Source organism: Molossus molossus, unplaced genomic scaffold (assembly GCF_014108415.1).
Source record: "Molossus molossus isolate mMolMol1 unplaced genomic scaffold, mMolMol1.p scaffold_m16_p_3, whole genome shotgun sequence".
In the NCBI taxonomy this organism is placed as follows: domain Eukaryota; kingdom Metazoa; phylum Chordata; class Mammalia; order Chiroptera; family Molossidae; genus Molossus; species Molossus molossus.
This window is the reverse complement of record NW_023425366.1, coordinates 93,237,849-93,526,206: the sequence shown is the minus strand read 5'-3', so window position 1 is coordinate 93,526,206 and position 288,358 is coordinate 93,237,849. Positions and strand designations below refer to the sequence as shown.

At 41.5% G+C, this 288,358-nt stretch overlaps 2 protein-coding genes and 1 pseudogene across 2 annotated transcripts; 1 reads left to right on the top strand and 2 right to left on the bottom strand.

The window, feature by feature from the left end:
• Positions 1–8,825: 8,825 nt before the first annotated feature.
• On the bottom strand, positions 8,826–40,510 carry PRRC1 (proline rich coiled-coil 1). Its single transcript, XM_036279486.1, has 9 exons — positions 40,401–40,510; positions 36,109–36,228; positions 34,921–35,310; positions 33,108–33,268; positions 24,418–24,520; positions 20,839–21,002; positions 17,821–17,924; positions 14,843–14,945; positions 8,826–9,417 (listed from the first exon to the last, which is right to left on the bottom strand). The coding sequence occupies exons 2-9, from the start codon at positions 36,206–36,208 to the stop codon at positions 9,208–9,210; spliced, it is 1,335 nt and encodes a 444-aa protein (XP_036135379.1). The 5' UTR covers positions 36,209–36,228; positions 40,401–40,510; the 3' UTR covers positions 8,826–9,207.
• A 24,927-nt stretch (positions 40,511–65,437) lies between these two features.
• LOC118642083 lies at positions 65,438–92,754 on the top strand (annotated as a pseudogene).
• Positions 92,755–95,588: 2,834 nt separating this feature from the next.
• On the bottom strand, positions 95,589–253,921 carry MEGF10 (multiple EGF like domains 10). The gene is made up of 25 exons (XM_036279239.1): positions 253,894–253,921; positions 217,591–217,721; positions 209,641–209,742; positions 208,092–208,192; positions 179,450–179,542; positions 155,428–155,674; positions 153,174–153,294; positions 149,384–149,520; positions 143,073–143,285; positions 136,161–136,335; positions 134,484–134,604; positions 133,576–133,739; positions 131,381–131,483; positions 117,893–118,039; positions 116,608–116,742; positions 115,961–116,089; positions 113,698–113,826; positions 111,493–111,621; positions 108,842–108,970; positions 106,513–106,749; positions 105,377–105,504; positions 103,891–104,014; positions 99,576–99,620; positions 98,303–98,509; positions 95,589–96,921 (listed from the first exon to the last, which is right to left on the bottom strand). Exons 2-25 carry the CDS (start codon positions 217,701–217,703, stop codon positions 96,743–96,745), a joined length of 3,408 nt encoding a protein of 1,135 aa, XP_036135132.1. The 5' UTR covers positions 217,704–217,721; positions 253,894–253,921; the 3' UTR covers positions 95,589–96,742.
• Between the last annotated feature and the right edge of the window lie 34,437 nt (positions 253,922–288,358).

Here is a 288,358-nt window from a genome sequence, read left to right as displayed (position 1 = left end):
ATGTCTGAGTCACAATCCCTGCTGATATTCACAGCCTGAAGTTATGAGGACTTCTCTGATACTGGAACCCTGGGTTGGGTGTGAGGCTGGGACCCTCGTTCCTCAGCAGCCAAGAAAACCCTCCCTATTTTAACCACCACATAAGCATGTGGATCTAGCTCATTACATGTCTCCACCCTTCCTATCAGTCTCAGTGTGACTTGTTTTCTTTTCTTTTTTTATTTATTTTATTTTTGTTACAGATGTTTCTCCTTTTTTCCCCTCATTGACATCCTCCTCCCCATCCCCCCCCACCCAGCTTTGTTGTCCATGTCCATTGGTTATGCGTACATGCATATAAGTTCTGTGGTTTATCTCATCCTCCCCCTACCACCCCCTCTTTTGAGGATTGTCAGTCTGTACCCTACTTCCATGTCTCTGGGTCTACCCTATTCCTAAGACTGTTATGTTCATTATATTTCACAAAAAAGTGAGATCATGTGGTATTTGTCTTTTTCTGCTTGATTTGCTTCGCTTAGGATAATACTTTCCAGGTCCCTCCATGTCGTCTCAAAGGATAAGAGATCTTTCTTTCTTACAGCTGCATAGTACTCCATTGTGTTTATGTACCACTGCTTTTTTATCCATTTGCCTACTGATGGACACTTGGGCTGTTTCCAGATCTTAGCTATTGTAAATAGTGCTGCTATGAACATGGGGGTACATATATTCTTTCTGATTGGTGTTTCAGGCTTCTTAGGGTATATTCCTAGAAATGGGATCACTGGGTCAAATGGCAGTTCAATTTTTAATTTTTGAGGTAACATCATAGTGTTTTCCATAGTGGCTGCACCAGTCTGCATTCCCACTAGCAGTGTACTAGAGTCTCCTTTTTTCCACACCCTCGCCAACACTTGTTGTTTGATGATTTGTTGATGGCGGCCATTCTGACAGGTGTGAGGTGATTCCTCATTGTTTTTGAATTTGCATCTCTCTGATGAATAGTGATGTTGAGCATTTCTTCATATGTCTCTTGGCCATTTGTATGTCCTGTTTGGAGAGGTGTCTATTTAGATCCTCTGCCCATTTTTTAATTAGGTTCTTTGTGTTCCTTTTGTTGAGTTGTATGAGTACTCTATATATTTTGGAAATTAACCCCTTATCTGATGTATCATTGGCAATGATGCTCTCTCATACAGTGGGTTGCCTTTCCATTTTCTTCTGCTGTGCAGAAGCTTTTAGTTTGATGTAGTCCCATGTGTTCATTTTTTCCCTTTGTTTCTGTTGCCTTAGGTGATCTATCAGTGAAAATCAGTGTGTATGATGTCCAAAATTTTGTTGCCTACATTTTCTTCTAGGATTTTTATGGATTCATGGGTCACATTTAAGTCTTTCATCCATTTTGAGTTTATTTTTGTGTATGGTGTAAGTTGATATTATACATAGAAAACCCCAAAGACTCCATCAAAAATCTACTAGACTTAATAAATAAATTTGGAAAAGTAGCAGGATACAAAATTAATGTCAAGAAATCAACGGCATTCTTATACACCAATGATGAATTCACAGAAAGAGAAACTAAAAAACAATCCCATTTACCATTGCAGCAAAAAAATTAAGATACCTAGGAATAAACTTAACCAAAGAAGTAAAGGATCTATTTGCAAAAAACTACAGGACACTGAAAAAAGAAATAGAGGAAGATATAAAAAAGTGGAAGTACATACCTTGTTCATGGATTGGAAGAATTAACATAATTAAAATGTCTATATTACCCAACGCAATCTATAGATTCAATGTAATACCCATCAAAATACCAAAAACATATTTCACAGAACTACAACAAATACTTCAAAAGTTCATATGGAACCAAAAAAGACCTCGAATAGCCACAGCAATCTTGAAAAAGGACAAAGTAGGTGGGATCACAATACTAGGTATCAGGTTATACTACAAAGCTACTGTAATCAAAACAGCCTGGTACTGGCACAAGAACAGGCATATAGACCAGTGGAACGGAACAGAAAACCCAGAAATGGACTCAAGACAGTATGCTCAATTAATATTTGACAAAGGAGGCAAGAGCATACAATGGAGTAAAGACAGCCTCTTTAATAAATAGTGTTGGGAAAATTGGACAGCTACATGCAAAAAATATCAGCGTGACTTCTTTACATCCTTAGTTATGATATCTGTTCAGCTAGGTTTCGGGTAGTTCTAATTGATGGTTGTGTTGTTTAGTTGTAATTTTGATGTGACTACCACATATACCTACTCCGCCACCTTGACAGGAAGCTCCCATTAAAAATTTTTTTAACTAGAGTTGTAAGTGCATTATGACCACCATTACCATTTACAGAATCTAATTTTGACTATATATTTACTATTATTACCAGTGAATTTTACCCTGCTTTCTATTTTTATGGTTAGTTAGTGTCCTTTTTACTTTTACTCAAAGAACTGCTTTTAGCATTTTTCACAAGGCAGGTCTAGTGGTGACAAACTCCCTCAACTTTTTTTCTCCAAGAAAGTCTCTCTTTCCTTCATTTCTTAAGAATGGCTTTGTTGAGCATAGAATTCTTGGTTCAGTTTTTCTCTTTCAATATGTTGACTATATCATCCCAGTCTATCCTGGCCTGAAACATTTCTGTGTAGAAAACATCAATAGTCTCATGGGGATTTCCTTGTAACTTTTTTCTTGCTTTCAAAATTATTTCTTAGTCTTGATGTTTCATAATTTAATAATGTGTCTTAGTTTATTCCTATTAAGCTCAATCTATTTGGGGTCCTCTGGGCCTCATGGATATCTATTTCTCTCTCCTGGTGAGGAAAGTTTTCATCCATGGTTGCTTTAAATATACTTTCTCTCTTCTGGAATTTCTACATTGCAGGTATTGGTTCTTTTGATGGTGTCCCATTATTTCCACAGATTTTCTTCATTCTGTCTCATTTTTAGTTGAACTTTTGTTCACGCATTGCTTTCCTAATTCACTTGGTTTTCTGTGTTCTTGCAGTTCATTAAACATCTTTAAGAAAATTACTCTGAATTTTTGTCTGATAGTTCACAGATTTCCATTTCTTTAGGGTCAATTATTGAAGTTTTATTCCTTTGGTGGTGTCATATTACCTGATTTTTTAAATGATTCTTAGTTCCTTAATTTGGTACCTGCACATTTGAGTAATTTCTTCTCCCAGACTTTGTGAGTTTGCTTTGGCAGAGATAGTTCTTCACCAGTAAGCGCAGTTGAGGGTTTCCAGATATGTCTACTGGTTATGTCCTCGGGGTGGTAGGGCTTATCAGTCTATTTATGAGTAAGCTCTAAGCTAGGGGTGGGATGGAGGTGCCACTGTCTGAGAACACTTGGATAAGGCTACTGGGTTGGTTCCACAAATTGCCTTGGTTCTCTGGTCAGGCTTACTAGATGTTCGGGACTGACTACTATACTCAGTAGTAGATGGGGCTATAAATTAGCTTCCATGCCCTGCTGGGGCAGTAGGATGGGACCCAAAGTATGTACAGCTTGTTGACTTGGAATCTGATCAGGCAAGGGTGGCCAGACAAGGCCAACAGTTTTGCTCTGCAAATGTGGAAAGCCACTGGCTATGCTCTCTGTTCAAATTCTACTGTAAGTAGGACTGTTGGATGGGCTTCACAGTTTTCCATGTGCTCTGGTTAAGTTCCCTGGTTGGGTGGGCTGAAAGTTGTATTCAGCAATGAGTGAGGTTACAAATTAGTTACCCTGTCCAGGCTGTGGGAGAACCAGCTCCAAAGTCAGCAAGGCTTTCTTTATGGTCTGGACTCCAGCTGACCCATCATCAAGTTCCCTGACCAAACAGGACCCCTGGATTTGCTCTGCAGACTGTCAGCTCTGCCTGCTGGAGTCTCTGCTCACATGTTGATGGGCTACTTAGCTTCCCAGGTGTCCAGCCGGTCTTTCTGGTTGGGCAGGCCTGGGAGCTTCACTAGATAGAAGGTGGTGATATACTCAGCTCCCCTGAGGGGAGGGACAGCTCCTAGCAGCCTCCCAGGTTTTTCCCAATCAGACTTTCTGGTGGGAAGTGAATTAGCTCCCCTGCCTGGGAAGGTAGGGGGTGGAAGGAAGCCCTCCACACCCAGCACTGGCTTTGTTCTGTGCATAATCAGCTGAGCATTCTATATTCTGTTTAAGCACTGCCAGGCTACACAGCTTCCAGGTACTCTTGCCTGCGTTTCTGTTCAAATGGAGCCAGGAGCTGCACTCAGCAATGGGCTGCACTGAGACTCAGCTCCCCTGCCTGGGTGGGCTCCAGGGCTGGTGAGGCTATTTACCTGGGGATCCAATTTAGGCATATCTGCACCCTGCCAAGTTCAGACTGTCCACCAACTGGTGGACACAGATGACCAAAGCCACTGGTTTGGATAACTATTGGGTGCAGAATGTAGGAACTAGATATGCCAAGATCTGAATGCTGGTGGTTACAAGCCCCTCCCCACTTCTGTCACGGGTTCCCAGTGGTTAAGCTCTGTAGATTTCTGTGCAATCTCCATGAGGTGAGACTGAAATGGGGGCACCTAAGTAATCCCCAACACAGGAGGAGCTAGATATCCACCCCAAGCTCTCTTTTCCCACAGAAGAGAATTGTAGGTCCAAGGGGTACTTCTTGGTACAGTGCTATGCTGGCCTGGGGGTGGGGCAACGCGGTCAACATATACCCTTTCTCTTACCCTGCTCCTTCAGTCTGCCTTGGTCTCCGGTGCAGGAAGATGCTTCAGCCTCACCCCCATGTTTCAGGATACGCTCAGTGATGTCTTGTAATTGACTAGTTGGTGGCCCTTCTTGTGAGGGGTTACAAAGTCAGGAATGACCGACGTCACCATCTTGGTGACATCACTCTAAAATATCTCAGGACATGCCGAATGCGTCAGGAGTCGTATTATAAAACACAATTCTCAAATGTGTGGTTACTGGAGATGCCTCAAAATATTTTAGAAGGTATGTATTTTACAAGTACCCTGTTTGAAGACTGGTTAAACAATTAGAAGATTTCTGGCTTTAATCTTATAAATAATACTCCAAGGTAAACCTAGTTTGTGGTTTCCCAAATTTAGAATATTCAAATATCACAAATATATTCTCATATTAGTAGCAAAGCCAAAACATCACTTTCAAAAACAAAAAAATAGGGAGTAAAAATAGTTTTGCTTAAATAAAATGTAAAATTAAAAGTATAATAGAGCAAAGTCCTCATGCTATTATGTGAATTAAGTTAAAAATTCAACAATCATTTAAAGGATTAATTATGTACCCATAACTTCCTAAAGCAAATATTTAGGATGTTTTAGAAAGGAATGGTTTAGAGCAGTGATTTTCAACCTTTTTCATCTCATACATAAACTACTAAATTACTAAAATTCTGTGGCACACCAAAAAGTACACTTTTTGCTTATCTGACAAAAATATGTAGGTATAATTTTCACACCAGACTGCTATTGTTGTGTGGCTATGGTCATTTTTTAATTTGACAATGTAAAGGAAAAAGAGTACTCTGCATAGTCAGGTACTGCATGTTTTAAAAATTCTTGTGGCACACCACTGGACTTCTATCTCTGATTCAGTTGTCGTGATGGTCGCCTAATCTGTTTCAGTTATATAACCTATAAAAATAAGTTCCTACTCCAATGCCTAACCAACCAAGGGAACTAACTATTAGTTCCCTTTTCTTTTCTTACTGCTGAAGTTCTCAATAATTTAGATTTCCTCCATTTAGTAAATTTTTTAAATTGCCTTCATATCAGCCTTGCCAACTGTCTTTCCAAAACTATTTTTTTCTCCTCTAGTTAATTCTGAAAAATGGTACAGATTTAACAAGGCCTTTCCTGGGCTCTCAACTGGAGTTTTTCTAGTCCTTTGACATTGTTTTTTGGGCAAACAAAAAACAAAAACAAAATCCAAATCAATATTTAATAGTCTTTTACCCTACCCCTCCCTTCCTGTGCCAAAACAAAAATCTCTCCTGCTGGGATGGTAGACCTTGAATAACAATATGCTAACAACTAAAACTTTTCCCCTAAAGATGACACCTGTGGGGGTCAAGGGTAAATTGAATTCAGCAATCAAGAGGTCTTCTCATGAACACAAGCCTTAACTTCTTGCCTATTTATTCTATCTCCAGTGCACCTTCTCCCCTAAATATCTGAGTTCTCTGACCTTAAAGTTAGCAACTCTGGTATACCTGAATGTTCTAGTTTCCACTTGAAAGATGGTGTTTGAAGTTTTGAAGTTGCTGTTCTATAAGAATTCTTGGTAGCCAGTTTAAACAAAAAAGGGAATATGGGTTCCTCTAATATAATATTAATATGCATAAGCATTTAAAAAATCACTAGTACACCTCTGGAAAATAAGTAGAGGTATCATTTATTTATGTCATATTTACATACTTATAATAAAATTGGTATAACTCAATACATCATCCTGCATAGTACCTTAAAAATGAACACCATATTCTGGGAGTAAAAATCTAAGTTTCTTAATTTATGCATAACCCAACATCTTCTAATCTAGAACATAGAAAGTTTGGATTCATAGAACACGAATTCCTGTTAAGAATTTTTTCTAGCCAAGGAACAAAATTAATCCAACAACATATTAATTTGGTTGACCCTGAGTATAATACTAATTTGCATAATTTTAAAGATGTACATAATACATGTTCATCTGTACTCTTACCTACTTGCACTTATGATCATACTACCATTTTGTCAATATTCATTCATCTCAATTTCTTGCCTCATTAATCCTTGAGAAAGAGGAACAAAGACTGGGAAGCAATACTGACAAGACACTCAGAAGAGAATGACCAGCACTGCCTAGAGCTCCCAACTTCGGTTCCACGCACAGTTCTCGGTGCAGGTGAGGGGACAACTTAGTAACGGGGAGACCCTGACCGGAATAATCGGAGTACCTCTGTCAGCTGAGACTGATGTTAAATTAGTCTTCCTGCATTTTTTCCTGTTTTCTTTCACACTACGTAATAAGTGGTTACTGGAGCACTTCAGAAAAAAAATCATCAACTTGACCAAAACAACAGTAGTGAAGGACTGTGTTAAAGGCAGGTTTTCTTTCCTAAGAAGCTTGAGGGAGAAAAAGAGCACCTAGCCCCCAGACCACGCCCGAGACATGCTCGAGTGGGAACTGTAAGGAGAGGCGCAGAAAGGAGAGAACAAGGGGCAGCTGGACAATGCGGAAAGGAACTGTGATCTTAGACAGATACAGATAGTCTAAGATCACAAAATAGCAACACCAAGGCTGCTCGGCTATCGCTGCTGCGGTGAGAGAGATGAGCTACTTTTAGGATCGGTAACATTTCCCAGTAGCAGGAGGAAAGTAGCAACAATATTTTAATTAGGAATACTTTCCTTCATCCACACTCATAATTAGTCATCAGGCTGTGCCATGATAAAATACTGTTAGAAAAGGGTAGCTTTTGAAAATAAAGGATAAACACCAATGAGAGAAAGGCTCCTCTTAAAGATGGAGAAAACACAGATGCGCTGTTCCATAAACACCAGTGAAGGGGAAAAGTAGTCTCTCCCTATTATGCCACAACTGGTTTCATATCTTTTCTTTCATTACTTTTAATGACACAGAATTTCACTGAACAATCATACAGTGCTTGAAAATTAACATATTCCATAGTTGCAAAATTAATACTTACTCATCTCATCCCCAGGTAAAAACTGCAAAGATACAAAGCAAACCTTACATGTAATAACAGTGCAGGATAAGAACTTTAACACCCTTCATAGGATTGTGCTAATTCTTTTCAATCTAAAGAACTGCATAGAAGAGTAAATAAATTAAATCACATTTATATAAGAAAACTATCTTAAGAGTTACTTGAACTTGCATATATAGAGTTCAAAGTGTAAGACAAACTATTTAATTTTGACTTATATAAATCCAAAAATGGTAAATATATTTGGGAGAAAAAGAAGCTTTCACTAGGTAAATCAGATTGACTATAAAAGAGTTTCTTTGAAAACTTCCATAAAAAGTAAAGGCAGAATGCCACAAAGTTAGAAAAGCAGTGTTTAAGGCAAACTTAGTAAGAAGTAACCTTAATTAAAATAAGAGGCATACAATCCCATTAACAACAAAGTAATTCCCTCTCAAAATTCCTCTGTTAACAGTCAGGAAATATCAGTGGAAGCAGAAATAATGGCTGTTGTTGGAAATACTGAACAGCATTATTAAAAAATAACCCAAATGCTTCTGATTTAAAATCATTTGCCATTTAGTTGTCATATAGCAATCAAAAAGTAAAATGTATTACCCTAATGTTCAGAGTGTAAATCTGTAAAATGCCAGAACTTACTTTAAAAAAAAAAAAAAAAAGGCCCTGGCCGGTTTGGCTCAGCGGTTAGAGCGTCGGCCTGCGGTCCAGAGAGACCCGGGTTCAGTTCCCACTAAGGGCACGTACCTCGGTTGCAGTTTGTCCCTGGCCCTGGTTGGTCGTGTGGGTGGCAGCCACTCAATGTGTCCCTTTCACGTCGATGTTTCTCTCTCTCTATCTTCCTCTCACTCTACCTGAACAAAAAAGTGGAAAAATGTCCTCAGGTGAGGATTAAAAAAAAAAACATGAAGAATTACACTATGTGTGTACATGATAACCAAAGAGAAAGTGATCAATTATTATTTTGGCCCATGTTAAAAATATGCATACAGAATGTACACCATCTCCCTACAAGTAGCTGTTTTAGGGTAAATTGTTGAGCATATGGTTCAGCATCAGACCTGAGATCATGTACACACAACAAAGCCTTCAAGGACTGACAAAAGAGATTAATCTTGAATTAAAAGAAACAATGCTTTTAAGAAATAATCAATGAACATGTTCATTAACTATGTTATGAAAAACAAAATAATCAAGTACATATCATTAAGTTAATTTTCTTAACACATGAATTTGCACCTTATAAATTTGGTATATCAAGTTATCCTATAAAAATATTTATACATTTCTTTGAGAACTATAGTACATGTAATTATATGATCAAAAAAGGATCTGTTTATTTTCATGACACCATGCTTTTTTAAAGTGGAAAAAAAAAACCAGAAACACTTCAGCCTGCAGGAAAATTACCCAGACTGCTGGATCATTGAAGCTATCCAATTTAAGAAGGTATAAATATCTTCTGTACCACCAAGCCCAAAGTGAGGATGTCTCAGAATCCCAGGTTAAGTCTTCTCACATGGTCCTGGGTGGCAGGCGCTTTTTATACATGCCCGCGACTGCTTTGGCTGCGCTGTAGATCATTTGCCGCCGCGACATGCCAGTGAAAGTCAGGTGCCAATCAGTCCGGCTGACATTTACTAAACTCTTTTCCAGAACTTCGCCCACTGTCACCAAAAGGCCTGACCACCTCAGATTGTAGTCCTGGGGAGTGAGACTTTGAGCCTATGGAAAATGAAACTGGTATTATTTATAATACATTCAAAATATCACTGGAAATAGCTGTAAGTGACATTTCAAAGTCTCTCAGGTTCCTTTTAAGACAGGTGATGACAAACCCTGAGAAAGAGCTCATGCTGCCACGTGTATAAAGTTACAAGGCCATGAAAGAATCAACACGATACTGCCCACACTTAATTTGTTTAAAATGTCCACGTTAAGCTCCTTTTATTGTTCAAATATAATCTAAGTCTTAAATGTAGTGTCAGAGGGCTAAGTTCTACATTCATTGTCACGTCAGGTTCATCATAAGATTAGTACTAAAATAGAAATATTGTATCTTTTTACAGTCATGACATTCCTATCAGGAATGTCATTTTCCATTCAGAAAAGAATGATTCACAATTAATTTGTAGAGGAGTTTCCCCAGAAACTTCATTTTCATGTGAATAAGTTAATGCCTGTGAGATAATATCCAGTCCAGGACAACATCATTACATCAGTCATACCACACCCACCAACATCTGCTTCCGCTCAAACCAGTTATTCACCGCCACACAGGAGTAAGAAGAGAACAGACTCATTGCTTGATATGTCAGAACGACGCAGTTTTCTGTTCTAGGTACCAGAGGAGCACGGCCACATGTAGGCTGGATCTACAGTGTTCTGTATTACAACTGCCTGAGATGCCACCCTTGTTTTTTAAATTTTAGAAAACCAGAGATTTTTTTATGCCCCACCTAAGACCACTGAATTGAAACACCACAGCAGGTTCCAAGAGAGAGGGTACAATACTTATGAAACTGTTTCTGAGTCAGTTTGTGCCAACAGCCCAGCAGCTGGGGAGCCTGCTCTAAGGCCTCTCTTCCCCGCACACACCGCAGTCGGTACTTCCCAGGCGTCAGAGAAGGGCGGGTTAATCCTGAGCCTCGAGACCTGACCACGCTGTGCTTCTCAAATGTGACGTGCATGCGAAGTGCCTGTGGACCTGGGGATGTTGCAGATCCTAACTCAGTCCCTCCGGGTTAGGGCCCAAGCATCTGCATTTTCAACAAGTTCCCGGAAGGTGATACCTAGGATGCTAGGTCTAAAGTAACACTTCCGAGGAACAAGGTATTCGACACTATCAGCAAAAATCTAGCATAAGTGAGTGTTTAATTGGGGGGGAGTGTGTCATTTATATGTTTAACAAATATAAGTTGTGTAAACTTTTTCTACATTTTTATTAATACACATGCTGATTACGATTATAACTCCCTGAAGGGCTGACTTCTGGTCCCTTAAATAAAAAACTCCAACAATAAGGAAGCACAGAATTAAAAGCTCAAAATGGATAAAAAAGAAAGGGGGGGCAGCTGAATAGCAGGAATAAAAGGGAGGCATCTCAATACACACTTTAGTATTTTAATTTTGAACCTCATGACAAAAAAAAAAAGAAACAATGACAGGAAAAAAAGGCAAAGAAAAGAGCAAGTGGCACCCGACTCCCTCTGAATACCACTCATCAGCTAACCACATTAACAGTTTTCTATTCACTTATATACATTTTAAAGTATATATGTGAATATGTATACATAATTAGCAATATGTCATAAATTTCTATATTAGTATATACAGTTTTGATGCTTTGTTCTTCGAACATTATATCTTTTTCCAATATATATTCCTAAAAATAAAATCTAAAAACTGTCCTTTTGCAGTGGTCAGACATCTAGCACAGGGGTCAGCAAACTTTTCTGAAAAGGGCCATATGGTCTCTGCTGTAAACTATTCAATTCTACTGCAGTACAAAAGCAGCCATAAACAATATGTAAATATATGGGCAGGACTGTGTTCCATAACTTTTTCACAAAAACAGGCAGGCATGACGTCTTTACTGCTGACCCTTTACTGAAGCACCTCTATAGTTACAGTTTCTAATTTTTATTATTGCAGAGCCTTTTGCCCCAATACTGGGTAAGATGGCCATGGGGGGTCTGGAGAGAAGAGAAGTTTCCAGGACTCCCTGAGGACTGCTACAGTTAGATGGAAAGACGATAAATACAGTGGCTGATAGAATCATGAAAGCTCAATGTTTAAGCATGTATATGTAAAGCAGTGTCTCCTTTACCTGGATGTTTTACGGGAATAGATATTATATCTGCTAGAGAACACTCCCCTTACCTACTATTATAAAACCAAACCCTGTTAATAAAGTCCTAAGAACTGATGGAATTACTGTGCAAATTTGTAGGGAAATTGGTATGTCTGATGGGCTTTATGTGACATGGTCGTGCTTCCTTTACCTCAGATTTGGGGGACTAACACTGTGTCTCACTGGGGAATGTTTCCCCTATCTAGGATTATTGCAAAATAGAAGGCATATGAATCTGCCCTACAGGCATTGTTAATAAAGCTGGAGTGCCAGCAGGGGCAAAAATCCCTGTGCCATACCCCTATGGGGAGTGCAGATGGGCCTACGGCACAAACCTGTGAGTGCCTCCCAGCAATGACTCCTGGGACGTTGGACTAGAGACGTCCCATTTGAGGGGCATTTACTACCTTGTTATTGGATGTTATTAATTGACACTACTATCAGTGAAGGACCTACACTGATCTTGAAACCTGAAATATACCCATACATGTCTAGGTAATGTTGAAGAAATGCCCTAATGGGGAGGCAGTGACCAGACGAGTTCTACAATGGTATGGACACGGTTTACACAGGCTCGTGCTCCTAGGGAAGCAAGGAGATACGAGCATGCAGTCTCTCTGCTTGCAGGACCGATTCTGGAGCCACCTGAGGAGCTGCTGGAAACAACCACTTGCACGGAGAGTGCCCTACGGATGGCAGTTCCAGGGTGAATGGACAACATCCACTGGGAAGGCCACCATTCTGACTTAAGGTAAAATCAAATCAGCCGGGTGGGCTGAAGTGCATACTGTTTTCCTAGCAGTGATGAAAAAACTGAACAGTGGTACAGTACTCCAAATTTCATTCTTTCCTGATTCATGGGCAGGCAGGAGGGCAATGGGAACCTAGCCTATTAAAAGGATGCCCGTATGGGCTGAGGGAAAGCACTTGCTAGAGTCGTATTGCTGCCTGCTCTCTAGACCAGCACAGTGGCCAAACCTAATGTCTCTTCCAAAGGTAGGAAAGTTTGGGTATAAATGGAGAGAAAGAAAAATAGTAGCTATGGGTAAGAGAATGAACAAATGATCTATGTAATGGGGAAAATCAGATATTACACTAACAACTCAAAAGGCTTAGTGTAAGAGATGATACTGTCTCTTAGCTCGATTATACAGGCATACCTCATTTTATTTCACTTCACATTTCACATTTTGCTTTGCAGATACTGCTTTTTTTTTTTACAAACCAAAGGTTTGTGGTAACCCTGCATCAAGAAAGTTTATTAACAGCCTTTTTTCCAACAGGCTAAGATAATGGTTAGCATTTTTATTTTTATTTTTTTTATCCTCACCTGAGGACATTTTTTCCATTTTTTGTTCCGATAGAGCGGGAAGGAGAGAGAGAAACATCGACATGAAAGGGACACATCGAGTGGCTGCCACCTGCATGACCCAACCAGGGCCGGGGATAAACTGCAACCGAGGTACATGCCCTTAGTGGGAACTGAACCCGGGTCTCTCTGGACCACAAGCCGACGCTCTAACCGCTGAGCCAAACCGGCCAGGGCTGGTTGGCATTTTTAAATTAAGGTACGTGTACTGCTTTTTATAGACATAATGCTATTATTGCACACTTATTAGCCTTCTGTATTGTGTAAACATAACATACATGCACTGGGAAACAGCAATTCGTGACTTTATTGAGATACCACTGTATCGTGATGGTCTGGAGCCAAACCTGCAGTATTTGTGAGGTGTGCTCTACCAGACGCCTGAAGGAGTGAAGCCACACACTGCTGACACCAATTCTGCTCTAGGAACCTGAACAGATCAGATGGAAGCCTGCCATCCTGAGCAGCCTCACCCTGGCGACTTTTTCATACGCTGTGATGGACTAGACAGTTATAACAACTGAATGGGATTGTAGTAATCTGCCAATATCTGTTGACCTTCAGGACTGTTTCACAATGAGGGATCTGTGTTTGAAGAGTAGGGGGTGGACTCTAAGAAGAAATACGTAGTTGGTCTTCATTCCAATTTCTGGCAGCTCCTAAAACTCTGATAATTTCCTAAGTGATAAGAGCTAAAAAGATGCCTTATGTTAATGAGATGACCTTTGGAAAGCTTCACTGAGGTTGAATCATATGAAAGTGCCAATATTTGACATTCATTTTTAATCCTCACCTGAGGATTTTTTTTCCATTTATCTTCAGATAGAGTGGGAGGGAGGGAGAGAAACATCAATTGGTTGTCTCCTGCACGACCCTGACCAGGGCTGAGGACCAAACTGAGGTATGTGCCCTTGACCAGAATCAAACCTGCAACTCTTTGGTCCATAGGCTGACGCTCTAACTGCTGAGCCAAACCGGCCATGGCTACTGTTTTTTATTTAAAAAGACAGCAATTTCACTTGTTTCAACTTAATACTAATTCATAAATCAACTGTGGCAATTTACTTTTCCCTAGAAAAACCAACCATTTTGTCCAATTTTTCTAATTTATTGGTATAACACAATATGCATAATATTTGCTTACAAACTTATAATCACCTTCATAATGAAGTTGAATGTTAACATCTATAAAAATGCTTACTTGTACTTCTGAAAAGAAATTATGGTATAAGTAAAAGGTTCAAGAGGGCCACAAGCTGCTTTCAGGGGTTCTAAGGACACATGCCAAATTTATATGTGAGCACATATGTGTATTTTCTTGGGAAAGAATTCAATAGCTTTGTCAGGATCTCAAACTCCCAAATAACTTAAGAGAAAGTTTTGAGATGACATTTGACAATGTGCATGAGTACAAATGTGATGAAAATTTTATAAAACGAAGGAAAAAGTCAACAAAAATGCCATTTAGGAGTACAAATATTCCAATGTAAATAGGTATTTACATTCCATTTTGTTCAAGAAAGAATTAAGGTAACAAAAATATAGAAAGAGTCATTATATGCTTATAGTCTAGAAATGATGTGCACAGGTAAACGTGTGTCTTTCACTAAGGTTTCTACTTACCACCGAAGAGGAAGATTAAGGGGAACCAAAGGAAAGGTGAACATAAAACCAGCAGAAGAAGGTAAATTTTTCATCTTAGGGTAAGGAGCACAATCATAAAAATGAGGAAAATAGTGAACAATCATGTAATATGACCTTTTCAAAGACAGTTGGAAAACAAAAGTAAGGAGGTACTGAAACATAGCTTTTTTTGGTATTTCTTCTAACAGGCTATTTCCAACAAAAACATCTGCCCACATTTTATTTTGAAGACAACATCAGAAGTTTCCCTGGAGCAAAATAAACAAGAAAAGGAGAAAACAAACCTGCTGTACGAATTCCAAAGGCAGTGGGGTAGCTTGTGTGAATGCTTCTAGGTGAATGCCATGGGCAGGGTCTTCAACTATCAAACAGCCAATATCAAACCATCTGCAACACAATGAGTTTCAAGTTATGTGCTAAATAAGTTATAATAAAAAGACAAAATGAAAAGAAACAAGTATTATCATTCAGATAAAATGAGATTTCAAAAAGGAAATGTTTTTCTAATCAAATTTTCAAGAGGACAATCCATAAAATATATATAATTCCCCTGTTGTCTTAATTCCAAGAGGAGAAAAAGAATGGGAAACAATAATAAAAAAATAACTGAAAGTTCCTCATCCTGGAAAGTTCTCGTGTAGTCACTGTGGTGCTAGTGAACGCACATTAGAAAAGCTCCGCCCTGGCTGGTTTGGCTCAGCAGTTGGAGTCGGCCTGCGGTACAGAGACCCAGGTTCGGTTCCCGCTAAGGGCATGTACCTCGGTTGCAGTTTGTCCCCGGCCCTGGTCGGTCGTGAGGGTGGCAGCCACTCGATGTGTCCCTTCACATCGATGTTTCTCTCTCTCTCTCTCTCTCTCCTTCTCTCTCCCTCCCGCTCTATCTGAACAAAAAATGGAGGGATGTCCTCGGGTGAGAATAAAAAAAAAAGAAAAGAAAAGCTCCGAGGTCCCCTCTGTTCTCTAAATACTGTCATGCTCTTAACCATGTCAACCGGACATCCCGTCTCTTCGACTCAATAAATCTAAAACTGCAATACTATAACAGAATATGCAGCCAGAAAATGTTCAGTGTCCTTATTTTTAAAACTATGTCAATCTAATAAAGTATAATACAATATAAAATATATTAGAAGACATATATTCAAAGACACAACAAAGTATAAATAACAAAAGCAACTTTGCTGAATATTGAAATGTATCCTAAAACTGTTTCAAATTAACATTAAATACTTTTATTTGGAAATTGACTAACAAAATAGAAACAGAGGCATGGACACAAGGAACAGACTGGGAGCTATCAGAGGGAGAGGGGAAGGGGCTGGGGGACTGGATGAAAGAAGGTGAAGGGTTAGAAGGGGGAGAGTGGGGGGACATCTGTACATATAACACAGACAACAGAATGGTGATAACAGAGGGAAAGAGGGGTAGGGGGATGAAAACGGGGACAGAGACTCTGCTTGGGGCGACATGGTGTGTAGATGATATTTTGAGTTGTAAACTTGAAACCTGCATGGTTTTGTGATCCAATGTCACCCCAATGAATTCAATAAAAAATATTTATTTGGTATACTAATCAATATTTTATTTTGCATGATTTGTGTATAATACAGATAGAAGAGAACCGCTGTAACTCAGCTGTTAGGTGTGGGCATGGACTTCCTGAAAAGTAGAGTCACTGAAGGCAGAAGTAGAGAGACTTCTGTGGCGCCAGTGAACACACACCAGAACTCCAAAGTCCACTTTGTTCTCTAAATACTGCCATGCTCCTGAACCTGTCAAGCCAGATATCCCCTCACAATAAATCCAAAATTGCAATACCGACCATACCACCAACCCCCTTCTCTCTCTCATTACTGGAGCTGCTGGCTGAGGAACCTTGCAGTCTCCGCCCTCTTCTTTCTACTCTTCCAGCTGCACTCACTCCCTGCCCGGGGAGAGGAGAATGGCAATCTGCACTGGTCAAGTACTGGAGATTTACTCACCCGAGCATGCAAACAGTTTGTCATGCGAAACATTTTGTAAATGTCACTTGAGAAAATAGGGACAATTCTACATTACCACCTCTATCATTAATATATTGTCAACTGGAAAAGTTATTAGCAAATTACAAAATAAGCTCAGAGGGACTAACATCCTTCCTCATTCCCGATAAATCCTTCCAATGACATTTTCTAAATTGTTCAGTCTTTGAAAACAGCTTCATGAAATCAAAACACTTTTTACATTTAAGATGCTTACATCAACTGTAACACCACCAGCATTTTAACTAACCAGAATCATAAAACCATCAGATGCCCTGAAAAAATGCTCTATCATTAATCATCAGGAAAATACAAACCCAAACCACATGAGCTATCACCTCACACCTGTTAGAATGGCTATCCTCAAAAAAGCAAGAAATAGCAAGTGTTGGCAAGGATGTGGAGAAAAGGGGGAAACTTATACACTTGGTGGAAATGTAAATTGGTGCAGCCACTATGGAAAACAGTATGGCGGTGCCTCAAAAAATTAAAAAATAGAAATACCATGTGATCCAGCAATCCACATCTGAGAAGTTATAAAACACTCACTAAAAGATATATGCACCTCCATGTTCACTGCAGTATTAAGTGTCCACTGAAAGATGAATGGATAAATAAAATGTGGCACACACACACAATGGAATATTATTCAGCTATAAAAAAATAAGCAAATCTTGTCATTTATGACAACATGCATGGACCCTGAGGGCACTATGCTAAGGTCAGAGAAAGACAAATATTGTATGATCTGTCTTATGTATGGAATCTAAAAACAAATTTAAAAAACAGAACTCACATACAGCAAACAGACTGGTGATTGATTGCCAGAGGCTGGAGGTGGGGGCTCAGTAAAGGTCAAAAGGTACAAGCTTCAAGTTATAAAGTAAGTCCTGGGAATGTAATGTACAGCATGGTGACTAAAGTTAATAATACTGTATTGTATATCTGAAAGTTGCTAAGAAAGATCCAGAGTTCTCATTACAGGAAAAAACCTTGTAACTATGGGTTTTTTTCCTTATTGATTTTGAGAGAGAGAGGAAGGGAGAGAGAGAAGCATTGATTGGCCGCTTCCTGCATGCCCCTCACTGGGGATTGGACCCACAACCTGGGCATGTGCCCTGACTGGGAATTGAACCGGCAACCTCTTGGTGCATGAGAAGACCCTCAACCACTGAGCCACAACGGCCGGGCAAAAATTGTAACTATTTAAAGAAGAAGAAAAGAAAAAGCAAGCCTCTTACTTGTCAGGAAGCAATTCTGCAATAAAGTTTTCTACCGACACAGCAATCTGTTTCTCATGGATCACTCCAGTTCGACGCAAGGTATCTATCCGTTCCTGGGCACCCTGAATAACCACAGTGTAGGTTAGAAACCATTCAAAGTATTCATTATTAAATATACTAATTTATGATTATATAAGCAATGTGTGCATACATTTATGAAAATACATATATACTTGTAAACATTCAAACAATACAGAGGACAAAAAGTAAAAAGTCCAATCATGTTCCTCTCAGTACTCTCAGCTTGAAGTATACCTTCCAAATTATTCCAATTTGCATTATTGTTTTGGTTGCTACTGTGAAATAAATTATTTCTGTATTCTATGTTCTAAATGGTTATTAATATAAATAAACTGTTTTTTAATGTTAATCTGCCAAGGGGCCCTCTTAGTGAATAAAAATCTTTTCTCAATCCCAGTAGTTTTTTAGTCAATTCTCTCAAATTTTCTAAGTAGGCAAAATATCAATAGTAAATTTATTCTTTCTGATTCCCTTTAAATATAACCTTAATATATGAACCAAAAATGACAGTTTTTTAAAACTGGAAATGCATACATTTACACCAAAGCTTATTCAGGAATATTATTACCATTAATGAAACAAAATTGAAGGGCTGCAAACACTATACAGATGAATCAAAATCATGAATTAAATATATCTTTTTGTAGAAAACTAAAAACTAGACTAATGAAAACAAGGTTGCCACTTATTACTTTTAACTGAATCACTTCAGAATCACTGATCATGAGTGATATGTGAAAATGTGTTCAAAAAGCAAGATAAAAATCTATTTCTAAATAAAATTAGCCATGGATAAATACCTATTTTTATTATGAACAACAGAGCTTAATAGTATATGAGATTAAGGGGTCAATTTTTATTCAAATAAAAATTGAAGATTAAGCTAAAACACTTCTAGAGACAACTGAATTTACTTCAGACATAACTGAAAGAACAGAAAGTGAAAACTGGATGAGAACAGGTACAGCAATTCGAGACATTAGCTTATAAAGATGAAGGATGAAAGAAGATATTTACAATAAAATCACGACTGTGTGTTTGCTCACTCTTACATCCCTCCTATCTAGCACATGTCTAACCTAATAGGCATTCAGTAACAATTTACTACATGAAAAACTAAAGGGCTTCTGAAGGCCTATATCGCTAATGTTAAGAATCTAAATAGTATAAATATGTTTTCACCAAATCTAATAATACTGAATGAGGAGGCAGGTATTGAGTTGGAAAAAAAATATAATGAATGATACACTTAATTCTTTATACTGGATATTATAAATTTACCTTATTCATTCCTCCAAAGAGGTAGTAGTTATGGCTGAATTTTAATGATAATGTTTAAATAAATGTTAACTCAGTAAAAACTATTAGGGAGTTAGTGGTATGTTTAGAGATTCATCCCTAACTCTTTGAAGGTGGTTATCTCAGCTACGCACTACAACAGAATATTCCTAGATTTTATGCTTCCAGGGAACAGAGACTAAGTTTGTTGATTTCTTAGTATACTACAGCACTGGACTTTATACTTCATAAAGGTCACAAAATATTTCATTGAAATTAATTAGCACCTGTAAGAGATATAGAAGCGAGCTAGGTAGACAAGTCTAATTCTTTGTTTTGTTTACAGAATCCAGAAGAGAAAATGAGGAGGGGGTTATATTGACCATTATTCTCCTCTTCTATCCACATTAATTAAATGTGGTATCTTTAAGAGTCACAATTAGAGAAATTTTAATATCACTCCCTACCAATGTTTTGAGAATGGAATTTTACCTTTCTTTTCCAAAAGTATAGGGGATAAAAAATTAGGCAGTATAGAGGCCACATTGAAGTAATTACCTCAGAACTGAAGTGAGATACCCAAAGGCCCCTAGAGCTTACCCTGTACTGTAAGGACTTATACCACAAGTCTTGGTTTACAGAATTAAAATTTCATGGCTTTATTTTATTTTTTAAATATTTTTTTCTTTATTAATTTTAGAGAGGAAGGGAGAGGGAGAGAGAAATAGAAACACTGATGAGAGAAAAAACACTGACTGGTTACCTCCTGCATGCGCCTCTCTGGGGATCGGGCCCACAACCTGGGCATGTGCCCTGACCGGGAATCGAACGGGTGACCTCTTGGCGCATGGTCGACACTCAACCACTGAGCCACATCGGCTGGGCAAAATTTCATGGTTTTAAATAAATGCTTATAGGTATTAACTACATCTGTGTTTATAATCTAGAAACTATTCAACAATGGTCATAACTATGACTGGCTTTTCAATAAAATTATTTAGTGCTATATTTTTCAGCTGTGCTTTTTCTTGGTGATTTTGCTATTTTAAAATGGCTCCAAGTATAGTGCTGTCTAATGTTCCTAAGCAAAGAAGACTGTGTTGTACCATATGGAGAACATATACGTGTTAGATAAGCCTCATTTAGGCATGAATTACAGTGTTGTTGGCTGTGAGAGTTTAATGTCAATGAATCAAATATATAGACATTAAAGTGGATTTAAACAGAAGTAGACATAAATCAAAATCATATATTGATTGGTTGGCAAAAATGCTATGATTAGAGTTTCATGGGACTCTAACCCTGAAGAAATTGGTTAGTGTAAAGTGTTATTAATAGTGACAGTAATAAAAAGCTTATGGGACTCTAGTTACGTCTTTAGTAATTGATTTGAATGTTAACAGTGGGTTAAGAGTATCTTTTAGGACTACTTACTTTCTTTCTATGCTCTGTGTATGTGTTTCCTCCCCTTCCCCAATAATCAAAACCCACCTTAGGTTTCTTTAAATTAAGACTCCACTTATATCTTCATAACACTACAGAGTTGTTTAATTAAAACCAAGCTGATCATTTCATTATGTAAAAACCAATTAGCTCTGTACTGACCACAGGATTATTAGCAGAATTATGAAGAGATTACTGCCAGTTTTTATGTCCTGAAGGTCTTCTACTACTCACTTTTAATCCAGCTGCATAGCCCACTGGTTGTGGGGCAATATTGGACTGAACAGCTTCCCCCATGACCACAGCTAAGCCAAAGACCTCCTGGAAGGCATCTCGGACAGCAGCAACTTTCACTTCTTTATTTGAGGTCACTACAATATCCAGTTCACCTCCCGATTCTACAAACACCAGAAGAAAATTTAAATTCCAAATTAAAATAATGAAATTCTCATAATTACTACCATAAGCTGACATTTTATTTGCATAATTATTACTAAGCCCACAGAATGATTCAATATAGGCATCCTATTCCAACAAAAGCTTAGCCCAGGACTACCAAATTTTCCTTCGTTTTAAAAATGAAAATTAAATGTATTATCTGAGGTAGTCTATTTGCAAGCAGAAGATGACACATATCTTCTAATAGTTCTGATTATGACATCTGCCGCAAATATACCATCGCCCTGTTCTGTATTCTATGAAATACTGTTAAGTGGCTCTCCCTGAAAATAGCGTGCTATGGTCAGACAAGCTTGGGAGATGCTGTACACCATATTTATTTCTTGGAATTTATTTATATGGTACAATAGCGTAAAGATTCTGAGAAATCCAACAATGAAAAATCATAACTTTTACCCAGTACATTCCATACTTAATCTGTTCATGGAACACACTTTATTTAGCATCCAATAACAGCTCCCAAAAAGTATTCCATACGATCAATTTGAGAAATGAATTTAGGGCCACTATGAAAACAGTTTTTCTATTATATTGCTCTATTAATTTAGCCAAGATTCATTTTCTGATTAGTTTAAATTTTAGATAAGCACATGCATTTTTAAGGTTGTAAATCAAAATTTTTTTCCTGCTAGTTAATAGGGACAGACATCTATTATATACAAAATTCTAACACCATATGGATGCCATAGTTGACCATCCTTCAGCAATCATAGAGATTAAATATCTGGCTTGTGAAATATAAATTACACATCTGGGATACTCTGTTTACAGACAATGACTGTTACTGATATGATAATTTGTCAGAGTTGCACAGAAGTTCTACACTAAACAAGAACTACCATGAAATATGCTTCTTATCTAGAGAATAGTTTAAAATATGGAGTTGAAATTTTATTATACACTCCATCACTGAAAAAAAAGAACATATATCACAAATAAATGGATATTTATAAATTATACATCTATTGACCTAACATAAATATGCAAACATTAAAGAAATGAAATATCAACTTTTATAAAACTTGAAACTTAAAATCTAAGCGCAAATATTAAAGTATTTTAAACGTTTTAATATTGCAATTAATTATTTTTAAAAACCTGTGTACTAGAGTAATTTGATCAAATATGCCTGATTACTTTTAAATCTGGATCTAACCTCTTGTGATACACTGAATTCAAGGCTGGGTTCTTAGCAAAGGACAATTTGCTACTTGGCATGAGGCTATCACTGGTAAAAGAGATTTCTCAAGAAACTGTATTATAAAACATTCTGACCCAGAAACAATGCTATGTTTTTGCTAATAAATACCTTGTGGAATAGCTGAAAATATTTTCCAAATATTTGGGTTTTTTATTATGGATCCCTTTTCCCGATTTGACATAATGTTCCACAGATCCCATCTTTACTAGAATTTCAGAAGTTACTAAAACCTAAAAGCAATAGTTCACATAGGAGAGAAGAGGAAAAGTATACTTTTTTTCTCATTTTGTTCTTCCACTTGTGCGTACCTCGACTCCAGCTGAGTACTACTCCACTAAGCTTTCACAGCGCTGCCTTTCATGGCAGAGGGAGAACTAATTAAAAGGATGTAGAAAGTTAAACGGAGTTAAAATCATTTCTAATAGCTCTCGTGCCTTTCTGATACATTTAAAATGATTAAATCAAGTGACTTCTAGAATATTTGGGTAGAAAGATCATGTTTCATTCTGAGTTTTATAAGAATGGTCTTGCTTTTGCAGCCTGCAAGAAAGTGTCACCTGTTCCACACTCAGTATACTTTTTAAAACTAACTGATTAAGATGATATGTATGACACTAATAATAGAAACTTCACTTTGTATCTCTCTCCCTTACCCCTTGGTTTTTGACTGTTTCTTGATGTCATGTAGGCTGCTGCCTTGAGAAATGGTCTTGGATTATAGTTATAACTATCATTTTCTAGCTTTGTTGAACTGGGGGAGTCACTGAACTTGTTTCATAGGAAAATACCTATCACCTCACAGGACTTGCTCCAAGAATAAATGAAATAATTGCTTTCACAGTCTAACACAGTACCGATTAAAACAGCAAGAGCTCCAAAAATACTTTCTCTCATTCAAAATAGGAGCTTGTGAAGAATGTATATGATGCATTCACGGTCAAACTTGATTATTATGAATATATAAAATCAATATATATGATAGAGGCTGACTTCTAAGTCTTTTGGCAGTTACAAACACTAAGAATAATTCAGCTGATTTAATTCCTGATTCCATTTTCTACTTCAGGGGAAGCAAAGTGGCTAGGTGTAAAAAAACTAAACATGGGTTCAATCTAGTTCCATCAAGCTGTGTGACCTAGAATAACTTAAATCTCTCTGAACCCAGGTTCCTCATCTAAAACTTGAGGAAAAGAACAGCCACCTTGCAGAGCTCTTGTGAGAATCAGTGCCTGGCAGAGAAAGCATTTAATAAATGGTACTTGTCATTGTTAGATCTTGTCCTATGACTTATTTATTCATTCATTTATTTTTGGTACGTGCCCTTAGCGGGAACAGAACCCAGCACTCTCTGGTCTGCAGGCCGACGGCCAACGTTCCAACTGCTGAGCCAAACCGGCCAGGGCTCCTCTGACAATTAGAGAGAGTAAACTACCAACATAGTCAAGACTCATTAAAGCTATTGGTTTTTCATTGCCACTGAAAATCTATATTCAGATCCCTGGTATACAGGTTTGGCTTGTAAGTTATCTTCAACAGGACTACTAATAATTGGTCACTGATACTACCAAACAATTATATTTTTTCACATACTGGATATGTATATTAGAAATTAAAGGGTAGACGGTGTGACTATGTCAAGTGTCTGTAGGATTCTTGGTAATGAAGATTCAAAAGTGTTAGTTAAAACAGCGTTCACAACAAACCTAGTAGTCAGATGTTAACAAATAGGTTAACTTCCTCTAAATATATTACTGAGTTAAGTATAAACATACTTATTTAAAATATATAACTAGAGAAATGTCAAAACCAAATATGAACAAAGCATCAATTCAAATATCAGCAGTAAATAAAGTAAAAGTTATATAAAGCAACACTAACCACACTTACACTAAAAATCACTAAGTAGTATACTAATAATTCATATTGTTATTACTCCTCCAAAGTTCATTCTGAATAGTTTGAAAAATGCATATAATGGTGACTAAGATAAAGATGAATTCAAAATACCAAGACTAAGATTTGACAATCAACTTCATATAAGAATATAAGAGGATTTTCACTGACTACAAGACCTGCAGAATTACAATTAGTGGCTGACACTGGCATATACTTAAAAAATATATGGCAGGTGTTGGTCTGTCTTAAGTACATACTGATGTATGGAGCCATGCCAGGGTCCAGCGTTGTAATCATGCTTTCTACAGAATGTTTTGTTTTATCAAGCACAGACTTCACCACAGGATTCCCAGCTACACCCTGCATAAAACAAATTAACATATAAATACCTGTTCTAAGCAAAGACCACCATGATCAACTAATAATGAAAGAAATTATTTTTTTTTAGGTTTTCAATGTATCACAGACCAGTACTTTTGCAAAACATAAGAAAAACAAGGTTGGATTCCAAAATGGCGGCAGAGTGAATGGAAGCTACACAGACCATCTCCCAGGACCAAACTGGAATTACAACTAAAATAAAGACAAATCGTTGAGAAAAAAACAAGAGAAAAGAAGTTTGCAAGGAACATATAACAAGGGACACTGAATCATTCCTGGTAGGATTGCAGAGGCATGAGAGGGGGGCTGGAAGCCCACGGACAGCAGCAGTCTTAGCTGTGAACAGCACCCTCGGGGTTAAAATCCCAAGCCTGCTCCACAGTGCAGAGCTGGGACAGAGCACTAAATTAGCCACAGCCACTCACCTTGGGCTCCAGCAGAGGGAGGGCAGACTGAACTGGAACTATGTGGGGACACTTTGGACTTGGAGGGTGCTCAGAGCTTTTGCTGAGTTCTGGCCATCGACAATGGTGGCCATATTGCTCCATGGCACTCTGGGGAGAGGTGGCAGCCCCTCCCTCAGAGATTCAACCCCACCCAGGTAGGCCATTAAAATGAAAATTGAGGCTCATTCACAACCAGCATCTGCCCCACCCTCGGGAAATCTTATGCTGAACAGCTGAGGGAGTTTTTCATTCAACTGAGAACCCAAGGCTCTTCAAGTAATCATGACTAATAGCCTCCTGGCAAAAAGCTAGAGGATAACTGAACCTTTCGTGGGCTTCCAAATCTACCCAGGAAAGTAAGCCCTGAAACGGCTTTAACGTGGGTCCTTCCTCGCTCATCCAAACCCAGTAGAGGGAGCCAAAAACAGCAGAACACCAAGACCCACAGGGAAAATTTGGCAGGCTCCAAAACCCACTTAGATAGCCAAAATGGTGAAACAAAGAAAAAAATCCCAAATGAAAGAACAAGAGACCTCTACCGAAGATGAGATCAATGAAATGCACTTAAGCAAGTTATCAGAGGTAGAGTTCAGAGCCATGATCATGAGGAAGCTCAACAGCATGAGTAAGGACATCAACAACATGAGTAAAGACATAGGAACATTGAAAATCAACCAACTGGAAATGAAACACCACCAAGAAGATATGAAAATGATATAGCAAAAATAAAGAACACATTGAAAGGACTAAGCAGCAGACTAGAGGAAGCTGAGGACTGGATCAGTGAATCAGAAGACCAAAAGGAAAAACCAAAAAACAGGAAGACAGCTTAGGAGAACTGTGTGACAACTGGAAACGTAGTAATATTCGCATCATAGGAGTCCCTGAAGAAGAAAATGAGCAAGGGTTAGAGAATATATTTGAAGAAATAGTGACAGAAAACTTCCCTAATTTGGTAAGGGAAAAGGCATTCAAGTTCAAGAAGCACTGAGAGCCCCAAGTAAGAGAATCCAAACAGGCCCACACCAAGACACATAGTAATTAAAATGCCAAAAATTAAAGACAAAGAGAGAATCCTAAAGGAAGCACTAGATAAGCAACAGGTTACCTACAAAGGAACCCCCATAAGGCTATCAGATGACTTCTCAACAAAACACTACAGGCCAGAAGGAAATGGCATGAAGTAATCAAGGTCATGAAAAACAAGGATCTGAATCCAAGACTACTTATCCAGCAAAGCTATCATTCAAAATAAAAGGTCAAATAAAGAGTTCCCAGACGAAAAAAAGGCTAAGAGAATACATTAGCACGAAATCAGCTGCAAGAAATGTTAAAAGGACTGCTATAATTAGAAAAAATAGGAAGAAAAATATAACCACGCTAAACAAAAATGGCAATAAATAAGTACATATCAATAATCACCTTAAATGTAAATTGATTGAATGCTCCTATAAAAAGACACAGAGTAGCTGATTGGATAAGAAAGCATGACTCGCATATATGTTGTTTTGAAGAGACCCACCTCACAACAAAAGACTCACATAGGTAGAAAGTAAAGGGATAGAAAAAAATCTTCCAAGCAAATGGAAAGGAAAAAAAGCTGTGGTAGCAATACTCATATCTGATAAAATAGATTTCAAAATGAAGGCCATAACTAGAGACAAAGAAGGCCATTATATAATATTGAAAGAATCTATCCAATAGGAAGATATAACATATATGCACCCAATATAAGAGCACCAAAATATATTAAAAATCTTCTGGAGGACTTCAAAGGAGAAATTGACAGCAATACAATCATAGCAGGGGACTTCAACACCACGCTGAAATCACTGGATAAATCCTCTAGACAAAAAATTAACAAGGAAACAGAGACTCTAAATGAAGCACTAGGCCAAATGCATTTAGTAGATATCTACAGAGAATTACACCCCAAAACTACAAAATTCACATTCTTCTCAAGTGCACATGGGACATTCTCAAAGACAGACCACATGTTAGGGCACAAACTAAGTCTCTACAAGATCAAGAAGATTGAAATCATATCAAGCATCTTCTCAGATCACAATTCCATGAAACTAGAAATCAATTGCAACAAGAACATGCAAAGACATTTGAACACATGGAGGCTCAATAGCATGTTATTAAACAATGAATGGGTTACCGAGGAGATTAATGAAAATGAACACACAACACAAAATTTATGGGATGCAGCAAAAGCAGTTCTGAGAGAAAAGTTCATAGCACTACAGGCCTACCTCAAGAAACAAGAAAAATTTCTAATAGACAATCTAACCTTACAACTTACAGAACTAGAAAGCAAACAAAAGAAAACTCCAGGGCAAGTAGAAGGAAGAAAATAGTAAATATCAGATCAGAAATAAATGACATGGAGACAAAAAAAAAAAAAACAATTCAAAGGATCAATGAAACAAAGAGCTGGTTTTTCGAAAAGATAAATAAGATTGATGGATGGACCCTTAGCTAGACTCACCAAGAAACAAAGAGAGAGAACCCGAATACACAAAATCAGAAATGAAAGAGAAGTAACAACTGACACCACAGAAATACAAAGGATTGTTAGCAAATACTATGAACAATTATATGGCAACAAATTCGACAATCTAAGCAAAATGGACAAATTTCTAGAAACGCAGAGTCTCCCAAAACTAAACCGGGAAGAGATAGAAAATTTGAACAGACCAAAAACAACTAAGGAAATTGAAGATGTAATCAAGACTCGCCCAGCAAACAAATGCCCAGGCCCAAACGGCTTCACGGGGGAGTTTTACCAAACATTCAAAGAAGAACTAACAACCATTCTCCTCAAACTATTTCAAAAAATTCAAGAACAAGGAAGACTTCCAAACACGTTTTATGAGGCCAGCATAATTCTAATTCCAAAACCTGAAAAAGACACTACAAAAGAAGAAAACGATAGGCCAATATCCCTGATGAACATAGATGGCAAAATCCTTAACAAAACACTAGCAAATTATTCACCATGACCAAGTGGGTTTCATCCCAGGGATGCAAGGCTGGTATAATATTCACAAATCAATAAATGTGATACAGCACATAAACAAAATGAAAGATAAGAACCACATGATCATATTAATAGATGCTGAAAAAGCATTCGACAAAATCCAGCATCCATTTCTGATAAAAATGCTCAGCAATGTGGGAATAGAGGGATCATATCTCGACATAATAAGTGCCATGTATGAAAGGCCTACAGCCAACATCACAATCAATGGACAAAAACTAAAAGCATTTCCCTTAAGAACAGGAACAAGACAGGGATGCCCACTTTTGCCACTCTTATTTAATATAGTACTGGAAGTCTTAGCCACAACAATCAGACAGGAAGAAAAAATAAAAGGGATCCAAACTGGAAAGGAGGAAGTGAAAGTGTCATTATTCGCAGATGACATGATACTATACATAGAAAACCTCAAAGACTCCATCAAAAATTTACTAGACTTAATAAATGAATTTGGCAAAGTAGCAGGATACAAAATGAACATCAAGAAATCGATGGCATTCTTATACAACAATGATGAACTCACAGAAAGAGAAACTAAAAAACAATGCCATTTACCATCGCAGCAAAAAAAATTAAGATACCTAGGAATAAACTTAACCAAAGAAATAAAGGACCTATTCGCAGAAAACTACTGGTCATTGAAGAAAGAAATAGAGGAAGATATAAAAACGTGGAAGCACATACCTTGTTCATGGATTGGAAAAATTAACATCATTAAAATGTCCATATTACCCAAAGCAATCTGTAGATTCAATGCAATCCCTAACAAAATATCAATGACATATTTCACAAAACTAGAACAAATACTTCAAAAGTTTATATGGAACCAAAAGAGAGCCCAAATAGCCAGAGCAATCTTGAAAAAAAGAGAACAAAGTAGGAGGGATCACATTATCAGACATCAGGTTATATTACAAAGCTACTGTAATCAAAACAGCCTGGTACTGGCACAAGAACAGGCATATAGAGCAGTGGAACAGAACGGAGAACCCAGAAATGGACCCAAGACATTATGCTCAATTAATATTTGACTAAGGTGGAAAGAACATACAATACAATGAAGACAGCCTCTTCAATACATGGTGTTGGGAAAATTGAACAGCGATATGCAAAAAAATGAAACTAGATCATCAACTTATACCATACATAAGAATAGACTCAAAATGGATAGAAGACTTAAATGTGACTCATGAATCCATAAATATCCTAGAAGAAAATGTAGGCAACAAAATTTCAGACATCACGCACGGCACAATTTTCACTGATACATCACTTAAGGCAACAGAAACAAAGGACAAAATGAACACGTGGGACTACATCAAACTGAAAAGCTTCCACACAGCAAAAGAAACAACCATCAAAATGGAATGGGCACCCAGTGTATGGGAAAGCATAACTGCCAATGATATATCAGATAGGGGGTTAATTTCCAAAATATATAGAGTGCTCATACAACTCAACAAAAAGAAGACAAAGAACCCAATGAAAAAATGGGCAGAGGAACTAAATAGACACCTCTCCAAACAGGACATACAAATGGCTGAGACAAATGAAGAAATGCTCAACATCACTAATCATCACAGATGCAAATTAAAGCAACAATGAGGTATCACCTTACACTTTTCAGAAAGGCCACCATCAACAAATCATCAAACAAGTGTTGGGGAGGTTGTGGAAAAAGGGGGACTCTAGTACACTGCTGGTGGGAATGCAGACTGGTGCAGCCACTATGGAAAACAATATGGTGTTACCTCAAAAAATTAAAAATTGAATTGCCATTTGACCCAGTGATCCCACTTCTAGGAATATACAATAAGAAGCCTAAAACACAAATCAGAAAGAATATAAGTATCCCCATGTTCATAGCAGCACTATTTACAATAGCTAAGATGTGTTAACAGCCCAAGTGTCCATCAGTAGACGAATGGATAAAAAAGCAGTGGTACATATACACAATGGAGTACTATGCAGCCATAAGAAAGATCTCGTATCCTTTGAGACGACATGGGAAGACCTGAAGAGTATTATCCTAAGCGAAACAAGCCAAGCAGAGAAAGACAAGTATCACATGATCTCACTTATTTGTGGAATATAATGAACATAACAGTCTGAGGAATAGGGTAGACCCAGATACATGGAAGTAGGGTACAGACTGACAATCCTCAGAAGAGGGAGTGGCAGGGGAAGGAATAGATAAACCATAGACCTTATATGCATGTATGCAAAACTGATGGACATGGACAACAAATCTGGGGACGGGCTGGGGGGAATGGGGAGGAGGGTATCAATGGGGAAAAAGGAGAAACATCTGTAACAAAAATAAATTAATAAAAAAAAAGAAAAAGAAGATTATGGCAATGTTAAATTGCTATTAAGTTTCAAAATGCTTACCCCTCAATTTCTCCTCTTCTCTATCACAGACTCACAACAGACTGCAGACTACATTTTGAGTAGCACTGGTCTTATGTATATTGCATATAGATATAGGTGCTTATGTATATATATTTACTTCATTTCTATGTCAATATTACTTCATTTCATTTCTTTATATAAAAGACTATGCAAAACTTGCCCATCAAGGTCCCAAATATTGTAATCAGATGTCTCCATAGACCCATACTTTGTTCCCTAATAAAAATAAAAATAGTGAAAATAGTTCTCATGTTTATTCCCCAAAACAGTTACCTATTACCTTAATATAAAATATTCTTCTATGTTCTACCAAAGTTTCTTCTGTTTCCTAGTTCCCGTTTCTTGTTTTGTTCATACCCAAATTCTCCCTTTTAAGCCAGACCTATTCCTCTGGCTTCCTTTTTTTTTTCCCAATTAAGAGTTAACATTTAATATTGTATTAGTTTCATCTACAGCACAGTGAATAGACATATATATAACTTACAAAGTGACCCCTCGATAGGCCTTGCACTCACCTCATTCTTTTTTTTTTTTTTTTTTTTCTTAATTGGTTTTAAAGAGAAGAAGGGAAAGAGAGAGAGAGAAACATTGATGAGAGAGAACATCGATTGGCCACCTCCTGGATGCCCCCCACTGGGGACCAGGCCCACAACCTGGGCATGTGCCCTGACCAGGAATTGAACCGGTGACCTCTTGGTGCATGGCTAGACACTCAACCACTGAGCCACACCGGCCAGGCGCACCCACCTCATTCTTAAAAACCACACATTAGACCAAAGGAACGAGGTCTGAGTACTTTCTTTGCTATACTTCTCCCATCGTAAAAGATACTAGAGAGAGCAATGACTCAAGATGGCATCTGGCTAACAATCATGATTCCATCTCTTCCAACCTACCATTAAACTAAGGTGATTTAGAAAAAAAGATGAGTTCATTAACACTGATATTGAAGACTGTCAACCAACCTTATACTAAATATCATAAGTTATTCACAAGACTTGTGGAGTTGAACTAGGTATTTCAACTGGTAACTGACACAATGACATGAGTTTAACAAGAAAAGGAAGTGGTCTTTATATAAAGGAAACCTTTAAAAAAATACAGCTTAGAAGAATGCCATCTTCATGAAACACTAAAAATGTTTCCAATTAACCACCTACTAATCTAAAAATGTTTAATACACAATTAAAGTGCAGCCAAACAAACCACCAGCAGAATACTGGGGGGTACTTGACGAAGCAATTCCAAATTTCATTGAGAAAAATAAATGGTAAAAACTAGTAAAGGAAAAAAGAAGAAGAAATCAGCAAATTTATACAACCAAATACTGGTGTGTCTTTATAAATGCAAAGACTTGGAACTGACCTAGCTTACTCATCATCAATGAACACTCCCCTGTCCCTACCTCAGCACATAGTAGGCTTTCAATAAATATTAATATAATAGTTACAATAATTAAAATAGTGTGGTACTATTGCAAGGACAGGCAGAACAGTGCAATAGAATACACAGCCTAGAAATTGATATTAACCAACCATTCAGTAACTACGATAAAGGTGACATATCAAATCACTGAGATATTATGTTGGAATATCAATTAAGTGGTTGAAAAAAAATTAAAGTTGACTTCTACTTCATAGTAAAGTAAATATCAGCTGCATTAAGTGTAAAAAGAATTAGAAGAAATCAAAGAAAAATATATATTGTGGTGGAAAAGGGTCATTTTATCATGAAAAAAAATGGAAAAGAAAAGACTGACAGAAATGAATCCTGGAAATTTAGAAACTTTCATGTCAAAAAGCATAATAAAATTAACATGCAAGATTAAAATGGATAAAACTGCCACATATAATAAATATTAATAAAATATAGTAAAATATTCTTAATACACCATCAGCTCCTATGAATTCATTAAGAAAATCATCCTAATTCAAAACTGAGCAAAGAACATAGAGACTTCACAAAAGAAAACTACAAACAGCAAATAAATCATATGAAAAAATGTCCAAATTCAGTAATGAAGAAATGCAAATTAAAGCAAGGTATTATGTTTTGCCTATTAAATTAGAAAATATTGTACTTCAAGTTAATCAATCAGCGCTGGCAAAGTGAAAAATGCTGTAACAGCCTATTCTGGTATATAAGACCTTCCTTGACAGCAATACGTGTAAGTTATTTTAAAATGTTCACTCTGACATTCATCAGGAATTAATCCTGATAAGAGCTGAACACAAACACCTGCATATAAGAATATTCTTTAGTTTATTGAAAAGAATTACAATTAGAAAATGCCAAAGCACATTAGCAAAATAAAATAGGGGAAATAAATCCATAGGGCAAGGCAGCCAAAAAGAAAAATATTTCTGAAGATATTTTATGGCTAAGAAGATATCCCTGATACATGATAGGTAATGACAAACAAAAGAGAAAATAGTGTGTGTCCACATGTCACTGCCCCAGTGTGATTTTTAGTTTAAAAGAGATATATCTACATGAATATGCACATACAAAATTCTGAGGGGAACTATAGAAAACTGGTAAAGAGAATAAAAAGAATTTTTTTCCTTATGCTATTTTGTATTTTTAAAATTCGCTCTAATGAACATCTATTAGTTTCATAATTTAAAAATTAAACATGGTTTTAAAAGTAAATACGGCTTACCTTAATAAAACCCCAGAGTCCACCAGCAGATGCTTCATCCTGATCTCTAACAATTCTAGGATCTTCTTGTTCCTCTGGAAAAGTAATGGCTGATGTGGTTTCAGTTCCCTGGGCCAGAGATGTCAAACTGGCTTGCTGAGTAATGGGGGTTGGCACAATACCTAGTTAATGGCAAAAATGTTTGGTATATATAATTCAGTCTACAAATTATTTCCTATAAAAAGATATGAGATGAACAGTTTAAAACAGCTTAAATAATGTAACTATATACCCATGCATTTCAAGTTCGAGTTATGAACTCAATCACCTAAACCTATTTTATAAAATACAAATGAAACAAACCTCTAAAAAAAATTTTTTTCTTTTTCATAGACTTACACCAACTGGCCTAAAAATGGACCAAAAAATAACAATCAAAAAGTACTTTATGTTTACTCTATTTAGCACTTGGACATGGACAGCTATAGTTCTAATTTATTTAACGCATAAAAATCGACATAAACACCCAGGCCTATCATATAATAGCATAAAACAATTGGTACACATACTCTACCTACCATATTTTAACTCAAAAAGAAAATTCACATATATATAAACATAGGTACAATATATGTACTCTGCAAAAAATTTTATTTGTAAATATGAATACAAAAAGTTGGATAATAAAAATTACAACAAAGTTGCTTACTTTCCTAAAATAAAACAACAGGCAGAAAATGACGAGGATGAAGTTTTGATATTGCTTTCCAACAACCATTCCAGAGAGGCCAGCAGAAGGTATAGCTGACCCAGAAGAGTAAATGGCCCAATACTACCAACTTATAGCACACAGGAGCTTTTATCTGGCTTTGAATTTTTCCAGGCTGAATAAAACTATTCCTTAGACCACTCAGTCCTGATCATTTTTTAAGTAACGCTTTAAGAAACTCTCAAATTTCACCTTGATGTTTCTCTATAAGTGCATAAAATGTTAGGACAACATTTTAGAATTTTGTCTGACATTCCATATACTAATCATGTACTACTAAGTTTTACAACACATAAAAATCATATACTAAGTTACATCAGCTTTAGTTTAATAATTTAAATAGCAAAAACATGAGAATAGGAAACTCTGTAAGTCAAAGAAATGCGTTTAAAACATTCATGCAGAGAAGAAACTGGGAACCTTATGCACTGCTGGTGAGAGAGGTGCTTTGGAAAAGAGTCTGCTGGTTTTTCAAGTCAGCAATTTCATGCCTTCATACATACCCAAGAATGAAAATATGTCCACACAAAAACTTGTACACAAATATTCATAAAAGTGGTATTCATAACAGTCAAGAAGTGGAAACAATCCAGTGATGAAATGACTAAACAAAATATGGTATATCCATTCAATGGCATATTATCCAGTCATAAAAAGGAATGAAGTGCTGATACATGCTACATGGACGAACCTTGAAAATATGCTAAGTAAAGAAGCCAGTTACAAAAGACCACATATTATAAGATTCCATTTACATGAAATGTCCAAAATAGGCAAATTCAGACAGAAAATAAATTAGTGGTTGATTAGGGCTGTGAGGATCTAGGAGGAAGTACGGAATGACTGCAAGTAGTTATGCAGTTTCTTTCTGGGTGACGGTTCTAAATTTAATTGTGACGGTTGTATAGCTCTGTAAATACATTAACAACTAATGAATTATACCCTTTAATGTGAGAACTATATGGTATGCAAACTATATCTGCATAAAGCTATTATTTAAAAAAAAACAAAAACAAAACATTAGCTACAAACATTTATTTCAGAGCATCAGTAAGAGAGGATTACCTGTTACTGGAGGTGCAGAAAATGATGGCATCAAGGGTGTCTGGGGAGCTCTTCCTGCATGTCCCCTCGTAATGTCATACGCTGAACCAACAGAAAATCCTGATGTAGGAGGACCCAAAGGGGGCGCAGATGGAAGAGCACTTGGGGCAGAAGTTGAAGCTGGGAGGTGGGGTAAAGGAGGATTACTAAAGGCAGCAGCAGCGGGTGGAGAAACAGGAGGTGGTATAGCAGTGACAAGTGGTGGAACAGAAGGAACTGGTGAAGGGGGCACAAAAGGCAATGATGCTGAAGGCCTCGCAGGAGGAAGGGACGGCTGAGGGGAAGAGGATGCATGCGGTGGCAAGGACTGCACAGAAGATACATTTGGAGAAGAAAAAGAACTGGTTGCAGCTAGGAAAAAGGAAAGAGGAAAAAAAACCCACAAAATTAGAAATGCTTTTCACTTAGTTTTCATGACTTTCTTCTTGCAAAACATTTAAATATAGCCGACCACCTCCCAAGATTCTAAAAAATGTGTAACTTAAAATATACAACAAATATGACATTCAATTCCCATAAATAAAAGCAGCTATATACAATTATGGTATTGAACTTGTGTTTTGTTTGTTTTGATGTCTTTTATTTTTTTATTTTTTTCTTTATTGATATTAAAGAATGAGAGACAGAAACATCCATGAGAGAGAACACTGATTGACCGCCTCTTACATGCTCTTAACTGGGGATCAAGCCTGCAGACTGGGCATGTGCCCTGCCTGACTAGGAATCAAACCTGCGACCTCTTGGTACATGGGTCGATGCTCAGCCACTGAGCACACTGGCCGGGCTGCTTTGATGTCTTTTAATAAAATAAAGCTGATATGAGCATAAAAACCTACATACTGAAGGCTCAAAAACTTTTTCAGTAGATTAATCACCACAAAGTCACATAACATGAGACACAGCTTTTTGGAATATTTGTGTCATAAGAAAGATGATTTATAGTCAATATGAATGTAAAGAAAAAAAGTTCACCTCTATACAGCAAAATACATGTTTTCTGTCTTTGGGCTTAAATTAAAAGGCTATCTCCCTTCATCTTGGCAAGATCGGAGAAGTTTTAAGATACACATTCTTTTTTTAGATTGACTCAGAAAAGACAGTCTCTTCAGTATCCTCAAAACACTCTAGACGCTGGACAACTCCACGTACCTAAAGGGATGGGGGTGGAAGACATGGCAGCCGCCAGCCCCGCAGGATTTGGTGGAGGAGTTCCAGGTGGTGTTGTCTCTATCCCACTCTCTTCCATCATTTTTCTTCAATTATGATATACTGTAAAAATATAAAAATGTAATAAATATTACACAGTAGTCAAAAGCATATTTTAAAGTGTATATAGAGAATAAATTTAAAGAATAATCATTAAGAGACAGATTAGTCTTTATATTTATAATGCCACTTATTTACAGATGAAGGGTCAGTCAAAATTCCTTAAAAAACTTGCCAGGGAGAATGTCAAATGTGCAAACAATCTGTGACATTTTCATACACATATTTATTATTGGGAAATAATTTTATGTTAACTATATAATTAATCATGATTTTATGTTAACTATATAACTAATTATCCAATATATTTCAAATAATAAACTACTAATCTACTTTCTGCCACATGAATGCATATTAAATTTATATCTAGGTTCCAGTCACTATTACAATTTAATAAAAATCAGTATTTTTGAAACACTTCTTTTCTCCCCATAAAGCATTGTATGTGGGCTACTCCTGTTAACAGTAAAAAATAATAAAATTTGCTCAATTCTCAGTTTTCCTCACATTCTAAAGCATACCCAATAATGGCTAAAGGATATGTGTCAAGATTTAGAGAAGTTAACTACAGCAAAAATGCCACTAGATACCAGGGTTCTAACAATGATTATAAAATATGGAAAAATTCCTTTAAAAATTACAAATTTTCAAGCCTGTCTCCAGCATAAACTCAAAACTTCTAAATATACCAAATTTGTTTTTGATGTCTTTACTCATTTATCATTCAGTGAAGGTCGGCTCCTTGCCAAGCACTGTACTGGTACCTCTGCAAATACAATGGATGAAAAAACAGGGAACTTACAGTCCAGTCCAGGACTCAAAGAATAATACTGGTGTACAATGAATTGTAGCCTGAATTGTGTGCTCTCAGTATAAGAACAGTTCTGTTTGACAGGAATATAGTTTTGACCTGAAGGTCAGGTAAGGGTCCCCCAAGGATCTGAAGAATGTACAGGATTTAACTAGACAAAAAAAGTAAATGTATAGGAAGTATAAAGACCCTAACAAGGTAGAGAGAACAAGGCACAGTCAAGAAAACCCATGTGGCACAGAACAGAAAAGAAGAATGAGGACTGGAAACATAGGCAGGAGCCCAGGCCGTGTTGAGCCTTATAAGCCAGGTTAAGGAATTGGGCTTTTTAAGGACAGAAAGTCACTATAGGGCATTTAAGCTGGCAGTAACATTTTTTGTCTTTTGTTTTAACACTTTGAAGAAATTTTAGATTCACAAGAAGATGCAGAAATAAAATAGCTTCATTAGTACCTCTAACCCAGCTCCTCCCAATAATAGCATCTTATATAACTATAGTACAATGATCAAACCTAGGAAATTAACATTTGTGCAATACTAGTAAGTAAACTATAGACCTTATTTGGATTTCACCTGTTTTTATATTTGTGCAGGTGTGTGAGTGTGTTTGCATAGATCAATGAAATTTGCGTTATATGCACTGACTCATGTAACCACCATCACAATCAGGATACAGAACTGTTCTGTCACCCCCAAGAAACCCCTTACACACTTCTGTCACACTCTTCCACCACAATTAGCCCTGGCAACCAAATGTTCTCTAACATTTTCTCATTTAGTGAATGTTACATAAATAGAATCACACAGCATATGACCTTTTCAGATTGGATTTTTTTCACTCAGCATACTGCCCTTGAAATCCATTGAGTTGCTGGATGTATCAATAATTAGTCCCTTTTTACTGCTGATTAGTACTCCATTTTATAGATGTACCAGTTTTCTCCATTTATCTGTTGAAAAACATTTAGACTGATTCCAGCTTTTGACAATTCATAGTTGTGACTAAAAGACTCTTTTGATGAGAGTATGCATACTGGGGCCACAGGGCAGTCAGAGTAAATGAAGCAAGACCATTAAGAAGGATACAGAGGTAGTTCAAATAGGAAGTAATAACACCCTAGACACCTAGGGAGTTGGGGAAGAGGATGATTCTGCCCCTCATCCCACGGTCATTTGGCAATGTCTGGAGACACTTTTGGTTGTCAGAACTAGAGAGGTACTCTTGGAATCTAACAGATAAAGGCGGGGATACTGCTAAAAATCCTACAACATACAGGGCAGCCCCCACAAGAAAAAATTATCCGACCCCAAATATCAATATTGCCAAAGTTGAAAAACTTTGGCCTAGACTAAGGTGGTGATAGTGGAGATGGAGAAGAGTGGATTCAAGAAATGTTTACGTGGTAAGACTCAGCCCTAGGCTGGATATGGGGCAATGATGGGGCGATGATTGACTTGCACAACTGGACAGAGATGGTGGTGTCACTCACTTAGGAACAATGGAAGAGGGTCAAGGTATTTGCTATCTTTGGGGGGTGGGTTATATAGTGTTTATACTGGACATGCTGAATTTAAGCTCCTTGAAACATCCAAGGAAAGACAACTGGTCTGCAGCTTAGAAACCACGTAAGTGTGGGTTCCTTCATTTTACTCAGTCTCTAAAGCCACATTCTAAGATGAGATTAAGAAGAGGATACAGAGTGAAATGAGAAGATGACTCAATCAATCCTTAAAGAGGAGCCGGGCAGAAGACAAGCATACAGAGAAGAACAAAAGATGACCAGAAAGATAAGGAGAAAACCATGAAGACTGTGGTATAGAAAAAGCCAGTGTGTTCCCAGGTAGAAATAGGCAACAGTATCAAAATCTGCAGACAACAAAGAGGATGATATCTAAAAAATTCAATTGATTTGTTAAACTGGAGATGAATGTAGTGAGAGCTGTTTCCATGGAAGAAGTGGGGATAGAAGTCAGTCTGAATTGGAGTGAGGAGTGGAAGGCAAACATGCACAATGCCTTCTCAAAGCTCTCTCTTCATCTTCCCATTTTTCTAGTAGTCATTCTTTCCTATCACAGATACTACCAAATCCATAGAGTGGCTAATGGAAGGCATATTTAAGGATGACCCTCCATCCCAAACATTAACAAATGTGTTGGCAAAAGAACTTGCACAATGAATACAACCATAACATGGAATAACTGGTCAATTTATTTCAGCCTTTAAAAGCTTTACTATTTGAGAACTGGTTTAATGACAACATCAGGTAAATTTTGTACACATAAATGGAGTACCTTCTACTACAGAAAAGCTATTGTTAATAAAATAACAGTCAAGTGTCAGAGTGGGTAAAGGTTTTAGTGCTCAAATCTGGGCACAGAGAGTAATATTTATGCATCAACATTAAAGTAGATGACCACTTATACGGATACAAGAAAAGTAACTGAACAATGTAGCGCTGATAACCGTAAAAGCAATTATTGTTAAAAGCAATTATTGTTAACGTATCAGTGGTGCAAAAGGTAGTTTCTATTACCAGAGAGTGAGCATCAGTGCAAGGTCTGAGTGTTTTGTCTTTGCATTCTCAGCTCTGATCCCCAAATAAACTTCCACAAATGTTCACTGAATTAAATAGTGGCTTACAGAAGAAAGACCGTAATGCCCAAATGTGTCATGTTCACAGAAATGTACATGGTGTCTCTGAAGACTACTTTGAATGACAAAAACTCTCTTGGATGTAAATTCTGCAAATCTAGGGTATGAGTTACCCTGTAAGTTTGCCTGAAGTAGGGCCTAGAAACTAACAAAAGGCAGAGCACAAAAGCCCCCCTGGAGCAGCGGTAGGCACTGTGCCAGGAACCTACTGGAAAATAAACTACTTCCTTCCCACTGCCAGGGCTGGTTTATTGACCTAGACAAGGCGGGAGCGGTCGAAATTCCTGTACAAGGCGATAGCGGCCTCCCCACAGGCCCTGCCACGTCTCCAGGCCCAGCAGGGCTGGGCTAAGGTCAGCGGGCACCAGCCCCCGGTGTCTCCCCTGCGGCCAGAGCGCTGGAAGGTGGAGCCAAATGGCCAGGGGCGCCGGCCTCGGTCCCTGGACAAGAGCAAAGTGCCGAAACAAGAAGCCCAAAAAGGCACCCACCGCACAACTCCCTGGCTTGCACCGCGCCCCGGCTGCACCCGGCAAGCTCCCCAAGCCCGCGCCGGAGATGAACCACCGCGGGGCTCCACAAAGCTTGACCCTCGCCTACCGTGGCGCCCGCCCACCTTGCAGGGGCTGCGCCCGTTGACGCCCGGCTCCAGCGCCCGCACCCCGTGCCCCCGCCGCCCGCATGCACCCACGTTGCTCCCAGGCTGATGCTCACCTGGGGGCCTGAGAGAGTGTCTGTGTGGCAGCTGAAAAGTGGGGGACAGGGAGATCAGGGGAGCAACACTACTGGAGAAGACGAGGAAGATGCACACAGCACCTTCCTCCGCGCATCCCCGCCTCCAAGATGGCCACCGGCTGCGCACGCCCCTGCGGCTGCCACGTCGCTGCTCCCCGCCCCGCCCCGCGCCTCGCCCCGCCCCCGCCCCTCGCCCCGCCCCTGCCCCGCGCCTCGCCCCGCCCCGGCTCTCTCACTCAGGGCCCCGCCCCCAGGCCACAGGTCAAACCTGCGGGAGAACCTTGTTCCCAAGGTCCTGCTGGCCCCAGGCTTGGCCCTGGGTTTCTCCAGAAGCATTTTCCAGTAGAACTGCTCTCCTTTCCCCTCCGCAAGCCCAACACCCTTATTACCAGGAGTAGCTCATTTATCCTGTGTCGTGGCCGTCCTCGGGGATGGAGATGGCCAGCCAAGGTCATCTAGTGCAGTCCCCACCTCCAGGAAGGACCTTATCCAGAAATGGGAGACTCCTGCCATGTATTTTCAAAGATTTCTAGATAACAGCAGTTGCATCAGGAGTGGGGACAAGGTAACAGCTACTGTACTACTTCCCCCCCAAGTACATGTAGTACATTTGTTTAAAGATGAGAAACCAAAGACAAAGATTATCAACTTTCATTTTTAATATTTTTTTCTTTATTGATTTTAGAGAGACAGGAAGGGAGAGAGAGAGAGAGAGAGAGAGAGAGAGAGAGAGAGATTGAAACAGAAACATCATGAGAGAAAACATCAATTAGCTGCTTCCTGCATGCCCCCCACTGGGGATTGGGCCCACCACCTGGGCTTGTGCCCTAACTGGGAATCGAACAGGCAACCTCTTGGTGCATGGGTCGATGCTCAGCCACTGAGCCACACCAGCTGGGCCAGATTATCAACTTTCTTAACCTCATATGTTCCATTTAAAACAGTACCTGAAACAACCGGTGTTCAATAATATAGCACAGTCATCCCTCATTTATCGCAGTTAATCCATTCCAGACTCTAGCGGTTGCACCTGGCTGTTGAAGGATTCCTGGGGTGCTCGAATACATAGGCCTACAGTCCATACATACAGTAATTTTAATTGTAACACAGGGGTGTACAATTGACTCAGACAACCGAGTGTGCACTGTATCATTTTCACTGTCTCGATCAACTTTTTAATGAATATATTTGAAAATAACACAATAGAGTGAAGCCACAAAAGTCAAAGTGTGAAGTGGCGAGGGACTACTGTAGATTAAATAAATCAATGGCCTGGCCAGTGTGGCTCAGTAGTTGAGCATCGATCCATGCACCAAGAGGTTGCCTGTTCGATTCCCGGTTAGGAAGGGCACATGCCCAGGTGGTGGGCCCAATCTCCAGTGAGGGGCATGCAGGAAGCAGCCAATTGATATTCTCTCTCATCAATGTTTCTCTCTCTCTCTCCCTCCCTTCCTTTCTCTCTATAATTAATAAAGAAAAAATATTTAAATAAATTGATGAATGGAATGCAATGAAGAAAAATAAGGAATTTGAAGTTGGAAGTCCCGGTTTGGGTCTGGGACTACACTAATGCCAGTTGTGCAGTTGCATGACCTTGCATAGGTCACTTAGTCTCCATTCCCATCTGTAAGATGGGAATAATATCTGCCATCTCTCACTCAGGCAGGTAAGAATCAAATAAAATAAGGCATATGAAAGCACTTTTTAAATTGCCGAGTGTTAAACACATGAAAAATTGTCATTGTTCCCAAATTCCTTCAGGAACCCATTCGTAGATTTAACATTAATTTGTCTCTTGGATTTGAGAGTTTTAAGCATTTTGAAATACCTCACAGAAAAAGTTAGTACTGTTTAACTATGTCCCGACTTCAGATCTCACTTTGTGACCACAGTGGGTTGTTCCCTTTGGTGGTGACTCTTATCCCATCCACTGAGAATGTGTGTAGGTGGCTGTCTAAGTTACTTTCCACAGAATGCTGTTTGGGTGGTGCTGAAAATAGTTATCATCTCCATCCTCTTCGGTTAACACCCTTAATAGCTCAAAGGTCTGAGGGTTCTTCATTCATTCAACAAGTATTTATTAGTGGCTGCGGTGTGCTGAGCACTGGGTACCAGAAATGTAGCAATGAACAAGACAGACAAGGTCCTAACACTTAGGGAGATCTCATTCTCATAAGAGAGGGAGAAGCTATGAACTGGAGAATAAACAAAGCAAGTACGGTTGGAGATGAGCACTTTGAAGAATTGTTGGGTGATGTGATATACAGTAATTGGGGTAGGCCACTTTGCATAAGATGAATGCGAATGGCTTCTCTGAGGAGGTGGGATCTGAGCAGACCCGCAAGGAAGCAGGCTGGAGGTTACTTGGACAGAAGGAAGAGCACTCCAAGCTCAGAGGGAGGGCGCTTGACACATCTGCGGAACCATGCGGAAACTGGAAGTGAGACAGGGGTAAGAAGTGAGGTCGGAGAGATAGCAGGGCCAGGTCATAGCCAACCTTGTGGGCCGTGGTGAGGTCTTTGGGTTATATTCTGAGAGAAATGAAAAGCAGGTGGAAGGTTTTGAGCACAGGACTGACAAGATTTGACTTCAGTGTTAAATCACACTCTGCAATGTGACTTTAAGGGGTCCAAGGACTAAAGCGGGAGGGCCAGGAATGACACAATGGTGACTTCGAGTAGCTAATCGGTGGGGGGGGAGGGGGGGGGAGAAGGTGGTGCATGGCCTTGGACATATTTTGAAGGTTGAGCTGTCATGATTTACTGATGGATTGGATGTGGACTGTATTAGTCTCCTAACACTGCCTAAACAAGTACCATAACTGCATGGCTAAAAACAACAGAAATTTCTCTCACAGTTTTAGTGGATAAAAGTCCAAAATCAAGGGTCACGAGGGCCTCTCTGAAGGCTCTAAAGCAGCAGTTCTGAACCTGTGGGTCGCGACCCCTTTGGGGGTCGAACAACCCTTTCACAGGGGTCACCTAAGACATAACAGTAGCAAAATTACAGTTATGAAGTAGCAATGAAAATAATTTTATGGTCGGGTGCTCACCACAACATGAGTAACTGGATTAAAGGGTCGCGGCACTAAGAGGGTTGAGAACCACTGCAGTCTAAAGGGAATCTTTTCTTATCAATTCCAGCGTCTGGTAGATCCAAATGTTCCTTGGCTTGTGCCACCGTAACTCTAATTGCTGCCTCTGTCTTCAGGTGACGCTGTGTCTCTGGTCTCATATATCCCTGTGCCTTTCTCTTCTAAGAATACCTGTCACTGCATTTAGGGCCAACCCTAAATCCAAAATAATCTCAGCTCAAGATCCTTGAGGAGCGAGGCCCTATTTCCAAATAAGGTCACATTCACAAGTTCCAGGGAGAAATATTTTTGGGGGGTGGGGGGGTGGCTATTCTACCCACCAAATGGGCCATGAGAGACAGGAATCAACTAAATAAAAAGGTGGTTTTGAAGTTGCTAACCTTGAATTCCATTTATAATATTCTGTGTTTTATAGACCCTTTCTCATTTCAATTTCAGAATAATTTTATATGGCAGGTATTATTATTATTCCAGTATCAGAAATTATTTTCCCAGCGTTATTCCAAAGGAAAGTATGGCTCTGAAAATTCTGTGTAAATCTAGAATTGGAACTCAGAATTCTTTAGCTGTACCCCAACTTCTTGCCTGCTTTGGGAGTATAAGTAAGAAAATGTGTTAGATGGAGGGCAGGAAAGTTACAGCTTAATGACAGAAGAACACTTGTTTTTTTTCAGTTGTTGCTAATAGAATTCATCAAACTTTTCCTTACAAGAAGTTTCTGATACATAATAGAGTTCATTTTTGAGCTATAATGAGAGATACAGTATGATAGTGGAATTTTGCTATTACTGCACACAGGCAAACAAAACTATTTTCCACTTGAGCTGAAGGGTTTTTCTAGCTCACTTCAGAGTTAATAGACCTATTCTTAAATGCTCCTACACAGTCCATAATGCCTGTAATATCCATGTTCATGTTTTTGGACAGAGAGGAGCGAGGCTGAGACTTGAGCATCTGCAGCATAGCCAGGAGTAAGGGCAAAGCCGAATCTGGTCAGTGAGTTGTACAACCACAAGGACACTTCAGCAGATGTGTCAAGGGTGCGGTCCAAGATAGACATCAGGGCCCATCCCTACACCCAACCCATGCAAAGAGGACATTTAAGTTCATTCAGCAACAAGCAAAGGGGTGGAGGGTTGTCCCAAACATTGCATGGGGCACACTTATACTAAAGAATTCATCATTGTTTACCTGGAATTCAAATGTAGGAGCCAACAAGTCATGACTTAAGAGTCTGAGAGGCAATGTAGGAATGATTAGGACACAGATATTGGTACCAGGCAACCTGCATTTGAATCGTGGGTCTAGCACCTGCTAAGTCAATAGCTCACCTTGGGCATGTCAATTAAACTCCCCGTGTCTTGATTTCTTTACTTATACAATGAGAATTTATATTAATATGTACCTCATAGTATTTTCCTTGAGGATTAAATGACTTAATATGTGCAAAGGGCCTGCACCAGAGCTCACGTCGTGTTCTTCATGTAAGCGTGAGCTCTTGTTCTTTGACTTTTAATCTTGCTAAATATTTGTCTAGCCATGAATGGTGTAAACCAAAGACTTTTATTTATGTGAGTCGGAGTTTTAGTTTCTGAATCAAGATTTTATTTGCCTGCTTATTTTCAACCAAAGAAAATTTAGTTTCATGATAAATAGGTGACTCCGACTTCTAATTTGCACAGGACACTCCCAACGTAGGGCTGATGTCTCAGAATAATTATTAAAAGTACCCACCTTTTATTCTCAAACATGTTTCAGTTTGGACAATAAATCTGTCCAAAAAATTTGGACTAGGTCATTCTAGTTACAGAGATGTTAACAAGTTTTTCTTTTTGTGCGTGTGAGTTATAGTGTGAAAATGTCAATACCTGCCCCTTGCCTGTATACACATAATCATTATAACCAGAATCCAGTTCAATTTGCTTTAAAGACTGACTCATCTTTCTAAAATATTTATTTATAAAAACATTCTATGGCTCCTCATTGCCTACATGGTAAAATCTTACCCTTACTTTCTAGACTCGTCTTCTCTTCTTGCACCTCCCTCTGCCCCAACCCACCCCCCGGCCCCAGCTGCAATGTTGAAACCATGTGCCTTTGCTCCTCTCAGTCCATCCCCTTCTGCTGATAGGTCCTCATTTTTCAAGGACCAGATCAAAGTTTTCTTCCATCGTAAAACCGTTCACATTGCATTTTTGTCGGTTGCACATGTCTATATTCCCTATTTGTTTACTAGCTCGTTGGTAGTAAAACTTTATTTTCTGAATCCCAATACATTCCAATTTTTACATATGAGTACTCTATAAGTATTTTTAAATTGACAGGAATTTCCTAAGAAGCTTCATGTGTAGTACACACATTGCAAAAAGTCCTTATAATCATCCTTTTCTCTGCTACACAATGATTCTACTAAAAACAGCCCTGTAGAAGACAGAACAAATACACTTCTTTTGGAAATTTTGAAATTTTACTTTGAATAAGGGAGCATGCAACTAAAATGAATTCTGCAGCCAAGGAAATACTGTTAATATACAATAGGATTACAAAGGATTCTAAATGTTTTTTAGACTTTTGTGCTTTTACAAAGTTAAAAGTTCACATAACTTCAACCAATAGCTCCCAATGCATCGTAACTTCTAAATTATTTATATCTGTTGTAGTATTCCTCAACCTTTTGAATTCACAGAATTTCCCAATAGATTTTACATTGTAGTTTAGAAAAGTAAAGGAAACATAACACAAGTGTTCTTACAAGCACCTTCATTTTCAAGCAATGTTTAAAGTTGTATTCGTTCTTTCGGTGGTTCAGCATTTCTCTAACACTCAGAGTAAAATTTTGCGAAGACAGCCTAGGAGATGAATGGGTCCAATTCATATAATCACACGTCAACCTGATTGCACGTGAACAGCCATTTGGTGTTCCCCACTTGTCCTCTCTAGAATACCACTGAGCAGGTCATCAGGGTAAGGTGGGCCACACCGGATTAGAAATCTAGTACTACCACTACTGATTAACATTGCAGCCCTAGGGTTGCCCTCTCTGAGCTTCAGTTTCCTCCCCCAACAAGTGAAGAAGAGCTAAGTGATTTCTGTGGTGGGCGTTAATTATGGTTAGTTTCCTACCAAGACACAAAAAGAAGCTAATAAGTAGTTATCAACACCGATGAGAAGTCCTAGGTGAAATGTTAGAAGATGGAATTGATGAGTTGATGAGGGTGAGGTGATGATTTACATTGTGATCAAGTGGGTTTTTTCCCCCACAGATATAAGGGTGGTTCCATTTCAGAAAAATCTGTTCATGATTTAATACATTTCAAATTTGGCACTACCAATAAAAAAGGCGCAGGAAAAAGCATCTGATGAAGTTCAACTCTTATTTCTGATAACTTTTGGTAAATTAGAAATAGAAGGAATCTTTAACCTGATAAAGAACCTCTATGAAATAATATAGCAAATACAATATTTAATTATGAGATATTAGAAGCATTTCACTTAAAATTATAACAATGTAAAAAGAGAGAAAAGTTTTTACATAGAAAGGAGAAGCAAAACTGTTGTTCTTTGCGGTAAAAGTTCTTGTTTTTATCTCCCATACATAGTCCTTGCATCTCTTGTCCCAAGCTTCTAATAATCTCCCCCAGTCCATGACTTTAAACAACATCTTTATCCTGGTGATTCCCACATTTATATGTCCAACCATACTTCTCTCCTAAACTCCACAGTTATTCAATAGCTTTACTCTGATGTCTAATTAGGGAGCTAATGAAGAATCTTCATATTAAAAAAAAAACACCACCACCATCCTGCTCGCCTATCACAGTTTCCACCCAGTCAATGGCAACTCTGCATCTCCAGTTGCTCTTACAAGTGCTAGATCTGGTAACAGCCCAAATGTCCATCAGTAGACGAATGGATAAAAAAGCTGTGGTACATATACACAATGGAGTACTATGCAGCTGTAAGAAAGAAAGATCTCTTATCCTTTGAGACGACATGGAGAGACCTGGAAAGTATTATCCTAAGTGAAACAAGCCAAACCGAGAAAGACAAGTATCACATGATCTCACTTATTTGTGGAATATGATGAACATAACAGTCTGAAGAATGGGGTAGTCCCCGAGACGTGGAAGTGGGGTACAGACTGACAATCCCCAGAGGAGGGGTTGGTGGGGAAGCGATAAACCACAGAACTTATATGCATGTATGCATGAACAAAGGTCATGGACAAAAAAGCTGGGGACAGAGTGGGGAGGGAGAGGGAGGGGGGAATCAGTGGGGGGAAAAGGGGAAACGTCTGTAACAAAAATAAATAAATTAATAAAAAAAAAACTTGGATCAAAGTCAACATCAATAGTGACGACTCATGTTGATAAAATCTGCCCTTGAGATGACGCAATGAAGTGACATTTTACCTCTGTGGTCTTCCTCCCCCAAGCCCATAACCCTGATGTAATCATGAAAATCGAGCTATCTATGACACATCTGGACCAGTATTCCTCCAAACTGCCCGGAGGAAGGAAGGGCTGTCTCAGCCAAGGGGAGCCGAAGGTGACCATCACAACTCAATGTGAAGTGTTGTGGAAATGAAGGCCAGCCCACTGAGGAGGGAAAGGCTCCCCAGTCAGAGCCTGCAGGGGACTCAACCTCCGTCCCCTGGCTTGGCAGACTCACGGGGCGACAGAGGACTGGCAGAGCTTGAGAGTGGACCGAGGTTTCAGGTGTGCCTGACTAGAGCTGCGGGCAGGAGAAGCTGGAGATGGACTAACTAGAAGTGGGGCACTCTACATGATTGCTTAGGGTGCATAACTGGGTTTCTCTCGTTGGCCCTGAGTTGGAAGTGGGGGCTAACACTAGGGAAGCTGTTCGCTAGTAATGAAGTCCCGGTCTCTTGGGAATGATCGCTACAGGGGTTGCTGTCTGAGCTCCTGGGCAGGTTGCTGTCTATTCTAAGTCAGAGTTCTGAATTAAAATATGGACTTTAGTTAATAATATAACAATATTGGTTTATTAATTGTAGCAAAGGTACCACTGTGAATGTAAGATGTTAATAATAGAGGAAACTAGGTATAGGATATGAGGAAATTCTCTATACCATCTTCTCGAGTTTTCTGTGAACCCAAAATGTCTAAAAAATAAAGTTTATTTGGAAAAAACAAACACCTTTGAGATATCCTCAACTCCTTGCTTTCTCTAATGTCCACCCCCAATCCTTCAGCAAGTCCTTAGTCAGTACCTGACCACGCGCCCTCCGCTCTAATGTCACCCTCTCAGCCCCGACTTGACCATCTCTGCTTGGAAGTCTTCGCCAGCTTCCCAGGGCCCGCCTGCTTCCACCCCGCCTCTAACGTCCTTACCCACAGAGCCCTTCCGTGGCCGACCCAGTGCACAGGACCCTGCCCCTGCAGCCCCTCTGCCCGCCTCCCAACACCCTACCCCACGCACTCTGTTCCCCACGTCGGCCCCCTCGCTGCTGCTCAGGGGGACCCAGCTCACGCTCACGTGCACCCTTCGTACTGGCTCCCTCTTCCTGAAGCTGGTTTGCGTCCTCATGTCATTTCACTCCCGGGGAGTCTTTCCCCAAACACCCTGCTTTATGTTTCTTTTTAAAAAATATTTTTCAATACTTCTTCGCAGCACTTAGCACTTCTTAACATTACCATGTATCTATTTATTGGCACAGTGTTCGCCTCGCACGAATGTAAGTGTTCATGAGCTCAAGGCCAATTTTTGTTTTGTTCACCACTGTGTCCCCGGTGTTAGTCCCAAGTACTTGGTAGGCACTCAGCCAACAAGTGAATGAATAAATAAAGGACTGTGTGGAGGTTCATAAAGCTAATGCTTTAGAGTGTGCTCAACATTCTTTTCAAAAGGCTCATAATTTCAGTTTTATCAAATCAAAAATATTTTCGCAGAGACAATGTGGTTCTTCATTTCCTTCATACATACCAAATGTATTTGACTTAGTGTGGGTCCATTTGACATGGCTCAGAAGTATGATCTGAAATGGAAGTTAAGATTCCTTACATAATTTGCAAGCATAGGCACGCACATTGTGTGTGGCTTAAATTTCGACAGGTCACAATTCCTGAAGACAGTTTGAAATATGCACTCAACCGATGTTTACTGACCAACACACTGTGCTAGGAGCCACGGACCAGAAATAACATGAATGAATTCCTGCCCTAAAAATGATCCCAGCCAAAAGGACAGCTATGCACCCAAAACACAAAAATCCAAGAGGGAAAATTTGACAAGTACACACGAAATGAGAGGGGGAGAACACAAACCATGTGGCATAACTACACAGAGCTGTGAAAAACACCTTTCCTTTTAAAGACAGCTTTTGGGGTGGGAGTAATTGCAGCTGGCGATCAGGAAATGGATCTGAGTATATCTGTTCATGCCCCATTGCTTTCATGGAACAGGCCACCCCCTTTTGAGACTCTCTCTTCCCTCGAATCCATGATGCTGAACTAATCTTTTCTCCTACTCTTTTCTGACTACTGCTATCTTACAACATTCATTTCTTTATTTATTTTTAGGTCCTCCGGTCTTCTTATTTGAATATTACCTATTTCACATGGAGACCATACACTGGAGCATTTAACAAGGGTTTAGATACTGTCTCTGTCTGATTGTTTTCCTGCTATGCCCAGATACAATATGAGAGCCAATGCCGGGACTCATTTCACATTCCTTCTATTCAGAAAGACAGGAGCCAGCATATAAGGGACAAATCGTTACCTTCTGGTTTGTAAGAGTCACTGTGTGTCCCCTGCCATTGCCCTCATGGCCTCCATTTTTCTGCACAGTCCTCCTCCCCTGCTACATTAGATGAAAAGGGTTCAGACTCTTGGTGCATTGCTTTTAAAGACTGCCAATCCCGCCCTGGCTGGTTTGGCTCAGCAGTTAGAGCATCGGCCTGCGGTCCAGAGAGACCCAGGTTCGGTTTCCGCTAAGGGCACATACCTCGGTTGCAGTTTGTCCCTGGTCCTGGTTGGTCGTGTGGGTGGCAGCCACTCAATGTGTCCCTTTCACGCTGATGTTTCTCTCTCTCTCTCTTCCTCTGTCTCCCTCCCACTCTATCTGAACAAAAAATGAAAAAATGTCCTCGGGTGAGGATAAAAAAAAAAAAAAAAAGACTGCCAATCCCATTTGTATATTCCCTACTTGTAGACAAGAGAAAGAATCTACCCTCTGAGCTTTAATAGAAACCCTCAATTCTGCATGCCTCTCTGTAATCTTTCTCCAAAACGTGAGTTCCAATTTCTAACAACCTAGAAAGCTCATCAGTTTCTCAATTTCAATTAAGAGATACATTCATCACCTTATCCATAAAACGATTTTCATATTTTTCCTTTTTAATTCATTAATACTATCATGTTTATCCAGTAATAAGAAAAGTATTTGACAGCTCTTCTTCCTTCACCAGTCATATTCATCGAGACCTAAATTAAAGCTTTTGATAGTTTTGTAGACCACAAATCTCTGTGAAAAGTACCTTAGAGGCAGGAGGGGAAGCAGGTTGCCCCTTAGGGAGATTTCCTAGTGAGAGATGATCAAGCCTGGCTAAGGCTGTAGCAGCCATGCAGAGGAGACCATGTGTAAGTCAAATAGGGACCATGTAAGTCAGTAGTGTGCTCTCTCCGGAGCCTGGATTCCACAAGCACTGCTCCCTCTTGCTTAGCGAGCACAGATTCTGATTTTTATTTCAGATGCTCTACTTTTTAAATGTTTGACATGATTTTTTCCCCCCAAAAGTAATATATGGACCAGCACAAAACTGAAAGGTACAGAAAAGTGTGAAATGACAACTTTTTCTCATAAGCCTGGTCCCTCCTCAGAGACAGTCACAAGTATGACTGTGTATCTCACAAGCATATGTCCATGTTCTTTCCTTGTGTTTTTACACAACTAGAAATACACCAGATATAGTACATCATAATTTAGTTCTTGGTGTGTGTGTAAAAAACTGCATGCATACAACACACACTCACACACACACACACACACACACACACACTGGAGCTCGTCCCATATCGCTATATTTACACCACTTCATTTATGAAGAGCTACATATGCTCCCATTGAATGGATTGGATTGCCAATAATTTCTTTAACTTGTACCAATTCCTGAACATTTAGTTCATTCCAACCTTTTGCTAATACCAGCAATGCTATCATGATTCTACTTAGATAAATGCCATTTTACACCCAACAAGCATATCTTTAGACTAAATCCCCAAAGTAGAGTTACTTGATCAAATGGTATGTCTTTGGAATTTTAATAGATAATGCAAAATTGCTCTCCAATGAGGATGCATCAAATTTTACTCTCAGCAGTGAAGTATGAAGCCTGCTTCTCTACTTTTTTCCAATATAGTTTCTTACCAAATATTTGAATCTTTGCTGATTTATAGGCTGGATAGATATCTTTGCATTTATATTATGAAGATTGAGATTGAACATTTTATGTAAAAGCCATTTGTATTTGTTTTGATGCAATCTCTATTTTACATTATATTATTGATTTTTAAACAGTGTATAGGAGGTCTTTAATACAATAAAGAAATAGACCTATACATGTAACACATATTGTAAATATTTTGCCTGCAATGTAATTTTGATTGTGTGTGTGTATGTGTGTGTGTGTGTGTGTGATTTGCCATGCGGAAGGTAAAGTTTTTACCTTTCTAGAGACACATTTATTAGTTTTTTACAATCATTTCTTCTATATTAAAATAAAACTCAGCTGGCATTTTTATTGAGGTCCTATTAAATAAATAGATTGCATTAGAGAGAACTGGCATCTTTATAATACTACGCTGCTTATCCAAAACTCTTCTTATATGCTGGGCCTAACTGCACTTGATTATTTTAAAATACAGACCTTAATTATTTATTCATAAGTTTTTCTTAGGTATTTTATTTTTTTCTTACCATTGTCAATAGAGTCTTCTATTGCTTTTTGTAATTTATTATTGCTTGTATATAGAAAGACTGTTTATTTCACAATATTAATTTTATAACCAGTCACCTTACTGAACTGGCTTGTTGCCAATAGCCAATACATTCATTGACTTTTATTTTCTTATCCTTTACAATATTTATACTTATTTATTTTTATCATATAATTTTCTTAAATTGAGTAAGGTTTTATTTGTGTTCTAAAGTATGGCCAGTTAGCTCCAATGTTTTATGGGTATGTGAAATGAATGTTAAATCATGGAACTTAATTTCATGCAAAGCAATTATACCTACCTATTACTCACATTGTTTATGTATTCCATTGACAAATATTTCTTATTCTGTTGCTATGCCATGAACTGAGATATGGAGCTAAAATATCCCATAACTGATGTGTCTTATTTACCCTTGTGTTTCCTGTAATTTTTGCTTTAGTTATGCAGATACAAGGTTATTTGATTCATTGGGATCCATAATGATGAGATCATCAAAGTGGATCGTACCCTTCATCATGTACTTCACATTTGCCTGACATGCCTTTGCTCATCCTCTCATTTTTATGAGTTATTTTTATCTTCGATATACCTCTTGAATTTGAAAATATAATTAAACTTTACTTTATGATTCACTTTGAGATTTTTTTCCTCCACTGAGGAGTTATCAACTTACCATTATTTATATGACACATGTTTAGTTTTCATCTGATATAGTTTTTATTATGTTTCCTGTTATATTGATTTTTTCTTTTGCTACATTGTTTATAATGTTGCGTGTGTGTGTGTGTGTGTGTGTGTGTGTATACACACTCTCTGATAATCTAGGGAGTTTATGCTTTTGCTCTAATGATTACCTTTATAATTATTACCTTATGAAATATATTTGACCTTCTATGTAGCATTTATTGACTCCCTATTGTAAGTGAGGATGAAACTATATATACTTATGGCCTTTCCCATTTTAGTTGATTATATATTTTTGGTAGTAGCTACCTTTATATGTTTAAATCATACACCTGTGTTACTTGATTTATTGGCTTAATACAGTTCCCAAGAGCCTTCCTCGTCTTCTACTCTGTCTTCAAACTCAAACTCTTACATCTAAGCTGAGAGACAAAATCAGTGTCTAGAAAAAGCCAGAAACCAAGTCCCTGCAGCAGGAAATCTGAGGAGAACAAGCGCAAAAATTAGTGGCCACTGGACCTTCTGAGATCTTATCGTTTCAGAAGTCTGGGGACAGATGCACAAGGAGGCATCATAGGAATGCAGTGCTTTTCCACTGAATTTGGAGAGACAACATAAGATGGACTTTTATTTTGAGAAGAGTCATGAAAGTGAGGTATTCTGTGGAGTTTGTAAAGTCGGTCCTGTGAAGGGGGTCAGGAAAGCAAAGCTCATGTTCTGAACGTGGGGTTTTGACTCCTATTATCTAAAAAAGAGAGGTCGCTTCTTGTTGCAAAGCTCAATACTTTGTACTGGAAGATGAAGAGGTAATGTGGGGTTTGCTCCTTTGCAATGCCAAAGGTTGCTCTCCTTGTTAAGATCATCGCCTGCACCTTCAACTATGCTTTTGATTCTGTACTGCTTCTGGCAATTTCTTGCTCCATTCTGTTCTGCAACATTTAGTTAATATCAAGTACTAGTGTCCACACACAAAAGGAAAGGTGGAAGAGTTAATAAATACCTACTGTGTACCAGGTTCTCGCTGGAGCTTTTCGTGTGTTGACTCACTTAAGTGCCAAATAATTCTAGGAGTGAAAAAGTATCTTAATTTTCTGATGAGAAAAATGAATCTCTAAAATATAAGGGCTAAAAAATCCAGACAAATTGTAAGTGGTGGGGTGTGAATCCTTGTCAGAGTCCAAAAATAAACTAAATCTCTCAGCTCTCTCTCTCTCTCTCTCTCTCTCTCTCTCTTTTTCCTTTTTTAAGTAATAGGCTCTTTTTTTTTTTTTTTTTTTTTTTTTACAGTAGTTTAGGTTTATAGAAACACTGAGTGGAAATTACAGAGTTCCCATGTACTTCTTCCTAACCAGAGATTCCCCCACTGTTAACATCTGGCATTAGTGTTCGTTACAACTGATGAACCAATATTGTTGATATGATTTCACTGATCCCAAATTCTCCAGTGCTCCACCTATTCACCCTCCCATCCTTCCCCTGAAACCACTGATCTTTATAGGTTTGCTTTTTCCAGAATGTCATATGGAAATCACAAAGCATATAGCATTTTCAGACTGGGTTCTTTTACTTAGCAATACGCATTTAAGTTCCTCAGGTCTTTTCATGACTTGATGGCTTATTCTTTTTATCACTGTGTAATAATCCATTGCATGAATGTACCACAATGTGCTTATCCATTCACCTATTGAAGGATATCTTGGCTGCTTCTAGGTTTTGACAATCATGAATAATGCTGTTATAAACATTGATTTTTGTGTGGACATATGTTTTCAACTCATTTAGGCAAACACCAAGGAGCATGATTGGTAGATTTTAAGGTAAGAGCATGTTTAGCTTTGTTAAAAAAACAAACGACTGAACTGTCTTCCAATGTGGCTGTGCCATTGTGCATTGTCACCAGCAATGAGTGAGAGTTCCTGTTCCTCCACATGCTCACCAGCATTTGGTATTGTCAGTATTGTGAACTTCAGCCGTTCCAACAGGGGGATAGCTAATTGTTGTTTTAATTTGCAATTCCCTAATAACATATAATGTTAAGCATCTTCTTACATGCTTATTTTCTATTTGTATGTTTTCTTTGGTGATGTGTCTGTTCAAATCTTTTGGCAATTTTTAAATCAGGTTGTTTTCTCCTTCTTGAATATTAGAAGTTAAATTTTGAAGATGTAGATTCTGAATTTCAAAGAATTGTTCCATTCATCTGGTTTATCAAGTTTGAGGGCATAGAGTTGTTCCTAGTATTCTTTTATCATCCTACTATTTATGCAGTTGTGGTGATGGTCCCATTTTATTTCTTATATTAGTAATTTGTGTCTTCTCTCTTTAATTCTTAGTTGGCCTTGGTAGAAGTTTATAATTTTATTGCACTTTTCAAAGAACCAAATTTTGGTGTTATTGATTTCCTCTATTAATTTCTTGTTTCCAATTTCATTGATTTCTGTTCTTATTTTTATTATTTTCATTTTCATTTAGTTCACAATACTTGAATTTATCTCTTAAGATTTCTTTGGTCCTTATGTTACATACAAGTGTGTTGATTAATCTCAAGCATTTGGAATTTTCCAGCTTTTTTCTGTTGATTTCTACTTTAATTTCGCTGTGATCTGAGAGTATACTTTTTATGATTTGTATTCTCTTAAATTTGTCAAGGTGTGTTTAATGGCCCACAGTGTGGTCTATCTTGGTAAATGTCCCAGGTGAACTTGAGAAAAATATGTATTCTGCTATTGTTGAAGTATTCTATAAATGTCAATTAGATTCAGTTGATTGATGGTGCTGTTCAGTTGAACTAGGTCTTTATTGATTTTCTGCCTGCTGGATCTACCAATTACTAATAGAGAGATGTTGAAGTTCTAATTATGATACTAGACTCATTTCTTTCTCCTTGCACTTTTATCCGTTTTTGCCTTACTTATTTTGACATTTTATTGTTAGTTGCATATACAATATGGATTGTTATGTCTCCTTGGAGAAGTGACTCGTTTATAATTATGTAATGTCCCACTATATCTCTGATCATTTTCCTGGCTCTGAAGTCTGCTTTTTATAAAATTAATATAGTTACTCCCACTTTCTCTTGATTAGTGTTAGCATAGTATATCTCTCTTTATCCATTTACATCTTTATCTAGTACATAGTGGTTTCCATCTATGTGCCTTTACATACATATATATATAATTATCTAATTATATATTTATATATATAATATGTTTTTATTGATTTTTTTAGAGAGAGAGGAAGGGAGAAAGAGATAGAAACATCTATGTGAGAGAGGAACCTCGATTGGCTGCCTCCTGCATGTCTCCTACTGGGGATCCAGCAAACAACCCAGGCATGTGCCCTGACCAGGAATCAAACCAGGACCTCTCAGTCCATGGGACCACGCTCAATCCACTGAGCCCCATTGGCCACTCTAGGTGTCTTTATATTTATAGTAAGTTTCGTGTAGACAACATGTAGTTGGCTCTTTTTTTTTTTTCCATCAACTCTGATAGTCTGTCTTTTAAGTGGTACATCTAGACACTGAGAGTTAAAGTAATTATTGATATAGTTGAATTAATATCTACTTTTACTTTTTTTTACTGCTTTCTATTTATTGCCCTGTACTTTGTTTCTTTTTTTGACTTCCACTCTTTTTCTGCCTTCTGTGACTTAAAAAATTTTTATTTATTGATTGATTTTTTTAAAGAGAAGAAGGGAGGGAGAAAGGTAGGGGGGAGAGAAGGACATTTTTCATTCATTGATTGATTCTTGTATGTGCCCTGACCAGGGAATTGAACCCATAACCTTGGTGTATTGGGATGATGCTCTAACCAGCTGAGCTACCCAGCCAGGGCCCTGCCTTCTGTGATTTTAATTGACCATCTATATAATTCCATTTTCTATACACTTTTAGTATATAAATTACACTTAAAATGTTTTGTCATGTTTGCCCTAGCATTAAAAATTTACATTTGCAATTCAATTTCACATTTAAATAACACTATACCACTTCACAAATAATACAAGTTCCTTATAACAAAGTATTCTCAATTCCTCCATCCCTTACAACATTACTCTTATTCGTTTCATTTATTTATAAGCTATAGTCACTGCATACATTGTTGTTATTATTTTGGACAAACCACTGTCTATAAGATAAATTAAGAATAAGAAAAATAAAATATTTTATTTTACCTTCACTTATTCCTTTTCTAATGCTCTTCCTTTCTTCATGTAGACCTGTGCTTCTAACCTATATCATTTTCTTTCTGAAGAACTTTTAACATTTCTTGCTAGGCTATTCCACTGGTAGCAAATTTTCTTGTTTTTTGTTTCCTATGACAGTCTTGACTTGTCCTTCACTTTTTTTTCTTTATTGATTTTAGAGAGAGAGGAAGAGAGAGAGAGAGAAAGAGATAAAAACATCGATGAGAGAGAACATCGACTGGCCGCCTCCTGCATGCCCCCAGTGGGGATTTGGCCTACAACCTGGGCATGTGCCCTGACCCGGAAGCGAACTGGTGACCTCTCAGTGCAGGGGTCAATGCTCAACCACTGAGCCACACCAGCCAGGCCTGCCCTTCACTTTTAAAGGATAATTTTGCTGAGTACAGAATTCCACATTGGTGGGTTTTTTCTTTCAATACTTCAACTATTTCCCACCAGTCCCTTATTACACATGATATCAGGCTATCTTGAATTTGTGCAGTTCTTATTTTTCTATCCTGATTCTGACTACTAATATAGATTTTGTGAACTAACATGATTTCACGAGCATTCTACTTCATAATTTAATCATAAGTACAACTCACATTTGTTGTACATTTATTATTTCCTAGGTACTGATCCAAGCATTTTACCTGGATTATATTCTTGTCACAACAACCCTCTGGGGTAGGTATTATTATTGTCCCCACTTGACAGTAGCGGTACCTGAGGCACAAAGAGTAAGCCTCCCAGGTTACAGAGCATGTACTGCTGGCATCAGGCTTCAACCAAGCCTTCTGAATCCAGAGTGCTCTCATGATCTCTTTTTAAAAACTATGTTTTTATTGATTATTTTAGAGACAGAGAGGCAGGGAGAGGGGGAGAGGAGAGAGGGAGAGAGAGAAGCGTCTATTGGTTGGCTCCTGCAAGCACCCTGACTAGGATCAAACCCGAAACCTGGGTATCTGTCCTGACTGGTAATCAAAACGGTGACCCTTGGGCGCACTGGATGACACTCATCCAACTGAGCCACAATGGTCAGGGCTCTCCTCGTCTCTTGGCAAGCCTAAATTATTGATAAAAGAAGCATTGCTGGCCACAAGATTACTCACTATGAAATATCATTTTTCTCTCCCCTCTTGGTTACATAGAATTTATTAAAGTTGATGTCTCTCTCTACTAGGCTATAAACCCCACAAGCATAGACACTTTGCTTTATTTATTGTTGCAGCTCAAGGGTCTGGGTCTGGGAACTCAATAAATACATATTGATTTGAACTAAATAAGAGCATGATAGTTTACCAACAATTGCACACTTTACAAGAACATCAAAAGAAAATTTGAACTCATTGGTTAATAAAATGTATTCAAAGTAAAGAAATAGTCTAAAAGAACTTCAAAACAGAAAGGTGTTGTTTAATAACAAATATTCATCAATATATACACATTGAGAAAACATTCTCCTCTTGTCATAAGTAGGTTTGTTACATTTTCTCAAACACAAAATGACAGATTGGACTAAATAATATCTAGAGGTTCATCCACTACTATCTAAATTTTAAGAATAAAACCATAAAACTCCAAGAACACATAGGCAGTAAACTCTGACATCACTCTTAGCAATTTTTTATGTCTTCTCAGCCAAGGGAAACAAACAAAATAAACAAATGGGACAGTGTCAAACTAAAGTTTTTGCACAGCAAAGAAAACCATAAACAAAACAAGAAGGCAAGCTACTAATGGGAGAAGATATTCATCAACAATACATCTGATATGGGGTTAATATCCAAAATATATAAGGGACTCATACAACTTAACACCAAAAAAAAATTTGATTAAAAATGGGCAGAGGACATGAATAGACATTTCTCCAAAGAGGGTGGACAGATGGGCAACAGACATATAAAAAGATGATCAACATGACTAATCATCGGAGAAATGATAATCAAAACCACAATGAGATATTGCTTCACACCTGTCAGAATGGCTATCATCAGTAAATTCACAAATTATGGAGAGGATGTGAAGAAAAGGAACTCTTGTGCACTGTTGGTGGGTAAATTGATGTAGCACCTATGGTAAACAGTATGGAGGTTTCTAAAAAAATTAAAAATATAACTACCACCTGGCCCAGCAATTTCACTTCTGGGATTTATCTGAAGAACTCCAAAACTCTAAATCAAAAAGACATCAGCCGGTTTGGCTCAGTGGTTGGAGTGTTAGCCTATGGACCAGAGAGTCCCAGGTTCAGTTCCCGCTAGGGGCATGTACCAAAAAAAAAGACATATGCACGTCTATGTTTTTTGCAGCATTTTATACAGCAGCCAAGGTATAGCAGCAAAGTAAGTGTCAATGAATAGATGCATGGATAAAGAAGATGTAGTTCATGTATGGGATGGAATATTACTCAGCCATAAAAAAGAATAAAATCTTACCATTTGCCACAACATGGATAGACCTATAGGGTATTATGCTAAGTGAAATAAGTTAGAGAAAGACAAAAACTATGTGATTTAACTCTTATGTGGAATTTAAAAAACAAACTAAACATATAAATATAGAGAACAAACTGATGGTTGTCAGAGGAATGGCAAAGGGAGGGTGATAAGTATAAAGGTGAATGGATTATGAAGTACAAATTGCCAGTTTTAAAAATAGTCTTGGGGATGTAAAGTACAGCATAGGGAATGTAGTCAATATGCATGGTATGTATGGGTACTAGACTTATTGGGGTGATCACTTAGTAAGTTTTTTAAATGTGTAACCAATGTTGTACATCTGAAACTAATATAATATTGTGTGTTAACTGTGATTGCAAAAGATTTTTTAACTAAATAAAAATAAATCTTAAGAATGTAGTAATTTAAACTCTTAATTTGAAAGTACTGTATCTTTATGTCATTTTTGCAAATACCCACTAGGGGGCGAGACAATGTATCCTCATCAGCTGCTAGGTGAGAAGGACAGACTACTGGGGCAGCAACATCTGAGTATGGCAGCTCTTCATCACTGCGGATGCTCCTCTTAAAGTGAAACAGCAATCGGAATAGTTTCAAGAGTTTTTCAATATCTTTGTGTGAGATTTATCACCTAATTGAAGCTGTCTAATTATTTTGGGGAACTGTTTCTAAGATTTTTCTCTTTGGGCCGATAGAGGGAGCTGAAAGCTTATTTTTTTCCCTCTTTCCAAGCTTTCAGAACTTGATTGCCATTGCTGACTCATTTTTCAGACCCTGAATTTTCCTAGATCTTTTCTTTAAAGACCAATAGAAATGCCAGCAATTTGCCTTCATGTGTCTACCTGGTTAAAGAAAATAAATTGCTTTTAAGGAATTATTTATTGTAATAATATGAAAATATTGTATCAATAAACAGTATTTAGAGAATAATTTGTGTGATTTCCTTTTAACCATGAAAAGGATAAGAAATTACTTTAGAGAGCCTCAAAAATTAAAATAAAAAATAATAAAGTGTTTTTCTAAAAAGGCACAAAGTATACATGATCTAATACAACATAAAATCTATAAGCAACATCCTATTGTCATCTATTAAAGGTTGTATTTTTTTCCTAGTATAAACATTGAAATTTCCCTTGAAATTAGATTTTAGATGCACAAAATTTTATAGAGATTTTCTTTGTAATCATGTTCTAATTATTTTCTAATTTCATTATTCTTCTTTGACCCATGACTCACTTAGAATTCTGTTTTAATTTTGCAGTATATGAAGACTTTATCTTTTTATTGATTGATTTCTAATTTTGTTGCAAGATAAAATAAAAAAGAACACGGTCTGTATCATGTCAGTTTGTTGATAATGTGTGGAGACTTGCATTGTGTCTTCTTTCCTTTATGGGCTTCAGTTGTGTGTCTAGGGTGGTGTATGTGTGTGTGAAACCATGTTAACTGATTTTTCTGTTGTTTCAGTGTTTCAGCGGAAATCACATAGCTTGTCGATGTGCCGCTTTGCTAGCCATTCTAAGAGAATGAGAGGCGGGTTTTACAACCCTTAGATCCTCACTCACGTCAAGGTTGTGTGAGACCAGCCTAGGGATAGGTTATGTGATGAAGAAGAGGTCAGAAAGGAAAGTTTTTTGGAGAGCCAGTTGGAGAGCCAGGGTCTTTCTCCTCTCCACCCCGGTGTGGTGCTAACGCTGCTCTCATTTAATTAAGGAGCACTTTTCCAAAGAACCAATCAGAGAGCTAGACAGTGCTCCCTAGAATTTGGGGACCCAATAAGCGGTACCTGACTCATAAATAAATATTCTAAAGGTAAAATCCTGGCTGAGCAGTCTTCCTAGAAATGGACTGCACTTTCAGAGTTCCTTGGGGCAAATGTGGATGCATAGTTGTCTCAAGATGTTATGGATGGTTGGGAGGGAGACACCCCCAAGAGCATGACATAGGAGGGTTGGGGTGACTACAACAGAAGGGTGGATGCCAGAAACTAGTGGCCAAGCTGGGGATTTAAAAAGCGCCAATGGCCCTGGCCAGTTTGGCTCAGTGGTTAAAATGTTAGCCTACGACAGACCAGAGAGTCCTGGGTTTGGTTCCCATTAAGGGCACGTACCTCAGTTGCAGTTTGTCCCCGCTCTGGTTGGGGGTCGTATGGGTGGCAACCACTCGATGTGTCTCTCTCACATCGATGTTTCTCTCTCTCTCTTCCCCCCCTCTCCCTTCTGCTCTATCTGTAGATGCAAAAAATGTCCTCGGATGAGAATAATAAAAAAAAAAAGTGCCAATAATAAAGGGGAGGGGGTCTCTACAAAAAAATTTACTAAAGTGTCTCCTTAAAGACAGAGCCAGATTTGGAGTGGCATACAAAGCAAAGCTTCATAACAGTGGTGTGTGTGTGTGTGTGTATAATTTAACTCCTAAAATCCAATATATATATATTGGACTAGAATAGATTTTTATTACCTAAAAGTGACTGGAAGAGCTGAACTTGTCAAGATTACATTCAGGAGCAAAGCCCTTAGGGATTCAAGGTGGAGCTTCATGCTACTAGGTAATATTTTTAATTATTTTTTATTTTTGTTAATCCTTACCCAAGGATATTTTTCTATTGATTATTTATTTATTCATTCATTCATTTTTTATCATCGATGTGAGAGAGACCCTTCGACTGGTTGCCTCCTGCACAATTCGGACCAGGGCCGGGGAACGAACTGCAGCCAAGATATGTGCCCTTGACCGGAGTCGAACCTGCGACTCTTTGGTTTGTGGGCCGAGGTTCTAACCACTTAGAAAAACTGTCCTATTCTTGAATCCCACTCCTGAGAAGCAACTTTTAAAAACATTTTCAACTCTTTCTTCCAAAAATTATCTTCATATTTCTAAATAATCTTTATTTGAATTTTTTTATTTTAGACACTGTCTATTGATTTACTACTATGACTATTTTCCCGGTTTTTTTTCCTCTACAATTATCATGGTATTTCTCTATTGGCTCTCCAGACCCCGTGATTTATTGTTTCGTAGCTCACCAGCTTGTTTTAAGAGAATGCATCCTTCTGAAGATTACTGGAAGTGGGGTGCCTGGGAGGCAAATTTTCCTCACAACTTGCAAGTCGAAAAACACAAGGCGGGGAAGAGTAGGTCACAGTTGTGAGCCTGTGAGACAGAGTTCATTCTTATATTATTATTTATTGCTTATTGTCTTATTTTCCATTCGAACAACTGTGAACCTGCTTTATCCCATCCTGTGTATTTCCTGTACTCTCGCACTTGGTTATCAGGTCGGGTATGTAGGCATGAAATTCTAAGTTGAAAATAATTACCCCTTAGACTCTCAAAAGCATTTTCCCTTTGCCTTGTACCATCCAGTATTTCTGTTGATAAGTGCGTTGTCTTTCTCTGTCTGATTCTGTGATTTTTCCTGGAAGCTTTCAATCTTTTCTCTTAATCACTCATGTTCTGATAGTTCACAGTGATGTGCTTTGGCACGAGAGTTGTTTTGTTTTTCCATTCTGATGTGGTGAGCAGGACGCTTCAGGCTAGACCCGCGGCGCACACTGTTCCCTAGCGTGTCCTTGACACTCCCCATTCCCAGGTTTTCTGTTTTCTTTTCACTAAAATCCCATTATTTGGAGGTGAGAGCTTTTGAACGGGTCCTCTAATTTCTTATCATTTCTCTCCTGCTGCTGATCTGTTAGTATTTTGCTCTACTTCCTGGAATCTTTTCTGAACTTTGTACTTCCATTAAAATTTTGTCTCTGAAATCATGTTTTTTTCTAAAGCTTTGTACTCTCTAATTTTCTGATATTATTTCATGAATGTAATACGCTTTATCTTTCATAGACTATTAATCATGGTTATATTGAAATTATTTCCTCTTTTTCTTTTTTTCCAATTATTTGTATTGTTTCCTTTCATGTTGGAAGTTCTCCTTTAATGTCTCGTGATCATTGGCCAGCTGCCAATTCGTAAAGCTAACTGGAATTTGTAACTCTCGTTGACAACCCAAATGTTAGAGGATCCACAGTTGTGTTTCGGGTTTCAGTTTTATTCTCTTGAGCGGTCAGCCTGGCTTCAGCCAGGATCCCAGAGACAGGGAGTTAGGAAGGGCCTAACTCCCTGTCGCGTAGCCCCTCACCACGTGGCCGTGTCCAGCATCCATCACACTAGACCTCTAGGTTCGGTTTCTTCAGAGAATAAACTTACTATTTTTTTATGTGATGAGGGAAAAACAGTCACTTTGTTTGCAGCATGGAGGTGGTTCGAGGTTCAAACTGTTTTTACCCTTTCTTTTTTTAAAATATTTTTAATTGATTTTTTAGAGAGAGGGAGGGAGGGAAATTGAGAGAAACATCAGCGTGAAAGAGAAACATCGGTCGGCTGCCTCCTGCACGCCCCCTACTGGAGGTCAAGCCCGTGGCCCAGGCATGTGCCCTGCCTAGGAATCCAAGTGAGACCTGTCAGTCAATGGGACCATGCTCAATCCGCTGAGCCACACCGGCTGCGCTATGCTGTCTTTCAAACAATCCTATTTTATTCAACCCACCCTCCAATGTCAACTTGAGCAGTATCTGTTGCCTCCAGTTCTTTAGCCTTTTCTGATTCAGTGGAATGAATCAGATTCTTATTGGCTTCACCCATGAGCTCTTGGAATTCATTCTTTTCTGTTCTAAGATAGTTTCTAGTTCACATACTTCATGTTGCCTTTTTTTTTTTTTTTTTTAACACATGCTGTCTGCTGTCATCTTCTCTACTGTTTTATTTCTCCTAGTGGGCTTTTTTTTTTTTCTTATTCATTTACTGCTAGTTTAATGGCATCTGGGCCATAAGGGGATCAGCACACATGTTCAATCTGGCACGTTTATAAGAAATACTACCTTTACTTTTTATGCCTACCTGACTAAAAAAAAAGATACATTTATTCAAATATATCTACTCTTTTTTGAAAAATGGGAAGTCCATAGAATGATTTAACTCTATGTACTATTCCATCTTTTATGTTATTATAACCCAGTATCTTGGGTTGTCAAAAACCAACCATTTTTTGTAGTTTTTTTATATTTACGTCTCATTGTAGAATATCCTCATATTTATCATGATTGCTTCTAGGACTCATTCCTTTATTTTGGGCTCAATGGTCTTATTCCTGAACAACATTAGCAAGGGTCTATGAGTAAACTGTTTTGTTTCTCCTTTTTTAAAACTAAAATGTTTTCTTTTTGACCCCACTTCTATTTATTTTTATTTTTATAATAACTGCTAATGTTTTTATATGATTTATTTATTTTTATTGATTGATTTGAGAGAGAGAGAAAGGGATGGAGGAAGGGAGAGGGGGAAGGAGGAAGGGAGGGAGAGAGAGAGAGAGAGAGAGAGAGTCAATTTGTTGTTGCACTTATTTATGCAGTCATTGGTTAACTGTCGTATGTGCCCTCACTGGGGATTGAACCTACAACCTTGGCATATTGGAACAATATGCTCTAACCGATTAAGCTACTTGGCCAGGACTGCCCTCACTTTTAGATGGATATAGTTTATATCGTACTTTTGCCTTCTAGATAATTTTTCTCAAATCTGTATTTCACATCTTGTTCTGCATTTGTTTGCGTCCCTTGAGAAGCAGCCATTACGATGAGGTTAGACTGTAAGAGATTTACTGAGGGCAATGATGGTGGGAGCCGGAGGAGGTAAGGGGCTGAAGTCGCTCTGACTCCCATGAAGAAAGGAGGAGTGGAAGGCGGGTTGGGTAAGCAGTGTCTTGAACTCCCCGAGAAAGTTCCAGCCAGGCCAATGGAAAGTCTTGGGAGAAAGTTACTCATGGGGAGAGTCCTGAGTCTCAGGACTGGGTCTGCCTTAGTGCCCCTCGCACTCAGCCTTGTCTGGGGCCAGGCTGCTGGAAGCACGGCCTCGGGGTGAAACTGGTATAGATTTAGAGCAAAGCACCTGGGGCCATCCGTCAATTCTGGTCCCCACAACAGAGCTAAGGGCGCAATTTCATGGCTGACACAGATTCTTTATTCATCTGTGTAGGATCTGTTGTTTGAACCTGACAGTTTCAATGACTACGTATTTCATTTCTAGAGATACCTTTTTTTTTTCTTTCTCAAATCTGCTTGTTCTTTTGTATTGTCTTGATTTTCTCATGGATTCTGTTCCTTCTTTTATTCCTCTATTTAATATAAGCATACTTATTTTGTTTTCTCATTCATATTGCTTTCTTATCTCAAATTCCTGGAGGTGTTACTCCTCTGTTTACTGAGTTTGCCGATTTTTTACCATGGTGTATCATTTCCTTATATGTTTTATAATGATTATTATGAGCTCATCTTTAGTAGGAATTATTTTATCTTTGATAATCCTATGTGGTTTGGCTTGTGGAAGTGACACTCCAGAATAATATTGACTTTTGTAGTATCTGGTACCCTACGTCTATCACTAGCCTCTGAATTATTTTTTATGTCAAATTTGAATATTGATGTTTGTTTTACCAAATGAATTATATACTTTTTGGGGGGTAATTTCCCCCCCCATGTATTGCCCTAGACCAGTGGTTCTAAACCCGTGAGTCACAACCCCTTTGGGGGTTGAACGACCCTTTCACAGGGGTCGCCTAAGACCATTGGTCTTAGGAACCAAGACATGGCTTCTCTATCCATCTCCAGGCGGGTCTGCCCACATGCAGATACGCCCACATACAACATGAGGAACTGTATTAAAGGGTCACGGCATTAGGAAGGTTGAGAACCACTGGTCTAGACATTCTTTACCATCCATGGTCCTGAATATGTAGTTTTTCTAGCTTCTTTCCATGGAGCAAGTGACCTTTCCTAGCTTTATGGCTCCAGCTCATATTTTCATGGGGAGCAAAAGCATTGACTCTTGTTCCCATGTGAACACTAAGTCTTTAACTTCTAGGACTGTAAAACCTAATTGTGGGTCTAATATCCCACCTGTTGATCCAACATATTAGCTTCTACTTCTGTTCTGGCTTTCAAGCCCCCCCCCCCCCCAATATCAGAAGGATTGCCTCTCCCACTTGCAACATCAGTCATGTATTTACATTATTTTTTCTTATATATTTTTCCAGACTCTTCTGGTATTCCAGGTTAGGTGAGTCTACTGTGTTTTGGGAACCAGAGAACTTTTACTCTGGTTAGTCCCACCTGAAATAGTCTTCTGCATCTTTTTTGTAAGTCATTCTTCAAGAACTATCTTGGGAGATGTTCTTCTGGGTCTTTCTTTTCACACCTTACTCCATCAGTTAGAAATAATCACTCCCTTCTCAAAACATTACTTAGTATCTGCCTTATGGCATAACACAGCCCCCTGGCCCCCTTTATCATAGCTATTGGATCCCTTAGAATTTTGAGGAAAAGGACATGTATCCATAGCCAAGCACCCAACACTGTATTATCTATATACACATGGCATAAGGGGGAAGCTCCTTAATTAAGTGTAACACACCTGTTAAGTGTCTTAACTTCTTTCTTGAATTATCTATAAAATGAATGTCACACCCACCCTTACCTTGCAGCATTGTCGGGGGATAGAATAAAAACTGTTTATATAGAAGAGCCTTATTTATTTCAGTGAATTATACAAATCGGAGATAGTTTTTATACCAATTGTTTGTTGAATCAATGGAAAACGTGAACGGTTATACTTTTATGATTTCATGGAAATGCAGTGAAGAACACTTGAAGAGGACGTGATCTGCATGTTAATTAAAGGGAATTTTACATTTAAAGGGAAATAGACTTAACGATGAAAATAGCAAATCTAAATTGCATATGATCTCTGAGAGAACTTAGAAACTGTCAGTATTTCACCACATACAAAAGAAACATTTCTTTGGTATTTAAGTTGAAGTAGCACAACATAAGGTAGGTCTGTGAGAACATAATCCAGCTGCCACTTGAGTTATCATGTCTCATCGGCCAAGCAAGTTTCCTCCCTCTTTCAGCATTTCAGTCCAGGCACCTGTGAAAGTGCAATCAGCCAGTTCTGCGACGTTAACACTGCTTGAGCATGTACATCTCCGTGGTTGCGGACACAGGACTTAGAGACAGACTGCCTCCGTTTCAAGGCTGGCTCCTCCACTCTCTCATCATATAACCCTGCACAAGGAATTTAACCTCCCTGTTTTATTACCTGTAAAATGGGGAGAATAATAGTTCTTACCATTAATACTCCTTGCTGTGAGTATTAAATGAGTTAGTACACAGAGTTTGGAATAACGTCTGGCACGTGTGCTGGTTGCTACAAAGATACAGATCTACTGCTGGCCAGGTACTGGGGTAAGGACAGGGGATATGAAACTAAACCGAGTTCCTATAACAAGAAAATAGGAAACTGATCTTGAGCTGTTTGTCAGAGAGTATGGATTAATGATTGGATAGAAACAGAAATGAAAGAAACTTGGCAAAACTCTTGATGTCAACCATCAGGTTACCTTTGATACATTTAGAGAAGGATGTTTAGCTCTTACACCTGTAGTGAGTAACAGAAGGAAATAACAGGGATGCCGATGATTGCAAACAGACGATGATCCGAGATTCATTTCTATTTGACTTTGAAGAGCACGATATAATCTTTAGGGGGCCAGTTTGTCTTAGTGTAACTTACTGAAGTCAATATTGACATAATTTTTCATTTTATGAAGAAAACCGTCCATCACAGAGAGAATCAGCACATTGCTTGGCAAGGGGAAACCAATCTGAATCATTAATCGATTTCAGAAACTTTACAAAGTATACAATACAGAGGAAAATCAGCATTTTTATAGAAAGGGGGGGTTAAAATTTAAAAACCTGTTCTATTATTGTATTAAAATAAATTCTCAACGTGAAGGAAGTTAAAGTTTATTTTCATTTAGCACAGCTTAGGTCACATTATTTGTGCTATTATATATGCTCTTAGTATGTAGTTGAAATGATGCTCAAATAATGTTACAATAACTTGGTTTTTTAACATCATCTAAATTCTCTCTGTTATGAAATACAGAAAGCTGTAGCTTCATATTGAAATGGAAGTTTTCTAATATTAGAAATAGTAATATCAATGACACTTGTTTCTAATATTAGAAAACTTCCATTTCAATATGAAGCAACAGCTCTTTCTGTAATATTAGAAACAAGTAATATCAATGACAAGACTAAAGTACAGAATAATGAATAATTCTAAGTTGTGTTTGTCATTTTTTTTTTTTTAATCCTCACCTGAGGATATTTTTCCGTTTATCTTCAGATAGAGTGTGAGGGAGGGAGGAAGAGAGAGAGAAAAAAACATCTATGTGAGAGAGACACAATGACTGGTTGCCTTCCACATGACCCAGACCAGGGCCGGGGACCGAACCACAACCGAGGTATGTGCCCTTGACTGGAATCAAACCCATGGCGCTATGGTCTGTGGGCCAACACGCTAACTGCTGAACAAAACTGACCCATATGTTTGTCATTTTTATAACCTTTATTTTGAGTGAAAAAACAATCTTTTTGGAAATGTAGAATATAATGTTGATATAATTCTGATCTTCAAAATATTTGTAAATCCCTAGTTACTTTATTTCCATGTTTGCTTTGGCTTTGGTTGCAAACTGGCTATTATATAATAATAGTGAAACATTGTATGAATTTCCTGCTACAGGTATTTTTCACTTTTACCAACAAGAAAGCTCATAGGAGTCCTGGGAGAACTCACCAGACAGACAGTTGGATATTTTTCCTATTAATTTTGACTATGTTAACTAATGAAATAATTTTAGTTAGTTTGGTATAAACTCTAAATATAGAGAATACATTCATTTTCAAAGATTTCTTGAACTGCAAGGGGGGCATCGAGCCACGAGACGCAGAGAGACAGTCAAACCAACCAGGCGTCTTTTTGTGACGGTGCCGAAAGGCAGTAGCTTTGGGGTTAAGAACAGCGCAGAATGAAAGGAATCAAAGTTGAACATAAGATTTCTGAAACTTTCAAAGGAAATCTGTCACATGGGGCCTACACACACAGGACTTTCACCCATCTAACAGACTATAGTTTCACACACTTAAACATTCCATTTTTTTTTTTTTCTTTTAGAAGCACAGGATTCTGAACTCGAGCAGACAATGAAGAGAAACCCAAAGATCAATGCGTTTCTCAAGGATTGTATTGCTGCCGATGCTTCCCAGACTATTTATTTATTGTGAGAAACTTAACTCCTCCAGGCTTTTCAGTAACTCACCCCTTTTGTCCACGTCAAGATGAAGCAGCCCCTTGTTTCCAACAATGGGTCGCGGCATCAAAGACCCCGGCGTGCACAAAGCGGGGAGGCATGTCACACTGTGCAGAGGGCCTTCAGGGGGACTGCCAGGGCGCCGTCACCACCGAGTCCCATCCGGCAGAGCCAGTGCCACAGACGACACAGCCATCGGGCTAGGCCGTAGCTCGGGATGGGAGAATTCACTTAAAATAGAAACACCGTCTGTGCCCACTCATGGGACATACTTTACTTATAAACTTCCTGAGAGCAGCAAACTGTGAACATGATTCTCAACCCTGCCTGGAGGACAACTAGAAATAAAAGGAGTGAGAGAGAAAACTAGTCGGAGAAGACCGCAGCAAAGAACGATCCTTCCCCACGGAGAGCATGGCCTGTTCTATTGAGAAACCATTCCTCTTGGGTTTTTGCTCCCTTTGTTCGCGGGTACAACAGAACTCCATGTTTCAACTTGGTAAATGGGGCCTATTCTCCAAGAAAGCTGAGATGCTCACAGGATAAGAAGAAAAGAAGTGGGGGAGGTACCACCAGGCCGTACTTTCTCCTACTTTTGTAAGAGAATTGCTTCTGCAGTTCGGCACTCCCTCCACACTCCATCTGCACAAACACAGTCGATCATTTCTCACCTCGCGTTGCAATTTCCAGGTGTGTCTCCTCCGTTAGCCTATAGGCTCCTCAGGGGCACCCGTCTCTCTCATTCATCATGTTCTTCTCTTTTGTAAAATTTGCAAACCTAATACTTATTTATTTTTTCATCACAGAAATGCAGATTATTTTTATTTATTTAATTAATTAAGTTTTTCCCCATTGACCCCCCTCCTCCCTGCTCCCACCCGCTCCTGCCTTCCCCAGCCTAGTGTCCCTGTCGATTGGTTGTGCGTACATGGATGTAAGTTCTTTGATTTATCTCTTCCCCCCACTCCCACCCCCTGTCCCTCTGAGGTTTGTCAGTCTGTCCCTACTTCCATGACTCTGGATCTCTTTTGCTCGACAGCTTATTTTGTTCATTATGTTTAGACATCAAAAATCAGTACAGAGGTCTGGTCAATGAAAAACTACCTTCCTGCCTGGCTCAGTGGACTGAGCATCTTCCCATGGACTGAGAGTTCCCGGTTTGATTCCTAGTCAGGGCACATGCCCAGGGTACGGCTCGATCCCCAGTAGGGGGCGTGCAGGAGGTAGCCAATTGATGTTTCTCTCTCACATGGATATTTCTATCTCTCTCTCCCTTCCTCTCTCTCTAAATAATCAATAAAACATTTTTTTAAAAAAGGAAAAAAAATAAAACAACAAATTTCCCTTTTGCTCCAGAACAACTATCTTTTCACCAGAAGCAACCCCATCAGTTTCTGTGTGCGTGTCCTTCAAGAAGTTTCATGGGCGCATACAAATGTCTATAACATGATGGTGCAGGGGTTCAGAACGAGCCACCCTAAGGTGTGCCTCAGGTGTGAAGATTATTTTGAACTAAAAGCAAGTAAGACCCTGTGGGCTCAAGAGAAACTACTGCCCTCTCCTCCTGAACTATCTAGAAGAATTTAAGTTAGGGCTCTGGCCATGATAAGAGCATCACCAGATATAACTTTTGACCTATCCGTACAGCAAAGTAAACTAATAATTCCTGAACATGTGCTCGCCCTGAAATTACCTTTGGAAGCCCCCAGGGGCCTCACCATATCCATATATACATATATGTCATATATACATTCTGTCTTTGAACCTCTCATATACGTGGGGTTCCCATATGTAATTAAATCCAGTTATTTTCTCTTGCTAGTCTGTCTCATGCTTGAGGGTAGAGGAAAGTTTCTTCCTCCCCCACATTGGCATGTTACAAAACCTATTCAGAACATTATTTTCCTTTAACATATTTTTAGAGTTTTTCCCATGAGCCTGTGATGGACCTTTTCTCTGCATAACAGCATGTCATTCCTTTGAGCACATATCTGAGTATAACTATGTTAAATTTCTAACATACAATTCTTTTCTTTTATCCTGACCCAAGGACTTTTTTTTTTTTTTTCATTTATCTTCAGATAAAGTGGGAGAAAAATAAGGAGGAAGAGAGAGAGAAACATCAACGTAAAAGAGACACATAGAGTGGCTGTCATTCACATGACCCCCACCGGGGCCAGAGACAAACTGCAACTGAGGTACGTGCCCTCAGCAGGAACCGAACCCAGGACTCTCTGGTCTGTGGGCCAACGCTCTAACTGCTGAGCCAAACCAGCCAGGGCTCTAACATACAATTCTTAAAGGTGGCTTACTAAATTTCGCTTCTGTCAACAGTGTATGAGCTTCTTTTTGTCCCTGTCTTTGACAATTCCGTGTATTATGGAACACGATCATCTTTTCCAATCTGCCAAAATGAAACATAGCATCTTGCCTAAATTTGTGTTTTTAAAAATTATGCATAATTTGAGCATTTAAAAGCATATGTTAGTCAGCTTGGGCTGCTAGAACAGAGGTGCCATAGAATGGCTGGCTCAAACAACATAAGCACAGTTCTGGAGGCTGGAAGTTCAGAATCAAGGTGAACACAGGCAGGTCCCTGGCGACGGCCCTCCGTCTGGTTTGCAGATGCCACCTCTTGCGGTGTCTTTACGTAGAAAAGAGAGATCATCTCTCTTGTGTCTCTTTTTATAAGGGCACTAATTGTATTCATGGGGGCTCCACTCTCATGATCTAATTATCTCCCAAAGGCCCCACTTCCAAATACTGTCCTATTGGGGATTAGAGCTTCAATATATGCATTTTGGGGGCACAGACATTCAATTCATAGCCTCTGTATATATACCACTTGCATTTGTAGCATAATTGTGAACAATTCCATAAAATGTTACAGGGTGAATTTAAAGTGTATTCTGTGCTTTCAGAGGATAGAATTAAACGTATCTTGTTATTCATTACATTCTTTAGGTCCCTTCTATCCTTACCTATTTGTCTGTTTGGTCTATCATGGACTAACTGGAAAAATTAAAGTCTCCCACTACTATTGTGTTTCTCCCCATTGCGTTTTGTATTTCTTAGCATGTGTCCTGACCGGGAGTTGAACTGGTGACCTCTTGGTGCATGGGTTGACGCTCAACCACTGAGCTACACCAGCTGGGCAACTCCTTCTATTTTTAATATACCTTTAGATTTTAACCTTTTGCTCTATTGAATGTATTTTGTTTATCTATGTTTTCCTTCTAAAAATTTGGAAATTTGCTTTTTCTTCCAATGAATTGTAGCTTTTATTACTTGATATAATTCACTTAAGTCCTTACTCCTTGATTTATTTCATTTAAGCAGCACCTAATAACTTTCTACTATAAAAATGATTAATATATTGTCCCCTCCCACTGAGATGGGGCATTTCCCCAACTGCACCATCTGATTATTTGCTTATTATATTATTTTTAGTTCCTCGGTTATTTCTTTAACAAACCTATTATACTTTTCTTGAACTATCACCTGGAGACAGTATCTTTTTAACACTCCTGTACTGTGAAAAATGTGTCAATCAATATACTTAAGTTCATTATATCTCCCCTTTTCCCTCTCATTCTGCCAATCTGTGAGTCACATTCCTACTTCTGTGTTGTTGCAGTTTATAATATTTGTATTCTTGTCAAAAACGTTAATTCCAACTTTTATTTAGCCTTTATTTTATCCCAAAGTGATAGTAGTAGTCAACTATTTTTTCCTCTGTTCATATTGAGTGACCTTCTTTCTTTCCTCAATTTATCTTTTTTTTTTTATCCTCACCCGAGGATATTTTTTCCATTTTTTGTACAGATAGAATGGGAGGGAGAGAGAGGAAGGGAGAGAGAGTGAGAAACATCGACGTGAAGGGACACATCGAGTGGCTGCCACCCGCACGACCAACCAGGGCCGGGGTCAAACTGCAACCGAAGTACGCGCCCTTAGCGGGAACCGAACCCAGGTCTCTCCGGACCGCAGGCTGACGCTCTAACCGCTGAGCCAAACTGGCCAGGGCTCAATTTATCTTTTTAAAAGAGTTTTAGGTATAGAAAAACATCTCCACAGTACCTCCCTAAATCACTGCATATTTGAACATGTTTTTCATTTTCTCACTCTGTCCTGTGACTGTGCCTCTTTCCTGAAGAAGGAGAAGTCTAGTGGGTAGGAGAGCTCCGAACGTTCAGATTTCCACGTGATTAGGTGATCTCAACTGTCCCCTTCAGAGCTGGCTGGTCCTCCGCTTTTTGCAAAGGTAGCTTCTCTCAATGTGGCACCTACCAACCCTTCAGTGGTGTGTCTGGGATCCAGGAGACTTGGGCAGCTCCCTCACAGGTTCAAATTAATTGTATTTTTCTAAGCAAGAGGTTGTTAGAGTTCTTAGGAAGTTCAAACAATTTTTTTGGAGCACTCATTGCCTGGGGTGATCAAAATAAAAAATGCATCCTTTCTTGGCTTCCTCACTGGGCCATGCCAAGTTTCATGCTCTCAGTAGCATTCCTCCATAGCTGGAGAAATGGCGTGGCTGTTGTCCAAGTTCATCAAGTAGAGCGCAGGTAGCAGAAATAGCTCGCCATGCCATATTTTAACTGACGTCTATTTATTTTTCTATTCTTGATATCTAGCACAATGTCTGGCACAAAATTAATTCTTAGTCAACATTTGTTAAATTAAGGGCAAAGGGCTATGTAACAATTCTGGGGCATAGCCATACTGTAAGATCTAGTTTGCAAATAAGCAATTAGAACTGTTCAAGAAAAAATACCCGCGGACCTAAAATGGCATCACTTGTAGTAAAAGTCCATGATACCAAACCTGGATTTAATACCTGATCTAATTGCAGTTTCAACCTCTTCCAGAAACATAATCTTAATTAGCCAGTCTAGAATTTTCTGGTCAAGCACCAGTAAGGTAACCAGTCACACAGTCTCTCCCAACCCCTTGTGGAAAGAATAGGCAATCTGTCTACATGATACAAACCCTCCCCCTTGCCTTTCCCCAAAGAAAAGATATCCTGGCCCCAAAATAAAATTAAAATTAAAAATAATCTTTTTTTTTTCTTTCACTAACAGCTCCCTTACCCCACCTTGCTTCCTATCAAAACCGTCCATTGTATACAACCCCTCAGGCTGTCCTTCTAGTTGTGAGATGGGACCAAGCTCCAGTCATGAAATCGCTTAATAAAGCCAATTAGGTCTTCAAATTTATTCTGTTGAGTTTGTTTTTTTAACACGACACTTGCTGCTGTTACAGTCAGTGTCAATTACCTCGTCCCTGGGAGTCACAATGTGGTTTGCGAAATTGTATACTTTTAGATCTTTAAGTTCAGAGTCAAAATCCATGAGAAGTGAAATAACATAGATGGTAAAGAGGAGGCCTGCTCCCTGGTTATGGAAGGAATAAATGCAAGGAAGTAATATTTTAGGAAATAACGCATCTTTCACATTTGACTTTAGTCATTGACTGATAGTGTGATTTATGACATCACACTAATAATTGTTAAAGAAGATTCACTTAGAAAATTGCGATAACCCGGGGAATATTTTTTGTTCGCCTTCTTGCTTGTGTTTGCAATCTAAAGCCCCATTTCCTCACATCTGCCTTGTACAACCTCCCCCCGCCCCCCATTTCCCTCTCGCTGCTCTCCTTGGCGCATCCAGTCCCTTATACACGTGGCCTTGACAGAATGGGCAGAGAGTCTTTTAAGTCCGAAGGGCCCCTTGGAAGTCTGACCCTCTTGGCTTTCCCCAGTAATTTTTTTTTTACCACAAGTGTAACTAACAATGAGAGGAATCAGAGGTAAGGAAGGTAGCCTACTTTTAAGTCCCTGGCTCAAACGTGGACCATTCTTCCTGATCAAAGGTCTGCGTCTCAGACAACACGCAGCCTCTCTGATGTCCCTTTCCTCAACCTCTTACCGAGCGCTTTTATTTTTATCTATTTCTACTATTCTTCAGATAGAGTAGGAGGGAGAGAAGGGTGAAAGAGAAACATCGATGTGAGAGAGACACATCGACTGGTTGCCTCCCGCACGACCCAGACCTGGGCAGGGATGAACTGAAACTGAGGTACCTGCCCTTGGCTGGAATCAAACCCCCCGTCTCATTGGTCCATGGCCATGGCTCTACCACTGAGCCAAACCAGCCAGGGCTAAAAGCTTTCATTGTTTTTCCTTTTGCTGCTAATTATCCCCTCCCTGTTAATTTCTTATGCTCCCAGGCACCAGCAACAGGCTTTGTAGTGATTTTGCCTTAGGTGTCTGTCTTTCTAGGGAAACCTGGCTCACTGGGGAGAGAGAGGAGGAAAGAGAGAAACTGGTACCTTCCATTAAATGCATGGCCTACAAGTTGACATCTATCAACAGACAGGAATCTAAACTCTGCTCAGTCTTCTATCAACCGCTGACATTTTCAAGTAAGAAAACGGGTCATTTGCTCACTGTGGAACGGGAAGTTACCAGCCACTTGCTCCCCTCCAGCCCACTCCTTTAAAAGGTTAAAACATACTGATACTACATCTTCCAGAGAAAAATAGGTAACAGGCATTAGATGCTTCAGACATTTTTATATCCTTTGACCCAGAACTTCCACTTTTAAACATTTTTGTAAGTTTGATGGTTAGACTAAAGGGATGTGTCACAGTGCTGCCCTATAAACTCTACTGGGCTTTCGGAAACAACACACATCCAAAGGCAAGTGATGACGTGGACCACACGGTGAATAAATAGAACGGACTAGCAAGAACTATTATGCATGCGAAACAGTGCATACAGAATGATTCTTTGGGTTGTGCATTTAAGAACAAAACGTTCTTATGGCTGTCTCTGGAAGGTGACTTTGCTTTACTTTTGTCTGGTCTAAAACAATTCACAACAAGCAAGTACTGAATCAATAAGTAAAAATAAAATACCTAGCCATAAAAATAACAAACAAGATGAACAGGTTGGGTTTAAAATATATTGTAAGACAAGGTAAATTGTTTTCTTGGATTTTTTTTTTTACCAGTTTATCACCCCCAACACATGTTTACTGATCTAACAATTGATTTGAGTATGTATGCGCTAAGTTAGCACTTCTATGAGACAGTGTCAGTTGTAAATGTCATGGAAATACAGAATCAGTTTCATATAAGCTCTTAGAATCCCTCTTTAAGGTCTCCTCTTCATTTCTGACCCTTAATTGTCTTTTCAACAACTGAATTAAATTCTTTGTCAAGTCCATGAAATGAGCATCTCTGAGTCCTTTTTAGAGAATCTCTTTTCAGGACTATAGGGTTATTTCTGTCATGATGACAACAGATTAGCAGGTTCAGAGATGAATATCAGCTTCTATTCCCAATGACATACCACAAGACAGTTGCTGCAACATCCAACCTTTGTTCTAAAAAGTGTTAGAGGGATCATATCTCAACATAATAAAAGCCATATATGAAAAACCTACAGCCAACATCATACTCAATGGGCAAAAACTAAAAGTATTCCCCTTAAGAAAGAGAACAAGACAGGAATGCCCACTTTCACCACTCTTATTCAACTACTGGAAGTCTTAGCCACAGCAATCAGACAGGAAGAAAAAATACAAGGGATCCAAATTGGAAAGGAGGAAGTGAAACTGTCATTATTTGTAAATGATATGATATTGTACATAGAAAATCCTAAAGACTCCATCAAAAATCTACTAGACTTAATAAATGAATTTGGCAAAGTAGCAGGATACAAAATTAACATCAAGAAATTGACAGCATTCTTATACACCAATGATGAACTCACAGAAAGAGAAATTGAAAAAACAATCCCATTTACCATTGCAGCAAAAAAATTAAGATACCTAGGAATAAACTTAACCAAAGAAGTAAAGGACCTATTTGCAGAAAACTACAGGACACTAAAAACAGAAATAGAAAAATATATTTAAAAAGTAGAAGCACATACCTTGTTCATAAATAGGAAGAATTAACATCATTAAAATATCCATACTACCCAAAGCAATCTATAGATTCAATGCAATCCCCACCAAAATACCAATGACATACTTCACAGAACTAGAACAAACACTTCAAAAGTTTATATGGAACCAAAAAGACTCCAAACAGCCACAGCAATCTTGAACAAAGAGAAAAAGTAGGAGGGATCACATTACTAGATATCAGGTTATACTACAAAGCCACTATAATCAAAACAGCCTGGTACTGGCACAAGAACAAGCAGATAGATCAATGGAACAGAATATAGAACCCAGAAATTGACCCAAGACAATATGTTCAATTAATATTTGACAAAGGTGGCAAGAGCATACAGTGGAGTCATGACAGTCTCTTCAATAAATGGTGCTGGGAAAATTGAAAAGCTACTTGCAAAAAAATGAAGCTAGACCATCAACTTACACCATACACCAGAATAAACTCAAAATAGATAAAAGACTTAAATGTGACTCATGAATCCATAAAAATCCTAAAAGAAACCGTAGGCAACAAAATTTCAGACATCATACGCAGAGGAATTTTCACTGATACATCACCTAAGGCAACAGAAACAAAGGAAAAAATGAACACATGGGACTACATCAAACTAAAAAGCTTCTGCACAGCAAAAGAAACAAGAATCAAAATGGAAAGGAAACCCACCATATGGGAGACCATAATTGCCAATGATGCATCAGATTAGGGATTAATTTCCAAAATATATAGAGTGCTCATACAACTCAACAAAAGGAAGACAAAGAATCCAATTGAAAAATGGTCAGAGGACCTAAATAGACACCTCTTCAAACAGGACATACAAATGGCTAAGAGACATATGAAAAAATGCTCAACGTCACTAATCATCAGAGAGATGCAAATTAGAACAACTATGAGGTATCACCTCACACCTGTCAGAATGGCCACCATCAACAAATCATCAAACAAGTGTTGACGAGGGTGTGGAGAAAAGGGGACTCTAATACACTGCTGGTGGGAAAGCAGACTGGTGCAGCCACTATGGAAAACAATATGGTGTTACCTCAAAAAGTTAAAAATTGAACTGCCATTTGACCTAGTGATCCCACTTCTAGGAATATACTCTAACAAGCCTGAAACACCAATCAGAAAGAATATATGTACCTCTATGTTCATAGCAGCACTATTTACAATAGCTAAGATCTGGAAACAACCCAAGTGTCCATCAGTAGACGAATGGATAAAAAAGCAGTGGTACATATACACAATGGAATACTATGCAGCTGTAAGAAAGAAAGATCTCTTATCATTTCAGATGACATGGAGAGACCTGGAGAGTATTATGCTAAGCAAAACAAGCCAAGCAGAAGACAAATATCACATGATCTCACTTATTTGTGGAATATAATGAACTAAACAAACTGATGAACAAAATTTACCCAGAGATATAGAGGTGGGGTACAGACTGACAAACCCCAAAAGAGGGGGCCTTGGGGGGGAGGAGATAAACCACAGAACTTATATGCATGTATATGCATAGACATAGACAACAAAGCTGGGGAAGGGCTGGGGGTGGGGTGGGGAGGAGGGAGTCAATAGGGGAAAAGAGAGAAACATCTGTAACAAAAACAAATTGATAAAAATAAAATAAATATCAAATAAAAAAATAAAAAGGGTTAGAACCTTTCAAATTTGTTGCCTTTTATTAAAGACTTGCACCTACCTCAAGGCCAGGCATCTAAGAAACTCTTTAGATCCAGCCAAACACATCTTCATAGCCCGTTCCAGGTCAGCGTACATGCTTGCACTGAGCCAGGACTGAAGCGAGCTGAGGGAAGGCTCAAGGCAATTGCCGTTTACCTAAGTCTCCCCTGACCTGGGTGCCCACACGTCTGAATGTTTTCTAGGTTAGAAAGCACGCAGCAGATGTTTCTCTCTCACGTCGATGTCTCTCTCTCTCTCCCATCTTCCCACTAAGCATGTCCTTGGAGGAGGATTAAGCATCTCCCCCCCCCCCCCCAAATAGCAAAGCTATGGGGCATTATGTCTGTGTGGACATGATAATACATTACACTCCAGTGTGAGCTTTGAGCTGTGGATTAGTCATGAAAAGTGTAGCCCCATCTCATGGGTGTGCTGAAGAACTGTGAAAAAAATCTTTAGCTTTCAAAAGTGATAAATGACTGTACTCCATTTTCATTTAAATCACGATAATACCTTAAAAAAACTTAAGATTGATCACATATAATTTTGAATGTGGGCAAAACAGCTTCTGATAGCAGAAGCACAAATGTTAACAAATATTCAAAATAATGAGACCACTGAACAAGATACCCGAAGATAATTGCAAAGAAATAAAAAGGTTTCCGGTGATATCCAACCCCCATTTCTCTTGGAGCTGTCTTACCCATTTATGCAACCATTTGGATTCCTTGATCAGAGATAAATGAAATAATTTATCACTTAAAACAGAAAGTGATTTATTACCTGGCATTGTACTGACAGGAAAGGGTTCAGCCATTATTTCATACGTGTTTGGATGAGAAAACCAGAAGGAAAAACGTGTAGAACAGGGCAGTTTGAATGGGTTTTACACTCATTTAAAAGAATCGGCAGCGGGCTGGCTCGGGCCAAGGAAGCCCAGCTGCTCACGCTGATTTTAAAGACAGTTCAATCAATATGTTACCCTTATTCTTAGAAGACATGTATAGCTGCATTTTAACATTTTAGAACTTTTAATGACTAGCAGGCACCAAGGAAAAGGCATTCGTACTTTTCTCTTGGCTTTTCTATCACACACCAGAAAGAATGGTTGCTACATAAAAGGAGGAGAGTTTAGTTTAGACCAGAAGCTCCAACAAGATAAGAATAATTCCACACTGTACTATATCCATATATCCATATACATATATATACACATATCTATAAAAAGCATTACATGAAATGATAAAAATGAAACTTTCAAACCGCACATTTCTTCTATTGATAAAAGAAGAAAACAGCTGAAGGGTGAGCACTGAACCTGTCCAGCAATACACAGTAGGCCCTTTTCAGTGTAGTACTGAACCAAGGACTAAGGTCGTCTGCATATTCAAGAAGCAAGAATTCAGCATCGATTCTGCACGTAATTTCAAACGCATAATTTCGGGATGTGTTCATTTCCTTGACATAAAAAGGATATCTCAGACATCCATTTTCCAGAGCCGCACATAAAGAGCTTAGAAGTCGCCACGCCACTTTACAACCAGTGAAAAGCTGAGCAAACTGAAAAACCAGTAACTCGTCTTCGTTGCGTCAGAGAAGTGAGGTCACAGGGCAAACCTATTCCCAAGTGTGAAGAGACAGACAGGTGGATGCGTCTCAGTGTACCTGTGCCGAGGCCCTGCAGGGGCCCCCTGCACTGCCAGGAACCAGTCAGCTGCCAGAGGCTCGGGGAGAGCAAGTCTTTGGGAGTAAAGAAACTCCAGGGGGACCCAGTCATAAGGCACACTCGTGCTTTGTAAGTTTCACCACCAGGACCCAGAGCAGGTTCCCACAGAGAACAGTGGAGAAACGCCCCTGGAGCTGTGGGAGGGCGAGGGGGAGGAGCCATTCTGAAGCAAACCTGGGCACTCTGGGCTGCTTAACATGGCCCGACTCAGCTGGAACTGCTTAACCAGAGCATGACTGACCTGGGGGAAGGGAAGTACCCATCTCCAGCCCCCTCTCGCCTGTCCTACCTAACAGGACCTGGAGGGAACTGAGGGACCATTTCGAAGTCCACAGCCCAGGGACACAGGTCAGGAAGAAAATGAGAGCAATCACAGGACTAGAGATCATGTCCCCTCCCCTACCTTACCATTACAGTACCGTTCCTGGTCACCCTAGTTTCTTTTACCTAATGTTATGTTTACCTTTCAACAAAAAGTGATAAGGCATACACCCTGTCTGGGCAGCTCAGCTGGTTCCATACCTGGTCAGAGCACCTACAAGAATCAACCAATGAATGCAGAGCTAAGTGGAACAACAAATCGATGCTTCTCTCTCTCCCTCTCTCCCCACACCCCTCTCTCCTTCTCTTTCTCTCTCTCTAAAATCAATCAATACATTCTTTGAAAAAAGTTGCAAGGCATAGTAAAAGGTAAAATCAAAATTTGAAGAGACTGAGCAAGCATTAGCCCAAAGTCAGATGTAGAACAAATGTTGAAATGATGACACCAGGAATTTTACTATCATTAATATGCTAAGGGATGCAGTGGAAAAATAGGCAACATGCAAGAACAGGTGGACAATGTAAGGAGACGTGGAAATGCTAAGAAAGAATGAAAAGGAAATGCTAGAAGTAAAAAGCAACAGCACTGTAACAAACAAAGATTGCATCTGATGGGCTCAGACTAGTGTCAAGTGAAATGAATTACCTTGATCGAGATGACACAGGTGTCAAAACTGGAAATGTGTTACCACTCCTCACAACTTCACTTTCCCTCTTGTTTCTATCATTCTCAAATGATTTCTTTTTTAAGATTTTTTTAAAATGTTTTTTTATTGATTTTTTTATTAGAGAGAGAAGAAGGGAGAGAGAAACATCAATGTGAGAGAGAAACATCGATTGGCTGCCTCCGGTATGCCCCCTACTGGAGACCGAGCCTGCAACCTGGGCATGTGTCCTGACCGGGAATTGAACCTTTCAGTCCATGGGATGACTCAGTCCACTGAGCCACACCAGCTGGGCTCAAATGATTTCAATTTGAATATCATTTCAAGTATATTCCTCTCAATCCTAGAAAGAATTTGCAATAGTCACAATAAAGGACTCGTCGAGAGCACTGCAAAAATGGGCAATAAAGATAATAAAGTATAGAGAGAAAAGATAAAATCAAATATGCAGACTTAAATAATGCTTGTGACTGACCATAAAATGAGATCAGAACTCCTTAAATACAAGAGCAAAGTCTTCATTGCCTGACACATCAGTGCTTAGAAGAGATGGTGTGGTTTGTACGTGCTGAGATGAGAAGAACGTGGAGGAGGAGTTCAAGGAAGGGTGAAGGAAACAAATGATCCTCCACAGGCAGAGAGAAGTCAAACCAACATCGATCTTGAAGTTCTACTGAGGGATGCTGTAAGACCTCTGTTCTAATCAACAAAGGAATGGCTGTGCACAAGCAGCATCCTCCACTTTGCATGCTTGAAGGAACAGGACGCCGAGAGCAGCTGAAAGTCAAAACGTCCAGAAGAAATCCACCGCGCCCAGAGGATTCGGATTCTGGCTGATCACACCCTTAAGAGCTGAAGTCACCAGCCAGCTGTCACTAGATAAAGGGCCACTGCTTCTCAGAGCTGCTGCTGGTTTTCCTCGGAGAACTTGTTTTCCCTTGGCCTCTGAACCAATGTCTAACAGTACAAGAGCTCTGACTAGAAAGCAGGAAGTCCGGGTTTTTTAAAGTGAGTAATTCAGGAGGCAAACACCCAAGGAAATGTTTTCCTTGAAGTCATTTCCTTGGTGACAAGATTAGTCCAAGAGATGCTGTCCTGGCTTAAATCAGTCTGCCTTTAGAACCAGTAGCAGTCAAAAGGGAAATATGTCTTGTATTATGTGATATGTAGAGTTGCATGATAATGTTTTAATAGATTATGCTTAGTCTTTAAAGTTTTGTTTAACAGCACTGCGGCTTTTTACGATTCATGTATGTTAACACTGACTGGCTTTTAAAGTGTCTACAGCATTTAATAAAGTACATAGTGTTTTGATATTTGTTTATTCAATCAAATTCACTTAATGAAAACCTATTTTATGTATCAGGTGCTGAGCTCATAGAAGAATCAGTTACCCTGCTCAGGGAAACGGCACTCTTAATAACCAAAAGGTGTTTTCTTGTCATTAATATGGCCACATGGTTCCTCATTCCAAGTCTAAAGGTGTTCATTGGCACCCACCTTATACTTTTCTCTACAAGGAAAAATAGCAATATTTTGAGTCTTTATTTTTTCTAGCTTTTTTTTCCCCTCCACTTTTTAAATAATACTTTCTTTCTGGAGTCTAATATTTCAGCTTAAGCTGTCAGGTTTTGTTTTTTTTTTTTTTTTTTTTAATATCTCAGACAAGTAAGAAAATGCCTGCCTTACATTCCAGTGTTTTAAAATTATCTTTGTCTAGTGACTCAACGCTAGATTACTTTTTGCCAGAAATAAAACCTACCTGCAATACAAATAAAATAATAAAGACTTTAAAACAAATGTTGCAGCTGCAATTCAAGCAGTTGCTTTTCATCAATGCCCAGCATATTTAGTGAATAGAAATATTAAAGTGAATATTTTTCAAACTTGTGCACTGTGAAGAAATCCAGTCCTTATAACATAGTCATCTTTTTCTAATAGTCTCTGCTACTGGGCATTCATCCTGGAACATGTCTCAAGTAGGTTCTATTGCAAAGTTAAAGAACTCTGTGTATAATTATAAACAATAGCATCATTAAATAGCTCTGTGCATATGTGTATTTTTTTCTGACTGGCAATTCGTCAATAAATTGTCATGCTAAGAGTTTATATATTACAAGGAGCCCAGAGCCCTCGAGTAAAGTCATCTTCCAATTCAATGCTTCACAGGAAAGCCACTAATGAGGAGGACTCCTTCAAGGCCAAATTAGTCTGAGGATCTTTTAAGAAAGAAGAAACCCAGTGCCTATTATCTATTTCTCTGGTAAAACGAGTACATCAGAAATGTATACATTTGAGAAGACACAGCTCACGGCATTTTCAGTAAACAAATGCTTACTTGAATGTATAAACTTAATGGGCCTCCGTCCCTCTGGACATAAAATGAAAGGCTGGAGGACATGTGCTCTGAGCTCCTTGTGTGAATTAACGTCAGTGTTTTGAGATCACTGTTTGGACGGTCGGAAATCAGGGTGTGGCAGGTAACAGTCATGTGCTAAAGTGGCTCCCATGGGCTTGCTGAGAGCCAACAGTTAGCATTTCAGGAATTCTGCGAGCCATTTGTTAAACATCACCATGATTAAAATCAAGGTATAGAAATTTACAAGTCAGTGAGTGATCATTTAAAGGTACTTAAAATTCAGCAATTTTGATTGTTTTACTACCTTTTACTATTAGTTTATGCCCTTGATGGGATTCTCATTTATTGTGTTGTGGAGAAACTACAGAATGGTGTGCTACTGAGACTCTCTTCCCAACTCCACATCCAGCGATGTCCTGTTTGTAGCTGGGCCACCGTGGGAGGAGTTACACCTGGAAATGGGGAAATGCTACAAACCAGTGCCTTTTCAGTTTTTCACAGAGTTGATTGTGAAACATGGACCGCGTACCGCTGGGATCACCGGGCTGGACCTAAGGAAAGGACGGAACAGTGGATTTCAGTAAAAGGAGCAGAGCACCACCTTAGAGCAGACCATGCAGATGTCTCCACAGAGCGGATCCGACCAGGTGTATTTGTACCTAGGTACACCTGGGTAGGTTCTCTTCAGCTTGACGCAAGTCTGGTCCTGGGAGGAAGTCTTCACCTGCATGTGCTGGTCTCAGGAAGTTCAGTTTGGGCCAATGGGGGTCTTTGAGCCAAAGACACTTGTCAAAGGAGTCCCTCATTTTACAGAAAAGGGTTTTCCTTCGTTCCCCTCTAGCACTCGGTCATGACTGTTGGAAGCATGACCTGGGCACATATGCTGCAGGAGTAGCCGCAGGGACAAAGGCTGAGTTGGGGGATGGGCAGGGAAGATAATGAGGGCTGGAGGGAGACCAGCAACAAGTACAACTAGCTGGAATGGACCCCTGGGAGCAAAGAGTGAGAGATGTAACATTTCCGATTCAAGCGCACCCCCTACCAATATCTGCTGACAAAGATGAAGAAAATACTCTTGACATTCAAAACCGCTGGAGCTCCGGGCTTTGTTGTTCAAGGATCAGAAACCTGACATGAGCTGTGGGATGAAAGAAGAAAATATTTTACTAGGCAGACAGGCTCTTGTTATCCGGTAGGTCGCCAGTTTCCTGAACTTGCAGTTCTCATCATGAATTACTGCAATGCAGGCTGGGACTGAAGGAGCGACATTTCCCAGCCACCTAAGAAGAATGCTGAGGAAGAACAAAGCCAGACTCGCATCGCCTGGGTTAGCAGAAGCCATCATTCACTCATTCACTCAAACAATCAGTCAATCAATATTTATTGAACCCCTGTCACGTGTCAGATACTATTGTTTCTGGTGATACAGTGGTGATCCACACAGGAAAAAATCTTGCCCTCACAGAGTTTATATTCTATTTGGGAAGGCAAACAATACATAACTAAACAAAAAGGTTAAATAAGATTTTTTCCAGATACTAAGCCTCAAGAAGACAGGCAGGGTCACAGGACATAGGATGATAGTTGTGACCGGCACAGTGGTCGAGAAAGGCCTTTCTTAAGAAGTGATGACTGCCCTGGCCAGTTTGGCTCAGCGGTTGGAGCCTCGGCCTGCAGACGAGAGAGTCCCGGGTTCGAATCCCGCTAGGGGCACGTACCAAAAAAAAAAAAAGTGATGACTGAGCAGTAACCAAGATTACAGTTCCCTCTTTCCTGCTGAAGACTGTACTTTGACTCCTCCTGTTTTAGCTCCCTTTGAATCAGAAACATCGCATAAAAACTAACACCACCTCCACTTTACATTGACCTCATTTCTATTTACCACCAGCTCAAGAGCCAGTAGCTGTTCTAGATAAACTTATTGAAAACAGGATCCTCTCTACCAGTTTCTTAGTTCTAAAAGCATTTATTTAAAAAAAATCTTTCCAATATTTCTGGGGATGATAGCAAATTTTTAAAAAAATGATAATAACTAGAATCCCATGAATACATAGGCAAGACCATAGGGATATTTATAATTTTTGATTATTATTTTTTAAACAATAATTGTTTCTTTTGTATTTTCTCCTCGAATATAGTAAGTGTGAAAAATAAAAAAATTCTTGCATGTTTAGATGAGTACAACTCAAAAACTATTATCTTGAATTATTAAATTTCACTCAATTTGAAATAATTTGTTAATATATAAAAACATCAGGGCATAGAAAGAACTAAAACCCTCTTCTACATTGTTATACACCAGATTTAGATATTTAATCTGAAGCAAAATAATTAATCATTTTGGCTTTTCTTACATTTACATTTTGATATACTGATTAACTTATTGTATAGCATAAAAACATATTATTGTCAAATCAGGTTTGCCAGCCATATGAAATAGGTAATGACTATAAAGTCAATCTTACAACCTGACTGCAAACATTGGAGCATCATGACAAACACTACCTCTTTCTCCATAATCCTTTGCGGTGTGGTATGCTTGGTAGAACGCAAGCCTGGAAGCCAGCACCAAGCCCCAGACCTGCATGCAATATGTAATAACTAATTTGTCAATGAACTTTGGCTTTCATTTACAATCACTGAGTTCTTTACATTGACTCCAGTATGGCATCTAAAGTCCTATCCTAAACACTGGGGAAGAAATGTCTCAAGTCCCTGATCATGGCTGGACCTTCAGAGAAGACAATGTTCCTGTCTGTTCCCCTAATTGTCCTACTGTCCAAGATGCAGCTAAAGTGAAACTAGCCTACAGAGCTTGGTAGAAGCCTGGAAAATAGAAAGGCCCAAGCATTAGTTCAGAAGGTTATTCTGTTTTGTGATGTTTTTACTAGGGTTACAAGTAATTAATAGACTTCAAATTCTACTTTTAGGTATTTACACGATCTCTTTTTTCCTTCATCTCTCAATCATATGCCAATCATCAAATATACCATGGCAGGCCCTGGCCAGTTTGGCTCAGTGGTTGGAGCATGGGCCTGCGGACCAAAGGGTGGTGGGTCAAGGGCACTTACCTTCGTTGTGGTTCACTCCCCAGCCCCAGTCAGAGTCGTGTGGGAGGCAATCAATCGATGTGTCTCTTGCCCATCAATGTTTCTCTCTCACTCTCCCTCCCACTCTATCTGAAGATAAATGGAAAAATATCCTCAGGTGAGGATTAAAAAATCCACTTGATGGCATATGTGGATTATTCTATTGCATTATCGTCAGTGAAGGAGTCCCGACCATCGGCATAGGAAGAAGTGTAATGTACCATCAGCCAGCAGCTTACCATGGGAGTGGAATCGCAGTCTTCAACAGGAAAGGGGAAAGTTCTAATCTTCGCTGCTGTTCAAGGCTTCCAATTTTGATCACCCTTTTGCGGATTCTGACATAGCTATTCCATTAAAAACGATAAACATTGGGCTCTGTAGCTTATCCTGTGCCAGTCCATTACATCGGCTCCTCTTCTTCCTGATGCCACTGACTCTTCCTGGTTATGCGCTTGGGCCGGAGGTTTGAAGCAGACAGGACGGGCGGCTAGTTAACAGTCGCTGTCCAGTAGCTGCTGTCTTGGGATGCTCAGGCGCGCAGGCGCACAGCGGGCAGCTACTCAACCCCACGGCAGGCAGTCCCGCCCTCTCCCCCTTGGCCTCCTGTTCCCGTGCCCGCCTCCACTTTCTACCTTCAAACTAATCATCGTTCCTGTTCATTCTGCTTGTATCGTTCTAAGTTTATTTTTCTATCCTTAGAGTTCAGAAATTTCCCCCGGCTGTCTTTCCATACTTTTTTATTACTTCTGTTCCATGAACCCAGTAGATCCTTTCCTATCTGAAAGAAAGATCAGAATAGCCAAAAGATTCACAGTACAGAGGGGTATAGTTTGTGGACGTTTTCTTCTATTATTTATTTGATTACTACGTCTCCCACGGTTTCTCTTTTTCCCTTTCTGGATCAGTCTTTCCTGTTTTTCTCACCCGGGATGAGCATTTTTGGAATTTTACTCGATTGCATTTCATCTTCTGAAACATGAATTAGTCTCGGCAGTTCCCAGACTCTGTCCGTCTTCACATTCCTCCATCACATGTTTAAATTGGGAAATCAGTATTTCCAGTCCCAGAAAGCTTTCTCTGTTCTGATAATGATATCCCTTGGAGTGTTTTACTCATATTTTATCCAGGTTTTCTTCCATTGTCTACACAGTTGGCTCCCCTCCATACTAGAGGTTTGTTATGGTTTCCAGTTCAGCTTTTCTCCTACCTGGGCTGCAATGTTCACGTGGTTTGTGACCTTTCTTTGCCAATTCGTGTTGATTTTCAACACTTCTGTGGATCTCTCTGGTCCTTGCTTGTGTATTGACAGAGGAGGAATTTTTCTTTCAGTGGGCAGCTGGATATCCTCTTGGCCCCTTTGTTGATGTGACAAAAGGCTTCTTAGTTCACAAGTCCAAGTAGGAAAAGTTTGGTCTTAGCCCAACATGAAAACTGCCCCTCCTGAGATGGCATCATGCCAGGGACAGTTAGCCTCTCTCATTGCTCAGAAGGCAAGCAGCAGAGACATTCTTCCCTGACTTTCTCTTGGTTTCCCCCCCCAGGTTGGCTGGCTCTCCCCATATACCCTCTCCACAGTCCCCCACACCCGCAACTCCATTTCAATTTTGCCCCCTACCTGCACCTTCTTTCAAGGACTTGATGCCTAAAGTCTCTGGAATCTCTCCAGGTTGCCAAGGTCAGCCCCGGACTCTTTCTGGACAGCTAGCTGTGTTTACCAGGATGGGAATGCAAAGCAGGTCACCATCTTCCCAGAAGCCCACACCCAAACATTTTAAAAGCATTCACAATTCGTAGGAAGATAACATATTACTGGAAGATGAAATCGTATTATTACTGTTTTTCTAAAATTACTACTCCAGAAATAAAATATGTATGGAATTTTTTATAGTACAAAAATAGATCAGGCAATGGTCACATGGACATGTAGGTTTTATAATATTCATGAAATGCTCACTCCTGATTTACAAGCCTCATAACTCATCTGGTTATAGCAAACTGGATCATATTGTTAGTCAATTTTTCATGATGGTTATATAGCTAACCTTTACCACTTATCTACTGCATGTCAGACACTACTAAATTCTCACAAAATTCCTTGAAATAGGTACTATTATTTCCACCATCATACAATACAGAAACCAAGGCCCTCAGAAGTCAAGTAAGTTCCCAAAGTCACACAGCTAGTAAGATACTTTATTTCCCTAATAAATAATAATAATGAGCTACTCAAAAATAGCTCATGTCTTATATTTCCCTGCATCCCCAGCTGTGCTTGGCACCAGTCTCTCAGTCAATAAACAACTAGTGAGAGAAGAAACGATGTTTTATTCCTGTTTGATACCCAGAACACAGTGCTATAAAGTGAGTGTTTCAAACTGTTTTAATTATAAAAGAAAGCATTAACAGGCTACTGAGATTTAAAAAGCAAATCCATATAAGATAATCTGAAGCTATCTGTGGAAGACCTGACTATCAGGCACGAACCTGGGTTCTAGGGCTCCTAATATGAATAAATGTTGCCCATCTTTAAAGAACAAGAAGTCTGAAAGGGGAGCAGGTACATAAGCAATTAAATATAACAAAATATAAGTGTGTTTTAAATGTATATATAAGGTAATATGAGGCCACACATGAAAAACTACTAATTTTTCCAGTAGGAGCATAAGTTTTTTCCTCTCTTTAATTAATAATGGAATGAAATGGAAATAAATACTACTTTAAAGTTGTTCTATTAGAAAATTTATTGTATTAATCTATAACTCTTTGATGATATAAATGATGATGCAGGCAAATACTGATGAAAATTTATCATCTTTGGAAAAGAGACATTTTAACACTGAAAGCATTTTCATTTTTGTTTGCTACAATCAATAAAACTTAATGTATTTTTTTTCCTTTTAAAAATATATATTGCAATTTGGTCATATTAATATGAAGCCTGGTCCAAATACTAAATTAGAATAAAAAGAACCAGTGTTTGGACACAATTTTATTTATCTTCAGATACAGCAGGAGTGAGGGGGGGGGAGAGAGAGAAACATTGGTGTGAGAGAGACACATCGACTGGTCGCCACCCACATGACCCCAACCGGGGCCTGGGACAAACTGCAACTGAGGTACGTGCCCTTAGTGGGAACTGAACCTGGGACTCTCTGGTCTGCAGGCCGACGCTCTAACCTCTGAGCCAAACTGTCCAGGGCTGGACACAATTTTAAAAGACCCTAAAAGGGAAGTTGCCATACATCTTCCGTGAAAAACAAGTACCCATCCACACCATGCGATTCACATTTACATATCTATGTACACTTTCATGACATAAAGCCTGGAAAACCAAAATATCTCTTAGACATGTGTTTTGAATAATAAAGACAGTACCCAGAGATAGAAAAGTTGTTATTTTATAAAATGTAACCTTAGCTCCACCACTGTGGAGAGGGCCTACCCAGGCCTCAGTCACCATGTGGTGCTGGGCATGCTGTGGGTGGACCAGGGAGTCGGTGACCTGTCCTCCCAACAAAGAAAAACCAGGCCTGGAGAAGTTTAAATTCAGTTGAAGACACCAAAGGAAATAATGGGGGGAGAGTAGACTCTTAGTAACAAATTAAGAACTCTCTGTCCTCTTTGGCATTACCCAGACTCGCTCTTTCTGTCGGTTATGACTGCGTATCGACTATTACAACAAGGACTGCTAACTCTAAATTGTGAGGCCAGACTGAAGCTCTTTAAATACTAATACAATGTAACAGTACTCATTTTTAGTTTAGATCTACAAATTTGCTTCTTGGAAGTTCTAGCTTTTTACTTCTGTGATTGCAGTCCACAGAGCATGTGGAACTTCTAAAATGTATCACGATTTTAACAAAAAAATCTTTTCCTTTATTGATTTTTAAAGCGAGAGGAAGGGAGAGGGAGAAAGAGAGAAACATCAGTTGGCCGCCTCCTGCATGCTTCCCACTGGGGATCAGGCCCACAACCTGGGCACGTGCCCTGACTGGGAATTGAACGGCAACCTCTTGGTGCCTGGGTCAATGCTCAACAACTGAGCCACACTGGCTGGGAGTGGTTTTAAACTGAGAAGTGTACTAATTCAAAATAAGCAACTAAGCCCTGGCCAGTTTTCTCAGTGGTTAGAACGTTGGCCCACCGACCAGAGAGTCCGAGTTCAGTTCCCACTAAGGGCACGTACCTCAGTTGTAGTTTGTCTCCGGCCCTGGTTGGGGTCGTGCAGGTGCCAACCACTCGATGTGTCTCTCTCACATTGGTATCTCTCTCTCTCTCCTTCTTCTTCCCTCTCTCCCTCCAGCTCTAACTGAAGATAAATGCAAAAATGTCCTCAGGTGACGATAAAAAAAAAAAGGACAAAATAAGCAACTAAGATGATTACCACAAGAACATCAGTGGAGTATGGAATTTATCCGGTGATCAGAGAAACTTAGGAACCTTTTTATTACCAATGTGAGCCTTGTGTGGCATGCAGATATGGATAGTTTTAACGTTAGTACACCGTATCTGCAAGTCCGTCCAATGAAGATCAGAGATTCAAAATATGGTTTAGCTCTTGTCGTTGAAATCTCTCAGCAGAGTGGAGGCTAGGTTCTTGGCTTTGAAAATAGATACTGTGGGAAAACTACAAGCATCAGTTAAAGAAATCAATTCACTTCACAAAGTCCATCCTGCCAGTCCTAAAATCGGAGTGGATACTGAGATGAAAGAGCAACCACAGCCCCTTGAAGCTCTGAAAGTTGAACAAATTCAAGATGACGTAGAAATAGATTCTGAGGATCACCCGGACGCTTCTGTGGCTTATTTTATTGCCGGCAATAAGCAACACGATTGTGCACCTGTATTTGCAGAAGAACTGGGGCTTGTACCAGAGAAATTGAAGGATGGATTCACCCTGCAGGGACTTTGGGAAGTAATCGGTTGATCTTGAGTGAAGCTGAATCTCTATTTAAAGATATCTCAAGATTAAAGATACTAGTTGCCTGCTATAAGGCATGAAATAGTTTTTACATTTACAGAAAAAGCTTTTAAGGAAAAGTTTTTAATGACTAAGGAAAAAAACTTATTTATCTAAGTCTTTACTGTCAGTTTCCTAGACAGTATATTTAAAATGGTAATAAAATGTGTCTGGTTTTTAAATATGTCTATGTTGTACCTAATACTTATAGATTATTAGTCTGTGGATATTAAATGACTGTATCATGTTGGGTTTAATAATAAATTTATGCAGCATCACTTAATGTTTTGAAAGCACTATTTCAAAGAATAAGACTATTCTTATGAAGTAATCAAAATACAGTTATTTGTTTTTTGTTCATCCTCATCCCAGGATATTTTTTCCATTGATTTTAGAGAGAGTGGAAGGGAGGAATGAAGGCGCGGGGGGGGGGGGGGGGGGCGGAAGAGAGAGAGAGAGAGAGAAACATCAGTGTAAGAGAGACATTGATTGGTCGCTTCCTGCAAGCGCCCTAACTAGGACCAGGGATCCAACCTGCAACCCAGGTACATGCCCTTGACTAGGAATCAAAACTCCTTCGACCCTTTGGTGCATGGGCCGACTCTCTCCACTGAACAACATGAGTTCTAAATGGTATTGTGATACTTTTGTGAGATTTTAACGCTATGTATGGTTTAAAAATCCCAATAATTGACAACTACTGTGGCTCTTTGGAGTCAAGTTGATCATATTTTCATAAAGTTGTCTGCATTTCTCACAACACAGAGTCATCGTGCGCATCGATTTGGTTGGAACAGGTTATAATTGTCCTATTATAAAATTCTATGTTCGTTTTCCTAAAATTGGTGAATATTATTTTTCATAGAGATGGAGCTAAGCACTTTCAACTTTCCATGAGAGAGGAATTTATATCACGGATTGAAAATAATTATGAAATATTTCTTATTATATAATCAACTACAAATAACATATTCTCCAATTAAAGCAAATATATGAGCTATCATTTGGGCCAGTTGTGAGTTACTTTTATATAAATACAAATAGTTAAAATATTTTCTGATACATCAACGTCTAGGGAAAGAATAGTTTTGCTGACATTCCTACATGAATGACTTAAGCCAGGTTTCATTAGGATCATTCACTGCTTTGACCTCTATAGGATATAAGATATATTTTCAGGGTCCCACATTAATATGGGTCAAAGACCATGAGGATAGACTCACTGTGTATGAAGAATTATATCGTCATCAAATTACATTTGATATATCTGGAAACTTTCCTAGAGATTGTAATTTTAGGGGAAAAAACTTATCAGATCCTTTTTCTTTCCTTTAATTCTCATTCTGACAAAAGTATTTCTCTCTTTATCCAAATCTACATCAAAATATTTAGAATTTTTGACTTCTCAACTAGACCTCTCCAAATATAACATGTAGTTTTACAACATCCAAAATGCTGTGTTCTGATGTTTGAAAAGTCCTGAGTGAGCCCTGACAAGCAAGGATCCTTTGTTTCTGGTCAGCAGCCATCCCGAGCAATTGACAGGCAGAAAGGACGCTCAGGAAGGGCCACAGTGCTGCTGGGAGCCGCTTCTGCGCCCAGGTGTTTACTTAAGTGGCTGTAGTCCTCCCTCCCTCTCTCACTCCCCTCTTCCTGTAGTGGAATAAGAAAAGAAATAGAATTTTTTTTTTTTTAATCTCCAGGTAGTAATGGGAAAACTCAAACTTACCATGGAGATCTGAAGAGGTGATCCCTAAAAAAACAAAAGGGAAAAAGTCATTTTGTTCCTCCAAAGAGGACTCTTCATGGCTATTGACTAACAAGTGCCTCCTTTAGATGCCTACGCTCTACTGTCAAGCAGGGGTCAGGCAGTGGTTAACTGTCGGGACAAATCTATTGTTTCTAAGGTGTGTTCCAGGCAAGTCCATATTTCCTTGAATTAATTTTGGGGTTCCCTAAAAGAAAAAGCCAACAAAAGAGTGAATGCTCTAGGTGTGCTTGTTCTATCATCTACCTGACCAAACCACCATCCCAGGTGCAGGTGTGTGACAGCCCAACTCGATGACCAGCAGGGACCGCGCCATACGTATACTACCAGCGGAACAGGTGCACAGTATCTATGCATTCACTGACTCACTGAGCCAGGATGCCACACGGGGTGTTTTTATAAGATCGAAGACGGCGGTTTTCTCTTATGAAGCTGCTTCCTCTTTCAGCCTTCCAGCCCCTAGGCTGGCTCATGCAGGTCAAAGAAAAAGAAACTGGCCTTCTTGCCTCACACTGGCATCCTCAAGAATCAACTACCTTGGGGAGAAATGTTACCACATGGAAGTAAGCAGAGGATGAGCTACCATTCTGGGTTGCCTGGAGCAGTCCGGATTAGAGACCCTTGCAGGATAATCACGAATAATGTCCTCATTGACTCTCAACAGCGGCCTGTTTGGATGATCGATGATATGATCACCCTGATCAAGGCCTGTTGTAGGGTCAGTCTGTGGCCCTCACGCAGTAACAGCAGCCTTCCGCACCTCTCCCCTTGGTTTAACCAAGACTCTGAACCCCCAGATCAAAGGGACTCCATTTTGGAACATTGAAAAGCTTCTCTATTTCAATAAGTCATTCACCTATGGTTTCTGTGCTGTTGTAGTAATGACCGATTTTAATATATTCGATTTATATACTTTCATCTCCTCCCGCCGAAAGAAAAAAAGAACAACAACTTTTCATCAAGCAAAAAGATGTGGCAACAATACAAGAAACAACAAACATATAATATTTTTTTCATTAACAATTTAAACACTACAAAACATAAAACATACAACTTCAAAATGAAAATACAAATTAGAGAAAAATGGGGTACATATCATATTAGCAATGCAAAAGACCAGCTTAAGCATACTTTCTCTAAACCAACAATTAACAAAAGAAAAGTGCCCTTTTCTCGAATACGCACAAAAATACTTCAGTCACTTCTAGGGAAAAATTAATAAAACCTTTCTGCTAATTCTATATTACAGCATGTATTACTAATGGTTTACAAAACTTAAGTGTCTTCTTACACTTAAAATTTACATCCTTTTCCAATCATTATACACTCATTCAATCCAGTCTGTCAAAAATAAAATTATTTCATTTTCATATTTATGAAATAATTACTGATATGTTATGGATCTCAGGTGGTGAATGTGTATGAGGGGGGCAGTGATCAGAACAATGTCAGGGATCGAAAGTGGGCCAGGGGTCAAACAGAGAGAAAAATCGCCTCTGTCTGGCACATATTGATTCCTGTAATAATTCTAGTATTTCTAAAATAATTCTAAGTGTACATTTCTTCATTCTTAAAAAAAGCCTAAAGTGTTCATATTTAAATTTTCTATCCACTTCTAGGGTGTGTTCAGTCTATCCAGTTATGCCCCTTGACAGAATGTTTCCTCCTGGGTTCATATTATCCTACAATTCTGAGTCCAGCTGAAAAAAAAAACACCCCAAAGAATCAGGACTCAATAATATGCCCCTTTTCTTCTACATTTTAGTGATTCACACTAAATTTTATGGTAAACTGCACAATCCTAGGTACAGATCTACAATGCAAACGAGAGAGAAAATATATTTAAACTTCTGTTTTTCAAGCAATGATACCAATGTCCACTGCAAGCCCGTCTCTGAAGGACATCTGCACGTTCATGCTCGTGGCCGGGATTTTACAGGAAGCCATGCTTCACGGGTGCAGTTCTAACACTAGCAAGGGTGGAAAATCACACCGTCATCTCCCTCCGAGCCACCTGCACAAAGGGACCTACGGCCAGTCAGCCTCGGCTTTGAGCTTTCTGGTTTGTGTCCAGCAATTGCTACCAAGTAGATTAACATTCACCTAAGGTGGCAAACTTGAGGATGGAGAAGAACCGAACCGCAGTTCTGGAAAGGGCTCCGGGGGCTACCGAGGGGTCCTTTGGTGTCAGTCACTGCTGCTGCTGCTGCTGCCTCCGTCCTCTCGCGTCGGGGAGGATGAACTGTCTCGGACCGGCAGCAGGTCGTAATGGCAAGGGATGTGACTGTTCTTTGGAAGGTCATATGGATCCTGGGTGAGATGCCCGTTATTGCTGAATAATCCTTGGACAACACTCACCGTAGGTTCTGTGACAACCAAGGACACGTTAATTCGTCAGCAATGAAAAACAAATTAATCAATCAAATATGGCATTTCTTGCAAATATCAAACACGCAAGAGGAGCTTTCTTGTGGAAGTATAAGAAAATATTTTTACAAACAAAGGATTCTTTTATCACCACAGAGGTGGCTACTCTGTGGCTGGCAGACCGGCGGATGCTCACCGATGGTGTCTGAACAAAAGGATGACTGTGTGGTTGGGATGAAGACATGGGCGAATATGCAGAAACCCTGGATAGGAATCATTGTCTGAAAAATCTTGGATAAAGTGAGCACAAACCTTTTACCCTAGGTCAGAAGACTGAGGTCCTTAGAGGTTAACTCGAGTCATGGAAACAGAAGTTTAAAATGTTAGGATTCGGGCTCTCAGCTGAGTTCCAATCTTACAGTGGTGAACTTATGGGACAACCAAGGCCACTTGTCACTGACCTTTCTATAACAATTTAGTTCACGATGCCTTCCATTTTAAAAAGCTATGGTAATACTTTAAAAATAGTTAGATATCTTCAGTGACATGTCTATAGCATAAAATGAGCTACTAGCAACTCGAGTTAAATTAGTCACTTCATTTACAAGTAGTAGAGAATGTTTTAAAAAGTTTAAATCACACAGAGAGAGAGAGAAAAATTAAACTAGATAGCCCTATTTTCTAGCCACTGATATCTCTGATATGTTGGGTTTTTTTTGGTATGTGCCCCTAGTGGGAACCAAATCTGGGACTCTCTGGTCCACAGGCCAACGCTTCAACTGCTGAGCCAAACCGGCCAGGGCTTTTATTTTTAATTTTTTCATAATCTGATATGTTTTAATTTTTCCCAAATTATACTTGCAAGGGGCAATTAAAATATCTCCGATTTTAAATTAAATTCTTATTAATTTGTATCAGAGTCACATCTTAGACTCTTACTGATATTTTAGACAAATTTAAAAGTAAAATGTTTCAATCCTGCTAAAAGCATTATATTAATATAATGAATGCAACCAGGAATTGGAACCACCTGTTTAATGTAATGGAATCATTTGTTTTGGCTAAGTCGACACATTAGCTCATATAATACATGTGCTTTATTCTACATGCAGGCAAAAACGTTCACTATGGTTACAAAACAAAAGATGGATGACCGGGTGGGAGATAAAGAAAACTTCCTTTACATTTTCTAAGTGGTGTTCCCTCAACAATGTATTTGACACCAGTGAATATAATCAGTGTAAACACAACCTACATTTAAAATATGGGCCATTACTTTTAATAAGGTTTATACGAAATGCTATTGTCTTCTCAAAGACTTTGAAACTGCTTTTTAAAAAATTCCCATACGAGGTTCTTTCTTTGGTTAGGAGAACTCACCAACTTCATAGACATTCCTGTTGGCCGAGGCTGAGTTATTGATCTCTGCATAGGAGGAGTCTCTGCGCGCCGGTGACTTCATCTCCACGTAGCCGCACTCTGAGCTTCTGGGGAGCAGCATGGGTGGGTCTTTAATAGTGGCATATGGGTTTTCAGAACTGCTCAGGGAGCAGTTACTTGAATTATACTCAGAATTCTTTCCCAGGTCTGTGAAGAGAGATGGTGGGAAAAAGCAAATGCTATTCCTTGAATATTAGTCTTTTAAATTTCATTTTGCAGTTACAGTTTACATTCAATATTGTTTTATACTAGTTTCAGGTGTAGTGAACAACATTATTTTTTTTTCTTGGTGATAATTTACTTGGGCAGTTAAAATTTTTTTATTTTTATTTTAGAGAGAGAGAGAAACATTGATGGAGCGCCTCCTGCACGCACCCTGACTGGGGATTGAACCTTGAACCTGGGCATGTGCCCTGACCGGGAATTGAACCTGACACCTTTTGGTGTACAGGACCATGCTCCAACCGACTGAGCCACCCAGCCAGGGCTGGGCAGTTTTTCTTTGTAGCTAGTTGTCTGAATTACATACACTGATAATAATACTGTTTTTCATTTATTTTGGAGAGAATTTGCTATAAAATTACTATAAGATATTTTAAAAACTGTAAAGTAATTTTAACTCTTCTCCAAGGCAAATACCAATATAAATATCATGGATTCGATTTCATGTAGATTATCTACACCCAAATAAAATTAATTCCATTCTATTTTACTAAGCATCTCCAACTTCTCAAAGCTTCAATCAAGAAACCATCTGTTAACAGACCCAGGTGCACAGCGAGGCTCTGTTACTATGGCGAGCAAGGCGGGTGCTGTCAGGGTTCCTTGTAAAACCTCAGTACCGAGCACCCGAAGTTACTACCCAAATCTGCCTGAAGAGCAGGCCTCAGTGAACATGCAGCTCTGCCGATCTCTGCCTGTTTTCCCTGCATTTCCTCTCCTCCCCCATAAGCCATATTTCTTTTGAAGGAAGTATGAGTGTTTCCCCAGCAAAGTGACCCCTTTGTTCCCCACTTCTGCGCTAACCAGATGCACCTACGGCCCCTGTCTTGATGTCAGGCAAACATGTTTGTTGGAGTGACCACACTAACAAGTTTACATTTTTTTCCACGTCGCCACTCGTGTTTATGTAGCAGATTATTTCAGTCTCTGAGATACACTTTGTTAAATGTGATTTTAATCAATGTATTTCTTCCTCAAGTCCTCACCATACCTTTCAAGGATTTTCCCATATAACTTCTGTCAAGTCCAAAAGCACCTGTGATAAAGGAAGAAAAAAAAAAAAAAACAACAGTGAGAACTGAAAGCAAGAGAAAGCCCATCCAATATTCCAAGGTCGTGGAGGCACCTATTGGTTGGGGCACCCACTTCCTTCCCACCGGAGGAGACCACCCAGGCTGCTGCTTTTCAATCCTTTACACCCGATCTCTCGTGCCCGCTTGCCCCAGCGCTTAGAACTAAAAACACACAGACATCTTTTTGATCATTCTCCTGCTCATTCACAGCGACTTGGGCAAGGTGGGTCACACAGGGCAGAGACGGAGGCACAGACGAATCAGTGCACAGTGGAAAGGACACACACAGGAACAGAACTGAGGTGAAGGACTTAAGTTTCATCACTTGTTAGCCACATGACTTTGGGCAAGATGTTCAACTCTCTAAGTGTCAAGTTCCTTACCTCTAAACGAGGAGAACAAAATCTGCCTCCCAAGCCTTACGGGGCTGTGGTGATCATTAAGTGAAATGGAGCACAGGCTTGGTAAACTCCGAGGCGCCATATAAATGAATGGCGTTTCAATTACTGTAACACTGTGTCCCAGCTTCAGTCTATCTGTAAGCGTTCCGAGGCCTTACTAATTATCTTTGAAGGGAACGTTATGGCTTAGGTTAAAAACAGAGTAAATAATGACTTGTGATGAACATGTAAGTAAGTATGCAAATGCCCTACCACTGTGCATGTGATGTTCAAATCAAGGGCGATGTCCTATAGAGGCACACATTTGTGGAGAAAGAGGGGAATCCCAGAGGGGAGAGGGGAGGTCTAATATCAATTCTCGTAAGACAGGAAATGGGAATGTTTTCCTCTTTCAGGCACACTTTCTTGGCTCTGGGTTACAAAGTCTAGAAAGGATGTGCAGTGAAGAATTAGCCTTACCAAAGAGAGGGCTGGCCTTTGCCCTTGGATCCTGGGAGGTGATCTCTTGAGTCCTTGGAATGTCCTGCCCAGTAGGAGTGTTTTGTTTACCTGGGAGCCTAAGGCTACAATGGATAGTCTAACAAAGTAATTTAGGGAGGGGGTTGGGCCACTTGGTATCAGCTCAACCTCCTGATGGGCTAGAGACTAAAGGTCAACCACATCGGCAGTGAACCAAGTCTACAAGGTGACCAAGCCCCCATAAAAACCCTGGACACCAAGGCTGAGGCGAGCTCTCTGGGCATCCAGATAAAATACACAGAAAGTATTGCCATGCATTGCTGCCAGAAACAGTTAGCACTTTCCGGGTTCCACTGGGACAGGACAAATGGAAGTTTCATGCATTGACCTTTCCTTGACTCTGTGCCGTATCTCTTGCCCTGGCTGATTTCAATCTGTTTCCTCTTGTGAGAAATTGTGACCATGACTATCACAGCTTTCAGTGAGTTCTGTGAGTCTCTCCAGCAATTCAGTGGTTCTGAGGGTGATCCTGAGGACTCCTAGACTCTGTAAAGGGACCCCAGGAAAGGGCAGGGGTGGCGGCCTCTGAGAGCTTCCTATCAAGGAATTCTGTCTTCGTTACTCCTTGCCAAATCCCTTAGCCACTTCCAAACTGTGCCGGTCTTGTTAAACAAACTTCTTGGCTTCAGTTTGCAGTGAGCCTTCCCCAAGGGGTTACAGAGAGCAACATGGGGTGGATAGTAAGTTAGGGAACAAGAAAGAGTTGGAGCTGTGAGACTAAATACCCCTGCTAGAGTCTCTCTTCACTCCCTTGGAAAATCAGGGTGCAGGTAGGTTTCCCCATAAACTCCCATACTATGTCCCAACCCCTCGAGAGGTGCTTTCAAAGGCACTCAGTTTAATCTAATTCAAACAATGAGCCAGAACACGGTCATCATCCCTGTTTTACAAATGAACAAATCAATCTTGAGAGGGTGCTCAACCCAGTGTCATAGAAAAGATCCAGGAACTGATCCCAGGGCTCTAGTGTCAAGTTCGGGGCTCTCTCAGACAATATCACCACAGTGTTCCCATCACTTAAACACCTACACACTCCATCATCCACAACGTGCCTTACTCTGTTCTGTGTAAGAGCAGACTTTCTGTGTCACAACTTAAAAAGGACACGGAATACAGAATTATTCTTGGAATAGAACAAACCAAGGAGATCTAGAATTTCCAGTGAATATTGTATGTCCCCTGGGTCTCGCTGAGACAGAGCAGAGGTGTATTTGTGACCTTTGCAATGACTGTGTGATCTGGAGTCAGAACGAATTATAGCAGGTGAAGGTATTCCCAGAGGCCGTTTCCCTCAGGAGAATTGGGTGGGATTTCACTGAATATCATTCAGGTACTTCTTTGAGCTAAATTATTTATGTAATTTAGACTTTTAAAAAAACCTCCCTAATGTTAAATAATCTCGCCAATAAGTATGCTGTAAATAAGTATAGTATGAGTAAGTATATCTTATAGATAATTTTACTGTATGTGTGTAGAAATACACATCCATTGATAACATTAGTGTGGGATGCAGATAAAAGTTAAGGGTGTATACTCATTTTCCTTAGACGTTTGCATTTCGGTAGTGAGTGGGGATTTCAGAGCCCACAGGGACTGGGTCCTACATGTGGCTCAGGTGACTGGACATACACGGTGCTCACAGAAAGACCAGGGGGAACGGTCAGAAGCCCGACGGTGAGACCCTGCTCCACCCCCTTCCTCCATGACATCTCGGACAGAAGGGTGAACCTGTCTGTGCTTCCCAGTCTTCCCCTCTATAAAACAATATCCACGGGAAGGCCCATCCAGCAGGGGTTCCAGATTTAGCACACAAGAGCATAGGAAGGCCATTTACGTTGAATTTCAGAGAAATAAATAGTTTTTAGTATAAGTATGCCCCATGCCCTGTATATTAATTTTAAAATTATTTGTTGCTTATTTGCAATTCAAATTTTACTGGGCTTCTTGGCACCCTTACCACATGAAAGGGTTTGATAACCACAAGGTACCACGCGCACATTAGTTACTACATCATCAAGCTCCTCCTTGAAATTAGGGAGCACACGCTGGGAAATGGCACCACACACTCTACGGGGTATCGTGGCTGCCCTTTACACGTGGCCCAGGATCCCCAGGCCCTTCTCAGAAGGGCCTCATGATCAAAACTTGTCTCATGCCCTGGCTGGGCGCTCAGTGGTTAGAGCGTCGGCCCAGGGACCAGAGAGTCTCAGGTTCGGTTCCCGCTAAGGGCATGTACTTCGGTTGCAGTTTGTCCCCGGCCCTGGTTGGGGTCGTGTGGGTGGCAGCCACTTGTTTTTTTCACATCGATGTTTCTTTTTCTCTCTTCCTCCCTCTCTCCCTCCCACTCTATCTGAAGATAAAAATGCAAAAACAAAACAAAAAAACTTTTCTCATAATAACACAACTGCACTTGTTTGCCTTTTTCACGCTCACTCTCTCCCAAGTGCAAGGCGGAGTTTTCCAGGAGCTCCACCAAGTGTGAGGTCACTGCTGTTTGAATGCAGAAGCAGAATGAACAGCTAGTGTCCTTTATTAAGCCAGATGTTTAAGAGATTTACAAAATTGTTAGAGTGCTCCTCTTCTCACTAGTTTTGGGAAAACATAGTAATTTTCCGCAAAATGCATCTTATGTTATGAAATAAGATTATGATGATAACTCAGTAAATGTTTTCAGTTTTATTTTGTAATATGATAAATATCAGTAGCTATAACCCAAATCAATAGAAGTTCTTTGAGGTCATTGACAACTTTTAAGAGTGTGTGCAAAGGTCCTGATTCTAAAACGCTTGAGAACCACTGACGATGCTATCCCTGTTGATATCTCCATATCCTCACCTAGCAGGGAAGGGGCCTCAAGTATGGACACCCCACATTACAAGAGGAGCCCATAACCTGGTACCCAGCTGATTAGGCTTCACTCCCGGTTCTACCACTTAGGAGGGTTTGAGACTTAGCACAATCACGTAACCTTCAAAAGACTGTTTCTCCACTGTAACATGGAGACGATGATCATACAATAGTACCTGCCTAGCAGGGGACCTAGGAGAACTGAGCAAGTTAATTCAGAGAGAGCAGGACGAAAGCCGCGAGCAGCGGCGATCCTTGGATCATTCCCTGCACAAAGCAGAGACTCAAAGCTGACTAAATAATGCACTGGGGACGGTAACAAGCCCCACATGGGGGTAAGTGTACGTCTATTACTGTGTCTTTTCACGCAGGTTTCCAGGAGATCGCTTTGGCACAGACGTAAACCCTGACTATCTGAGGTGACTGAAGGACCAGGTGCTCGCAGGGACGAGCGGGGAGCACGCACCGAGCTCGTTGAGGTAGCGGCCGTGTTTCCAGTCCGCGGGCAGGGTGCCCGTGCACTCCACCACCGGGCCTCTCTTGCCGGGATTCACATTCTTCAGATTCACAAACAGCTGGTTGTTTTTGGACTGTTAAAAATATAAGCAGCAAACGATGTAGACAGAGAACACAATGCAGCACAGCGCAATGGGACAGATCTGGGGAGGCAGGTCCAACGCCTGTATCAAGGACCGTCCTTGAATGAGGCTGGGCGGAGGGGACCGGGTGACCGGCTCTGACTGGTGGGACATGGAGGGTGGTAGGAGTATATGTCCCTTGGCCCCAACGGTTCCCTCCACTGCCTCAGCTTCTTCATTTCATGTTGTTACTCTGTACCAATTAGACTTTACTTGGGTTTACACACATGGAACTTTGAACTGAAAAAACAAATTCCTAGTCAGAGCTCCCCCATCTAACACTGTCTGATCGTGTGTGAGTCCAGTCCCTCCCAGCGGTTTTCAGAGCTACGACCACGAGGATTAGACGGTCCCCTGTGCCTCCATCCCTGAATGTGAATGAGAACAAATGGAATGATGAATATGAAAGTCTCTGGAGAACGTGAAGTGCTATTTAACTATGAGGCACTATAATTAAAATCCAGCTGCATTAACTTAATTGCAACTGAATTAATTTTATTAGCTTGGTTTTCTTCTGAGAGAGAGCTGGAATTAGACCATGGAGACTAGAAATATGCTGCGGTGGAACTGGAAGGGAGACGTGTTTGGGGTTTCAGAGCACTGTGGAAGGCGCCCGGCGTGAGCTGGGTAGTACCACGGGGCAGCTCGGGGGTCGAGTCAGCCCTGGGCCTCCAACCCCTCTGTGCATCTACAAAGTGAGGCTAACAACCACTCTCGAGTCAGAGGATTGCTGTGAAGATTCAATGAGTTTCTACTTGTAAAACAATTAGAAATGCTCGGCACATTGTTCCTGTGTGATCATTTTTGACCTACAAAAATGCATTTGCATGTGGTTTGACCTAAATAAACACATATATTGTTGTTGTTATGAAAGTATAAGCGGCCAGGGAAGGACACTAGATACAGGTGGTCAGAAAAGACCAATGGCAATTGTACCCAGGGCTGCATCTGCTACAGTTCTGCTAGGGGACATTATTTTAAAACCTCATGCAATATTAGACACATTTTTCCAAAGACGTGCCATGGAAATAGTACAAGTTGTAGAGACAGAAAGACCTTGACTCACATCACAGCTGCCTCACCCACTAGCTGGGGAGCTACGTCTGGAAGTGACTCCAATTCCCCATTACTTAGGGTTTTTGTCATTACACTGGAGATCCTCATACACACTTACAGGGAAGTTTAGAGGAACAAATGAGACAATAGATGTAAAATACCTAGCACAGCCTCTGGCCAACAGCAGCCCTCGATACCTGCTTGTCCCTTTCTCTGTCCCCTGCCTGCCTGCAAGGACCTTGAGCCACACCCTCTCACCTTCGCGAGGGTCATCCTGTCCCTGTTGTTGACGTGAGGGGAGGCGGCACACTGGGTCAGCGTGTGGTAACTGGGGTTGCTGAAGTAATGGCTGTTAGCGTTTCCGCCGTTGCTGTGAGGGAGGGTTTCTGCAAGAAGAGAAGGAAATGGTCACCATGGCAGGCTCCCCTACACCTGGGTGGAAAGAAGGGGAGCAAAGCAATGGGAGCACACGTCCGGACTGCTTCCACAACCCAAGCTGGGCAGAAGACCCTCCTGCCCAGTATAGTCGGCAGAGCTCCCAGGAGCAGCTGGAGCGCAGGTCTCCATGCTGCCAGGGTAAGTGCCAACACATCCGATCACCAGCCGCTCTGCGCCCTGGGGCTTGGACGCCCCGACGGCACCGCTTTGAAGCTATTTCTGCGGTACTTTTCCTCCTTTTAAATACTTGAGTGCTTGACACAGTATTCTATACTACAGTATTCTGTGCAGTTACTTTATGTATTCCCCCGCAGTCAGTGTATTTATAAACATGTGACACTCTGAAATCCTCCAGTCATTGTCCCCCAAATTAATAAACATTTTAAGTTTCCGAATTCCTCTGTTTAAGTGCGGACTTATTCTAATGACTGAGTGTGGCACTTAAAAATGTACTTTTATGGAGGTTTGTGACAGAAAAAAAGATTTAAGAGTTTTCTTAAAGAAATGCCCTAGTTCTGGCTAATGCCAGAAAACAGTTTCTTCTGTAACTTGGACAGGCTGGGAGGAGCTGCGGAAAGAACCCAAGGCCAGGGACAGACCTGGTCCTCGTCCCTGGTCTGCTCCGTGGTCTCGGTAGAGTTACAGCCCTCTCCTCTCCCCTCCCTGTCCCCACCTATGACAGAAACTTCTAGGCACTCAGGAAAGCTCTATCTAGGCTGAAATTCCCAGACTCTAAAGCAATCACATAATGCATCTAATTAAAAAACCCTCACAGAAGACAACAGCAATGACATTACCACTGTCGACATACAAAACACGTCTCTAACAATGTGCCTTTTCCGAACAAAATGTTCTCAAGGCTAATGGACAGGAACAATAGACAGCACGGTTGCAAAGGACCAGGTAAGAGAACCTAACTTTTCGGAGTGCAATGCCTCTGAGGACCCCGGTCTCACCTGAGAGGGTGTAGTCTGCGTTCATGACCCTCATAGCAGGGGTGTAGGTGACCGCCGGCATGCTCGAGTCCTTCCCCTTCTGCTTGTGTCTGTAAATAACGAACAGTGCCAGGAGGAAGAGGACCACCAGGACGAGGACGACGATGCCCGCGATGGCCCCAATCTGGTAGGAGTCGGCCGGAAGGGCCGTACTGGTTCTGCTCAGGCTGTTCAGGGTCCCCACTATTATCACACCAGCTGGAAAAAGGAGAAAAGGAGACTGGAGTGAGGATGACACCCAGATATTTCCAGCTCATGAGATACCAATCTGGAGACAAAGCAGGAAGGAAAAACAAACGCTCCTTGTTTTTGGATGTTGTTGACCTGTCTGTGCCCAGAGAGAGGCAGCTCTAAGCCTCAGAAAAGAGGCAGGAGGTCCCAAACCCCAAGGTTCAAGGATAGGATTTGGGAGCTTCTCATATATTTCAGATTAAACACTTTGACGGATAATTGAGAGTGATACTTCATCTATTTTATATTGAGCTTTATTTATTATACGCTATTAAGGTTATGAAGGGCTAGCTCCTAAATGTCTCAACTGCCTAATTTAATTTTAGGTCTATCTTTCGCATTTTTAACAGTAATTTTCCTTCCAAGCAAGAAGAACTCCATGTTAATTTGAGTCCCAGATTGGGCTCTGCTGTATCCTGATTTCAACGGGCTTTTACCTTGGAAGATGCTGTTCGACGCAGTCATTTTCTATGACAAAGTTCTGTCCTGATAATACTCGATAACATCACCCTACAACCTTATGCATCAACATTCAACATTCCACTTTCCACAGTCCTTCCTCTTGTTTCACCGAGTGAAGACACGAACGGTGTAGGTTAAGAGTCGAGAGACCTGGCATCTAAAACACTGACCGTGACATGCTGACCTCTCCCCTCAGCTGTTCGGCTGCAGCTTCATCACCTGAAAACGAGGAAACTGGCTCCACAAAGGTGCTTCCAGTTGCAATGTCCCCGTGACTCTATGATTCAAAATGCCAGCCCTTCTGATGAGGCCATGCGCCCTGACACACGGAGTGCCAAGGCCACGCAGGGTGACCAACATGCACCTGTCCTAATGATGTGACTGTGGAACGTGGCATCTGACTGTTAGGACAGCCACACGCAGATCACGGGCATGCAGATGTTCTTGTATGGAAGAGAGGGAAGAGTTCCTACATAGACCACCGTGCACGATGACCTCACCTGCAGCGCTGCATGAACTCTAGAGCCTCACACCCCGTGAGCTGACTATGCTTGTTACCAACAGAAGGGCCCCGCGTGCAGTGGGAACTCTCCGGAGGCCATGCGTCAGATAAAGGAGCACATTCTCAAAGGCCCCGTTCATCCCTGAATCAGACTGGCCATGCGGGACTATGCCTAGGAGAAGCATCCCCAGGTGATTACGATACACACCCTAGTTGAAAACCACAGACACAAGTTTCTTAACTAGCTAAACATATGCCCACCACATGACCCAGACATTCTCCTACTAATTGACTCAAGAGAAATGAAAGCATATGTCCATATAAAAACTTGGTACACTATTGTGTAATAGCCCCCACATTGGAAATAAGTCATATGTCCATCAACAGGTGAATGGGCAGAGAAATTACGGTATATCCCATGCGATGGAATATGGCTCAGCAATAAAGGAATTGAACCACGGACATACACCACAACATGGTTTATTTTTCAAATAATTATGCCGAGAAAACAAAATCGGACAAAAAGTATACAGTATGATTCCATTTATATGAAATTCTAAAAATTGCACTAATCTGTAGAGACAGAAAGTAGACTGGTGATTGCATGGCACCTAGGGGGTCGTGGTGGCAGGCAGGGACATGAGGAAAGTGATAGATATATTCATCATCTTTAGTGTGGTGATGATTTCATGGATGTGTACGTGTCAATTTTATCAAGTTGTACGCTATGTGTTACTGCACATATATTGCATATATGTATTGCTTTCTATAGGTTAATCATACTTCGGTAAGGTTGAAAACAATTGTAGGCACAGTGGAAAGTTCATGAGCTTTGGAAAACCTGACATCAAAGCCCTAACATATTCTATAGTAGCTGTATGACCTTGAGCAAATTACTCAACCTCTATGAGCTCTAGTTTTTCATCTGTGGGACAGCAACAATAACGCATCCACCTAGCAACTAAATTACCAGCGATGCCTGCGGAGTCACGGTGAGGAGCAGCTCAGATAACACAGGTGAAAACACTCAATGTTAGGCGGTAGGTAGTGATCATACAATACGGGGCAGTAGTTATTACTTACTAGTGTCCTTACCTTGATCACACCGTGCCCCCTTCCATCCGGGGCTGCAGTAACAGGTCCCCGTGATGTGGTCGCAGGTGGAGTTGTTCAGACAGTCACATATCTGGCGACAGCCGTAGCCATATGTTCCTGGAGGGCACTCTGAGAAGGAAATGCAAGTCCAGTTCAGCCTTGGGAATGCGGGGCGAGCCTGTCTCTCACTGTATGACCCTGAGTGTCTGGAGGCCGGCCCTGTCAGAGGATCCCTGTTCAGGTAGACTTGTACCACCCAAGGTGTCCTAGAGCTAGCCAGCATTCCCTGAGTCATGGTGCAACACACAGGCCAGGGGACACAGGGCTGGGGACTGAGCCCCTCATTACAGATCCTGACACTTTCAGCTTCTATGTGCCCACCTCCCAGAAGGGTATGCAGAGTCTGTGGAATTCCAATGGAATTGACAAAGATCATCACTGAGGGCAATCTGAGATGACTCCACCAGACAAAACCATGGGACAGAAGGGGACCAAACTCTAAAGTATAAAGTATAGAGATGCTTCCCTGAGAACCAGTATCTTATAGGCTCAGGGATCCTCCCAATGGTACATTCTGACTTGGATTAGCTGGCAGAAGGGGAAGAGGGACAGGGCAAGTTTTGTTAATTTTCTAGGTAAGAACTTTACTTACCATAGAATGGCTCAAAATTTGGATTTGCAGGCGGAAGGCTCAGAGACTAAAACAATGGAACTTTTACGATGTAGTCTTTTTTTTTTTTTTAATCCTTACCTGAGGATATTTTTTTTTCCATTTTTTGTTCAGATAGAGTGGGAGGGAGGAAGGGAGAGAGAGAGAGAGAGAGAGAGAGAGAGAGAGAGAGAGAGAGAGAGAAACATCGATGTGAAAGAAACACATCGAGTGGCTGCCACCCGCATGGCCAACCAGGGCCGGGGACAAACCGCAACAGAGGCACACGCCCTTAGTGGGAACCGAACCTGGGTCTTTCTGGACTGCAGGCCGATGCTCTAACCGCTGAGCCAAACTGGCCAGGGCTACGATGTAGTCTTACTAAGACTGGGCATGAATTTCAAAGAATAGCACAGGCATGTTAAATCTAAAAATCATGACAAAATAGTGATGTTTTTTGTAGAGTGAGCAGCAGGGGGCGATGTGCTATTATTATAAGAGTTCTCTGCCCAACACAGGGTTTCTGTTTACAGACTAGCACTGGGAGTGTTTAATTTGTTGTTCAGAATGACCACGGAAGCACTTAAGAGGCTTTTACTTAAGAAGACGGGCTACAGTCCGCCATTCAAAGGAAAGTCAATTTAGAGCTTATTCTGGTTTCTATATACATACAGGGTAGGCAAAAATAGGCTTACAGTTGTTTGTATGGAAAATAATACAATAATTAGATAATAATACAAGAATTAACTGTTTCATGTACTCATGCGTATAAGCTTCTTTTGCCCACCTCTGTATGTATGCACACGTATGTTTAGACATTTGTGCACATACACACAATATTCACAGATATAAAGGGGTGTGCAGGTAACTCTGACTCAGTATCTGTTTCATGATTAAATGAACTAGCAGAGCAAAACTAAAATTGGGCCTTCTCTGTCCAAGCTGCTTCTTGGATGTCATATTTGCTAGCCAGGAGAATATGCACAAATGTTTCAGAGTTTAGCACGTTATTAGGCTGTCCAGTGGTGCTGTGAGGTGCTGGTGGGGTGGTGGGGGAGGGATGTCTTCCTGACAAAGTCCTGCTGGGCTGATAAATCTTTCCAGGCCACTTGGCTCCTGTAGCCTTGCACTCTTCACATCACCCTCCCTGCAAGTGCGCCCCCTGGTGAGCAGGAAGTCTCCTGCCCCTTTTCCTGCCATTATGGTCAGAAAGGGGGCAACCCAGCTCCAAGCCCTTAGTTATTCCTCTTGAATAGTGAAGGCCACAGAGATAAACAACAATAAACGAATTTGAAATACTCCGTCTGAGGCTAAATGTTCCCCTCACCCTGTGAGCAGGTGCATACCTGGTGGGGTGGAAATGGAAAACTAAGGATGGGCAATTCCAACAGAGCATATTCTCCCAGGGTGGGATTTTTAGAACAAAATTTTAAGGCATTATATTGTCTTGAAGGTTGTTAAGACTAAGATGAGAAGTTGTTAGTAAAAACAGTATAAAAGTACTTTCCAGATGAGGCTGTCCAAAGGGTGGCCACATCTGCACGGACCTGTTCACTCACCCATCGTGGGCTGGCCCTGGCACCCAGCCCCTCTGCCCCCTGCACACCCAGCCTTCAGTGAGACACCTGGACTCTGCCTTCACCATACAGAAAGCTTGACTGGCTCTTTTCAAGCTCTGAGCATCCACGGTCCAAAAATAAGGAGAGGAAGAGGGAGCCAGGATGAACAGATGGAAAACTTGAATTCTGTCTTCAGCCTCGTAGCCACACCCCCTCCACCCAGAGCACTGAGCAATTACTCAGAAGAAGAATTTTGAGGGAAAAGACAGCAAAGATCCCAAGGTGGCCAGGTCTTTGAAGGGGAAGTCAACCGTGCTGGAAACTAGCCATCAGCTCAAACAGCTTGAAAGTTTTGAGTTCTGCCTTAAGAGCTTTGGGCATCTAGGAAAAGTGATTCTAGAGGGAAAAAAGAGCATCTCAAGATGTCACACTCTCGTACTCACTCTGTTCGCAGTGCTTCCCCATGAACCCCGTGCGGCAAGTGCACTGCCCTGAGATGTGGTCGCAATCAGCTCCGTTCTGACACTGGCATATCAACGCACAGTCTTTCCCGTAGAAGCCCAGGGGACATCCTGTGCGAGGAGGAGGAAGGGCAGCGGGAGTCAAGAGACTGCTGAGGAGAAGCACAACTCTTGCCTCCAGCATTTTAAAAAACCTTGAGGCAGTAGAGAGTGAATAAAGACGATGATATATGTGTCAGCTTGTCACAAAGCCCTCTTTGAAGGCCCAAGATGGGGTTCTTGGAAGGAGGTTGGAATTCATGAGCAGGAGGCAGAAGGGTTCATACCTGGCAGCTGAAACATTACTGGGACCCGGGAGGCACCTCAGCCCTGCAGAAGTCTGGGGCATTTCCTTTCACTCTTTCACTAACTGCTAGAATCCCGGACTCCAATTCCGTGGACTGAAATGAGTATTTTCTATGAAAATAACCAATAAGCTTTCACTTTTGGTACAGAATGTCTCCAATTCCAATGCTAGTCCCATCCACTGTATCTGTCACTGACTCAGATAGTGTGATCTTCACCAAACGTGTGGTAGGATGCCGGACTTAGGCGACCCTGCACTTCACAGGTGCTTTCTAACAAAGCAGCATGCCTTCCACTGCAGCCCAGTTTTCAAGGCCCGGAGCACCGGGACCCTTGGGCCGAGGACCAGCACGAGCCCCGTGGGCTTTCCTGGGCCAGCAGCTGTCCTGCAAGTGCGTGGCGGGGCTGTCTGGCATAAAGAAAGCTTCAGTGCCAGCTGGTCCCTGGCTGTTTCCAAGCATCACATGTACTTTTTACAAATGGCAAGGTGGCGGGGCGACAGTGCAAAACGCAAGCAGGTCTGGCTCCAGACCCCACGGAATTGTGATGCTTTCACTTAAAAAGCTCCTCTGACTGAAGACGCTCAAAATTTTGGAATTATATATCATAACTTATGAGTACATTTCCCTAAGGAGGTCAAAATCCTTTATACGTCTATATACAATCTTGGCAGAATGTGCTTGGGACAACCTTTCTCCTTGCCAATTCTTTCTTTCAAATCATGGCTCAGGGTCTGGACCCTTTTCTAGAAAGTTCCAAAAGGCTTGTTCAGCCTATTATTTATGTTCTCTAATTAGTATTAAACAAGAATTGCCTAATTTCTGATTCGTCTTTCCTCCTCCATTCATCTCTGTGATTTAAAATTATAGAATGTATAAAAGAGCATCATCATATACACTTTCCTGTCTGTTATCCTTTATTCAATTAAAGGCCAGAGGGTAGAGAATAGGCTTTTCCCCAACTGTGCTGAGCTGTGGAATACTTTGCATATTATAACCTCATAGATACCTCACAGAAGAAAACATGGTTAGGACACTATGAAATATAAAATGGAAAAAAAGAACTAGTGATTCTATTTTTTTTTTTTTAAATCCTCACCCAAGGATATTCTCCCATTTATCTTCAGATAGAGTGAGAGGGACAGAGAGAAACATCGATGTGAGAAAGACATATCAACTAGTTGCCTCCCACACAAACCCAACTAGGGGCAGGAACGGAACCACAACCAAGGTACGTGCCCTAGACTGGAATTGAACCGGAGATTCTTTGGTCCTCGGGCCAACGCTCTAACCACTGAGCCAAACCGGCCAGGGTGAACTAGTGATTCTTAAAGCATGATCCCAGGCTGGCATCACCACCTGGGAAGTTGTTAGAAATTTGAGTTCTCAGGTCCCAGCCCAGACCCACTGAATCAGCCCCTGTGGGGGCGGGGCCAGCTCCCTCAAGTTCGGGAACCAGAAACTCAACCTTCTCTAAGAGCAGGCAGCGAGCCAGGCAGAGGGGCTGGCCGTCCCCAGTGCCTTCCCAGTCACTGTCCCTCAACCTGAGCTCAGCTGTCAGCATACACGACAGGGAGTTTGATCCATGTAAACAGGGTCTGGTGAAGACGAGGAGAAAGGAACTGCCCAGCATGACACACAGCACCGCTCCACCTCGCTGCCCTGACGTGACACCGAGACAGAAAACTTGGAACCGGGCAGCTCTTAGCCATTCAGGGGTTTGGATGTCTAGAGATGGCTGGGGAGACGAAACCCTGGAGTGCCAGGACAGCTGGGCGGGCTGAGCTGCGTGCCCCGAGGGCTGGTCCGCGGGCTGTGCCCGGCGCGGTGGGAGGCCGCTTACTCTGCGTGCAGTAGAGCCCCGTCCAGCCGGGCGTGCACTTGCATTCGCCGTCGTAGGCGCTGCAGAAGGCCCCGTTGTGGCAGTTGCAGGTGTGGATGCAGTTCGGGCCCCAGTGGGCCGGTGGACAGGCTGAAAGCACAAGACACAAGGAGAGAGCTCGGTCAGAGACCAGCACTGCAGGGATGATTACTGCGGGGAGGATTCCGCCCACCCGCCACGCGGCGCTGCGGAGCGAGGTGAGCAGCGCTCGGCATCCGAGACCCGACGGCAGCGCTGAGCGCGGCCATCACCCCGACAGGCGCCCGTCCCAGACTGCAGGGTGAGGCGAAACCATCTCAAGGTCACAGACTTAGCTATCTAACAAATGCACACTCAGCGCCTCTGTGCCCAGCTCTGCTCGGGAAACAAAGGGTTTAGCAGACAAAAAAGTCCAGGCCACGCTCCGGAAGCTTCTATTTGAGTAGGGAACGCAGGCAAACGAACCAGCCAACCCCAAATCCAATGACAAAAGTACTACGAAAAAAATAAAGCAGGTTGAGGGGGACAAGAAGGATGAAGCTGCTGCTTTAAGGAAGGCCTCTCTGAGGAGAGGCTGTTTGAGCAGAGATTGGGGAAAACACTATGTGACTTAAGAGAGGTGAAGGGATCCAAGGTCATCAAATTCATGCCTTTGATCTTGAAAACTGACACTTGTCAGCTGATTTGTCACTAGAGGCTTGTTTTAAATGTTAAGGCTCCCAGTTGTCCACAAGAATTGGTTTTCTTATAAAATCTCTTATTTAGAAAAAGAAGAAAATAAAACTAAATCTTCAGTTATTTTAGATTCGGTCTAAGATTTTTAAACTCTTAGATTTGAAAAAACTGAACTAAATCTTAAGGGTTACTGCCCATTGAAGGGCCATCAGAACCTCAGATAAAGCATCTGTGAAATAGCCCAGCTAGTGTGGCTCAGTGGTTGAGCCTCAACCCACCTACCAAGAGGTCGCTGGTTCAATTCCCAGTCAGGGCACATGCCCAGGTTGTGGGCCAAATCCCCATTGGGGGGTGTGTAGGAAGGCAGCCAATCCATGTTCTCTCTCATCAATGTTTCTATCTCTCTCCCTCTCTCCCTTCCTTTCTCTCTAAAATCAGTAAAGAAAATAATTTTTTTTTTTTAAGTATCTGTGAAATAGTAATGTAAGGTTATGGGATAAAATGATTTGACTTACCAAACAAACAAACAAAAAAACCTCAAACTAAACCTTTTTATTCATACTAATGCTTAAAGAATATAACTGCTTAAAAGTGGTTCTCAACCTTTCTAATGCCGCGACCCTTTAATACAGAACCTCATGTTGTATGTGGGCGTATCTGCATGTGGGCGGACCCGCCTGAAGACAGATAGAGGAGCAGTGTCTCAGTTCCCAAGACCATCGGAAATACGTGTTTTCCAATGGTCTTAGGTGACCCCTGTGAAAGGGTCATTTGACCCCCAAAGGGGTCATGACCCACAGGTTGAGAACTGCTGGCTTAAAAGAAGGACCACCTATAATTTCTATATGGTTACCTAGTAGGTAATATGACCCAATAAAGACAATAAATAAATCTGAAGTCATTTTTTAAAATGAAAACAGTTCCCAATAATTGCGTGACCACTTTTCTCCCTAGAGCAAGGGAAAATAATATCTGGCACTTGAGGTCTAGAATGTATCTTAGAATAGATTTTCTGAGTACAGCACCCTCATTTTACAGATTAAGAATCACTGAAAACAAAATAAGCAAAAATGCAACTTATTTAGGTTCTTTTCAAGGCATTATTTAGATTTAAATATAAGACCATGGCACAGCCCTGGTCGGTTTGGCTCAGTGGTTAGAGCGTCCACCTGCGGTCCGGAGAGACCCGGGTTCGGTTCCCGCTAAGGGCATGTACCTCGGTTGCAGTTTGTCCCTGGCCCTGGTTGGTCGTGCTGGTGGCAGCCACTCGATGTGTCCCTTTCACATCGATGTTTCCCTCTCTCTCTCTTCCTCTCTCTCCCTCCCACTCTGTCTGTACAAAAAATGGAAAAATGTCCTCGGATGAGGATAAAAAAAAAAAAAAAAAAAAAAAAAAGGCCATGGCACAGAGCTCAGAGTAGGGAAACGAAGCCATTTAAAAATTAAAATAATGTATCTTATAATTATTCATATATTTTGCTTGATTATATAACCATTCATACTCCAACCTAAAGAATTTGAAAACAGACAGACAGAAATGGTTGATCAGTTATTCTCAGACATGACTTACGCTGAGAGCAGTCGCTGCCGATCCATCCCGGGTAACACTGACAGGATCTGTCAATGGGGTTGCAGGTGCCGTTGTTGGTACAGGTACAAATTCCTGCACAGTTTTTCCCAAATCTGCCACTGGGACACACTGTGAACAAGTTATAGGCCAGTCACTCATCATTCCGTCTCATCTCACAGAACCCTAGACTTGTGGGACAGGAAACAACTTTAAAGGTCACCCACCCAGCTGCCCGTTTAGTAGCTGCCTCCACTTAACAGCATCCCTCATCCTGAATGGGCTCATTTTTTACAAACACACGAAGCCAAACACCCCCATTAAGGCGTTACAAGCCAGGAGGAGACATCATCACATTTCTAGAAATCTGACTTCACAACGTTTTGCTCGGGAAGCCCAAATCCTTCCTCCTATTGATTTTTCATGGGAGGCTGTTTCCAATGAAAACGGAAGAGCAGCACCTTTCAGAGAATAAAGGGATTTTTCTGGAGTGGCAAGCAGCAATTCCAAAGCTGAGTCATTTTGAAAGAAGCTGCAAACACAGGCCGCCAGAGGCACCCATGCCGGTAGCTGCAGCCGCGGCCTTGGGGAAGCCGAGGACAGGCAGCGGGGGGCTTCACCGCCAGGCAGCTCTCCAGACCCAGCCTCACCTTCGTTGCAGAGGGCTCCCGTGAAGCCAGGCAGGCAGTCGCACAGGCCGGAGATGTGGTGGCAGGGCCCGCTGCTGTGCACGCACTGGGGGCAGGTCTGGCTGCAGCGGTGCCCATAGAAACCAGGGGAGCAGACTGAAGGGAGAATGGAAAGCGAGAGTTACCTTTCTGGAGACACGTGTCTTTCATATCTCACATCGAAATCCAATTCAAATTCTGAGTAAAATAAGTTGTTTTAATAATACGGAGACTTTTCCAAGTGTAAAATCACCACCACCAAAGAAACAAGGGTATTCTTTAATCATGAAAAAAAAAAAAAAAAAAAAGCCATTAAATTCTGAATTGCCTGAGGGCAGGCGAATGACTTCGCCCTCTTTATTTCCCATTCGCGGCCCCAATTAGCTTGAGGTTTGGCATAGAGCTAGAGGCTTTAAGAAATTAATAAAGGAAGGAAATAAAATTCTAATTTCCAACAAGGCCCAAATAAATACTCTCAAGCCATGTGTTGATCCTTCATTCTCTAAGACTCATTACTGGCAATACATAGAATTAAAAGATGGTTTCTCCTCGACATGGCCCAGGTTAATGACTGTGGATGAAAAGTGAATGAGCAAAATGCTACATCATTAGGTTCTTCTCAAGACGGTATTTGGATTTAAATATAGGAAAACTGCATAGAGCTCTTAATAAAATAGTAATTAAAAAATTAGAATAACTTATCTTATAGTTAGTTGTATTTTCCTTTCTTGAGAACATTTACAAAAAGATTTAGTAAAATCTTATGAATCACTTCCTACCTTAGAATGTCAATTGACCAATGTCAACAGCCCCCATTTTTGACTTGGCGGTTCTATTTCCCCGGAGTGCTGACTTTAAGGCTACTAGCAGGATGCATGATTTGCCTCCAGGTTTGGCTGATGTGGATTTCTAGTAATTGAAATAAGGCCAATGCCAAAATTGCTGAATAAAATATTTACAGGTCAATGAATTTCTGGAACACCATTTGCAAGATTGGAGGCAGGATCAAAAAACATAGCCTGATGATGATGCCAATGGGGCGATGCAATCATCACCGGGAAAAATGGTGAAAGCCCCATCTGTTGGGTTAGTCCTGAAGGCTGGAAGAAATGAAACTCGGGGATACTCCATCAAGGACAGCCCTGCGAAGGACAGGGAGACCTATTTCCCTTTCGTTTGACCTCGACTGCAAGAGACATCAGTCCGAGCTGAGAGGAGGGCAGAGATAACACTTCTGCACACGGTGCCCTGGGAAGGAGAGACTTACTTCTCTGACACGTGGTGCCGCGGAACCCCGGGGCGCACTCACAGATGCCGTCGTCAGGGGAGCACGACGCCCCGTTTTTACAGTAGCAGGGCAGGGAGCAGTTGGGACCCCAGCGTCCCTCCGCACACACACTGTCACAGTGGACACCTGCAACAACGCACACCAAGACTGGTGAGAGGCGGGGCGGGCAGGCACCCCTGGGATGCTAAGTCAGAGACAAGGACTGAGGTCTGGGCATCAAAGTGGAGTTATCCCAGACAACAACGAGGTGTAGGATTAAAATCTACACATACACATCAATAGGCCATCATATGCGGTGTGATCATGTATCATCCTCGCGTTAAAATAATCCCAGGACTATTTTCTATAGAGGCATGAAAGAGAAGGGCTAGCACACCTCGGTTATACTGATTTTCTTCTTTAGGAGGAGAGAACAAAGGGGAAGCCCAAAGGCTCTATTAAAGGCAACATTCATCAAAACCATTGTATCATTTAGCTCTTAGTGACTTCTTCCTCCTCTCTCCATTCTTTATCTTTATGGAGAAATGGACACAGTGTAAAAAGATAAGGGGAAATCAAAGCTGGTTACATTGTTTTACATAAAGAAAACCCTCCCCCTGGAGCAAACCACCGAACACAATCTTAAACCATTTTCAGGCTGCTTGTGCAGCACAGAAATCTGTGGCACCAAATTCCTCTTTGAAAACACATTCCGACTCTGGGCAGCAGTAGGCAGACTATCACAACTGATGTTATTCACAGCTGCTGTCTAAATGACCGCTTATTATGAAACAACCTGGGTGTTTAACTCTCACTCTGGAAACAGAAAAACTTTAGAGTCAGTAATGAATGGACAAAATGCCTAGAGGAAACGTACAGACAACCCCAAGTTGCAAAAATTAAAAAAAAAATAAAACTGGGTTTTCATGGAGGTCGATGGACGTGTCTTTTGTAAGTTTGTATTTGAAATACAACAGGGGCTTTTTTCTTGTAAGTCTGAATCCTTCACAACTCAAAGAAAGGCTCTGCGTGGACAGGCCATGAGAATGAGTTATAATTAGCAGAGAACCGGCGACTACTGGCCTTCGACCAAGTGCAAGCACAGTGAGAACAGGCACGCACACACTCAAGGATTCCAGAACAATTCCACCACCCAGCACCGAGGAAGCTGAGAAGGCAATGTTGGTATTGCAGGTTTTGCTTCTAAATTGATTAGGAGGAAAGTTACCGTGACCCGGACCTTAAAACAGACGCAGCGCCAAACCAGAATGGGAACGTCGCTAATTGGTATACAGCCTTCTCTGCTGAACTACATCTTCCACTTCTGATAGTTCTGGGTTTTGTCCTTCGGAAAGCCTCCCACATGGTAAAGTAGGCATGAGAGCACACAGACCTCACTGTGTCTGGCTTGAACCAACAATAGACTATTATTTTAGCTCAGCCTGCTGGCTGAAGAAAGATTCGGCCTCTTATATGTTGATTAGGGTGTAAGAGTTCCTCATGGAGTAAGATATGGAATTTTGGCCTCCTGTGATTTTTATTTTTTTTATCCTCACCTGAAGATATGTTTTTATTGATTTTTCAGATAGAACAGGAGAGAAGGAGGGAGGGAGAGAGAGAGAAAGAGAGAGAGAGAAACACTGATTAGTTGCCTCTCACATGACTCCAACCAGGGCCAGGGATTGAACCTGCAACCGAGGTACGTGCCCTTGACAGGGAATTGAACCCATGACTCTTTGGTCCAAGGGATGATGCTGTAGCTGCTGAGTCAAACCGGCCAGGGCAATTTTTTTTTTTTAATTTAAAAAATATATGATCTTTTTTTAAAAAAAATCAAACCTGTTTTGAAAAGCTGAGATGGAATTGCAGCTCTACACTCCCCAAATGGTGTTGTGACCCACAGCTTCACATCCACACAAGGAAGAAGCATCAAACGTACACAGGAGCAAATCGCTTCTGAGGAGCTTGCAAACCTCAAGTTAGTTTTGTGAGTTTGAAGGAAGTAGCAGCAAAGGTAATCTGCTACAGGCTTCACTCTGTTCAACTGCAGTTCCTGTGTTCTGACCGGGAACCAGGACGCCTGCTCATCAGCGTTGGAAACAGGGACACCTGCTTCCCGGAGGTCCCCACCCCCTGGCCATTGCCGTCCGGGGCCACCCAGGCAAATACCAGTCGGGATTTGGGAGAAGTGGAAGCTGAATGATTACTCTGTCCATCTGAAAACCATCCAGAAAATGAGTCCTGCTGTGGGGCATTTTTTAATTTTATTTTTTTGTGGGGTAGGAGCTTGGGGAAAGGGGAGATTTAGCTATTTTTAGTGATTTAGTTTATATGCTGCTTGCCAATCTCTCCTTCACATTACACTTAATCAATGTGGTTAGGATGGAATGGAGTACACTTTAGGTCAAAAAGTATATGCTTCTTTTTGGCATTATCGATGATCGTGATTTATATATGACTTAGCACATTCTCAATCAGAGCACGTTAAAGAAAATGACTTGCAGGCAGGTTGACAAATGTGAATAAGTGATCTTTCATTTCATATCTGATTCCTCTTCCCCAACAGGTTTGTTCAGCTGATTAGCAGAACCATCAGTCATAATCAACTGTATCGAGGTAATTTTCATATATGTAACTAGGCCCTGGATACAGCAAGGAGATCCATGGCAAAGATAAGCTCGTTGCACATGATTTACCCATCATTTCATTTCCAGACAATCACAGAGAATTCTAGGAATCATCTATCAAATCTTCTGTCTCCAATCATATACACTCTACACATATTTCAACAGAAACAGGCTTACTTTCACATACCTTTTATAATTGCAATGAAGTGTTTCCTTGGACAGTAAATTATAACAGTTCCATTACCAACTCCCTCTAAAAATACAATCCTTTTCCTTTTTCTCTATCATCACTAAAAATGAGTTATCATTTTGCAGATAATAATGCCTAATCTGTTTGAAGAGAAATATAAAGTATATTTCAGGCCCTGGCCCATTTGGTTCAGTGCTTAGAGCATTGGCCCGTGGACCAAAGAGTCACGGGTTCAATTCCGATCAAGGGCACATACCTTGGTTGTGGTTCCTGGCCCTGGTCGGGGTTGTGCGGGAGGCAATTAGTCGATGTGTCCCTCTCACATCAATGTTTCTCTCTCTCTCCCCCTCCCTCCCACTCTATCTGAAGATAAACAGAAAAATATCCTCGGGTGAGGATAAAATATAAATAAATAAATAAATAAATAAATAAATAAACAAACTATATCTCAGTCAGGGGGCAACTCAAGGAAAAAGTGTGAAGCTGTTTTCTTTTCATCTTGAAGCAGCCTTTTCTCCAATTGCTACTCCTCCCCTTCAGGCCTCTGGTACCCTCTTGCTAGCTTTCCCTTCATCTTACAGTCAGGAAAAGATAAGATAAATTTATTATCGCTGAGATGTTACCTTCTCTAAAGAATATTGATATTTTAAGAGAATACACATGTCGATAGCCTAAGAAATAAATCTCTAAGTGTAAAATTTTAGGCAACAAGACTCATAGAGGGGATTCCAGGGTAAGTGCTATGGATGTGACCTCTACATAAAGCACAGATTGAAACTTTCTCAGGATAGAAAACTGTAAGTTTGCTTTAATCATTTTTTTTTGGCTGTGTGTATGTGTACTTAATTCCTGAATTATTTCCACTGATCTCACCCTAGTCTTTGCCAACTTTGCTCGAGTCCTACAAGACATCTTTTTATTGCCTTGTTTGTCAAAGACAGAAGAGAGAATTCAACTCAATAAACATTCATGGGGTCTGACAGCTGCTGGTTTGCTGGTAAGAGGTTCTCTAAGAAAGACCTCTAATCCAGATGGACAATGGCCCCAGAACAGGCACACCCAGCAGGTCAGGGGATCACAGGCAGAGAAGGAGGTAGCTTGTGGAGGTAGAGGAGGGTTCCAAGCTAAAGCAAAGTTGGGTGCAAGGCTCAGAGGCCCGAAGAAATATGTGTCCTGTCCTCCAGGATTGCAGGCTGGGGACAGGCGAGATGGGACTGGGGAGAGCAGGCGCCCTCAGGGCAGCCTAGCATGGTCACAGAGAGAAGAGCCAAGAGGGCCAGACTGTGGAGTGTGAGCCTCCTCCTGCTGTCGTAACCACCCAGAAACTTCATTTCTTTAATATGATCTATTCTCCCTCCTGTCCTTTTGATTCAAACTGGCCTCATCCAGCACTGACTCACCCGCCTCCCTCTCCCTGAATCACAAAGCCTTCGGGACAATGATGTTCTCATCGGCATCAAATAGACTTAGGAACAAAGCTTCAGGTCTGTTGCGCACAGAGACAGAGTTTTAGTCAAACTGAAGATAACACCTAGGCTCCAGCTGTGCTTCAGGTCCAGACCCAGAAAAGCAGAACGAAGCCACTAACCACACCGTCGTGAAACCCGACAGAGCAGTACTGCGGCTTAGGGCCAGATGCAATGGTCAGCTGCCCCCTACCCTAGCACTGACCAATCAGGAGGGACCATGACCCTAACTCCACCATGATTAATGATGTTTTCACTATATAACCCATCCCTTAGAAGCCATCGGGGAGCGAGGTCTTAGAGCAATGGCTCACCTGGGACTCCAGTTTGGCACCATTTCCTTAAAGAACACATCTTAACTTTCTTTGCCTGTTCGTGTCTGATTGGGCTTGGTTGCATGCAGCAGAACACACCCCCTTTGTTTTGGGAAGAGTGCTAACAGGGACCATGTGGACAATGAAGTAGGTGATGGGCATAATCGAACTTGTGTTTTGTAGGAGGGCAGAGGATGCTCTGAAGGTGAGCCTAGAAGAAAGAAGACCTGTCTTGTGGCTGTTTTGGATGATCTAGGTTAAAAAAAAAAAAAGAAATGATGAAAATGACAAGGTCTTAAACTAAATCAATGGCAGTGGGGACGCAGGGGAAGATGAATTCCAGAGGAACAGCAGAGAATGCAGAGGGAAGGTCCAGCCCCCACCCCCAGGGTAATTAATGAATTCCGGCAGTTCCACAGGGAGAGGGTACTTGCTTCTGCTCACCTAGCACATGCAAGGTGGCAAGTATTTGTCGGATAAGCCCAGTCCCTTTTTGATGTGCTACTCAGGACCATTTTCCAACTGGATGGAGCAGCAATATTATTCTTTCCTTTCCCGAAAAAGGGGTGAGAAGTGCATGGAAACTGGAGAGCCTGGCACATTTATATTTTGCACACCTAAAACAGTGACCCTTCCCAGCAAAGGGGACAGACGTGTCTGCCTTGCTGATTTTGGAGAAGATACCCTTTCATGAGCACAGGTCTGAGTTTTTTCCACGTTCGCCCCAATTATAAAGCAATAGAAGAATTATGGGGCATCTTGAGGGAATTCTTGTGGGACGTTTCCCCAAAGGACAGATAAAGGCTCTAACAGGAGCTGCTGCAGGAAACAGCTTCCTGAAGTAGGGGGCATCTTTAAATTTGCAGGAATCTCTGGCTCAATGGAAGGCTTTTTCCCTGATAAATGTTCTAATGCTGATAAGGGGATGTGTGAGGGGCTGTTTCCGCCAGGCCTGAGGACAAAGGGCTCTTTGATAGCCTTCGCAAGTTGCTAGGCAATGGCTGAATGATCGCGATCAACCTCAGCGAAGCGGCTCTAAAGAAATGTCCGTGCCTTCAATCCCGATGTGCCAGCGGCCTCCATGTGAAATCAGCATTTACTGGGCATTTGTGATTCCGTGGATGCGGCAAATGAATCATCGGGGGTGTCGTTATTTCCCCCTCTCTGAGATAACACCTAAACTCCTTGTCTTGCTTAGTTGTTTATATTCCTTCTGCCAGTATTGCAATATTTGGGGCATTGGTGAATGAAGGCAAGGATTTCAATTTGCTGTCTACTGTTCCCGAACAACAAACTTAAACGTACATTAGAGCCAAGAGAGAGATTTATTAATAATAATTGGGCTTGGGGGTTGCAAGAGAAAGGGACTGCAGTATTTTGTCATAACACTTTTCTGCTTTTCTAATCCTCTGGCCAACAAAGTGACGGTAGTGTAAGAAGTTCTTCCCTGGCGTGCCCACCTCTGCCCACGCGGGTCTGCCAAGAGCACGCGGCGTCTCTGCAGGCCAGGGGTGCTGCCTCTTATCTCTGTCTTCCCTGAGCACTGAGGTCCATTCAGCTTGGAGATACTCAATGAATGCTTGTCAAGTTTTGGGATACTGTGAATTTTAAAGATTCATGAAAAAAGAATCTGCTCTATACAGATAGCCAAGTTGAAACACATACTGAGAAGTCATAGAAGTCAGAGGTGTTTGCGTTTGCACCTGTGAGATGGAGACCCCAGCGAGCGTGGGCTGCCAGAGGGTGGACCCGGAAAAACACGGAGAACAGACTGCGGGGCAGATTGGGAGATCTGTGACCTTTGGCTTTTTCTGTAGCCTTTCTTTTGGGAAGGCGAATCTTTCCCTCCATCCTTCCTTCAAGGACCCCACATTCTGCTTTTACATGACTCCCTTCCCCCAAGGCCATGTAGACAGACAGACTGATTCTCTTGCACACATGCTCTGCACCCTTCAACCCCCTGAAGAGTCAGATGGCGTGTTTTGCACTTGCGGCTGACTGGGTACACGCACATTCATTGAAACTCATCTGCACTTGAAGTTGCACTTCCATGTCACTGAACAAGGAAAGGTGCCCCCCCCACCCCCCGCCCTTATCATAACAATTCAGGCATCTCTAAGCTGCCTGAGAGATCACTTCAGGAGAGAGGAGTACTTGAAGGAGCAGTTCACTTACTCAGCTGCTCACACTTGGTGTGTTTGGGAAGCTTGGAAAGGGAGCTGTCCTGGAGAGGGGCTGGGACAGCTGCAGACCTGGTTCTGTGTGCTGAGCAGAGTAGAGACGCCAGACCCTTCTCATAAACTCACCTCCAGGTTTTCCTCCTTCCGATGTCCCCACACGGCTGGGCTCAGATGAGCACCTCACGAGTCTCCCTCCTCTCCTTTCCCCTTCTTGCCATTACACCATGTTCAGTTAGTCCCCTTCTCTTTCCCGAGACTCCCAGAGGTTGATTTGGCATCTAATCTCTTTTCTATCGGTTTAGCATAGAGCTTCTCCCCCTGGTATGAATGCATCGTTTAGCCTCCTGTAGTCGTTTACAACTGGTTATAAGGCTCTGTCACAGAATCTCTCCTTCAGTAACAAGAGCAGCAACAGGGCAGAGGCCAGTCTACAGACTGGTAAGTGCCACTGCCTGGACCCCCAGGACAACCTCGGAAATGACCGCCAGGCCCACCGAGGAAGGCTGTCCCCCAGATGAGATGCGTGGCCGCAGGGCTAAGTTGGGCCAGAAATCCAGCTCACACTCCACCTGCCAAGAAGTGCACCTTGGAAACTCCCACGCCTTTCCCGACGTGCACGAACCGTGCTTTATGAGCTGGCGGTGGCACGGCGCTCCTCACCCGCCCGCCGGTGTCCTCGGAGGCCGTGGGCGTGAGGCGGGCCTGGGATGTGCGAGCTGGGAGAGTTCCTGGGGGACAGTGACCTCAGCCAGGGTGGGAGCCAGGCTGGAGAGGCGCACACTCCCCGAAAGCTGCAGTGGAACCCTGAATCAGCTGCAATGCTCAGGGCCGACGTGTTCTGGCCGACTGGAGTCGGAGCAGAGAGCAAGAAAAAAAAAAAGTCAACATGTTTATACTGTTTTTGAAAAATACTTGATAAAGTGTATCACTCACTTTGGAAACACACACACACACCACTAATTATATTTCATTGACATCTGGAATTTCGGAATACTCATTCTGAAAAGCCAGTCTCATTTTATAGCTGTGTGTGTGTGTGTGTGTGTGTGTGTGTGTGTGTGTGCGCGCGCGCGCAGCAGAGGTGCGGGAGAAGGAGCCCAGGACACAGTCTAGATCCTAAAAGTGTTTCATTTTCCCCAGTTTTTTTCTTCTTTTTTTTTTATTGCAATCTGCTCCTTTTTGATAAAGTAGTCCACTGGCTAAGAATGTCAATAAATTAAGGTTTTAAATAACCACACATAATAGAAGTGCACATATTTTCTTTTGAAAAATGAGACACTTCTTTTGGAAACAGTCTCTGGGATATCAGATGCGACTTACATTTTGGTTAACTTATGCGGTAGTACATTATGAAGACTTTTTTAATGACTGTCAAGTGGGACTGTTACTTATAGTAGGAATAAGCAAGAGTTCTGGTTCCTTGAAAAGACCGTCAAACATTAGAAGAGAGGGCGAAGTGACGAGGAACGAACGGTGGGTGAGCCCCAAGCTCAGAAAGCAAGCCGGACGCCTCGGTATGTCGGGCTAGCACGTAACTTCCTCCATTTAGGTGCCTCAATTTCTTTGTAAACTGGGATACAACTCTTCCAACCTCTATCTCTGGCTCTAAACTCAGAGGCCTGACCAGCCTCTCCCACAGTCAGTGGCCCAGCACTGGGGTGCCTCTGGACCATCTTGCTGACTTGGTCATGGGAGGAGCCCAGAACCCTGTGTTAGATTCACTGATTCCTTCACAGAAGGCTCACTGTTATCCCCCACACTGCCCCGGTCTGGCCAGTCTCAACACTTCACCTACAGCAACCTCAGCAAGGGGAGGAGAGGACACACCAACACTTGCTTCCCTGGGCTTATGCTATGGATCTGGCCCTGACACTAGTGTTTAAATGGAAAGCAAACCTTTCTTTCTATTGCAAAAGGCCTTTTCAAGGTACTCACTCAAAGCAAGTTTGTGATGAAAAGTCATGAGCCTATCCAGTGATGGCAATGTAATGATGTTCCGTGTAAATAATAGAGGCTGCATTTATTTTTCTTTTAGAAAAATAAGCCAGTTCTTGGTCCAACAGTAGGATGCTGTCTGGAACTTCAGGAACTTTCTTTCCTCAACATACATTTGCTTATACCGTGTGCATTCTGTGAGTGTGGGGATGACCTCTCTAAAAAAGAAAAACCAAACATTTCCCAGCAGCCTCCCATCATTGCAGACCGGATGCCCACACAGAAGACCCGGATGAACAAGTCTCTGGGGCAATGATGCGAAGCATCGGTGGGTGGCACGTGACAGGGCGACAGGAAGCAGCAGTGCTCACTCCCTTGGAGAAGCAGACCCGTCACAGATGGACAGCGGATTACAAGATTACACTGTGTGACAAGCCACTGCATTCCTGCAGAAGCCCCATCAGTCTCAGGCCAGATGGGATCATTTGTCTTACCCCATGACCCAGACTGTGGAATGCAACTAACACATTTTCTGACTGGCTCCAGGCCAAATCCTAGCTCCTGGTTTGCTTGTGTCCACGAGAGTATGCCTTGCACAGGCTGGTCCTAAATCATCAGAGCAGGTGGATGCTTGAGCAATGACTGGTTTGTGCAGAAACACCTCCCATTTCCTCTATATTCGTAAGTCAAACGTAGATTGGGTGGAGCTTCGCCCAAAACAAATGATAATGGCCTCTCTGTAAAGGAAATTCCTGAATTTGCTCTTTTGCTTCATGGTGGTCATTGAGAACTTCGTGCTGGTCACTCCATCTGAGAACATCTGCTTTAATCCCTGAAGCAATGTAGTTTTAACATTTAGGAACTGAGTTATCTTAGCTTTTGCAAGTCAAGAAGGAACTAGAGGATCAGGGAGTGTGTCCGTGGGCGGCTCCCATTAACAGAAAATAGAGCCCCTTACACCAGCCTTGGTCTGTTGCCCAAGGTGGCTCTCAGACACTGGAAATCAAGTACATGACGGTTCATCTCAATTTATTCCTGTCAAAAGCCAAAGTACCTCTCAACAAATTCCAAAGGGCTTGGCATCCCATGATCAAGGATCTGGAGACTTAATGTTGCTAAGCTGGTAGTACTTCCCACATGGATCTATAGATTCAATCCTCAGTAAATGTCTACCTTGCTTCCTTGCAGGGATTGACATGCAGACCCTAAAGTTCACATGGAAATTCAAGGGACCCCAAAAAGCTAAAACAATCTCGAAAAAGACAACCCACGTTATAGAACTCACACTTCTGAATTTTAGAGCTTTCTACCAAGCAAAAACAATCAAAACAGCATGGTACTGGCATAAGGAGAGACATATATATCGATGGAACAGAAATGAGAGGCCAGAAACAAACCCTCTCACAATCATGGTCCATTGATTTTTGACAAGGATGTCAAGACAGTTAAATGGAGAAAAGAATAGTCTTTTCAACAGATGGCTCTGGGACAACTGGACAGTCACTTGCAAAAGAAGGAAGGTGGAAACTTATCCCATACATAAAAACTGAACTCAACACAGATCAAAGACCTACGTGTAAAGATAAAAGTATAAAAGCTAAAACTACAAAATTCTCAGAAGAATATATAGGCATAAATCTTTGTGACTGTGGATTAGTCAATGGTTTCTTAGATTTGATGACAAAAACAAGCAACAAAAGAAAGAAAATAGACAACCTAGACTTCATCAAAATAAAAACTTTTCTATTGCAGAAGGCACCATCAAAAAGTGGACAAAACAAGTCACAAAGTGAGAGAAAATATCTGCAAGTCATATATTTGACTAGGGTCATAATCTAGAATATATGAGGAAAAATTACAACTTAATAATCAAAAGAAAAACATCTCAATTAAAAGGAAACAAGCCCCTCCCCTATAAGGAAACAAAAATCTGCATAGATATTTCAACAAAGAAGATATACAGATGGCCAATAAGCACATGAAAATATATTAAACATCATTACTCATTGGGACATGCAGATCAAAAACAAGGAGACACTATTTCCCATCAACAAGAATGGCTGTAATAAAAAAGGCAGATAATAGCAGATAGTGTGAATACAGAAAAACTGGAATCCTCATACATTGCTGGTGGGAATGTAAAATGGTGCAGCCACTTTGGAAAACAGTTAGGCAATTCTTTTGAATTCTTAAAAAGGGTAAAATTACCATATGACCCAGCAATTCCACTTCTAAATATATACCCAACATATATACATCCACATAAAAAACATACATATGAATGTTCAAAGCAACCTTATTAAAATTAGCTAAAAAAGTGGAAATACCCCAAATACCTATCAATGATGAATGGATAAATAGAATATGAAGGAAATCAGTAAAAAAGACCACGTATTGTATGAGTCCATACAATATCCAGAAAAGGCAAACCCACAGAGACAGAGAGCAGATTAGTGGTTGCCTAGGGGAACAAGGCCATAGAAAGGACTGGGGATAAAGAAGGAGTTAATGCTAATGAGTACTAATTTTTGGAGGTGATGAAAATCTGCAAAAATTGATCATGGTGTACAATTCTTTAAATACATTAAAAACCACTTAGCCCTGGCCGGTTTGGCTCAGCGGTTGGAGTGTCCACCTGCGGTCCGGAGAGACCCGGGTTCGGTTCCCACTAAGGGCACGTCCCTCGGTTGCAGTTTGTCCCCGGCCCTGGTTGGTCGTGCGGGTGGCAGCCACTCGATGTGTCCCTTCACATCGATGTTTCCCTCTCTCTCTCTTCCTCTCTCTCCCTCCCACTCTGTCTGTACAAAAAATGGAAAAATGTCCTCGGATGAGGATAAAAAAATATATAAATAAATAAATACATTAAAAACCACTTAATTGTACACTTTAGGTGAATTCTATGGTATATGATTATGTCTCAATAAAGCTATTATATATGTATGTGTACATATGTATGTATATATATACACACATACACACACATATATGTACACAGACACATGTATACGTGTGTGTGTGTGTGTGTGTGTGTGTATATATATATATATATATATATATATATATATAGAGAGAGAGAGAGAGAGAGAGAGAGAGTTTGCTGGATGTCAGCCCTGACCACCATGGTCCCTCATACAATTCTTAGAAGTCTTTATCAGAGAGAATAAAAATCCCAGCTAAACGGCTCTCCTCCAGCACCTCCTGGAGCGAGTCTGTGTAAGGCAGGTGGGTGCAGCAGTTCAAAGAGCTGAGTACTCAGTGGGGAGCATTTGTGTGAACCCTGTCTCACACTGACTGACGCTGGGACCTTGGTTCAGCCACTTAACATTTCTTTGCCTCAGCTTCCTCATCTGTAAAGGGAGAAAGTAAATAATATTTCCTACCTCATGGAGTTGTGAGCCTACGGTGAGCACTCAGTACACATTATTTAGTATTATTTCTCTAGCTTCTTTGTATGCATTTTTGCCTCCATAATTTCCTAAATGTGACATCTCTGGTATGGAGGCATAATAGTCTCTTCTGAAAGGTCCGTCTTCAGAAAATAGAAACCATCACTAAAGAGGATATTTAGCTTGTTACTGCAAATTTCTTTTAGAGGACAAGTTGAAAACATTTTGGAGGATACTGAAGCATCAATATGGAAACAGTCTCTTAACACAAATTCTCTCTCTTCTCTAAATTTATATACAAATATATTTAGATACAAATATAACATATACACAAATACACATGCACACACAAATGACTTCAAACATTTAAAAGGGAGTTTTGGTTCATTTATCTACCTCTAATGCAGTCCCCAGTATAACAAGATTTCCTCTAAGCTAACAAATCAATGATCAACATTTTATTTTACTTTAAACAGAAATGATCATCAATACGTTCAGTCGTTCATCACAATGCTCAATATTTGTCCTATTGCACTGACATGCACAGTTTTTCTTACAAGGTATTTAAAAGTTCATTTTTTAAGGATAGGCTTGACTTGATGTATAAAAAAGAACAAGACCCCAATTTGTTTGGGTGTTTAGTGCCATCTTCCAAGTCTGTGCATCATGAGCAAAAACTGTTCTTTTTTTTTTTTTGGTATGTGCCCCTAGTGGGAACTGATCCCCGAACTCTCTGGTCCGAAGGCCGGAGCTCCAACCGCTGAGCCAGACCGGCCAGGGCAAAAACTGGTCTTCTTTTAAGACCCCTATTAATGTGTTAAACTTCCTGGCTAAAACCATGAAGTCATATAAATAAAGAGAAACTGGGTTAGAAAATTGGTATTCAACCATAGTATGAATTTTTATGACCAACATTATTATAAGAAAAAGTAAGTTAAAACTTTTATTTCTAGTAATAAATTACTTTAACATTTGCATATTGACCATGTTAATATTAATATTTAATATTTCTGTCTCGGTAAGGTAACCTTAATTACATTCCTAAGGGTTAGTTCAATCATTCTTGCCTCAATGCTCAGAAATGCCACAGCGGTCTTGCTCGACTCTTCAAAGCAATTCACACTTTTCCCCTCTTGCCCGCCTGAATTCTGACCACTGGACCTTCCATGAAGGCTCAGGAGAACTGCCCTGGACAGTTCAACAAAAAGTCACTCTTGGATTACAGATTAATTAAACCTAATAGTAGTATTTCTGGGGAAAAATGTGTCAGCTTACTGGAGACAGCTCTATTTTCATTCTTTCTGTGCAGTTGACCTGTGTATGTTTCTTTGGAACAGCAAGGAGCAGAGCGGGGCCTCGGCAGGACGGTTCCCATTCCCCTGGCTCTCACCTGACCATCCGGGGAGGCAGCGGCAATGGCCCGTGGTGGGGTGGCAGCCATCCGCGTGGCTGCAGTCACAGCGCTCGGCACAGTTCAGCCCATACGTGCCATCCTGCATGGACAACAGCAGTGAGGACGGGGAAATCCAACCGTGGGAGACACAGGGCCCCAGCCCGCCGTTTCGGGTACAAATGCTCCCAAACACCTCCAGCAATGCGCATTATAATCACCTCTTTCCAGCGTTCCTGCCCCCCTAAATACAGGCTTCAGAAGGTCAGTGTTTTAAGGTCCCTCAAAGATTAGTTTCTGACTGACAGGGTCGGGATATATGAATGGTGAAATCAATGATACTACGGTGCTGATATGCATATATATGCAGATGTACATAACTATGCCAACTAATTGAAATAATGTTTGTTTGTTTTTTACCTTATTGTAAACCACAACTTGTAAACATATTTTCTTTGGCTCCTAAAGGCTTTTATAAAACAGTTCAATGTGCCCTACAAGGCATGTTATTCTGTAGCACAAAGGGAGGAGCCTGACTCACGGAGAGAAGCTCCAAACCTCTAAAAAGTATTGTCGCTCCAGCTGAATTTAAGTTCGTTTCCATAGGCTGCCAATGAGATACGTGGGGCTGCAAGGGAAAACGAGTCTTTTCTGACTTTTCCTAATCAACGTCCTCCTTTTGACGAAGAAGCCTGGACAGGTTGAAGCGAGTCAGGATTCTGAGGAAAAGTCCAGGTTGCACACTCGCCTGCTGTCCCCCCCCATCCTCCCTGTTCTCGCACGCACGTCCCTCTGGTGGCGCAGCGGAGATGAGGCTCTCTGTGGACGTGGTCATTTAGTGTGTGGGGAGGGAGTGGGAGGCTGTGCAGACACGTCCTGCCCCGCCTAAGGACAGCGTGCGTGTGCAATGACTGGGAGAGAGCAACCTGAGAACCAGCACGGAGCAAGCAGTGCGTGTTCCATGGCACAGTCGTTTGTCCAGATTATTAAACGTATTAAAATAAAATACAGGAACCGCTTTTTAGGCCCACTAATGTCCGATGGGTTGCACAGGATTTAGCCTTGCCACCTATGAGCCACTAAACCATCGGCCTTGCATCTAATATACTAGAAAAGACACGATGGTGCCAGAGGCTTTGCTGTGTCCACAATCAGACTGGGAATGAAAGGTGACCCAGCCCCTCCGAGAGCACTGATAATTTGTTCACTGGTGGGTGAGAGGCAGCCACGCTCACTTAACTTTGTCCTGAGGGTTGGCGGGGATGAGGTAGCCCAGGGCAGATCCTCTCTGCTTTGGGAAATGGGTTGTACGTAATGAGGAGGAAGCCCAGGGAGAAAAGAGCCTCCGAGGAAGGTCCTTCTGGAGGGGCCCTTTCAGGGGTCACGGGGTCACAGGGCCATCGTGCTATCGGACGCGCCAGAGAACACACACTGCGGAGAGAACACTCAATGGCTCAGGAGGAAAGAATTGTGATAGCAGGAAAGAGTGATGGAAAGGAGGGGAAGAAACAACCTGGCGTTCACTCAGGAAAAGGAAGAGAAATCAGCGTGTTACTAGGAATGCACTTTCCATTGCAGTCTTGCGGGTGACACAGTGCGGGACTTCCAGGGACGAGTATCTCCAAAGCAGGTCAAGCGAATAGAGTCAGCGTTGGACCAGGGGAAATCTTTGGGGATTCTCGTGACTCCAGAGATATTTACGTTAAAAGACAGCTGTTTCCAAAACTTCTTTCACCACCTCTGTGAGCATTTCTGTGACACTGTCACCACCCCCTTTAGTTCCCCGCCACTTTCCACCCCAGAGGCTGGAGGGTTCCCACTGCAGTGGAAACGCTGTATTTGGGGAGTCGACGGGCATACTCTGGGTGTTGGACAAATGCTGTTGATTGGCTGCCAGGAGGAGATGAGTATAAGAACAACAACAACAAACATAGATGGGCGCGGGGCAGTGGACAGCAATGAGGGTAACCTGAGTAGAGATGAAGCAATAGAAGAAAATGATTCTCACAAAGCTACCTATCCAGTTTCCATGCTTACCCCCTTCCCAATCCTATATCCAATCTAAGTTCAAATCCTAATTCTTCTCATAGTTACTGAGGTTTGGTTTGCACTCAGACACTTCGAGTCAGGAAAACTGCAAACAGAGGCTAACCCTCTGGCACCAGCTCCCCGCTGGGGGACTGGTTTGGTCGTACCTGGCAGGGAAGTTCGCATTTCACCCCGCGCCATCCCGGGGCACACGTGCACGTCCCGTCCAGGGTGTTGCAGGCTCCGCCGTTGAGGCACTGGCACGTCAAGTTGCAGCCAAAGCCCCAGGTGCCGCTGGGACAGCGGATGGAGCAGTCCACCCCGTGCCAGCCTGCCATGACGAGAAGGCCAGAGCACGTGAGCAAACAGCAGCAGCAGGGAGTTGGGCCGAGCCGTCCCAAGCTACTTTCCCGTTAGAAGCATCTCAGACATGCACAGCAGTGTCCCCAGCCCCAGCACAGACATGAACAGAGCACCCAAACAGCCATCTGTCTGTGTGATCTGTCACAAAGAAGCACGACGGGGCTACTGGGGGAAGAGACAGGGAGTGGGGGCCCCTTTAATGCACAGTGATGCTGAGTCTTGTTCAGGACAGGAGAGTGAAATTCTTAGGTGGGTGGGAGAAGGAACATTTGCATTTGAGAGAACAACCCTGTCTTGAAAGCAGGACAACATTGTCCATGAACACTAATTACCTAGGATCCTGGCTACTGCAGAACTCTGGACAGACACATTCTGGCCCTCATGTGAAATTGGTGCTTGACGGCATTTCTCATCATTTTCCAGGTCAGTGAATTTAGGGGCATGGACACGTGTCTGTTTGGCTTACTCATCCCCAAAGTGCAGAGAGTCACAGACTTTTGGAGCTGGCAGCAACCTGGGAGATCATGACCCATGCACGAGCCTCTTCCTTCAGCTCACGCGAGCAGGAGAACCCCCCTGGCTGGAAGGCTCTGCGAGGTCGGGCACTGAATTGTGGCACAGCTGGTCCTACAACCCTAGTCAAGGTTTCTTTCCTGTGACCTTAGGAGATAACAGGACCGGGATCAGATCAAAGACTCTTTCACCCACTTACCTGCCTTGCAAGTACAGGACCCGTCCACAGGAGAGCAAACAGCATCGTTCTGACAGCCACAGAGAGAGGAGCAGTTTACCCCGTAGGTTCCCAGGGGGCAGGGAGCAGAGCAGTCAGTTCCCTAGACAGGCACAAACAGGAAAGTGCATGCAATCCTACACACTGAAATAAGGCCAACACAAATAAACGAAAGTATATCTTGGTGATGCTAATTATACTCCCTCTCCAATTCTAACACATCGTATATTAAAAAGTTGCTATAATGTCACCACTCTACAGATTTAGAGATTCAAGGGCAATGCTGGCTGGCCTGTGTTTTTGATACAGTGTTGAATAACACCCAGAAAAGCCTGCTGCCTGCATTAGTTCTCCTTTGTAGCAAATACAAAACCCTTTGTCCTTGCTCAGACAAGGAGATATATAACAATAAACTGTAGCTATAAAATTACTGTCAATAAGCAAACGTAAATATAAACTATATATTAAATTGCAATGTGTCCTAGACTTCCTTGTATAATAAATAGGTGATATGATTAGTGGGTGCAGCAAAGGAACAGCCCACATGATTCAATTTATTATCTGACAGTGAGCCTTAGGCATAGAAGCCGGTTCCCAAAGGTGACTGGAGGTGACCTCCTCTGAAAACCGAAGGGACTCTTTAAGACAAGGCAGATTCGTGGGCTCAACCAGAGGATGGTGACGGGTCAGAAAACCCTGTACAGATCTCTCAGCTCAGTGACTTTATGGTCCTCTTGTTCTGCATGATGTGCTCCGGGAGAACCATCAGCATCCTTCACAGTTTAATGTTCTCTTTAAAATGGGAGAGAATAATTTAAAAAACCAACCCATTTTCCTTTAAAACATAAATTCCTGACCTGTAGCTAAGAAACCCTAGAAAACAGGCAAAATTCTGCTCTATTGGCATATATAGGCATTTTGGTAAGTTCTAGACTCCCAAAGGGACCATAAAACTTATGTACTACTAACCATCACATGTAAATACATAATAAGTACTAACTTGATATGTTATGTGCTTTCTCTTGCTGTTGTTGTTAATCTTCTCCTGAGGATATATTTTATTTTTCCATTGATTTTTAGATAAAGTGGAAGGGAGGGAGAGGGAGAGAGAGACAAACATTGACGTGAGAGAGACACATCAGTTGGTTGCCTTCTGCATGACCCCAACTGGGGCCAGGGATAAAACCTGCAACCCAGGCACGTGGCCTTGACTGGGAGTCAAACCCATGACCCTTCAGTGTGCAGGCTGATGCTATAACCACTGAGCCATACCAACCAGGCCAATATATATTATGTGCTTTCAAATTACATGGAATTAAGACAAAAACTGTTGACAATAACATGTATCCTACTTGGAAAAGGAATTTCTTTGTTGCCTATGAAACAGTAAAATAAGTAAGGAATAACTACAATACAGCATACTTCGTGGCATATAGTAATTAAATAATTAACTATTAATGCCACATGTATAGTTTCACCAGCTTTCCCAGTCATCATTCTAAGGTAATTACTTGTGTCGCCTATTACTAGTTATTCTTTTTCCTGTTAAATGATGGCATTGATTTTTGCATATTCACTGTGCTTCAGAAAAGGTCGTGTAAGTCATGGTATCAACATAAGGCACATTGTAGCCTTGTCTCCTTCCCCCAAGCTACTCACTTTGAATCCCGGGGCACAGGTGCACTTTCCAGTCCCACTGTCACAGTCAGCCCCATTGTGGCAGCTGCAGATCTGCTGGCAGGCCTCCCCGAAGAATCCAGGAGAGCATGTCTCATTACAGTAGAGTCCCGACCAGCCCGGCTTGCAGGCACACTCTCCAGACATGGGGTGACAGCTGAGAGCATGGATGAAAGGAGCAAGTCACTCTCGGGCAAACATGACACCCAAGGCCCGTGCAAATGTTGCTTTAGTCATGATCACTAACTGTGTGGGTGATTCCACGTACAATAATTTCAACTTCATTCCCAGGCTCGGTGTGATGTAATTAACTGGTTGAAACCTGATGGGTAGTACAGAAATGTTGCATGAAATCAGCACCCTGCTCTACGAGGGTGACGGTCACAACCGTGTCCTGTTGTCCGAAACTCATTTTAATTGCCACACATCGAAAGCACTGATTCAATAAAAGGCTGACGTGATGAGAAGTTCTAAAGGACTCCATCCAATGAACGATACCAAATCAATTAACCGGGGTGAAGTCCAAGGAACGCCAAAAGCTGCAACCTTTTCGGCCTGTTTCTTCTCTAAGCTCACCGTACCTGGTGGCAGGGCAGCTGTCTCTACCTGAATCGGCACCGCGCTGGTGGGCCCAGCAGCCAGCTGTCTCTCCGCAGCAAATGGACACGTCAGCTGTGTTGAGATGCATCGGGTACTGAGTGACACAATAGAGCACTCTGTGTCACTCAAAACACATGCTTCTCACTCTGGAAAATCTGAACAGTCAAACTAGCTCTTACAATTGGAAGACTGTTTAAAGATGGGTTTACTCTCCAGAGAGAAAACCCTCCCCTTAACTAGGGTCAACAACAAAACCCACTGTTGCATGTAGCAAATGTCTATTTGCTAAAGGACTTCTCATTGGAGAACTGTTCATAGATTTTATACTCTTGGAAATAATGCTGTTCTGGGATGGGTGGAGACTGAGGATGGGATCCCAGCTCTCCCACTACCTGGGTAACCGTCGTGAAAGCACACAACCTCTCTACGCCAGATGTCCTAGTTTGTCAAGTGAGGGTCTCCGTCACACTCTTGTAGGTTGGATGCTTTGTTCCCTATTTTCAGAAATTTATTTAAATACACTTTTAGGTCCTATTGCAACTAAATTCCCACAAACAGAAACCTAGGCATCCATCACAAGCCTTACTCAGAAAACTTGGCATGAAGAAATAGCCAAGTACAACTCCAAATTTAAGATGGTTACATGAATAGAGAAAGTTTGAATTTGGAAGACAAGGGTCCGAGTCTCAGGCTTACTTAGATCTATACAGATTTAGTTATCTATTTATCTTGGGGTAACTACTTACCCTTGAGCAAACACCTGGCACCTCCATAGCATCTCAAAGTTACATAAAAAATGGGGCCTTTGTTCTTCCCTTTCTTCATTCCTCGTGTGGTGTCTACTCCCAGTTGTCCCCACTGAAGTAATGGCACCTCCAGGCACTGAGTTGTTTAAACTAAACCTTGGAAGTTTTCTCGATAACTCCTTCTCCCTCATTTCCCATATCCACTTCATACTAGGACCTCACCACCCTACCTCCAACTGTATCTTGAATCCATCTACACCTCTTCATCCTCACTGTCACCGTCCTACTCCCAGCCAACACCCTCAGTCTCCTAAGCCCCTGAATCATCTTCTGCCTTTTCTCCCTGCATCCACTCATCACCTAAAGGTAGATCAGAGTGTATCATTCTCCTTAAAACTCCTCAAAGGCTCCCACAACATTCAGAATGAAATCTATACTGTTTAATACAGCTAAAGTGATCACATACATAATTAATGAAACCAGGACATTTTTAAGAGTGAAGAGGACGTTACTAATAATTACATGAGGATGACGGGCCTAAACCAGATGGTCCCTGAGACACCAGACCTAGGATCACCCTAAATATAGCCAACGGCTCTTGTTCATGTGGCCACTGCCTACTTCGCAACCTTCTCTTTTGTTTCTCTCTCTTCTCTATGCTAAACTGCAATGGATTTGCTGTAGTTTGTGAAACCCACAACAAAAAGTTGAGATTTTTCAATGTGAGGGCCTCACATGGGCTATTCCATATGCCCGGAATGCTGTTCCCCGCTCTGCTGAACTCTCTCCAGCTTCCCCTTCCAGTCTGAGCTCAGATAGTACCTCTTCCTTAGAGAGGCCTTCCCTGACCACTCATTTAAAACAGGCCTCGGCTGCCATTCTCTTTCATAGCACCCTGCCCTGTCTCCTCATCGCACTCATCACCGTCTGTAATCTTAGGTTTATTTTTACAGTCCTTTCATGTCTTTGTTTCCCTCTGGACTTTGAGCTCCTCGAGGGCAGGTGTGCCTTGTCACCTGTCCCTGGAGCATGGTCAGCCCATTGTATACAGCGATTGAGTGAGTCAGTGAAAATGTCTGTTGATGTGTAGTAGAGTCAGACTCTGGGATCTTGTGTTCCCAAACTAATCTGCTTCTCCCTGTTCTCTGAGGCATCCAGCAAATGTTCATTTGTAATCTGTATATCCTAATACAAAGGCAACGTTTCCCCTAAAATTAGTTTTTAAAATGTCAAAGTCATGGCTTAAAGGGAATCGCCGCTAATTGCAGGGAGCACTCCCCGAGGTGACATTTATGATGCTACTGTAAGTGTGCTAACGCCATGCTCAGCAACCCATGTGCCCGATTTCATTTAATCCTCACAACCATTCTAAGTATTAGGTATGATCCCATTTTATAAACGAGGGAACAATGACCTAGAAAGAGTAAATCTTTCAAAGTGTCATACAGGTAGTGGCAGAGTCAAACTCAAAACCCAATTTATTTGTTTTTATACTAAAAAAAAAGGAAGTTTGATAGCAGTCTTCTCAGAGGGCTAGATATTAAAAAATGAATCGCTATTATTTAGGATAGAGCATAGAAAAAAGGTTAGCGGGACCAATCAAAGCCTGTATTGTGCAAAAAAGGCAGGGACAAATTGAAATTCACTTCAGCAAGGCCCTACATTTGAGAAAAGAAATATTTCAAGTAATGGATTGGCTAAAGTAATTTACCTTATCTAAAGTACCATAGAAAAGAACATCTTTTGGTGGAAAATACTGCTTTACATTTAAGAGAAGAAAATTGTTTTCATGGTATAGACATAAATGCTAAACAACATAGACAATTTGGGGACAGGGAATGGAACTAACCTGGAGGCAGACAGAGAAATGGATATTCAATGCCCCTCACCCCCCACTGAGTGTTAGTACAGCACACTGACTCTCAGATTGATTGACACCAAAATTAGTATTCTGCAATTTGTAATTAGGTATAGGAAGCCAGAGCACTTTGCAGGCATTTGATGTGTTCTCATGCAGGCAGCTTAATTGGTAATGAGATTTACATGTTGATGTTAGAGCAGCAGATTAGAGGCTGAAGGGTGATATACTCCTAGAACAGGTTGCTTTGTGTATGTGAAAATAGTATTATACACATACAGGAATACCTATCATTTTACACACATATATAACTAGCTATCCATCTTCTGATAGAATGTTCAGTTTGAGTTAAATCATTGTAAGTCCAATACAATATTGGCTAAAATAGAATGAGTTACTTAAATTCCTTTTATTCACTTCCTTAGAGGTAACTGATGCTCCAATGCAATGACAATTAGGTGGCATTTGCAAATAGGGACATCCTGATTTCCCACAGCTATTACACGTCCTTATTAACAAGAGCTAATATAAATATCTCATGTGGAATCTTACTAAACCTCATGTTTTATTTTCCAACATAATCATTTGTTATCATTTGGTTTTCATCAAATGTGATTGTTACCAAGTGATCAAAATCATCTCCACCATTAAAAGTTAGTTTTCAGTTGAAAAGCTCAGGTCACAGTGACTGTCTTTAGGCTCTATAATAGTGCTGTATTGTTAAATGCTAATATTACCTATAAATATATTTAACTTCATTTGAACCCTATAATAGAAAGCAAAATAAAAAGGGCTACCACTCCTCCCATCAAAAGGTAGAGTGTATTGAATCTGGACTTGGTTGTGTGATCTTTGTCTAAAGGAACATTAGCAAACATGCCATAACCAAACATTTGCAAAGTGTCTGCACATTGGAGCTTGCCCTGCCTCTTGCTGCGTTTGGAAGCCAGTCACCAGATAAAGAAGCCCAGGCTAACCTGCCAGATGCTGGAGACATAGGGCTCAGCTCCCCGCCACCCAGCCAAATGTTAGACGTGTGAGTGAGGAATTCCTGGCCCAATCAGGCTCTAGTTGATCTGCCGGCTGAGCACAGGGAGACCAACAGAAGAACCATCAAGCTGAGCCCCACACAGTCACGCACAAAATCATCAGCTAATAAATAATTGTTTTATATCACTAAATTTGGGATAGGGTTTTATTTTCAATGTAGCAAATGCTAACTGATACAATCCCCTACCAAACATGTGGCTGCAATACATGTCAACATGTACGTCTATATAACCCAAATTTATCTAAAGACAAGCTAAACTCATAGTTTGCATTGTATCAGTCATTTCATTAATTATAATGAAAGGTTTAGGATAAATAGACATCATAAATTATGTAACAGCAAGCTCCACTTGTTTGATTAAATGGTAAAATGAACAAGCTAGACTTTTAATTAATACACAGATTTTATGCTTTTTTAGTTCAAAGGAACTGTATGTTTCCAGGAATTTTACACAGAAGGTCAAGATATAAAAATCATATTGATGGCTCCAACTGTGAATTCAACAAGACAGAGTCATATAATCAACATTCAAATGGTTTCAATAGAAATGTGTAAAAGCTAATTTTTAAAAATAGCTTTTATTATTAGGGAAACATTTCATAGGCTATTTGTTTTTTAGTCTTTGATTGTTATGCATTAGACAGGTTTTAGTGTTCCTTTGACCTAGGCGATTATCAAATCATTTTATGTACAGTAGGCCCTCCTTGTCCACAGGTTTTGCATTCAGAATTCAACCAAAAGCAGATCACAAATATTTTGTGAAAAATAAAAAACCTCAGAAAGTTTCAAGAAGCAAAACTTGAATTTGCCAAAGTTCCAAAAAGCAAAAGTTAAAAAACAAACCTTGAATTTGCTGAATGCACAAGAAAAAGTGATGTGTGTAGATATACTCTGTGGTAGCACACATGCAAATACAGGTGATATGCACATATAGGTGATATGCACCTATTTTATATAAGGGACTTGAGCATTTGAGGATTTAGTATCCATGGGGGGGTGTCCTGGAACCAATCCTCCAAAGATACCGAAGGACAACTGTACCCTTTGTTAACGCATACGTGCTTAGGTACACGTGACCTATGTCAAAATCACCATGGCATTGTCCTCTTGTACCTGCCACTACTAACATGGTACCCAACAACAAAACCAACATTTTATCTGTTGCTCTAGTTGTTCTCATAGAAGAGCTCCTTTGTAGTTCTTAACTATTGCTACATGAGGTAGCCGGATTCATCATTTGTCCCTAAATCCTGCTAGATCCTTAAACATTGGAGAGGTTAAAAGCAAACAAACGTTTTCTTTGTCACAAAGCAGAGTGGTAGAAGTTTCCAATAAAGAAAACCAAAAGTTGACTAAGAAGCTTACAAAGTTGCTCGAGACCTTAAGAATGTACTTCTTGCCCTGGCCAATTTGGCTCAGCAGTTAGAGCGTCGGCCTGCGGTCCAGAGAGACCTGGGTTCGGTTCCCGCTAAAGGCATGTACTTCCCTTGCAGTTTGTCCCCAGCTCTGGTTGGATCGTGCAGGTGGCAGCCACTCAATGTGTCCCTGATGTGTCCCTTTCATGTCGATGTTTCTCTCTCTCTCTTTTTCTTCCTCTCTCTCCCTCCCACTCTATATGAACAAAAAATGAAAAAATGTCCTCGGGTGAGGATAAAAAAAATGTACTTCTTTGATATGCTCCACTAAAATGTATGCCAGCATGTGGGTACCCACTGCACATGTCTGTGCACACACACACGCACACACACACAGAGTGCAAAAGTCCATTTTTTGTTCCCAACAATGGTTTAAAGACCAACCACAGGCTTCTGTTTACTTTTAACTTTTGTGTATCTGAGATTTGATGTGGCCACGAGTTATCTTTTAGAATCATGAATAAAATAACAGCTGTGGTAAATGCAAATAAAGTAATTTTTGCAATGTCTGAGCTGCTGTCTAATGCACATTTTTGTCAAACTCAACTTTCCCAGCAGTTTACAAATGAAACCCAGAATTCCAAGTGATATGTATCTGGTCCATGGGGAAGGAAGAGGAAGTAAGGGGTTGGGAAGATAGTTTTAGGGGCAGACAAGGTACAGGAGGGTGGGTGGGATCACGGTTTCCTGTTCTTAAATTCTTCGAGATTATTGAGCTAAGAGACCCCTGTGAGCTCTATGTTAGGATAATCAATTCTGAAAATGTATTTCACGTGTGACAGCCCCATGTGAAGGACTGCCACCAGTACACTTTCTCTCCACACAGATGTTCATTCTGTCAAGTAAGAGATGTGGCCGTGAGAACCGGCCTGTGACATGTTTACATACTAAACTGCGCTTAGCCCAGGTCTCCCGTTGCATCTCTGCTTCAAAGGGAGTGCCACAGAATCCCTCTCTCAGGAAAACCTGCTACTAACCTCAGCCAGTTCGGTGTTGGCTAGGAACCATTCGTAGAGGATAGAACGTAATATCCACCCACGACCGCCTAACAACGTTAGCACTTCTGATTCAGACCACCACCCACCACGCACAGAAGTCTCCCGGGGACTCGGTGGTCCTGCCCAGGATGACTCGGAGGCATGGAAGATCTTGGGGTGGGAATCTCTCTGCCAACCTCTCCTTTCAAATAGGGGGCACGTCCGTCCAGGGGCAGCAAACCCTCACCTACGAGTGTTGTCCAGGTGGCAGGGGCACCGCTTGTCACACTTGATGCCGTAGAGCCCGTCCGGACACAGGCGCGCCTCGCAGTGCTCCCCCGAGAAGCCTGCTTCACAGAGGCAGGAGCCGCTCACGTGATAGCACTGCCCCCCGTTGACGCACTGGCAGGTCTCAGCGCAGCGGGCGCCGTACGTCCCCACGGGACACTCGTCCTGGCACCTGTCGGGCAGGGGCGGCAGTGCAGGACAGACTAGTTAGCACCTGGTGGAAACAGTTGATTCAGACAGACTTTGTCAGGTAGACGTTAAAACTACTTTTTGGACTTGATACTTATTTAGTGATTATCCCTTTACAGGTATGAAGAGCATTGAGGTGAATTACTCCGACTACAGACAGTAGTAACAGCAATGGGAACGGATCAAAGAAATAACATAAAATAAAATTAGGAGCTTGGGACGTGAAGTGTGTTTTATACCTTGCACTTGCCAAAGGTGTATGTCACGTTTTAGTAGATATCAGGAAAGGGAGAAAAGAAATTGCCCAAATGTTAGTCCCAGTCTATAATTAGGAAATTAAAAAATGTGTTTCCCGGTTCCAAAGAGAAAACATTGCAGCAAATTCTAAACTAAAATTTAATTCCATTGGCTTTCATGTTGACATTACTTTTCCATCTTAGCCATGAGATTAAAGGTATGTAACTAATGAAGTCCTCTTTAGATCGGGGGAGGTCTGAGATTCTGAAATCAGATGTCCTCGATTCCACCTTGGGTGCAGGAGCTGGACCTTGTAGGAAGGTGTGCAGTTCCCGAATGCAACGTTTTTGTTAAAAAGATTATTGTCCTCTGTGGAGAAGAAGGGCTGCCAGATCGCAAGAAAAAAATATCAAACCTCAAAAATTCACTTTATTGTTTTTTAAACAATGACATTAGAGCTCAGTCCCAGAAGAAGGGCATGGCTGGATAAGCTGGACCAGGTGGGAAGCAGAGCTGTTGGAGGGAATCATGACAGAGACGAGACGATGTTCATTGCTCCATGGAAAGCAGGACTCGTTCTTGGCCAGCCAAGCCCCCTTTCGACCAGGCAAGGTGACTCGATGGAGCACTCTGCAGCAGAAGGGGTACCTTTTGCCAAGGGAAAGGGAGATGGGGTCTCATCTAGCCAAGTGCTTGCCACAAGTAGGGTAACACTGTGAGTCTCAGCAGCCACTCCCCATGTCATGCCAGACCCAGTCCAAAATGTAGGTCAGCACAGCACTTTTTAGATGGATAGAATGCAAGCAGCAAGTGCAAAATAAATCCAAGTGTACTTAAAAGCAACAGCAACATGGCTGAAAAGCCAACCTTTTCCACGTGACTTTGCATATTTTTAATGATAGGGTGTGATTATTAACAACACCAGGGCAGGAATTCTATTTAAGTGTAGAAGATAAATCTGGAGAATCCTTGATTCTTTTCTGGTTAACTCTGGCTCTTGCACATATTTAATGCAATAGAGACAAGGAAATGAGCCTCTTGCAAACTGGGTTTCACAGACTCGAGACCTCTTTAGGTGTGTTTGTTAATAAGCAAAGTCTTTGAATTAACTGCTCAACAAATTACTAGATAATTTCTTGAGTAATTGCACTAACATTTAGCATAAAATCAGATGTGTGCTTTCAAGCGATACACGAGTCTACCTCTTTTTAGACCATTTTTAAAAGGTATTCTATTTTTGACTTGTAAGAAGCTTTAATAAGCAACATCACTTAGTTTATTCTTTAAAGATGTAAACTTCAGAGAACAAAATGCTGAGGTACAATTATTTGGCCTCACCATCGCTTCACTAAATGCTAGCAAGACAGCTTTGCCACCTGCCTGCCCAGATTTTATTTTATTTTTTTTTGCAAGTCAGTATACCAAAAAGAAAAAGAGAAGGTAAAAAGGTTTCTCCCGCTTGCAAGGATTTGAAAACAAACTCAAATGCTAAGTGTTGGACTGCATGATTTTAACTCAGTAAGAAGCACAGCTCTTCAAGTGGGTGAACCGGGCAGAGGTAGGAAGCCTGGAAAAGCATCAGCTACCAAATGACAGGGAAGCAGTGTGGATATTTCATATCTTGGCAGGGACTTCCTTTTCTCTGGGAAAACAATATCCATAATAGCTGGTCCTGGACATATTTATCTTTCTAACCTATAATTAAATATACTACTAGTCTATGTTATAAATGGCAAGAAGCCATTTGAATTTCACTCACTCAAGTAGCCAGGATGTAAAGCTTGGTTCAGATTCCCACTTCTGTTTTGTCAATGCTGCACTTGTAAGAGAATCCTGTTAATAACAGTCATGTCTACTTCCATCTACCACACCAAAAAGGGGGGGGGGGGTCTTTCTAGAAGTAGACATTTTCCATGTCGAAAATAAACGCAATCACAAAGTAGCTTCTGCCTTTCTGATTGGGTGAAGTCTTTGTCAAGCAGAGTCCGTCACCCTTTTTTAGCCCTTTTATAAAAAAGAAGCATCATTTCCCAGCAAATTTAATGCCCTTACTATTGCTTTTGTGGTACCAAGTGGAACAAGAAAAACTATCTTAGGAATCAGGAAAACAGGAAATACATTTTCTTAGGAGAGATGATAAAGAGGCAGGTAAAGATATAGCAGTAAATATTGGTCATGGTAGAAATATGGATATTTAGAGTTTCTATATATATATACTTTTTGAGATTTTGAATAATGCCCTGGAAGGAGGAAAAATAGATGAACAATAAATACAGATAAATAAATAAAATGTGACACCAATTCCCAAACTGATGAGGACCACAGGATTGTGTTATGCCGTTTCGACAATTACATTGCATCTCATGGTGAACGTGTGGAAAAGGAAGTGAGTTAGTATGGCGGGGGCGGGGGGGCAGCTTCCTTCGTCTCCCTGTCCTTCTGAGCATGTCCCTCCCTAGAGTGTCTGGAATAATTGGGCCAAATGATGATATAGCGGAAGAATCACATTCCTCATTAAACCTGGATCAATGAATCAGGCCCCTGCCTTTCCAATGTCTGGAACTGCTGCTCGGCAGAAAACACCAAGAGCACTGAAAAACAGCCGACCTGGCCCCGGCCCTGCTGCCCGAGAGTTCCTCCACTGGAGACGGAGGTCGCATCCCCCCATTTCTGTCTATGCTTTCTGGTGTTACCTCCTTTCACACCCCTGCTTCTTCGCTTTGGGGGTAACAGGGACACAGGAATGGCAGAACAGTCTTAGTTCCCACCTTTACAGAGTCCAACTGATCCATGACTCCTTAGGCAGCACAGACCCTGGCCAGGCCATCCGAGACCTGAGTGATTCCACGACAACCCATTAGCATTAAAAACACTCTTTTAACCCCTTCAGGAGACTTTTTGGGAGGATCTGGAAACCCCCCTCTCCTTATTCTTGCTGGGCCGTGACACTACACTTCCCTTATCACAACATCCTCTCGACCTTTCCACAAACCCCAAAGCCTATCATTTCGGCATCCCACGAGCGCTCTGCCTGCCCACAAGATGCCTGCTGGGTTTTTTCTGTTTGCCTGTGGCTGGGACGGCTGCTCCCACATCCTGCTAATGCTTCACTGGCAACGCATGTGGTGGTACCTGGCCCTCCAGGCCACACCCCGTGGCCCGACCTCGTCATCACCGTACCGCGGACTGCTCGGCACACGGGAAACAGCAAGAGGGGACCCTGGCCCTTGGCCCGCACCTCCTGCCACAAACTGTCCCGGAGCCTCGCTTTTTCCCCCTTTCATAGTGACAAATATGCTTGGCCTTAGCGTGTGTGTGTGTGAACTCGAGAACCCAGATGGGTATAGCCTAATTGAAAACAGAGATCATGCCATCAGTTCATCAGGAAAATAGTAATCACACGAACAAAACTCAAGAAGCAAGTTCCCTCTTCATTTTCCTTCTCTTTCTCCTGCCCTTCGCCTTCTCGACTCAAATCTAGAATTCACCTGAAAATGAGCTGTGATGCCTTTCCTTGTCTTCCAAATAAGAGGAATATAAGCTTGCGCTATAGGTTTGTTTTGTGTTGACTTGAATTCCAGACTTAAATCCCTAGAGGGCATAAAACAATTACATTTAAAACTTTAGTGCCCTAAATATTCCACAAACCCATTATTTAGGACACCGCCTGGTCCTATGTCTCTCCTTCCCCGACTCATCTTTCTGGGAAAAGAAGTTCGTGATAATGGATCCAGAATCCATCGACAACCTCCTCTCTCCAAAATACAACCATAGCCAGGATGCAGGTCACAAAAACGTCTGAGTAGCCTAATTACACGTTATATAACAATGCACTAAAGGTGTCAATAATTCATAACATCCAAAAATTAAAGGAAACAATGCATCATTATATTAACAAAAGATGAAAAAGCCTTTAATAAAATAAAACATATACCACTAACAAAATTTCCTGATATAAATAGGGATTTTAAAAAAACCACTTGAGCATGAAAGTTTCCTAAGAATCAATAACAAACATTAAACTACAGAAGCCATTTCCAATAAAATTAGGAACAAGACAGAAATTCCCACTTTTACCTCCTTCTGTCAACCTTGATTTCAAGGTTTTAATTGATGCAAAAATTCAAGAAAATGAAACAGTCATTATATATTATAAAGAAGAGACTGGCTCATCTTTATTAATAATGATGAATTAACTTTGGCATTTGCTAAAAATAACATTAGAGTTAACCAAAAAGTTTAGGAGAGAGACTAAATAAAGAAGTAAATACAGGGTGTGGCAAAATTAGGTTTATAGTTGTTTGTGTGGAAAATAACACAATCATTAATAAATAATAATAAACACCAAGAATACACTCTGTATTTCATATATTCAAAACTATAAATCTACTTTTGCCCCATGCTGTATTCAAAAGTGAGTTTTCCTTTATTCAAAAATACCCAATTAAAGACAGAAGTGGGGTTTTTCAAAAATTACAAAATGTTTAGTAATAAATTTAACAAGGAAGCGCAGAGTCTAACTGGGGGGAAAACACCCTACAGTATCTTATTAACAGTCATAAAATTAGACCAGAATTTTAGAAAGAAAAAAATTAAGGAAGGAGGTTGAATGAATTCTTAGTTCACAGATACCATAAAAAATATTGATAGCTAATATTTATACAGTCCTAAACATTCTTCAAATTGAAATCACTAGGATTTATGCAGTTCATAGAAATCACTCAACTATAATAACAGCTAATATTAATACGTTTCCGCACTGTTCTAAATGCTTCAATGTACTTATTTAATCCTTATAACAACCCTAGAGGAAAGGACAATTATTATTGAACATTACAGATGAGAACAGAGGTTCCAGAGTCTTTGTTTTCAGCCATTATACTCTTCTTCTTCTCAAGTCTCTTTTCTCTGATTTTACACACACATCCAATGAGCTTGATTACCTTGTCTTACAGGGTATGACAGATGAAAGAGCAAATTGGAAGACACAGGGTGCGCAAAGCCCTCTGGGTTAGCAGTTCTCCATCTAATCCAAAAACTGACTGACAGTGAATGTAAGACTCACAAGAGCGTCGTCAGTGGCTCTTATTTCACGTGGGACCAGAGTCCAGATCTTACTCTATCACTAGAGCACAATAAAATGAATGGTATTCTTAATAGAATTCTGAATCATATGAAAGTAACATTATGTCCAACATGCTTTTTAAAGATACAATAGTGTGGGGAGTGGGGGGAGGGGGCTGGGAGGAGGTGGGCAAATCAGGGGGCGGTGGTATGGGGGACATCTGCATTAGTCAACAATGAAAAAATTTAAATACATTTTTAAAAGATACATAAGTACGCATCCAATTCATTTATTATTTATTTATTTAAATTTTATTTATTTTTTTGTTTGGTATGTGCCCCTAGTGGGAACCGAGCCTGGGACTCTCTGGTCCACAGGCTGACGCTCCAACCGCTGATCCAAACCGGCCAGGGCAGTACACATCCAATTTAAAAATCAATCTCTCTAAACATGTCTACGAGGTAAAAAGTTTGGTGCTTGAAGTGGCTGTCCTAAACACTCAACTGTTTAGAATGACATAGTCATCGTAGGTTTTGAATGGCTGGTGTGTTTTATTATTATTATTTTTAATGCTTTCTTTGTATCTTCAGTTCACCATCACAGTCTATGATTCAGTTTCTATGCACGGAGTCAGGAAAGAATGTGGCAAACGCTGACAGCGTCTAGGTGCTCTGGAATGTCAGAGAACAGTCACAGACACATGGTAGCGGAGGTGTTGCTGGACCTTTGGAGCTTTCTCCTCTCCCGCCATTACAAACAGAAGTACAAGACTCCCTTACCGTTCCCCTGTGTATCCTGGACTGCAATGACATTGGCCTGTGGCAGCATCACACGACCCTCCATTATGGCACTGACATTCTTGTGAACAGTTCTTTCCAAAGCGACCCTCGGGGCAAGGCTGACCACACACTGTGCCCTGCATTCAAAGAGACTTGGAAAATTAGATGGGATTCTAGCCAGGGAAGGGCCAGAGGAGGAGAGAAAAGAGAGGAAACAGAAAGGGAAGGAGGAATATATGGGAACAGAGATGCAAGAAAATTAGATGAAGGGAATTTTAGAACACAGATTCAACATCTTAAAAAATATTAGAAACTTTAAATTGACTGATTTACTTGGTAAGCCTAAATCTCAAGATACATTCAAAGGTGGCAGAATAGTAATCTTAAGAAATACCCACCCATATTAAAAACAAAAAACAAACAAAAAAACCCCTAAAGCTTAAGATAGAGTCCCATCAAATTAATATGGTAACCTAAGGGATTTATAAATCCTTCCAAGTGTTTTTCCTTGTGTCTTACATGTACAATAAGTCAACAATACTTATAGAGCATCCGTTACATAAACAGCAACATCTGGTGCAAATGGAATGTCCAAGTGCTTTACCATATGTTCTAGACAAAAATACACAGTATCATTGGCTTCCTTTCTTGCAATGTAGCATAAGTTTGAAATTTTGTGTACCTGAATTAATAATAACAGTGCCTAGGAGATACTTCTAAAGGAGTAAACCCAGACATTTTATTTCAGAAGAAAAACACTTCCATTTTTCAGCAGCTTCAACAAACATTGCTGGGCCAAGATCAATAGGAAGGCTTAATTCCTGGGAAGAAAAATCAAGAGTAACTTGGTTGTGTCTCCTCACCCTAGAGGCTGTCCATCTTGTCATATTTATTCCAATCCTATGTGAAAAAGAATAAAGTACTGTACCCATAAATCTAGGAAATGCTCTACTATTTTCTACTTTACATGGCTACGTAGCTTGGTCTTCTAGCTTATCTATTTATTGGGGCTGTTGTTGGAACAAACAACATATTGCAAATAACAGGAATTTTAAAAATGTTTTTAACTGTTGGAAGTTGCTGCTTTGTTCTCCTTCGCTCTAGAAAAAAAAGAAAAAGAAAAAGAAGGCAGACTGTGGGCACTCTGAAATTGGAGGCCAGTGAGCACCAGATGGTTTTGTAAATGTTTATTCTGGAGAGCATAAGAAAATACATTTCCTCTAACTCCTGGCTATCCACAAAGGCAGTTGGTGTGATAATTAAGTCTCCTCTGGTGGTTTCTATCTATCTACGGACAGGGAAAGTTCTTCCATAGGCACTTGGAACCGAAAAAGCCTTTGAGAGATGATTCCAATCAACGCCTGACTGAGAATCGTCTGCGTGCCAGGCACGGTGCTTAAACTCTGAGAATCAAAGATAAGGCCACAACTCGTACTAACTGACAATGTGGTGAGGGGGACAGATGTACAGATAACTCCAATCCCTCCATGAGCACAACACAAACGTGACTGAAGGAATAATGTACTGAGGATCGATCTGTGGGAAGCAGGGTGAACGTTCTCCTCTCTTGGGGACTTGCTCTAACCACCCAGTTTGTGACGCTCTCACAGAAGCTTCAGAGATGCTGTTGAAATGCTGTTTAGGAATAGAAAGCGATGTGAGCAAACGGCGTGAAGAAGGACATTATTTCCACTCATTGAAATACATGTGTGTGTGTATGCATAATAGGAAGGCATAATCAACAAGAAAAAGCACCTAGCATGATAGCACAAATGAAATGTTTAAAAGACAAGTATAAAATGGAAGTTCAGCTACACACAGAGAAAAATGACCTGAAGCATTCAGGAAGAAACATCTATCAAGGTATAGGGGAGGCTCCACTGGGCGGCCGGGGACAGCCCCCTGCGCACCCTCTGGGTAGGACTCACGGTGGTTACCATTATGACACATCATGACCACCCCAAGCAAGAAGAAGAAAGTCTCCATCTCAAGAGGAGGCAGCTCTACATTCAAAGTCTACACAAAAGTTCTGGGAGTAGAAAGCCTACAGCTCCTCATTCAAAGAACACAGTTCTCCCCAGCAAAATCCTTCCTCTACCAAGTACAAAGCAATGACCAGTGTTGACAAAAGGCTGAGTAAAAGAAATGAAAGAATAGAAAGAATCCCATATAATTGAGCACTAAGAGAGAGATATTGGTTTTAACTAAGACTTTTTTAAAAAGGTAGAAGACTCAAGTCTGGTATACAAGTTTGGTTTTTATTAACATGGACTTTGATGGGCCTTCCTGAACCACCTCTATGCTCCTTCCAAGATTTCTTGTTCGCCTTATCACCGTTGCTCAAGAAAAGGCCCCTCGCTCTGACTTGGCTGCTTCATGGAATTTCTCCAGACTCTGCCTCTAGATCAGGAACTTGTCTTATCTGCTTACCATTTCTAACTCTCACCTTGGGTCTGATCTTTGCTTTCCACTTGTCCCAATGGTCGGAACATCTTGACATCTCCCTTATTTCCCAGGACTGTCCCTGGGAACTGGACTCCAGTTCTCCTTGGCTCCATGCCCACAACAAGGACAATACCAACTACTCCATCCCACGCCTGGCTCCCAGACAGATGGTGGCTTCATACCCAGGTAGTCTAGGTTGGGGAGTCTAATAGGATAGTGACAGATACATGACTGGGCAGATTAAGACTTGGGAACATAAGCATATGATTGTTCAAGTCACGAGTCTGGGTGAGATTTCCAGAGACGATTTATAGCAAGAACAGAGAAGGACAAGACTGAAACCTAGGGGATATTGCAATAAAGTTATTTGTAGAAGGAAGAGAATTAGAAAAGGGGGTCTTTACTGAGAGGCAGGAGAGAGGGTTATCAGAGAAGTAGAGGGAAAAGAGTTTAAGAAAGGGAAGTGGATGAGAACACTGTCAAAATCTTTGGAGAATGGAAAAGTGGAACGAGAATGAATTTGGCAGTTAGCAAGTCACTAGCCATGCAAGTCACTAGCCAGTTTCCCCCATGCATGGAGGTAGAAAATGATCATAAGTAAACTGCTCTTTCATTTTTTGTTTGTTAATGAAAGAAACAGACATCGGTCATTCGCTCTTCTGCCTTCAAGGAGACCTATGCACAAACCAACTCAGAGAAATAAGAACCAGCATGATTTCCTGGTTTCAAAGAAATCCAGGTAGTAAACCAGTTTTGACATTGTGCATTCCACAGCACAGTAAGCTTGTGTGATGCTACCACAAGAAAGGGAATCGTGGTCAAAGATTCGGAACTGGGATGAGCTGTAGCTTCCTCCTGGATCATGACACTAAAGGCTCTGAGGAGTCCTGCAGCACTTGGGAAACTTGGTTTACCTGGAAGTGTCTCCAGATTTATATGACCAGAACTTTTCCATAGAACACTTATTCTATTGAGAATAACATTCTCAAAGAATAAGAGTGATCCACAGAACATAATTATGAAAATAATTATTTAAATATGTCCAGTGTTTAACAGCTCTGGCTGCCTTATGTAAACAAGGTATTTCCTGTTAATATGCTGAGGGAAAATGCAGGGCAGATGGCCTACTATCTTTCCATAAGGACCCTTAGTACACTTCAAGTTCAGTACTGAATCACTTTCTGCCTTCCCTGGACCGAAGCATTCCAGCTTTGAAATGGTCAGGAATTTCTAATTTTCGCATCTTTAACCATCAGTGTAACTTTATTTTGTGCTAAAGCCCTCCACATGCGTTTTCACTGGAGTGTCCTGAGAGGTGACTTTGGGAGGGCGGAGGGGAGCTTACCAGCCAGCCAGGGGGGCAAGAGCACTCCCCCGTGACGTGATGACACACTCCTCCGTTCTGGCAGGGGCATCTCTGCTCACACTGCGGACCATGCTTGCCAGGGGGACAAAGATCCTCACAGCTGAGGGATTAACGGGTGACAAAGGACACCATTATTTATCCAGCCACATGACCCTTAGGTTCGCAGACACAACAGCACCCAGGGCCCTGAAACAGACAAGCTTTCTCTTTTCAATACTGTTCATTTCATTAACATCCTATTGGAGGGCAGGGTCTTTGAGGGGCCACCTTGTCCTTCTCTGTGTTTTATGGAATTGTCTAATGAAACCATTTCGATTTGAGGAGACTGTTCTATTCAAGGATGGAAAAACACTCCTGATGTCAGGAACTTTCCATGTAACTTTCATCAAGCCCACATGCTACATTGGAAGTCTATTCTTGTTTGTGTGTTTGTTCTAACCTCAAAGGAGACTGAAATGTTTGGGGTTTTTTATTTTTTTTTTAAAACATATGTTTTTGTTGATTTTTTTTTTTTTTTTTTAGAGAGAGAGGAAGGAAGAGAGAGATAGAAACATCTATGTGACAGAGATACAGCCATCAGCTGCCCCTTGCACACCCCCTACTGGGGATCGAGACTGCAACTTGGGCACGTGCCCCGACCGGGAATCAAACCAGGACCTCTCAGTCCATGGGACGTCGCACAGTCCACTGAGCCACACCAGTCGGAAATGTCTGTACATCCCCACTCTGTGCACATATTTTTCATAATCACTTTTCAGCATTCTCTCCTTCAGCTCCACCAGTCTCCATGGCTTTAACCCCCTGTTCCATATTGTGTGAACAAGCCTCTCTAAGCCTTTGTCTTTTTTCTCCTGTGGAATTGCTCCAAGTCCCCCAAAGCCCTATTCAACTGTGGCCTTAAAAAAAAACAGAACAAAAACCCATAGAAGCAATATTAACAATTAAATAGTTTGGGATGATCATTCATTCTTCTGAAAATCAGGGCTTTCTAGACTAATGTACTTTTTCTTTAGCTCTACTTTATAGCCCTAACACTGTCAGCAGGAAATATTTACCCAATCAGCCCCCATTTTTTTTTTTTTTTTTTTCAGTTTTAGTCCTGTGATTTACAAGTGTAATTTTCTTAGTAAGGGAACAAGATTTTTCTATTTCCTACTTTCTTGGCAAATTCTGCCTCTTACTCTGTCTGCTAACACAGATGTTCCTCAACTTTCAACGGGGTTATGTCCTGATAAACCCATCGTGAATTGAAAATGTCGTAACTCCAAAACACAGTTAATACACCTAACCTATTGAACATCACAACCTACGTGACCTACCTTAAACATGCTCAGAACACTTCCGTTAGCCTACAGTTGGGCAAAACCATCTAACACGATGCATATACTACTGAGTATCAGACGCTGACCCTTGCGTTCGGAGCCGCGGCTCACTGCCGCCGTCAGCACCACCAGAGAGCATCATGCCACATACCAGTAGTCCGAGAGAAGATCAAAATTCAAAGTACGGTTTCTACTGAATGCATATTGCTTCAACCATCCTAAATTCGAAAAATCGTTAAGTGGAAGCACTGTTAACTTGGAGACACTCTGTGCAAGCAAACCGAAGGAAGTCCTTCCCACAAAAGAAACAGTGGAGGTGAAGGAGCTGCTTTGTTGTCCTCCAGGGGGAACTAGACTGTCTGTGTGCACACAGCCCGCACAGATGTGAAACACAGATTTTCATATGCGCAAAGCGACATGCTTACCTGTGGGTGTTAAACAACCCCGTTAGCCTCTTATCATGGACTATCTCTAACATCTTCTCCCTTTCCTCTTTTCTAAGGCACTGAACCCGTCCCAGTTCCATCCAGCTAATTAACTTGCCACGCAGAACAGAACAACATGGACCATTAATGCCGGCAGTATAAAAGGAATGTGATCGTGGGGGAATCAAAGCAGAACTTCCAATCCGCCCCAACAACCCCACAGCGTTGCCATCCAATGCAGCCTCCTGGCAGTCTCTCTTTGGGTCCTGCTGAAAGCAAAGTGTGGGAGCTGGCCCCCAGACTCTGCTGGGCTCCCCGTGCAAGGGTCGAATGGCAGGACCGCCTGGTGGCCATCACTGCTGGTCTCTACATCTGGGCCTGACTCCTGCTTCTCATAGGCTTGGGCAGTGATGGAAGCAGAGCACAGGACAAGATGGCATCAGGAGGGGTGAGCTCTGCCACGCAGCCCAGCAGTAGGTCACTTACAAGGCTCCGGTGTACCCCGGCGGGCAGCGGCACTCCCCTGTCACGTGATCGCAGGTGGCCCCGTTCTGGCACTGGCATCTCTGATGGCAGTCGTTGCCGTAGGTGCCCTGCTCACAGCGGTCCTCGCAGCGCCAGCCCCGGAAGCCTGCGGCGCAGTGGCACGCCCCGGTGATGGGGTTGCACAGAGCCCGGTTTTTGCACTGGCATCGGCTGCTGCAGTGAGGCCCCCAGTGGTCGCCATCACAGGCTAAAGTTGGGGAAAGAGACATGGAAGGCATCAGAGTCGGGGGTGGGCAATGGCAAGCTCTCTAGGATCCTCTCCCTTGGAGAAAATGGCTCGATGACCCCTTCCTCGCCATTCCTTAGCGGGGCGTCAGCGCCCCGGCACCAGCCCAGGGCTCCACGCACTGAGGCTCAGCACTCAGGGAACCACACTGCCCGCAGCACCACCGCGGAGGCACAGCGGCGGTTCCAGCCCCCTGCCTTTGCTCGGCCTGTCCGGCACCGGGAGTGTGGAGTCTGCTGCGGTGACAGTGACCGGCTAGGGGAGGGTGTGGCGGCTGTGGGGGAGACACGGCTGGCTAGGTAGACGGGAGTGGTCAGCAGATGCAGGGGCTTTTATGCACACTGAGAAGTTTGGATCGCATCTTTGGACAAGGAATCGGTAGTAAAGGATTTTGAGCACCGAGGAACACTGCAGATTTGTCTGGAGCAAGGTAGGTTGGCTGGGTGTGAGGAAAGGGCAGGAAGGAGCTGACCAGAGAGGCAGGCGTACCTGGCAAGAAGGATGCAGTGGACCAGGAGGTCAGGGGGCGGCTGACCCCAGGCAGTGCTCATGCTGACCAAGGGGGGACTCACAGCAGAGCCACTGGGGAACGGCTGACCCTGCTCCAGGTCTGGGCTGAGCACTCCCAAAGCAAACAGCTGATCTGCTTTCAAGGTATCAGTCAAAATATGTATGACGGGGAGGCAAGCAGAAAAGGCAGGAAAAAAGTGACTAAAATGTTTAAATTCACTGACTTATTTTTAAAATAAGACAACCCTGAAACAGAAAATGGACGGCAAATAACGAAATCACAGGCACATGAAACCAGGTAAGACAAGGGCAGAAAACAGCACTTGGAAGATAGATTTAAAAGCACAGTTCCAAAGGGAAGGAGGAGTAGAAGTCAAGTCAATGAGTAGGAAACGGAAGCAGGGATGGGAAAAAATGTCAACCCCTAACAGGCTGGAATTATAAAGGGTCAAGGTTGTGTGTGTGGGGGGGGGGGGGGGCGGGCAGTGGCGAGATGGGGAGGAGGGTGTCTGGGGGGGAACATCTATAACAAAAATAAATTAATAAAAATTACAAAAATAAATAAATACTCTTGACCTTAAAAAAAATTATAAAGGGCAACGATAAGCAAAATCTACTCTTAAAATATGCATTGCCTAGCCAGCCGTGCATTTATTTATTAATTAGATGCTATAAAAATCACTAGGGAAGATGCACCCTGCCTAGAGCTCTTAGGATAAATTGTTTTTATGATTTAAAAAAAGGTCATTTCATAAAAATTTTGTAACTTCAACAGACCTGAAATAAATGATTGGGGGGAAAAAAAAAAAAACACAGAATAAAACGAGGCAGATGGCAAACCACAAATTAGATGTACAGGATTCATCTTCCAATATGAGAACCTACCTTTCATTTCATAATATCAAAAGGTTTAAATGAATAATTCTGTTTTAATCAGTATGGCTTTAGTCTCATTAGTACTTTAATAAACACACTTTAACACGATTAAAAACAATGAGAGAGAATTACTGATCCTAAAGCAAATCAAGAAAGCAATTACCTAAGCATTCACAGTCTTCTTTCAGAAAATAAGATTAGCTGGTTGTTCCAAGATGAGGTTTAACCCCAACTGTTATTCATATGAGTTGTTTCTTTTAGTGCCTATGGATATGGATGAAGAAATTTTTTTCAACTGTAACTCTTTCAATCCAGGATGTATTCTTCTTTTTTTAAATTACCTCGTATGTTCCTTTACATCCTCTCAGCCATCCCAGTTTCAGAAGAATCTATCCTGTGGTTAAGGGCCATCAAAATAAATTCCATAGTCCTTTATAACTGGTTCACCAGCCCCAAGAGTAAGAAAAAAATCTTCATTCCACGTAAGCCAAATCTGTTATGCTCTGATTAGATAGGATAACAAATTTCTCCTGTCCTCCTTACAGTATAGTTGGTTCATCACCATTCTCTATATTATAAATGGCCTTATTCCTGGAACATGAAAGCATCCTTGACCCTGCTCTTTGCTACACTAAATACTATCCCCAAATACTTTTACTTGTTTTTTTTTTAAAGTTTATTCAATTTTACTCATTTTCTTTGCTAAAGCTTCTTCAACTTCCCTCTCAACTTCCAGGAGCCTCAGATATTAAATACCCACTTTCCCCCCATATGTAGAATAGAGGACTAATCGATTGACACACAAAAAATAATTTTAGCTAAGGAAATTACATTGCTAAGGTCATCAAGATCATGCCAAAAGCATTAAAAGGAAGCATGATGACTTAGAGTTCTTGTTCCCACTGTGCCACAGTAAGAAGGGTGGGCCGGAGCCCGTGTGTTACAGAATGTCTTTGGCACACGGGTGAGCAGCAGGAAGAGGTGCGGAGAGGGCAGAGCTGGTCTCTCTTCTGCTCTGACCCATGTCCACCCACATCCCGTCCACCAACTTCCCTCCCAGCAGAGCCGTCAGACAGACACCAGTTCTATTTTCTTGGGATGCAATTAAAACACAAAAATGAAAACCCTAAATATAACTCGTGAGAGAAGTAAGTTTATAGCAGAAATTGATCATGATCAGCATCAAAGAAAGGGTTCAGGCTTTTAAAGGACCATCCCCAGGCCGACATGGCTCGTTTCCTGGCCGTGTCTCAGCACTGTGGTATGCTTTGAAGAGACAGCCTCCCCCTGGGGGCTGTATTTCCCCAAAAGGCCACTGACACATGGGCCACACAGTGTATTCACTGGGCACCAACAGGGGCTGGGCTGGGGGAATCCACACGCAGAAGTGGACGGACAAATAGGCAGGAAGTGAAATGAGCGGGACATAGAAGCCTGGCTTGAATTTAGGCATCATGGTGACTTCCGTTCCTTTCTTCCTTTGTCATATCGAACCCTGCAACACATCCATTTGTGAATGTATCCCAGGGAGTTACACAGCTCGTCGCACACAAGCCTGCTTTCTTCCCTGGTCACTACACACTCAAGGGTGTGTTGCCCGTCTAGACAAGAGGCAGCATGTGTTCCTTATGTTCGGCACCAAGCTTAATCAATGAGCCTGAATTCAAGTACTGCATTTGGAAAGGCAGTTTGGGGAGAATCTCAACTCATCATCTGACTTCTTTTACTGAGCACCTCACTCCGATCTCAAGGGGCGAGTGCTTTACCTTTCAAGAAACAGTGGTGGGCGGGCTTACTCCCACAGGCACTATGAGAAAAACAAGCAAACAATCAGGTGTTATGGTTCAATGTGCTAGGCACGTTTTTATATTGTGCCAGGTCCTGTGCTCCATGCTTTACACACCTCTCTCCAGTCCTCACAGCAATGACAACAAGGTGGGTATCATGATCACATATAGCACACAGAGCATGTTAACGACGAGAGCATTTCGGTAAAATGTCCCCAAACACCCAATCAGTAAGTGGTGGCATCAGTATTCAAATCTAAGACTTTGTGCAAACAAAAGTCCAAGCACTTTTCAGGCGACCATTCTGTTCCTGAAGTAGTAAAATTATATATTTGGGCTAAACGTAATACCCCACGATTACGTTTTTCATCTAGTATGATCCATTCAGGCAGAGCAACAAATGATCAGGCTGTGGGGTCTTAGGAGCAAGCCTATGGGGTCAGCCAATGACTCAATATTTAGGGGCACGCAAGTTAGGAAACTATCTCAGTCGTAAGAACGTAGGGCATTTCTTTAAAAGGAAACAAAATTAAGGAGATGCTCAATCTGAAGAGCTTTGTAAGTTAACGATTCTATGCAAACAAAAAAAGTCAATAAGCTCCCTGTGAAAACAGTATTGGTGTCATTAGGTGGTGGAGTCCATGGACCGGAAAACTAGGCGCACGTATCACGGGGAACAGCTGGCGCTCAGGACGCACCCGGTGAAGGGATGAAAGTGCCTGTGGACACAGAGGACTGTCCTGACTTCCACAAGCAGAGAAGCCTGTAGAACCACCACAACGAGTCTAGGCACATTCTCCTCTCCTAACCCACTTCAAACCCTCAGTCCCATTTTCTGTGCAAAGGATGGAGAGAGAGAGAGAAGCGTTTCAACATAGGCCAGCTTTTGCAGCTATTTTATGTAAACCTCACAGTAACACTCAATGTTACCGCGTATCATCATTCCAACATCAGTCCATGTGTAAAATGGACTCGTGATAATTTGCTCAAAGTCGCTCAGTGCTTAAGGGACAAGAGCAAGGAATAAACCCCAACCTATCAAGGCCCCCAGAGCTGTGATCTCCACCCCCACCTGAGCGAGTGATGCTCATCAATTACAAAACCCGTATCAGTGCACAGTAAGTGCTTAGGCCTGGTTTCCAAAGGGGAACATTGGAGGACAAAAGTCTCACATGTATTTGAGAAATGACACGTGTTTGCCCAAAATGCCAGAGTGCTCACTTCAGAGTGTTCGCAGCAGGTTCATTAGAATGGTTTTGATGACCGTTTCACCGTATCCACAGCCGCACAAAGTACTAACGAAATCAAAGCATCGGGGAAAATCTTTGAATGAAAGGGAGACAGTTCAGCACATCACTTGTCTTTGTGCAGATAAAGAATGAGGAAAGGGGCACAACTAGAAATAAACAGAAACCCCAAACTGAGAGCTGCTGGGGAGAAGGAACAAGGACATGTTAATACGTTGTTTCATTAAAAAAAACTCCATCAAAAAAAAAAAAAAAAAGGGAAAGGATGAAATCATTTTCTCATTGAGAAAGGAGTGATGGAGTAATGTTTACCCTCAAGTTCACCTTGTTACCAAATTCATCCATCATCCGCTGGCTCAAGAAGGAAGTAGAGCAATTTAGCATCAGACAGACCTGGACTCCAGCGGGGCCACCCTCACTTCCTAGCCATGGGACCTTGAGCAAGTCCCCAACCTCGGTTACAGTTCATTTTCTTTTTGTAAAATGGAGATGGTGGAATGTACTAATTACAAAGTACCTGTTGTGTGACGTGGCACAAGCCTAATAGCAGCGGCAGTTTTATTCCGTGGTTGGCACGTTGGAACATCTACACCAGGAAGAACACGCTGGCATAACAGGCCTGTCCTTGGTTTGTTTGCCTTGCATGAATCATTCATGCCCCAAAAGACAACTTGGTTGTCACAATGGGAATTTCAAAAGCCAATTTCCCAGTAACTCCATGAAGTGAAAACAGGCCGTGGTATCACCCTTTCCATCTGTTTTTACAGAGCCAATCAGAAAAGGCTCGGGCTTGCAATGAAACCCTGTATTTTACACCGCATTCTTAGTTGCCAAATCAAAACTGGATTTAGAATTTTCCCACTTGCTGAAAATTAATGTGTCCAGAGGTACAGGCCAGGGGCCCAGAAATGGTAAAGGAGAAACTTAGGAACAAACACATAAACTTTGTAGTCATCCTCCCCTGAGCATAAAGAAATAGATGGTCATTAATAAAATCTGGATCATCTTGCCGTATTAGTAGGCACCAATCCCAATGACTTAATTCTGCCTCAGGTAATTGATGCCCACTAAGACCACAGGGCAGCCTTGAGACACATTTTGAAATATAAGATGCTTTTTAAAAGCCATTGGCTCCGAATTATAGAGACTAACAAAAGTGACACATTCTGTATAATTGTGTTAGGTCTAAACAAATTCTAGACAAATGAGCAGTTCAGTTTTTTGTTTTTTTTTTGGCTGGTGTTTTGGTTTTGTTTTTTATATCTTGGCTCTGAGATTTAGAAATCAAACTGCAGAGCTATATGAGGTTCAAGAACCTTGTGGATACATCTCTGCCGGATACAGCAGGATGATGTATTGAATCTTAGAACTCAAGTTTATAAATAGGGAAAGTGATGTCAGCTACTCACACATAACCATCCTCACTTGGTTTGAAGTAACTAAGACTGTAAGTCCTCTTACCATATAAATGTCAAGTATCAGAATATATCATCAACTATACTGACTTGAAAATATATTTTTACCTGGAATCTTGCCATGATGTTCTCTGTTGACTCTAAACATAGGAAAGTGTGCGGCTACGAGAGAGAGTAATTGGGAAGAAAGTCCAACCCTTCACATTCTAATTCACAAACATAGCACTTTCAAGAAAATGTCTCTACAGCGTGAGTGTCTTTTAGAGGAGACCAAAGTAATTTGCTGTTGTCTCAAAGGGCAGAAAAACACAGTTCTTCCTGAAATCCCCACCCGTTCCTCCTAAGCCTTGGTTCCCGTTCCTTTTGTCTCCCTGTGATTTGTGTTCCCTGTGCTTTGGGCTAACGAGGCTATGGTGTGGCATTCCCTTTGTTACTGTGGAAGAAAAGATCCTCATTCAAAACATCAAGTACGTGAAGCATAAAGCAACTTTGGAAAGCTTCCCATCCATGAAGAAGAACAATAAAAATGTATTTTCCAGATCCTCTGAAAGCACTAAAACCGCGTCCTTCACATGTCAGAAAGCCCCGCTGGAGGGCTGGCAAGTGCCCACAGTCTCTGTGGACAGCCGCCCGGGGCTGTGTATATTAATATGATTATGGCCGAGGGAGGACATTCATTCTTCTTTTAAAAAGATGTTTGCTCCACACATTTTCAAAGCAACATTGTCATGTTATAACTTCAGTGTACGTTTATCTCAAATTATGAACCAGCAAGAGGAGCATGAAAGGTTTATTCTTCAGTGTGTCTCAACACAAATGTGATGTCTCTCTCTGAGAGCACACCGATGACCCTACTCACGGGGCAGGAAACTGCCAAGGACACACACTGGAGGCTGAGATGAAGTATGGGATTTGGGGGATTACATTTATCCACTGAAGTCAAAAGAGTAATAACAGCCTCAGGAGCCATCACAGGAGGTCTTGCTTTAGAAAGTCTTGCCATCTTTTTGTTCTGTGCTCATTGAGTCTTTCACTACAAATATATTAAGCAGCTTCTATGGCTACTAAGTTCTGTTTGTTGAGCACTTACTACTTGCTCCTGCCTAAGACATGTTCTATAGCTAAGGTTTCTTTACCCACTGGAAGAGACTGGCCCACAGTGAGGTTTATCACCAAAGATTGTGTAAGTTTGAAGTGCACACAAGGCTCGAGGAACACAGAGGACCTCTGCACATTGTACTCTGGGCAGAGGGGGAGAGGCTTCCAGAGGAGGCGGGGCTGGGGGTGAGACTGAGGGACAGGTACCGAGGACCACCCCTGGGAAAGTACTTAGTATCTTCATTCTGAGTGTGACAGGCCAAAGGGCAGAGGTCTTAAATGCTTTGTTTCAAGTCCCATAGTAAGGAAACCAGTCCTCAGACCCTCAGTGCTAACTGGATGATCTGAAAATGTTAGCATCGTCTTCTTGAGAAAAAAAATTTTAACTACAGTAGACTGCCAGTAACACTGTAACAAAGGCCCATGAATCCACAACCTAGAATTAACTGTTGTGAACATCCCCATAACATTTGCTTCATCATTTAATGCAAGAAATAAAACATAGCAAGGAAAGTTAAAGTCTCCTTTGCCTCCTTCTGCCCGGTTTTGATACTTTTCCTGCTCCTTGCCCAGAGGTAACCACTATCATGATTTTAATGTCCTTCTAGTCTGTGTGTATGTCTATGAATATACTATATTATTTTATATATTTATTGGTTTCATATAAAATGTATATGTCATTGTGCATCTTGCTTTTTTACCCAATGTTATGATGTTGAGATCTACTAATATTGATACATCTGTTAATACAATGTAACATTATATAGCAGTTTACCAGGAATTAATGGCTATACAACATTCCACTATGTTAACAGCCTCCAATAAATTGATCTTTTCACATATTCATGGCTATTTTTTCCCCTAAATTTTTACTATTAAAACGTTGCAAAGAATATATCCTCTAGTACATGTATACAAGGGTTTCTCTAAGGCATATAGATAAATTATAAATAAGTAGTAATAAAATTACTGGATCATATGGTGTTCATAAATTAAAGTTTTATTTTAGGGACAACCAAATTGCTCTCTAAAGTTACTCTGCCAATTTACCTTCATGAGAGAAGTATATGGAAGCTTCCTTCACATCCTTGTCAACACACGATATGGTCAGACTTCTCATCTCTTGCCAATCCGATGGCAAAAATGACATCTTGTTCCTTTATTATGCATTTCATGGTTTTGTTTTTTACAGAGATAATCATTTTCTCATATGCTTATTAGCCAACTAGGTTTTCTTGCCTCTAAATTACTTTATTGTATCCTTGGCCTATTCTAAAGTTGAGAATTTTTTCTTATTAATTTGTGGGTTACTTGCATATTTTATATACTGATTTGTTTTATAGGTTGCAAAAATTTTCCCCCACTTCTTGCTTCTCTTTTAGCATTGCTTATGGCATCCTCTGTCTTAAAGAAGTTTTTAACTTTGATATGGTCTACGAAGTGCAAAAAAAAATCCATTAAAATGTAAAGTTTCTTTGTAAGTTACACTACTGCTATGGAACAGTAGTGAGTAGAAAAACCATTAGGTTTTCACAGAATTTTAAGATGATGCCATTCATTTTCTGGTCTAAGAATGAGGATCTTGTAACCTCTACTATTTACCCTATTGGAGTAGGCTTTATCGTTTTATTACTTTCTAACCCTTATTAGTTTTATACATGTCAAACATGATTAATTTGCAGCAGCACACAGATACAAATGTTCAAACTTTAAAAGATCAACTATGTTTTCAATGAATTAAAAGATATTTTGACCATTTACTTTGTTTTTTAAAAATCCAGTTGTTGATAGATATGTATTTATTACCATTTTCTTGTTCATATTTTTTATTATTTTTTTTCTTCTTCTTCTTACTGAAGATCTTTTAACATTTCATATAATAGTGGTTTGGTACAATGATTTAAAAGTGGAGAAAAGAAAGATATTTTGACCAAATAAGAAAAAAATATGGTTAATTTTTTTTTCTTATTTGTATTGAAGAAGTTTTCAAGTATTTAAAAAAAGTCCTTTGACATGATCACAAACAATAAGAAACCAGATATAATCATGAAAGGTTTGTATGTTATGTGCCGCTGAGTCAGCTCTGACCCCTGGGGACCCTGTGAATGAGTGATGTCCCCGATGTTCCGTCCTCAACAGCCCCGCTCAGCTCCTGCAGATTCATGTCTTTGGCTTCTTTTGTGGGGTCAATCCATCTCACATTTGGTCTTCCTCTTTCCCTGCTGCCTTCTATTCTTCCCAGCATTACTGTCTTTTCCAAAGAACCCGACCTTCTCGTGATGTGCCCTGTAGGACAGCTTCAGTTTCGTCAATTTGCCACCAGTGATGCTTCAGGCTTAATCTGCTCCAGGAAACCACTTGTTCACCATCCTGGCGGTCCAGGGTTTCTGTAGAGTTCTCCTCCAATATCATAGCAAATGAATCAGATTAGATAATAAACCAGAGCACTTAATTTCAGCCAGTTAACAGCACAAACCTGTAAGAGGAGATGTATGTATCTCTACCGAAATCGGGTATTGGCCTACCCCACTGTACAGGTAGGGTAACACGTGAGGCTACAGGACCTAACACACACGGTGTCATTATCTCACTCTGAGCAGAACAGCCAGGAAGCACATCCTTGCCGTCAGAAAACGGTTGCTATACGGTTTGAAATGACTTGTGGTTTTAATTTCTTTGCTTTATTCCTTACTGTTCATACATGGTTTTGGTACAAATTAACAGCTGAGTTCCATACTGTCATACAAAATGTCCACGTTGAAGAGTAATATGAGAAAGTCTAGATGGCAAATTGTCAAGCATTCTCCATTCAGATGACGGCCGACTTTCAAAACCGTTCACAGTCACGGGGCCAGCATTTGGGGAGCTCACGTGCTAACCCCATGTGAGTGAGAACCTTGGCGCTCGGGCAACAACTTTGCTCCCTGAGGGAGAGGCGCTCCCACACCCACATCTTCCTTGAAGTTCAGGGAAACCGCATACGGCGCATTCTCTCGGCTCCTGCAGTTCCAGTTCGTGGGCGAGGAAGGGACCGTCTGCTGAGGCACGAAGACGAGTGAGCCTGCGAGGCGCCAGCAGGGTGGACCCCGAAGCCGCAGGAGCCTGAGCTACCTTAAGGACTTGGGAAGAAAGACTCTAGGTCATGCCCTTTCTCTAGAAGACATCTGACTACTTTTTTTTAAAATCCTCACCTGAGGATATGTTTTTCCTAATTTTTGAGAAAGAGAGAGAGAGAGAAACATCAATCAATTGCCTCCCAGACATGCCTCAAGCAGGGTTCAAACACGTAACCTTTTGGTGAACGGGATGACGCTCTAACCAGCCAAGCCAGGCTTTGACCATTTCTTAACTTCTCCAAATACTTGGCTTATATATTTGAGTATGTACTTCCAGTTCCTCTATTAAACTGAAAGTGCCTTGAAAGAAAAGGCAAAATGTTACTCATTTCTCATATCTCATTTTTATATCATTACTGCTCCTGGAACCAATATGTCTTTATCCCCCCCGCCCCATCCACAAATGTTCATTGAGCATTATGGTGTACCCAGCACTGTGCTAGATATTAGGTGAATAAATTAGCTAGGTAGCAGTGACTAAAACAGACAAAATCCATGTTTTTATAAGATTTACATTCTAGAGGGAAGACAGACAAGCAAGCAAATAAAATAATTTTGAATAGTGCCATAAAAAAAAGTTAAAAAGGAGGTTCGATAGAGAGTTATAGATGGGGGCCTGGGGAGGCCTCTCATGGAAGAGCACTTATGCTGAACCTAAGGAGGCCAGCCGTGCAAAGACCCAGGGGGACGAGACCTCCAGGCAGAGGACGTATCAAGCACAAAGGCAGAAACAAAACTAGCGTGTTCCAGGGAAGGAGGGCAGAGGCTGAGCAGGGCGGCACCCAGGGCGCAGTGGGATGGCCGGGGTACAGGGAAACAGTGGGGGTGAGATCACACAGCGGATCCCGGGCAGCGCTTCGGCGTCTACTGTGACTACACTGGGAAATGCTGGCGAGTTTGGAGAAGGAGAGCAGCGTGGTCTGAAGTGCATTTTACAGGTCTCCTGGTTTCCCAAGAGAGCAGTGACTACTTAGGGGGCCCGAGTCGATGCAGCAGCAAGGAGACTATTGTGATCTCCAGTTAAAAGAGCAGTTCTACTTCCGGGTATTTACCTGAAGAAACCTGAAAACTAAATAAAAAAGACATAAGCCTCCCTATGTTCACTGCAGCATTATTTACCATAGCCAAGATATAGAAGCAACCTAAGTGTCCATCAGCAGATGAATGGATAAAGATGAATGGATAAAGAAGAAATGGTACACACACACACACACACACACACACACACACACACACACTGGAATATGATTCAGCCATAAAAAAAGAATAAACTGTTGCCATCTGCAACAACATGGATGGACCTGGAGGGTATTGCTCTGAGTGAAATAAGTCAGTCAGAGAAAGACAAATACTATATGATTTCACTCATATGCGGAATCTAAAGAACAAAATAAACACATAAGCAGAACAGAAACAGGTTCGTAGATACAGGAAACATTTTGACAGCTGCCAGATGGGAAGGGGTTGGAGGGATGGTTAAAAAGGGTAAAGGGATTAAGAAGCATAAATTGGTGGTTACAGAACAATCATGAAAATGTAAACTATAGCAGGAGGAATAAAGTCGATAATCCCGTAATAACTATGTATGGTGTCAGGTGGGTACTAGATTTATCAGGGTGATCACTTCATAAGTTATGCATATACAGAATCACTGGGTTGTATACCTGAAACTAATATAACATTGTATATCAACTGTAATTAAAAAATAAAATATCATTTTAAATAAACAAACATATTTTATTACTAAAGAAGATAGACTAGCTAGAGCTTCCAAATTAAACAAAACAGAGTAGATATTTTAAATTGCTGTCTCTGAGAACAAAGGGAAGGATATACATCAATAAAAATTGTCTCTAAAAATAAAGAGAATGGTGGACGGATTTGAGTGGCAGCAGCAGAGACAGTAAGAAAACATTAGATTTTGTTATATTTTGAGGTTCAACCAAGATTGTCTGGTAAGTGGATGTAGAGGGATATTACACCAAGGGGGGAAAAGACTAGTAACAAAAAATCAATAAATGATGTGGATTAGAGTTAAATAACATGACAGCCCAGCCTTGTCTTCACATCCACTGCGAGTAAACTGACTAGCACCGTAACATAAATGTCCATAGTGTTCTCACTATGCCAGAAGCAATATGAACCAGACACAGACTCATCTGGTAAGAACAGACATCTGGTCAGATGTTGGAAATCACACTAAAAAAACACAAAAGAAAGAAAGAAAGCTGCACCAGGGCTGTCTGGGGAGCCTCCTGGCAAGCGACGATGGACAGAGAGGGTTCTGCTGTAGAAGGGTGTCACCCGCAGGACGGAATGAGATGGCCACAAACAGCCACCCCATCTGCTGTTCCATCTAAAGACTAGACTGACGTTAAGAAGTCTGGTGGCAGCACCCCTTTGTCACACCAGAAAGTGCAGGTACCATTTACTTAGCCGTGATTATGCTGCCGGGCAGTGCTGAGCACTGAAGGGGCACTGTGTCACTTAATCCTCATCAGCCAAGGAAGTAAACAACCTTACCCTTATCTGAAGATGAGGGAAGTGGGGCTCAGAAACAGCTCAGAACAGAGAACAGCTAGGACGGCTGCAATTCAGGTCCAACACGGGGGTGGACAAGGGGGCGGAGACTCTCTGCCCCTGCAGAGAGCAACCGAGAACAGCCCAGATTTCAGACTCCTTCAGAAAGGCACAATCAGCAGTTTCTGTCTGTCGCCTCTATCAAAATATCTAGGCAGTCCATCAGCGAAACGCTTTCGGGCAGTTCTGCTCCACCATTCTCAACTCAATCCTACCCACCCATCATCAGTGCCCTGCCACCACCCCGCCCCCTGCCAGTGAACCCAAATGATCTACTCTTATTCTTGCTGCTCCATCAACCTGATTTCTAAAGTAATTCCGACAAGAGATGTGGGCATGCTAATGACCTGCCTCCAGGACCGGGCTCGAGTGCTTTCTCTCCCCAGACAACATCGACCCGACCGCTGTGTCCAGTCAATAGTCCTTTACGACAAACCTTGTTGGGGAATAAGTCGGCTTTTGTGCCTTACGATTTCTGGCCTGTAATATCCTTCCAATGGATTCCTCAGTTCGAATGTGCTGCAGGCAAGGTCTTCCTGCCCGCTCAGAGCCTCACGGTGTGCCTGCTTCACATGGAAAGTCATCGGTGTTCCTAACCTGACATGTCGGCGCTAGTCTTCCCTCCGAGGTATATTTTCACAACTTCCAAGTGCATGTAACCAGAAGTGCTGCTGTTGACTAAACAACACGAGTTTGGATTTTTCTAAACCAAAATGAATTTCCATTTTTGCCTCTCTCTCTGGGCCTCATGTCAAAAACCTGGGGAGCAGGCATGGAGAACTATTTGCTGGCTGCTGGCTGCTGGCTGGCTGCGGACTTTCCCATGAGTGTTGGACGTGCTGTACCACCAGCAGAGAAATACATTTCTCTATAGACGTTTAGAAAATCATAAATGGGATTATGCAGGTCGAGAGAACAAATGTGTTATTGTTACTCACACAAAAGTTTTAAAGGGTTCCCAGCACAAAGAAAGGTCTCGGGGATCGCATGCATGTCGTTATGAGACTAAATCACTCCTAGAAGCAGACTTGAAAGAGACCGTAACTATAATCTGGCCCGATATTCTCACTAGTATAAACGAGGACATTAACAATTGCACACGAGGCCAACCAACCCGGCATCGTTTGAACTTCACCATCTCTAATGTCAGTGTGCCCTCAGCATCTCGCAGGCAATGTATTTTCATCTGTCTGGTGTTTGCGGCCCCCGCCTTCTGCTCTCATTCCTCGCAGTCTCGCCCTCACCCTCACTAACCCTCCTCTCCACCTGCAGGAGGCGCCACGCCCTGTGGTTCCAGTTACTGGCTCTCAGGGAAGTGTGAGCCCATCTCCACCATTTACTAGGTGCATACACTTAGGCAAGTCATTTAACTTTTCTGCACGGCCGTTTGCTCGTCTGTAAAATAGGAACAAGAATTGTAAACAAACTGTCTGTTGGGAGCATTAAATGCCATTCCTGTAAAGCCCTTGTAACGATGCTTGGCCCACGCTAAGCACACGGTGAAGGAGAACTCTCTGCCGTCATCATCAACCTGACCCAATTTCGCCACCCTTCGAATCAGCACCTTCTCTCTCCTCCAGGTTCACCGAGAAGAGAGTTCATTGAATATGAACTCCCTCGCCCACCAGCACCTCTGATAGAAACCTCTGGACACCTCTGCCCCCCACTCCTTCCTCCTCATTCTGTTGGGAATGGGAAGTACTTCTTCCTGCTAATCAGTTCCTGGGATCTCATCCTGGCTCCCAACTGTCTTCTCAGGAGCCTCGTCCCCTCAATTGCATTCTCTCTCTCAGTGCAATCTCCACCTCTCTCTGTTCTTTCACCCCCCTCTCTGCCTCTAAGTCTGTTGTACCTTAGAACAGAAACAAAAGCAAAAGAACAGCGGACTTTCCTTGAGTCGACATTTGCCTTTTACTGACTGCCTCTTTGCTCCTCCGTGTTGGCTTCTCAGCTGAGTTTCTGGAAGAGTCATCTATGCTTGATCATCTCCTTTTTCTTCTCCCACACCCCAAAACAGTACATGAGGTCCCTCTTGCCCTAGTCCACCTAGAAAACCTCGCACCACCATTTCATGCTTCCTCACTCCACTGCTGTGGCTGAGACCATTTTCCTCCTCAGCACGAGACATTCACACGGCTGCTCCTTTTCCCCGAGCGTGGGCTTCATTCCACAGTTGTTTCCTTATCCCCAGCCTCCAGCACAGTTCCTTACACATGGGCTTGCATCATGAATACACAAATGACCTTCTCAGAATCATACAGAATCATACGGTTCATTTCATCTAATTAAATGGAACAAACATTTACTGTGCTCCAACCACATACCAGGCACAATGGAGGCTAAAGAGATGAATAACACGCAGCCCCTGCCCTCCAGGAGTTTTTTGTCATCCATTGAGCGAGGGAGAGGAACAGAGGATTGATGACGGACGGAGAGATTGATGAGGGGAACGGGGTGAGCAGAGAGAGAGCAGGAGAGAGAGGAGCGAGGAGAGAGATGGAGGGGAGGTAGATTAATGTCATATAGGCTAGGGCATGCAATAAAAGTAAAATATGTGTGTGCTTTTAAAAATATAATTTAATCAGATTTAAAAAGAAGCAATATGTCTGAGCCTAGTCAAATAAATCTTGATTTCACTCCAGGGGAACAAACTCTGTACAGTTCTCTGACATACCTGGTTTGTACAGAGAACACGTTGAGAGCCAGGAACACTGACTGCATAACACATACAGGAACACTTCCCTCCCCCGACAAGGTAAACAGATTACATCTCCAAGGGAAGCCTTTGTAAACCTGTACGTGGGAAGGTATCCATTAGGTTTTTAACTTCCCAAGTATATTAGAGAATAAAAAAATACGGAGAGAGAGTTCTGTGTGACAGGTATCAATTGACTGCAATCTGGTCATTTTAGTCCCTTAATGTAGATAAAAGTACTTACTCTTTTGGATGAAATGATTGATCCTGATTTTCAGGAGGAAACTAGGCTGCTACTACACAATGGGCAAGAGGCAAACTATGTCTGGAAACCAGGGGATTCTGGGGGGCACCTCCTAGTACTTCCATGCCCACTAGGAAAGGTTAATAGAAAACATCGACAATTTTTTTAAAAGGCAAGACAACTGAGAATTCAGGTCCTTCGGGAATGGAGGTTGAAATCACTCTACCATGTAAAGAACCCCAAGCAGCCTGGCTGGTGTGGCTCAGTGGACTGAGCATCGTCCCGTGGACTGAGATGTCCCGGTTCGATTCCTGTCAGGGCACACACCTGGGTTTCAGGCTCAATCCCCAGTAGGGGGCGTGCAGGAGGCAGCCAATAGATGTTTCTCTCTCACATGGATGTGTCTATCTCTCCCTCCCTTCCTCTCTAGAAACGCAATAAAAACATATTTTAAAAAAAGGAACCCAAGCAGGTGGTCTGGGCTGAGAAGGGTGGGTATGCAACGCTGAGTGGAAGCAGGAAGTCACACGTGCACAGTTACAGCCTTGTGACTCAGCACGGAAAGGGGCCTGCAGTAGGTTTTTATATTTTCTATTTCCTTGTTACCTGGATGTGTTCATTTGTAGATGCTATTTTCTCTTGTCCTCTCTTTACATTTTTATTTTATTTTATACACAAGTTGTTGGACATTAACTTTGGTATCTAGATAACAACATTCAGTGGAGCTATGACTGAATTCGAGAAAAAATTAATTTAATCAGCAATGGACACACCTGTTGGGACTTGCATCTTGTTATTTGGGGAGGAAAGCGAGAAGGTCTTTACCTAGAAGATATGGAGCTGTATCTGCTTAGGTGGAAATATAGAGCTGTTTGGTTGATAGATAAGAATTCAGATGTGTGTAGGAACGTGCAGAGAGGAGCTGAGTACACCGAGCCACACCAGCCAGTGTAATGTGCAAAGTGTAACAGTTATCACTTTGCTGCCTCTTAGTGCTAAATGTATCCTTCATTGCCTGCTCTACAAAAATGGACATGGGCCCAGCTGGCTGAATGTTAAGCATTTTCTTTGGAGGGCACGGGAGAGACGTTCCAGGAGGAAAGCCCTCTGCGGGGATTCATCATTCTCCAGCTTCCAGATCCTGCCCCGAAAGCGCAGTGGGACTGGCTCCTGTAGCACCTACAGCATCCACAGAGCCTCGTTTCTCCAAAAGAGGCAGCTTCTCCAGCCCAGCTCCAGGTTCCTGCAGGACAGCAGCTTCCGCAGCAGCCAGCTCCTGCCACACACTGTGGCTAGCAGTACCCCTCAGCCAGCAACTTTCCCTGGGTACCCCTGGGGCTGTTTGCAGCAGAGGGCTTCTGGTAAGACACTTCTCCATCAAGAGCTTTCCCGTGTCCTGTAGGGCAGATTTCCAGCAAGTTCTGCTAGAATAGTGCTACAGCAGCCCCCTGTCATTCGTGAGCTGTGGCTGTGCCTCCTCTAACATGGTCTGGATCACACCCCTAGTGGGGCTTCTTTGGGAGCATCCTATCTCAGCCTTAGGAGTAGAGGCTGCTCCTTATGCCAGGTATTCTTGTACTGTCTTGAGTGCTATTTACTTCTTACTAGCCAATCCCTCAATACTCCAATCCCCTGTGATTATTTTTTTTTTAATTTATTTTTTTGTTACAGATGTTTCTCCTTTTTTACCCCATTGACACCCTCCTCCCCATCCCCACCTACCCTGTTCCCGGCTTTGTTGTCCATGTCCATTGGTCATGCATACATGCATATAAGTTCTGTGGTTTATCTCTTCCCATCCCCCCACCCATTCTTCTGAGGGATGTCAGTCTGTGCCCTACTTCCATGTTTCTGGGTCTACCGTATTCCTTAGACTGTTATGTTCATTATATTCTGTATATAAGTGAGATCATGTGGTATTTGTCTTTTTCTGCTTGGCTTATTTCACTTAGGATAACACTTTCCAAGTCCCTCCATGTCGTCTCAAAGGATAAGAGATCTTTCTTTCTTACAGCTGCATAGTACTCCATTGTGTATATGTACCACAGCTTTTTTATCCATTCGTCTACTGATGGACACTTAGGTTGTTTCCAGATCTTAGCTATTGTAAATAGTGCTGCTATGAACATGGGGGTACATATATTCTTCTTGATTGGTGTTTCAGGCTTTTTAGGGTATATTCCTAGAAGCAGGATCAATGGGTCAAATGGAAGTTCAATTTTTAATTTTTTGAGGTAACACCATATTGTTGTCCATAGTGGCTGCACCAGTCTGCATTCCCACCAGCAGTGTACTAGAGTCCCCTTTTCTCCATACCCTCACCAACACTTATTGTTTGATGATTTGTTGATGGCGGTCATTCTGACATATGTGAGGTGATACCTCATGGTTGTTTTAATTTGCATCTCTCTGATGATTAGTGATGTTGAGCATTTCTTCATATGTCTCAGCCATTTGTATGTCCTGTTTGGAGAGGTGTCTATTTAGATCCTCTGCCCATTTTTCAATTGGGTTCTTTGTCTTCCTTTTGTTGAGTTGTATGAGCACTCTATATATATTGAAAATTAACCCCTTATCTGATATATCATTGGCAATGATGTTCTCCCATACTGTGGGTTGCCTTTCCATTTTGATGATTTTTTATTTTGCTGTGCAGAAGCTTTTTAGTTTGATGTAGTCCCATGTGTTCATTTTCTCCTTTATTTCTGTTACCTTAGGTGATGTATCAGTGAAAATTCTGTTGCGTATGATGTCCAAAATTTTGATGCCTACATTTTCTTCCAGAATTTTTATGGATCACGGGTCACATTTAAGTCTTTTATCCATTTTGAGTTTATTTTTGTGTATGGTTAAGTTGATGGTCTAGTTTCATTTTTTTGCATGTAGCTGTCCAATTTTCCCAACACCATTTATTAAAGAGGCTGTCTTTACTCCACTGTATGCTCTTTCCCCTGTGATTCTTAATAAACTCTCTCTGTTAAAGTTACTGTGTTCCAGTAGCAATGTGTATTCCCAGCACCCAGGTCTTCATTTCTAAGTACTATTGTCCAATGGCTCACAGTAGGGCTGAGGCGGGGAAAACTCAGAATGAGAATGGAGTCTCCTCTAGTGCCAGAAAGGAAGAAGGTGCTCAAAATAAACAAACAAACAAACAAACAGAAGGATGGGGACATGCCATAGGACACAGGAGCCCTCAGAAGGCCCTCCCAATCTCCAAAGCTGGAACAACTAGAGCCAAAAAAATAACATAATACAGGTTTATAACCCAAAATGTCAATAAATATACACGAGTCCACACTGATATAAAGACGTGATTGAATAAATAGGAGAAAGACTAATCTTCCTTAAAAAGAGCTCCAAATAACATATGTAGATACTCACCCCTCAAAGAGACCTGATTCCTGCTCTTTACCCTTGAGAGAAGGCTAGACATAGTGACTTGCTTTTTAAAGGATAGAGCAGGGCCCAGCTGGTGTGGCTCAGTGGATAGAGCGTCGTCCCATGGACTGAGAGGTCCTGGTTAGATTCCCAGTCAGGGCACATGCCTGGGTTTTGGGCTCAATCCCCAGCAGGGGGCGTGCAGGAGGAGTTAATCAATGTTTCTCTTTCCCTTCCTCTCTCTTTAAAAAAATCAATAAAAACCTATTTTAAAACATAGAGAATAGAATAGGAAAGGGGAAAATAGTGACTTTACTGGACAAACAAGTCAGCAAGTGATGAAGGTTAACCAAGTGATGACATCATCAGTGATGTCACATTAATGCCATGATACCCCTGATATGATGTGATGAGAAGGGCACTTCAATTCTTTGGTATTCTTTTCAAAACCTATAACCCTGGTCTCATCATGAGAAAAACACCAAACAATGAATGAGGGACATTCTACAGGACACCAGGCTAGCACTTTTCAAGACTATCAAGGTTAGGAAAAACAATAACTGAGAAACCGCCACAGAACAGAGGAGTCAGGGGAGACATGACAAGGAAAAGCTGGGTGATGCCCTGGACTGGATCTGGAACAGAAAGAGGACCTTCATAGAAAACCTGATGGAATCCAGAGTTTATTTAACAGTGAGGTACCAATGTCAGTTTGACAAAGTAACAGCAAGACGTTAAAGAAGGGGGAAACTGGATACAGGTATATGGGAACTCTCTGCTACCCTTGCCACTTCTCTGTACACTTAAAATGGTTTCAAAATAAAAGCCTTACAAATGTGTCTCTGTGTGTGTATATACATATATATAGTAGTTTCTGTCTCCCGATTGGACCCTGACTGATACAAGGACCTGCTCTCTATCAAACTTATCATTTTATGGACCTAATATATATCATCAAATATATATGTAAGAATAACCAGAGACAAGGGGACATAGAAATAGAATCTTTGAAAATTAAGCCAGCTGAACTCTGTTACTCAATAGATTTCAAGAGCATACATTTTATTTCAAGAATTATATGGTCACATGGCTGGTGTGGCTCAGTGGTTGGGCATCGACCCATGTGCCAGTTCAATTCCCAGTCAGGGCACATGCCCAGGTTGTGGGCCAAATCCCCAGTGGGGGGCATGCAGGAGGCGATCAATTAATGTTCTCTCTTGTCGATATTTCTATCTCTCTCTCCTTCTCCCTTACTCTCTCTCTAAAATCAATAAAGAAAAAAATATTTTAAAAGAATTATATGGCCACAAGAGCATACAATGGAGTAAAGACAGCCTCTTTAATAAATGGTGTTGGGAAAATTGGACAGCTACATGCAAGAAAATGAAGCCAGACCACCAACTTACACCATACACAATAAACTAAAATGGATAAAAGACTTAAATGTGATTTGTGAATCCATAAAAATGCTAGAAAAAAATGTAGGCAAAAATATGTCAGACATCACACGTGGCAGAATTTTCACTGATATAATGCCTAAGGCAAGAGAAACAAAGGAGAAAATGAACACATGGGACTACATGAAACTAAAAAGCTTCTGCACATCAAAGAAACAAGCATCAAAATGAAAAGGGAACCCACTGTATGGGAGAGCATAATTGCCAACAATGCATCAGATAAGGGGTTAATTTCCAAAATATATAGAGACTCAAACAACTCAACAAAAGGAAGACAAAGAACCCAATTAAAATATGGGCAGAGGATCTAAATAGATACCTCTCCAAACAAGACATAAAAATGGCCAAGAGACGTATAAAGAAATGCTCGACATCACTAATCATCAGAGAGATGCCAATTAAAATGACTGTGAGATATCACCTCACACCTGTCAGAATGGCCGCCATCAACAAATCATCAAACAACAAGTGCTGGCGAGGGTGTGGGGAAAGGGGAAACTAGTACACTGCTGGTGGGGATGCAGACTGGTGCAGCCACTATGGACAACAATATGGTGTTACCTCAAAAAATTAAAAATTGAACTTCCATTTGACCCAGTGATCCCACTGCTAGGAATATACCCTAAGAAGCCTGAAACACCAATCAGGAAGAATATATGTACCCCCATGTTCATAGCAGCACTATGTACAATAGCTAAGATCTGGAAACAGCCCAAGTGTCCATCAGTAGATGAGTGGATAAAAAAGCTGTGGTAACCCAGCTGGTGTGGCTCAGTGGTTGAGCATCAATCAACCCATGCACCAAGAGGTCACAGGTTCGATTCCCAGTCAGGGCACAAGCCCAGGCTGTGGGTCAAATCCCCAGTGGGGGGCATGCAGGAGGTGGCCAGCCAATCGATGTTCTCTCTCATCGATGTTTCTATCTCCCCCTCCCTCTCCCTTTCTCTCTCTCAAATCAATAAAAACAAAAAAATGATAGAAAAAAATAAAAGCAGTGGTACATATACACCATGGAATACTATGCAGCTGTAAGAAAGAAAGATCTCTTTTCCTTTGAGACAACATGGAGGGACCTGGAGAGTATTATGCTAAGCGAAATAAGCCAATCACAGAAAGACAAATACCACATGATCTCACTTATTTGTGGAATATAATGAACAAAATAAACTGACGAACAAAATAGGCCCAGAGATGTAGAAGTAGAATACAAACTGACAATCCTCAGAAGAGGGGGTGGGGGAAGGAGGGATGAGATAAAGCACAGAACTTACATGCATATAAGCATAACCAATGGGCATAGACAACAATGTCGGGGGGTGTCAATGGGGTAAAAAGGAGAAACATCTGTAACAAAAATAAATTAATTTTAAAAAGAAGAATGATATGGCCAAGAGTAAAGTAAAGTAGCTCCTAATGAGTGAGAGTGGAGTAACTGCCACAGACAAACCCCCGGGAAGACCCAGGGCTGCAGCTCAGAACAGCATTTTCTTAGGTGCTTAAAAAAGGTGCCAGAAATGTTTTTCTCCACACATCTTTGAAGATGTCAGATACCTGTCCTTGTTTATTTATGCATATGTTCATTATAAATAAACCAAAACAGGATCTGTAGAGAATAAACCAACAGTCGCATCAATATCATCTTCCTGGACTGAAAGAACATGTGTTCGCAGAGCTCCAGGGGCTTCCTTCGAAAAGAAGTCAACTCCCAAACAAAGCAGTTGTTTTCCAGAAGTCCTGAACCAGTTCCCGAGAGTCTGAAACCCGTGTAGGCTTTTGTTTTGTTTACACAGACACCCTTCAGTCTGATCTCAGCGCCACACAGGCTGCAGTCCTTGGGAGACCGAGGATGAGCACAGCTGAAGTGATGCCATTGCCTTCCCGCCCTGGAATTAGCGACAAACCGCACTTTTCCAGCGATGAATACACCCACTCCTCTCTATCCCACTGGTTTATACAATCATGTTATTTTTCCTCAAAATATGTAGGCACAACTGATTGTGAAGCTCGAAAAGTTCATGAAAGCTGCATTACCTCTGAGGTCAGTCGGCCAGAAAAACAGGCATGAGCCAAATCCCACATCCCAGACATTTTGCCTCAATGGCATGTGAACAAAATGCCCACTCTCCTCCTGATCTCCAACAGAAGCCAAACAAAACCCTGCTCGACAGCTATCCCCTGGAACGGGAGGCCTATGGGGGCAGAAGCACCCCGCGTGCGCGCACACACACACTCTCTCCCTGCTTAAGATGCAATGAAAAGGCTCTTTCACACAGAATGTTCTGTGCAGACAGTGCAGGGCACAGCCAAGAGACCACAAAACAGAAACAAGTAGTTCTAGCAAGATAAAGAGTCACCTCCCGAATCCAAATGTAAGCAGATACAAATTCTTAAAACCAGCTTACCTAGACAGCTGGAAGTCCTTTTGGGCTGGTTTCAGAAAATTGTTTTGTAGCAATGGGGACACCTTTGTGCTGTCATGAGAGCCAGCTAATTTTTAAAACTATTATTTTCTTTCTCTAAACATAACGATTCGTGCTTTACAATTTAGTTGCACTTGGATTCCTTCTCAGGTTTCTCAAGGCAAAAAGAAGTATGAAGGAGCAGGAAGTGGACACGATTACACACATAGCAACGAGCTAGACAGACAACTGGTTTTAGCTGTGAATTTAGAAAAGCAACTATATTATATGACATTCCGTCACTTAATGCTCATAATGAAAAATATGAGATTTTAAATGCAACCTGCTAATACTCCAAAATTTCATTATTCTATAATTATAATCATAACATAACAGACACAATGTACTATATTATGTTTCATTTACAGCAAATTGTTCATGAACTTTTGTTTATTACCAATATTTCACCCCAAAGTTATCTCCGCAAGTGCTCATTATTTGCATCTCCGAATGCAGAGAAAAATAGGTTAAGCATTGAAAATACCAAGTTGACTTCCGAGTTAAAACCCACACGTGCAATCACCGAAGAAACATCATAGATAATAGACACATGAAAACAGAAGTTAGAATATAACAGCCATGTTACCATGACTGCCCTGCTCTGAAAAATGCATTCATGTTCACGGAAGCATCAGCATCAGGTTATTGAAATCTTTTTGTTTCCAAGCACCTTTCTCTGTACTCAGTGAACAACAGCCCTGTATCTAATGCATGCACAGAGTTAAAGGAAGCTGTCTTAATGAGCTGGATTGGGTATCCACACCACGTCCTGCGTAGGGATGAAACGGGAAACCCGCGGCTCAGGGAATCTGCAGACAAGGGGGCCCTTCCAGCACAAACATCCCGAGACAGACAACAGCAGGTGGAAACTCACCACTGGAGCAGTTGGTGCCCCCCCAGCCAGGCTCACACTGACAGGTGTTTGGAGCAATGCAGCGACCGTGGACGCATTTATCAGCACAGTGGGCTGTCAGAGAGAAAAATCAATCAAGTCAGGAAAGCTGGCACGAGAAAAAGCCCCCAACAACACAGCTGTTTCCCATCCCGGTCTCAAGTATCACTTAAAAACAACATGCCTGCTTGATAAGTCCCTTCAACCCATTCCTCCGCCCTTCCCGTCCGCGGTGGAGCCAGACAATTCCCCTTCCCATTGTGATAGCTCCAAATAAATTCCTTCATTTCTACTATTTAATTCTACTTCATGCTAAATTAGGGGAGAAGTTTCAAGGAAAACTGCCTAATCCACTTTAAAAAATTATCAGCGACTACCGAATGTGCCCTCTTTGTTTCGGGAGAAGTGCGTGTGGCTGTGAATGAAGAAACGAACCACAGAGCAAGATATGAGGACCCCAGGGCGACCAGGCTGACCCAGAGGGCTCCCCTGTTACCTGCACCAGAAAGGGCCGTTACATTTCTTCGTGCACACGATATTCACAACTACCACACCACAGAGCTACATCCCCTTTTCCTATTGGAGGGGAAGGTCTGAAAAATGTCACCCAGGTCTTAGGAAACAGTAATTCCTCTTTCATTAGTGACTCTCTTAGGTGTGACCCAACCCATGAAGGTAGGTGAGGGGATCACTGCAAACATGGGTGGATGGGTAGTCGGATGATTTCCAAGGCAGAGTTCAGTGGGCTGGCAGAAAGGGTATCAAAGATACTATTCTGTGCTGAACATTAATGAGCATTCTCTTCAACCTGAAAGCCCCTCACATTGATTATACTGTTTTGTTTTGTTTTGAATGCTTGGATATCTGTGTAATTGTGAGAACAATTTGAAAGAGGTTTGGGTTAATATACTCCAAAATTTTATGTAATGATGATCTAAGGAACCCCATACTTTATAAATAAGTTTGAATTCACGTCTAATTACAAAAACAAAACAGGTCTACTGTCTAAACATAAAATACCAATAAATAAACCTCATCTCCAGTTCCACCAACTAGTAACATTTTTGTGGAGGTAGGAACTTTCAGCAATTTTTTTTTCCTATATATTTTTCTCCTCAAGGAAGGAAAAACAGAATCATAATATTTTTCAATTTGCCTTTCCACTGAGAAAATCTGTCCATGTCATTAAATACTTTTTGTGATTTATATACTGTGTGTATTCTATATTGCTGCACCCAAAATGAAAATGATAATCACTTCTAAGTTTTTCATCAAAAAGATTTACACATAAGGCAAAGGCATTTTAGGAGAGGAGAAAGCAAAAGCAAAATGCAGAAAGGAAAACAAATGAAAATGAGGCCTGTTTGGGTGCAGTGTCTGGAGCAATAGCTTTGGAAAGAGAGAGAGAGAGATCTTCAAAACCAATCTACACTGTTAGGACTTTATTCTGAGAATTATCTGGGAATATTCTAATGAAAAATATAAAATTTTTAAAAATCCATCAGGTAGAGGACACCACAACAGAATAAAGTGTCCATAAATTTCAGGAAATACAGGCTCATTTACATCACCAGAATACTTTTTCAGCACCTAGGCAATTTGGTGAGAGGTGCCAGGCCAGGTGAACTTGGGATGTTGGTGTAGAGTAGAAATCCTGACACTAGAGTTCGAAGGAGATGCTTAGGAACCTCAAATATTCGACTCAGACAATTACATATTTCGTTGGAATTAAAAGCAAAACCTGCCTGAAACACACGCACACTGGCCCTACCGAATGCTGACGTGCTGCCCGGTTAAGGGAGCCAGTTCCAGCCTCTGGTTCAGCGTCTCCTGTGCTTGAGTTTGATACTGAAGATGTGTTGCTCATTTGTGAAGTCCTAGCTCTGTACTGTTCTTTCTTTAAGAGTTAGATATGCACATATAAGCCAGCAAACTACCATAGCTGGGTGTCCAAGGAGCGATTAAATGCCACAGGAGGCTCAGGTCACATGCAGGGCATGCGCTGGACTGTATCACACTACGTCGCATGGTAGAGTGTGTGCAGGACACTGGCCTTACAGGGAGGGCTGGCACCCGCTGTGGACAGGTACATGTGACAGCGCTCACTCCACTCACGGACTGACGACATCTCCGTTCGCCCCACACAGTGATCAGCCCTCAGACCCAAACTGACCCATTTCTCCTCCTTCAAAATACTAAAACTGTTTAAAATTCTGTTTGTATGTCTGGAGAACTTTTAAAAGCCAGATGCTATTTGCCTTTACTATGGAACAAGCTTTCATACACTGCATTTAAAAGAAAACACAAAATTGGACACAGTGGTTGATAAAAAAGAAGTGTCACCTGTATCCTCGAATTTCAAATTCTTGTGTTTATTTACAAGTCTTGCTGTTCTTGTCAATTAACTTTATGCTGAGGAAATGTTATAAAATGTTAACATATACATTACATTAATAAAACACTACTTTAGGAGACATCCAGATAGGCAACAGGCACATGAAAAGATGCTTGACATCATTCATCATCAGGGAAATGCAGATCAAAACCACAGTGAAATATCACCTCACAGGTGTTAGAATGGCTATTATAAAAAAGACAAGAAATAACAAGTGTTAGTGAGGGTGTGAAGAAAAGAAAACCCTCGTGCACTATTGGTGGGAATGTCAACTGGTACAACCACTATGGAAAACAGTATCAAAGTTCCTAAAAAATTAAAAATATGACTACCATACAGTCCAGCAACTCCACTTCAGGGGTATTTACCTGCAGAAAATGAGGACACATTTGAAAAGATATAGGCACCACCATGTTCACTGAAGCGGTACTTACAACAACCAAAACATGGAAGCAACCTAAGCTCTCATGGATGGATAAATGGAAGCAACTTAAGCTCTCATGGATGGATAAATGGAAGCAACCTAAGTTCTCATAGATGGATAAATGGAAGCAACCTAAGTTCTCATGGCTGGATAAATGGAAGCAACCTAAGCTCTCATGGATGGATAAATGGAAGCAACCTAAGCTCTCATGGATGGATGAATGAACAAAGAAATTATGGTATAGATACAGCAGGAACTACTATTCAGCCCTAAAAAAGAATCACATCTTGTCATTTGCAACAATAAAGATGGGTCTCAAGGGCATTAAACTAAGTGAAATAAGTCAGGAATTGAAAGACAAACACCATATGATCTCTCGCATATGTGTAATCTTAAAAAATAAATAAATAAATAAACCCAAGTTCATAGAAACAAAGAAGAGCTTGGTGATTACAAGAGGCAGGGGGTGGGGGACAGCAGAAATGGGTGAACTAATTTTTTTTTATTTTTAGTTTAAACAAATTGAATTTAAAAACCTACTACTTTACTTATTTTTATATTTGGGGCATTCATAGCAGATTTCATTTGACAAAAGAATCAATTTCACCATTTGAAAATTTGAAATTCAAGACCCTGGATTAGATACGAGTAACTGGGTATTTCCTATCTACCTGGGGTGGGGGGAGGACTTTGGGGTGTTCTATGGGCAGGTCTTAATTTGTTGCCCTCCCTTTCTTCTCTATTCTTTCATTTTTTACTCTTTATCTTCCTTTTACCACTCATCTTTCTCTCCCCACAAACTACTTCTTCGATATGCATAGCTACCATACAGGCTGCATAGTAAGCTCTGGTTTCCGTTGTAGTTTTGTGGACTCTTAACCCTGGTGTGACCCTACATGATTCCCACTGTGCCCCCCTGAATCAACTCGGAGGAGGGGTAAGACTGAGCAAGCAGGTCTACCGTCCTCCCTCCAATACCAGGATGGGTCAAGAAATGCAAATGTTAGACCTGTGCCCACAGGGTTCAGAGTCAGAATTGCATGTTCTTGGATTCCAATCAATTGGTGCTTGTTGCTCTTGTTTTGTTAATTAAAAAAAAAAAAGATATTAAGTGAATTGCTCCATGTAAAAATCAAAGATCTGCTTCAGAATGCTTTCAGATGGCTGAAACGTTCTCATGTTTGATTCCTGATGACGCAAACATTGTGCTTTATAAAATGAACATCAAGAAATTCAATTCCAATAGAGGAAGAAAAACTCCTAGGAGGGTAATTTTAAAATCTCTGTTATTTTTATGAAAACCTTGAACAAACTAACATTTGGCCTAGGTCTGATGCCTAGTTGAATCTGTAGTAGAAAACAAATTGGTCTGTCAGTTAATTAGGAAGGGGGAGGGGAAAGCTGCTTTCCTAATCATTTTCTTTCTTAATTAAAACTTAAAGCCAACGGCATTACCTCTGCATAGTGCAGCCTAAAGTCAGATAATGACCTAACTCATGAGAAATATTGTTGGCAGGGAATCTGTAAGAAGAGAACTCCGAACTCTGCTTCCATGCTACAGAATCTACACCCTGCATTAGACTCACACAAGTGCCATCTCTGCCCCAAACCTGTATGCCCCAGCTTGGGCTCGCCACATCCGGCAGCAGCCCTTACCTGCAGGAGCAACGGGAGCCAGCAGAGGACACAGCGTGAGCCGTCAAACTCTGTGTTCTCTGGAGCCCCAGCTCACCAACCTGCAGGAACACTAACTGTGGCATAAGTGGAAACAAACAGACTCCCCCTCGGAGATCAGCCTATCTTTCCTCCTTCAGCTTTTTTTTTTTAATCCTCACCCAAGGACATTTTTCCATTTTTTGTTCAGGTAGAGTGGGAGGGAGAGAGAGGACCAGAGAGAGAGAGAGAGAGAGAGAGAGAGAAACATCGATGTGAAAGGAACACATAGAGTGGCTGCCACCCGCATGACTGACCAGGGCCGGGGACAAACTGCAACCAAGGTACATGCCCTTAGCGGGAACCGAACCCAGGTCTCTCAGGGCCACAGGCCGACGCTTTAACCGCTGAGCCAAACCGGCCAGGGCTCCTCCTTCAGCTTTAAACACTACCTACTCTGGCTGCGGAGCTTCCACAACTAAAACTCCACATAAGAAACCAGCATAGGTTAAGCCCATGAATTAGTCCTGCAGAAAGTCCCAGAGTGAACTGTAAAAGAGAAAGGGAACAGAGGTCCCCCTCAGCAAATGTTCAACAGCTCACATTTCAAGGACAGATGAGAAACACCCCTTATAAGTGCGGCTCGGGCATCCATGGAAACAGTCGTTTTATTACTTGTTCGTGTCCTTTCTTACTTTTAAAAGGGCAGTTTAAACCAGGAAAGGCTGGCAAAGGTGATATGACCTATATGATTTATTTCTCACGTCTCTCCTTAAGAAACTCATTCAGGAGCACGCGCTGAGTTTTCAGCAGCCTTTCTGGAGCTCGGGTGCGGGCTGGTCTCGGGCCGCACAGCGAGCGCACTGCTGCAGACACATCAAGCTGCACGAGTCAGCCAGGGCATCTTCCCCCTCGAGAACCGCGAGGCAAGTGACTGATGAGAAGAACATGCCCTGTGTTTGAAGTGGAAGCTGTGGACAGCCTGTCTGCCTGCCGAACAGGTGAGGACTGACATGATGACCCTGGGATGTTTTCTAATTATGCTCCTGTTTCAGTCTTAGTTACTAAATCCATTTCAATCCCATTACCAGTGCCACGGACTTCATTCCTTTCATGTGCAAATACGCTCTAATACGGAGAGCCACTAACGACACTCAATCGTTTTCTCTTCTGCCACATCCGTTTCCCTTTGTATTTACACCCAGGGTACGGCAAGACGGTGAGAGTAAGAGAGGAAGACAAAGTCTCCGCTATAAGCCAATGACATCTCTAAACACAGTAACTCCTCTCATCCTAATGGATAGAATATAATCAATTCATTGGCGTTAACTTGAAAAATGTTTCCATGATCAAAGTATCTGCTGGAAATGACTGTCCCATGAAGCACAGGCCTTCCAGCTAATCCATCTTCCTGCAGACGTTCCTTTTATTCTGGTCTTGTGAATAAAGAGCATACGTCACAAATCTTGTTTTTGCTCGTTTATTCTGCATTGGTACTGAGGAAGAGATTTTTCAGAGCTAAAGGTACCTTTACTGAACATCACTCCCACACTTTTCTGACGAGGAAACTACAACTTGGGAAATGGAATGATTTCCCCAATATCCAAAGCTGATGTGAGAGACAGAAGTAGGATTAAACCCTGGTGCCGGACTCCCACAGGAACAAAACTTGTTTGGGTTCTCACGAGGGCGGGGGGAGACGGGTGAAAGGGTCAGTGGAGTTGTACGGGCCAGAAGCTCGGGCAGATGTACTAGATGGCCAGGAGTCAGAACTCAGGAGATTCAAATGAGGAAGAGAGAGAAAGCAGACGGTTGACTTCCAAGATAAACTTCACCCATTCCATACTTTTGTTAGAAGTGAATGATATGCAAGTCTTTCCAAAATCTAATGCTACTACACTACTGAAGTACAGGCAGGAATAATTTTGTTTCTGTGTTTCCAAAGTACACATTGCAGCCTACGCTACTGTATCCAATATGTACTGATGTCGCAGACACACTGCTCCTGTGGATGCAAAGAGCAGATCAGGAGCTCAGTCTGCAGAGAAAGTCACATGCAGGCCCTTAAACCCAATAAACAGAGCACAATGCAGGGGAAACCACAGAGCAAAATACCGTGGAAGCACATTTAGTGATCCCATTGATATGAAATGTCCATAGAGTTAAATCTATAGAGAGAAAGGTATTAGTGGTTGTCTAGGGCTGGGAGGCCTCAGGGATGAATGTGGAGTGGTGGCTAATAGGTATCAGGTGTTTTCTGAGGTGATGAAATCTTCTAGAATTGTGTGATAGTTGTACAACTCTGTGATTATATGAAATACCATTGAACTGTAGACTTTATTGTTTTTTTGTTTTTTTTAGAGAGAGAGAGAGGAAAGGAGAGGGAGAGATAGAAACATTGATGAGAGAAACATCGACTGGCTGCCTCCTGCATGCCCCCCACTGGGGATCGGGCCCACAACCTGGGCATGTGCCCTGACAGGGAATCGAACTGGTGTCCTCTTTGTGCATGGGTCGACGCTCAACCACTGAGCCACACCGGCTGGACTGAACTGTACACTTTAAATGGTTGAACTGTATGGTATGTGAATTATACCTCAGTAAGGCTATCATAAAAAGTACTGTGGAAGCTGCCGAAAGGAAGCAATTAATTCCAACTTCAGGAAGATCAAGGTGGGTCTCGTGAAAGATAGCACATCTGAGCTAAGAAAGTAGACACCTTTGTAATAAAGTGTCAGGGACCAGTGGCCAACAACAGCTGCCTCATACGCCATTCTCCTTCCATTCCATCCCCAAAGTTGCATAACCCACTGCTTGGGGTCAGGGGCTCCTGCCTCACGCCACCGGCATTCTTATATAGAGCCTGCGTACGTGGCTGATGGCCATGGAGAGGGAGAGAGCACGGGGAGCCCACGAATGTGCAGTAGGTGTGATGAAAAATATTCGTATTTACGAGATTCATTAGTCTGTTCCATGCTTCCATGTCTCTGGATCCCTTTTGTTCATTGATGCTACAAATGAGTGAGATCATGTGATACTTGTCTTTCTCTGACTGGCTTATTTCGCTTAGCATAATACTCTCCCTCTCAGAGGGAAGGGGGCTGGGAACTTATATGCATATATGCATAACCCATGGACACAGACAATAGTGTGGTGAAGGGGGTGAGGGGTCAGGACTGGGGTGCTCTCAACAATAAAGATAAATTTTAAAAGAAAAATGAAAAAATATTCGTATCGTCTGGCTGGTGTGGCTCAGTGGTTGAGCATCGACCCATGCACCAAGAGGTTGCTGGTTCGATTCCTGGTCAGGGCACATGCCCAGGTTGTGGGCCCAATCCCCAGTGGGCAGCATGCAGGAGACAGCCAATCAATGTTCTATCTCATCGATGTTTTTATCTCTCTCTCTCTCTAAAATCAATAAAGGAAAAAAAAATTTTTAAATATATATCTGTGTCTAAAATTTCTTTCTACCATTCCTAATAGGGCTTTCATGATTGTTAAGGACAAGTACTAAGAGTGATTACTAGAAGATATTGCTAATTATATACTAAGTGTGTATTCTTCCTCCACCCTTAGTAAAAGAATGCCACTTTCACCAGGAAGAATAATGTAAGCAGCAATAAACTACATTTCCCAGCCCTCATTCCGGATTGCAGTGTCCATGTGAAAACAGTGTGGGGGATGGTGATGGCGATTCCCCTTTGCCTCCTTCCTGATGCCTGGTGTGTGGACAAAAGGCTGAATCTGCAAATGCCATTAGGCAATGGGGAGGGAAGGGTCCAGAGAACCACGGAAACCTGCTCTGAGTTCCTTGCACAGATGAGTAAATGTCATAAAGCACCCACTTCCAAAGTTCTCGTTACATAAAGTACATTTCTATTTTCAGATACTTATTTACTGCAGCCAAACATGATCCCTAACTAATACACTGCCTCTTTGGGAGGTATTTCGGGTGATTCAGTTCCTAAATTAAAAAAAAAAATCCATAATAGAAAATTATCTCAAAAATGCCACAAAAAAAGAATCTGGAGAAATCCAACATCCATTCCTGATTAAAATTCTCTGCAAACTAGGACCAAAATGGAACTTCCACCCTCTAATAAAGGGCAAATACAAAAAACCTACTACTGATATTATACCCAATAGTAAGAGAATGAATACTTTCCTCCTAAGATGAGGAACAAGACAAGGATATCTACTCTTATCATGTCTATCCAGTATTGTATTGGAGGTTGTAGCAAGTGCAGTAAAGCAAGGGGAAAAAAATTCAGATTGGGAATGAAGAAGCTAGACTGCTTTTATTTACAGCTTATGTAAATATATGTTTGTATGTAGTGAATCTGATAAAATCTACCAAAAAAATGCTACTAAAATAGTAAGAAAGTTTAACAAGGTTGCAGATAAAAATCAATATACCAAATTTAATTATAGCTCTATATGCTAGCAATGAACAATAAGAAATTGAAATTTTAAAAGCCATGTACAATAGCATCAAAAATATAAAATACATAGGAATAAATATAACCAAAAAGGTGAAAGTGCTATACCTAAGAATAACATTGCTGAGAGAAATGAAGGAACTGAACAAAACTCTCAACCAATTTGACCTACTTAACGTTTACAGAATACTCCATTCAACAACAGTAGAATATACATATTCTCTCTAGAGAGACAGATCTTGCTTGTGAGTCAGATGACTCAATATTAATATATCAATTATCCCCCAAGTAGATCTATAGATTGAATATAATACCAATCAGAATCCCAGTAGCATTTTGGGTTTTTTTGTAGAAATTGACAAGCAGATTTTAAAATTCATGTGTAAATGCAAAGTATCTACAATAGCCAACACAACTTTGAAAAAGAAATACAAAGTTGGAGGACTAATGCTACTTGTTTAAAGACTTCTAAAGAAAGCTACAGTAATCAAGACAGTGTGATGCTGGTTAAATGTAGACAAATAGATGGATGAAACAAAATAGAGTTCAGAAATAAATCTATACATCTATAGACAATTATATTTTGACAGAGGCACAAAGGGAATTCAGTGAAGAAAGAACAGTCTTTTTGACAATGCAGGAAAAATGGAATAGCCATATGCAAATAAACAAATATAATCTTATACCATATATAAAAATTAACTCAAAATGAATCATAGACCTAAATGTAAAATCTACAAAATTATAAAACTCTAGAAGAAAACATAGGATAAAACCTTTAGAACCTTGAGTTGGGTAAAGATTTCTTGGATACAGCACCAAAACATAATCTACAAAAGAAAAAATAAACCTGTCCATCAAAATGAAAAACTTCTGCTTTTCAAAAACCACCATGAAGAAAATAAAAAGACAGTCACAAACTGAAAGAAATATTTTCCAAAAATATTATCTGATAAAGAACTTCTATCTAGAATATATAAAAAATACTAAATAAAATTTTTAAAAAGCTCAATTACAAATAAACAAATGGCAAAAGATTTGGACACATCACCAAAGAAGATGTACTAATGGCAAATGAGCTCATGAAAAGATGCTCAATGTCGTTAGTCACTAGTACAGTGCAAATTAAAACTACAATAAGATAATACTGTATGTATATTCAAATGACTGAAATTTAAAAAACTGTATCAAGTGTCATCAAGGATCTGAAATAAGTGCAACTCTCATGGATGGCTAGTGAGATTGTAAAATGGACAACCACTTTGGAAAAGTTTGGCAGTTTCTAAAAAGTAATCATGAATTTCTAGTTTGGCTATTTCAAATGAAGCATTTCTAAATACTTGTGTACAAGTTCCAAATGATTCAGTCTTTCCACTCCTAGGTATTACACAAGAGAAATAAAAATAAACATCCATACAAAGACTTGTACAGGAATTGTCAGAGCAGCTTTGTTATTGCCAAAAACTGGAAACAATCCAAATGTCCATAAACATATGAAAGGATAAATAAATCGTGAGATATCCATAAAATAGAATACTGCTCAGCAATAAAAAAAGAAGTGAACTAATGATCCAGACAAAATAATGAATCTCAAAATGACTATTCTGAGTGAAAGAGATTAGATATTACCAAAAAACCTCTATAATTCCATTTATGTAAAGCTCTAGAAAACACAACTTAATCTAGAGTGACAGAAAGCAAATCCGTGGTTACCTGCAGAAAGTGAGGGGCAGACCGGGGTGGATGGGAGGAATTTCAAAGGGTGTGAAAAAATATTTTTATGTTATGAATATTTAACTATCATGACTGAGGTGATAGTTTCATGGTTGTATATACTTGCCATACCTTTCACATTATACACTGAATTTGTCTAGTTATTTTATGTCAATGCTACTCCAGTAAAGCTGTTTGAAAAAAAAAAAAAACTAGAGCCCTGGCCACTGTGGCTCAGTGGGTTGGAGTGTCATCCTGTGCACCGAAGGCTCATGGGTTCTATTCCCGATAAAAATCACATACTCAGGGTTCAACCTCTGGTCAGGGCCCACACAGGAGGCAACCAGTCAATGTTTCTCTCTCTCTAAAATCAATAAAACAAACAAACAAACAAACAAAAAAACATATCCTCAGGTGAGGATTAAAAAAACTAGAGTGTGAGGAGAACTTCCAGGAAGACAAAATGAACTCTATATATACAAAAAAGGGCATGTTTATTTTATTTTATTTTTTACTAAAATATGTGCTAACACTGAAATACTGTACACATTTTTCAATTTCGGTAGGAGTCTGTGGTCACTGATGGATGGGCTCTCCAAATGCTCATGAAGATATTGGCTGTAGACCTTCCCAAGAAATATTTATTTGAGGAAATGCTAATATTAAAACTCACAATGTAATGCTCTACGATGCTTTTCCTCTACAAAATGAACGACTTTTACAGAAAAAAAACAGTTTGTGTTGAAATAGACTATTGTAATGGATCCCACACAAGGGACTGAAATACCATCTGTGGAGCACATAATCCTATTCACTTATTGGAAAATGGAAAGAGTTTTAGCTTAATTCCACACATATACAGGCATTATCTATTTTGGCCACAACTCTGGCATTGTGTCTCTTTAGTTTAAATCAGATTTAAGTAATAAGTAATATGATCCTAATGGACCATAGTTTCAAAAAATTAACAGGCACTGGAATCCACTCCAACTTTTCTAAGCACAAATTCCTAACAATGTCGCCTACAACTAGTCTGATGATACAACTGCGAACAGATTCAATTGGGAAAAGATCTCAAAATTGTCAGCATCCAGTTGAGGGGAGAAGCCAGATGGAAGGTGCCTTCTTTGGGGACGAATTACTTCGCTCCTGGTGCTGCTATGTTTCCGTCTGTGAGGGAAGGATGGTGATCTCCAGGAAGTGTCACACCGGGACCTTCTGTGTTCAGAATGGCGTCCCTCTTGGTCCAGCCACTCTCTATGGAGCCACGGATTTCTTCCGCAAATATTCTTTCCCATGGCATGCTTTCCACCACATGGCATTTCCCCCAGTCTGTCCCATTTCATCTTGCTGAGACTTAGGAGGGCAGTGACAATCATCAAGGTTACCACCTTCCCCATTCAGTGTCCTCGTCCCGCCTCCTCCTTCCTTGGTGGTGGTCCCTGGACACTTCCTTCTGGATTCTGGTGCCCTCATGCTCTTTCTGTGCTCCATCCCTGTCTACACTAGCTTGAGAATAAGTGGGATTCTCATACTCCAGGGTCAGTGACTAATAACAACAGCTACGCTTATTTCCCTGGTCAGAGACATTAGCATTTCAGTATCAAAGCCTTAAGCCGAATGCGTACATGAAGTGGTAGGATTAAGGGTTTGAGAGAAAGCTGGCCCTGGAACCTTTGCTACCAGAACACTCCTCCAAAAACCAGGGAACACAAACTCAAGTGCCTACCGGAGCCACGTGGGATCAGAGAGAAGAGTAAGCAGGTCAGGCAGAGCCTGGGAAAACTCTTGTCCATCTAAAAGGTCTAGCTTCAAGGGGTCAAACATCATAACCTTCCAGTTATAAAGTAATGTCATGAGGATATAATGTACAGCATGGTGACTATAGTTAATAATTCTGTATTGCATATTTGAAAGTTTCTAAGAGAGTAAATCTTAAAAGTTCTCATCACACAAAAAATGTAACTATGTATGATGACATGTTAACGACTTACTGTGGTAATCATTTTACAATATACACATATATAGGATTATTATGTTGTACACCTGAAACTACCATAATGTATCATTTATATCTCAGTTAAAAATAAATAAATAAAAAGGCAGTTCCCCTTTATTATCTCCTATATATTGCCACATACGAATGTCAAGCCATGAACCCAAAGAAGCCCACATTAAAACACATGATAATTAAAGTGCCAAAGATTAATGATAAAGAGAGAATCTTTTTTTTTTTTAATCCTCACTCGAGGACACTTTTCCATTTTTTTTGTTCAGGTAGAGTGGGAGGGAGAGAGAGGAAGAGAGAGAGAGAGAGAGAGAGAGAAAAACACCAACATGAAAGGGACACATCGAGTGGCTGCCACCCGCATGACCAACCAGGACCGGGGACAAACTGCAACCAAGGTATGTGCCCTCAGTGGGAACCGAACCTGGGTCTCTCTGGACCGCAGGCCAACACTCTAACCATTCAGCCAAACCGGGTAGGGCTAAAGAGAGAATCTTAAAAGACAGGAGAAAACAGTTAGTTCCATACAAGGGAGCTCCCATTAGACTGTCAGCTGATTTCTCAACAGAAACTTTGCAGGCCAGAAGGGGTTGGCAAGAAATATTCAAAGTGATGAAAAGCAAGGACCTACAACCAAGATTACTCTACCCAGCAAAGCTATCATTTTAAATTGAAGGACCAATAAAGAACTTCCCAGAAAAGGAAAAGCTTAAGGGGTTCATCATCCCTTAACTAGTGTTATAAGAAATGTGAAAGAATCTTCTTTAAAAAGAAATAGGATAAAGATATGAATAATAAAATGGCAATAAGTATGTATCTATCAATACTGATTTTAAATGCAAATAGATTAAATGCTCCAATTAAAAGACACATGGCGGTTGAATGGATAAAACAAGACCCTTACATATGCTGTCTACAAGAAACTAACTTCAGATGGAAAGAAACACACAGATGGATAGTAAACGGATGGAAAAAGATACATGAAAACGGAAACAAAGAAAACAAGCTTCGGTAGCAATAAGTATAACAGATAAAATAGACTTTAAGACAAACACTGTAATAAGAAACAAAAAAGGACCCAGCAATTCCACTTCTGGGTATTTATCTGAAGAAACCCGAAACAATAAATCAAAAAGACATATACATCCATATGTTCATTGCAGCATTATTTACAATAGCCAAGATACAGAAGCAACCTAAGTGTCCATCAATAAATAAATGGATTAAGATGTAGTGCATGTATACAATAGAATATAACTCAGCCATAAAAAAAAATAATAATGAAATCTTGTCATCAGCAAAAACATGGATGGACCTAGAGGGTGTTGTGCTGAGTGAAATAAATTAGACAAAGACAAATGCCAGATGATTTAACTTATATGTGTTATCTAAAAACATAATAAATGGCCCTGTCTAATGTGACTCAGTAGTTGGAGCATTGGCTCATGCACCAAAGGGTCTTGGGTTCGATTCCCAGTCAAGGGCATGTACCTGGGTTGGAGGTTCAATACCTGGCCCCAGTCGGGTGCATGCGGGAGGCAACCAATCGATACATCTTTCTCACATCAATGTTTCTCTCTCTCTCTCTCTCTCTCTCTCCCCCCTCCATCTCTTCCTCTCCCTCCCTCCCTGCCATGCTTTCTAAAAACCAATGGAAAAAATAGCCTCAGATGAGCATTACCAAAACAAAGTAAATGAATAAATAAAAAATAAATAAATAAATAAATGAACAAGCGGAACAGAAACAGACTCAAATACAGTGACCATTTTTATGGTTGACAGATGGAAGGGGTTTGTGGGATAGGTGAAAAATGTGCAGGGATTAAGTGCAAATGAGCAGATACAGAATAGTTATGAAGATGTAAACTACAGCCCTGGCCGGTTTTGCTCAGCAGTTAGAGCGTTGGCCTGTGGTCCAGAGAGACTGGGGTTCGGTTCCCACTAAGGGCACGTACCTCAGTTGCAGTTTGTCCCCGGCCCTGTTTGGGTCATGCGGGAGGCAGCCACTCGATGTGTCCCTTTCACGTTGATGTTTTTTTCTCTCTCCCTCCCACTCTATCTGAACCAAAAATGGAAAGATGTCCTCGGATGAGGACCAAAAAAAAAAAAGATGTAAACTACCACATAGGGAATATAGTCAATAACACCTTAATAACTATGCACAGTGTCGGGTGGGTACTAGATTTATCAGGGTGATCACTTCGTAAGTTATGTAAATGTCTAATCACTGGGTTATACACCTGAGCTAATATAATATTGTACATCAACTGAAAAAGAAAAATTTTTAAATCATTTAAAAGAAAAAAAAAGAATATCACACCAGTGTTACAAATCACCCTTTATTCCCAATGGAAAATGAAAATCCTAGGTCTTATGTTAAAATTTTTAAAAATATAACACACTATGTGAACCAAACAAAACATGACTATACATCAGGTCATCCAGCCTGCTGGTCTGCCATCTCCGGCTTAGACTATCTGCCAGCTTCATTACAAACATCGTGAAGGTCCTCAAATGTTCGAAATAAGGTTTTTAAGATTTTTGACAGGTTGTATTTTAAACTTAACTGCTCTTTTTCTTAATGTTAGTTCTTACCCCTGTATCAACAGCAAATCTATCATTTATATAGCAGTTTTGAATTTAATATTGAGATCTGTTTCAAAGGCATACTTGTTGACAACTTTACTTTTGTTGTTGCTGTTGTTAATCTTCACCTGAGGATATTTTTTCCTTTAATTTTAGAGAGAGTTTAAGGGAAGGAGGGATGGAGAGAGAGAGAAACATTGATGTGAGAGAGACATATCTAACCTTGATTGGTTGCCTCCTGCATGCACCCCAACTGGGACCAGGGATCAAACCTGCAACCTGGGTACATGCCATTGATCAGGAATTGAACCTGCAACCTAACCACTGAGCCACAGTGTCCAGGGAGACAACTTTACTTTTGGTGAACAACTGCCATGAAATAATTCCCAACTGGTGAAGCCAGTAAATGGGTACAATGATGGCATGGGTAAAGAAGTGTTTGCTATATCCTGTCATGACTCAACCCAAAAATTTCCCTTTCCTGAGTTGTGAAAACAGACATGATTGTCCTTGGAAGAGATTGATGAGGAGTGACATCAACAACATGCCTGCAAAAGATATCTTTCATGGTATCTCCCTTCAATAACAACCATTCAGCATCCATCCACAGACAAAAGTGCCTTTGTGGGAGCTGTGGGATTCAGCTCCATGCGCCGAGGGTCCCAGAAGGAGCCTTGCCCACCCACGCATAGGTAATAGGCATGCAGGCCTCAGTCCCAGCTGTGGACCCTGCCGTGGTTGTGAACTGTCTCCAGTCCATTTTGGCCACAGTCCAGCAGCCCCTGGAGAACCCCGTCTTAAGACAATCACCCACGGATGAAAGAGCCTTTCTGGAAGTCCCGGTTTCCAGCAGAGAATCTCCAGCACATCACTGGAGAAAAAAAAAATAATACAAGTTTGGCCACACTGCAGAGGGTAAGAAGAACAGTTAGACTTGACCCAGACGGGCCTCCCCCAAGGCGGCGCAGGCCAATGCCTTCTTGACCTGTGGTTTCCCATGCAGGGGAAGTGAGCGCGTGGGAGAGCACCGCTTCTCCAGCCTTGTCAGACTTTGCCAAAGCGGCCACTTCTATCACACCCCATCCAGACTGGGGAGTCCTGAGCTGCATGACTGGGGAAAGGGAGGAGGGACAACAGCAGATAGGGATCTGGGAGGGCGTCAAAGGAATGTGGTTCCTCCCACCTGTGGTGCAGAGGCCATCAACAAGCCCACCCATGAATCACTGGGGATGTCTAGCTCACAGACACCCCCCAACTGGCCCATGGGTTCTCTCAGTGCTCCATGCACCTTTCTTACAGAAACCCCCACTCTGTCCAGCTCTCTGTCCACGCTCCCAGTAGTGGTGAGAACGAGCTTTGGCAGATGTCTACTGAGCATGTGCAGAAAGCTGGCTCATATCAGCAGGCGGGAGAGACCACGAACTTGAGCTTGAGCTCTTCTCTTGGGAAAGCAACAGGGAGGCTGTCGGCACCTGTCCTGGTGTGTTGCAGGATGCAGGGAAGGTGTACAAGTTTAAGAATTCTGCCACAAGAGGGAGCAAAAAGCGTGGAGCAGGCTCATCCATAGGTCTGAGGTCAGAATCCTAGCAGAGCTGACAGTGTATTTATCTCCCAATTTCCGGGAAGACTGAAGGTGGTGACTGCTGCTGGAAATGTAACCACAGCAGTGCAGGACTTCAAGGAATACTAAATATCAAGGAAACATGACACCACTACAGAGACACAATATTCTGCTAGTAACTTGCCTCAAGGATGTGGAGATCTATAACTTACCTAAGAATTCAAAATAGCTGTTCTAAGGAGCTTTAATGAGTTACAAGAAAACACAGAAAGACAGTCAACAAGATCAGGAAAACAATACATAAACAAAATGAGAAGTTTAACAAGAAATAGAAATCATAAAAAAATGAGGACCAAACAGAAATTCTGGATCTAAAGAATAGACTGAATGAAATAAAAAATGCAATAGAAAGCATCAACAGAAGAATGGATCAAGAAAGAAAGAAACTGTGAAGTAGAAGACAGATATTTTGATAGTATCTAGTTAGAAGAACAATACAAAAGAGTGAAGAAAGAGTACATGAACTATGGGATGCCATCCAAGAAGCAGTTGCAAATTATTGGCATCCCTAAAAGAAAAGAGAGGGATAAGGAAGCAGAAAGCTTATTTAAAGAAATAATAGGGGATAACTTCCCAAATCTGGGGAGAGAGTTGTATATTTAAACTCATAAAGCTTCTAAGTCTCCAAACAAACTCAAGTAAAAAAGGAGAAGTAAAAATCATTAAAATCAGAAAGGAAGACAGAAAATTGTCTCTGCTTGCAGATAATGTGATCTTATCTATATAAAACCCTAAAGAGTCCACCAAAAACTGCTAGAACTGGTCCACCGAACACTGGTAGAATTCAGTAAATTGCAGGATACAAAAGTCACTTGCATTTCCATATATTAACAATGAAATATCTAGGAAAAAAATAAAGAAAACAGTTCCATTCCCAATATCATCAAAAACATAAAATGCTTAGGAATAAATTTAACCAGGGAGATGAAAGACTTGTATACTAAAAACTATAAGATTTTGATTAAAGAAATGAAAGAAGACTCAATAAATGAAAAGATATCCCAAGTTCATGGATCAGAAGTATTAATATTGTTAAAAGGTCCACACTACCCAAAGCCATCTACAGCTTCAATGCAACTCCTATCAAAATTCCAATGGCATTTCCATGGAAACAGAGCAGACAATCCTACAATGTGTGTGAAGCCACAGAAGACCCCGAACAGCCAAAGCAGTCTTGAGAAAGAAGAACAAAGCTGGAGGCACCACATTTTCTGATTCCAGGCTATATCGCATAGCTATCCTCATCACGGTTGTATAGCATTGGCATAAAAACAGACACGTAGACCAGTGGAACAGAATCAAGAGCCAGAAATAAACCCTCACATATAAGGTCAACCAGTATTTGATGCGAGATCAGAACACTCGATGGGGAGAGCAGAGCCTCTTTAACAAACGGTCCTGGGAAATGGCATGATCACCGGCAGCAGGATGAAACTGGACCCTTATCTTCCACGACTCACAAAAATCACTTCAAAATGGATAAAGACTAAACATAAAGCCTAAAAACATAAAACTCTTAGAAGAAAACAGGGGAAAACCTCATTGACATTGATCTTGACATTGATTTTTTTTTTTATATGACACCAAAATCACAAACAGCAAAAGCAAAAATAAAATAAAAAAGTGGGAGTACATCAAACTCCAAGGAACTTCTGCCCAGCAAAAGAAACAATCAACAAAATTAAATGTCAACCTGCTGAATGGGAGAAAATATTTTCAAATCATCCATCCAAAATATACAAAATAACTCATTACACCTCAATAGCAAAATGAAAAAAAATCTCAATTTAAAAAATGGTCAGAGGACCTGAGCAGATGTTTTTGAAACAAACAAAAAAGCATACAGATGGCCAACAGGTACATGTAAAGGTTCTTAATATCACTAGTCACCAGAGAAAGGCAAATCAAAACCACAAGGAGTTATCACATCACACCTGTCAGAATAGCTATCAAGAGATAACAAGTGTTGGCCAGGATGTGGAGAAAAGGAAACTGTTGGCACAAGGGACTGTAGTTGATACAACCACTATGGAAAACAGTACGGCAGCTTCTCCAAAGAGTAAGAAACAGAACTACTAGCGATTCCACTTCTGGGTATATTTCCAAAGGAAAAGAAATCTGATCTCAAAAAGATATCTGCACTCCCGTGTTAACTGCAGCAGTAGTTATAAAAGCCAAGCTATGGAAACAACCTAAATGTCCTTTGCCTGATGAGTGGATAAAGAGAACGTGATATGCAGGCCTACCTTGGAGATACTGTGGATTCGGTTCCAGACCACTGCAATAAAGCGAGTCATGTGAACTTTTCGGTTTCCCAGTATATGAAAAAGTTATGTTTACACTATACTGTACTATATTAAGGGTGCAATAACTTTGTGTTTTAAGAAAACAATGTGCACACCTTAATTAAAAAATACTTTATTGCAAAAAAATGCTAACCATCAGCAGAGCCTTCAGCAAGTCATACTCTTTTGGTGGTTTGAGGGTCTTGTCTTGATGTTGATGAAAACACAATATTGTATATATAACGGACCATTTTTCATCCATAAAAAAGAAGAAAATCCCACCATTTGTGACAACCTGGATGGGCCTGAGGTCATTATCCTAAGTGCAATAAGTCAGACAGAGAAATACAAAGACTATATGATATCACTTATATGTGGAATGTCAGAAAACTGAACTCATAGAAACACAGGGTAGAATAATGGTTGCCAAGGCTGGTGGGGTTGGGGAGGGGGTGCAAATAGAAAATGTTTGTCAAAGGGGACAAAATTCCAGTTATAAGATGAATAAGTTCTGGGGGATCTAGTGTATAGCATGGCAACTTAATTAGTAATACTGTATTATGTATTTGAAGTTGCTAAGAGAGTTGACCTTAAATGTTCTCACCACAGAAAGGAAACAGTAATTATATCAGATAATGAAAATGTTACTAACCCTATTGTGGTAATCATTTTGCAATATATTGGTGTATCGAATCATCACATTGTACATATGTTAAGCTTATACAAGTATATGTCAATTATATCTCAATAAAAATAGAAACCCAAGAAATTAAAGATCCAAAGAGTCTCTGATAAAGTTAAATATTCACAATTACCAGTCTAAAGTTACATAAAGCAAATGCCTTAAAGGATTGTTTTTCAAATAAGTAGACTCTGAGGACTGTTGGTTCCATCATGTTTTTGAAAAATAAATGGGGGGGGCAGGGGTAGGGAATTCATGGTCAAATAAGTTTGAGACATGCCTTTACTCCAAGTGTACTCGGAGCTTTTAACAGACGATGTAAATCTTTGAGAAAGGGGATCCAGCAAGCAAGGGGCATTTCCCAATATTACTGGAAAATACAGCAATAAATTCTGCGGGGCGAGAATTCAGCAGCTCACCATAGGAGCATGCAACTACTAGGGTCCAAGTTTCTGGAAACCTGTTGTCCCCTCTGGATCAACAGACAGATTTCATTTGAGGTGGCACATTTCCACTCCTTTCCCTCAATTACATGCTAAATGCAATACGTTAACTGAGTTGTTTTTAGGCTTAAACATTAGGTTGATTTGCCATATCTCTAGATTTGCCCTAACAGTCTTTGCCTCTCCAATGTGCCCAGCTGGCCCGGGAGACCCAACTTCAGATCATGCTGCCCTCTGTGACCTAAGAAGGCTCTTTTTCTATGTGGTGGTTCTCCTGGAGCTCCAGCTGATTTCTTTCCAGAAAAAAAAGAAGCAACATCTAGCAGTTGGGATATTACTGCAGCTTAAGGAAAGAATCGTGTCCGTGCAGCTTTGCTTGGATCACTGCGTGGGTCTCCCTCTCCCGTTAACATCTCTGTGTGTGGCATGGAGAGATGTACTAGGTTTACCACTGGATTATCTGTCCAAGTATGGACAGTTTGCTGTCCCAAATTCAGAATCACAAGTTCCTGTGAACGTTTGGCAGTGGGTCACTTAGATGAAAATGTGTTTTTTCCATTACTTTTAAATTACTTTGCTCTAAAAAGATTTGAACCATTGTGCAATTAACATTGCTTCTTGGTTCTGAGCTTTTATATGAGCTAACACCTATCCCTACAAGGAGACTGCGTAAATTATTAGGCCTGTAAACATTCTACCCGCCCTGCAAAGACTGCAATTGCAGAAACTCGTTTTCTAGAGATAAAGCAAGGACTTCTCACTGTTCCCCTCGGCCCTCTCTCCAGGGGACTCTGAAGTTATGCCGTCTTAAGCAAAACAAAAGTAGCAGACAGGATTTCCATTTGTTTAGACTGTGTCATGGTTTCTATCTGTTTCCACCTAGGCTATATTGAATTTATAGTGTCTTTAATTGTTACTAAATTCATGGTTTCTATTTACAAAAATCCTAACTAAGGAGCACACATTGACAGTCAGTAATGCAACAAAGGCTTTGCTTTGTTTACCAGAGGTCCTATCTTCACTGCTAGCAGAGGCCAACGACCAAAGCTGGGAAATAGAAGTTTAGGTTCCAAAAGATAAGTGGGGAAAATTGGAATTTCTGCTGGTGCAGTATGCAGACAAAGGGTCTCTCCCAGTATTTACTGGTAGGTTCCTCTGAACCAAGTCGGGCTCCATAGCAACAGAATACAGGGTCCCTATGGAAACAGGAAAAAATCCATTGCCACTGGCAGAAAGGGCATCAAGGGTACGAATTCTTAGGAACATACCATCTGACGGCTGTCAGTTCAGGGGCTCTTCGGTTAGCCTAACAGGATTATCTCACTTTTAGCTGTCCTCAAAAGGGGCTGCGGAAAACACCCTAAGGTTGTTTGAAAATATTTAACAAGCTCACAACTCTATTATTCAACAAGTCTGAGAGAGACAAACCCAGAGCAGAGGGCTCAGACTGCCTTCAACCTCCAAGAGGTGCTCCCCCTCTGCTAAGCCCTCAGCCCGCTTCTCTACCCGCCCCCGCCCGGCCCCAACGCCCAGTGCTCTCCAAAGGCTGAGTCTTCACAGCCCCAACGTGGCATCCTGTCTGCATTTCAGCTCTTCTCATCCTGAGAAATCTGCCCCAAACTCTTCAGCAGCCAGAGACCAAAATGACATGGTGCTAGATAAAGATTTAAACGCGTCCTTCCGTGAGCTCCAGGTCACAGGCACAGGTACCTGGTGCTGCCCAGCCCCTCCCCGAAGCCTAGCCCATTTTGGCCAATTTGGCTACTTCTGAAATATCCTTCCTATAGGACCCTCCTGTGGCTGACACTGAGGCAAAATGTAGCTGTTGCATATCTTTTTTTTATTCCTAAACAAAATTTCTGACAATATAATCCTGAGTTAGCATGGCAAATATTCTAGTTCACAGACAGGAAGCTCATTTTTCTGGGGACAAGAGCGGGAACAAGTACATAGGATTTCCAGCTAAAGGGAGAAGCGACATACAGCAGGGGCCTGTGGCCAGGGCATGACTCAGGAGCCTCAGTTGACATCTCCATGACCCAAGGGGTCCAAAATACCACAGGGTACCAGACCAAGTCTAATACAGGGATGGCAAATGTGGACACTTGGACCACCCTCAAGACCATGACAGAAATCACTGAGTCACTCTGTTCTCTCTCTCCCCACAGACATGGCCTCAGAATCCTTCTAAACACAGTGTTCCAGGTAGCCACTTCCAAGAGAAGGTGCCCTCTCTCCCAAAAGGGAAGCTTTCGGTCATTTCAGTCTAACAGGATGCCAAAGCAGAAAGAATAAATGGGGAGAGTGTATGGGTTATACGGCAAATAGCCTAACGTGCATCTAAAGTGCTCCCTGTGTGGCACGTCTGTCTCCCGGAAGAAACTAGTCCCGGGTAAGTGAGCTGCAGATGTCTCTGAGCCCTTCACCCAAACTTTGGGTTTAAAACCCGTTGCTTACTGAAGCATGACATTCAAACAAGAGTCAAGTTTATGTGCGGGAATTATTTTTCATGTAAACACCAACCACAGTTCTAGCCCCGTAGTTGCCTACAGCCAATTCAGTTTTTCATCAACTTGGCCAACTTAAAAATCAGCTGTGAATATTCATTCACTGCATGGTAATCAATTGTCACACTCATCTCTGCTAAGAACAGGAAATCATAGACAGTTCAGTGTGTGGGAGTTAAAGCTTCTTCTTTACAGTTCCCACGTTCTCTCAACGAGTGCCAAAGACATGCAGGGCACATCCATGGGAACTGGTCTTCTACCACCAGAGCTGCCTACAAGGCAATGGAGCGGGTGAGCCAGTGCGCAGTCCGCTCCCGTGTCTTCCTTGCATGCCACGCTGCCCGCAACATCCCATCACAGCTTTAATTTGAAGTTAGCATTTGCCCTCCTCTATCTAACAAACATAGGGTGAGAGTGTGTCTACCACAAAGGAAGCATTCATTAGAATGTTCCCTTCCTTTGCAACAGCATCCAGCAGGAGAAGACTGGACACATGGGAGCGAAAGGGGAGCTGGACTGGAGAAGGGACCTTGGCCATGCTTTTGGTCCATTCACGATTCTGCTGCAAGAAGCTCTGCTTAAAATGATTAACTTTCTCTCCCGTCAGCCAAGGTGAAGCCAAGGACATCGTATGGTCGGCCCTGTCTTGAGATCAACCAATGCTTCCCGCAGAGGGAGAGTTGCCAACTCCCCACCCTGCTGTGCTTTCCCTGTGCACTTTTTCTATCCCGTGGAACCAACTCTAGAGGTGATCTCCGCTAGCTGATAGGCCAGGTTCCAAAGGTGTGTTTGGAAATCAGGTGTGTACCTCCAAACACCCATTCCTAGAATTCTAATGCTGTAGATCATGGTTAGGCGCCTAGGGCAGCCTCCAATGTGCATTTACTCCATAACTTATAGCAGCGATTTTCAACTGGTGAGCCACAAGGATGTTTAAAACACACGATACCTGACTCTTCAGTCAGGGACACTGACCTCTTTTCCCTTTGATTGTCAAATAAAACATGACAACAGCTAATGCATCATAACCATCTGGTGTGAATTAATCAAAATTATACCATTTTTTTTGTCAGATCAACAAAAAATATATTTTGGGTGTGCCACAGATTTTTAGTAATTAGCTTGTGTGCCACGAGATGAAAAGGTTGACATTGCTGATTCGCAGAACTGTGGAGATCACGAGCGTGGTCTCAGCTCTCCCAGGGACCCGCGCTGCTCACGCCTTCAGTTAGGCTGCCGAGAGCGCCTCCCGGTCACAGGACCAGCGCTCAGCGTGAGGGCCTGGGGAGAAGACAGGAGGCCCCACACCACTCCTGGAGTTGCAGACAGCTGAGGTCTTGGGAGAGGGGACCTGTGGGACTCGGGGTGAGGAGGAAATGGATCCCGTGCCACTGGAGAGGGAGAGGGCTCCAGAGGGCCTGGGCCTTCTGCTGGTTTCTCCCTGGCATTTGTGATTTAAGTCTTGGTCTCAAACCGTCCCCTTTCCAGCCCTGAAGTCAGCCAGTTTCTCTCTCCACTGGCCTCCTGTTGTTTCTAATCAGCATTTCTGTGGCTGTCTGAGAAACCCATCAGTCCCCCTCCTCCGTCAGCCTGTTCCTGTCACTGACGCGAAAACACAGTGGCACTAGGAAATAATATGTCTTAAAGCTCAGTGACATGAGATACAGCATCTGAAACAGACAATGGGCGCAGTAAATTCCAGCAAGGTAGTAATTGAGGACTGTGATTTCCGGTGTTTAAAAAACTTCAGAAAACCACAAAGAAATATTATGTAGCCCTAAAAAAGAAATCCTGTCACAGGATGCACCATGGATGCGGTTGAGGGTGTTACACAAAGTTCACCACTAAAGGACAAGTACCATATGATTTCTAAAGTACTCAACATCTCCATATGAAGTAAAGTAGTCAAAGTCCTTGAAACAGAAAGCAGAAGTAACAGGTGGTCGCCAAGGGCTGTGGGAGGGCAGAGGGAACCCTATGTATTTACCACAGCCAAGACAAAGCAACAATGTCGGTGTCCATCAGTGGATGAATGGATCGAGAACATGTGAGATACACATACAGTGGAATACTATTCAGCCATAAAAAGAATGAAATCCTGCCATTTGTGAGAATGTGGATAGACCTTAAGGACATTATGTTAAGTGAAATAAAAATACCATATGATCTCACTTATACGTGGAATCTGAAACAAGCAAACACACAGGAAAACAAACTCACAGATACAGAGAGAGAAAAGATTGTAGGTTGCCAGAGGTAGGGGGTGGGTAAAATAGGCAAAATTGGTCATAAGGTACAAAATTCCTATTATAAGTCCTGGGGATATAATATAATCTTTATTATAGTTAACAATACTGTTCTGTGTATTTGAAAGTTGCCAAGAGAGTAATCTTAACAGGTCTCATCACAAGAAAAAAAAACACAAAACTCGTAACTGTGGTGATGGATGTTAACTAGATCTACTGTGGCAATCATTTCGCAATATATACAAATATTGAAGCATTATGTTCAATACCTGCAACTAATAAAATGTTATATGTCAATTATATCTCAATTGTCAAAAGCATATATAAACACAAACTCACATATACATACACAGATATATACATATACTACATACATATATATACACATATAAATGTACATACGCATTAAAATCATTTCACTCCTCTGGGCATTTCTTCATTCATATTTTAATTTCTCCAAAGTAATGAAACACAAGATTAGGTAAGAAGAGCAACTATGAAGGATGAGTAAACGTAAATGTTCAATTTTATGAACAGGTTAAAATCTCATCATGGAATCATGGGCATCTTCATGACTAGTAATATTTTCTTTATGGACAATTTTCTCCTCCATTCTTTTCTTCCGACCAGATTCTTAGGAAAGGCTATTCCCTACATTCTCCTCTTTGGTTCTTCCTGCCTGATGAATAAGTGTGTCTCCTGGACACGGAGCCTTGCTACTCGGGTGTGCTCTGTGGACCAGCTTTGGCGCAGCGGAAAGAGTAGCAGAACCGTATCCCCCCCCCCCGCCCCCCCTCACACCCCCCCCCCCGGCAGGCTGGTGCGGGGTGGAGGGGGGGGAGCACCGGACTTCTCTCCGGAAGAAGCTACTACCGCTGCCTAAGAGAAACTGTTTTCAAATACAAGTATTTCCATAAAAACATCTTTTATTGCTTTCTAGCTAAACTGACTACTAAAAGTTAAACGGAAATTATAACCGATTCCTGTGTTTTCGATTCCTTTCGGTCACTGGGAAGAGTTAGAAAGGGTGACTGTGCTTGGTGCCTGGCTGCAAAACCTACTTGAAGAGGAGATAACGAGAACCAAACCGAGAACCTTCTTCCTTCTCTACCCACAAGGGTGCCCGGCAGTGAGAGCTGTTCAGAGGAGAGACTTACTGGCACCCCCAAGAACAAGGATGGAAGGGAAGCTTGACTGTCCTCTGGGTTAAGGTATGAAATCAAGACAGGAGAGTGAAGGCGCAAAACCCTTGAAGAGACTAAACAGCTCCCGGCTTCTGAGACCAGACGGCACCCAGATTAAGTATATTCACATATCTAAAGAAGAAATGCATCCGTCTCTAGGGGCAGTTGGTCAGCCAAGAAGTCTTAGAAAAGGAGAGTTTTGGGAGCAAACACCGGAGATGTCCCTCCAAGCAGTAAGGAGAACACTTTGCAAGCTGTCTCTGGTGCGATAAAGAAAAGCCGAGTTGGCCATTGTGATGTTCAGGCACGACGGTGCTACTGGAGGTGCGCAGCTTTCTGAGATGGACTGCGCTGCTGAACAACGAGACGGAGGTGTTACGCTACGGAAGCTCTGAAACTCCTTTAGCTGACCTTGCTTGGATCCTCACGCCCCGTACCAGCTTGCCAGCACAGTCCAGCCCCTCACATGCCAGGTATGCCTGAAGACAAGCCCCTCTCGGGCTCTCTGTAACTTACTGAATCAGCATCCTGGCTATGTGTGTATTTCCTATGACCTGGGTGGACAGAAATAAATCCTGGGAGATAGAACCACTCTCCCAGTGTGCTGACAACTGGCGAAGGCACCAACATGCTGCTGCCCGAAGCCTCTGAGGAGTGGCCGCCAGCCCGGCCAGCCCGGGCTCCCCACGCTCCACTCGGTGTGCGTTCGGTGATGTCCGTTGAAACGTCCCATCAGCCCGGGCCACAGACATCAGTTCATGCTTATTTCCTAAGATGTTTTATTGCGAACATGGAATTTCTCTATTCAGCATCATTATTAATCAAAGACATACACATTTAAAAATTAGCAGAGAAAGAAAAATTGGCACAGGGTATAAACAAAAAGCATTCTCATATACTGCTGGTGAGAGTATAAATTGGAAATACACCAAACATCTTGGAAGTATGTATTTACCTTTGACCCCAAAATATTACTTCTAGGAATGTATCTTTACCTATTAATTAAGGATACGAACAAAGATTTAACTGCAATAATGTCTCCCAGAGCAGTCAGTTCATAGTTGATAAAACTTGGAAATCACAAATATTCAAGAGTTGAAATGGGTTAAATACATATCCGTAATGCAATAACACTGACATGTGTAACATGTTACCGAAGTACATTTACTAACCAGGAAAGACCTTCAAAATGTATTTTTATTTTCTTCTTTTTATTTAGTTACATTTTCTAACGTGTTTTAATGAACACTTATTATCTTATATAGCCCTGGCTCTGAATCATATCCAGGTGTGGAAAGGAAGAGAACACATATCCTGATCCAAGCCGTGTGTGTGTGTGTGTGTGTGTGTGTGTGTTACATGCCACTGAATTGGCTCCAACTCTTGACCACCCTATGAATGAGTGGGTCCATGTGCTGTTCTCAACAGCCCTGCTCAGCTCCTATAGACAGATGCCCGTGGCGTCTCTCATGGAGTCAGCCCATCTCATGTTTTCCTATTTGTTTTTCCTCTTTTCCTGCTGCCTTCTCTTTCAAAGGTGCCTCAGCAGGTATAAATGGTTTATCTGAGGTCACGCAGCCGAGTGGTGTATCACTGGTTCTGCAGATCCTTCAGCCCAGATGTGTCCAATCATTCCCACAGCCTTCAAATTAGAGCAGAACCTTGTCTCTCTCTATGCTGCTCAACACCAGTGTCTCAGCTCAAAAAGCAAAGGTGCCCCTCCAGTCATGTGCTGAGCCAAAAGATTTGAATAAAATCATTTTTAAGATCTCTCTTCTGCATGTGCCATGCGCGATGGTAAGAAACCTCAACTGCAAAACTGCATCCCGCGTGATCATCTAGGACTTTCTAAAGTGCATTATCAAATATCAAACCTCTCTCGAGGCATCTCAGAGTAAATTGGTGACATGGGGAGGGGAGGGAAGAGAGAAAGTGGCAATGGAAAAAGGTCTACTTTGTGACCCAGACTTATATCATTTGTTACTGTGAAAGCTCCGCTCCTTTTAATGACCCTCACCATTCTATTCACCAGCGCAGAACACGCTGGCCTCTCAGAAGTCGCCTCAGGACTCTGGTCAGCGGCTGCGGAAAGTTCTGTCTCTGTTCTTGTCTGCGATCCAAATCTAATGACTCCTTGACCCATTTCCAAAGAGACACGTATTGAAGAACCGTGATTAACATTACTACATCCGGCCTCAAGGCATCTTTCCATAACATCTGTTTTCTCCTCCAGAGACCTCATTTGGAGATTGGTGATAGGACAGAGGGGCAGAGTAAATGCTTCCCTCCTTACGCAGACCCAGAAAGCAGCCGCCGACAGTGAAAGGAAATAATGTGAGCTGCCCCATCTCCCCAGGCCTCCACCTCTGCTGCCACGGACAGATTCAAACCAGAATGGGAAAAATAAGTGACCCTCATATGATGAAGGTCTTACTTACGGACACACATTTCCCTGCTTTCATAGAATCCAGGACAACACTGGGATTTGCGCCTGTACATAGTTTTCTCCCCATGTCGATAGGCTGTCCGATAACTGATTCTAGATCGAGGGAAAAAGCACACTGTCACCTCTTTTGACCTGCAATTTGACTAGAAATAAAGAATTTATATTTTAATACAAAGGGCTGTTGAATATAATAAAGGTATTAAAAGCAAAGAACTCCAAAATAAGTAAGAAGAAACATGAAATCTCTCTCGATCAATATTATGCCCAGTTCTTACCAATTTGCTAAGACTATATGAAGATTGCCCATTTAAGCCAAACTATTCTTCATTTCAAGGGGACAGAAGTTTCATGACTTCCCTATTTCACTTATTTTGAGATATCTTGAAAAGTATTGATTAATTTCATATAAGATAATTATGTAATCATCATTCACTTACATTTGTTTGAAAGGAAGAAGTCAGAGAATTCCTTTACAACTCTGACAATGCAATCTCGTTGCACTATAAAATACAGGGTGGGGCAAAAGTCGGCTTACCATTGTTTGTATGGAAAATAATGCAATAATTAATAAATAATAATTTCTGTGTACGCACAACTGCAACCAACTTTTGCCCGCACTGCAGAAGGTTTCCAGCTTTAAAAAAACAAACAAACCTTAAATCTGACTAATGCTCCATTCACTCACTGATTCATTTATATAACACACGTTTAATAAGCATTTACTATATTCCAGACACCAGAGAAATAGCTCACAGTGAACAAAACAAAAGCAAAAACCATAAAGCCTGCCCTCAAGGAACTTACATTCTACTGGGGAACTTACATTCTTCTGTAGCATTTAAGGGAAGATATACATTGATCAAATAAATATATCCTATAATAACTGACAATGATTCAATATTGTGAAGAAAAATAAAGCCCAAGTAAGGGGGTAGAGGGGGATGCTCATTTGGACACAGCAGTCGGTTAGCAGCCTGAAGGAATGACACTGAGCACAGCATCCCTCAGGGCAGCACACATGGGCAGGTCACGCTAGACCCATGACTCATACTATAATCAGTATGTTACAAATGACACTAAAGTCGCACAGGCCCCTCTCCAGTAACATTAATACTTAATAAAATAGTGTTTTGGTTTCTGTTTTCACATTTATTTTACTTATGTTGAGGTCAAATATAAGTTAGCCTAACTTGAGTCGAATGTCCAAGTAGAAATTCAGGCTGGGAGATGAGTTTCTTGGTATCTGGTGATGTCCGTATTTCAGAGCGTCTCCCCCAATTAGGCACGATACAAAAGCTGGGTGAGTTCTTGCTAAACAAACAATGGTAACCAGTAGACATTTTCTCTGGAAGCTCCTTAAGGGCAAAGACAACCTTCTTGCTTTTCACTGTCGCCTGTGATTTGAAACAAGGCTAGGACGACAGCGAGCCCTCAGTAACGGTTCACTAGATGAATGGATCCGCCTGCTCAGGTATGCAGTGGCTGTTACCAAACTCCTCCCCAGCTAGCCAAACTCGAAAATACATCCGCGCTCTCATTACCTGTGCCGTGTACACTTAAACCAGTTCAGGATGTCAGTGCAGCTGGTGTAGTAAACTTGATCAAAGGGGTGAGGGTACGACTCCTGCACAGTGACTGAGTAGCTGAAAGAAGAGGAGTGATAAGGAGTCAGTGTTTCTGTCTTACACTAATAATATACTATGTAAAAAAAACACAGTCATTGGCTGAATTATCTCCATTTGCAACTCCACACTGACGTAACAGAGAATCTCCATGTTTTCACAGGTTTTTATTTGAACCAGAACCCCAAAAGGACCAATAGTAATAATATATTTAAAAGACAAGAGTTCATGCTATAAATTTCAAAAGAAATTCTCTTTTGCTATTCACCATACACTTTGATATCCCTAAATTTAAAAACATATCACCATGTCTGGCCAGTGTGGCTCAGTGGTTGAGTGTCAACCCATGCACCAAGATGTTGCCAGTTTGATTCCCGGTCAGGGCACATGCCTAGGTTGTGGGCCCAATTCCCAGTGGGGGGCATGCAGGAGGGGGCCAATCGATGTTCTCTCTCATCAATGTTTCTTTCTCTCTCTCCCTCTCCCTTCCTCTCTCTCTAAAGGAAAAAAAATTATTAAAAACAGAAAAGAAATATCACCATGTGTTTTTCTGTATTTAATTCTATCCTCCCACCCCAGGGGTCTAGGAATAACCAAAACCTTTCACGAAAAAGTTTTCAGTCTAAGTCTGCATGCAAATAATAAGGATAATCAGTGAAGAGGCCATTTGAGTACTAATAACAGAGTGTATTTTGCTACTGAATCTGAAACATCAGAAATAGCATATTTCCTGGGTTGAAACTTGGAATAATTTGTTTTTGTGTGCCTGCCCTACTTTGCAGTCAGTGGAAGAATATATACAACCTCTAAATAAAAACTACGAAGAAGTCTCTAAAACTGGTTCTAAACGTATGGCTGAGACAATTCGCCTAAAATAATCATACCAAACCTGGTGCTAGCCACGCAGCCTGTTTTCCAAAACATTTTCACTAACAGCTTGTTTTAAAAGCACTCCTATGGGCCTAAAAATGTGGGTGAAAAAAATCCATGAAATATAAAGAACTTTCCATGTTCAATCCCATACGTCTTCATTTTAAAGCAACCTATTACATGCTCGAGAGCTCTGAGTTCCTGCCTCCAGGAAAATCTAAAGCATCCTCCTTTCCAAACAATTTCTTTTCTTTTCCTTCACATTCTCTTAAAGATTTCCCCTACAATCTTTCGTCCACACTAACAAACAAAACGGACCGCAATCACGGATTCACTTGCTACACATCAAGAGCCCAAGTTCATGAAAAGGAACTGTCAGCTAGAGAAGGTACAGAAAGAGTGAGGTGGGAACTTCAGCATGAAGAATTCAGGTTCGATACAGGGCAGAACCTTCTCGTGTGAAAAGCTGTGTGGTACCGGCCTCACAAGCAGTGGGCTTTCTTTCCCCAGCTGGCCTGTTAGTCACTGTGTACTTAGGCTTCAACAGGACACCCATGAAATAATCATATTATTCACACTTTTGTGTTCATTCTTTGGACACTGCAACTTGATTACTAGGCAAATTTAGGGTTCCTCCACAAATCTTTGGCAGATGCAATAGACCCTACTGAGAGGATCACTGGATTAAAAGAAGCCAAGGTTATAATTATGATGTGAAACTGGAAAACTGAGTGACCTTCAACAGATATCCTCACTTCCCTACGTTTTGATTATGACATCTTAAAACCACAGGTCAGAGATGGTCTTGAAGCTCTCCTCCCACACAATTCTGAATTTCTAACACGCATTGCAGATAACTGTTCCCTTCTACTCTAATCCGTGGCACCTGCAGTCACCTGCAAGACCAGCTTCCGATGCGTGTAGAGCGTGCACTTGCCTCCATGTGCAATGTAACCCTTTAGGCCCAGCGGTTCTCAACGTGTGGGTTGCAACCCCTCTGGGGGTCAAACAACCCTTTCACAGGGGTCGCCTAAGACATAACAGGAGCAAAATTACAGTTATGAAGTAGCAACAAAAATAATTTTATGGTTGGGGGTCACCACAGCATGAGTTGCTGTATTAAAGGGTCGTGGCATTAGGAAGGTTGAGAACCATGGCTTTAGGGTAAAGCAAGAGGCCTCCATTGAAATATAAATGTCCTTGGAATAAAACTTCACATTAAGCTATTAGTATTTTTCTCAGACCCTTACCAGTGTCCTGAGGTCCAGGTTGATGCGGACTCTGAGACGTCCTTGCCAACTTTCTGTCCTTCCTATCCAGCTGCGTGTGAATAGCTACACTTTGAGACCTGCCGCATCATTTCTCCATTCCACTTCGAGTGAAGAGCAAAGCCACCAGACGGCCTCTGCGTACGACTGCTGCACAGGTGCAGTCCTACACGACCCACGAGCCAGACAGGGCACTTTCCCCACGTACCAGTGGAATGAGAAAGACACTACCCTAAATGAATGCCGCTGGGCAAAAACAAACAAACAAACAAAAAGCATTCTACTGGGCTCTACCACGCTAAGTTAGCTCCACAAAATTTGTTTGTTGGAACTAGACCTGGAGTAGTTTTCCTAAAATTTCCAAGGACATGGTGTGTTGTTAAGGTTTGAATGCCTTAGGGCAAATGTCATCCTCAACAGACAATCCTGGCCAAACACATCCCGGTTGATGTGGACGGGGAAACTGCTGTCACAAGCAAACATGAGAAATATTTTCACCAATTCCCAGGAGCCTGGAAGGGTGCTTGAGCAAGAGGAGATGTTCAAGCACAGGAATGTCCTCTCTTGCCACTGCTGCCCACCAGCAGTGCCATCTCAGGGTGCTTCTCCGGTTTGAGGATATAAGAAAAGGTCTTCTCTACGAAAGGGTAACCAAACCATTTAGGATTCCAACTCAATAAACACATATTGAACAAAGGCTATGCAATTCCTGCTCTCAAGAGCTCTCAAGAAAGGCCAGCTTGTAAACACTAAAAGTAATGTGATACGGCGTTAATGGAAGCATATGGACAGTTGGGGAAAACAGAATTTACATTCAGTATGTCCTGAGTGTTTCTCTGGGATCTTGACTCTTCGTATTAAAATTAGTCAGAGGCAGCTCGACCGGTGTGTCTCAGAGGTTGAGTGCTGACCCATGCTCCAAGAGGTCGCCGGTTCGATTCCTGGTCAGGGCACATGCCCAGGTTGTGGGCCTGATCCCCAGTGGGGGGCATGCAGGAGGCGGCCAATCGATGTTCTTTCTCATTGATGTTTCTGTCTCTCTCTCCCTCTATTCCTATGTCTCTCAAATCAATAAAGAAAAAAAAATTTTAATTAAAAAATAAAATAAAATTATTCAGAGGCCCAAACTCAATTCATAACTGACTGAATATGAATTACTATTCACACTGGTCGGAAACTGAGGTTTCCACTTAAGTTTACAGGAGAAGGATTTTAAACTTGTCCCTTCTGTGCTTTTATATACATTTTTCATTTTCTATACGATCTTTCTCTCTCTCTCTTTTTTTAATGGTATTATAGTCACACTGCAAAATTTGGAAAATAAGTTTTAGTAGAGAGAGAGAGATGAGGGAGTTCCATAACTCTCACATCACCATCAATAGCATTTTCCTGTACTTCTTCCCTCTCTAGGGATTTTTAGTTTTAGTTTAGCTTCTTTTTACATTCTTATAATCATGCTATGCACCTGAGTTGGAAACCTAGTTTTTTAAACTTAAGAGTACATAGCCTGGCCAGTGTGGCCCAGTGGATTGAGCATAGTCCCATGGACTGAGAGGTGCTGGTTCAAATCCCAGTCAGGGCACGTGCCCGGGTGGCGGGCTCCATCCCCAGTAGGGGGCGTGCAGGAGGTAGCTGATCGATGTTTCTATCTCTCTCTCTTCCTCTCTCTCTAAAAAGTCAATAAAAATATATTCTAAAACAATAATAAAAGTGAAAATAATAAACCTAAGAGTACATATCATACGCATTTTCCATGTTAGTAAATAGTCTTCAAATTCGGACTGCCAAATACTCCCCAAGTGACTACACCTCACGTACTCGGTACCCACCTACTGTTATACAACTCAACTGTCACTTTCCAGGGGCCCCTTTCTGGAAGCTGTGTGCTTGCACCAGGAAGGGAAATGTCCTCGATAACTGGCCCCCTCCCCTGGCCTTTACGGCTGCTTCTCGGCCAAGGCCCGGGCGCCGTGGGGATGAACAGCGCCCCTCACACCAGGCCGCACCTTCGCGTTCGCCAGCAGCCGCTCCCCAAGCGCAGAGCGGGACCGTCCAGTCCAGCGCCTCTCACCCGGCGAGCGGCGAGAATTTTAAAGCTGTGCCACACCTGACTGTTCAGTCAGGGGCACTGACCTCCTTTCCCTTAGATTGTCAAATTAAAAAAATGACAACAGCCAACACAACAATAGCTGTCGGGTATGAATGAATCAAAATTATACCTTTTTTTTTTGTCAGATGGGCAAAAAAAATATAACATTTTTTTGGTGTGCCGCAGAATTTTAGTAATTAGATTATGTGTTTCATGAGATGAAAAAGGCTGAAAATTGGTGATCTAGTCCAATGCTGTTTTCATCCCAAACGAGCAACACTGAGCCCCAGTGCTCCTGGGCAGCCTAGAGGCAGCACTAACCACCGCCCTGCCCTCCGTCTGCTCTCAGATGTCACTGGAACATCGGAAGCTTCCAAAGCAGAGAGTGAGGGGCACACTGTGTTAGGAAAGGAACCTGATCTCAATTCTGCACTATTTTAAGCACCCAGATGCCAAAACCTCTATCCCCTGCTTGTTTGTTTAACCTTCTCAACACACTGAAAACATATCATCACTGGGATTTTAACCTATTAAATATTATCCGGGGAGAGACTCCAGCAAGATTTAATTTAAGGTCAAAGAACAGGGGGAAATAAGCCATCATCACTTGGACACATTCCAAAGTGGTTAATTGCATTTTATCTGCTTAAATTACCTTGTTACTTTAATCAGATATGGTAATAATCATCATTTCTTATCTGCTTGCTTCGGGACTGCTGCTTCCATGGCTACCAGCTCTGTGTTCCCCCCCCAGGGGCTGGCTTCTCTTCATGTGGGCCTTCCTTAGAAGACACCCCAATAGAGGGAAGAGCTTAAACTCACAGAATGGGGAGAAGGGATGGGGAGAAGGAACAGATGAGTCATGGAATCATTCCCTTTCCAAAGGATGCTGTGCAGAATTTCTTTAATAACACACACCCTTTGTGCATGTTCAATGATTTAATTGTCCTTAATTTCACTTTGTGTAAAACTTCTGAGAATTAGAATTGCGGCATGAAAATGAGGCATACTTTTATTTTAAAATAAATCATTCATAGGTCTGGGGTGGGGCCCGAGACCCCATGTTTCCCACAAGTTCCCAAGGGATGCTCATGCCGCAACTTCACAGACCACACTCTGAGAAGCAAGTCTCCGGGTGATTCCATGGCTCGGAAACTTTGGGTACAGGTGGGCTTTAGGATCAGGAAAACCTACAATGAGTCTTCTTGAGCCCTACTACCAAGATTTCCATCCCTGAAGCTAATCATCCTCTCCCCATTTCAATGCAAGCTCATTTTAGCTTTTGACAATACACAAGAACTTGTCACCTGCACCTTTATTTGATCATTTTAATTCATGCTCTATTCTCCACACTTGTCAAAATAATTCCATTTTCTTTTTCTCTTCTTCAAAGAATCATCATGTAGCCTTGTATCGGGAAATCTATCAATAAGAAGATTGTATAGCTGCCAATCCTTCTCTCTAGTAGTCCACATAACACACAAAAATATATAGTCAGGAAAATAATCATCATTTCCCTATTTTTTCATGCTCAATTTCTGGCCTCACTAGTGAGTATGTTAGAGGTTACTCTAATTACTTGTGCAACAATGGAATTATATTACATTTAAACATGAATGTGCTCCTTGTCTTTCTCTCTCTCTTTCTCCCCTCCTCCCAACAGATGTCCATATTAATTATTTTGTTTCCTATTAGAAGGTGAAAGCACATTCAAGAATTATTTATTGAGCACATGCCATATACAAGGCAGTGTTTTAGACGTTTGGAATTATCAGTGGAGAACAAAACAATGCAAGTAAGTGCTGGCAAATTTGGTCAGATGCTGAACAAGGAATCGGGAGAAAACGTGTACTTGTGAGCGGGTGCTGGATTATCTCAAGCCTTGGATTCTTTTCTCTTTATAGCCTTTCCCTGGAGGGCCCATCAGTTCACACCTCATCACGCTCCCAAATCCACATCCCTACACACTTCCAGGCCCATATTTCAGACTGACCTCATGAAAACAACAGGGCAAACCACACTCATCTCTCCCCTCGCCAACCAGCTCTCTTATCCCTCCGTGTGCATTGACATCTCCCCTCTCACACAGCACGTTCCAAATCGCAGCCTTTTCTGCCTTCTTCACATCCTGGAGTCAACATCTGACCAAGACATGTTGATTTTTATTTCATGCTATCTTACAAATTTGTTTTTCCTCCCATTCCAAAGCGATTAATCCTCCAAGCAGTTCAACCACCAGTGGATTCTCCCTTTTCTAAATCTGATATCTACCCATTCAGCTCTTATTGGATTCATTTTTACTACTTTAATAAATATGATGTGCTTTATTGGTAAAATGTTTTATGAAAGGTGCTGCAATGATTATAAAGATAAAAAATAGGAGGTCTCCGCTCTTAAATTCCATGTAATAGAGTTAATACCACAAATATACAGAGCTTTATTACGTATACGTATTTCCGCACAGCTTAAAGTTTCATAGTGATATACAGATGCACTGATGAATCAGGGAAATCTATTTTTCTTGTCCGGACTGTACTACTGCCATGGAGATGGGAATGAGCCCTCACCAGAAGCAATGCTGGGTGAGGAACCAGGGTGCCCCTGGAGTAACAGAGCTGCTGTGCTTGGAAGGCTCTGGGCGTTGTGCACCTCACAGCGGGTGACAACAGTGGTCAGAATGTGTGCTCTGTGGAGTAGTGATCATGGTGCTGACGGTGATGGGAAAATGAGACCACAAGTTTGGTGTCATTGCACTTACAGATATTAAAAACATATATTACTCTCTAGTAATTGACAACTCCCATTTGTCTGAAAAACTTGCATTTGCAATGTTTTTGGATAGAGAGACTTTCTTAGCAATGCAAATGGCCCATCAGAGCAGAGTAGGCTGCACAGGACGGCACCGCACTGTCCCATGGCGTGGGCTATTTCTGTGTTCCAAAAGGGACTATGCGATCCCTGAGAATGGCCGATTGCACTTCCTCTGGATTTTCTACCGCAAATTGCCCAGATCTGGACAGGATATCATCTGCTCTCATATACTCTACTCAACCTTGCCCTCCTCCCATATACTGATGTCACTCTAGTCTCGTGGGGCATAGCCCTCAGAGGTAGCTGGCTTCAAGCTACCTTTCCTTCCTAGGACCCTCCCGATCACTGCCACCTGCTCATTTCACTTCTTCAAGGACATCTCAGGTGACACTACCTCCATGTAGCTTTGCAGATGCCTCAGCACAATCTTTGTATGCCATACATTTCAAGTACATTTTTACATACTGTTGTCCACTGCTCACTCATTGGTTTCTAGACAGAAGTCCAACTCTCCCAAATGACTGCAAATAGATTCAGAGCAAGGACCAGATCTTAGGAAGTTCATTTTAATTGGACTGTTCCTGTTTTCCCTGAGTCTTACAATTGCACCTACGTAAGAATCAATATGTCAAGTTTTCTTCACCTAATATATATTCCATAAGACCAAGGTGAATAATACTGTCTGATTCATTAGATACAACTAATGATTTTTACATGAAAGTAATTTTGCAATCTCTTGTCAGATTCTAATTTTATATATCAGACTGATAATGATGGCACATAAAGGAATTCACCAGAAATTATTTCTAAGATTACTTCCAGAACTATTACCTTTCCCAGTGGCTACACACATTTGGGTCTTCGAGGTTCAGGGGTGATGCTATCCTTATCCAGTGGCATAATAAACAGATCAAGCCCAGGCATGTGTTCAAAGAAATAACCATTTTTTTCTGAAGAACAACCTACAAGAGAAAAAAAATCCCAATTAGAGATGCATTAAAATGACCCAAACAGAACTCCTTTCAGTACAGCAACCATTCGGTACCAGTTGTCACCAGGGCTGAAACATGCATAACAAGCCATGGATTCAAATAGACGGGCCACCAGATTTCTCGGCCCAGGAGAGGTATTTCTTATGTTGTGTAGGGTGGCCGCCACGTTGTAAATTACTAAAACGTACGAATCGTCGTTGATTGCCACCCCCACAAGAGCCCCTTTCTTCAGGCCAGCTAACATTAGAGGGACCTACCCAAGCAGCTCAGAGCAGCACAGGCTTCCAGATTCTCTCACCAGACTTCTTTCCCTTCTGGAAGAAGAGGGCTCACAGGGGAATCTGGCCTCATTTGTCCCAGAGCATCAGTGATGGAACAGAAGCTCCATTGACTCAAGAGAGAAGCACCTCAGGCTCAAACTGAGGTTCATTCAGTAATCTTTTCAATGTACACTGATATCTCCTCTGTCCCAGGCACTGTGCAAGAACTGGACATAAAGTGCAGATCGAGTTTCTATCCCTGATCATGAAGATGTTTATAATTTAATAATGATGACATATCTTCCTCCCTCCCTTCCTTCCTTCCTTCCTTCCTTCCTTCCTTCCTTCCTTCCTTCCTTCCTTCCTTCCTTCCTTCCTTCCTTCCTTCCTTTTGTGGTACATGCCCCTAGCGGGAACTGAACCCGGGACTCTGGTCCGCAGGTTGACGCTCAACTACTGAGCCAAACTGGCCAGGGCTGACATACATTTCTTATATTGAGTGCTTCAGTTTTCCCATCTGCTGAATACAAACAAAACCACCCATTTTACAGAGGCTTCCTTAGGGGTGTTCAGAAAAAGAGTAAGGCTGTTTGGAGGCCAGTGTTAGAGAAAATGAACCTGGTGTCATTGAGAGGAAGAAACCATAGCGGAAAAGCAAATAGCAACATGGTATATTTGCAAACCAGGGCAGCAAAGGACAAAGAAGAGGGAGAAGGATGTTCCAGGCAGAGGGAACTGAAAGTGAGGAGGGTCGGGCACTTAGGGGGCTCAACTTAATTCAATGGGAGAAAGAGAGAGGCAGGAGGAATATCACAACAAGTTGTATCAGCCATTGCAAAGTAGGTGAGCGCCATCCACGGATAAGGCAGAGCTTGTGAAGGGAGCAGTGACAGCAGAGCGGTCCCTGGCTACAGCGGAGAGTGACCTGAAAGAGGAGACTGTGAGTGAGAGCAGGTGAGAGCTGACCGTGGGGAGAGCTAAGGAAGCAACACTGAGGATGCAGGGAACTGAGTGAATCAGGGACAGTTTTAGGAAGTAGAATCGCTAGAACTTGGTGACTGAATGGGAGGGTAAAAGAGAGAGAAGGAAGGAACTCTGGCAGAGCCCCTTGTGGGGAGCTGGGCCCCTCCTTGAGATGGAAGGCACAGAAGCCCCCCTCCTCTGGGGCATGAAACTTCAGTTCAGTTTTAGATATGTCAAGTTTGACGTTTCTATGAGATATTCAAATGAAGTCACCTTCGGGCATTTATTGAACACCTACTAAGTGCCAGGTCAGCTCCAGTGTGGAACAGCTGTGATGGCAGGCTGCTGGCAATCATACCCGTCTCTTCAGCTCCAAGGACTCGGCACTTAGTGTGAAGGAAAATTTTGTCATACTGTGTAAAATGATTTTATAGAATCATTATACGAGTGGACTTGAAATTAGAAATAGCTGATCCATTCACTAATTAAAAAAGAAAATGAGCAATAACTAATTAAAACTAAGAAAATAATTAAATTAAAATTAATTAAAATTAACCTGTCTGTTTGCAAACTAGTGAAACTAGCAACAACAGGCCAGATTATGTGACCCAAATAGTTATTTTCTGGGTGAAGCCTGGCATTTTGAGACTTTATACTAACTTTCCACACCATGAAGTTACCAGTTTTTAGTATTTGGGAAGCAAATTTATTGAATAGTAATCTTGTAGTTTAAAAAGGTAAACTTATCTTGAAACAAACATATAAACAACAATACCAATAAAAACCTAACCTTAGGAAATAGTTTATCTCTGAAATTCAAGAGAATAGATCAAATGAAGTATAACTTTTTCAAAATCAAGACTGTTTATAAGGACAAGTACATTAGGGAGATTATAACAAGTTATCTATTTCTAACCCCCAAAGGCTAAAACCAAAGAAAATGTTTGATTGGAAAGAAGAAAAACTATATCATTAATTTGGAGATAATTAAAAGGTTGTATAAGCCACTATGAGAGGTTATAAAATTTTTAGAGGGGATTTCAATCCTCATGAAGTAATTCTAACATATAAAGCATAAATGAGTAGCCAAAATATGGCTTATAAATTAATTCAAATTATCAATATTTCTCACAGGCTAACCTTCATAAAGTTGTGAAATCTGAAGCTTAATGTTATAATACAAAAGCTATTCCACCTATCAGGAATGAATATAAAGGAATGATGACAATAAACAATAACAGCTGACATTTTCTGACTGATTACTGTGAGCCAGACACAGCACTGAACCTTTTATGTGATTTATCTGTTTAATCCTCACAGTTACTTACCTAAGAAGTAGGTATTTTTATTTTCCCCATTTCACAATTGAAGATGAGTAAATACACTGCTAGAGTTTTCCTCCTCCATCAAAATAAGAAAACCTTTAATACATTTGATTTTAACAAATGAGCATGGCGAATCTCTGTCTTGTGGCTTTCTCTATGTATTTTGTTTCAATGAAGTGTGAAATGTGTGTATTAACTTTCATTCTTTCCTCAAAGACAAAACAAGGGCTGGTCAGCAATAATCTGCCATCTATTCACGAACAATTAGCCCAAATTGAAGAGTTTATATCCTGAGTCACCATCTCAGATTCAAACCATCCATTTCCCAGTTAGACATGTTTAGTCTGTAAAGTTAGAAATTGCTGCAAGCAATGAATCAAACTGAAGAGAGAGAGAGAACAAGGTGGTGTGTTCTTTTTTAATGCAAAAATTGTAGCACGAAGAAATCTTTTAGTATTACTTGTTTTGCACTTGACGCGTGGCTCTATGAAGGCTTTTATGTCTCTAAGGGGATGGCAGGGGGGGGAGCAGAATTTAGTCACCTCATTGCTTTCGAAATTCAGCGTACAGAAAAATCAAACTGCTTGCAAAGTTGCTGGCTGCATTCACGAAAAGGAAAATAGCAGTACATTTAAAAGATGTACACATGCTCCATTGGGTTTCTTATTCCCAAAGCATTTTCCAAATTAAAATTGGAAAATTAACTGAGTTCTAGAAAAATTTACATGAAAGTTTAAAATGTCAGGAACAAAGGGAATTACTAGACCCAGGGGCTGGGATCATGCAAACTCACAAAAACCGGTTGAGAAAATCATTCAAATGTTATATATATGGAGGCGTCGAGGTGCCTCTGGGCTCAGAAGAAACAAAGAGGTTGGGGCTCATTCTGAGGTGGCCTTTAGGCTCATAGGGGTCGAAGGTAGGGACAGGGGGACTCGAGGTCTAGAGGCTAAACATCCAAGAAGGTGTCCGCAGGATAACGCTTCCTCCGAACCTGGAGGAGCTTCGCATCCCAGGTAACCAGAGCAGAAGACTTCAGCTGCTCTTGTCTTCCTCCTAGGACTCCTGTCCCCCGCAGGACTCCTGTCCCCCCCAGGCCTGACTGGGGCGGTCAGCACCATTCAGTTGTTCTTGTCTGGGGCTGTCCTGGGCCAGCACGTCGGGCCATGGAACTGGAGGACCCCGAACCTGAGCCTGGACACATCTTCCCGTCCGAGCTGACGTCCCCCCCCGGATGCTGCTGCGGGGCCCACGTGGGTGTTCACCGCGAGGTCACCCACATCCAGGGGGGAATTTCAGCTGGCCACTGGCTGCGCCCGCGTCTGGGCTCCAGCGAGGAAGGCATTGCATCCAAACTGGGGCGACGCCCGCTGCTGCGCTCCCGCTCGCCGTGGCTGGGCTGCGTGGACGCGTTGGTGTAGACGCCCCCGCACTAGGGCACCACGTGCGTGACACTGTGGACGCCGATCCGCCTCGCCCTCGCCCTGCACGCAGCACGGTGAGCGCTGCAGCTGCACCTGCTCAGCCTGACCCTCCGCAAATAAACCCGAGTCCCATTAGCTGGGTGTCCGTGGACGTGGAGCTGACCATGGACTATGCTGGCCTCAGGCCCTCCGGAATGGGCTTCAGAAATGGTCGTTAAACTATTTTCCAAAGGTGAATAAACTGTAATATATACACGGTGAGAGAAGACAATTCACAAATATGCCATTGAACTGTGAAGAACTATAGAAATGCAGCATCTCGCCATGTTCAGCAACATGGATGGTTCTTCCTTTTGTTCTATCTAGTTAATAAAAGGCACTTGACAGACACTCCCAATAAGAAGTGGATAGGGCATATATTCTTTCCCGATTTTATTCGTTTTCTGCCATCGGTTTCCATGAGTAAATGTGGGTCCCTTTTCTCCTTTATGTCAGCCTGAAGGAAGAAAGTTCAATAATACATTTTTCTTCTTCATTTCTCTCTTTTAAGCTGGGTCATCGTGTCTTACACTATAATCTTCCACTTTGGAGTGCAACTGAAAACAAAATACCATCTCTAATAAAAAGCATTATTTCAATTTTTTTTAAAAGGTGACAGTGGAAAGTTGCTTTATTAAAACAGACATTTTGAAAATATTCAAAGCTCTAAATTGCATGTTAAGCTACTCCAACCACCCACCCAGTCTAGGATCTTCAAATAACTTTCCTTATGGTTCCTTTCAACAAAATTTAAAGTGTAAAAAAATAGTCATTTGCATGAACCCCCTACTGCCAAACTTGATTGCATTCCATATCATTCACTTAATTATTATGGAAAAATCAAAACAGAAAATCAGTACAACTGATTAGCATTGCTAAAGTGCTCCTATTAAAAAGAGGAAACACAGCAGGCAGAGTTAACTCTTGCTGCCTACTAGGAAGGCCGGCAGGCCTTGGTTCCTCTCCCACAAAATCCTCGGTAACTAATCAGGTTGAATAAAGTCCTTACAGTGCATGAGTCTGGGTTCTAATGATGAGGAGTAGTTTCTCTATCGGTGTGTTAGGGACAAATGAATAATAGGGTGTTGACTAGCTAATTTATTTTTGCAACAACAGACAGATAAATGATTCCAGGCAATTCTTTCTGGCGCTAAAATCGATTTCCTTCCTAGAATCATTAAATGCACACAGAAATAACGTGGGTACCCTCACCCATTTTTTCTCAAGTTCATTTCCTGAAAACCCTCTCACCATTCTCTAAGTGAAAACTAATTTCCTGATGAAGAATAGGCACATTTCCACAAGCCCTCTCTCCCAACCGAGGACCACCCCGTTCCCTTGCCCACTCAGGTCATCTCTAAAGGATGTGCTAGCTTTAACCTGAACTGCTCAGAAAGGCTGCCCAGGTGGGGCAGAGCGTGTGGGCTGTGATCTTCCCGTGGCTTTGAGCCTGTGGAGAGAGTATCCAATCACAACATTAATAGAATATTAAAGATGTCAAAAGAGTTGTGCTTGCTGGTTACCCTGAGAAAACCCCAGAGGGTGACTTCCCTGGCACTACTATTGCTGATAAAAAGAAATCCCTGAGGCACTGTCATTTCTATTTTCACCATCCAAAGCTAGTTATTCTAATAGCGTATTACCTTTCCCAAGCATAGCCATTCATTTGAAGCAGTACAAGTGTGATATATACTTTTTGTTAGGGGGCGGGGGAGGGAGTTCCTGTCATTATACTGACATCAAATACCACCACAGAGATAGTCAAAGAAAAATTAAGTTATGTTGTAATGGCAGTCCCACGTTATACCTTGGAAGCTTCTAAGAATGTACGTCAAATGAGTGTAGCTATTGACATTAATAGAAAAAAATTCTCAAATCCCATTTTATAAATTTAAAATTGTTTCAGAAAAAAAGAAAATCCCTAAATATTAGCATGGGGTGAGAGTTCAGATACTTCACATCAAGCAAAAACTGGACAAAGCCCTGAGGATGCCAGGCACTGAGCTACCCCGAGGGAGCTTACCACCCCCACGGGGAATGGCCACAAACCGAGCATTTCAGTACAGCATGGCAGCCGTGACTGAGACCAGAGAGGATGCTGTGGGAACTCAGAGGTACAGCTTCATCAACTGGACCAGCCAATCCCATGGAGATGATCTGGGGGGGCCTGGTTCCCACTGTCATCAACTTTGGGAAGTGCTCTACAATGTCCCTCTGAATCCGTCACCCACAACATCTCGCGGGGGGTAGGGGGTGGGGGGGATCCAATCTCACTGAGGATCTATAGTGCAAACAACTTAAAAGTTGTGACTTAAAAGGCAGGGTTGCCCTCAATAGGTCAAAATTTACTAGGGAGGAAAATTATTTTTAAAATATTATTTATCAAATGAGTCAATACGGAAATAAACTGCTAGAGTTTTAGGGGGGGGGGGGTGGAGGATCAATGTGAGCAGCAAAAGCTCATGAAAGAGGTCAAACTTGAACAGAAGCTCAAAAAAGAAAAAGCTAGAAATCACTGGGTGCCGACCTCATGCCTCTCCTCTTGCATATGCAATCTCGTGGGCTAAGAGCAAATGTTGCGCCTGAAATCAGAAAACAGAGCAGAGATCTGAACGAGCCTGGCTGATGATTCCAGTGTCTGCAGTCTGCCCTCGGCATCACATCTGGGCAAAAGGAAGCATTTGGGTAAATGAAAACCATGGGCCATGATGCAAAGAGAAAGGTGTGAGCCGAACCTTGAGGGTGGAGAGCAGGAGCCGAGTCTTAGGGAGTCTTGAGAAGCAGCGCTAGAAAGGTAGGTGGGCACTGTGAGGAAGCGCTGAGCACTAGGCTAAGGATTCAGATGATTTTTCTTGTCTGACGTGAAATGCAATTACGTCTTTGAGCAGGGTGCATTTTTTGATGAAAGAGATGTTTTGGAGATTAACCCAGAGAAGGTGTGCAAAATCCAACCAAGGGAACAGGAACTGGGGGCAAAGAAGGTAGACAAAGGTTGGTGCATTCAGGTGTGGGTGAAACTGTCTGTCCCAGGGTCATAGCCTCAGGAATGACAAGTATATGAGACACCAACAAAAGAAAGAATTGGCAGGACTGAGAGAAATAATAGAAAAAAAGTGGTTCATTAAGAGGCCGCTGTTTGGGGTTTAAACCATTCTGAATCCCAATTCTATTTTCTCAGTCCATTCTATCTCCTATTACGAAAATAATACATCTCTTTTCTATAGAAAAAGAGAATTCAAACACTCCTTCTCATTCCAGAATTTGATGGATAAAATCATATTTGCTTTCCTAAACTTCTCATGATGTAATATTCCTCAATAATATACCCATTCATTCTTCTCAACCTGAAGAGTCCTAATTTTTTTTGGCCTGTCCACCAAAAAAAAAGCCCTTTTATAAAATTTACTCTTTCTTTCCTTTTTCCAACAACTATGCTTCAGCAGCCCTAATTGTGCCCCATTGTTATAGTCAGACGCCGGGACAGCTTTTAATGATCCCTGCCTTGTGTGAGTTCATTTCACCAAGAACAGAGTAGACATGTGGAACCAACAGGCTGTGACAGAGGATACCTCCGAACCTCAGTCATCAAAGGCACCACACTTCCATCTTGCTCCTTGGACCACCATTCTGCGGGGAGCCAGCTGCCATGTCTCTAGGACACTAAGGCGGCCCTATGAAGAGACTCACCCAGTGAGGAACCGAGGCCTCCTGCCAACAGCCCTGTGAGTGGATCCTCTGTCCCCTGTCGAGCCATCAGGAGACCATGGCCTGTGCTGACCCAGTGACTACAACCTCATGAGAACCACAGCCAGAACCACCTGCCAAGCTTCTCCCAAATTCCTGACCCACAGGAGCTATGAGGTAATAAATGTTTGTTGTTTTAAGCCACAAAGTGTTGAGGGAGTTTGTTACACATCCGTAGATAACCAACATGCCTGTATTTTATTATGTCCATCCCATGTTGTTTGACTTCCAAAATAGCTCCCAACGCTGCTCGCGGTTTCGCTGCGTCGGCAAAGGCAGAGGCAGAGGCAAACACCCGCAGCGCCCCTGAGACCTGTTCCCTACACACTGACTCCTAGCGAGGCCTATCGCCTTCCCGTCACAGTTGGAGTTTTGTTCCTAGAGGCACAACCTGCACAATGCCTGTGTCTGGAGGAGCATCTGCGGCTTTCCCACACCAAGCACTGCCCCAGATTCTCTGCCATTTGTCCTTAACCCTTTAGCATTGGACTCTCCGGAAGAACTGACCTGCCATCAAGTGCTCTGTGCTAATACAGGCATGTTGGTTATCTACGGATGTGCTATTAACGTGTCAAACATTAATACGTGGATTCTAGACTCCTCTCCAGGTTACCTTTTTTTTCTCTTTTTTACTCTTTTTCTGCAGTTGAACTAGTTTCATACGATTATTTCTGATTAGATGGTATATAAAATTTAATTATTGTGTTTCTTAACTTTCTATTTTGAAATAATTTCAAATTTATTCGGGAGCTACAAAAAGAGAACAAAGAATGCCCTTCGCCCAGACTTACTGGTTGCTAACATTTTGCCACATTTACTTTGTCACACTCTACACCTACACGTATATATGCAATATATAGACCTATTCTTAACCATTTGAAAGTATTTTGTACATATCATGCCCCTATACCTCTAAATACTTCAATGTGCATTTTCTAAGAATAAGGACATTCACCTCTATAACCCTAACACAATGATCCAAATGAGGAAATTCAACATGGATGCAATATTACTACCTAATCTGCAGACCTCATTTAATTTTCATCAACGGTCCTAATGAGGTAATTGTTTTAATGATATTTCACAGAAATTCTTCAAAGCCATTGCTGAAGAAGAAGCAGGTGTTCTTTCAATCACCCAACACCGGTGAAGGTCATCTTTGCCCTCAAAGAGCTGACGCTCTAATGCGAAAGTAGTATCGTGTGGAGGATATGACAAGGCAACTTCACAAATGACCAGGGTCAGAGAAGCTTACAAAATAAGTACGGGCATTCAGAAAGTATTTCCGGCTGGGGAGTGGGCCGAAGAGACGGCATTACTGAAGAGTGGATGAAACAGGGGCAGGTGTACCCAGGAGAAGTAGTAAGGGCAAAGGCAAGAGAGAACAGCTTCCCAGAAGACAGATGGGCAAGACTGTCCAAAACACAGAGCAGAGAAATCAGTGGAAGAATTTTGGAGCCAGGTCAGGAATAGTGTTGAATCTTACGGTTTAAGGTAAAATATTCAAAGATCTCACGAAACCTCAGGCTGTCCAAGAGTAAACAGGTTTGAGAAACATGAACGAGAAAACAGAACTTGATAAGTTCAGGAAGAACAGGGGACGTATCTTTTTTTTCCTTCCTTTCTTTTAACCAACCGTACTGATTAAAGAAGCTGAATATTTCAGGTTTGACCAATCCCCTGACACGAACATCTAATTGCTACAGAATAAATGATAGAAGGCAATCTCATTTAGAAGGAAAAGTCAAATTGTAATAAAAGAAAAGAGGAAAAGATATAATTCTCTGACATGCATCAGATCCCAGGTCTTTCCTTGCACATAGGACTGGGGCAATGATGGGGAGGAAGCCTAGGTATTGGCATAGGCCCCCTCTTGGGAAGGTCCTTACCCATGGTGCGTGCTGCTATGGTAGGAAAGATGACAGCACTCACTCTGCCCCCACCGCTGGCATGACAAGGGGCACCTGCATGTCATCTGCTCCCCTAACTCTAGGTCATCGTGCTAACCCTCAGTTCCTCAGACACTCACTGTAGGACACAGCTGAGCAATCCGAGTCAAGCTGTCCTTTTCCTCCAGGGCCATTTCTTAGAGACAAAAACACAGGGAACAAAGACCCTATGAGGAAAAGAATTTCTACGGAACCAAGATTTTAGAAAATTTCCCTGTCAACCGCATCTATCCCAGATTTGATTAAAGCGCGCGCACACACACACACACACACACACAGCATTGCTCTGTTTTTTTAATACTTCAAAGTAGATCATAGGATTTAGGCTTTTCTCATTCATTTGGCTTCCAAAAGTTTCCAGAACACTACATATGTCTGGGGTTCCACAGAGCTTTTGTGCTGAAAAATAGAACAGAAAGTTACAGTTTACGGTGTTAAGGGATCTAATACAAATCTTTCATGTTATGGGTGAAATCATTGAAGTCCTAAGTTACAATGACCTGACTGGGATCACAGAGCTAGTACCTGGGTGGTCGAATGCCTGCACCCAGAACTCAGATATCTTAACTCCATTCTGATCACCTCTCCTTCAGGTAAAACACTCAGAGTTTTTTTTTTTAAATATTATTCCACCTGTGTGCTGAAGCAACAAATGCCTCTTGAAATGTGAATTCTTAAAAGTTAGATGCTCCAAGTGACTAAACTATTTCCCGGTCAAACTGAGAATCTGAATTAGGGACCACATGAGACATTTCCACATTTATACTGTACAGATGTTTCAAATAATCGGTGACATCAGGACTCAAATGCCATTCCTCCCAGGGTTACTCAGTGCTGAACCACTAATCCAGACCAGGATTCAGGGTGACCACAGACATCTCTTGCAGCAGACATTGCCACAAAACAGTCTGGACACTTTTATCCTTATGGTTTTAAGCCCACCGCATCAAAATCTTTGAAGATTTGAAGCAAAATGTGAGGAAACTGCTGAGGAGGTATAAGCAGGCAGGAGTCTCGCTGGCCGAGAGAATTCCTGGGGAGCCTCCCCTTCCACCTCCGCTTCCTCACCATTCACATATACGTGCAAATATAAGAAGCCACAACCCAAACCCCAACTTTCCGACTTAAAATAGGGCTTTGTTTTGGTAGATAAAGTGCTACATACTGAAGTTGCAACACCACTTCCTGTGGCATCTAGACACATCTTGCATTCAAGAAGTGACCCTGTCTGACCCTGAGTAACAGTTCGAGGACAATCTCATATTGACAGAAAAATTAGGAGCATTCTCTGGACTACTTCCTTCACTCACATTTTCCATAATTCTCTCTTCTTATTTCTCTGCATCTCCTGACTAGTCCTTCTTGGCCATTTCCAGGGAAATCCAGGACCCAGATGCCATGAAGATGGAAAGAAATAGAGATGGAGGTAAATTCTAGTCTGGCTTGGTGTCAAACTTGGATCCCAGACGAGTCACTGATTTTCTCTCTGGTTTATTTCCCTTTCAGAAATATCAGCCAGAAAAGCCACTATATCAGCATGCAAACTTACGAGAGCTGGATTTCCCATTTGCCTTTCTTATAAGCTTTCACAGTGCCTAAGATTCATTGACTTTTGTGTGAACATAGCTGTTAGCAGGAAGCTGGGCCAGCACTCCAATTTTACAGATGATGATGCTGCGGTCCAGAGAAATCAGGTTCATGCTCAAGGTCACAAAGCTATTTCGTCAATAGCTTCCCTTTAGGCTAATATTGGACCAAAACTCAAGATCCTGTGAGTTTGTCTTGTACAATGTTATGAATTACTACATACAAAGATAATAAAGATGAATTTACATTGGTTTTCTGGGCCTGGTGCCAGTCTACATAGAGTACAAATATACAAATTATAGGCCCTAGGGTTCTTATAAAAGTTTAACACTAAAATATTGAGGAAATGGCTAATATTTTAATAGGGCAATTTGTGAATGCTCCTTTTCATTCCAAGGAGGAAGCGCTCACAATGAGTTATGTCTACTCAATCCATGCAGCAGAGGAGTAGATTAGACAAGCCTCATTAAAGGTTTGTTAATGGCTGTGGATGAAAGAGGATGAACTATAAATGGGCATCTCCCAGCTTCTTCAGTGCAATGGTGCACTTTTTGTTCTCTGGAGTATCCTTGGTACCTAGAACAGCACCTGGCAGAAAGGAGGGCGAATGAATAAATGGGAAAGTGACACAGAGATTGGTTGCCTCCCATGCATGCCCCAACCGGGGCTGAGGATCGAACTTGCAATCTGGGTATGTGCCCTTGACCAGGAATCAAACCCGAGACCCTTTGGTGTGCAGGCTGATGCTCTAACCATTGAGCACACCGGCCAGGGCTCATTGTGGTTTCATCTGCATTTCTCTGATGATGAGTGATGTTTAGCATCTTTTCATATGTCCATTGGCCATCTGTGTGGCCTCTTGGATAAGTGTCTATTCAGGTCCTTTGCTCGTTTTTTAATTGGATTGTTTGTTATTGTTTTTGGTGTTGAGCTGTATAAGTTCTTTATAAATTTTGGATATTAACCACTTCGACAATAAAAAGTATAGAGAGGATGTGAACTTGAACAAAGAATTTAAGAAAAAAAAACTCAAAGAAGAAAAAGATTTGGGTGTGGTAAGACTTAGAATTGGTGAAATGGACAAATCAAAATCTGTTGAAAAACTATATATTTCAAGTCACAGTATTTTCAAGAATTAATCATTTTTGTGTATCATGAGGCAGTTGTATATTCCTTATGTGCCTTAAAATACTTCTCTTTTTAAATTTTTAAAAAAGTTCTGAGGCTGATTTTTACTTGTTAGTTTGAAATAGGACATAATGTTACAACTTTTATGGGCACTGTAGTTATTTAATCTCTCATTTTCAGCCAATTATGCTTGATCTGCTTATTGGAAGTGTTTTTTTTGTTGTTGTTTTTTTGTGTTGTTTTTTTTATCTTTCATTATTTTTCAGGCTTCAGTCAATTTTCCAATGGCAACATTCTTGCAAGAATTGTCATCTTTCCCCTCATGTGTTTGTAAGTTTTGTATATCCTAAGATGATTTTGCAACTTTCTAAAAACATATCATTTGGCATTTTTATCTGCTTTCCAAAGTAATTTTAAGTTCATTTCAGCCAGTGATGCCAACTGTACCTACTTATTATGGTTCCATCATTTTACATTGTTTATCATTTTTATATTTTAGCAAAACCTTCATTCAGCAAAGAGGAAATGGCTAACTTTTGGTTGGCTATTCCTAAAAAAGTCGAGTTTTTACATTTTATTGTAACATTGGAATATGAAATAAAGAGTTGAGAAAGATATGCCTCTATCATGTATGACTAATTGAGTTTTATTCCTCCTTCTAACTGTAGCAAATAATAGCTAAGTAATACTAGTCCTTCAATTTGACTTCTTATGATAAAGATGAACAGGTTTTGCTGTACGTTTTGTAAGTTTTATTTGTTTTAGTTCTATTTTTATTGAATTTATTGGGGTGACATTGGTTAATAAAATTACATAGGTTTCAGGTGTACAATTCTATAAGGAAGACACAGGAATCAGGAGCAAAAGAGCAACGGAATCAAACCCTCAAGGGCTGTGCTAAAAACACTTTGGAAGAGTAGTGTCCCTGTGGCTGAAAAACACAATTCCTGGGGCCTGCCAGTGTGGGCTGGCACAGACCCATCTCAGCAAACTTCCCCAGAAAAACAGTGTCTGGGAAAATCCCAGAATAAACCCACAATAATTAGCAGATTATTACAGTCTATAGTAACTGAAGAACCACCCTGCTTCAACATGTTCATGAAGTATAATATAAATGCACTTTATAAAAGGGAAAGATACTAGTATAAAGTGATTTAAATATATAGGGTGTCCCCCCAAAAATATACACACATTAAATAGCTGATAGCTCAAATGAGGTTTCTTTTCAGATTTAACCCATTGGAATTCAGAATTATTCAAAGTGTATGTATATTTTGAATACACACTTTGAATATGTATATGAATATGAACTATAGACAGAAAGAAAAAGCAAGGTTTTCATATATATTTTAAGGCTTACTTTTGAGAAGTAACTAAGTTCCTTGGTGGTCTTCAATGAAGGTTGCATTGTGACTACAAGTAAAGGAATATTATAATGGACCCCAAATGTGCACGTGTTTGTACATTACCCAAATGAGCCAGGAAATGAAAAGCACAGGTGGGCATCAATGCATACCAAGTATAATGTTAAGAAAAAATAAATTGGAACATTAATATAAAAATAATTACAGGTTTAATGGTGAATATCACCTTTACTTTTAAGCAGATTCTGATAACTCTTTAAGGCAATTTGAATCAAAGAAGCTAAAAGGTATTTGAAACTAAAGCCATGAGTTCTGAATTCTGCAGGGCCACAGGCTCTGCAATTTATGACACATTCTTCCATCTCTTCCCTTCTTCCATTCTTTATCTTTTAAAATGTCATTTCCCTTTTGCCTTTATTTAAATTCTCTTCCTTGACTCTGTTTTTCAATTTCCAAAACTTTAATAGCAATATCTTCACTTTATCATAAATATTGGAAACTACAGGTAGCGGAAAACATTCAAGATTAAGTTGCCCCGTCACACTGAATACATTTGTGTCCTTCTTATGAAGAAACAATTCCTATAAACTATATTGCTGTCCCTTGTTCAAGGGTTTTAACTTTCTAACCATTTAATTTAAAAAGGAAAAATAAAATCTAATGAATTTAAACTGTGCATGAAGACTATCTCAATAGAAGAATCTATGGAGGATGAAAATGGTTTCCTGCATAAATTATATTTTTCCTTCCCTGTTAATTTGAAAGGGTTTATGATTCATTTCTATGACTCCAGGTCAACACGTAAACCTCGCTAATTGTTCGCAATTCTAACCATTATGTAAGCTTCCTGTCAACTTCTTTCTTTCTTTGCAATAACTTATTCTCCCATTCCATATCTAGGTCATGATATATTCAGGACATAAGTAAACATATGTCACTAAAAACGGCATGGAAATCTCTGATGGAACTAACTTTCTACATCCTTCATCTGATGCATATATGTTACCTTGGGCTACATCTTTTGACATAACCAATCTCATCTCCTCAGCTAGACTCATGCTTTTGTCTTGTCTTACACTCCACGCCTCCCTAATTTCTACTTCTCTCCCATCTGCAAGAATATAATAGATGTGACCTGGCTGGTTTGGCTCAGTGGCTGAAGCGTTGGCCTGTGGACCAGAGAGTCCTGGGTTCAGTTCCCGCTAAGGGCACGTACCAAAAAAAAAAAAAAAAAAAGAATATAACAGATGCTCAATAAATGGTTAACGGAGTTAGATCAAAACTTGGGGCTATAGAGCATACAACATTCACATCATCTTTAAGGTTGAAGGACAGTCAGGGGTTCGTATCCTGTGAGTTACTGGCAGTTGATACACATCCAGAGGCTTGAGATGAGAGATTAATCACTGAGAATGGGATCATACCTGGGGAAAACACATGCCTCAGTCGGTGCCTGAGTAACTTTGAGAAAGGATCCCTGACATGATCGATTCCTCCAGGAGGTGGCGCTTTAACTTAGGGATGCTCTTGGTTGTCCAAGTTGCCACTTCCTCTAAAAAGGCATTGCCATGAATTTAAAGAAATATTCCCCCAACAATGGATTTGGAACTAAAACATAAACTGTAGCCCTGGCCAGTTTGGCTCAGCAGTTAGAACGTCGGCCCACAGACCAGAGAGTCCCGGGTTCAGTTCCCGCTAAGGGCACGTACCTCGGTTGCAGTTGGTCCCCAGGTCCTGGTTGGAGTCGTGTGGGTGGTGACCACTCGATGTGTCTCTCTCACATCAATGTTTCTCTCTTTTTCTTCCTCCCTCTCTCCCTCCTGCTCTATCTGAAGATAAATGCAAAAATGTCCTCGGGTGAGGATTAAAAAAAAACAAAACAAAAACTAATCTAGTCATCTACAAATTCTCTTGAAAATATCCTGAAAAACTCAAATTATGCATTTAAGAGCCAAAGAACTAAAACAATAACTTTATAAAATGGAATCCAAGGCCTTTTCAAAATAGTTATTACAAAATATCTGCCCAAATCCCTCTGCCTATGGCTGTACTAGATTAGAAAAAAACAAAAAACTCATCTTCACGATATAAATGCAGCCTCCAAGTCTACACTACCCAACTGTATAGCCACAGAGACCTGTCAGAAACGGGCAGAACACTTGGCCGTCTTTCCCAGGGCACATGCTCACAACAAGCAGCTCTGGGCGGAGACCCGAAGGAAGTTTGAGCCACCTGCTCCTACACTGAGGACGTGTATTTCTTCCACCTGCCCCAAGCCGTTCCATTCTCAGATTCATTTTCTCTAATAAGGAGCCAAACTCACGTTCATCATTTCAAAAAGAAGGAAAAACAAGCTTAATGAAGACATTTGCCTTCGAACCCGCCACAATCAAAGGCAGACCTTTTCAGAGGTGATTAAAATGTTTTCCCAGATAATTTATCCTATTAAAATATGGTAATTGACCATGGTTTTAGGTTATCTGAAACCTTACCAAGATTGAAAGCTAAAGTTAATTTCTTGCTATAAGCGGGCATAATTTGAACCGAAGAGAATCAGGGAGCATTTTATGTTCTCACAAGCACGTAAAAGCTAAAACTGGTTATTTATATCCAAGGTACTTAAAGGAACCTGATTGGACCCCAGGAATCCGCGTTTGCTTTGCATCGGAGTGGAAATGGCAGCCAGAAAGAACAGAACTGTCCTCCCCAAACTGATCCAGGCCTTTCCCTGGCAGCACCCTTGGCTGATGTGGACTTAGGAAGAAAGCCCTTGCAGAGATGGCATTTTTGAGGGCATCGGTATGCCCATTTCAAAAATCAGCGTGATTGGAGGTTTAATGAGGCACTTTGTTATTCCCCGCAATAAAAACGGAAAAAAAAGAGACAGAGTTCTTCAGGCTTAATTACCACATCTGTTATTAGGCACTTTACCGTGATTGACTGGAGTGTATGTCGGACACGGTGCCAAAAAAGCCTCCCCATAAAAGCAGCTTCCTGCTCGCTGCCTGAATGGCATTGGGCTCTGTTACAACCAGGATTTCCATGGCAAACAAGCAAAGCTTGGCTCACACAGGCCCCCATGCCAGCTGAAGGCACTTTCTCCTGGTGCCAGTTAAGCTGGGATCAGGGCCTGGGCCACTTGCTCTGACTTGTGCGGCGCCCTCTCGGTGGGGCTCCCTCTCGGTGGGGTTCCCTCTCCTTGGAGCTCCCTCTCGATGGGGCTCCCTCTCCTTGGGGCTCCCTCTCCGTGGGGCTCCCTCTCCGTGGGGCTCCCTCTTCTTGGGGCTCCCTCTTGGTGGGGCTCCCTCTCGGTGGGGCTCCCTCTCCGTGGGGCTCCCTCTCCGTGGGGCGCCCTCTCCGTGGGGCTCCCTCTCGGTGGGGCTCCACCACACTTCCTGCAGCCCATGATAAAGGGGCACAGTGGTGAGAAGAAGGAGCAAGGCCAGTCTAGGAGGGGCTGAGCTGTGGTCCCTTGTGATGCCTACTTGCAGACATGAAAATCAGGCGATGCTGCTGATGAAAACCGTTTTCTAGCTCCTGAGGTTATGATGATTTTCAAAATGGCACCTAACATGCAAATGGAGAAGCCAGTTTCTCAGGAGACCTCGTTCCTTGGATGTCTTGGGCCCTGTGAACCAACCATCAAATTGGATTTTCGGCATTTAATGTCTCCTTCTGTAATGTATGTATTAGAGAAACTCCCTGCCGTCGTGCCTTGTCCCCAGTAAAGCTGTTCGTGGATTCCTGCGAGTCCGTGTATGTGGGCCAGTGGGGATCTAGTAAACTGCAGTTCATTTGAAAAGGGTTGCCTTCCTAATGTAGACCATCATTCAGCTTTTTAAAGTACAGAATCCAGACACCCACAGCTCTCCCTACCCCTAAGTCAAGTTACTGTGCGGACAACGGCATAGGGACAATCACTGGCACAGAAGACCACTCTTCAGACCAGACGTACTAACAGGGAAGCCGCAGCAACCACCTCACACCTGAATACATGCCAGGTAGGGAAACACAGAAATACCTAACCCTGGTTGTTTAAACAATAGCCCCATGCTATAGAAGTTGTGACATATGGCTGTAATGTAAGTAATGACGAAAGACTAAAACATATATCCCTTGTGAGTACATTCTCCTGGAACAGTCGAGTGTAAAGAACAATGTCCTGGATGCATTCTCTCTCCGTGCATTATTTGCTGTGTGAGGATGGGTTGTACACGCTTATGTTCTACTCCACCGCTTTCCCACACCAAGCAGTACCCATGGTGTCTGGATGCGTGGCTACTGCTAGCGGTGATTTGTGTACAGAATATAATCCAGAAACAATGAGTCACATATGAGAAACTGGCAAGCAAGAAAAGGATTTTCTAAGCTATTAAAAAGTCTGACCAACATTTAATAAAAATAAAAATACTGATTTGGTGTTTTCTGAAAAGGAATGAACATTTACTAAAGCCGTTGTCTATGTGCTTGGAGAATGTATGGAACAACTTTTCTGTTCTTGGGATGAAGTGTCAGTTTACTAGAGGTTCACCCCTGGGGCCTATAGACGCTTCAACAATCTTTCCAGCTTCAGGGTCAAGGGAGGCTTTAGGAAACAGGTCTCAGCCTTCTCAAACAAACCACGGTCCAGCTTGGTGTCATGCACTTCCTGCTGGTCGAGATTGCAAAGGCACCCCTCACATTTCCCAGGCTTCTTAAATCTGGCCTTTCTCTCCTCCGCCCCTATAATATAAATAATTGAGGCTCTTTTCAAATTAAGCCTTTCCCTCACTCGCTCTGTTTTCTTCATCCACAAACGAGCCTTTGTGATCCCTTGAGAAGAGAACAGAGATAGCAGAGTGTGGCAAAAAGTGAAATTAACTGATTCTGGACGTACGAAAAGGCCACTCTCCACACAAGTAAAAAAGATCCGTTTCAGAGCCAAATTCCTTCAGAAATAAATTTCCACAAACCATGTTTTTGTGGTATCACAGAGAAAGGAGTTATATGTTAAAACATCTAAAAGCAATCTGGCAATGATTTCTTAGATATGACACCACAAGCACAAGCAACAAAAGAAAAAACAGATACATTGGATTTCCTAAAAACTGAAAAACGTTTGTGTCTCAGAAAATACTATCAACAGAATGAAAAGGCAACCCACACAACAGGAGAATATATTGGCAAATCATATATCTGATGAGCCTTATCAGATAAGGGATCAAAATGCAGAATACAAAACAAAAACAAAAACACCCCTCCCCCCAGAAAAAGCTACAACTCAACAACAATAAAACAAACAACATAATTTAAAAATGGGCAAAGAACTTAAATTGATATTTCTTTAAAGAAAATATATACCAATGGCCAACACGCACAGGAAAAGATGTTCAACGTCACTGAAAATTAGGAAAATGCCAATAGAACTCCAATGCGATACCCCTGCACATCCATTAGGATGGCTATTATAGGAACACAAGACAAACAAAAAGCAGAAAGTAACAAGCGTTAGTGAGGATGTGGAGAAATTAGAACCCTGTGCATTGTGGGTAGAAATGCACAATGCTGCAGCTGCTACGGAAAACCTCAGAAAATTAAACAGGGAATCACCATATGATGTAGCCATTCCTCTTCTGGGTGTACACTCTAAAAGAATTGAAAGCAGTGACTCAAACAGATTTGTACCCCAGTGTTCATAGCAGCATTATCCACAGTGCCCCTAAAGTGGAAATGGCACAATTAATTAATGACTGGGTAAATGAATTGTGGTATAGACATACAATACAATATTATTTAGCCTTAAAAAAAGAAGGAAATTCTAACACATGCTACCACATGGATCAGCCTTGAAGACATTATGCTGAGTGAAATAAGCCAGTCACAAAAGGACAAATATTGTATGACATTATACACACATTGTGCATGAGAAAGCAAGAGTAGTGAAGTTCATAGCGGCAGAAAACAGGGGATGGTTGACAGGAGCTGGGGCAAAGGAGAATGGAGAGTTGCTGTTTAATGGAAACAGAGTTTCATTTTGGGGAGATGAAGAAGTTCTGGGGCTGGATGGTGGTGATGGTCACCCAGCAATGTGAAGGTGCTCCATGCCATAGAACCGCACATTTAAAAGCGGTGACCATGGTAAATTGTATCTTACGTATATTTTACCACAATAGAAAAACAAATATCTAGAAGTAAGCCAAGTTATAAGAAGTAACAAATGTCTGCCCAAGATGTAGGAACTTCTGTTTGCTTCTTTTTATAGCCCATCTGCATGGTTAAAACCTGCCATTCACACATTCTTCCAGGAATCACACATGGACTGGAAATCTAGGCGCTAGAACTTGCGGGTGGAAGGAGGCAACTGTGTCTCCTCAGCCCCATCGCTGCCTCCTCTGTGGGGCAGTTGGCCAGAATGTCACCTCCGCTCTCCTGGAGAGCTAGAAAACAGGTGACAATTTCTCTGGAATCCAGACACAGAAGCCAAAATAGAGCAACTCAACTGCCTCTCAGCTTGAAGCAAACGGAAACCAAAGGGCATCAACCACCTGAAGCCACCAGGCAAAGCCAGGCTGCCAGCTCCCCACTGCGGCCGCCCGAATTCGAAGCTCGGATTTGATTGTCGAACTTGGAATGAATGGATGTCGGGATCTGGGCTTGTGCGTGCGTCTTACTTTCTCTGAGGATTTAGAGGAACTTGTCTTCCTCAATTTCAATTTTAAATCCCCCAGGTTGGATTTTCTGGGTCTTGAAGTTGCCCTGCTTCAGGGTTTTATCTCCCCACCCCCACCACTCTAATTGCCAATGAAGTTAAGATTACACAAAACAATGGTTTTTTGAGTATAGAATGCAGATCTCAATCTCTCCTGGCAGGTACTCCTACAGACCAGTTGTTATTTAAATACCTATAGGGAGAAAAGAGATTAAGAGATCAAGTCACGCTGCACTTCCCAACCAAGCGGGCCACAGCTGTACCAGGCCCTGAGCAACTGCTCTGGGAGGAGACAGAACCTTCTGTTGTCCTGCAGGGTCTGCTCAGGTCACCGCATGTGGTGTGGATTAGAGCCCTGCTTCTCTGTTACCCAGAGGGGCAGGACTGGGCGTCCACACCCCACTCCTGACCTCTTTGCACCACGGTCTCTTAAAAACAGGAGAGATTAGACTTCGCAACATTTATACACGCCAACGATTGCTTTTCTTTTTAAAGATCGTTTGTAAATTTAAAGAAAGAGAGACCGATTCATTTTTACATATTGTCCCAAAGGTCTGTCCTAATGGGGTGGGAGGAAAGGTACCCGTCATGGACAGGCAAAAGGTTTTATCTGAAGATAGCTAAATGTTGACACTCCGCGAAAGTCGTGCTTTAAGAGGAAAGAATTTCACAAGGAGGGGCTAGGCTGTGCCCTCACCATGGGCCACCACAGAGGAAGAGCCCCCCGAAAAACAGCTGCCCCCAAATCCACGCGCAGCTTCTCCAGGGCACAGCAGGGAGCGGAGGGAGCGAGCTGTTTAGGTCACAGTTGTGCTTCTTCCATTTGGTGTCATGCTCCGCGGCCAGACGCAGCTCCGGGGGAGCGGGGACTGCCCCAGGCGCTGTCCTCGCCGACCCCACTGTCACCTGTCCACTCGGAGGAACCCTGCACTCCGGACACAGACCAGAGGCTTCCTAGTTAAGGTCACAGGCCTGGAAAGGGCCCTTATATCCTCTTCATCTTATACAGAAGGAAACATGCACAAGAGTTTTTTGGGGTTGCTTTAGGTGCCGAAGGTCCAACCGTGGCAGAAGCAGATCTCAAGACGAGATCATCTGGCTCCAGGAGCAGTAATTTTATCTTCCTACCACTCTGGGCTGCCTGAGCGCTCTGGGGAGAAGTGTGCTCCCTCGCCCCAGTCCCGTGACGTTCACCCGCCGAGCTGCAAGAATGTTTAAAACACGCAATGCCTGACCGTTTGGTCAGAGGCACGACCTCTTTTCCCTGACATTGTCAAATTAATAAATGACAATAGCCAACATAACAATAGCTGTCTGGTACAAATGAATCAACATTATACCCGTTTTTCTTGTCAGATCAGGAAAATACATATTTTTGGTGTGCTGCTGAATTTTAGCAATTCGTTTATGTTCCATGAGAAGGAAAAGGTTGACAACCGCTGATCTAGAAGCATTTCTTGGTTTCATTCAAGGCCATGCCAAAATAATAATTGTTATTAATAATGATAATGGATTAATGATGCTGACCTTGAGATCTGCATCCCTGTTAATGCTTTCCATTGGCATCAGGATGAGAAAACACAAAAAAATTCCCTCAAACTGGTGCAGTTGTACAAGTGGGCAGCTAGCTCCACTCGGGAGTCACACGGGAATTTCAAACTTGGGTGATCCCCCACCCCAACTCGGCATAAGACACCTTCAAGGTAAAACTTGAACCGAGTCAGTGAAGTGAAACCCCCTGCAAACCCATCTCTCCTTGAGTCAGTTTGCTTTGCTCCATCTGGACTTCTTTCCTCTGACCACTGGCTCCCCATGGGGCCTTCAGCAAGGACGCTGCGGCCTGACCTGGACGGCTGGCCAGCCTCTTCCCGCCCCCGGCCCCCCGGCCCCCGCTGCTCAGCTGCCAAGAGCCGCTGGGCCAAACAGAAGGGGGGGCAGGACCTGTGCACACAGCTCTGTCCTTGTGGGCACAGGGGCCCGAGCCGGGCAGAGGCCGGTGGCCCCCCACTCTCAGGGAGTGCACCGCGAAGAGACTTCCCAGGACACCCTGAAGGCGGCATGCGCACCCGGGGCTCACGCGTGGTGGGTCCACCTCCCGGACAGACCTGGGAAACTGCTTTTGTTCTGAGAACTCAGTGCCCACACTCGTCCGCTTCCACAGCAACCTTTCCTCCCTGACACCATGTCCCGGAGACCTGCCTGCCAGGCCCTGCTACCACCCTCCGGCAGCGGAGCCGGACACAGTCGCTGTCGCGGGGACACCCCGGCCACTAACCCACAAAGCACTGTGGTCCCCTGACGTGCCAGTGACTGGACCCATGTACCACTGGGACCCTAGTCACGTGGCCTGATTTTCACAAATAGCACAGCCTGGGCAAGAAATGAAAAACCCTCTTCCAGACAGGCGTTTGCTTAGGTCAAGCTTTAAGAAATCCTTCGACAGAGGCTGTTAATGACCCTGTCTGCCACAACTCAACCCTGGACAAATTCAGAAAGACCAGAGTGTTATCCTTTAGGGAGAGAGCTGCACAGAAGCACACAAAATTCTAGAGCAAACTTAAAGGATCACTTTCAGAAGATCTCTGGATTTCATAATAATACAATTATCTTCAACCAAGGACAATTATGCTGCGAGGTGAGAACTGGCCCTGGAGGGGTAGCTTACAGGATGCAGACAAAGTAAACCCTACAGCCCTGGCTGGTTTGGCTCAGCGGTCAGAGTGTCGGCCCGTGGACCAATGAGTCTCGGGTTCAAATCAGTCAAGGGCACGAACCTCGGTTGCAGTCCTGTTCCCGGCCTTGGACGGGGTGGTGTGGGAGGCAACCAGCGGATGTGTCCCTCTCACGTCGATGCTTCTCTCTCTCTCTCCCTCCCACTGTATCTGAAGATAAATGGAAAATTATCCTCGGGTGAGGGTTAAAAAAAAAAATCAAACCCTACAGCAGTGATGGGCTACGGGAGGCCCTCCGCAGGTCCCCGGCTGTCGCACAAACAGAACTACAAACAGCCTTTACACACCACCTTGAAAGAAAGGCAAGGATTCTTTTTCCAGCCCGAGTTGGGCAGAGCTCCACTTCATAAGCTTTTTGTTTTCTTGTTTGAATGTTGGAAGAAAAGTGCCTTTGCTCCAGGCGGGTCTTCACCAAAATAAAAGCAGGCACCTGGCCAGCTCTGCGAGGGCCCCTTTGCACCTGGACTCTTTGGCGGGGCGCAGGCGGGGCTCAGGTGCAGCCGGTGCCCTGGGCAAGGAGAATCTCTTCTCCTTGCGAGGAAACACCTCGCCTCTCCTGGCCTAGGCACGTGCTGCCTCTCTGGTATGACCTCCATTACATCCCGTCCCTTCACACCGCTTTGATTCTGCAGCATCCCAAGAAAAAATAACTAGGACATGTTCAAAACCCAAAGTCCCAAGTATAAATTGTCCGGCTCTTCCCTTCCCTCATGTCCGTCCACAACGGTTCTCACTCACTACTGACCGTTGCACCGCTCATGGGCACCTCCACTCGCGGAAAGGTTGTCCTGGGGAAGTTTTAATCAAGCAAAAGTGCTGCCTGTGGCCTCACTGCTGTTTGGTGGGAGACAAGGTCAACGGTTATCCATTTAAACGAGGATCAGTATTGTGGGTCAGGTTCACTTTACATGTTATTCTTATGTCCCCGTAGTTCTGAATACTCGAAATCAGTCAGGTCTACGGATATTTAAGTTCCTATTCTACTTTTTAGAAAGGGAGGGGAAAGGTCTATGTGTCTTGGTCTGCTCAGGCTGCTATAACAAAATGCCGCAGACTAGGTGACGTAACAGACATTTATTTCTCACAGTTCTGGAGGCTGGGGAATCCGCGATCCAGGTGCTGACAATCCAGTGTCTGGTAGAGCCCTCTTCCTGGCTTGCAGCTGGCCTCCTCTGTGTCCTCGCATGACAGAAAGGGAGCTGTGATGTCTCTTCTCTTCCTTCTAATAAGGCATCAGCCCTATTAGAGTAGGGTCCCACCCTTCTGACTCCATTTAACCTTCATCACCTCCTCACAGGCCCTGTCTCCAAATACAGTTCCTTTGGGGGACAGGGCTTCAGCATATGAATCAGGGGTAAGGGCAGAGGGCACAGACACCCTTTAGTCCACAGTACTATGCTTGACCATTTGGGGACAGAAAGGTAAAAAAAAGAGATCCCATGTGCTTCAGGCCTTACATTCTAGAATCCATTGATTCTAGAAGTAGAAAGTCCTCAGTGTCCACGTGGTGTCTTCCCACAAGCTCCAAGGCTTCCCTCTAGAGCCACTCCAGGAGTGTAGAGGGGGTTGGCTGTTTCACCCTAATTCACAGAAAGGGACACAGAAGCACGGAGAGTCCCGGTGGCCTGCGGCACGTGTGATGAGGTGCCCCAGGCCTCTGATGCGCACTCTGGCTGTGTCTCCAGAGGGAGACCAGCCGAGCTCAGGTCTGGGCGTCAACCACATTCCGCAGCACCAGACCCCTCATGCAGGCAGCACCCGGTGCCACTCCGACAAAGCTTCGAAAGACTTCTTGATTCAACGAGCAGAGGAAGCGTTATCTGGAAGCTTTGGCCCAGCCAATAGCAGGACTGTAGTTTGTTAGAAAGAGAAACTTGGCTGTTTTCATGAAGTATGAACACAGAGTTTGTATGCCCATTCATTCACCAAGTTCAATATTCAGAACAGTCTGACATATTAAAGAGGGCATAGCCCTGAGATGCAACACACCAGAATTCTGCATAGCCTCGCTGAATTACAAACAGAAGTGACCCAGACAAATCCTTGAGTAGAAATTAATCAATCAGATATAAACAAATAAATAGAACTTACTGAGCATTTACCATATGCCAGAGAGTGTTTTAAGTCATTTTCATTTCTTAGCACAATTAATCCTCATAAAAACTCTATTGAAGAACTACCATTATTATCCCCATATAATTGATATAGAAACTGAAGTCTGGAGTACATAGCTCAAGGTCATACATGGAGGAAGTAATGGAGCAAACCAGGATTCAAATTCACGGAGTCCAGTTCTAGAACCCACATCCTAAATCACTACATTACAGCACACCTGTCCACTGGACAAAGCAGGCAGTGCTGGAAATTATATCAGGATGCAAATTCAAGAGGGCAGGGACCTTGTTTATCTTAGGTATTGCCAAGCCTCTGCATAGAAAATCACATGGAACAAAACAGGTGCTCAATAAATACTGGCTGAATAAATAAATAACAGGTTGTGTTAGATTTAGTGAAGTTACTGCAATAATCTCCTGATTGTCCTGCCCATTTTTATTTCATGCTCTACTCCTGTCATCCTTTGCTATTCACCGCTTGAATTTAAGCAGCTTTCAAAAATTTTCCCACTTGGCTTCAGCCTGCCCTTCCAACACCAAAAGCATAAGCAGGCCTTATTCTTAGACATGTTAATATTCTTCACTATTGTAACATTGTTCGGTGTCATAATGATAATTAATATTTATTGAGTGCTTACTACGTGCTACTGCATCACTAACTGTGACACTCGTATATACTGTTACCATTCCACAGCGGATAAAAGGAGGCTTGCAGAGCTCATGTACCTGCTGAAAATCATGAAACTTCAAGGGCCAGAAACGGGGTCTGGACCCAGGGCGTCGCAGTTCATGCGGTAAACGACAAGGCCAGGCAGGAGAAGACTCGGACTATCACAATCTTGTCTCAACTCACCACTTGAATCACATGTTTTCAGGTGAATCTAAAGCCCAAAGGAAGTATACAGAATGGATACTGAGACCTCACACAGATGTGCTATAACCATTTCAGAGCCAAGGTTTCCAAATTCTCCTTTCAAAAAAAAAAAGGTTCCTATGTTCTCCACTTGAGTCTCCCAGCTCCATATCATAACAGCAAGCTAGGCTGTCCTGTAAGCACAATGACCCACACTGGTTACGACAGATGTCCTCCAGGTAGGAAAGGGACCACAGGCTGCTCTCACGCCAGAAGCGTCGTTTTGCTTACAGGGCTGTTTCACCTTCACAGGTCCTGTTCCTGGAGCTCACTGCAGAGTTCAGGAACTGATACCTGAAATAAGTGAGCCAGATGAGCCAAAGACCTCCCATCACTTTGTCCCAGTTAGAAAAATAAGAGAGGGCAGGGGGGGGAGCATTCCAATACTAGCCTTCGGGAGAAACAGCATCTAAAATTCAGGAAAATATCCATGATTCGTAGAGTCTTTTTCTCATTTTTTCTGGACAGATTACAGTGAATAGAAGCAGAGCAGAGTGTAGAAATGAGATTCCCCAGTTGGCCAACTTGGAAGAGTGGTTCTGTTTCAGATTCTAAAGGGTAACGATCTGTTAACACTGTTGACCTCTTAGGCACCGGACTTGCTGTCTAAAAAAGTAAAACGGTCAACTGTGATAGTGCTGGTGCATGCTTCTGACCTGGAGCTCTTCCAGCTTCGGAAGTAAGGGTGAATTTGTGGATATTTAAAGCTCCGGGCCCTCCCAGCCCCACCAAGCCCCAAATTCTGTGACAGTCGGGTATCCCAGAATTTCTCATTGTCCATCACTGCTAGAGTTTGAATTCTACATTAAACATGATGCTTCAAAATTTCTTGAACTTTTTACTGAAGCATAAAACACACACCAAAAAAGAACAGAAATCCAAGTTGAACAGCTTGATACATTTCCACAACATAAACTCGCCCACATAACCAGCACCCAGATTAAACATGAACGATGCTAGCAGCCCAGAAACCCTCCCAGGGCAGGACTTGCACTCGGACACAAAACTAAGTCCCAGCAAGCAACCCATGCCTAAAAGGCATTAATATTAGATGTGCTACTTGGGAGTGAAAGACAACATATCACTTCCCTATTCTGTCAAGTGGAGCATGGTCCTCATCCCTCACAGCACGAAGGAGAGAGCTTCTCTGAACCTCTGAACCGCAGGAGCGGAGCCCAGTGAATAGGCCTAATGACAATGAACTGAAAATTAACTAATCAGGAGGGTGTTTAACCCAATCCTTTTGCCACCTGCAAAGAACAGCCTCCTCTTCCCCTTCTCCACTTCTAAAGCATCTATATAATTGGTAAAACCAATATCCACTCAGTAAAGAATAAACAAACAGCAAGGGAAGGGGGGAGTGGGGACATAATAAAGAAAAGAAAGTCACTTGCCTCTCTGAATCCACTGGGTGCTCCTTCTTTAATGGATTTACAATGATAGTCTATAATCAAGGTGCAGTGATAGGTTTAATTACCGAAGCGCTAAGTGACCTCAAGCAAACCAGATGTTGACTTCTCCTGGGTACTAACTTCTTTAAGCCTAATACTCCCAGTCAGAAAACCTCTTATCTCAGAGACAAAAGGATTCCTAGGGCAATGAGCACCAGCTGCCCGCACCCTGTAGCCGGGCTCTCTACAGCCCATTACATCCAGGAAAGGCTCTCTCCACTCCGCATCACTCAAGGCTGTATTCTGTGCCTCCCCCCCCCCCCTTTTTTTTTGAAAGCCACTTACAAATATCCACAGGAACTGGGGACGAAGTTTCCCTTTGAAAGAAACCCAGAGGCAAAAGGCTGAATGAATGACATACTTTTTCATAAAGGGAATAATCAGGCTAAAAGAACAATCACGTGCAAAAAGTCTGCGACCTTTGCTGAGGCTATGACCTTGAATCTGAATCTTCTTCTGACAAAGAATGTAGCTAATTGTTGAGCTCTGGATTCGATCTTTGCAGGAAGTTTGCAACCCTTTCCCTCCGGGGCTAGAATCCAGTCTGGAAGTTGGGGGTGAGGAGTGGTATCTAAATGACATCTGGGGAGTCCTCCAACCTCACAACTGTCCAGATAGATCAATCACTTTCTAAGGGATTTAACTGTACTTCAATCTCAAAAAAAGTTATCAGCTTCAAAGTTGATATTTGAATCTAGATTCCAAAGGAAATTATTACTGCATCATATAGACAATAACTATACCCAGGAACAAAGAATCATTTTCTGAGGTCACGGGCCTTGATATAGGTGGGCTTTCAGAGCGGATGCTTGTCTTCTGATGAACCTGGAGAAAAGAGGCTGAGAAACACCCCCTTGCCGATCATGGGCAGAGGACAATCTTCCTCATTTTTCAAATCAATAATAAAACTGTGTGATAAGATGAGTCAGTGGCCAGAGTAGGAAACCATTCTTCCTTGGCCAAAGATCAGCTGGGAGTTCTCCCAGACCTGTGTTCCCTTAACCCCGTGTCTCCTGCTCCCAAACCAACAGATTCAAGATGCGTCCCCAGAATTATTTTTTTTCTTCCTAAATTCTACCTCCGACCCATTGCTGCAAGTAGTTTAACTGTGAAAGGCCCTGACCTCCTTTCTTTGTCTCTCGGATTCAAGTGTGTCTGTTTCCTCGGGGCTACCAAGCTCAGTTGGATGGCTGGCCGGAGCAGCATGGAGCATCAGCCAACCCCTGAACAATGGGCCCCTTTCTCCGGCTGTCACATGAACAGCGTTGTGTTACAGCCATTGTCCCTCCCAGCAGAGACGGGGAGGCACGGGTTCTCACAGACCAGTTCTTCTCTATGACCCACTCTGACCAAGTCACTAAAATATTAAAAAAGAGAAAAAAGAGAAGTCGTGCCTTCTGAATGGAGCACTATGGCCCTAACGAGGGTTACGGTGCATCGATGGACCACCAGCATCAGAATACCTTGTCAAAAATACACACCCGGGTCCTACGGCATCCCTACTAAACCCCAATCATTAGGGGGGAGCCACTATGTGTGGGTAACTCTCAGGCCCCTAAAGTTTGAAAACATAGGCTAAACAGAGGCCTCGAGCTTTTCTATCCTCGCTAATGGACTCATTTCACACATGTGCCCATTCAAGGGGTGGACAGGAGATGAGGGAGCTCTGAAAGGCAAATAGCTTTCTGCTGTGGTCGTCAACTCTCACTGTGGGGGACACCTGGGGAGAAGATGGGCGAGAAAGAGGACGGCACAAGGAACGTGGGGAAGGAGACCGGAAACTAAATGATGATGATGATGATGGTGATGATAAGATAACAGTGGGAGTTGGGCCCACGAAGAGCATAGAGAGGGGGTGCAGGAATAGAAGGAGGGGCTGAAGCAACCTGGCAGAGGCTGGAGCCTCCAGCAGAGGTTGGGTGAGAACTTGCCCAGTGCTGTGTGGCTCTTGGTTTTAAGTCCCAAGCCTTGAGAGTTGGCCCTTCAGAGCCATGTTTGGTGATATTTTACAAAGCGGAGAAGACGTGACGTGATATCCATATGGGGTACACCATTTCATGCCAAAAGCGACAGTGCAGTAGTGATGCAAGATACTCTTTAAAGTAAACTTAAGGGAAAATAATGAAATCAGAACTAGAGGGTGTTAAGTGGACAAACAGTGTGGTGATTGCGGGGTGGGAGGGGAGTGGAGGTAGAGGAGGCCATAGGGGGGATAAATGATGATGGAAAAAAGAAAATAAATTTTTTAAAAACCCAGACTAGATGGTGCTAGCAGAAACATAAGCCCTGTCTCCACCCCCACACTCAAGAAGCCCCATAGTAGCTAAAAGAAATACGTTTTCTCATGTCACACCTTTGCCTGGGATGGGGGCTCAGTTTTTGCTTGAACCTCCATAGGGCGCCCAAACCACATCTGGTTTATATAATAAAATAATGCAGGGTAATATGAGGGGCTCCTTTAATGCTCACAGAGCTGTGGGAACAGGCAGAACCTAGTCCTGTAGCCCCATGCGTGGCTGTCATAAAACGATGCTCAAACGTTAACTCACCCCTCCCGTGGAGTGATTTAATCACTGTTGCCTGAAGATGTCTTGCCAATTCCTGCTGCCACATGTTTGCTGAGCTCGCTCCCCTGCATGAAATAGCCCCAGCTACTCGAATCCTCTCTCCTTCCAGGCCCCCTACTTCCAGGAAACCTCCGAGCACCCAGAGCCCCCTCTAGAATGGGTGCTCAGAACTGCCCCCGTGGTCCTGAGTGTATTAGTATACCCAGCCTTACACAGCCAGGTGTATTTTCCCTATTGTATTTTTTTAAAGGCAAGGACCTTTAAATACAGTATTTATCCCTGCGCCCTGTAGACCTAATAGGTAACTGTTGGAGCCACAATAAAACTCAAACAAATTACTTTTTGAAAGAACACCAAAAAACAGCTTGTCATCGATTCCTTGCCCAATATACATAAATAAATAAATGAAGTACCCTTCTGAAGAGATCTATGAAGGTAGATATTCACAAAGTTTCATTTTGATTGTAGAAATAATCGCCTGGGTCTAAAACAAAGATTTCCTATTTCTAGTTTGTTCTGTGAGGAACAAGTTAAATGTGTGTGTTTCGATTTTTGATTGGCCATCGAAAATCATTTTTGGGGAAAAGACGACAAGATTCTTCACCAGAAGGTATGTAGGAGATCGTTATGGGGACGGTCACCTGTGGCGAGGTTTCAGCACGGACCGAATCTCTGCAGCAGACCTGGTCAGCTGGGACGCGAGGACAAAGCACTCGGCCTCTCTCAGGGGGGCCGCCTTGCTCCCACAGATAAGATGTTTTTAACAGATGCTAATATCCCGCACATGTACCTATCAAGATGAGGTTTTTCATACTGAAATACTGTTTTCTTTGTCTTAGGAAGGGGGAAGGGTGTAATTTATTGCCCTCTGAGTAGGAAATTGAGGTGGTTGAAATGCTTTCCAGAGTTTCTCTACCTAGGAGAATAAATCACTGGAAATGAAACAATACAGGAAATCACTAGAAATGAACCTCGATAACAACAGGATATATTATCACATTCACACTTTCCAGGTTGGCTAATGGCGTGGAGTGTGCATTGTCAAATAACATCCACATGACGACTTGCAGTTTCACAAATAAAGTTGTATAGAGTAAAATGACACTGGTTTGCATCTTATTTTCATCCTCATAGGATGAGAACCCCTCTTATTAAGTGCTAAAAATTAATCCTCTGCAATAACTATTGTTAAAACGACTTTTAAAAGACTTCAGTTGGAAAGAAAAGAGAGACGCGAGAAACACAAAATCTTGGGAAATTCAAATAGAGAGAATGAATGAATGAAGACATTAAGAAACAAGGTAAGAAACTCATGTAAGTACAGCCAGACGCAAGCTTAAATTAAGGTTTTAAAAGTTCATTTTGGAAACAGAAGTGAAAATGAAGAACCCAATGACTCTTAGTTAATTCTTAAAACTAAGCTAATTTTCAGAATGAAATACTGGACACACATCCTTGAGTAATTGGGATCCCAGGTGGTTACTTCTGCTTTGCTTGAAGTCCAAACAATCTGGACATTTGTACATCACGCATTAGTGCGGTACCTTCCTGCCCTATGTCACCGGAACTCTCCTACATCAGCCAGTGAGTGAACTTATGGTGGAACTGCTCATGAGCGGAAAGTTTCATTTTTGCAGCATCACTCGCTCTGTCATTACCCTGCAACATTTTTGTTCATTTGTTCAAATGTGATTGCATGTTGCCATTATTACCAAAAATGAGTGGGAAATTTTTTTAAAAATTAAAAATTAATAGTAATTGTAAGACATTTTTGTCTCATAAACTTAATATAAATTAGTGGAAGTTATTAAGCATGCCAGAAGTGGCAAATCTCTAGTCAGAATCAGACAACTATTGTTCAGGTAAGAAAATAACCAAAATTATAGAAAGTTGAAAGAAAAAAAGAAAGGAATAAACAAGGAATGCCGTGTCTAAATGACAAGATATAATTAAAAATTTTAGAATATATTCGGCCCTCTAGGCCCAGTATCCCTTTTACACAATCAATCTTTGAACCAATTTTTAGAAATGCATCCTATACTAAAGTAGGAAAAGAAGTACCGAAAGACTCACCATGTTTCCGATCAAATACAAAAATACATACAAAGTATTTATAAGCTGAAAAGCACAGGCATTGGTACTTCCGTTTCAGGGCCCTGACACTCATTCACAGCCTAAATCATCCCAAAGGTATGATCAACTCAGGTCTTGTATCACTGTGCTGCCACAGTGTTAAATACGTAACATTAATCCAGTGGCATCTGGTGTTTCACAAGTCTTCTTAGGATATTCTATCTTCTCCTTTGTCCACTCCAGGTTACTTACTTTGTAGACTATGTCTAGCCAAATTGTAAATTCTTTTCTGGCTTCTCCACAACCCTTACTCTGTACATCGTGACTGTCCCAAGAAACTTGGTGTGCTAAGAAAATGTCAAGTAGGGTTCATTTGTTTGTTCTCCCCTTACATTTTTTAGACACTTATTATGTAACTACTGTGTATCAGACATTTGGATAAAGGCTTTGAATAAAAAATGATAATCTCACCAATCAGTTGGAGGAATCTCCAGACAATACAGTTGATTCAATATGATAGAGGATATTAAAGCCAACCACCAAGTAGAATAGGAATCATGAGACATCTCTAAGTTTATGTGAATTAGGAAATGTGTCAGAGGGGAGGTCTTATTTGAACTGCATCTTGAGGGATAAATGCGTAGTAAATAGTTGATTAGACTGAAAAGAGAAGCAAAGACATTTCTGGCAGAGGGAACAGCATCCACATCTAGGTCAGGGAGGAGAGAAAGCAGGCAACGTATCCTCCAAGAAACTGTAACAAGATCAAGATCAGTGGGGCTTAGAAGCTTGGGAACAGGGAAGCAGAGAAATAACCCAAAGAAGACAGTGCAAACCTGGCCACGTGTATCATGTTTGAGAGTTTAGGCTTTATGCTATAAACTAGTGTTTCTTCAAGGGTCATTTGAGGTCACCTCCACCAGATTCACTAGGGGATCCACTAAATGCAGATTTCTGGCCCTTGCATCTGGGGTACAACCCTGGAATCTGCATTTTCAATAAGCACCTGGATGATACTGATGCTTACCAGCTAGGGAGCCGCCATAGATTTGTAAACATGAGAATGACATGATCAGATTTATATTTTAGAAATATGCTATTAGACCAAGGAGACAATCAAGAGGAGGGTAAAACCACTGCGGCTAAATAAGCATGTGACTCGGGTTTGTATTAGAATCATCTGGGGAACTTTTGTAAAACTGCAGACTTTTCATACTTTACCCAAAAGTTACTGCATCTGAATCAGAGCAGAGGGGGCTAGGATTTATAACAGGTAGAACGATATGGAGTTGCATTTCATGTAGGTCAACATGGTCAAACTTTGGCAATTTGTCACAATTCAATCTACTATTTTTAACAAGCCCCCTCCATTCTTGATATACATCAAAGTATGAGAATAGCTAGGGAAACACAAGCAGAGCTAAATGCTTTGCCTTTTTTATTCATTAGTAATGGAATTACTCACTTTGATTAACATGCAACAATGAAGTGACATATTTATGTACCCAAAACAAATATTTTTTTTTAAAAAAGAGGTTTAAAAACAACCACGAATGAAGGTGGCTAATCTGAAGATTTTAGCGCCAGAAGGAACACAAGGTTATCCAACTTTTTCCCCATTTCCCCACACAGTTTACATACGTTGAAGCTAATAGAAGTACCCTGCTAGAGGTTATACTGAATATTTTGTTTACTTCTTCAACAATACATGCTTTTCATTTTAACAGGCATTGAAATAAACGTAGCTAAAAATTATTTGAGATTTCATTTATCGGGTGCTAGTATCACACGAAGCTTGAAAAGCCATGAAAAGGGGTATGTGTGTGGCTAAAGTGAATATTCATACATATCCATTTATTTATTTTTATATACTATTATTTTTTAATAATCCTCACCCAAGGATATTTTTCTATTTATCTGTAGATAGAGTGGAAGGGACATAGAGGGAGAAAGGGAGAGAGAGAGAGAAACAATGATGCGAGAGCGACACATTGACTGGCTGCCTCCAGCATGACTCCGACCAGGGCCAGGGATGAACCGCAACCGAGGTGCATGCCCTTGGCCATAACTGAACCCAAGACTCATGGGTCCACTGGCTGACGCTCTACCACTGAGCCAAACCAGCCAGGGCTCATGCATATCCATTTATAAAATAAAGCTAACAAATGTAAATAACACAGAACCTAGAGCAGTGCTTGAAATGTAATAGATGCTTCATAAATAACTACTGAATAAATGATGGCCCTGCTAGCCTGTCCCAATAACCCTTTGGCACCCAACCATGACCCCTCCTCTACAACTCCAGACCTGCCGCATGCACTTTCTTTCCTCAGAAGGGACCCTGCCTGAAAGCAATGGGAAGCTCATGTCTGAGCTAAGTTTGACAATACATCATGTCCTATATAGTGGGAGTAAATCCCACGTGAGCGAGGCCTTCAAAGACCACCCAAACAGAAATAATAGCTAACAGATTGATAGCTAATAAAAGCTATATTATCCTAATACAGCAACAGTTACCAATAGCTTAATAATAATAATAGCTAATATTTACTTGCTTATTATCTGACAAGCTTGTTAGCACACCACACACATTGACTCCCGTAATCCTTTTAACAGCCCTTCAGTGTAAGCACTGCTATTATCTTTCTGATTTAATAGATGGGAATAGAGAGGTTAAGAAACAGCCCAAATCATAGGACTGGAAAGTGCCAAGTTGAGAGTGGATGTCAGGCTACCTGGTCCCAGAGCTGATCTGCTATTCAACTCTCTGACCTCAGAGCAGAAAGCAAACAGGACCCTGCAAGCTGACCTCGTGGCGCAGTCCCGTCAGAAAGACGGCACTTTGGGAGAATATGACTTGGTCCCAGTCTTTTCTTCCATAGGGAATGGAGCATCTTTAGTTGAGAAGACCCTACACAAAGGGAGACCCAGGATATAAAGAAGAAAGGCAAGGAGAACCGTGAAGAAATGTCATTCTCCTCTGCCTTGGGGATCTAAGAACTTTTGGGCTAATCAAACCTCTAACTTTAACTTTCCCCTAAAGAATTTGGGTCCTCATGTGAGGATATTTTCTAAAGAAGCATCAAAGATATCATTATCCTTCATTTACTCAGTGAGACCATTCTTACCTCCAAAACCAGGGGTAAAAGTCCTAGATCAAAGGAATTTAAAAGACCAACACGAGAGAGATCTTTCTGTGGTAACTATGGCTTGAAGAATCACCTCTCACCCCAACATTCCTCGAGGAGCCAGGTATTCACCAAGAAAGAGGCCCCCCCTCTGGTGTAAGTCACCCAGCCTGTGTCCTGATACTCTGAGAGACGCTGAGAACGCAGGAAGAGGGACTATCTCAAGATCAGTACCATCTGAATGTCAAGTACTGGAGAAAGAAAAGTTTAGAAAACAAGTCAAGATCCCAGAGGAGAAGTAAATCTGATCTCAAAGGAAGTATTCCTCATTCTCAGTCTGATTGCCCCCAAACCTCTACACCCAACCATGACGACACCTGTCATCATAGAACAAACAAGACAAGGCAGTACAAGGGCAGAAATTATGCAAAATAAAATGCGTAATGGGGATGTTTCGCCATGAAAAAGACTCCAAAAAGTTCCTACAAGCCCCAAGGAACAAGACCAAATGCAAACAATAACAATAAACCTTTGAGAGGTAAACAACCCAGACTGGGCCCCTCTCACTCCACCTCACGCAGCACCGGAGTATCCTAAGGAAAATGTGCCCCCTGCCCCCCTCGCCCACAAGAAACCATCCAGCGTCCGGCCAAGGTCCGGAGGCTGCCAGAATTGAGTTTGCTCAACTCTTACCCAAGTCCAGGGATCCTGAGATTCGCAACGCAACTCTCTTCCCCTGGTTTCACCGAATGCCAGCTAAGAAACAAAATCTGTCCCAAAGAGAGCACTTCGCCTCCAAGTAGCGTCCCAGGAGAGAGCGATACTTGGGCGTCTTGGTTCAGATTCAAAGGTGGAGACGCGGGAAAGGAGGCCGGTCTCCGCGCGTTTCCAGACCCGCAGTTTTGCGCACCAGGGAAAGTACTCGCTGCAAACTTGAGTAAGGTTTTCCCGGTCTGGCCCGAGATGCTGGAGGAGGAGGGGAGTAACCCGAGCCGGGCCGGGATGCGAGCAGTTGCCGCTGCTGCAGCTGCCGCCGCCGGGACAGTGACCGCTGGAGGGGGGCGCCGCTTGGCGCCGCGCACAGTCCCTACTGCAGCCAGCAGAATCCGCCGTCCCGACTTCTGAGCCCCGATTGCAGGTCGCCCCTGCCTTGAGCGGCTTCCACCGTCCCAGAGTGACCCCGCCAATAGTTCAGTCACGAAGTTGGCAAAGCTTGGGGTCACCGCCGCGGGGGGCAGAGAGAGTGCGGGTCTGCGTCGGGACCCACGTTCGGTGAGCGCCCCCGGGTCAAAGCCTGGGAGGTGCTCTGGACCCTTTAGGGAGATTTGGGGGACTGGGAACAGCACCCGGTCGTCCGGCTGAAGTGGACCGCAAGTCCCCAGCAGTGCCAAGAAGGGTGTGGGACGAAGGGATGGGTGACCTAGCGGTACCAGAGTGTGCGAGGCGGCAACTAAGTGGATGGGAAGGTGGGGCGAGGAGTTGGGGGGATGGGTGGGGCTGAGGGAGCTTTACAAAGGCGGGGCAAAGAGAACCCCGCAGACCCGCAGGAAAATCCCTGCGAGGCCTCGCGGAGATTTCTTGGGGAATGGCTCCCTCTGCCGACTCGCCCAGGAGGTCCCGGAAGACCAGATGATAAAAAGTTAAAACCATGAAGTCTGTTAATTGGGTAGGACGTGAATTCTGGAACCTACTTCTCTGACTGTCCACCTTCCCCTTCCTTACTAAAGAATGTCCCTGGATGACCCAAGCAGATACAAGCTTCTAATTGCTGGAAAATTAGTTCTTATGTTTAGGTGAATTCTCCCCCCACCACAAACAAACAAACAAACAAACTTGTGCTCCAAACCCACCCCAAACGATCCTCTCCCTTACATTTGTATGAACTCTTTCTCTTTATGGAGATCGCAAATGCACCTGGCAAGCATGCTTCTCCTTGGTCACCCCTAAGAACAAACAGGGGAAGATTACTTGTGTTTGTGTACCAGGCATCATTGCCTCCTCTTCTGGTTAACAGGACCTATACGTATTTTTCTTTGAGGAACCAACTCTGCCACACTTAGTGAAGTCTGAGTGGAAAGGTCAGTCAGGATCGTCTGGCTTTTCCCTGTCCACGACCTAAACTAGTCCCCTCGGACCTTCTCTGCTAGGAATTCGAACTTTGATCAGAGTGGCCCAAGAACAAATAAATCCAGAGTTGATCCATATGTCAGTGTTCTAGAAATTGGCTGTTGCCCTGGCCAGTGTGGTTCATGGTAGGAGCGTCCTTCTGTACACTGAATGGTCCACCGGGTTCTATTGGGTTCCTTCGATTCTCTGTTGGTCAGAGCACATACCTAGGTTGCTGGTTAGATCCCCACCCACCATCCGCTCGCAGTGGGGCATGTGCAGGAGGCAATCAATCTATGATCTCTCTCTCTCTCTCCCTCTCTCTCTCTCTCTCTCTCGCCCCCCCTCTTTAAAAATCATTCGAAGTATCCTCAGGTGATGATTTTTAAAAATTAGAGTGGCCATTAATTTATGTCACTTAATCCCCAAAGCTACCCTTCTTTATGCTTTATGAAATCTAGTTGCTCCACTTCTTTTAATTTTTTACATCAACTTTTAGGTATAATTTACATTCAATGTATTGCTCATATTCGGTGTACAGTTTAATTAGGTTTGAACAATGTATACACCCATGTAACCACTACCACAATCAAGACAATGAACAATTCCACCGCCTCAGAAAGTTCCCCTACACCCCTTTGAAGTCAGTTCCCCCACCTCACCCCATCCCTGGCCCACTGAGCTGCTTTCTGTAGCTATCGGTTAGATTTGTCTTTTCTAGAGTTTCTAGACTGGAATCATATAGTATGTATTCCTCTGTGTCTGGCTTCCTTCACTCAGCATAATGTTTTTGAGATTCATCAATGTTGTTGTTCATATACAATGTTTGTTTCTTCTTATTGGTGAGTATTTTCCCATTGGATGAATATACCACAATTTGCCCATTCACCAAATATTGATGGACATTGAGGCTGTTTGCAGCTTAGGTTCATTGTAAATAAAACTTCTGGAAACATTCCTGTACAAGTTCTTCTGTGGACATAAGTTGTTATTTCTCTTATTTCAAAGGAGTGGGATTCCTGTTTTATACAGTGTGTGCGTGTAGCCATATAATAGAGATGAACTGTTTCTTTCTCTTTACTTTATTAATTTTTTCTTTATTTTATTGTTTTCACTATTACAGATGATCATATTTTCCCCCTTTGCCCCCTTCCACTCATCCCTAACCCTCCCCTTCCCTCTGGCCATCCCTGCACTGTTGTCCGTGTCCTTGGGTTGTGCGTATATGTTCTTTGGCTAATCTCTTCACCTCCTTTCATATGATATAACTCTATATTCCCACCAGCAATGTATGAGAGTTGCTCCATATTTTTACCAACACTTGATATTGTCTGTCTTTTTATTTTAGCCATTCTGGATATCTCTTATAGTTTAGGTTTGCTTCCCTAATGACGAATGATGGTGACCATCAAAGATGTTTACCACCTTTTCATGTGCTTCCACGCTGTTTGTTCTTTGATGACGTGCCCACATTTTCTTGCCCAATTTTTAATCAGGTCATTTGTACTCTTGTTATTAGTTTGTAAGGGTTTTTTTTTTTTTTTTTTTTTAATATATTTGAATACCAGACGTTTGTCAGATACATGCATAGCAAATTTATTCTTTCAGCCTGTCTGTTGCCTTTCAATTTCTTAATGGTGTGTTTCAAACAGCAGGAGTTTTATTATTATTCTTTTAAGTCCAATTTATCAATTGTTTTTCTTTTATGACTATGTTTTTTATGTTTTATCTAATAAATCTTTGCTTAGCCCAAAGTCATGAAAATTTTCTCCTATGGCTTCTTCCAGAATTTTAAAGTTTTAGCTGTTATGTTTAGGTCTGTGATTCATTTGGAGTTAATTTTTGTATCTGGTATGAGGTAAGGGCAGAAATTAATTAATTTTCACATAAATTTCCTGTTGTTTTAGCACAATTTGTTAATAAAATTATCTTTTCCCCATTGAATAACCTTGCCACTTTTACTGAAAATCATCGGTGATGTGAGAATGGTTCTATTTCTGGAGTCACTATCTTTTCTTTTGATCTGCAGTTCTATTGTTGTGCCAATATCATGCTGTCTGGATTACTGTAGCTTTGTAGTAGACTTCAATTTAGGTATAATAAATTATCCAATTTTACTCCCCTATTTATCACAATTTGTTTAGCTCTTCTTTTAAAAATATCTTCCATATGAATTTCAGAATTAGTTTGTTAATGTTTTAAAAAGTCACTTTGGAATTTTGATTGAGAGTGCCTTAAATATATTGATGACTTCAAGAAAATTGGCATGTTAACATTATTGAATTCTCCAATCTATAAAAATGTTGTATCTCTCCACTGATTTTGATTTTCTTTAATGTCTCTCAGCAATATTTTATAGTTTTCAGCGTACCAGTTTTTCACATATTTATAAAAATGTCTTCCTAAGTACTTTTACATTTTTTATGATATTGTAAATGAAATCCTTTTTGAATTTTAGTCTCCAATTATTTGTTGCTAGCATGGAGAAATACAATGGAATTTTGAACAGAAGCTTCATGTTTTGCAACCTGACTAAATTTACTTATTAGTTCTAATAGTTTATTTAAACTTCCTTAGGATTTTCTACATGCAAACAAATATAGTTTTGTTTCTTTTATTTCTTTTGCTTGCCTATTGCTCTGTATAGGATGCCCAATACAATGTTGAATAAAATTTATAAAAGTTAATATCTTTGCCTCATTCCCCATCTTAGAGCAAAAATAGTCTTTCAGTAAGTAGTATGTTAGGTGCAGATTTTTCACAGACATCGTTTATTGGCTGAATATGTTCCTTCATTAAAAGTTTGGTTTTTTTAACCATATATGACTTGAATTTTGTCAAATGTTTTTCTGTGTCAAGTTCTGCATGGTTTCTCTCCTTTATTTTGTGAATTGATTGAACTGATTGTTAGAACTGCCTTGCATTCCTGAGTTAAATTCTACTTGGCCAATGTGTATTATAGGCTTTATGTACTATTGGGTTTGATTTTTAAAAATGTTAGGAGTGTCTATATTCAGGAGCAACATTGGTCTGTATTTTTATTTTCCTGTGACTGTTTGGCAAGAGGTTCATCAATTTTTTGCTCTAGTCAAAGGACCTTACAGTCCTGTTCTGACATTATGATAAATGTCCTGCAGCCCTCTTGACAAACTATTGTCCTGAAGGTCTCTGCTTAGATCACCACCCTCAAGCCTTCGTCACACTTGTACTCTAGTCCCCGCTCGAGTCCCACAGTCAGAGCTTGCCTTTGGTCCGAAGGTTTCCCATGGAGTCCCTGCAACCTCTACAGCTAACTCCCTGCCCCTGGAGGTATCTGGTGAACTGCTGCTCCCCCTACAGGCTACGTGTGGTGCAGAGGGTCCCCACAGAGCTACAGCTGTCTCTGCGGACCACATTATGAGTTACTCATTACCATGGTTTTGCCCACACTCCAGAGGGTTTCTTTCTGATGGCTGAGAGACTTCAGAGCAGCGCCAGCCTGGGCGGACTAGCAAACTTTGTTGTCCAGTGGACTAAACTATCCCTTCTCCATTGAGGTCTGAACCCCTTACAATTTTGTCTTTCCTTGAGCACTTTCTCACCCCTAGAGTACAGTACAAAATTGTCATTTTTTTTTTAATCATTTATTTATTTTTTCTTTACTAATCTTTAGAGAGAGAGGGAGGGGGAGAGAGAGATAGAAGCATCGATGAGAGAGAGCACTGATTGGCCGCCTCCTGCATGCCCCGCACCGGGGATCTGGCTCACAACCTGAGCATGTGTCCTGACTGGGAATCGAACCAGCAACCTCTTGATGCATGGGTCGATGCTCAACCACTGAGCCACACCAGCTGGACCAAAATTGTCATTTCTTATAGTCACTTTTTATCAGAGTTAATAATTCCTTAGTTAATAATTAAAACCCTCTTATTTAACCCACTGTGTGGTTTCTGTCTCCTAAGTGAACCCAGACTAATGCTGTATTATAAGATATGAACTTTCTGCTCCTAGGTGTTCATTGAAGACTAGTCACTCTTCATTCTGTTTGTCAGTCCTGCGTGGGCTCTGGGAATTGTTCAGTTTACAGCTTCTTAATTAGTGGGTGCCTAGTCTTATACAGTCTCACCCTTTTTATCATGGTTTATAATTCAGCAATAGAAGGACCCTATGCAAATTTCTGGAGGTCTTTCCTTGTGTAATTCTCTCCTCTTTGGTATCTTGTTCTCCAAATTTCATCCGCCTCTGCCTCCCTGAATTTCAGTGTGTGTCTCTCCTGTGCTCCCCCACGCTGTGGTCCAGGGAGTACTTCTAAGTCAGAAAGCCAGAGTGATTGATTCTAGGCTTCACCTCATTTGCTTACTTTGCTCAGGGATCACAATCTTCTTACCTAATGTCTAAAAAGAGTTGTTTCATATATTTTGTCTAAGTTTTGGTCACAAAAGGAAGCTGTTTACCTTTGATTTTTTAGGAGTTACTTTTTAAACAAACTCCTTCACATTATTGGTATGTTTTTATGTATTTTTATTGAGTTGGATAGACTTTGGTTTTGAATGTAATGCAGCTCTATTACATTCAGCCCACTTTCTTCATCTGAGCCACAGTATTTCATTGGATTTCTCTCCCCCCAATTATGTTATAAATCCAGATATAGGCTCATGTCTTCAATTTACCTGTCTGGTAATGTTTCCAATAAAGGAAGTCAACTCTGGATGATATTTATGTAGGGCTGAAGTGAGCACATGAAGCATTTCAGATAAAGCCTGGACAATCTGGATTAGAGTGAGACCTCTCCTACCTTCATTCTAAATACTGTAAGAACTATTCATATGGTGTGAGATTAAATGGGCTTTTTTTTGTTGGTGGTGGTGGTAACTGTACTATTCTGTTAACAGAGAATTTATAATCAACTAAAGCTCCAATTATTTTCCACATTTGCTCTTCAGCCTGATTTTTAAAAATATTATTTATACAATTAGTTGAGAGTTTCATAGTAATCTTACAGGACAATTCACTTAACCCCATGAAATTCCATTTTTCTACATGTGGCCCATTTTAGAACTTGTTGACATCCTGAGAGAGCTCATTCTTGTCCTAGCATATTAGTTACCCATCTCGAAATCAAGATATGTGAAAATTGACCAGCAAGCCACAATGCTGTTGAGCAAATACTGATTAAAAATCAGCCCTGGCCGGTTTGGCTCAGCGGTTAAAGCGTCGGCCTGCGGTACAGAGAGACCCGGGTTCGGTTCCCGCTAAGGGCACGTACCTCGGTTGCAGTTTGTCCCCAGCCCTGGTTGGTCGTGCGGGTGGCAGCCACTCGATGTGTCCCTTCACGTCGATGTTTCTCTCTCTCTCTTCCTCTCTCTCCCTCCCACTCTATCTGAACAAAAAATGGAAAAATGTCCTCGGGTGAGGATAAAAAATAAAAATCAAATACTGGTACAAGTCAAAGGCCTATTCTAACAAAGACTTTATTTTCCGTTTATATTTATTCACATCCTGTAGTAAGGTCATTCAACCACTTATAAATACAGCTCTATTACATTCAGCTCACTTTCCTCATCTGAGCCACAGTATTTCATTGGATTTCTTTCCCCCCAATTACGTTATAAATCCAGATATAGGCTCATGTCTTCAATTTACCTGTCTGGTAATGTTTCCAATAAAGGAAGTCAAGTCAGCCGGGCAGTTCTCTCTCTTAGCAAACAGGATTGACCTCTTAACTCCGTGACTCCCTCTGTGGTGCTCTCCCTCACGTCTTTAAATCTGCTGTAAAGCTTGCTCGGGGACAGGAATAGACTCGGGCTCCCAGAATCCACCGCCCGTGGCCCACGGCGGGAATCTGGGGCGCGGGTAGTGGATGCCACACCCTGTGACGAATTTCAAGCCCTGGCTGCTGCCTTCCTATCCTCACCGCCCCTCGTTCATGCAGCTCGCAGCTCCTGCTGGATGAGGCCAAGAGAAATGGTTTCATTAGAGGCCTCTTGCACCGCTCAGGAGACTGTGCTCACCCCCATGCTCTTACTTTGCCCGGAGAGGAACCGCAGGTGGAAAGGGCTGTCCTGGCAATGAGCTGTGCCACCTTGAGGGGGGAGAAACACGTCTAATGTGACCTGTTCCTCTTACCTTCTCCGGTGGGCCTGGTGGAGCGCTCCGCTCCCGGGGGGGCTGCTACTCCTCCGCTGGGCTCCTGGGCTTCCCACGGCGTTCCCGTCTCTGGGTGATTGTCCAAGTCCTGTTCTCCAGGGTCTCTTGGACCCTACTCAGAGGGACTCTACTGGTTCACAGGCCACTTCAGAGTCCAAAGCTATGACCCAGGTGTTTACACCTATTACCTGACTCCCATGTGGGAGAACTGGATCCTTCGGCCATCTGGGGCCAGATCCCTCAGCTCCCACCGTCCCTTTCGTCCGTGGATTGATGCCAACTGCTGTTGTTGGCGAGGGAGGATACCATGAGGGATGTCCTATTGGGCCATCTTGCTTACATCACTCTCTCCAAATTTTATTTGACTGTGAAAAATTTTTACCACAGTAAGAAGTACATTTTTCATCATGACCAAATTCATATCTTCATATGTATATAATTGGAACAAGTTTCATGAAACGACACACATACATGTCATGTCCTCTGATCTTTCCTCTTCCAGTGCTTCTCAGACTTCACTGTGCCTGTCAAATAGCCAGGGGCTGTATCACTACGTGATTCCGACTCGGCATCTGGGGCGGGCGGCACCTCTGAGCACACGCCTAAGTGGATGTTTCTCTCTCTCAGACCGCATCTGGAGTAGCCGAGTTCTATTCTCTTTCATTTAGTAAGTACTAAGTTATTCTTATGACCCTCGGATGTATCGGGACTGTTAGTGTGTAAAAGCGCTACTGGTGTATTTTCAGGAGTAAAACTGCTTGGAGAAGCTCTTAAAGCGACAACATGCCTGTCTAGGACGGTCTTGTAAAAGACTACCTGTAGAGTGGTATCACTCTTGGAAGCGGTTCAGGCTTCACCTCCCATGTCCCAAGACCAGACCACGACAGAAGTGAAGAATTGAGACCCTCCTGACACTGCTTTTTAAAAATTGTAAAATTGGGCGCAATAAATAAATCTATTCCAATTTGGAATGAATAAATCTAAGCATCTTGCATATAAAGGACCCTCATAACTGTGTGGGAAAGAAAGGTGCAGAAGATGACCAAAAGTAACCATGGCAATGATGTGAGTACCAGGGGAAAAAAAACAAAAACCATTTCCTGTGGCGTGATCTCCTTTTTGTCTGAAATACCAATGCTTACTGTGTCCATCAAGGTTTTTGTTTTCAAGTAACAAAAGTCAACACTGACTAAGTGAATAAAAGCAAAAGTGGGGGAGGCTGTTGAGAGACTCCAACAGAGATGGGAATCTATGGGGTCAACATTTAAAATAAGAAGGAGCCTCTCTAAAGGACTGAGAAGGAAGAATCAAAGCCGAGGACTCGAGCAGAAACAGTCGGGTCACACTGTCCCTACTGAGATAAATGAACTTGAACCATTTCTTTTCTTAGTCCTCATATCATGCTCTCAAGAACAAAGGCACAGGAGAGAGCATCCATTTGGCTGAACTTGGGTTTTGGGTTTTCTCTTGCCAGTCCTGGGGCAACAGGAAGTATGTGGCTCTTCAAACTTCCATACGGACTCAGGTGCCTGATATACCACCCCCCTAAGAGCATAGAAAAGTGGTTTGTGACACAGAATATTTACAATTCTTTCAAATTTTGCTCTAAACTGCAACAGAAAAATGAGGCAGTGATTATTAAAGGCTGAAGGACCAAAGGAGGGCTTTCTGTGGTGGGAAGAATCACTGTGATTTTGTATCTTGTTGGTAATGACCCAGTACACAGCTAGTGTGGGTGGGAAGTGGCTCATTGTCACTTCCAACACTATTTCCGAGCATTCCTGGCTATTTTAGCCACCATCCATCACCAGAACTCTATCTGCAAAACTGAAATTCTATACCCATTAAATAATAACTCCCCATCTCCCTTTCCCCAGCCCCCAGCGACCACCACTGTACTTCCTCTCTCTATGACTGTGACCACTCTAGGTACTCATAGATGGAATTATACAGTATTTGTCTTTTTGTGACTAGCTTATTTCACATAGCATAATGTCTTCAAGGTTCATCCACATTGTAGAAGATCTTCACTTTTTGAGGCTGAGGCATATTGCATTGTGTGTGTGTGTGTGTGTGTGTGTGTATACACCATATTTTGTTAACCATTCTCCTATGAATGAACACTGGGTTGCTTCCACTTTTTGGGTCTTATGAATAATGCTACTATGAACATGGGTTTACAAATATCTCTTCGAGACCCTGCTTTTCATTCTTTGGAATAAATACCCAAAAGTGGAATTGCTAAATCATCTGATAATTCTGTTTCTAATTTTGCTAAGAAGCATTGTACTTTTTCCCATGTGACTGCACCACTTCACATTCCTACCAACAGTGCACAAGAGTTTGTTTCTTCACAGCCTGCCAACATTGGTTATTTGCATTTTCTTTTTTATAGGGTGGCCATCCTAACAGGTGTGAGGTGTTATCTCATTGCAGTTTTGATTTGCATTTCCTTAGAGGTTAGAGATGCTGAGCACTTTTTCAAATGTTGCTGGTCATTTCTGCTTTGGAGAAATGTCAAGTCCTTGCCTTTCTCATTTTTTTTTTTTTAATGGGACTGTTTGTTTTTAAGTTGTAATAGTTCTTTATGGATCCTGCTATCCCTTGCTCACTCCGCTGCAGACACGTTGGTCTAGTTTCTTTTCTTCAAACACATCAGGCGTGTTTCCGCCGTGGGGCTCTTGCTAGTCCCTCCTCGCGGAATGTGTGGCTCCCAACTCTTCTGTGTCTGACTCAAAGGTGCCCACTCGGTGAGCCCTCCGATCAGCTGCGGTAGCTCATCCCTGCTCCCCCAGCAGCCCAGTCCCCTTTAAAACGCTCTACTTTTTCTTTCGTTCTTTAACATTGCTTTTTATTTTCTAATATCCTACCTCATTTACATATTCGTTATGTGTATTGTTTGATATCTGTCCTTCCCCCCACTAGACTATCAGCTTTTCATGGTCAGGCAGGGACCTGTGTCTATTTTGTTTACTAATTTGTTTCAAGCACCAAGTGGTGTTCTTGTGCACACAGCACTTTCTCAAAAATAGTGACTATATTTTAAATAACAGTTTTATCACTCAGTAGAGAATTTTTATTTTACACTCGCAAATTATCTCTTCTAAGCAGAAAACTATTTTAAGAGCAGAGGCTTCCGAATATGAATTTCTTTAATTCATTCAACATTTGTCCAAATCACCGAGTTGCACAAATACGGCTCTCAGTAGACTCAGTCTTATCGCTCAGATTAGAATAATTGTCTCACTGGCTATATAAAAGTAAAGAAAGGGAGGAGGAGATGCAGATAAAGAACTAATTAATCAAGCCTTTAACTCTTCTGAAAACCCAGGGAATTTTTATCAGCCTGCTCTGTTATTTACCTAACATTACTCTCTGGAATATTAACATTATATCCTGAGATTTACAGCTTTATATGGCCATGATGTATCCACACAAGCCTTCACTTTAGCAAGTGCCCTAAAACAGTCTCTCCTTACACTTCTGATACATTCATTCACTTTGGAGCATTACATTCAGAAATAGAATTTATAGTGAAACAACAGAAGATTGTTTTATTAAAGTGAAGTGCTTTGCAGTCTTTTTCATAACACATTAGGAGGCTAGTTCTGTTTCTATGGCATCGTGGGGGGAGCCCTCGGCAAGGCTTCTCTGGGGACCCAGCCCTGCTCACCACTCCCAGCCACCCCTGGGCTGCCTGACCCCTGCTTGAGAAGCTCTGCTAGATTAGATGATGTCACAGGAAGTCAACTCTTACATGTGGGTGGGTGAGACCAATCCTCCATGACAAACGTGGTTTACAACTTCAAACTGCTTTCTTCACAAAATTTCCTTCATTTTTTTTTTTTATTTTTTGCTTTTTAAAAAAATCTTCACCCGAGGATATTTTCCATTTATATTTAGATAGAGTGGGAGGGAAGGAGGGAGTGGGGGGGGGGAGAGAGAGAGAAAGACATTGATGTGAGAGAGACACAGCAACTGGTTGCCTCCTGCATGACCCCGACCAGGCCAGGGACTGAACCACAACCAAGGTACATGCCCTTGACCGGAATCGAATCTGAGACTCTTTGGTCCATGGGCCAACGCTCTAACCACTGAGTCAAACCGGCCAGGGCCACAAAATTTTCTAACAAACATTTTGTCCTACATAGTCTACTCTTTTTTTATTGTTTTTTTATATTTTTTTTAATTGTTGAAAGTATTACAGATTTTCCCCTTTGTTCCCCATGGACCCCCTCCTTCCCGCTCCCACCCCCTCCTGCTTTCCCCAGCCTAGTGTCTGTGTGGATTGGTTGTGCATATATGCATATAAGTTCTTTGGTTTATCTCTTCCCATCCCCCATCCCTCTGAGGTTTGTCAGTTTGTTCCCTACTTCCATGATTCTAAATCTTTTTTGGTCAACAGCTTATTTTGTTCATTATGTCCCACAAATAAGTGAGATCATGTAGTACTTGTCTTTCTCTGACTGGCTTATTTTGCTCAGCATAATACTCTCCAGGTCCCTTCATGTCGTCTCAAAGGGTAAGAGATCTCTCTTTCTTACAGCTGCATAGTACTCCACTGTGTATATGTACCACAGCTATTTTATCCTCTCCTCTATTGATGGGCACTTGGGCTGTTTCCAGATCTTAGCTATTATAAATAGCGCTGCTATGAACACAGGGGTGCATATATTCTTTCTGATTGGTATATCAGGCTTCTTAGGATATATTCCTAGAAGTGAGATCACTGGGTCAAATGACAGTTCAATTTTTAATTTTACAAGGAAACACCATATTATTTTCCATAGTGGCTGCACCAGTCTGCATTCCCACCAGCAGTGTACTAGAGTCCCCTTTCCCCACACCCTCGCCAACACTTGTTGTTTGATGATTTGTTAATGGCGGCCATTCTGGCAGGTGTGAGGTGATATCCATAGTCTACTCTTAATGTTTCAAATAACAATCTTTTAAATTTTTGTTTATTTATCTTAATCCTTACCCGAGGATATTTTTCTTTTTATCTTCAGATAGAGTGGGGGTGGGGGAAGAGAGAGAGAGAAACATTGATGCAAGAAAGACACATTGACTGGCTGCCTCCTGCACGACCCCAACGAGGGCCGGGGACTGAACCATAACTGAGGTACATGCCCTTGGCCAGAATAGAACCCGAGACTCTTTGGTCCGCAAGCTGATGCTCTAACCACTGAGAAAAATCAGCTAGGGCAATAGTTTTTTGAATTTTTAAATTGAACATCTGAATATTGTAGGACAGCTCCTCACACCTTCGGTTGGATTTGTCTGTTGACATCCAGCTTTAAACACCCTTCTGTCTCTTCATTACTTGGCAGAGGCTGGAAGCCTGGGACGTGTGTTTCTCTGACACCCCAGCCAGAAGAGTCTGGGTGCATTTTTAGACTCTGTCTTACAGATAAACTCATGTGATCCTTGACAGGTAGCAGGAAGGGAGGCCAAAGTCATTTTCCTTACTTCTTCGGCAGCAGGGGAAGGCAGGGTACTGGCCTCCTGGATGTGAGTTTCTGTAGCGGCTTCTGTTTCCCCTGCCATCCCACCCATTTTGGAGCCAGAAAGTACCAAGAGATGGGCAGGTGTACCCTGCATGTTCCTGACTGGCAGACACAGGCGCTCTGACTGTGTGGTGGTGCACCTTACAGTGAGTGGCCGTCCCCTGCCATGCCTCCTTCAGCCCGGTGATGGCTCTGTGAGCACCTGGGACCTCGGAGTAGAGGCCCTGCCTGAAACACATACAGTGCGTTCGTTGTCTGTTCTCCTCCGAGGCGTGAATGAACACTCCTCTTAGGGTATAAGAACACGCAAGACGTATAACGAACATACAGCTTAAACTTTCATTTCATGGTAACAGATATGTTAATACTCTAAACTTTCTTCCTATTTATTTAATAGGATGTAATAGTTAGCATAGAGTTTGTCTACTCACATCTCAACAGACTCATCCTTTAAATGTCCTATCAAACTACTAACAAAGACGATGGTTTCTCCCCAGTTATTTTTTAGCCATGAGTAAATGAAAGAATATCAGGCTTCTAATGTTCTGCTTCTGTGCTACCCAAACACATGACCAGATGACCAGAAAATGAAAGAGATGTGGATCTCTCAGTGAAAATCAGGGGCTCTTTCTAGAAAAGAAAAGAAAGGAAAAGAAAGTGGGTAAAGAAAACAGCAAGTATTTACTACCATCTAACTATCAAAAATATAAAAGTAATCTTTATCTGTGCATTACACCAAAACAAATTAAAATAAAGATTTAAGTGTTCAAAGAAAAGACCCATTAAGACACTAGAAGATAATCTCAGTGACTATTTTTTAAAGTCTATTTCTTTTTTTTTCTTCTTTTTTTAATTTACTGATATTAGAGAGAGAGAGATAGAAACATCGATGAGAGAGAACATTGATTGGCCACGTCCTGCATGCCCCCCACTGGGGATTGGGCCCACAACCTGGTCATGTGCCCTGACTAGGAATCGAACCAGCAACCTCTTGGTGTATGGGTCGACACTCAACCACTGAGCCACACCAGTGATTATTTTTAAAACTCTTATTTAAGAAAACATTTTCTTCTTCTGGTCAAGATGGCAGCATAGGTAAACGCAGTTTCACCTCCTCCCACAACCACATCAAAATTACAACTAAACTACAGAACAACCATCATTCAGAACTGCCTGATATCGAGCAGAATGGAAGTCCTACAACTACAAAATTAAAGCAGCAGCCACATGGAGGCTAGTGGGAGGGGTGGAGGCGTGGACAGGCTTGTCCCACTCCCACGTGTAGTGGATAAAAATCAGGAGGGACACCTTGGCAGGGAAGGTGTCCCTGAGGAGTGAGGGGTCCCTGTCCCACACCAGGCTCCCAGCTCAGGGTTCCAGTGTCAGGAAGAGAAGTCCCCATAACTTCTGGTTGGAAAAACCAGTGAGAACTGGGGCTGAGGGAGGCTGCGGCTACTGGACCCCAGGCAGCTCTCCTTAAAGGGCCCACGCACAGACTTACTCAGACTTGCTCCGTCTTAACTTGAAAGGGAGGCAGCTTGATGGGTACCAGAGACATACAGGGAAGAACTGAGCTGTTTGGCCTTGAGATGAGGGTTGGAGAGGTGGCTTTCTCCTGGAAAGACATGCTGGTGGAGCTGATGTTCCCTTGGTGGGCCCTTCCCTGGGGCAGGAGACAGCCACCATATCTGGGACTCCAGCAACCTAGTTCACACTGTTTTCCTTGCCCTGGTGATTCCCTGAGGCCCTGCCCCACCCAATTTTGGGCCCACCCAAGCTGTTTCCAAAGGCTTTACCATAGGATTGGCCTGTCTTGGATCTTGCTTCAGAGTTTCCTAAAATCTCTCAAACCAGCAGCACCTGGTCTCAGCAAGCCCCATACCTCTCATTAAGTACCCCCAGGCCTGGCACTAGGAGCACCCAGCCTTGGTTCACAACTTGGCTTTGCCTGGGCACCTCCAGCACAAGAAGCAGCTGCAGATCACTTTGTAGCTTATGCCGATGGTTCTGGATAAAACATAGGGAGTGGCTAACCTTGCCCCAGAGCCAGCACACCCAGTGAACAGCTTCAAACCACATCAAAACACCACCCAACCACCTCCACAAGTGACACACTCAATGAGTGGACTCAGTGGGTACCAGAGCCCTGATGAAGTAAGTCTTGCTCTGTGTGGTGGGCCCCTGCACAGCTGGTCCTCCAAGGTAGTCAGAGGCCAATGGTTAGTGGGCACAGCCAGTCCTTAAAGTTGATCAGCCTGAGTAAATCCCTCCCATTGCTAATAGCAATTAAGACTCAATTACAACAGAAGTGTATATAGTCCACACTAGGGGTGTACCTCGAGGGCCCAGCTGGGGTGATCAGGGAGGCTGTGCCACTGGATCCTACAGGACACCTACAATAGGCCACCCTATGAAGCCTAGGAGACATAGCAACGCTACCTAATACAAAGAAACAATCACAGAGAAGCAGCCAAAATGAGGAGACAAGGAAACATATCCCAAATGAAAGAAAAGAACAACACTCCAGGAAAAGAATTAAACAAAGTGGAGATAAGCAATCAATCAGATGCAGATTTCAGAAAACAGGTTATAAGGTTGCTCAAGGAACTTGGTGAGACATTCAAGGAACTTAGTGAGACCTTCAGGGAATTTAAGGAGAACTCCGAGGAACTTAGTGAGAACATCAACAACATAAAAAAGGACCAGTCAGAAATGAAGGATGCACTAACTGAAGTAAAGAATAATTTACAGAGAATCAATAGTGGAGTAGCTAAAGCCAAAAAGCAAACCATTGATTTGGAAAATAAGGAATCAAAAAACATGCAATTAGAATAGCAGAAAGAAAAAAGAATTAAAAAAAAAAAATGAGGATAGTGTAAGGAGCCTCTAGGAAAACTTCAAGCTCCCAACATTTACATCATAGGGGTGCCTGAAGGAGAAGAGAGAGAACAAGAAATTGAAAACCTATTTGAAACAATAATGACAGAAAAATTCCCTATTTTAGTGAAGGAAACAGACATACAAGTCCAGGAAGCATAGAGAGTCCCAAACAAGATGAACCCAAAGAGGTCCACACCAAGACACATCATCATCAAAATGCCAAAGGTTAAATACAAAGAGAGAATCTTAAAAGCAGCAAGAGAAAAGCAGTCCGTTACCTACAAAGGAGCTCCCATAAGGCTGTCAGCTGATTTCTCAAAAGAAACTTTGCAGGCCAGAAGGGAGTGGCAAGAGATACTCAAGATAACGAAAAGCAACGACCTACAACCAAGATTACTCCATCTTGCAAAGCTATCATTTAGAATTGATGAACATATCAAGAGTTTCCCAGACAAGAAAAAGCTAAAGTTCATCACCACCAAACCAGTATTATATGAAATGTTGAAGGGTCTTCTTGAAGGAGAAGAAGAACAAAAATATGAACAATAAAATGGCAATAAATACATTTCTGTCAACAATTGAATCTACAAACAAAATGAGCAAGCAGAACAGAAACAGACTCAAAGATACAGAGAAATTTTGTTGCTTCCCAGATGGGTGGGGGCTGAGGGATGGGTGAAAAAGATGAAGGAATTAAGAAGTACAAATTGATTGTTAAACTGATGAACCTCAAAGGGAAGGGGAGAAGGAGGGTGGGATGAGATAAACAAACAAACAAACAAACAAACAAACAAACAACAACAAAAATATATATATATATATATACATATATATATATATATATATATATATATATAGTGTGGGGAAAGCAGGAGCGGGGCAGGATTGGGGAGGAGGGGTGTCAATGGGGAAAAAGGGGGGGAACATCTGTAATACATTCAACAATAAAGATGAGTTAAAAAAAAGAAAAAGAAAACATTTTCTAAGTGTGACACAAAAGTAAAAAACCATTTTTAGAAAATAGACAGGTTTTTCAAAACACTTCTAAGTTTTAAAATATATAAAATTTAGAAAAAAGTAGTACCCACCACCTAGATTTAACAATTATTTACATTGTGTTATAGTTGCTTCATCCCTCTATTTTATTTTTTTTTTTCTTTATTGATTTTAGAGAGAGAGGAAGGGAGAGGGAAAGAGAGACAGAAACATCGATGAGAGAGAACATTGATTGGTTGCCTTTTGCATGCCCCCCACTGGGGATTTGGCCCACAACCTGGGCATGTGCCCTGACCGGGAATCAAACCAGCGATCTCTCAGTGCATGGGTCGACGCTCAGCCACTGAGGCACACCGGCCGAGCCATCCCTCTGTTTTTATATTATTGCTAAGTAAATGAAAAATATTGAGATATTTCACTTCTAAATGCTTCTACAGATCTCCAAAAAGTTGAAATATACTCTTACAAAACCACACTACATTTATCACACCTAACAAAATTGACACTACTTTCACAATACCATATACTATCCAGTCCACCATCAAATTTCCTCACTGAAACAAACAAACAAAATTTAACTGTTAAAATCCAGGCCAATACCTTCTTCACCCACTTTTTTTTTTTTTTTTTTGCCTATGACATTGATTTCTCTAAGAGTTCAGATCAGTTTTTTTGTAGAAAATACCACATTATGGACAAATTATTTCTTCATAGTTTTACCTAACGTGGTTTAAGATTGCTAGATTTCATTCCAAAATAAAAAGGAAAGAATTGAGACCGACATCCAGAGCTGTCCATCATGGTAGCTGCGGGTCGCATGGCCATTGAGAGTGTAGCTAGTGCCACTGAGGGACTGAATTTCATTTCATTTTAATTAATTTTAAGTTTAAATAGCCTTGTGTGGCTAGTGCCTACTGAATTATTTGTGAAACATGAAAATAGATGTATAAAATGTCTACATTCTGTCTGTACGTACTAGGTATTTAATAAACGTTGGCCTTCTTTTCTTCCAAATATGTTTTTGAAAAGAATGCTATGCAATATATTATCATATAGGTTCAAATGAAGGTGCATGTTTCATCTTATGGTGTGATTAAGACCTTTTCAATAGCAGAGAAATAAAGGTCATCGGTTTACTTCAGGAATCTGATGATCAGTGCCAATTGATATAGTTATCTGGTTCTACCCATGATCCACCTGAAAAAAAATATCTCAGAAATAGTCCAGCCCTTCTGCAGTCTGTGTCTACATCTTTAACATTTATATGTAAGGCTTAGGAGTTAGAATTCACATTTTCTGAAATAGCTGGCCCTGCACTTTTACTTTTCTTTCAAATTGCTTATAGAGTGTGGTTAGGATTACTTAGACCAAGCCAGGATAATGAAATTCAATGCTGAGACTTTTATTCCAGCTAAGAAAGAGGGTCTCTTTTTCCATAATATCAAAGCTGGAAAGATCGAAGCTGGAGCTCCTGAGAGCCTGCTTGGTAGTGAACACAACCCAGAGAAAGCAGAGCCGAGACGTACAGAGAGAGTCCCCGTTGGCCCTTGCATCCAACCATGCGTGCGGCAGACAATGCAGAATGAAAAGAAAAAATCATGTCTATACTTTTTAGTTTTACAAACCAATAAATTCCTTGGTTTTTCTAAGCTAATTTAGATCGTGGGTCCTTCTGCTTTTTGTATCTGAAAGAGTGCTGTCAAAATGTCACAACCAAAGGAGCATAGAATTTGGAATTGAACGAGCTAGATCTTACTATATCTCTGATCCAGTTTCCACATCTGGAGAGAATTATGCCGTCCTCTTGGGCCTGTCGTGAGGACTACTGTAGACAGTATGATCCGTATGTGCGGGCCACTCTGGCTATGCCAGTTCTGTTTTTTATTTTCCCTGGGAGCTGGATTGACGTCATACCCTTGAGTGTTCACACACAGTTTTCTTCTATTGATCATTAAAAAGTTGTCCATTAATACCCATATGTAACGTGAGGTTAACCTGATCTAAATAGAGAGAGGCATTTCATACAATTGGCAATGGAATGTTCCCCATCTAGGTTCCTGAGAATCAGCTGAGGGAGCAACAGTACTTGACTTTGGGTCACACAGAGCCATTAATGGCTGTGAATGTGTGTTGCTCTTCACACAGCCTCTTCCTTTTAGGTTTCTGGCACCAATATAATGGGGATTTAATCTTGTGCAGGCTCTGGTCACATGGTGCATTCTTTTGCCTTCTCAAATGTAACTACACATAGAATCTCCTCTGTTGGCACTGACCATTTACTTGCCTCTTATGATCACACTGGCTTTAAGTTAAGTAGTTTGATATTCAGACAGAATATAATTAGCTAATCTTTTATGGGATTACATAGGCTAAAAATTGACACAATAAAATACAGGAAGCATGTTTATGGCCATCTAAATCCCTGCATTAACAAAGGTGAGAAGAGTATACAATTCCGATGCATTTTCAAGAAAATATCCCTGGCATAGAGGATTAGAAATATATTTGAGCTAAATTTAGAATTCGGGAAAAGCAGTCCTACAGCTTACTTTCCATTATTTTTTTTCCCCTTCAACTAAGCTCTTAAGCTGAATAAATTAGTCTCCAAGATGTTTAAACAGTTCAGTCTATGTGGTTTATTATAAAATACAGTTGTAGAATCATTGCCAAGTTACCCCTAATGCCTGCATTGTCATAACTGGAAATCTCTAACAAAGACATCAATGTGCTGCTTACCTATTAATTTTAGCTTTTTATCTATAATTACTCACCTTCCACTTGACAATCTCTCTTTCTTCCCTCAAAGTCTCCAGAGCATTGCCTCACATTCCTGAAACCATATTCTTATTCTATCAGGCACAACGCCACTTTCTATTGTCCAATAGTCTAACTAAAATAACCTGTCGTGCCTTTAAGATTTTCTTTCATTCTTTTAAAAAGCTTATACTGGTATATTCCAAATTGTTTCAAAACCAAGAAAAGCAATTCAATGTATCTGTCAAAGTAGGACTACCTAGTACCACATATACTTCTGAAAGCAGTAGGGTATTTTTCTTGTTACACATTTGTCTTAGCATGGCTTGTATTGTAGTTTCAGTAAATATTGTTAAGAACCTGCTCTCCCCCACACCTACCTCATCTCTACTTCCACCCCATCCTCAGCGTGACCTTATGCGGCAGGACAAACTTCAGTGAATCCAGAATTTCCCCATCCCTGTCAAGGCCTTCTTTTCAGACCAGGCAGTTTGGCTCTGAGGACCCAACCAAGGAGAGGAAAGAGATCGAGCGAGAGAGCAAAAGCACGTAAAACGGAAATATCTGGGAAGATATACGATAGAGTTTTTCTTAGACTCAATTTTAGAATTCTTTGGACTGGCGAAAGGGAAGAACAGAAAGGAAGGAACTATAATAAAGTGAGTTTGGACCTATATGCTGTAACCCTTGAAAGATTTGAGGGTGATAAAATGATTCTAGACAGGTTTAAGATCTTTGAATAAAAGAAGATTTGTGTGTGGGAAGGTGGGAGTGGGGTGGAGGGGGTCAGTGGGGGACAGAAGGGGGGATATCTGTAATACTTTCATCAATAAAGATATATTAAAGGAGATTTGTGGCCCGCTTTCTGTCTAGACACCAAAGAGACAGCAAACCACCACAGAAGAACAATGTTTATTTTAATTGTGTGCTGGCTGCTGCTGGCTGGTTTCCCCCCTTCTAAGCTGTCCCTTGTATCACGGGGTCGAGAAGTCTGGAAACTGTGTTTCCCACTCTCCCTTGCTAGGCAGGTTTCAGCTCAGGACCTCCAGTGAAAAGGACTTGAATAAGATTCAAATAAAATGCTGGAACATTAGATAGTCTCATGAAAAAGAAAAAGGCTGGACCCGTAACTTACACCATTTACAAAAATTAACTCAAAATAAACCTAGGAACTTTCTTTCAACTTAAACAATAAAAGTCTTGGTAGAATGGGGGTAAATGTCTGTGATCTCAGATTTTGGAATGTATTCTTAGATATGACATTGGAAGCACAGGCAGCAAAAGAAAAAACAGATAAATTGGACTTCATCAAAATAAAAATTTATTAACCAAAAGACATTACCCAAAAGTGGAAAGACAGACCGCAATATGGGAGAAAATATTTGCAAATCATATATCTGATGAGGGACTTGTATCTAGGCTGTATTAAGAACTATTACAAATCACCCTGGACAGTGTTTCTCAGTGTTTAGAATGTCTCCCCCCCACCCCAAAAGGGTTTCGGGTTTGACTTCTGGTCAAGGTTGTACCTAGGTTGCAGGTTCAATCCCCAGCCCCAGTCAGGGCAACCAATCTGTGTCTCTCTCACATCAGCATCTCCCCCCCACCCCTACCCCCAGCCACCTAAAAATCAATAAAAAAATATCCTCAGGTGAGGATTAACAACAACAAAAAAAGACAGGGAAATGCAAATAAAAACCACAATGAAATACCACTTCATACCCACTAGGAAAGCTATAAACAAAAATTAACAAGTGTCAGTAGAGATGTGGAGAAATTGAACCCTGATACGCTGCTGGTGCAGCCACTTTGGCAAACAGTTTATCAGTTATTTAAAAGGTTAAATTTAGAGTTATCATATTACCCCGAAATTCTACTCCTAAGTATATACCCAACATATATAATGTATATGGATGTTCATAGCAGCATTATTAATAATAGCCAAAAAGTGGATACAACCCAAATGTTCATTAAGTGATGAATGGATAAATAAAATGTGGTCTTATTCATACAATGGAACTTTATTCAGCAACAAAAACAAAGTACTACCTTGGCCAGGTGGCTCAGTTGGTTGGAGCTTCATCCTGGGCACAAAAAGTTTGTGGGTTTGATTCCAGTCAGAGCACATACCTAGGTTGTGGGCTCAATCCCTGGTCTGGGAGCATGAGGGAGGCAACCGATAGATGTTTCTCTCTCTCTCTCTCTCTCAAATCAATGTTAAGAAAGTACTGGCACATACTACAACATGAACAAACCTTGAAAATATTATGCTAAGTAAAAGACTCCAATCACAAAGGACCATATATTTATTTATACGGAATGTCCAGAATAGGCAAATCGACAGAGACAGCAAGTAGGTTCGTGTTTTCCTAGGACTGGGGAGGTGGATAGGGGGGTTAGGATTGGGTTGCTTCTGAGGGTAAGAAAATGTCCTAAACTTGATTTTAGTGATGGAAGCACAACTATGAATGTAATAAGCCAGCGAATTATACACTTTAAGTGATCGAGTTGCAATGCATATAAATTATATCTCAGTAGATCTGTTTTGTTTTGTTTTTAATAAGATTAAAGGAAAGAGGAAAGGCAGAGCCACAACTCTGGCTGTGGCTGTGGCAGTGGCAGCCACGTGGCCCTGCAGCAGCTGCGTGGCTCTGCTGGGCACAAAGGCAGGCTCAGAGGAATCGGGGCTGGAGGGTGTGGTGTCCTGCTAGAGCCGCAGCAGCTCCCTGGAGTGCCTGGGCATTGCCTAACCCCTCACTCTCCTGCCTTTTCCTTTCCAGTCCTTCCAATGGGTTTGGAAGCTTAATTCCCCTGGTTAAATCTCTCTCTGCTTGAAATTCCTGGAGTGATATGTTTTCCTAACCAAATCCTAACTAGTATTGTTGCCTGGAGAGCATCCATTCTCCTTGTTCTCTGCCTAACACGTTCGATGGTCGTTCAAGCACTCACCCCTCCGCCACATAACCAAATACCCAAGGAGGCGGTGAAGCCACCCTCAGCCTCAGGGTTCAGCATGATTTTAGTCTAGGGTCTCCCACTCCTCTTGCTATGAATTGGTTCAAAAATAGGTATGTGGCCAAGTTATGCAAGTAGAGATAAAGAGGGGTTTTCCAGAGGCTTCTGAGAGCATTCTTCTTTATTCTTAATCAAGAAGCATGAGCCCTGGCCGGTTTGGCTCAGCGGTTAGAGAGACCCGGGTTCGGTTCCCGCTAAGGGTGCGTACCTTGGTTGCAGTTTGTCCCCGGCCCTGGTCGGTCGTGTGGGTGGCAGCCACTCGATGTGTTCCTTTTGCATCGATGTTTCTCTCTCTCCTTCTGTTTCTCTCTCTCCCTCCCACTCTACCTGAACAAAAAATGGAAAAATGTCCTCCGGTGAGAATTTAAAAAAAAAAAAAAAAAGAAGAAGCATGAGAAACCAAGTAGATATAAAAGAGGAAGCCCCAATTTCTGCAGGCGGCTATCACACACCCAAGACAGGAGTGTGCTGTAGCATGAAGATCACAGGCAGGGCAGAGACAGAAAGAACCCCAGTCTTGAATGGCATTTGTAAACTGTTGGATCCCACACCCTGAAGCTCACCTCACCTCCTTATATGAGTTAATAACTTCCTTAAGGCAGTTTGAGATAAGTTTCCTGTTACAGCTGCAAACATCTTCACTTATGTCCTGAGCCACCTTGAAGTGGCAGCCTATCTATGTGAGAGGGCTTGAGATTACCCAGTTTCCCACAATCCCAAAGTGCACTAGATGTATCCAAAAGTTATCTCTAAAACCTGAGCACTTTAGCTGGGGAGGGAACCTGGAGGGGCCTTGCAGCCATAATGAGGGGACACAGGAGCAAGAACCACACAAAACCAGAGGTGATGTAGGCATGTGGACATCATGACAGAAGAGCAATGACAGCCAGGACCCAGATGAGTTTCTACATCACAGCAAAAGCCCCATAGGACAAATGATAGCCTGGGGCCACACCCCCCTCCACCTGACACTTCAATGCAATTACGGCCTCTCCCCATCCCTCAGATTTTAAGAGAATGACAGACTGACTGGGTTAATTCTCTACCACTAAATAGAATGAAGTATCAGAATAAAGATGGTTGGATCATAGAAAAACGAAAGAAGTTATGAACTGAGGAAATCATAACCCTAGAAGTATGCATCCCAATCATGCAGAATTCATTCTTTCACCAGTGGGTGACAGGGTGGCATGATTATTTTGATTCTGAACTCCACTGGAGTTTACCAATGTTGCCATCGTGGAAGGTCACAATCCATCTCCTCTGCTACCTATTCTCATCTGGAACGGTTCCGAGTTCAGGCTCAAATCCTCTCGCACGTGGACTTTATTTTGCTTGTAAAATTTTGCCTGCAACCCTGTATCCTTTCCCTTACATGTCTTCCAAAGTCATATTGTTCTAAATCTGAAGCAAAGAGTAAATTTTAGTTACTGGTGGTAATATGTAACTCAAAGTCATCTAACTTGAAACATGGAAGGACTTACATCTCTTCTCTCTTTTCCCTGACCAACTTTGTAGCACTGGAGTGGCGCACGGTGCTTGAACACAACTTTCATCATCACGTAATTTCTTTTTTGTTACATTTCTTCTTCCTCCTTTGTGTTCCAATCCTTTAAAATCATCTCATTTTCTCAACATTATCTCTCCCCAAGGAGAGACCACTGAGGCTAACACAACTGTTATTTTCTCTCTATTCTGAGATTAAGAAGAAATTTCTATTTTCATTCCAGAGGGAAGAAAATTCACTGTGCAAAGCAATACCGAGCACAATGGGGAAAGTAAAGTTAAATATCAGATTGATGGGTATCTATCTGATTCCTGTTATCGTTCTTCTACTAAAAAAAATTAAACCCATGGACTTGCAGAAAATAATTTTATCTTTATATTTCACTACTATGTTAACCTGTTAACGGAGCGGGACGTATAAATACGTCAAATGTTGCATACAGTAAAAAGGGAATTCCCCGGTTATTCCCCGGTTAACAGGTTAAAGATATTACTTGATCATTTAATTTTTTAAAAGTGCTACTAGAGTAGTAGAAACAGATCTTAATTTTAAAAATTAATTTGAGCCCTGGCCGGTTTGGCTCAGCGGTTAGAGCATCGGCCTGCGGTCCTGAGAGACCCGGGTTCCGTTCCCGCTAAGGGCACGTACCTCGGTTGCAGTTTGTCCCCGGCCCTGGTTGGTCGTGCGGGTGGCAGCCACTCAATGTGTCCCTTTCACATCGATGTTTCTCTCTCTCTCTCTCTCTTCCTCTCTCTCCCTCCCGCTCTATCTGTACAAAAAATGGAAAAATGTCCTCGGGTGAGGATAAAAAAAAATTAAAAAAAAAATTAATTTGAAAAATGAAAGTCTTTTTACTCTTTGTGCTAGATTTTACAACTTTATAAATAGATAAGTAATATGTAGCAATTATGTACATACCTATTACTAAAAAATTTAAATAAAAACTAGACTTATTCTGTATCTTGTCACCAAAAAGTTGAGTTTCTGCATAAGTCTGTTTGCCAAGGACAAAACTTTCTTATAATACTTGAAGGTTTTATTTTAATATTTCTACCTAATATTGACTTACAACTTTGTGCTATGGGTTACTATGTTCGTTAAAAAGTTTGCTATAAAAAACTGTATGTGTTTACTTAAAATTATAAACTAGATTTGTCCTAACAGGTGGTGTTGCCCGCCAACTTTAAGAGAATGAATTCAGCCCTGGCCGGTTTGGCTCAGTGGTTAGAGCGTCGGCCTGTGGTCCGGAGAGACCCGGGTTCGGTTCCCGCTAAGGGCATGTGCATGTGCAGTTTGTTCCCGGCCCTGGTTGGGTCGTGTGGGTGGCAACCACTCGATGTGTCCCTTTCACGTCGATGTTTCTCTCTCTCTCCCTCCCACTCTATCTGAACAAAATATCAAAAAAAAAAAAATGTCCTCGGGTGAGGACTAAGAAAGAGAATGAACTCATTTGGGCACCACCTGATGGAGCTCAAATGATTCCAGCCTGTATAGAAGAAACACAGGCGTTTTCTTAATACTATTTTTTAACATTTAGAAACATGGTTTGTAAAGCTGCATTTAAAGAAAAGGGTCTAATATTCCTTTTAAAACATGATGCCAGGTAGAGTTCTAAACTGGCAGGCACAGGTGACCACAGAGGCTTTGGTCATCTGGGGGCAGCGATGGCAGAGTTCCCAGGGGCACCCGAGTAGCAGAGGTGACAGCAGTGATCTCCAGGGGCGGACGGTGCAGGGGCAATAGCATGTCCTCCCCAGGCCAGTTCCATGGCCCAGGTCCCTGAAATGTACTAGATGAAGCGCTCCCAGCAAACAAGAGTATAAAGCATGAAAGAGACAAGGAACTCAGCAAACGAGAGCTGCAACCTCAGTAAAGGGAAAAGAATGTCCCAAGAATGACAATGAAGGAGAGGTCCTGAAAAGCAAAACAGCAAGTCAGAGAGTGACCAGTCCCTTGTGAAGTGGAAGGATGGTCCAGGGTATATATTTGCAAGAAAAAAACTGAAATTCTTGGAGTTTTTTGAGGTGTTGGACTGAATTGAGAGGTTGTTCTTTTATTATTATTATTATTATTATTATTATTATTATTCCCTTTCCTTCTCTTCATCCCTTGTCTTCTCTCTCTCTCTCCCTCTGTCAGTGTATCATAACTGCAGATTTAAAGGTGGGTAATTATTAACTCCTGGAAAATCAAGTTGTATATGAAAGGAAATTGTAGGACACTGTGAGACTCACCTGTGTATAATAATATTTATATAGACGTACTAATTTTTACATTGGATACTGATAGAACCCAAAATATTGTCACAGTGAAGAAGGTGAAAAAACTAAATCTTACTTTTCACAAGACGTGAATTGATAATCTTCAAAAAGATTGAAAAAGCAAAACTTAAGTATCAGAAAACTTTTCTTGTTTGAAAACATGGATGTAAATACCAGTAAAAATTGTTCAAAGTGTTGGACTGTTGACTCTGGGAATAGCAATCAGATGCTAGAAAGAGTAAGGCTGGGGATTGTTGTTATAAGCTAGCAGAACTTGTCATATTTAAAGGCAATTGGAGTTCGGCTGGTGTGGCTCAGTGGTTGAGTGTCAACCCATGCATCAAGAGGTCGTCAGTTTGATTCCTGGTCAGGACACATGTGCAGGCTGTGGGCCCGATCCCCAGTGGGAGGCATGCAGGAGGCGGCCAATCGATGTTCTCTCTCATCAATGTTTCTATCTCTCTCTCCCTCTCACTTTCTCTCTCTCTAAAATCAAGAAAGAAAAAAAAATTAAAATAAATAAATAAATAAAGGCAATTGGATAAAGAGGTGGTACATATATACAATAGCATATTACTCAGCCACAACAAAGAATGAAATCTTACCATTCGCGACAGCATGGATGGACCTAGAGGGTATTATGCTAAGTGAAATGAATCAGACAAAGAAAGAGAAATACCACTTGATCTCATTTACATGTGGAATCTAAGAGACAAAATAAATGAACAAACAAACTCACTGATGGTTGCCAGATGGGAGGGGTGATGGAGGGGTTGGGTGAAAAAGTTGAAGGAGTTAAGAAGTACAAATTGGTAGTTACAAAGTAGTCGCAGGGATGTAAAGTACAGCACAGAGAACAGAGTGAATAATATTGTAATAACTATGTATGGTGCCAGGTGGGTTCTAGACTTATTGGGGGTGATCACTTCATAAATTATACAAATGTTCAATTACTATGCTGACACCTAAAACTAATGTAAAATAATCTTGAATGTCAACTGTAAGTTTAAAACTTTATAAATAAAGTGCATATGTGTAACTTCAACAAAAATAAAGATTAAAAATTTAAATAAGAAAGGTTAATCCCTTCCAAAAGCTACATTACTATTTTCATTACAATTGAATTGAGTTTATATATTAAACATTTAGGGAGAATTGATTATCTTATAAGTCTATATTTCTCTCTAGAAATAGGGATAAGACTTTTTCTGTCCTCAGATAGAGCTTTATCATTTTCTCATTATAGGTCCTATGCATTTCTTGATGTTTGTGCCAAAGCATGTTATGTTACTTTTTGCTATTATGATGACATATCTTTCCATTCTGTTGTATTATAACCAACTGTTGTGACTATATAAGAAAGCCCTATATTTTTCTAACTTGCCTCCCTACTGAACACTTACCTTCTAATATTTTTTCAAATGTCTTCAATTTCCTAGGTAGACAATCATATAATCATACAATTATAATTGTGTGTTATGATTTTCCTTTCCAACATGTATGACTCATTTCTTTTACCTTTTATCTATCCTATTGTACCAGTTAAAACTTGTTGAATACAATTAATAGTGGGAGTGAAGGTTGTATTTTTCTCAACTTGAATGGAAATACTCCTAGTTTTCCTTAACACGAAAAATGATTTTCTATTTGATATCAGATAAAAATTTGATTGCCTAGTTCTTCTAGTTCTAGGATTTTCCCTATCTAAATAGTCTTTCATACTTTCTCATTAGCATTTGTCTAGTTGTCCATTTTCCTCCCTTCAGTGTATATTTCTGGTGGTATGAATCAGTGTTGGGTTTTATACCAGAACTGAGAACAATACCTAGCTCAATAAAAATTTGTTGAATGGATGAATGAATAGTCAGTGATGGGCAGGTCACCTCTGGAAGGTGCCTTGTCTCTTTTAACCTATGAAAAGCATCACTATTTGCCATGGTGTCCACTGCATTTGCATTTATGGGATAGCATCACTTCACTGTCATCTGTTAACTGAATTTCCCAGCATTTTATTTTATTTATTTATTTTTTTAATATGTTTTTATTAAATTTTTTAGAGAGAGAGAGAGGGAGGGGAAGAGAGGTAGAAACATCGATGTGAGAGAGTAACATCCATCGGCTGCCAGTTTTATTTTAAATGTTTGCATCTGTGCTTATGAGTATGAACTACAGCTCTGTTATGTGCTACCTTCGGTTTGTTTTCAGGATTATATTAACCATATTAAATGAATAAAACATTCCGTATGTTTGCTCTGTAGCAGTTTTACAGTCATATGAATTAGCTACTAAGTTAAGAGCATTTGCCAAGAAAATAATCTGCCGCTTGGTGCTTCTTCGACTTCTTCAGTCATTGTTCTTCCCTCGTGCTGTCTTTTTCCGTATTATACCAGATGTGTGTGAGCAGGCTTTCGCTGTAAAAGTTAAGACGACAGTTCAGTGCGGACTAAAACCGTGAGGCTCTACCCCCCCACCCATCCCCACCGTTAACCAGGGTTAACGGTTTGGTCCTTTCGTTTCAGTATTTTCCCAGTGCCCTCCCATATTTATATGTATTCATACACGCATGTGCATGCGTGTGTGCGTGTGAAATAACAAACAAAGCCATTATCCTGAAATTTCTTTGTCCCCACTTTCCTTGGAAGGTTTCCACATTATAGATTATAAAAATATAAAATACACATACTTCATCCTTTTTAATAATGTGTGCCGTTCAACATATGGCTTTACCATAGTTTATTTAACTGATCTTCTAAGGATGAGTGTTTGGCTGTTTCCCATATTTCACTATAATTAACATTCCTGCTGTGATTGTTTTGTACGCATGTGCATGTGCATGTGAAAGAGTCTTTAGAATAAACTCCTAAACAGGACTTGCTGACTCAACAGAAGGGCAGTTTTTATCTTGATAGTGAAAAATCGCCCCACCAAAAATGTTTTGTCATCTCACCTTTCTACCCAAGAGTTACCATGTGCCCACTGGCCACATCCTTACCAACCCTGGGTATTAGCAAGATTTTATATTGTTGGTAATCTGATGAGTAAAAACTGATTGAAAAAATGTACCATGTTAATCGACATTTCTCTGATCACCAATGAGGTTGTACATTTCTATAGAATTTAATGAACATTTGTATTTTTTTTTTAATAAACTGCTTTTCTTATCCATTGCTCATTTTTCTACTAGAGTGTATGTCTTTTTTCTATTGATTCATATGGATAGTAATCCCTTTAAAATATCCCTGGAAAATATATTTCCAGGCTGTGGGTTATCTACTAATGTTGTTTATTATGGTTTTTTGTTTGTTTGTTTTGCCTACAGAAATTTTCTTTTTAATCTTTATGCATTTAAGTATGTGACTGTTTCATATCTAGCTTAGACAGGATTTCTTCACCCCCAAGCTTATGAATATGTTTTTTTCTACATTTTCATCTAATAATTTTATGTTTTGTTCTCTGGGTATGGTGTAAGATATGTGTCTAAATGGAACTACTAATCACCCTAGCTGTATTTCTTTCTAAATATTTGGTTTTGGATAACCAATTTGGATTAAAAATTCTGATTTGGAGTAATCAGACTTCACCCTAATTTGAGAAGTAAGTAATCATCTTCCAACTGATTTGTTTACCATCTTTATCATTAGTAGCAGATTGTACTTACGTAGTTCTGACCCTATTCCAAGCACTCTTCTAAGTGCTTTATGTACCTTCACAACAACCATAGCATGTCGATGGTATAATTGTCCCCATTTTACACATAAGGAAACTAAGGCACAGAGTTAAGTAACTTGCCCAAGAATCCAAAGCTATTACGTGGCTTTGGCTTGAGAGTCAATGCTAATAACTATTATGTTAAATCTCACTGTACATACTCCTGTTTCTAAATTCTGTTCAATCTTCTTAATCAATATCTCTGCCTATACCTACATCAATTCTGTACTTTTACAATTATATTTTCAAATGTGTTTAAATTTCTGAAAGAGGGGATTTCTCCCATTTTCTTTTCTTTTTAGACTTTCCCAGACGATTACTTGTTATTTTCTCTATTATTTGACCTGTAGAGTCAGCTTACAAGTTTTATAAATAATAATTAGGATTGCATTGCATTTCTAAATTCACTTGGGAAGGATTAGTGTTTCACAAATATTTTCTGTTTAGGAATGTGCTATGTATTTATATTTAATGGATCTTTTATCTTTTCTCTATAGTTTTGAAGTTTTCAACATATGAATCTTATGTTCTTATTAGTTATTTTATCATTTTTATTGTTGTTGAGAATGGGTTCCCTTTTCTCTATTTCATTCTTTAATACATTGTTGGTAATATATAGAGAAGCACTGATTTTTTTATGCTGATTTTGTATTAACCATCATTCTGAAACCTTAATTGATTCTAATAATTTTTCTTGAATTTTCAAGACAATTTTTTGTTTGAAAATAATTATACTGTGTCTTTTCTTTATAATATTTATGTACCACATTATATTCTTTTGTCCTATTGCATTAGTTAGAGTTAGATTCCATTATAAGCTTAAATAACAACAATACTGAGAGCAAATTTATCTTATCTCTAATGTAAGTAGGAATCCTTCTAATGCTTTATACCAAGTATGATATTTGCTCTTGGTTTATGCTAACCTTTATCAGCTTAAGGAAGTTTCCTTCTGTTGTTAGTTTGCCAAGACTTATTGTTTGTTTGTTTTTAATCAAGAGTGATTATTGAATTTTAGCAAATGTATTTTTGCCCATAGTTTTTCTTCCTTTTACCTATTTTGTAGTGAATTACATTAATGGCTTTCCTTGTGTTGAGTTATCCTTGCATTTATAATAGTTATATGTGCCAGGAGCTATGGTAAACATAGTTATTAGATTAATACACTTTGGAGATTGTCATCTACTCTTGATGAACTGACCTACTATGAAATTTATTATTAATTGGAATAATTAGTGCATTTACATTGAATATAATTATTAATATTGTTAGGTTTCATTCTACCACTGCGCAGTTGTCTTTCTGTTTTTTCCATCTCATGTTTGCTTCTTTGTCGGTTCTATTTTGCCTTCTTGAGATAATAAAAATTTTTTCAGTCCGCCATTAAAGGCCTCTTTGGTTTTTTCTCTCTCAGTTGCTCCAGGGATTATAGTAAACATTCTTTTTTTTTTTTTTTATCCTCAACCGAGGACATTTTTTCATTTTTTGTTCAGATAGAGTGGGAGGGAGAGAGAGGAAGAGAGAGAGAGAGAGAAAAACATCAACGTGAAAGGGACACATCGAGTGGCTGCCACCCACACGACCCAACCAGGGCCAGGGACAAACTACAACCAAAGTATGCGCCCTTAGCGGGAACCGAACCCGGGTCTCTCAGGACCGCAGGCAGACGCTCTAACTGCTGAGCCAAACCGGCCAGGGCTATAGTAAACATTCTTAATGTATGAACCTACTTCTAATTAATATCATAACACTCATGTAAAATATAAGAATCTTGCTACAGAATTCCATTTATCCAATTGAATTCTTAATGCTATAAGAAAGAAGAACCTAATTGACATTTTTCTTTTTATTCTTCCCATCTTAGTTCATGGATTCCTTTAATTATATTTTCTTATCACTCCCCTTCTCCCCCCCACCTCTCTTTCTCTCTCTCTTACACACACACACACACACACACACACACACACACACACACATTTTATCATTACATACAGTAGAAATGCCGCAACACATTGTTATTATTTTTGCTTGCTTGAACCAGTTGATTATCTTTTCAGGAAACTTAAAGAAATAAAATTCATTTTTATTTTTCAACATATTTATCATTTCCAATGATCTTCATCCCTTCTTACAACTCTAAGTTTTATCTTTAGCCCAATAAACTTTCTTTAGCATGTCTTTTAGTGCCATGTCTACTATAAATACATTTCTTCAGGTTACAGTCACCTGAAAAAACATTTTAACCTCAATTCTAAAATATTATGAAAGACACTGCTTTGGGTTTTATGAGCTTCTTAGATCTTAAGATTGTTTTTGTTTTTGTTTTTTTCCACCAAGTTTTTACTATTTGGGGTTATTATTTCTTCAGATAGTTCTGACTCATTCTCTTTTTTCAAATTTCCTCTGAGGCTTTAATTATATGTGGAACAATTGATACCATTCCACAAAAGACTGGGGCTCTGTTCATTTTTTAAAATCTATTTTCTCTCTATTTTTCCATTTTTAACTTTTCTATTGGTCTATTTTCAAATTCTCAGATGTTTTATTCTGCAGTGTTCAATCTCCTCTTAAGTCATTGCTCAAAATTGTCATTTCGAGAATTTTTAATTGATACATTATAGCTTGTATTTCTCTTTTAAGATTTCCCACCTGTTCCTTCACTGCCCATGTTTTCCTTTAAATCCTTGGACATGTTTATAATCACCATTCTTAAAACCGTGTCCTAACTCCACAATCTGAGTCATTATCAAGATCTATTTCTAATGGCTACTTTTGTAAAATCTTGATTACACATTCTGTTTTCCTGCTTCTTTGTATATGTGGTAATTTCTTTATTGCATGTGCATGTCATGAATGATACATTGTAGAGCATCGGTATTATGTTGTCTCCCTTTGAACAGGACAGTGTTTGGTTCTGGGCAGCAACTACATAACCAGCTCATGCTCTAGATCCTTCCATCTTCATTTTATGCTTTGTTTGGGCAAATCTATATTGATTTTGACCTTAATACTAAGATATGATCATACTCTTTGTTTCTAGAGAGTGGCCTTTCTGGAGTCTCAATCGAATGCCTGAGTGTGTTCAGTGAAGTCTTTTCATATGGTTGAACCAAAATTCAATCTATTTTAGCACTGCACGACCTCTGGCATTTCCATTCAGTTCTTAGCTCCACAGCAGCTGCTGTCTTGCAAAATCTTGAGGTTTTACAGAATCTTAACCTGTACATGCAAAGCTCAGAGCAGCTCTTACCCGGAGAGCTACGAAGAATCTCCTCGCAGACATTTGGGATCTCCCCCTGTGTAACTCATTCCTCTCTGGAATTCTGACCTCAAAGGTGGCTGGTTTCACGCCCCTGGTTTCCATTTCTGCCTCCGCAGCTCAGCAAGACATTTCTTCACATGGGCTCCATGTCTCTGCCACATCCAGGAAGTGCCGCAGACATCAAGTCAGGTTCAATGTGGCGCTCACCTCACGGACGTCCTGTCTCACTAGGACCCTCGTCCTGCACTGCCTATTTTCCAACGCCTAAAAATAGTCACCTCACACATTTTGTTCAGGGTACAGTGGGAGGGTAAATGCAATAGCACTTATGTCATCGTGACCTGGAAGTTAATAGAAGAACCTAATTGATAGTTTTCTTTTTATTCTTCATATCTTATTTCATGGATTCCTTTCATTATATTTTTTTGTCATTCCTCCTCTTCTACCCCCACCTCTCTCTCTCTCTCTCTCTCTCTCTCTCACACACACACACACACACACACACACACACTTTGTTATCCTTTGGGATAATAACACTTCATATGTTTTTCTTTCTTCTCTAATGGCCTAATTCTAAATTGATTTTCTTTAGAAATTTTTAAAACATGTTTTAATTTATTCCATCAGTGTCAAGAATGCAGTAACAAATATGGGCCCTCCTTGTTCGACATGAAAACTTTATGACACTTTGCTTTCCCTTTTTCTACCTCTCTCCTTACCCCATGTCTCCAGGGAGTGGTTTTTCTTTTAATAATATACATTTTTCTTTTAAAGTCCTTTGTTATAAATTGTACTTCGTTTCATAATCCCATTATAAATAACTCCTTAGACTTACATTAGGTTTTGTTGCTCACTGCTCTTTTTTTGAAAATGTGTCTTTATTAAATTCTTTGTTTAGATTTGTTTTTGTTTTTTTTTGAAGGTTTACTTTAAGTTATATTTTTCAAAAAGCATACATGAGTCACATAATTTCTGAGCTGTTACCAATCTGAACCAGGCTTTCATTTGCCCTTGCATTTAGATGATAGCCTGGTTT

What these genes read in the sequence shown, in the direction of transcription:
- PRRC1 (XM_036279486.1), bottom strand. Translation starts at nt 36,208, where the DNA reads ATGATGGAAGAGAGTGGGATAGAGACAACACCACCTGGAACTCCTCCA. An exon ending in TTCCACCCCCATCCCTTTAG is followed by an intron (nt 35,311 to 36,108) that starts GTACGTGGAGTT and finishes CCTTTTTCCTAG; the next exon opens with CTGCAACCAGTTCTTTTTCT. An exon ending in GCAGAATTGCTTCCTGACAA is followed by an intron (nt 14,946 to 17,820) that starts GTAAGAGGCTTG and finishes ATTGTGTTGCAG; the next exon opens with ATGGTTTGATATTGGCTGTT.
- MEGF10 (XM_036279239.1), bottom strand. Translation starts at nt 217,703, where the DNA reads ATGGTTATTTCTTTGAACACATGCCTGGGCTTGATCTGTTTATTATGC. An exon ending in CTTGCCCCCCTGGCTGGCTG is followed by an intron (nt 149,521 to 153,173) that starts GTAAGCTCCCCT and finishes CTTTGAATGCAG; the next exon opens with GGCACAGTGTGTGGTCAGCC. An exon ending in CTGCCTCCCCGGATGGTCAG is followed by an intron (nt 118,040 to 131,380) that starts GTGAGAGCCAGG and finishes GCGTTGTTGCAG; the next exon opens with GTGTCCACTGTGACAGTGTG.